At 44.9% G+C, this 288,358-nt stretch overlaps 2 protein-coding genes and 1 long non-coding RNA gene across 7 annotated transcripts in view; 1 reads left to right on the top strand and 2 right to left on the bottom strand.

Moving 5' to 3' along the window:
* Positions 1-12,528: 12,528 nt before the first annotated feature.
* Positions 12,529-202,137, bottom strand: Sec31 (secretory 31). 5 transcript variants are annotated; one of them, XM_065430736.1, is made up of 28 exons: positions 201,998-202,137; positions 201,439-201,557; positions 201,178-201,267; positions 195,963-196,158; positions 186,778-186,873; positions 185,756-185,893; positions 175,769-175,911; positions 172,806-172,917; positions 164,488-164,793; positions 156,370-156,603; positions 146,367-146,441; positions 138,619-138,702; positions 135,253-135,303; positions 125,195-125,294; positions 123,379-123,560; positions 118,165-118,291; positions 107,228-107,373; positions 96,438-96,608; positions 86,871-87,167; positions 83,843-83,990; positions 80,313-80,493; positions 60,207-60,286; positions 47,393-47,538; positions 46,311-46,502; positions 34,572-34,613; positions 32,340-32,477; positions 23,506-23,577; positions 12,529-14,182 (listed from the first exon to the last, which is right to left on the bottom strand). In XM_065430736.1, exons 2-28 carry the CDS (start codon positions 201,549-201,551, stop codon positions 13,994-13,996), a joined length of 3,849 nt encoding a protein of 1,282 aa, XP_065286808.1. In that variant the 5' UTR covers positions 201,552-201,557; positions 201,998-202,137; the 3' UTR covers positions 12,529-13,993. The 5 variants fall into 5 exon arrangements, with proteins under 5 accessions (XP_065286808.1, XP_065286809.1, XP_065286811.1 ...); XM_065430737.1 differs by lacking the exon at positions 201,998-202,137 and adding an exon at positions 201,754-201,975; XM_065430739.1 differs by lacking the exon at positions 135,253-135,303.
* Positions 202,138-245,875: 43,738 nt separating this feature from the next.
* LOC135901071 (UPAR/Ly6 domain-containing protein crok-like) lies at positions 245,876-275,384 on the top strand. The gene is made up of 3 exons (XM_065430746.1): positions 245,876-246,302; positions 267,550-267,708; positions 271,286-275,384. Exons 1-3 carry the CDS (start codon positions 246,242-246,244, stop codon positions 271,522-271,524), a joined length of 459 nt encoding a protein of 152 aa, XP_065286818.1. The 5' UTR covers positions 245,876-246,241; the 3' UTR covers positions 271,525-275,384.
* The window catches only part of LOC135901074 (uncharacterized), a 264,555-nt gene continuing 246,693 nt past the window's right edge, over positions 270,497-288,358 (bottom strand). Inside the window, exons 3-4 of the long non-coding RNA XR_010564014.1 lie at positions 285,112-285,221; positions 270,497-270,674 (exon numbers count right to left, since the gene is read on the bottom strand). This is a non-coding gene — a long non-coding RNA (uncharacterized lncRNA). The remainder of the gene's footprint in view (positions 270,675-285,111; positions 285,222-288,358) is intronic.

Consider the following 288,358-nt stretch of genomic DNA (forward strand, 5'->3'; position numbering starts at 1 on the left):
GCAGCATATGCGCCGCCATTACACAATGCCTCGAACGTTCTACCACTCCTCATGTATTACTAGCCGGGGACTTCGATACAAAACACACCGTTCGCCGCCACACATGGTCTGCTTTTCTTCAATGATTCTACCTCAACCCCAGTTATGAGTCCCCCTACTCGGCCAGTTGTATAGACCTAACATTAGAGTCAGCCTCGTTATTAACTAACGGATACAAATGGCACGTTGCCGAGGACGATACGTTTTGCGAGCATAAGCACATTGATGTAGACGTCGGGAAAGTAACGTAACACTGTCGCGGAACAAACGTATGACTGGTAACACAATGTCAACGCATCCTTGACAGAAAATCAATGGTTTGAAGTTGTACGCGGAGCAGACCTTCAGTCCTCCTTAGCACTCGATTTGTCCTTTCACAGTTTTATAACATCTTTAACCGCGCATACAAACGTAACCTCCAACCTGATAAGCTGTCACATCCTTTTAAATCTTGGTTTAGAATGATGTGACAACTTGCCACGGAACGCAAGAGTATCGCTGCAAAGTGACGACGCTTTCACCGCTTTCAAAGGTCTAAAGATGACTCCCTACGTCAATATCTTCGCCAACAATACAGTTCTGCACTCGCATATTTTCGTGCGCGCATTCGCGAGGCAAAAGACAGTTGTCTCGGAGAACATTCACGAACATGTACAAAACGTACCTTATTTGACCAACCCTTTAGGACAGAATTTAACCGTACCCGTCCCGCGTCGAGACTGCCCCCTCGTCACGTATACCCGGATGGAACAACTATACAGTCGCACCTCGAATCCGCCGCACTGATACTTCACATTCCAGTACCCGTTCACGATTCATCGTCAGATTATCCTTATCACACCATCATTCCGCAATGCTTTACCACGAAATACATCATGAAATCGAAGGACGTCCCATTAACTTTACCCGAAATAACAATGGTTATTTCGGGTAAAGTCTGTGTCCACCCGTTCCGCCCTAGGACTTAAGGTTACACCTCTAACAGTGTTTACTCTTTCCAATGCTCACCCACAATCCCTGCTTTTCTCCTTTAATCCGGCTCTCAAACTTGGCTACTTCCCCGCTTGTTGGCGACGCGGTCGCGTCATTTTCCTTCCCAAACCCCATCGTCCACCTGAAGATCCTACCTCAAAGCCCATTTTCATGGACTCAGTTTTTGGCAAGGCTTTGGACAGACTACTTTATGGTCGTTTACATTTTTTACTGAACTCTCATGGCCCCACACATGACCGCCAGTTCGGTTTTACCCATGCTCGCAGTACGGTACTTGCTCTCCACGCGTTGGAATCCCGACTTCTTCAGTTTAAAGCCCCTCGGACGCCATGCAGTGTTGGCTTCATTAGATTTAAGAGGTGCATTTGATAGTGTCTGTCATCCTCTCGACCTAAAGCTTTTGAGAGACCGACACTGCCCGGACAATATCATTTAATTCGCCCCTTCCTTTCGGACAGGTCGGTAGTCTATCGATCACAGGCGCCACAGGTGGAATCAAGTACCACCTTGGGAAGTCCGCAAGGCTCTCCCCTGTCTCCACTATTGTAGAACCTAATTATTCCCAACCTCCTACATCTGCCCATGCCTACAGACGTTACCATTCAGGCTTAGGCAGATGGCACCATCATCATTATCCCAGCAACAAAGCACAGTCGGTCACGACGGCTGAGCATGTCCTGTCCCGCGTTCAACAATGGACAATGCGTAACAAATTCCAACTTATTGAATCCAAAACGTACTGTGTTCTCTTTACACATGACTATGGAGGCAGGAAAAAACTACACCCTACAATTCGAATACCTGGAATGTCCAAGGAGTTACAATTCAAGGATACTTTACGCATTCTCGGTGCTGAATTTGACCGCCGTCTTTTATTCTTTAAACACGCTGAGGTGTTACAGAATTGCGCACTGCCCATTCGACCACGGACTAACCCAATGACCTGCAGGTAGGTGGGAAAACGGTGAGATATATAGATAGCTAGCCCCCGGAAAGTGCGTGAAGTACCCTAAGAATGCAAGCGCAGTAAAACGCATTTTGCCTTACCGCGTTGCGTGCGATTGCTGCTACTATACAGACAAAATCGAGATGCCGCCGCTAGACGTGAAGCATGGGCGCGAGCCCTGGCAATGCTCTGGAAGCAGCTGGGAGCCTAGAAACACAACCGTTTGTGCAACGCACACTTTCATTGCGGCAAAGGAAGCGTTTAACGCATATGCCTCATGTTGTGCGACAGATTGTGCGTCGTTCAGACAAAAATTGTATCCAGACGTGTATGTCCCACTCCCAGTGTCTTAACCTGCATTGAAGAGGACGCCCTCGAACGCCAAGGCTGAGCGTTGGGCTAGTTGGTGCATGCGTAATCTATCTCTTTCCCCGCGCATTAGACACTTCACTTTCCCGAACACAGCCATAAATGCACTTTGCTCAAGGAAGAACAGAAAACGGCAACACAAGCTTGGCACAAAAGTGCAATCTGCAAAAAACAATCCGACCGCACGTGTCACTTAATTTGCAATAAAGAGGGCGGTTTTGTTATGACGCAAAAGTAAATGTTCGAATCAAAGGTGTCCTACGCCGTTAGCTCACTTTTTCCTAAGCAAATATGACACTTCGCTAGCAAATGGAAAAAGGGAAGCACGTAGATTGTGCACAGCTACAGCTGGACAAACTGTCTCACTCCAATGACAAAGCCGAGAAACTAACCTTGAAGGCTTTTTTTTTTCTTTTCAGCATCAAAACGCACAAGCTGGACCGCCCGTTACGACTAATTAAGTCTCTGAAAATGGCACCTGACAAAAGGCAGTTGCTCAGTTCTTACAAGACATTAAAACCTCATTAAAACTTCTTTCTGGGCGAGTTGGTGCATACTTGACATAAAAACTGTTACAGCGCAAACACATGCAACCACAAAGTATGAAGGACAGGGCACAAGCGCTGACTGTCAACTAAATCTTATTAACGGAAGACGGATACCTTATATAAGGGGAAGGGCAGAAGTGAAGGGGGAAGGGAGTATGTGTTCTGTCCTTCATACTTTGTGGTTGCATGCGTTTGCGCTGTAACAGTTTTTATGTCAAATTACAAGACATACTTGCCGTTTTGAATGTTGTGCCGTTATGTTCCGTATAAAGTCTAAGGGCGATAACACTGTCGCCGCGCGCCGTATGTGCAAGTGCAAGCGTGAACCGACGACCGCGGCTCAGTACGTCTCGCGCTGGCAAGGGAGGAAAGCGGAGGACGCGCGCCGTCTTCCGTCCTGCGCCAGGAACCGGGGGGGGGGGGGAGGAGAGGTCGGGGGTTGTACTTCGGCAGCAACTGCGTATGGCGCGGCTGCGCGGGCTTAACCTTGAAAGCGATCTGCTTAGGGGCAGGGTTTACGTGGGCCGAGGGCTCATAGCGTTGGGCGTGCTGGGTTCTCGCCGCTCAATTTGCGTTGAAGCGATAGACAGCACGAAGGTCACTTCGCTCGCTGCTGCTGCCGCACTTCTTCACGCCAGCATTTTGACAGCGAGCGTCTGCGGTCATTGAGCGTGATGCGTGCATGTTTGCCTATCCGCGCATGTTTCCAAGTTTATAGGGCCGATAAGACTGCTATCCTTACTTATTATGGCTGCCTACTAATTTGCTATCACAATCTATACTTTGCCTTTCGGGCGAAACAGCGAATTTTTTGTCAAGAAATTCAACAGAAGTCATTGACTTCTTAAAAGCTAACCCGAACAAAGGGCACCTTGCCTGCTTTATTGACATCATAGATTTATGTTATTGAATACCCCAGGATTTGTTTATTTGCACTGCTAACTGTATTGGCCGAAATATGTAATTTTCGCAATTGAAACTCCATCCAGGATGACAGCCTGGAGCTCCTAGAACTGCTAAACACGCACGAGAAGTCAAACTTTCTCTCTAAATGACGTTACTAATCTCTCTAAAATATATATACATATATGGAGTGTGTATAAGGTCCTACATAGCACCATTATTAAGTTCTCTGTTTTTGGTGGAACGTAGCAGAATGCTTCAAGCCCGTAGTGAAAGCTCAAAAGCAAACAATGTTTGGCTAGCAAAATATTTCAGCATGTGAACGATTATTTGGTGTCTTTAGACTGTGGCAAGCGCACCCTTGACCATACTATGGCGGAAGTTGCGTCACTGTTTACTGAATACTTGTGTTCTCTTGCTGCAACTAGAAACATGACGGGAAGACCGCTGAAGCGTGTTGGATCTTCAGTCAACAGTGCAGTAACATGTATGTTGGTCCTATGCCCTGCGAGGCAACAACGCGCTGAATGTGGTGCAGCACAAAAGCAAGATACAGTAGTTGGTTATCTTGTACTTGCAACAGATTAGCCACAACGTAAAGCGAATAGGCGAACCAGTTGGTGTGGAAGTCGCGTGTTTGGCCCTGATAAGCGCTCAAAAATGTGCCTTCGGGTAAAGTGACAAGTCGTAGACAGAGGTACATGCACTACTAAGCATAAAGACAAGCTCGCACCATGTGATCAAAGCGCTGTTCACTGTACTCATTTGCCTTGCATTAGTGAGTATGTAGGTCAAACTGGGCGTTGCCGCAACGAATGCCTTCGAGAAAATAGAACATAGAAAGGGTTGTCAGTGGGAACCTTGGGCGATTGTGGCTGCCGGCTTCTTTTCAATCAAGTGCGAGCAATCACAAATGGAAAACATGGAGTGACAAGAGCAATCATCGGAGTGCAAGAAATTTCGAAATGGGGCAAGAAGTGTGTCAGTGTGGCTTCACGCACCTTGTCAAAAAAGGAGTGCGATTTCATATCGCGAAATAAGTACCATATGCGGCGGTGGTCTTTTGCAGACTACATTTCTGTGCCTCACTATGGAGCCTTTTCTTCTTTTTTTTTTCCTGGCACAAAGTGCATTTGTAGTTGCGATCAGGAAAATGAAGTTCAGTTGTATAGTTCAGTGTTGCGTGTGTACATTCTGCCGTATCTTGTCTTACGCGCTGGAGAAAAAACATCGCTTATGCCCTCGAAAGCCACGAGCTCTCGCTCAAACAGTGGATAACACAATCGAAATAGAAGACTCATAGTCAAATGCGGCCCCCAAGAGCAACCTTATTTGATAATTTTCACATAGAGGATGCTGCCAAAAAAAGCTCGAGGAAACGCTTAAAGGGCCCCTCACCAGGTCTGGCCATTTTGAGCTGACAAGCGCGGAGCATACCTTGCGCGATAACAATCGTGTCTGCAAAGTATTACATCCCTACGCGCCGCGGAAAGGTCTGAAATTTCAATCCGAACGCCGTTTCCCTCTTCACTCGCGGCCGCCGCGCTCCAAGCCGGACGGTGACGTAATCCTGCCCCGGCGCCTACGTAATCGTGTCCGCAGTGTGACGTCGCTCGTGGTGGCACGTGACTTTTAGAATTATTCGAGATATCTAGCTGCCATCTGTGCGATCTGTTGCTTGAATTGACGAATTGAAGTTTAGAGAGAAATAATATCACATACAAACGGAACGTCTGCGTGTTTTTTGTATTCGCACTGAAGCAAGAGAGATGTACTTCCGCTTCGTCTGCTTGTTCCCACGGTCGTGCGGTCACGTGCGCAGGTACCGAAACTATGCCATTTTCTACCGAGTTCCAGCGCGTGATCAAGCTCTGCGATCCGCTTGTTTTACCTCAGTATTTGTGTAGCACTGAATTATACTACTAGCCATGTTTCCTTGTGCACAGCGCGCAACATCGTTTGCTGCGCGAACGAGACAACTTTAGAGATAACAGCTCGCGCGCGGGAAATGCGTATCGCCGCACACAAACAAAAAAAAGCAAGGAGCAAAAAAAAAAAAGAAGGCGGGGCCTGTGATGTTTGCGTCAAGCGATCCTCGAGGTCCGGTATGGGAGAACGCAGGGAAGGAATTTCGCTTGCGTAGGCTAAAAGGGGCGAGTGGAGAGAGCGTCTTGCTTGGCAGTGGAGCCCGCCTGCTTAAATCATGGGTTCGAGGCAGTGGAATATTTCTATCTCTGCTACTAATGAGCCGATTTGAAAAATTTTTGCGGCAGAATGCTCCCTAGAGGAAACGTAACAACTCCCAGCGTGTAACCCAAATTTGCTATGGGGTCTGGTGAGGTATACAATATAGCAAAACGTAACTGCGCGAGTTAAAAAAACGAAAAAAAAAGTAAAGTGAGCGTGGTAGTCAATATGATTGCATTTCAGGGACGCGAACATATAAGTGAGTGAAAACTTTATTTAAAATGTCCGGCTATTTTGACGGGGCGGGGCCACAAGCACCACAGCCTAGGCGATGGCCTCGAGCCCTTGGAAACGCGAGGCTCCAGGCCGCCTTCTAATGAGGGTGAAATGTAAAAAAAAAAAAATGCTCATGTACTTCCTGTCAGGTGAATGTTGAAGAACCCCAGGTGGCCAAAATTAATCCGGAGCCCTCACTATTGGCGGCGAGGAGTTACGGAGTCGCCATCTATCGGAAGCGCCTCACTGGCGTAGTATGAGGGATCACGTGGCACGCTCCTCATAGGTTTTGCTGTCAGCGCTCACTGAAAACACCACGCGCGAGCTCGCCCTGACATTTCTGTAAGTACTTTCGAAACGAGAGAAGTTTCTTACTGTCTAAATAATAATCTTGGGCCAACTCAAAGCACACAATCGTTTACAGACGCTATCTCTTTACCGAAAACGTACAGTGAACGCCACTGTGCGCGGTCGCCGCGATGGAGTCTCCCGAACCGGCTTCTTGCATGAAAGGTAGGTAAACGCTGAGAGCAAACTATCTGAAATATGTTCTTATAGTGTTTGTATAACTAAATGGAGCGTAATAGAATGAAGCCTCAATGCAGCGATCGCGCAGATTCGCAGCGACCGACTGCGCGTCTGCATGCTTGTCCGCGCACTGTTTCGCTTTCTCCGCGCTCGCGTTTTCGCACCGTGCCGTGAGCTTTAGGCCGCAGAATATGAGCATTTGACAGTGTACAAGCAACCATTGTTGCGTGGGCGCTATCAGAGTTGTTCAAAAATAATTTCATTGTAGAGACTTCGACGCCTACGGGGGGGGGGGGGGGACTATGATGTGCCGTCGCGACGATTCAATCTTTTTTTTTTTCTTCTAAATTCTTTGACCCTTCAATACTATTTCTCGAGTTGCGTCGTACTGTATGTTTATCGATGTTCTCAGCGTGCAATTCCCCGCTGCTCCTTTTTTGTAATCCAGTGCATTAATTCATAACACAAACATGACCATATATGCCATGCTTTTTTTAAATGTGATTCTTACCGCTGCCTTTCCACTCCACCGAACTTGCCAGTATCTATAGCATCGACAAGTTCATAGACCAAACCGTCATGACATTAGTCGGGCAGCGGTCTCGGGCGAGCGTCCAAGTGCGTGTTTTCAGAAGATCGCAGACCGGGCGCCGCTGCAGAAATCTTCCTCGCGTCTGTGCTTGCTGCATACCCGAGTTGTAGCCGATGTCTGTTTGCCGGTTTTATGTTTCGCGAGCCAAGCTTCACACAGCTTCTTGTCCTGCGGCTATGTGTGAATAAGGCTGACACCGTGCTCCGTTGCGTGCGTCCGGCATTCCGGCACCGAGCAGTAGCCTACCATGTTGTGCGCCTTCAAAGGCAGCCACTACCTATTGTAGTGCTTTCAAGCGTTGTAAAGGAAACACTCTAAGCGGGAAAATCTCGCCACTAAATGAAGACCGCAGCATACGAGGGAATTTAAACTCTCGTTTTCAGCTCGCTTCGGCGCGCCCGAAGCAGCCGACGCGGCCGCTATGTCCACGTGATCCCTCCTAGCACGTCACGCCGACGGTGGCGCCAGCTTTTCCAGTGGTGGAGCTCGAGGCCAATACGGTCGTAGCTAAACAGGAGCACCTCCCATCGTGCGCCGCGGTTCGAAGCTGCCGTGTCTACCCGATTCGTCACCCGCCGTGGTGGCTCAGTGGCTAGGGTGTTAGGCTGCTGAGCACGAGGTCGCGGGATGGAATCCCGGCTGCGGCGGCCGCATTTCGATGGGGGCGAAATGCGAAAACACCCGTGTATTTAAATTTAGGTGCACGTTAAAGAACCCCAGGTGGTCAAAATTTCCGGAGTCCTCCACTACGGCGTGCCTCATAATCAGAAAGTGGTTTTGGCACGTAAAACCCCATAATTTAATTTTTTTTTTTACCCTATTCGTCGGGGGATTCTGCTGCTCGCTACCGGCGCATTCCCATAGAATATGTGCTGCAGCGCCACTCCGGCTCCGCACGCTTTTCATTCTTTGAATGAATAAAGCGAGCAAAAAAAAACAACAAAAAAAAACAGGCAACTGGTACAGTGCTTACACGCCAAAATCCACTGTTTACAAAAGGGAACCACCGTAAATGGCTGTATGCTTCCTGCGCGATGGAAACATATACAGTGAAAGCTCGTTAATTCGAACTTCAATAATTCGAATTTATGGATAATTCGAACTGTACGATTTGGTCCGGCCAAGCTCCACAGAAGTCTATGTATAAAAAAGTCCGTTACTTCGAACGCCAGAAGGTTCCCTCACGGATAATTCGAACTACGCTCGCCTGGCACACGGCCAGAGAAACGCGCCTACTGCCTGCACACAAGGCTGTATTGCCTCCGAAACGGAGAGAACGGCGAGAGAAGGCAAAATCGGAAAAAAATCTAACCGACGCGGGGTCAGCCAGAAGGCAGCGGCGGCTGCCGCCTCCCCGTTCTACGTAACCTCCGAGATTTCTTGGCCGTTGCAAATCTCAGAGGCTTTGCAAATCTTGTACAGCTGCAAATGTTGTGCGGAGATGGCACTGCAAGCTCCAAAACACAGCGAATCAAGTACGTCAGCTGCGCTTGCAATCAAGAACCAACGAATCAGGGCTTTCGCCACCTTCACATGTTCAGCGTCTTTGTCTCGGCAGTCTTCATCGGTTGTGCACCTCTGTTTTCAGCGTAGGAGGTATCGGCCGTCGCGATTCATTGTGATGGTGTTAAGCCTCGGCTAACGTTCGTTTCGGTGGACATCGGTGGTGTGGCACAGTCGGACCCAGAGCTTCGACTTGAAGATGGCGTCTGCCGCGGGCACACGCCATCATTTTCTGACACGCCAAATTTCTGACATGCCCTACTGCTTCCAAATCGCAGTGTACTGTTGCCCTCCTTCACTTTCGTTAGTTCGAACTTTCGTTAATTCGAACTGAAGCGGCTTCCCCTTGCGGTTCGAATTAACGAGCTTTTACTGTACTCAAACACGCACTCGCAGCGTGTTCCAGTGACCACGCCGCTACACTGTCCACGCCTGGGCGCGTAAATTGCATGGTAGACGTCACACACAAGAGCTTGTTGTGCGCACTACATTATTATACAATGCACATTAAAATGCGGATGCAGCCTTCATTGAAACACTATCCACGATAACCCCTGCTTGATGCTGTGCATATACCCGCCGTGGTGGTGGTGGCTTTGGCGTTGCGCTGCTAAGCCTCAGGGTGCAGGATCATATCCCGGCCACGGTGGCCGCATCTCGATGGGTGCGAAATGCAAAAAAGCCTGTGTTCCATGCACTCAGTGAACGTTAAGGAACCCCGGGTGGTCAAAATTAATTCGGAGTAACCCATTAGAGTGTGCCTAATAATCATATTGTGGTTTTGGCAGGTAAAAATCCCCAGAACTTTTTTTTTCTTCTCTTGAGTTTGCATGTCCACCACGGTAACTTAGTGGTTGCTCTGCTGAGCTCGTGGTTATGATCCAGGCCATATTCTGACGAGGGTGAAATGTAAAAAAACGCTCATGTACTTCCAGTCAGGTGAATGTTGAAGAACCCCAGGTGGCCAAAATTAACCCGGAGCCCTCACTATACGGCGTTCAATCCTCATCTTATCGTGGTTCTGGCCATAAAATAATGAGCCATAAACTAATTAAGATCATTGGTGAATCTTCATCAATTAGCTGATAATGTGTTTCGATTTCTCATGCAAGCAATGTCTGCCTCTTTGAATAATCCACTTCAAGGACTAGAATTATGCTGTCTGCCACATGCTTTAAAATTCCACAAAACTTCAACATGACCACCCCATATATTGGCTTATGTTGAATGGCTTTCTAGATCTTTTGTTACGCAAGTGTGTGTCACAGTGACAGACTCCCATATAGGTAAATATGCATGCATATAGTATTACAGGAAGTTGTAACTGGAATAAACCCTCCTCCTATTTTAAATAGTTGACTGTAAATAAAGATGTTTCTGCAATTAGATTTTTTTTCCCCCAATATAGGCTGTTTTGGGGGTATGAGGAAGCTGAAAGTGAGCACTAATGTTTAAAAAAGCTCCGAATTCCATCGTGCCATAAAGTTTCAATAAATTGATTTTTGTTGATAAAATAAACTGAACCCGCTAACTCTGCCCCAAAATAAATTAAAGAAATGCACAACCCTGCACACACATACTGATGATTGACAATTTTTGGCCAGCAGCATCATCAAAGTACACATTTCTCAGATGACGAGATTGCTGCACACCAAGCCTTTGCTTTACAAACAGTAAGCCTTAGAGCAGTAGAAGTGTAAGAGTTGCCAACTTGATTATCTACCACAATACATGGTGCAAAGAGGTTTGAAATATTGACCAATTTTAAAAAGCCTCATAGGCAAGCGTCACATATTCTATATGCACATGATGGTGTCCAAGAGGGTCTGCATTTATTGCTAGTACAAACCATGTGAACTTAGCTACTCCACTCAGCTTCTTGAACACAGATACTGCACCACTTGAAGTCGTAGCTACAGCACAAACATACCTTCAAAGGTGTCCTGAACCATCCCTTGGGCTTGGTGAGAAAACACAGACCGCGGATAACATATACTGCTGTGAACATCTCAGCCAAGTTTTGCAGTCATGCACAATGCGTAGAGCTTGTAAGCAGAGCCTGCTCCTTACTCTCTTCTGGACGCTTTATTTTGTAATAAAGCGGATTCCCATACACGGCTGCTATTGGCCAACGGCTGACATCAATCAAGAAGCGTGTTTTGATTAGTGCGCTTGTTCCTACTGCTACTGTGTATATTTATTGGCGAAGTTCAATAAACAGGCTGAAGTAAGTGAATATCTGCTTTCGAAGTTCGATAAGAATTGTGTACTTCCGGAAGCAGCCGACTATCGTCTGCAGATGCTCAGCCACGGCCGCCCGCACAGGAATTAGACTTTGGCCATCCTGCTTATCATTGTCGGAGCCATCGGGTATCACTAATTTTGACTAGTTTAGGCTCAAACCATGGCTCAAACCATGCAAAACTTAAGTGCAGACGGCGAGACCACATGCACGCTTGCCAGCGTGACTCACTCCTGGCCGCTCCCGGTTAGACGCTTTGGCAGACTTATTGGCAGTGCTTCAAAATGCATAAGTTGTGGCTACTATCTGTCAGTCAAGCTGGTGAAGGACAAGGCCAGTCCGCACCACGTAGCACGGCCAGACGAGCACATTAGCCCTAGCACACACTCAAGCCCTGTCGTACACAAAGCAAATGCTGCGCATATGTACTACAGTTGCATGTATAGCTGCGGTTTCCTATGTAGCATAAATGCCATGACAAGTCCACTGGCTAAGCGCACTCTCGCTTGCTGAGGACAACCGCGTTTGGCTAATGTTTGGCGTGTCGCAGGTGCCAAAATTGGAAGTGGCATCATCGTTAACATCCAAACCAAAACCCAATCTGAACTGCACGCCATGGTGGCATTTAGAAGGCGGAGTGTCATGGACACGCCCTGCTCTATCGTAGCCTTCACAGTGAAAGTCACTGAAGAAGGAGTGGAAGCACCGCGGAGGCCATGCTTGACTACCAATAACTCCACTTCTGCTGAACGTATTGAAGTACTTTTTGCAGCAAAGTATTTCTGAAATAGCCTGTTTTCCCTTCAAATGCCTTTCTACAATTCGATAAAAAGTGGTTCAGGATCCCTTTAAGCAAGCATGACACAGCAGCCACTGCACAGATCCAAGTTCAGACTTAATGGAAATTGTAGAAAAGGGGAAATTCTAATGACTGTTGGCCAAAGAAACTAATGGCACATACTGCCTCAGTTGCGCCTTGCTTTCAATTCTGCCGAGGTGTACTCCAGGGTGTACAAAGAATGGAAACAGCACTGGCGTACTGTGGCTGGTACTGAAGATCTACCTCGGCAATCCTTGATCCATAATGTTTACAAATAGCCAAACTGAGAAACATATGACTTTTAATACAAACTTTACATTGTTTTTGTGGAAAAGTAACTTCCAGAAATGAAACCTACTCCCCCAAATTTCCAGAACTTATGCCTGGAAATTACAATATTACATGGTGCAGTTTCATGAATTGCGCCACAACCAGTAGCAATACCTGCCCAGTGCATAACACTGCCAGTAACTAGACAGCACAAAGTTCACCAGCACCCCACAATCAGCACAGCAATAACATGTGGCACCAGACCTTTTGCACGCCATGCCCAGAACATGTGCCAACAAAACAAAAGAAACGTACAAGCTTCCTCGTTCCTTTTATTCTTCACATTGCAACCTTGAAAACAGTGCGCTTCAGGACAACACATAAAGGGTGAAAATGATTTGTTGCAAAAATTTAGGACCAGGCTGCTAGAATGCATAGTTACGGTGATATGATGAGAAAAAAGATAGTTCAACATGGACTAATATCTTCAAGGATAACTAGCCAGTAACACTGCCTGATGCCCTATCATGCAAATGAAAAGTGTTGAGCACTCAAGTCCATCCCTATACAAATGCATGTCCTGCTCAAAGTGCAACAGGGCTTTCTCGAAGAAGGATCTAGAGATCCACTGTTTTTAAAAAATGCTAACAACACCTCCAGCTGCACCACTAGATATATATTCTCTCTTTTAGTTGGTAACATGACACAGTTACCAACTAAGCTATTCAAAGCAGACTACTGCTTTTCAGGATCACCTTTCTCCATCAATGCAAACTTTTGTGCCAATTATAGTTCTCATTATGAAAACAAACTGCAACAAGTGCGCACCCAAATTACAAGTTTTGAAAATCGCTTCTCCCAAGCCCGACTAAGATAACAAAGAATTCACATAAGAATGAAAAAGAGTGATCACTTGCCTATTTTTCATTGCAACCTTTTTCATTGCCTATTTTTCATTGCACTGCAACCTAAGAGTATCTAAAGTCACCTATAAACACCTGAGAGCTTTTTCTATTACAAGTGCTTCTTTATTATGAGCAAAAAATAATTATTCTTACACAACACACTCATTTCAGTAGAACCAATAAAGCTAACACAATCAGGCATGTGTCAGTCAGCATGGCTCATCAACTGTCCTGAATTAAGGGAGCAAGCCTCAGCAAGTAAATAAGTTTTGTTTCAGTTTGGGCTTACCACAAGAATTCGACAGTTGCTCCACATACAACTAAATATGCTAACTAGGACCCATCCAATAGTGTTTGTGTGTCACACTTTGTGCAAAATATACTCTACACTGCACCTTAAGGGGTTGGCAAAGTGCAGTCACCAAAGGAGAGAACATGTCACACTTGTGACTACCCCAGGCATAGTCACACACTCTCATTATCAATTAATTCCCACAAGCAGACCAAAAAGTAGGTCACAAACAACTTGTACCACTCACAAGCCAGATTCTTGGTAAAAACAGCTCCATAAAAGTAACTACAAAAATAAAAGCAGCATATGAAAAAAAAGCTACAGAAAAATTATTGTAAAAACACACAGACATGATTGTTGTTTTGCAGAATACACTTTGCAGTTCAAGGGCTCACAGAAGAAGTAGCAGTACTGAAATTTCCTCCGACCCAACATTCTTTAATAAAAGTGTGAGAAGGCGCTGTTTTGGTTTCTTTTAAAAAGGGAGAAGAAAATGGGAAAACAATAAAGGTGTGTGTGGTGGGGGGAGGGGCAAGGCATCAGAGACGCAGAAGACCCAAGCAGAAACAACAGTGTGGGGCTATTGTACGTACACCCCCAGCTGCTGGGCGACTTGGAGCAGTGCCTTGAGCCCCGGTAAAAAGCTGCTGGTCTCGGAGAAGTTGGATGAGGACACCAGGTAGCTGTGAATGCTCAGCGCAGTTGCGTAGTCATTCTGCTGGATGGCCTGCACAATCTGGTGGAGGCCGTGTGTTGTCGCCGGAGCAATCTGCATGTACAAGAAAAAGGAACCATCACCACAGCTGCCTCGTACCAGTAGCCTGCCACACGAAAGCACCACCACGATTGCTAAACACTGGGGTTTCATTGCGACAGCAATTATATGGACACTTCAGGCCCCACCACCACCGTTGTCATGCATTCTTGCTCGATGGCGCATGCACAGTACAACTGCACAGACAGTTAGAGTGAGGGTCTCTAGAGACACAGAGTGCATTTGGCTGCAAAAACAATTAATTGAAATGGCTGCACCGTCAAAGGCTACATTCAATCACTTCAGTGGCAGAGCCAGGGCAGTGTTCTGCCTTCCGCTGCTGGCATGAGCATTGTGCGCACGCACACTATAAGCACACTAGCATTCCTGCTGAACTGCTGCATCACTGGTCTGAGTGGAATGGACAGTAAACGTCAAGCTAACATTTTCTAATATTTCACTGGACGCTGACTTTGGTAGTACAATGGGAGAGGTTACCAAACGGTGCTGCTTTGCTAATGCTGCGAGCATTTCATGAATGCTCTCATGTTGCTGGCGCTTTCCACAAGGGGCTCGTTCTGCTGCTCCACCGTAATCTGAAAGTACCAGGTTGTCCACTCCTAGAAGAAGCATGCGCTCGCTTGCGGCCATGGAGCACATGTGGCCGTCGTGAGAACTACTTGCGCAGGTGTGTTGAGAGCCAGAGGCAGTGCCTAAGGTCTGCTACTCTGACAGCGTGCGCAAAGCTTCGTCTGATAGTGGCACCATAGCTTTGCTTGCATCCCGGTGCATGAACGCCCATTTTTCGTTCAAACCTTTGTAAAGCACCGAGTGTTTTATGGCTAAGGCACAACAAACTGCTTGAAGTAGTGCACAAGTAGTCTGAGAATAACAGTCTTTAATGTATAAGCATTAGAGGCTGCTTCCTTTGGAAATCTGTCCGTCCATCTGTCTAACGTGCAACATGATGCACTCCATAGGCATACATGGGTCCTACAGGGGTATATATGAGAATGCCTTATGACAATGAATACCTTATGATTACAACTACATATATTGAGTACCGAAGATGTATTAGGAGTAATTAAGGTTCAGGACTAAGAAGATTAATTACGACTAATTAAGCCTAAATAAGACTCCTTAAGACTAATGAAGGGTACTTAAGCCTACGTGTGAAAGATTTATATTAAAGTGATGAAGACTAATCATGAACAGTTAAGGGTAATTTAAGATTACTTCATATAACATTACTTCACCCTAACTCAGACTAATTACGATTAATTTAAATTTACCTAATAAGATTAATTCCAACTAATTAGATTCACCAATGTGGTAACTGCAACAGGTCATTGCAATACTCGCAGCATGTTGCGTCATTTTGAGTGCAAGATGAGCGACTGGAAATGACAAGTTCCATTAGGAAGTTTTTGTAGTAATTTTTAAAGAGGTTACAGTTAAAACCTCTGGGTAAGGAAGTCAGTAAAATTGGCAGTTTGCTTCATCATATCAAAATTTCGTTCTATTGAAATTTGACCTTTCATGCAAATAATTACTGTCACCGATCAATTCTTCTAACACTGAAAGGGACCGCAGAAATTTCCAAATTATCGGGCAATCCAAAAAAGCAAATCTGAATGAGAAAACAAATCATTTTGATAAATTCGGGAGTCGGCAATTAATGATAGTTTCATGCCACGTACGTCGACGGTATCTTCTCAGCAGTACGAATTGCGCGAAGCCAGCCATGCTTTCACATGCACTCTGCCCCAACGGCTGATATTGTCACCTGCACTGGTACGAGGCTATCAGGAAAAGCGCCAGCAGTGGGGAGCGAATGCTTCGTCTGCCTCTCGCTCCAACGGGACACAGGACCTCGAGATTACGCAACTTCCGATACTAAACGCGTGGTAAGACAGCTTACATGGTACGACGCTGTCTCTGCACACCCACTCTTTGCACACGCAGCGGATTACCTCTAAAGCAGGGTGCACGGCTGCGTATGCACTCAGTCGAGCTTACAGCCATGCGCAGCCATGGCGGAGACGCCTGCCAGATATCGGGACAAGCGCCAACTTATCCCCTTCCTGCCCCCTCGCACACGCATGATCGCGTTACCGCACGCTCGCTCCCTTCCCCTTCTTTCCCTTCACTCGCACGGGAAGGCCACCATCTTTCTTGTCTCATCTTCACACACTCACTCGCACCTAAGCAACAGTGCATGGGGCGCAATAGAATCCTATCGTGCTTGGACTTCATACGGAACATGATGCAGCTCCACTTCCGCGGTTGCTCTTGTCGCGCGGTGCGCGATTTGTGAGGTGCGTTTGCAAGCAGCAGCTTGTAATCCAATCATTTGACCATTTGCTTCCACGGAAGTTTCCATTTATTGTCTCGGCATTCCTTTGCGGCGGCAGTGAAATATCGTTATATTGAAACCGCATACGAACACACTATGTCATATTGAGGTTCTAAATACATGGTGTCCTGTGGACAAAAGACTACGAAAAGATAAAAACTTTGTTATATCGAGAAGTTCGTTATATCGAGGCTTAACTGTATTTCTTTGAATATTTCACAGCATGCCAAATGCATGGCATGTGTGCCTTGTGCTACTCGTCTCAATTTACCTAATGAATGTAACAAATATCAGCACTGCTTAGTCCAACTTTTTACCTATAGCGCTATGTGTTAAATGGGGAAAAGCGATGCAGTCGAAGGTTTTCCTGAGGCTAGTCAGTGACATGTGTAATATGTGTTAACGTCTACTTCTGTGTTAATGTTAGGTTGTTTTGCCATTAAACACAACCTAGCCATCCGTTCATGAAGATGGTGCGGTTGCATTGTTATAGCAGCAAAGTTGTGCATGTTTACAGTTTGAAATTCTACAATGGATTGACTGAGCAGGAAGAGTATACTAAGGCAAAAAAGAGAGCGAGAGAGACATTGTACGAAAGGTTCATGCTGTAATAACGCCTCAGCTCCTCTGACGTTTGATGCATTATAAACACAGTCACAAAATATGCCATGACGTTCCCCTTATAAACGCACAACATGTCAAAAAGTAGGTATTCTGCAAGCACTTCTTTACCCTTTTGAGCAGTTAGTTCTGCGACGGGAGATAACAGTCAGAAATTTACCTACGGTGATACGAAAAACTTTTCGTTAGGCATGCTGCACTGTATTGTAAGCAAATTTATGACGGCAGCATCAGGCCAGGTTTTGTGAGCACCTTCACAGTAGCCAGACGCGCATATAGCTCTCAACACACATGTGCAAGCAGTTCGTCCAGCCATGTACTCGCGTGTTTCCCCTAAGCGTGGATGACCCTGTACATAGTCACGGGCATCGAGAGCAATCGAACTGCATTTTTACATCTCAGATGTTTGAGAAAGAGCCTCACACTATAATGTCACACATTAGAGAGCTGTTAAATGACGTTGAACATACTCCTATTTCAGCAGTTTCGTGAAGCAGAGCCAAGGCTGCGCGACCAACGAGCGCAGATTCTTGCGCAGTGAGATGTAGTGCCACAGTTCTGAAATCGTCAGACAACTAAATGGCCTTCAGAAGTGATCTTGTCTGCAGGTGTTTACTCGGACGCTTCTCTGCAGGTCGCAAGACTGTTTATTGCGTGATTTTGTTTCGTTCTTTAATAAAAATGTTTTATGCTTGGTTACAGCAATAGTAGCTTTGTGTTTGGCTGGTTAAGCTCTGTTCCACCAGGTGGCCGCGCCATGCAGGCCACTCACGTTTATGCTAAAGCACCTTCATAACAGCGATAGTAGTATGGAGGGGTTTTAGTTAACGCCTCCACCCATCTGTTAAAACACCCGGCTTGCCTGCGCTTACCGGAATACCAGACAAGCTTGGAACTGCGACAGAACACTCACAACACACACTGCTTGGATAGCTCTTGCGGGCAACGAACGGCCAGGCAGCTCGCAGGCTCCAAAGACACCCAGAAGTAGACGTCACAATGTCACATCACGACACAGAGCCAGTGAAGGCGGAGCATAGCCCCAATCACTCAGTGAATGAGTTGAGAAAAAACATGGCTAGGGAGGAGAGTAACTTGTAATCGTCCGTAGCTCTCTTAATATGAGATGCTTCAGTTAAACTGTGGCGTTAATGTTTTACTACGGCTGTACCCTATGTGTCTACAAAATTTGTCCAGACCTTTTCAGGAATCCTTTAAAGGGGCCTTGAACCAATTTCTATCCAAGTCAAGAAATGCATTCGAAGTTTATTAAAATAGACTATTTCAAAAATACTTCCTCGGCAAAAACTACTTCAATGCATTCAACAGAAGCGGAGTTATTGGCAATCAAATGCAAACATACAGTACAATTTAGGCATTAACTGTTTTGGTACCGCTAGAAATCTGCCCATTTTCGTTGCGTTTATGTTTTAACATTTCATTTCAAGATGTAGTAGATGCATCATATACTGCAATACATAAAATTATAGCCCGAGTAATAGTGTCTTGAATGGATTTATAGCAGCAATAATAATAATTTTTGAGAATTCTTATGTGAAACTTCAAAGAAGCACTTAAAAGAACATGAATTAAAGTAATAATTTTTTATGTTTATTTAAGTATTGAAAGTAAAAAAAATCTGAAATATATAAAACATGCACCTAGTTCCTAGTTCTCAACTTTTGTAAGTCAGATAACCCCAAAAAATTAATTGTGAAGATTCGCTAGCAATAATATTAGCCATGGTGATGCCCATGCTATACAGGAAAGCAGTAACTTCGAAAATGTGAAAATGGGTAAGTTCCTATTGTACAGGGAGCATTTGTCTTTACTCATTGCAACAGGCACCTGGTTTGCTTTTTACTGCATTCTCTTGGCTCACGAAGCAACGGTTATCAGGTCAGGGAACATGCAGAAGCTTTCTTGAACTTGCTTATTGCATTCGATGAGCTTTTCTGTGCAAGCAAAATGGTCTAGTGTTCAAGTGGCACTGGAGCCTCCACATGCTTTCTTCAGTTCATGTAGTGTGCTGTACAGTAATGAATAAGGGCACTTCCACAAGCGGTGTTCCAAATGTAAGAGATTAGACAGCTGGTCAAGCTCTGGTCAAAGGTCAGTCTGAAATTGACACTATGTTATTGTGCGAGTGAAAATCCCACATGACGGGAAGGATTTTGCCTAATAATTTGTACATACACTGTCGAAATGCTGATGGATAAAAGCAACCGACAGTGGTGAAAATAAAGTTGCACTTTATTAAACTATGATTAGTCGGACACAATTATCAAAACAATACACACATATCAGCATCTACCATTGTTTGAGACATTGTTAAAACAGTAGGCTAGTGTGAATATTCGAGCGCTTCGAATATTCGAACGAATATTACAGTATTCGAATTCAATTCGACCCGAATTTAAAATTTCCGACATTTCAAGTATTCGGGGTGAATGAATATCAAAACTGCGTTCAAGTACTATCAGGAGTTTCGGTTTCGTTAGGCAAGCAGCAGTGCCATTGATATCAGGCCTACATCTTGACTACATGTGGAGCCAAGACAAGCTAAGCCACATTCAGAGCTTTGTCGTAGCCATCACGCGCACGTTCGTCAAGGTAGTCAAGGCTCCTGTTTCATTGTTTCTTTGGTTACTGTGTGCCACGCGTGCAGTGAGCAGGTGTTGATCGCATTGTGCACTTGAACTTCAGTGTGCATCAGTTGCTTCAATCAGTCAAGTGGCATAGCCAATGTGTCCACGAGTGCCAACCCAATACAAAACATTTTTGTGAAGGTCCCGCTAGGCTAGGAAGCTCAGTGTCTCAAATGCCACGCTATTCTGAGGACACCAACACTGATGACTCTGGCGATGACTCTGGTGACGCATTTAAAGAGGCGCCCGGATGTATTCGTGGCATATGAAAAAGAATGTTGTGCGCGGAAAAGCGTGAAATATACTGCTGTCACTAAGCCTGACGCGCAACAGCCTTCAGTAGGTGACCGTTTCAAGCCGAAGCTGAAACATACGGCGCCAGAAGCACAGGAAATGACAAAGGCTATTGCTGGATTCATAGTGCGCAGTATGCATTCTTACAGTGTTGTTGAGGAGCCGGGATTTGTAGCCGTTATGAACGCTGCTATTCGCCGAGTACGTTGTGCCATCGCGAACAACGTTTTTCAGAGCAATCATTCCGGAGCTCTATGCTTCGAAGAAGCAAAACTTGATAAGCAGCCTTCAGGCGGTGATTGACAGTGGAGTAGAGGCAATTTCATTAACAACGGACAGTTGGACATCACATGCTAATGAAAGCTACTTGTCGGTAACATGCCAATGTCATGGACAGCTCATTTAAACTGCATATGCATGCACTGCCATGTACAGAAATGACAGATGCTCACAGAACCGGAAACTTGGTGCTCTTTCTGAAAAGCCTGATGGAGGAGTGGGCACTTTCCGATCCAGGTACTGTGCCAGTGTACGTTGTTACAGACAATGGCAGAAATTTCACTGCTGCAATTACTCAGTCACCTTGGACAGGCATAAAATGTTTCGGGCACATGTTGCAGTTGTGCATGAGTGATGTCAAGCGGGATGTACCTGGATTTTCCCAACTGTGCCTGAAGGCCAGGGCTATCGTTGGCCGCTATAAGAGAAGCTCAAAGACTTGGGTGCACCTTATGGAAGTACAAAGGGAAATGCAGCTGAATTCCCAGGAAGTGGTGCAAGATTCCGACGCGTTGGAATAGAGAGCATCAGATGATGACTAGGCGGCTCAAGTTTCGCAAACCGATCACCGTGGAGCTTTCGGAGTGTGATGGGGTTGATAACCTCACTGTAGCTGAATGGAAGCTGATGACTGCCGCTGTGAAGGTACTCGATCCACTTGCTCAAGCCACAACAGAGCTATCTAGGGACAAATATCCCACGTTGTCCCAAGTTATTCCATTGCTGGAGTGCACGGGCATTATGCTTGCTCGATACGCAGCTCAATCAGATGAGTCGGCGGCAATTGCTTCGAGTCTGACACACAGCATCAAGGCAAGGTTTCCTGGTGTCAAGACATCTGAGAATACAACCCTAGGGATGTTACTGGACCTAACATTTAAGGATGCCTGCTATACGGAAAGGGCAGTGAAGAAGTGAGCCTGCGCTGTTCTCACCATAGCAGCAGAGGGAACACTGCAAGTTGTATGCTGTGAAACATCAAGTGAGGGTGGTACAGGTTTAGATAGCTCCCAAGATGCTTCTGCGTGTGCTTCTGTAAGGGGGTCCTTTGCAAGCTTTGCATCAGATGGTACTATGAAGTCTGGTCCTTCCATCAAAGATGATGAGAGCTACGCGAGAGCTCCCCTCCTTCCTCGCTGTGAGGACCTGCTCGAATAGTGGAAGAGCGAAGGCAGCCACCTTCACCCGTCCCTTGTAAGGGTAGCCCACAGGCACCTTCCAGTGCCAGCAAGCCAAACAACAACTGAAAGGTCATTTTCGACAGTGGGTGCCATCGTAACCAGCAGAAAGGAGCACCTACTTCCCCAGCATATCGAGCAACTAGTTTTTCTGCATGAGAATTGTTGACTTTCCTTTTATTAACTGTAGAAAGGAACACCTTTTACTTGCATGTAGAGCTGTGATTTTTTCAGATCTTTTTTTTTTCTGTGTTGTAGCCTTGTAACTATAGTAGAAGGGAGTGCCTTCTTCACTGCATGTGGAGCTGCTAGTCTTTATGCCATTATTTTTTTACCTGAAATATGTTACCAAATAATTTTCTGCGATGTTTATGCATGTCTTGTAGGTTGTTATCTGTGTGGAAGGGAGCACCTTCTTCTATAACTAGTCTATATAAAGAAATATTTTTTACTGGTTAAGATATGTTATCACAGGATTCTGTGTGATGCCTTTGTATGTTGTAACCTAAAAAATAAAGAATTTTTGCATAGAACAACTTTAAACTGTTCAGTTTTGTTCTTCGGACACCTGACAACTATTCGAATTCACTTCAAAAGTATTCAACCCCAAGGACTATTCGCTTCGAATTCGCTTTGAACTAAAATATTACTATTTGCACAAGCCTATAAGACAGCCTATACACCAGATCAGAAATCAACAACCCAAGAGAAGCTTCTGTGTCTTCACTGCTGCTGTCAATTAAAAATAATGTTTCCAGGTAGACCAAAGTGCAAATTTTACACCTTTTTATTGAAGAAGTGCTAAGAGCACTGGAGGCTAGCTCCGACGATATCCTCAAAGTTTTATTTTTACAGACTACCCAATCTGCCAAATATTGTCAAATCTGGGGAATAGTAAAACCTCAGTCGTCATTCCTTACAGTGCACAATGTTGCTAGTACAAGAATTCCACCGCAAATGTTTAACGACGCATAGAAAAACTGTTCACCAAATAGATCGATTTCAATAGGTGTGGTAACAAGAGTTAAACTGTGGTGCGACCATGTTTGAAACGTTTTCTGGTTTCTCTGAATATGAACATTTGGTACTTTCTTCAGCCCAATTTTAAGGCTCAAGTCACGCAGACTGCAATTTTGAAGTATAGCACAGCCAGCACAATGACAAAATAGATCCTGGAACAAATACGGAGCGAAGAATAAGCTCCTTGCACCATCTGACTCTCTTTCAAATATGATTGACTTAATGTGTACAGCTACAACTATTTCTTGCATAGGAAATAACCTAAACATGGACTATAACTTATTACAATGACTGAAGATACCATAGACAAAAGTGAAACAATGCCTTAACACGTAAGTGTAAGACCTTTTCCACAACAGCTCCCTGAGTGTCACCACAATGTCCTCTAAACTGTCATAAGTTTACATGAGTGCCTTCTCAGAACTATTACAGACAGCAGCAGCAGCAGCAGCAGCAGTAGCAGTATGCGTGCTTTGCATCCTAACACATGTTCTCTCACTTTCGCACACACAAATAAACTTTTATGCGAACAACACAACCGCACCCTGCCATCCCTACTGCCAGAATAAAAAAATAAGCTAACTTTCATGTGAATATAAGTAACTAAATATAAATATTTTGAAGAAAAAGAAAGGAAGCTAGAAAGGTGTGCTAGCTTTTTAAGAAATGAAAAGCAAGAGTGCTACATCGCAGCTATATGCGATTACTAAAGACTGTTTTCTTGCCTCACTTCCAAAAATGTTTACAACCATCCCAAAATGATGCTGCAAACATTTTCTATACCACAACAACATCTCATCTGTTTTCTATATTGAAAATACAATCAGGTGAAAAAAAAGGGGGGGGGGGGGAGAATAAAGAAACAAGTGAGCAGTGCAAGTGACTCTCAGCATAAGCAAACAGAGAATAGGTCTGCAGGTACTACAGTGGTGTCCAACTTACTGTGTCTTCTCGTAACCTGTCATACATGTTTTCAAGCTTCCGTGCAACGTCATCCAGCTTCCGCTTGATTTGCTGACAGAAAAAAAAAGAAACAAATACATTCAGTGTCTCTATGATGCTACTTCACTTTATTAAATTTCTTATCGAAGTCCTATTGTACAGGTTTTTTTTTTTATAGACCATACAGAATTTTTTTGAATTGCCTCTGGCAGATATCACAATTATAGTCCTTGAGCTGGATTACCTAAATCAGTGAATATCACAATTATAGTCCTTGAGCTGGATTACCTAAATCAGTGAATATTACTCGCATGAAATATCAAAGTGCATAATCGACTAATTAATCAAACTGAACACAATCTTTTTCATTATTTACTTTATGGCAGATATTGCAATTTACGAATTGTAACCAATAAGTTTGGAAGCCATATCCACTCCAAACGATTTGTAAGGATCGCATGTGTACATGCACTGTGAAACTTGTGGTAAAAAAATTTCCTATTGTTCCACTTACTTTTTTAACAAATTGCCATTTTATGCACTGAAGCACTAAAGTAACTGGACAACCTTTTATTTCGCCCCACACTTAAAGGACCCCTTACCAGGTCTGGCCATTTTGAGCTGACACGCGCAGAGCATACAATGCGTGATAACGCTCGTGCCTGCAAAGTATTACATTGCTGTGTGCCGTGAAAACACGTGAAATTTCAAACCGAATGCCGTTTACCCTTCTCCTTGCTGCCACCGCACTCCAAGCCGGACAATGACGTACACGTGTTAGTGAACCTACGTACACGTGTTTGAGCTGATGTGGCTCGTGGTGACACGTGACTTCGAGAATTATTCAAGGCAACATCTGTTGTTTGTGTAATGTGTTGCTAGAATAGACGAATTAAAGCTCAGAGAAATAATAAAACACACAAACCGAATGTCTTCACGTTCTTGCTTTACTTCGCACCGCAGCAAGAGAGATGTACTTCCGTTTCGTTTGCTTGTTCCCACATCGTGCAGTCACGCATGCAGACACCAAAACTATGTAATTTTCTACCGTGTTCCAGCGTTAGATCATGCTCTGTGATCTTGTTTATGCCACAGTATTCGTGTAGCACTGACTTACACCACTAGTCAGGTGTCCTCGTGCACAGCGCGCAAAATCGTGTGCTGCGCGAAACGAGACAATCCCAACAGCTCACGCACGACGCCATCAGCAGAAGTGTGCCGTACTACAAAAAATATCATAAGAAGCCAGCAAACAATGACACCAAGAACAATATAGGGGAAATTACTTGTGCTAATAATTTATTAAGCACAAGTAATTTCTCCTATGTTGTCCTTGGTGTCAGTGTTTGTTGGCTTCTTATGATACGACTAATAAAAATCTGGCCCCTTGGTTAACCCCTTTCTTCTCGTTTCGCACCACAAGAAAGCGTTCTCCCGGTATGGGAGAATGCAGGGAAGGAATTTTGCTTGCGAAGGCTAGACGGGGCAAGTGGAGAGAGTGTCTTGCTTGGCAGTGGAGCTTGCCTCCTGAAATCATAGGTTCGCAGCACTGAAATATTTCAATCTCGGCTATTAATGAGCCGAGTTGAAAAATTTTTACCGCAGAACACTCCCTAACCGAACTTTGCTGTGTGGCCTGGTGAGGTCGGCCCTTTAAGAAATCAATATCTCAAAACTGGTATGAACCTCAAAATTTGCTCCAAATGAATTTGCCTTGCGAACTCACCAGCTGCAATTTGTAAATTGCAATGCCATAAAGTAATTAATCAGAAAATTAATTCGAGATTTTAAAAATTAGTTGAATATGTGCTTTGATTTCTCGTGCAAGTAATGTCCGGCTCTTTCAATAATCCAGCTCAAGCACTAGAATTATGCTATCTACCTCAGATGATTTAAAAAAATTTCGTAAAACTTAAAAATGATCCCCCTGTTTAGGATAAGCATGCTCGATAATTATGGCCTCAATCAGCAGTAAGTTTAACCACTGACAGCATACTGATGAAGGCCTGTCAACATTTGAACTTGAATACTACAGTTCTAGTAAAAAAATAGAAAGAGACTTGTGAAAAATACCAAAAAAACTTTTAACTACTCAATATGGTAACTACTCAATATAGGCACTCTGCTCCATATATTAGCAGCTCAAATAATCTGTGCCCCAGATGTTTAATATGTGTTTTCATAAAATATTGACATAATGACATATGACATAAATATTGAATAATGGTTTTAAGTTGATATTTTACAATGATTCTACAGTGTGGTGTAACTTCTGTGCAGGTAGGTCCATATAACTGACACATAGAAAAAAATCAGGCTATGAAACTACAAAAATCGGTGAGTGACTCTAAATGTATTTTTTCAAAATACATTTTGCCATAAACAAGGTCTAACTGCAGAAAGGAATTTTGCAGGAATTAAAAAAAGACTTATTGGTGTTAATACAACAGCTGTAAACCAGCTCCAAAAATAGGTTATAATAAAATCATAAAAGCTGGCACCCATGTACATGCATAATGTGGTTCCAAGAAAATTCTTTACACTTTCGTTTAGCATGAGAACTATGACTGTCAATAGTCAGGACAAGAAGAAAAGGTACTGAGGGGCCTGATTTTTATTAATCATATCATAAGAAGCCAACAAAGACACCAAGGACAACATGGGGGAAATTACTTGTACTTACTAATCGAATTAAGGAAATGATAATGGAAATAAAAATGGATGAAAAAACAAATGGCTGCAGGCGGGATACGAACCCACATCTTCACATACCCTTACCAATCGAGCTACCTCAGTGCCCAAAGGCGGTAAGTTTTCATTTTTCCGGGTGTGTGTGTGTGTGTGACCTGCCTTCCGAACCATATATATATATAAGCGAACCTGTTACGACCACCGCAATAGCAAATTTTTTTTACATGTACTGTCATTCGTCAAGAGTGCAAGCTACTTACAGCAACAATGCGTCTTGGCAGTGGATAAGTGCATAGGGGTCCTCCTATGCCATCTACGTATTTAAGCACAACACTGTACCGTTTCATGTATTCCCTGAGGAAGGCCGGACTCTGGTCAAAACGTAGCAAATAAAGCTTTTTTTTTTCCTTACGTGCGTTCTCAACCTACAAATGACTGTTCATATATCATGAGCGGCCAACAAACAAAAGACACCAAAGACAACATAGGGGAAATTACTTGTACTGACTAACTTAATAAAAGAAATGATAAATTAATGGCAATGAAAGCGGATGAACGTGGGATTGTTCCCCACCTGCGGCGTGTTTTTTAATCCGTTTTCATAGCCATAAATTTATCATTTCTTTAATTCAATTAGTATAAGTAATTTCCTGTATGTCGTCCTTGGTGTCATTGTTTGCTGGCTTCCCATGATACAATTAACAAAAATCGGGCCCCTCGGTTAATCCCCTTTCTTCTCGACCTCGAAGAACTGTTGACTGATGTGATGGCCTTAAATGAGTATTTACAAGACCTCATAGTAGGAGACAGTTCAGTTTCACAGCCTCTGTCCTCTCGCACCACCAAGCATCTGGAGTCTCTCGGTGGTGTAATCTTCCTTCGTGGAATTGTCATATACTTCGCTATCACTAATACTGCTTCACCTCTTCGGAGAAACTGCAGCCTCTCTCTCTTTTTGTTTTAATGTGAGTCTGAGTATAAGTGTCAATGAGGCATTTACACGCATAGCCAAGGGACATCTAACTGTGGTATTTTCAGCAACATACTAAATGCATACTAATTTTTTCCGAGTGGTAAAGAAACCCCACGAAATATAAAAGATACCACGTGACTGCGCTCCCACCAGCATCATAAAGCAGTGCTCTCAAATAAGCTGATGAAAGCAACTGCTTTGCCCGTCTCAAATCCAAAGAAAGAGACAGCGCATGACCTTGATAATGATATGGAAGGAGCACCAACAGCAGGTTTCGCGGCTTCAAAGCTATTCTTTCCTCTCATTTCTACGTCACATTTATCCGTCTCTCAAGGCCGACTGATCACACTGATAACAAAAGGCCCTTGATAACGTGGCTGAAGCACTGCTCTGACCAGGCACGAAATGCGAAAAGCAATGGAATAGTCATAGAATTTTTCAAAATCCCGGCTCTGCTCATACCGCATCGAAAGAGTGCGTGTACAGCTATATTTCGCACCAGAAACTTGCTTCGGCTTCAAAGTCAAATTAAAGCGATGGTTTTATTTTTCATGAGAGTGCATACATGCTGCAAAAACAAGCTCCTGACAAAAATAAAAGCGAAATAAAGAGACAGGGAAGCAACCCACGTGTATAGAAATGCAAAACCAATGCATTCAAGTAATTAAATGTACCACTTCTACATGAGCCGAATTGGGAATCGGGACGTCTGCACAAAAACAACAGAAAAATAAAACTATCAGATTTCAGTGGCCCTTATTATCTGTGAATTCCTAAGCGCCGCTGAACACCAGCTGCTGTCTAGAGGGTGTGTTCAAATAGGTGTCCTTCTGCAGATATGCGTCACTGAGCCCGCTTTATCACATCTTCAGTGGCGTTCTTGATGACCGACGCTGCAATTCTACGGCAGACATCCATTATCCTTGCCTTGATAGAGATGACGACGCGAGATCAGCTCAAGTAAACACAATCTTATAACCCCACAGAAAGAAATCAAGTGGAGAGAGGTCAGGTGACCTAGCCGGCCAGTTTAGAGGCCCGTGCCTTACAATCTAGTGTGCATGAAAAGTCGTATCCAGCCAGTTTCATGCTCGGCTGCTGCTGTGTGCTGGCTGATACTGCAGAAGTGGCAAACATGACAGCGAGACTTCGCTGAGAAACTCATCCACAACTCCTTCAAGGACTTTGTCCACCTAACGCTGTCCAGTCAGTGCGTGATTAAAGATGGGACCGATTATAGCACCGGCATAATTTCTGCACCACACATTGAACGACCACTGGTACTAGTGCCGAGGGGTGCTTTACCCAGTGTGGATTGGAGTCACTCCAATAGTGTGCATTATGTAGATTTACCTGGGCATTTCTGCGAAGACTGGCTTCATCTGTGCACACGATGTGGCACAAGAAGTCTGGTGACTCATCCGCTTTTGTGAGGAATCAGTTCAAGAAAACTACACGATTCTGCAGGTCCATACCTTCCAAGTATTGATGCTGGTTAAGGTGGTACAACTGAAAGGCCGAGTGATTTAGAATCCTCCAAACAGATAACTTGGAAATTGGTACCTGGGTGGACACGTCCCGCACGCTAGTATGAGGGTTCGAGGGACGAATTACGGGACACAACTGTTAAGTTGGCAAATTCCTAATCTGTTAAACCTTTATCCTGCTCTGATTAACATCATGGAAAACTGTTCCTCTTTGCCTGCTTTCCGAAACCAGGCAAAGAGATTTTTCTTAAATCATGTATAAACCAGGTAGAAATTTCTTTTCCTTTGTTTTTTTTGTCAAGTGAACATATTTGTCATGAGAACATATTTTTTTTATTGTCGTATAGGAGATCCAGTTAGGATTCCTTGCTTTGTTCTTTTTTTTGGTCAAGTGAACATGTTTGTAGTTATTATACATTCTCAATTAGATTGATATGAATGTACAGTGTATGTATATTGCTGTATGTGAATTGTTGTAGTCTTCCTGCAAAAAAAAAAAAGTACTTTGCAACTTACCACGTCGAAACAGCCTGCATGAATTCAGGGTGTCTAGGGCCCAGTCAGGTGACCACGTGTGTCACTTTTAGCTCTCTTCCCCCGGACAACTGTATATTGTCTAAATTTCAATCAAATCAAATGAAATCAAATCAAATCAAATGCTAGAACATCCATGTGTAGACTAGGACTCATAGAGAGTCCTCCACCGCTGTCTCTGGAAGGTGTTGATTTGCCTCAGGTTTTCATAATTTCTGATGATAGACAATGCGTTTGGTATACCACCACACTTCCATGACTGATATATATTTGCGGCCTTCCTTTTATTGCCATGTGCAGCTCCCAAGGCAAGGATCATGTTTTCCTTCTGCTCATTAGTGGAAGATATGGCAACTGGGACGAAACAAAACGCACCTTTAAATATTTGCACTGACGTTGGCAATTCGCTTTTGTGGTGATAGGTTTCGTGGCAAAGAAAAAAAAAAGAAAGAAAGAACCATCTGTGCACTTTATCCATGCTAAGACAACAGCTATTACAGTTTGTTTCCAACTAACACCAAACGCGACATGTTACTGGTTAGGACATGGCAGATAAAGCACCAACTCGATCACAATGTTTTGCTTTATTTCCTTTATTTCGTTCTGGTTAACTCAGGGGGAGCCTGTTCAAGGGTGCCGCTTTATGATGCGAGTGAGAGCGCAGTCACGTGGTATTTTTCATATTTTGCAGGATTTATTTATCAGTCGGAAAAAGTTTGTATGCAATTAGTACGTCGCTCAAAATCCCGCAGTTAGATGTCCCTTGGCTGTGCCTACAAAGGCATCGTTGACACTTTTATAATTAGGATAGTACCTCTCGTGTTAGATAATCATTTACAATTACCTAAATAAATCTAAGTAACTAATGAATTACTGGTGGCTACAACACTGTACTGGAAACAATATGCATTACGTCTTCTTCAAGTAACGTAATTGCACTTTTTTAATCTTGGTGCATCATAGTTAATTGGGGCGTCCTGTATATATTTATGAACTCTGCATGCAAGTTTTAAAAATATAATAAAATTTGTCCTGTGTATATATTTAAATATATTGTGTATGTGCATGGTATCTATAGTGAAAATTTAAAACAATGTTGAAGTGCGGAAATATGGATGTGGAAGCCACCGCTGGTGCTTCTAATGCGCTTGTCTTCCTATTGTCAGGATTTGCAAAAATAAAGCGAAACTATTATATATGAATTAAAAGCCGTGCACGTCCGCACCAACAGTGATGCCGTAAGCTATTAGCAACAATAACATTTTAAGTGAAAAGGTAGAGGCAAGTCAAAAGAAACATCAAATGATGTGGGTGACAAACATCTGGTAATGACAGTTTAGGTGTGTTTGGGAGAGGGGGTAGGCTTCGGCATTGCCCGGGGGGGGGGGGCTCAGGCCCTAGAGCCCCATGTAGTCGGCACCTATGGCCGCGCCATTTTCCATTCCACTTTCTGGGGTATTTATGTTTTACTACTACAGTATAACTAACCCTAGGAGTGTTAGCCAGCACCACCACTCACGAACCTTGACGACGGATGTGGAACATCCTTTCTGCTGTAGGCGTCACAAGTATGTGATCTGGGTGACGGCAACTGGTCAATAAAACTCGCACGTGCTACCTGAAGGCATCAAGGTTGCTGAACTTAAGACCCTCCTTATGTAATGAACGAGAAGAAAGGGAACCGAGAGGCGTGATATTTATTAATCATATCGTAAGGAGTCCACAAAGACACCGAAGACAACATGGGGGAAATTACTTGTACTTACTAAATGAATTAAAGAAATAAATTAATGGAAATGAAAGTGGATGAAAAAAAAACTGGGTGCAGGTAGGATACGAACCCACGTGTTCACATTACGCGTGGGATGCTCCTACCAATCGAGCTACCGCGTCGTCGTTTTCCCATGCACTTTCTGGGGCATTTATGTTTTACTACTAGAACTAACCTGGGAGTGTTAGCTAGCATCACCACTCACAAACCTCGGCAGCGGATGTGGAACATCTTCTCTGCCTCAGGTGTCGCTGGTACGTGATCTATTTGGGTGATGGCAAATGGTCAATAAACCCACACGTGCTACCTGAAGGCATCAATGTTGTCAGATTCGAGACCCTCGAAATGTAATGAACAGGAGGAAAGGGAACCGAAGGGTCTGATATTTATTAATCATATCATAAGACGCCTGCAACAGCATATCTCGCTAAAGTGAAAGTTACTGGCCGAAAATATTGTTCAAGATCGCAGTCGAGCACTAAATGAACCCACAGCAACCTTCACAAAATCATGCTCTGTTGCCTCTTTATGAAGGCGATGACACTGCACCTGGTGGTATATTGCTAATGCCACAAATGTAGTTTTTGTTTTGTATCCGATTGTAACATGCAGGTAATTTTAAGACCCATTTTCTCTGAAAAAAGGTGCACATTAAATTCAGTTAACCTTGGTAGTAGCACTACCTTACCAAATTTATCACACTAGTGAAAGGAATTTATTACAAACAGTCTGAAAATTTTCAACTACTTTGCTTAAACATCTATAAAGTTAGAGGCAATTGTAGCTGAACATCTAGGTTCGCTATCCATTGCCTTTTAAAACCTCCAACCCAGCATGCTTTGCTCGACACTGAAGGACTGGCTCATGTACTATATAGCCCTGCTAAGTTTTTGCCGCCGCAATGCAGCCACATTTTGGACTACAGATATAAATCACACAGTGGTGTCAGCAAGATCTACACTTGTACTTTTAGCAGTGCTTAATTTCATGTTTGCTAAGTTGCATGTCACAGCGACACATTCATTACAGGAGCAAGAAGGCGGCATATCTTACAGGAAGCTAGGATTCAGGTTATTGGTCTTTATTTTCTGCACAAGAAGCCTACAGAGATTGCCAGGATAAGCTGCTTTATCTCTGATGTGATTTAATCTTTTTTCCTTTAAAATTAAATAGCCTAGGCGAGAGATCACAAGCTGACAACACAAAAGCTCCCCACAATGAATGGTGGCATTACCAACCGTCTTGCACTTCTATTTCTAGAATACCAAGTCTGCCCTTGGTAAAGTAACTTACATATGCTATTTCATAAGTGTCTGCCAATGTACCAAGCCTAACCTTATATATTTTCATTTAGCACCCCTGTAAGCCCTGTACTTACGGGGTTGACAGCAGCATGGGCACAGTTCAACCGTAGCTCCTCAAAAACCTCTTGTAAGATTTGATTCTCCTTAGGAATAGGACCTTTTTCCTTTGGTGGCGGTGGCGGGACAGCTGGAGATGGAGGTGCTGCTGCCGCCTGGTTCACAGTCATGAAAAGTACTTATTAAGCAACTTGCTCGACTAATGTAAAATAATAATGGCACAAGCCTACACATACACTATATAGACTGGAGTCTGACTGTTAATTAATTAGTCTAGCAATGCTGACAGTTGGGCAAGTTGGTGACCAATCATGGTGTATAAAGCAGTGCACAGAAACACAACACAAAGTAGCGCACATAAGCGTTGTCCTGTACGTTGTTTTGCAGTGGATGTCCTGCATGTTTATTCGACTTCTTTGTGTCGTGTCGCTGTGCACTGCTTTATACATGAAAACGATTGATTAGTCTACTGCACTTAATGGTACCAAGGTAGTCCCACAGTTGAGAGGCTAAGCCCACATTGCTATCTATCCCTAATTGACTGAAACTTCCTTGACTTACAAATTCGACACATGCCACATGCAAACGCAAGATGCTATCTGCTTCCTAGATAACCTGTTTTACTTGAGACACAATAGTGACAGTAGGGTGTACGTAAAAATGCACCCCACATTTTTCATGATGGCATGTTTACAAAAGAGCAGGGATATTGTACCAGTCAATTTGATAAGTCACTGCATTCTGATAAGCCCTGCCTAAATCTGTCTCATCCAAGGTTGCAATCGTACCTTCCCTTTCACTTGAACCATGCAAATGTTGCTCTTGCTTGGCATACACCTTCAAGAAATGTTGAACAATGCCCTTTCTCCTGCTAAAAATGTGTATTCTTCCAGATCCAAGTGCAAGATTTCAGCATTTAGAATAGTATCACTTGGAACAACGTAGTTCGCTTTAAAGAAAAACTTTACATCTGCTGCTTCCAAAGTGCTTCGAAGTGGCACAAAGGTTCAAAGTATTAAAGACTGCTCCTCATGGTTAATTCCTTTTTAACTTTTGCAATGACTTCCACATATGGCAATGTGCACAGATAATAAAATGATTATTTCTAGCATTATGTCATCATAAATATAGAAAAGTACGTCCTTTCAGATTGAGCAGCTAGGAAAGGATGCTGTAAGAACTTTACACTGATGCACCAATTACAACATACAGCTCAGTGAACCATCCAAAATTAATAGAGGAAGAAAAAAAAACAGGCTAAGAGATGTTATGGTAAAAAGAAATTAAACTTCTATGCTCCTTTAAAACTTAGCAAGACCATCTCACATGAGTGCAATCTAATTAGGAGACAAAAGCAGGACCTAATAAAACTACAAAATGCTATGGTCCCATGCTCAGGCAGACTTCAGGCAAGTCATGGCTGCCTGAATGTATTAGCTGCACAAAATGAAGCAATGGAAAATAGCAGTGGCAGCATCTCCCCCACATAAATGCTCAAGTATTTGCATCAATGCAAATCCTTGGTGCATTATCTTATTTGCACCGTGGACCTGGATATCAGGTTTAATACAAAATGTTTTTTTTTGGATTGAATACTGTCTTTGCAGCAAAGATTTCCTTTTTTTTCCCACCACTTCATTTTGGGCTTACAGTACATGGCAATTTAAGTCTAAAGAATACAATTTTGTTCTTCAGATGATGCAGATCCAGACTGCACATGTGTTAGTAGTTGAGAGGCAGGCATTTCAGGCACAGGCTTGTTAGCATGGTGTGTGCAAACTCGAGCGTATTTGCAAGCCACTACAATTGTAGTTATGGCGGCTGCAAAAAGGGGTTTGAAAAATTAGGAATGACTAGCCCAGAGCTTGACGGTCCTGAACAAGGCACCACAAAAAAATAATTATAAAAAGACAAAGGAAATTAACTAACTCTCTTCCCACAGAGAGAGCCTAAATATTTTGTCCTATCAGAAATTGAGTTTAACAGAATTTATTTTGTCAGAGCAAAAAAGGTTTATCAAATGTTCAGCTTATAAAAAAATCCACCTTAAAGAAACTTTGGTTCAAATGTTTAGATTCCTTTGTATATGCAAAGCCAATTAAAATTTGATTCAAGTGCTCAAAAAGTATGACACAAATACTTTCTATATTTAATCTTTGATACCCTGAACTTGCCATCCTCTTTCCCAAACTCCTCACTACAGCCACTAACATTCAAGTCCTCAGTTGCGGACAATGAGGTTTACTTACAGCGGCAAGTGGATTGAGGATTGAAAGGTGAGGAGGAACATCCTTCACCGTCAGAGAAACCAAACAAAGAGAAAAACATAAATAGACCAGCCAAAGGTCAGAAACCACCACCAGATGCACAAAAGCCCAATGACATTGCACCATTGTACTCTTAAATTAAATACAAAAGAACAAACAAAAAAAAGTCAAACGAAATCAATATTGAAGTAAGGTCTTCTCTCAGTTTACAACCTTTGCAGTAGTACATGGCTCGGAAAACTACAATGAGCACTGAGGAGAAACAAGCGAACATAATTCAAGTGGAAAACAAGGCAGTTTCACGCAGCATAAAAGACACAATTCGCAGGGCAAGAAGCTATAAAAATTAGTACAGTTAAACCTCGACATAACGACGCCGTATATGCAGCAAAAATCTTACGTTAAATCACAAATTTCGTTAAGGTAAAAAAACAAACTCTGGGGGTTTTTTAGGTGCCAAAACCATGACGTGACTATGAGCCAGCCGTAGTGGGGGCCTCCAGATTAATTTTCACTACCTGGGGCACGCGCACCCAATGCACAATACATGGGTGTTTTTGTATTTCACCCCCACTGAAATGTGGCTGCCGTGGCCGAGATTTGATCCTGTGCCCTCGGGCTTAGCAGCGTTAAGCTAAGGTTTTCACGTTTCAGCAGGAAAAATTGCTTCACAAATTTCTACAACAGTCCTGGTGGATGATGTCTTGGTAATTAGCATTTATGAATATAATCCCGCAAGAAACTTAGCCAATACTTATCGGATCCAAAGCATGGGCATATACGATAGCGATCCTGCAGAGAACACAGCTTCCGCGCACATCATACCTACTGCTAGCGACCACCATCACATAATGCTGTGCATACACATTTGTCATCATCATCATCATTATGGCCCATCACATTCAGCTGCTATTTTGTTTTGTGGTGATTTACACAGTCAAGATCACAATAATTTCATCTCTGATAATGCTGATGCAGCTTGACTACATAGTAATAATGCATGTTCCTCCCATCCTTTCTGAGGTGCTCGTGAGCTCCCTTCTATAGTTGGCTCTTCTGACGAGACATTTATTTGAAGGATCGCCAGCCGTTTGTGCGCAGGCACAAATAAGAGTGGACGTCAGAGAGAAAATCTGGGGGCTTTTGCTCCTTGAATATATGGCTCTGCCTAGGCACTACGGAGGATGTTTCTTAGTGCATCTTGTATGCGTTTGTCTCCTAGACAAGCCAGCATTGTGGAGCGCAGTCGAGTTTGTTTACGCTCTGCTGCTGGCTGCCTGCGCGGTGAGCCAGTGGGCACGGACGCCCCATTTGGCGATTGCTGTGTCTGAAGGGGTAAGGTTCTGACTGGTGTTGTATAAGCCATGGGTCGCTTTTTGCATCGCGATGATAGAATTTTTTTTTTTTTTAGAGGCACTGCTCCAGGAGGGCACATGTAACCGCCAAACAGAGGCCTCACGAGAGCACCCGAGGTTATAATAAAGCAGGCAGCACAAGATTTAAGGGGCACCCAAGGGGTAGCGGGGGGATCAAAGCTGGAAGCAGGGCGGCCCGTGGGCTGGAGCTGCAGTCGCCGAAGCGTGCCAGGGGGCGCTCGCATAAAAAATTGGCTGTCCGCTATCGCGGACAGCCAATCTTATACACCCTTGGTATGCGCAGGGCTCGGCGAGCTCCAACCGATGAACCGGTCCGGGTTCTAGCATTGGTGTCCCCGTTGCCGCTTTGGTGTCCTGGAGGTACAGCCAATAATGTGAAATAATGACACGTTGTTGTAATGAGTAAAAAAACGCGATTGAATAAATATAATTACGCCCAGCCGCCAACTTGTGATGATAAGTTCAGTACTACTGCGCCCCGTGACATCAGCAACACCAGTGAGAACTTTGCCTCTGAATACGTCGGACAGAATTTGTCGCTCCGGCGGCGCTGATGCCGAGTCGGCCACCGTCACTGGCGGCCTTTCGCCCATTTGCATTCGACCACGGTTGCTAAGGCCTTCTAGATTTTCAATATATGCAGCCTGGGCTCTCTACTACGGTCGCAAGCTATGATCCGCCACGACTGACTTAGCACGAGCGCCACAGGTGCGAGACAGCCTGTCTGACACAGCGGTCGCCACATCGGGCGTCTGTGCCTGTTGCTTCACCTATTTTACTGTGGCAGTAGCCAGTGTCTGAGCGTAAACAAACTCTAAAATCACTAAAAAGATTGCAAAGTTCAACTCTAGTTGACCCCTACATAATGTGAAGTGTTGCAGCACGAGACGTCGACGCGCATCAAGCTGGTGAGGCCCAAGCGTCCTCAGATGTGCGTGGTTGTTTTTCTATTGCATAATGTTTCCCAAGTGAGACTGAACTGGAGGACTTTGCCAGAGTACGATGCCAGCAGAGCGAAACTTTACGCTGCCTTGAGCAGGGAATGGCAGCGCGTTTGGATTACAGACTTTTAAAAGCATGAAGTGCACTTCCAATGGCACTATGCCATGTGCGCTGCAACACAGATAGGTGAAGATGCTCATTGCAATAGGGTTGATGGCAATAGCTGTGAATACAGCGCACGACAACCCGCAAGAAGATTTGCTGGTAGTGGAAAGGAAACCGAGTGAGCGCCGGCATTTTCACGTGGCATAGGCAGGGAAGTACTGCAGGAAGCTGCTGCAGCAAGTGGCTACTGCAGCAAGTGGCTACTGCTCGCGATTGCGCACAACTCACGCCTCTTCTTGTTTACATGGGAACTAGTGGCCCGAAAACATATCATAGAATCGCAGTTTGACAACATACTGAACGTTACTGCCGAAAGACCATGTTTTCTGGGAACGTATCAACCAGCAAAAATGGAGCGCAACTCTATTGGGTCATTTTCTTTGTTCTCGATCGTGAGTGCCGGTGCCAGGAAATCGTGCGAAAACGGGATCATATTGAGGCTCTACTGTAGTAATTAGCGTCAAATAACTTTGAAGCGAATAGTCCGAATATAGTTGTGGACTATTCGCATTCAACCTTGACAGGAGAGCAAAATGTTGACAAATATAAAAAAGAAGTTGGTTCTTTACTCACAGAACAGGAAACAGGTTCATCTCTGGAGTCAACTTATTTTCAAAGTGCCCCTTATTCAGATAATTTCATACAAAAATGGAAGTTCAACCTTTATTACAACTCCAGCAGCACAAAATTTGTTCATAAGTTCTTGCCCACTGTTGTGATTCAGTCTCCTTAAATTTTTGTGGTGGTGGAGGACGTGTAAGCATTCTGCACCCGCCCATTGTGCATCGTTTCCGTGAAGTACAACCTTGACTGTGATGCTGGCAGTTCATGCCGTGTTCCGTAACTTCAGCTTGATGCTTTCAGTCTATAAGCGAGCTTACCCCATTCCATACTGTAGGCACACAGACAACCTTCGTAGGCATGTTCACCGCTTCTGCGGTCCTCAGTCTAGCCTAGCCCGCACATATGAACTAGGGCCCGATCACCGATGAGCAGGAAAATTCACGCAACACTTTGCTGTCTGCCGCCGCGCCCGACTTGGGTGTTAGGACTAACCAGCGCTGTTTCACCGGATGGCGGCCACCAAGGTTACAATCTATGCTGCATTGATGCAAATCTATTCACAGTGGCCGTACAGTTCTCAGGAAGACTTCATGGCAGCCCAAATTTCACCTGGAGGTGTGGTTTCACAGCAGCGCACGTCACGCTGCCGTGAAACTACCTTTATGGCAAACTTCTCCACCGAAGTGAATATTGAGTAGCATAATATTCGATAGAATATTTGAAAATATCACATATTTGCACAAGCCTAGCAATGATGCACCCACCGTGGGGCTATGTTTCTTCTCTTTTGCTTGCCACACGGGTTCCAGGTGCATGCATGCAATGTGCATGAACATTACTAAATTGAAACTGCGAAACAGTTCCCTAAATTGTGGCAAAAAATCTAGGGTGTTCAATGGTACTAAGATCACAAATTGAAGAATGCTCTTCATATAAAGAATTTAGCTAATTCAAGGTTCATTATAGCATAGTTACCATCCTGCAAAGATAAAAATTTGTGAAACATCCTGCAAACACGAGGTGGGGAGCAGGGGGAATAGAGTGCATCTTTAAACATAGCACACAAGCAGCAGAAAAATTACAACACGAGGTACCGAAAAGCAGCAGCATGTTTTCAGTTCACGGTTATCTTTTTCAATTCCTTAGTTACCTCTTCAAGTTACCTTTGCCAATTCAGCCTAAGGAACTGTTCTGAGAAACTACCTAGATGCAAGTATAGCACGGAGCTCAGCGATTCAAATGCGATAATTGGATTGCTTGGTGGCCTGTGTTTTTCTTTTCTTTCCTTTTTTTTTTTGCCACGAGAAAGGTTTGGGTGAACACTACCGCGCCAAATGAAGTCACAATGTGTCACAAAGGCACTCACTTTCATAGTTTACCACAATGTGTCAGCTCTGTGTCTCCAGCACCCACAGTTGGTGCAAAAAGCAGCAGTTTACATGTCAGCCAATTCTTACGTTTGAGTAGCTGAGCATTGCACACTCAGCTCTATGTGGCACCTTGCATTACTACGAGAGGGTGGTGCTGGTACCATCATGATTTCTTTTTTAACAGCACTTTTTTTTAACATTGCACCGCCCCACCTTTCAAGAGGTTTAAACTATTTTCACCAACAGAACTGATTTTTCATAAAACTTAATGCAACATTTGTAAAATTGGAGACCAAATGGGAATTAGCAAAGCTTACTAACGATTCAGGAGCCTTGGCAGGTACGTTATAGTATTGAGGTTCAACTGTACTGTATATGGAAAAAGTAGCGAACTGTAAGTGGAGCTGAAAAATTAATGTTGAGCCAGTTTACGACCAACTGCTTCGTGGCAAGTGTTCACTATGGGAGTTTGTTATAATCACTGTCCCTGCCCTCAATATAGCCAGCCTATCAGGGGGTCAAGATAGGATGGGAGAAAAATTTAATATACAGAAATAATCCCTTCCATTTTATTTACTTATTTACTTTCTTAAGAGATCGATAACCGAGTTCTACTTACCTGCCATATCTTTTTGAATCTAGGCCAATAGTTTTTTTTTTTCAAATAATCATATACCAAACTCTAGGGTCGGCTCAGATTACAGGATTTTAAAAACTGCACCAGTTTGCAATTGAAAATGATAAATATGCGGTGCATAGCTAGTGCCATCTACAAAACACCTACAAAACTCAGTATTGCAGCCGCTACTAGCTGTGCCAGTAGCCAGCTGGAGTACACAGCGACATCACCATTTTGACCTGTGTCGTATTGGCGTGCGGCATGGCGTTATCGTTCAAACGAAAATTGTGCTAGCCGCAGAGGCATTGTCAAACGTTCAAGCCGGGCAGGACTTCAGCATCAATGAGAAAAATGTCCATCATTGGAGGGAGCAAAGGGAGACACTTCTTACATGTGCCGCAATGAGGAGATAACAGTGATAAGGAAGATAAGCGTGCGACAACAGAGAGGAGCTGTTCGCCGCGACTGCGCTGCATTTCGACACGTACGAGCCTTGCTGCAGTTTTCGCATGCGTGGGCATACGGACGTGAGGTTGCGCGCATCCACAAGCGTACAAGGCTAGCAGCAATGATGATGTAGAGTGAGCTGAGCATGTTCATATTAAACAAATGTTTTTGCAAACGCTGTTTTCACTTTTTCGTTCAGCCTACATTTGAGGTAAGTTTTTTTATTTTTTCTGGCTTTGGACATTCAGGGGTCGGCTTAGAACTGGAGCTGGCCTAGATTCGAGTAAATACGGTATATTTGAGAATTGCACTCTTGATATGCACTACCTATTCACATGTCTGCTGCATCTAGCGCTCCAATTATGCAGTGGCATGGTGACTAAATGTCTTTGATGCACGAATTTTATAAAACCATGCTCTATCCCACACTTACTGCTTGATTGAAGTCAAGGCTGACAATGACAGCCACTGGTTATCAACTCCCTCTTCACACACCACTGTCAGAATAAAGGGCAAGCAATTTGACCTTGAAATATGAAACATCCCAGAAGGTGGCAGATGGCAACTTCCTGTACAATAGACATGTTCTGTCCAACCTTCATGTACACTAACTATAATGGCAGACAACCTTTTCTGGCTATGAAGGCAAAGCTACAGGTGGAGAGGTATCACACCTATACCCTGTTTTAGTAGTTCCGTGCAGCACTGTGGAAGCTACAGGCTTCTTTGACCAATCAGGTGGGCGAAGCCATCTTAAAGGTGCCCTGTCTGCTAGCAGCGAGCGCTGCAGTGCAGGCAGCAGGAGCATCTACTAAGACTGCAAGTGCCCCCAATGAGATCAGCTGTTGTGATAGCAGTGATAGAAATTTCATTCCATATTCACTGTAACACAAAAAGGTGCGCGTTTTTAACATATTTCATGATACAGAGGAGAAGGAGGGTTGCAGAAATAGCGGAAGCGGAGGATACAGAAGGAGCACTCGGCTAGCATGTCGCACAGGATGGTGGTGTTATCTACGGATCTCTCTTGTAACATCCACTTGTACATGGTGCGCTTGTTGAAATTCGTAGGTGCAGCTATTTTCTGAATTAGAATTCCTGCATGTTTACCGCACTCCCTCTGCACTGTTTCAAGCATGTTCCACAACTTATTTGTTACTTTTACGTAAAAGAGCAGCTGGGAACAATACCACACAAACAAGTCTGTGAATGCCATTTTTGCCCAGGAAGGAGTTATTGAATATTTACCTTTCTTCGAAGCGCTAGAGAAAAAGAAGCCAACTGCACAGCACACGACAGCGCGGACACGGAGAAGACGAAAAAGTAGAAGAAAAGGCAGCGTCTGTCATGGACTGCATTCGATCTAATTACTGTAAATAATGTAAATACAGTTGTGTTTCATCATAGGCTGTGACCATTTATTCTATAATCTGGTGCCAAAACCCGCTGGTAGTTTTCACCGGGACTCTACACGCCTGGAGTGCTCATAGGAAACTTTGAAAGTGAAGACAGCACGTCATAAGGACAGCGGAAATCTCCTCCGAAAGCCAGACGGTACGACCTGACTGGACCATCCGCCGTTACCCTTCGCCGTGATAAGACACCTACTCAGCGTCCCTCCGAGAAGGTGAGCGAGGTCACACATTGTTGAAACACAAGATGAACTGCCTCAAAGTCCTCAAAGACAAGCGAACGGCGTGACGCCGGATGAATACGCGTCTCATCAATGAACCGAAAGCCGTGATTGAAAACGCTGACAGTGCAAAGATTTCATCTTCGATCAAACGACTACACGCGAATAATGCGGACTTGGACAGGCTTAATGCCGAGATAGAAGAAGCTATCCTTGAGGACGAGTTCGCGACAGAATTTGAAGCTGTGTTGACTTATCAAGATGCTATGCCAGGAATGTTGGGGAGCTGAAGGCTAACCCAACATGGCTACTTTGTCAAAATCAGTGTTCTACTACTGCCCCCTCCCGCAGCTGCGGGTTCATCACATGTACTCGATGATCGCGCCCCACGCAAATCAATCAAGCTTCGAATTCTACAGTTGCAGACATTCGACTGACAGCTTTGTCAATGGCCTGCTTTTTGGGAGCAATTCAAGGCGTCTGTGCATGAAAATGAAAAGCTGACATAAGGAGAATGATTTCAATATCTGAAGAATCTTCCGAGTAGTGCAGCAGCAGTTTCAATTTCTGTCTACAAGCGACAGGCGAGTGCTACGACGACGCCATCGAAATTCTAATGAGTCGTTTTGGCGATAAGCGTCGCATTGTGCAGGAGCATCGTAGCCAGCAGTTGCTTCCTCAGAAGGTGTACACAATCTTCGAAGGCTATTGGATTATGTACAGTGCCATATCAGAGGCCTGAAAGGTCTAAATGTTAGTCCTGCCAGCTACGCAACTATGATGATGGACATTCTGTTGAAGGCACTGCCAGCAGACATTGTCATTGGCTATTACCGAAAAGAACACAGTTCAAGGTCATCACCGTCTGCTATTGACAGTTCAGGCTCTGCACAACATCAAGATTCAACGACAGCGACAGCCGATGAGGAGTTGCAACAACTCTTGACCTATCTTCGCGTGGAAGCTGAAAGCCGAGAAAGAAGTGGAGTTCATGACTTTAAAGGAAAGAAATGCACTAAACCATCTGCGAAGAGAAGGAATTTGCACTCCTCCTTACCAACAGCAGATGTCCTGCAGTCTTCCTCGAAAGTTAGAGACAAGGAGTGTCTTTTGTGTGGGTCTTCAAAGCACTCAACTTCAGTTTGTGACAGCAGCATTAATCATGAAGAAAAGTTGAAGAAATTGGCTACAGAGAACCGATGTTACCGATGCACCGTGAGAGGACATCTTGCGAAAGACTTATCGAAAAGTGAAGCATGGAACATGCAGAGGAAGACACATCTCCTCAATGTGCGATCCCAAGTGGAAACCTAAGAAGATGGAACAAGAAAGTCCCATAACCGCGAACAGTCTTCATACCAGCTCTTGTTCGTATGTGGATGCTGAGGTTTTATTGCAGACATTTCGGGCATGGATCATCTGAAAAAAGCAAAGGGCCTACATTTGTGGAATTGTAGACAGCGGAAGTCAGCGCATGTTCATTCGTATCCAAGACACTTGGCTTGAAAGAACTTGGATCTGTTAATTTACAGCTAAATATTTTTGGACGGACAAGCTCAGTTACCATACAACATCGCTTTGTCGAACTAAAGCTTCGCAGTCAGTATGACAATCGGGAGTACCTGGTACAGGTCAGTGAAGTACCGTTTGACTGCAAGAATGTTGTTCAAGTACCACTCGAGCATGACTTTGTAAGAAACATTGAAAGCGACAGACACCTTCTTGCAGATAAGCTCTTGTTACCGGGCATGGCTACTGTTCCTAGTATTAGCCTTTTAATTGGTGCTGACCAACTATGGCAATTCATGCCCGGAGAAATTAAAAGATACCACGGCCAGGCAGACTTGGCGGCGCTGGGTTCTGCATTTGGCTGGATGTTACAAGGACCAATTTCGTTGAACACCTCTTTGGAAGCAGCACTCAACGCATGCGTATTGCGAGTAAGTGCATTTACAGACTCTATCGATGATCTTCTTCTGAGGTTCTGGGAGTTGGAGAGCATCAGGATTGTGCCAGTCGACAACACTCCAAATAAGGAACCTAATATGGTGCTAGAAAAATTTGAACACCATATCGCCTTCGTCAACGGTCGCTACTAAGCAGCCCTTCCGTGGAAAGAAAGCTGTGGACAACTGAGACAATCGATTGCAACCACGGAAGCGACTGATGTGTCTCGGAAAGAAAATGAAGAACAATCCAGAGTTTGCCGTAGAATATGATACCACTATCAGGAACTATATGGAGATGGGTCACGCCGAGAGAGTACCTAGCCAAAATGATGCGCAACCCTCTAAGCTCTACTACATGCCGCATCACGCTGCTGTGCAAAGCGAGTCAACAACGACTCGAGTACGAGTAGTTTTTGATGCATCCGCTCACGATCCTGATTCATCGTTCCTCAATGACCATCTCGAGAAAGGACCTAAGCTACTAGCCGACTTGGTTGCTCTTCTCATGTGTGTTTGTATGAACCGTATTGCTATGACGACTGACATTAAGCCTTTCTCCAGATTAGCATAAAAATAAGCCAGAGATGTGTTGAGATTTCTATGGTTCAAGGATATACCCTCTAAGAGATAACCCGATCCTAAAATTGAGGAATGGTGCATGACAAGGGTGCCTTTTGGAACAGTAGCAAACCCATTCCTACTCAACGCCGCACTCCAACACCACCTGAAGGGAGTAAAGGATCAAACAGAAGAAACAGCCAAGTTGCTTGCTGCTTCTTTCTACGTTGACGACCTACTTATAGGAGCCTATAGTGAGGATTCAGCTCGAAAGGTATACAGAGAAGCAGATGGAAGATGCTGGAATGCGACTAAGAAAATGGTCATCAAATTCTAACCTGTAATTTGTAATTACTTGCATGTACCTTATTTTGGCCAATAGAAAATAGGGGCAAAGACATTCTGATTCACCATTGTACACCATATTTACTTGATTCTAACGTGCCGTCAATTGTAAAGCGCACCCGTTTTCCGTGACAAAAAAAGATGTCCTTATTCGTAATGAGCACCTGTTTGCTGTAACCTAAAAAAAAGAAAGGGCCTTTACAGTACCGTACACCTCACTCTTTCATACATAAATACAACTTTTTCTTACTTGGAAAAACAGATTTACTCCCAATGCACTAAAGTTGAGATGAATAAAAAAAGCAGCTTCGGCCGAAAGGTGAAGCATCGGTTGCAATAGCAAATTAGTAGACAGCTATACGAAGTAAAGATAGTAGCTTTATCGGCCGTATAAACTTGTAAACATTAGCTTACTAACTAAATTAACAAGCATGGTGTCACGCATGCACCAGCAAACATGAACACATTTCACTCGATGATCGCGAAAACTTGCTATAAAAAAATTGGAGTGAGGAAGTGCGGAAGCACGAGCGAGCGAATTGACCTTTGTGCTGCCTGTCACTTCAACACGAACTAAGCGACGAGAACACAGCGCGGTGTGCCTAGACATGTAAACTCTGACCTCATCGCAAACCGCTTTCAAGATAGGGGCCGTGCAGCCGCACCGTATGCAGCAGCCGCCAGAGTAGAACACCTCTCCTTCTGTTTGCGCCAGTCTCGTTCGCAAGTTTCAAGAAGTCCGAATGTCTGCGATGCGGCCCGATTTCCACCCGTCTTTGCATATGTGATCACTTTCCTTTTAATTGCAGCATCATGATGAACTCGGCGTGTCTTTGCAGTCGGCAATTCTATGCTGACAAAGCAAACGCAGAAAGCGGAAGACAGACGGTGGGCTAACCTAAGCACACGTACTACAGCACATGGAGAAAGCTACGGCAGCTAGGCTCGAAGCGCATACAAGATGATCATTTTGAAATGCCGATGGTGACATGGTAAAGTAGATTTAGGGTCGTACTCGATTTTAACGAGCACGCACTTCTTGGACCCATTTTATCGAGAAAAAAAAAAAGTGCACATTAAATTCAAATAAGTACGGCATATGTTCAAAACACAAAAATTTAGGTCACAAATGTAGGGAGGAACTTGAATTTATTATTCCATTTCAGCCCTCATAGATTTACACTAACCATATTTTTTTTATCCCTAACCAATCTCAGTTTTGATACTCAGTGCAGCTTGCAACTCAAACATTACTTCAGACTGACTCATCCTTGTGAAGAAACAGCAGTTTCAATGAAACTATTAAGACTAATGCTTGCATAAGCACAAGCTTGATGCCAATTTAATACAGTAGCACAGCGACATCAAAGTTTATGGGACACCGAGTTCCACGAGAGATGTGAATTTCTGCTCTGTTAAGGCATGGTACTTCTAATTTCATGGATCACCGTGTAGGTCACAAAAACTACTACTACAATCTGAAACTCTTGAGTTAGAGGATATGTACCTGGTTTTGTGGGAATTCAGCCTTTCCACAAATTTTGTGTCCCGTAAGCTTTTTGCCATCAACTGTACATGCCATACATTATATCATGTACCTGCGTAAGAACCAAAACCTGCCTTATATATTTGCCGTGAACCGAACCAACAACCAGTTTTTGGACCAGCCTCTGGATTGCAAATCAGTTCAGACAAAAGATTGCAACAGTACAGGTAGACGCAAGCAGCATGACCACACAAAGGGCTTACTGACCTGTTGTGGCAGTGCTTGTGCCCCTGAAGGCAGTGGCTGGGAGGCAAATTGTGGCATTGGTGGTGGAACATATCCACCCTGAAAGCTAGGTGGAGTTGCTTCAGGCACAGTTGGTGCTGGGGCACCAACAAGGGGCGTCGTAATGGGGGCTGCCAGGTCAAACGTTGGCACAGATGAACCTTGTGACAGTTGCTGAGGAAAAGGTGACAATGGCAGACTGTCACATTAAAGCCCTCTACAACACTGGCACTAAATTTAGAACTATGCATTAAATTTCCTCATACAATGCCCACCATAGACATAAAGCCAACACACTACTACGAAGTGCACTTATATATGTCAAGGTCATCCTCAGGGTCAAGAAAGACTGCAGATTCTTTGGTAGCCCCAGGAACCAATCATGACGGGTATTTACAGTTGAACCCACCCAAACAAGTGCGATTATCAAATGTGACTATCGCACATAGTCTAAAGAAAAATGCCACACATTCATCATCACCAGAAAGTGCCACTAGGCAGTTGGAAAAGCATTCAATCAGCTGTAATTTTTTATGCTTCAATGTCTTCTGCCTTGTCATCAGAAAATAAACTTGGCCACCTGACCACTACAAGCACTATCATGTCCCCACATCATTCCAATTAAGTTTTTATTATTCAGATAAAAAATTTGTTGTTGGCATTGCGTCTTGTGAAGTGCAAATGAGAGTCGACAAACTTGCATTCTTTGAGTACCATGCCCCATAACTTGATAGATAGCTTGGGAAAGCCTCTATATATGCTCGTTGCTACACCCAAAACATTTCATTTTCTGTTTTGAGCTCACTCACTGCTCTTGCCAAATTCACATTCATGACATGACATGACATGAGTGGTTGCGCCATTTGCTCTAATAGCTGCTTGGCTCAAAGCTGCTGGCTGTTTCATTTGACGACAGTAAATGATGACCAAACTGTCTCTGCTGCACGCATATTCTTCTAGACCTTGGCTATTCATGCCTTTAATTTTCACAAACCAAGTTTACACGGACCATGGAAATTTTCATTAGCCTACAATTTCACAAATAATGCTGTGTTATATCCTACCTTGGCCGACGGCTTCACAGGAGGTGGGTCATTCCAGCCTGGTGGAGGTGGATTACCTAGCAAACTGGAAGATGGCAAAGGAGCTATGCTAGGCGCCACAGGTGATGGCGATAGCTGAGAAGACTGGATACTTGCATTGGACGAGACTGCACCAAAAGGAGGGAAAAGGGAAGCCCACAAAGCCATTAAAGCTATGACGAGCGAAAGGTCTACATCCAGAAATGGAATTCCTCCCATGAAGAAGGAAGTATCTTGCTACTGACCAAACTGCGGGGTGGAAGAAGTCAAGAAGCCTAAGGATGGAAAAAGCTACAGCAAGAATTCCCCAACTAAGACCTTGGATGAACTGCAACAAACTTCATGCGAGTGCAAAGCAACCCTTAAGTACATTTTACGGACTACGGGATCTCAGAAAATGTTCACTTTCTGAGTAGCCTGTAACAGTATTCAGTAAAACCAAACATCACAATGTTGTTCACATATACTGGTAGAGGCTGTAAATGCAAATACTAGGCTGCATCACGAGTCTGCATAGATTTTCAGCTTCCTGTCAGATCTCGTGTTCCATAAAATTGAGTGGTTGACTGTACCTGCACCCTTCACCTGTCTTCCAGCCTACTTATCCTTGGTCACTCAATACATGTTCTCAATGAGTCAATCAAATGGCTACACATAATGTATTACATGGAAATAAGGGCAAAACCAATGCTCATATTACAGAATTAGCTTTCCTTCAATAAAAGGAATCAATCCGTGGCTCAGTGCTACTTGCATTACTCTCAACTTGCCCTACCATACAATAGAACCTCTATTTAATGCAATCCTAGCAGCAGGAAACTCCAATAGCAATACTAATCTAATTAGCACCCCTAACAGTCCAGCTGTTTGGTTTACATGTTTTGCACAAACAAGTATAAATAACAAAATTTTGCCAGAAATAAGGGGCATTAACAAATGCTCTCTGTTGTTTTTGTTGCACCTGTTTGTCCTTGGAGTGACAGCAGTCTGCATGTGCGTGTGCAGCAGGGAAGGGACAGAGAGCGTCTTCCTAGTTTTCATGCACTCAGGAGGAATGCCATAAGCTTTTGTGACTCACATGAAGAGAATACTTTGTTGCTTCTGTAAATTACTTAAAAAGTTATTGCAGCTAATGCGATTGTACATTTTATGCCAGGCATCAGACATGATACATTTGTCTTCATCATGATCATGATTATCAATGCCAGTCTGACAGACTTCATGAGGGAGGAAATTGCTCACAGCGGCATGGGCAGTCATGACAGGCTTCCTCTCTCACAAGGCCTATCAAAGCCACAATGTTGGCACATTTTGAGCAACAGTGCTTATCAACCAAACAATGACTTTTGCACTTTTAAAGCATAGGCACCTGTGGGAGAGTACATGAGTGCCACTTCTACTGTCTTTACTACAACAGTACAATGTCAAAATAAAGCAAAGTGTGCCACTGTTGCAGAAATATCCCACACTTCATAAACTCTTGTTACAACACATTGTCTCTGGCCCATAATGCATACCTGTACAATGCCCCTACAGTATCAGAATGGCAAGTTGGGCCAGTTGGTTGGGATTCATAGTAAGGGTCGTTACAGCGCAACACAAGAGAAGGACAAAAGAAGGTATAAAACGACGACCACGGCGCTGACTCTCAACTGATATTTTATTAGCGATTATTTTATCTGTGAGTGAAAGTATGGTTCGCGGTGTCAAGAGCATAAATGACCAAGGTATTAAAACTAAATTAGAAGAAAAAAGAAAAAATGCAGTAGCACCATATTGTCATGTGGTAGTGATGGTTAAGAAGACAGCAAAACTGTGATTAACGAAACAAGCGTTTTATTGGGCGAACTTGTGCCCTCAAAAACAGGCTACATTCAAAGACAATGGCAGCGGCGAACACACTCGGCAATCGTCGAAAATCTGATCAGCAGGTCAAGCGCGTTGGCTTTTATACAGCAGTCGTTGAATGTTCCAGGCTAATCGTTGGGACCCGCGTGCCTTTCACAAAGTTCTACACCATTTGCGTCAGGCGATGAAATCAGATAACACAAGGTACGGCGACAACAGACAGCGGATAGAAGCATCGATAACTTTCCAGAAACTTCGGATACATGCAGGTGCGTCCCGCGCTGTGCGATGACATTTGCTAGGCGGAAAAACGTGGTCGCCCGATAAAAATAAGTACACGTGTCAATATATACACAAGTTAGTGCATGGGCTTAAGAACTTTAGTTCAAGGTACAGCATTGATGTTCGTTTTTCTGCGAAACATAAGATAGGTCGCATATGCCCATTAGTTCATAATTTGCTGAAGGATAAGCAAGTGAAGGGAAAATGCCCTGTCAAACATGTGAACAGGTACATCACTTGTGCTAAGCAGGTTGTGTATGCCATTCCATTATCTTGTGGTAGAGAGTATGTGGGACAAATGAAGCGATGTGTAAATGTTCGAATTCAGGAGCATGAGCTATCTCTTCAAGGGATTGCACCACTTCATCTGCCGGAGCATTGCAAGTTGTGCGGTTGTCACCTCGAATTAAAAAAATCTAGTGTCATCTTTAAACACGCAAGCCAATTGACAAGGGAAATCACCGAGGCTCACAATATAAAGATTAGGGACAAAGCATGTATCAGCGAACCATCTATCACTTTTCATGACAAATAACTGTTACCTATGTCAATTTTGATTATGCGTCAGCTTGTTACAGTTGCCTCGATGCATCTCTGTCTCGTGCATGTCATGGTTATCAACTGGCACCTATATATATGTTAGACATACTATCTTCAATAAAATATCAGTTGAGAGTCAGTGCCGTGGTCGTCGTTTTATACCTTCTTTCATCCTTGTCTTGTGTTGCGCTGTAACGAACCTTACAATGAGCCCCTTCAGTATTGGCAGTCTTATGTTAAAAAAGAAACAAAAGGGGGTGAAGAGTAGGAAAGCTCTCAGATTACAATTTTGATAAGCAACTCCTCCAACAAGTCAATTAAGCCTTCTGGTAGCACACTGCTTTGTTTTGCTTTCTTTTTAACATTGGATTTATATTGCAAGTAATGAATTACTTTTTCGAGCATATTATACTCAAACACTTTATGTGTTATTGACATGTACATTTTTTCTAGTATAGTGTGGATACTTTCTCTGAACACTGCTGCCAACACTAGAATTGGTTTCCATGCGCTCTGTTGAGGCATGTGCATGAGCTGTCTGCAGTCAAAAAAGTTGCATTTTTGCCTGAAAGGTAAAGCATCAATTGTGATAGCAAATTATTAGATAGCTATATATAGTAAGGATAGTAGTTTTATTATCAATATAAAGTTGTAAACATTCATTTACAAACTAAATTAACAAACATGGTGTCACGCGCACACAGGCAAACAGACACATCTCATGTGATGACCACGGACACTCGCTGTCAAAACACTGCTGCAAGTAAGAGCGGCAGCAGCATAGAGCGAACTGACTTTCATGCTGCCTCTCGCTTCAATGCGAACAAAGCGACAAAAACACAGTGCACATGAAGCTATCACCTGTAGGCACACCTAGGCTCTGTACCCATCGCAAATTGCTGTCAAGAGAGGGCCTGCGTGGCCATGCTGAGCCATGCCATAAGCAGCTGCCGCCGGAGTAGTAATAGCCAAAATAATGTTTCAGTCTCTATAGCAGCTACAAAAATTAAGAAGTTAGATAAGTTTGTCCATTTATGATAGGTGAAAGCAGCAATTCTTTTTGAATTTCTTCCTTATGAGACCACAAATCTCGCTGCCACATTAAACTTTGTTGCTGTGTAAACAGATGCACACCTAATCCCACTGCCGTTGTTCCTACACACGCTGTTCCCCCGATGGCTGTTTGCCTTCATCAGGACTAGTCAATACAAGATCTACAATCCCAGCACCCGTAGTGGGAGCAGCAGGAGGAATGGTTGTGCCAACAAGTGCAAAAGAACCAAAATTATCTGCAGGCTCTTGCCTGCGAATAATTTTGGTAGGGAAGATTGCGGTGGGGAAATGGCTGGGGGAAGACCCATTTCATGTAAACTTCTGCAAAGGTTGCTGCAAACTTGCAGATCACCCTTTAGCTTCTAGCAGCGTGGCTATCGCCTCCAGAGCAGGTGAAGAGAAAGACGGCTCACATGCAGGTAGCGCGAGAATAAAACATGCTGGCATGCTCGACCTGAGCGGCCACAGTAGCTGCCGTTCCTAAGATCGTGCGGCACCATGGCTGGCTGGCCTAAATAAACTGTGGCCACAGTGGCTACCTCTTCTCACCGCCTCCCACAAGCTTTTACCGAAACGTATGCAAAACATATGAAGTGCAGTATGTGAAAGTATTCCTCTTGGCGACAGTCCTAACCATGAACGAGGAGGACAGTAGCACAAAGCACGTTTACACTGGACTCCATGTTAGCCTCACAGGCAAGAAGCAGCCACTGAAGAATGCTGTTGCAGTAGAGCTTACCACCAGTTTCAATTACACCTTGATTCATAAGCTGCGAAATCATAGTGTTGACTAGCGAAAATTCCTAAGCAGCTGCTTTTATATTTTCAATTTTTTCATGCTGGCAGTTGTCAAGAATTAATGGCACATTCAACTGTTCACACTAGACATTTCCGTTGAGAAGGTCATCACAGGCACATTTGTGGGCAGGTTCACATTTTTAGAGTTCTTCAACCACTTGAGAAGGGCAACTTCCACTTCAGGGCACTTTGAACCCCAAACACTTCATTACCGCAAGCATAACTGGCCAGCTTGTGAAATCAGTAGTGTTTGCCTGAAGCTGCGAAGCATTCTGCACATTCAAATTAGCACTATGGGCAATGACAACGCAGAAATTCGAGGATAAAAATCATTAAGCATCCTTCATGCTCTTTAAACTAACACTGTGAACACAAAGTCTGACACGCATATGCCTGAAATTGCTCTACTGAAATGTTTATTATTAATGGATAACGAAAAAAAATTATGAAAAACCAACCCAGCTTACTACAGTAGAACCTCGTTCATATATTTTGTAAAAAACAGGGAGAAAAAACGTACTAATTGGGAAAACGTATGATCCAAAGTAACTAAAGAAATGTTACAGACAACTATAGTTGACATCTACGTAATGCGAAGCGTCACGCAAATCGTTGCGGCGTGAGATGCCGACGCGCATTGAGCTGGTGGTGCTTCGGCGGCCTGAGACGTGTTTTGTTGTTTTTCTGTTGCATGGTGTTTTAAGGGTGACGAGAAACGGGAACGAAATCGAGCTGGTGGGCGACGCCGGAGGCCACTGCAGCGAAACATGATGGCCACATTGCGCTGCCTGCAGCAGGGAACAACGGCACATTATAATTAGTGCGCAGCACGCTACCTATGGCACTACGTGCCACACGCTGTAAAATAGATAGGTGAAGATGCGTATCGCAATAGGCTTGGCAGCAACAGCTGTGAATTAGGTGTGCGACGGCCTGGGCGGAGATTTGCTGGTACTGGAATAAGAAACTGTGCGCGCCGTCATTTTCACACGGCACGGGTGGCTATATACTGTTCTCGGTCACTCGCGCCTTTTGCCTTTTCTTGTTCACTAGGATCTAGTGGCCTGAAAAGCTATACAATCGCAGACTGCAGCAGGGAATGGCGGTATGTTTCGGCTATCGCCTATTAAAAGCATGTGCTAAGCGACGGCTCGGAGCTTTGCGAGCGCTGTGTTCTCACTGCTCAGTTTGCGTTGAAGCTATAGACAGCAAGCGTCCACGGTCACCAAGTATGAAGTGTTCATGTTTGCCTGTGCGCATCGACACCATGCTAGGTAACTTAGATAGTAAGCGAATGTTTACAATGGGGCTTTTCTACTCCGGTGGCTGCTGTGCATGGCATGGCCCCGTGAGCCGTGCCTTGAATACGATCTGTGATGCGGACGGTGTAAGCGTCTAAGTGCACTGAGGGCCTACAGCATTGCGTGCGCTGTAGCACCCATACGCTTGCATGTCACCTGCGTTCACGAAGTGAAACGTTACTGCAATTTTTTTTTCCTTAGAAGGGCTCTTCATGAATTTATCCAGCACAGCCTTTGTACTCTTCAATATAAAGGACGGTGTTGATGCTGGAATGCAAACTATCTCTGCACTTTCAGACTTTGCTTGGAAGCTCTTTTTCACCTTGCGAGTCAAAATGACTTTCTGCTTGCGAGTCGGACAATACTGCAATGATGTCGGTGAAAACATCTAAACCACAAGGAACCATGAATGTCAGAGTGAACCATCAGTGGATTTCTCAAAAAGAGGGGCCACACAACAAAGAAGTGTGCATGTTCTATGTTATCGTGAAATATACACAATAAAGCTCAACTTGTAAATTTTTAAATGCTAAATTTTCAGGGAACATGCACTGGCACAGTAAATACTAATGCACCAAATGCACACACACGCCATAGGATGGGGCACCCAGGAGCTTTCATGGGTTTGTTGCCTGCATCGTTTACACAACTTTCGTTTGGTGGCATTGAAAAGTGATAGTCATCGCCTACGCAATCAGGAAGCTAACATTCAGAGGCACATGCACTGACAAAGTAATTATTAATGAACTAAATGCGCACACACGCCGTACGAAGGGGCACGCAAGAGCGTTCATGGGTTTGTTGCCTGTGTCATTTCCACAACTTTCTTTTGGTGGCATTTAAAAGTGTGTAATGTAACGCCTGTGTAATTAGGATGCTGTTCCTTCGCAATGCATTGGCAAAGAAGGGGGCAGGAAGGGCTGGTTAAAGTGGAGAGTACATGCTGCAATTTGTGCCCCATCAAAAGGAATGGGAAATGCCCATCTAGGCCACCTCCTGGGTACATTTACAGCATTTCTGGTTCTGAATGTCTGCTGGTTCACTCTTTGTACTCAGTAGAAGCAGTAGAACCTTGTTGATACGTTCTCGTTGCACACGTTTTCCTGGCGCCAATGTTCGCAATCGAGAACAGAAAGAATGACCCAATATAGTTACGTTCATTTTTTACCGGTTCATATGTTCCCGAAAAACACTATAGTAATTTGGCACCAACATTCAGTACGTCACCAAACTGCTATTGTACATGTTTTATGGCCACAAGATCCCATGTTAACAAGACAATGCACAAGGCACATGGAATCGAGAACAGTATGTAGCTGCCCGCAGCAGCAGCTTTACCGCAATACTCGTCTGTCTCGCATGAAATTGGCGACGTGCACTCAGTATCTCATTTCGGTCATCTTCTTCAGGTCATCTCTCTCTTTTCCAGGGTCATTGCACGCAGCATTCATAGCTATCACCGTCAATCCTACTGCGATAAGCATCTTCGCCTATCTGTTTCACAACACATGGTGCCGTTGGGAACGTAGCGCATGCTTTTAACAGGTGATAACCAAAACATGCTGCCATTTCCTGCTGCAGACTGCGATCGTGTATGTATACCGGCCGCTAGATCACACGTGAACAAGGAAAGGCGCAAGGCACGCGCATTTGAGACCAGTATATAGCCGCCCGTCTCACGTGAAAACGTCGGCACGCACAGTTTCTTATTCCGGTACCAGCAAATCCCTGCCCGGGTTGTCACACGCCACATTCACAGCTATCGCTGCCAAACCTATTGCCATGAGCATTTTCACCCATCCATTTTACAGCACGTGGTGGGTAGTGCCATCGGTAGCATACGCTTTTGGTATACGATACTCCAAACGCGCCGCCGTTCCCTGCTGCAGGCAGCGCAATGTCAACATCATGTTTTGCTTCGGCGGCATCAGGTGTCACCCATCAGCTCAATTTCGTTTCGGTTTCCCATCACCCTCTTAACACACCACGCAATAGGAAAACAACAGAACATGTCACGGTCCAGTGGAGCACCACCAGCTTGACATGCATTGGCGTCTCGTGCCGCAATGATCCGGCAACACTTCGCATTACGTAGATGTCAACAATGCAGTCAAATCTCATTAATTCAAACATGCTTCATTCAAACTTCCAGTTTATTCGAACTGATGCCGTGGTTCTGTGCATTCCAATGGGCGAAAACGCCCTGTAATTCGAACCCACAAGCATTTGCGATGGTTAATTCGAACACACCACACTCCGACAATGCTCTGAGCAGCGCGCCAAATTACGCGGCGTTGCCTCTGACCAGCATTGATCTGAACCCGGCATAAAGGAAAGGCTTAGGAGAAACCCCTCAACGCCACGCTTGAAACAAGAAAAAAAAAATTGTGGCGGAAATTTTACCCTCTCTCAAATGGCAAGGTCGCTGGTTCTTCATCACACCAAAATACCCCAGCAACACTAGTGGCAAAACGCGCGCGGTGGGAGGGATCGGACCTTGGTCAATTTTTGATGGCTTGCCGCAGCAGCAAGCGAGCCACAAGCGGAGGAGACCAATTAGAGTGGCCCCTACAGTGCCGTACGCACAGGAAACTGGTATCATGTGGACCAGCCCGACCGCTCTATTCGTACTCGCATCTGGTTCAGCCAGACCGCTTGTTTATCACTATCGTCTGCTCACGTTAACTCTCACTCGCGCTTGTTTTGGTTGACTTGGTTGGTCTCGTTTGCGCTTGTTTTTTTTACAATGGCGCTTCTAAACTGAGAAGTTCCAATGGAAAGGTTGTTGGAGACAGTGTGCCATATCCAATTCTGTACAACAAAACAGACCCTGAATACAAGGACGCTAAGGCGACACCCAGTACCTCATTCTCCTTGTCTTGTGAATGCGGCGACGCCATAACTGCAGGGAGCACACATGATTATGATACGTGGCAACGTCTTCATCATCTTGATAAGGCATGACTCACATTAAGAATGCAGGAAAAAAAAAGGTAAACACAGCGCCGATCTGTTAACAGACGAAGGAAAAAATGCGCGCACACAGAAGGAAGCAGCAAATGAAGTGATACAGTAGTACCGCACTAATATGTTCCTTGTTCATACGTTTTCCCAGGTTTAGCATCGCTAAGCCCCGTTCCAGGAAAAGGCTCATAGATGTCTATGTTTTACTTTCATACGACGTTGTTCCCGCAATGTTCCCAGGTAATAAGTAGCAACATTCGCATACAACTACAAGAATAATATCAAGTGCACAGTCTATAATGTAAGAAATCTAAAAGAAAAACGTCAACGGCTCTAACACCCCAGCTGCACACTTCCGGCCACCCCCAACTTGCGCTTTTGACCAGTCACAATCTTGGCGAGTATATAGTCTTGGCAGAAATTTACAAAGTTTTGGCCACCTTACAGCATGCCATTATAGATGGTCGAACTTTGCCTACACAACCGAATGCAAATTTGGCCACAGAAACGAGCAAAAATAGCAATATTTTGGTTTCACGTTGCTGGCATTTTACTGGCTCCTCCTCAATACCGAAACTAGCGAAGCCTAGTCGATCCAGTAGTAGCCAATTGCACCCAAACTGCAAGCCAACCCAGCCCAAGCTGCTAAGCATTGAAAAGCTGCAGCAGCTGCATTTGTTGCATGTTGTGAGAGTGCCATGCGTACAGCATTCGTTCATTTGGGTTAAATAATGACACGGTCCTAAACGACTTCAAGCCTTTTCAACTGCCATCAACTCCACCATCAATGTCTGCACCGACAAGGACAGTGATTCCCATACTTTTCCGTACATAACCCGCACCCTAAATTACAATAGCCTGGAGCAAAAACTACAACGGTCACATCTTTGCAAAAACAGTCTCCATTCATGGATGCACGACTCGTTACCGTTGTACCTTCAGCCAGCAGCTCTGTTCCCCCCTCTCTTCAGCAATGCTGATAATATTCAGCTTCTGCTGCGCTGTAAAGGGTGGCCACTGAGTGCAGCTCATTGTGATCAGAGTTCTAGTTCACCGGCGCTGCACACACTACCACTATCGTGTGCAATGGCTATCAAATGCAAAATGGCGACTCATAAAGAGAAGCAGAATGGGCGACCATGAAGGAGGGGAGCAAGGAGCTTCAACACGCAGGGGTGGGGCTCCCTAGGGGATCACGAAACTTTGAATGGCAGAGAACTTTGCCATGAGGTATGGCTTCATGGCAGTGAGCACCACGCTGCCGCAAAATCACACCTCATGGCAAATTGCCATTTAGCTCGCACCCTGACTAATGTTAAATTTCTTGAATTTTTGATGCGGGTCATACATACAAAAATACAGTAAATGAGGGAAGCCCCAGACAATGACTGTTACGAAGAAACCCCTGAACATTTGGCTAGCACAGCTCAGTTGACTTCGGTCATGTTGCCAGGGGATTAAGTTTCAGAGCATGCACTGACTGCACATTCGTCTATCTGTAGCGCCAGCATAACAATGGTCAATGTAGAGACTGACCAGGTCACAGGTAAGCGTATGTGCACACAGAAACGTGTAGACAAATTGGGACCGTATTGTTGCACGATCACTTTTGAACATATACTACTTTCAGTTTCACAGCACCGGATATGTCGGCAGCAATACTGGAATTGTGATATTTCAGCATGCTTGTGACTTTGCCCAGAATTCTATTGCTTGTAGATACTGATGCGCCTGGTACTAGCCATGTGAAATTGTGTGGAAGTGAAGGTGTCCTTGAAAGTGATCATCCAAGAATATTACACATCTTTTTCGGACGCTTATGAAATAGGTCACTCATTTTCAGTCAAATCTCGTGCTTCGACTCCCAATTATCCGGACTTTCTGGTTGTCCCTACATGTCAATCAGCTGTAGGCGACAGTAAATCCTTTAGCGGCTGAGCCGTGCATGTGTCCTTGTTATAACCCTTCAACACCCAAATAGTTCCAGAAAAACATACCAAATTTCCAAATTTTTTTATGTAGTCATGAATTTTTACATGTCATTTCTGGCTCTAGAGATATATCACTCAAATCTCTATACTTCATTACATGTCGATTTTACAGTATTGCATTACATGCCGATTTTACAAATACAGTAATGACATTACATGTCATTACTGTATTTGTCGATTTTTCAAAAGCCTTTGATTCTATAAATCATGATCTCTTGCTTACTAAGTTAAACCACTACGGTATACGCGGCAATGCACTTGACTTGATTAGGTCGTATCTTGGTCATAGAAAGCAGTTTGTACAAGTAAATAGCTTTAAATCTGAAGTTGGGTCAGTCAATGTTGGTGTACCCCAGGGCAGTATTTTAGGGCCCCTCCTCTTTAATATCTTTATTAATGATTTAGTAAACATTGATGTTGATACGCGTTACGTAATCTATGCTGATGACACTACGTTATTCTTTTCATCTAACCGCCCTGCCGAATTGATTATAAGAGCTAATGCTGTTTTGAGTAAACTATACACATGGTCATCTGACAACGGTTTGACTATCAATTCACAAAAAACTAAGGCGGTGTTATTTCGCGCTAAGAACACGCAAATTACTCTAGAGGAAGATTTGCTAATGAACAATTCTAAAATTGAACTTGTACACTCGGTAAAATCGCTAGGTGTATTTTTTGATCATACTATGACGTGGCAGAGCCATATAGATTTTCTTGCTAGTAAGCTTTCACAAATCACTGGAATATTTTATTCCTTGAACTATCTTCCTCGCTTTATTAAGTGCTTGTTATATAATTCACTTTTTCTCAGCCATTTAAATTATTGTTGTTCGGTCTGGGCTACCACTTCTGACACAAATATCAACAGGCTGTACATACTGCAAAAGAAGGCTCTTCGCGCTATTTGCAATAAACCATACGATTTCCCTTCAGCTTATTTATTTCATAAACTTAACACACCGAAAGTACAGGCCCTTTTAAACTATCGTTTAGTGCTTGCGTATAAAAATGAACAGAAAAAGAACATCAACTACATTACTTCTATGGCTAACTTAAAACTACACGAAACTCCATACAGCACAAGAAAGCCAGAGTACTGGCACGTACCAAAATCGCGCACAAACTATGGATCACAAATGCTGTGCTCCAGACTACCTCGGTTATTAAACGATCTTATTGTTAATAAAATTGATATTGCAACTTGTTCTCCTCCTGATATTCTTGATTTTTTCTCTCATATGTGAGTTGTACAATGCCTGTGTGCTTTTGAAGTGCAGTGAGATTTCGTGTTTTTGCTTGCTTGCTCACATCTTGTTTTTGTTGTATTTTTTTTTCCTCGCCTGATTTGCGATGGGTATGCATGATATGTTGTAATGCTTAATTATGTGTGTACTTGGGAAAACTGTATTTCCGCGCTGCTGCTCCCTTATTTTCTTTTTGTATTTTTAAGGGTATTTGGGGCTAGTCAAGCTGCTACGAGCAGCTTTTTTTCCCCACTTTACCCCCGCAAAGCTGTATTTAGTTTTTGTGGAAATAAAGCATACATACATACATGTTTCTTCAAGACTTCTACCACTCTCTAGCGTTGAAAATTGAATCCGAACCCAATTACAGACTTGACTCGTCTTTGGGATTGGGGCAGCACAACATCAGACTGCATGAATTTTACTCGTCATTAGCGATATTGGTACAGCCTCCCATGACAAGTACAGCTTGAGACTGGTGGTTAAAGGGTTAATCTGTAACAGCATGTATTTGTGAATTTAACAGCATGTTTGCGCAATACGTTTCCTGGGTATTACATTTTCTTCTCACAGCCCTGTGGAAAACAAACAAATTAGAATGGCTCTACTGTAATACAATAACGAAATCTTTTCACAAAAAAATGTAGGTACTACATTCTTCAATTCTCTTTAAATGCTCTCTCTCTCTCTCCACACACACACATATATATATAGGTGCACAACAAAGAATGTTTAAACATTTTTTGTTTTGTTTTTGTGATTAGCTTACCTGCTGATACTCCATAAACACTTGTGTACTGTGGCGTAGTGGAGTGCGCTAATGTATAGGTAGAATTTTGGTCTTCAAATCTGGAAAACAGAAGTGTAAAAGCAAAAGAAATATAAAGCACCAGTCAGTACTGAACCAAAAGATTGTAATGAAAACAGTAGTCCCATAACACAATTGACAATAACTAACCAATTTGTTTGTTGCACACAATAGCCTGCCCTTTTTCTCAGCAGTGCCATTGAGCCAAAATACTGTACTTGCACAATTCTAACAGGGCCCAGAATCTAACATGCACCAAATTTTTGCAGGTTTAAGGTAAGAAAATAAAAATGCACCTGAATGTAACATGCACACGATTTATAAAAGAAAAAATATAGCATGTCCCCACATTGGGGTTCAGAAAAAACAAGCAAGCAGAATTTACTTTTCCCAGAGGGAAAATATATTTAAAAATGTGTTTTCATAATGAAAGCAGCGCAATGTCATCGCTACTTGCACTTTACTGCAATATTGCAAGCACACAAGGCGGTACTCCTGGGCGATCACATTTAGAGATACTGCTACAGTTGAACCTCGCAATAACGAAATTGACAGGGAACATGAGAAAATTTGCTTTCATGTAAATTTCATTGTTGTGAAGAGGCAGCGCAGATGGCTAATGCATCACAGAACAAAACTTTACTGTCGAAATTCCATTAGCCCACTTTGCCAAGCTTTGCTCGAGGATATAGAACCACATTGCCGACAGTACAAAGTGCGCCATATGTGTCGATCAGCAGTGGCAGTACTGCTGTGGAGCAGTATCGGTCACTTGCTTTTGGAGATACGATCACTTTTGCAAGATTCTGCATAACTGCCGCAGAGCAACAGCGCATGCAGCAGCATTTCTCAAGCGCACGCCGTCGCCTGTAGGCACCGACGCATCCGGAGTTAGTGTAAAAGTGATCATATCTCGTGTACCCCAAAGCGAACGATCGAGATTATGGCCCTTTTGCACAACTCTATGTCTGGCGTGGAATGCGCACGCAGTCCCTATTGGGTGGCACCAAAAGCAGCATTCTTGACGCAAGGGGTACATATTCCCGGACGATCGCTCAATCACGGCCCGATGCGTGGCACTCCATGCTGCGACCGCCATCTCAAGTGCCATAAACAATTCCATGTCGGTGGAAGTGGATTTCCTTGTTTTTGCTGCCTTTTTCTCCTCGAAGCCCACGTTACGCAGCACACTGCCATGATCGGCGACTGTTGTTTGAAACGTGCATTCAGTTTGTGTTAAGTTTTCCCTCACGGGATTGGCCTAGGCTGCGCTGGGTCATCAGTCGCGAGGAACGCAAACTGAACATGCGTTTTGAACGATTCACAATGTAGCCTAGTAGATGTGCAAAAACCGTTGTCACATGTTGGTAGCAACATGCGTGCCGCTTCAAACGGGTGATCAACAAACAAGATGGCGGCCATGACGTGTTTCCATCACACGTGATCGATTTTGGCACTTGGCTGTTTTTGTAAACAAAAATGCCGGTGCCTACAAAAGTATAACGTGGTATTTTATGCAATTTTAGTACAAAACAATCGCATTTAAGCAAACTTTGGAGCCTGCTAGCCCTACGCGAGTAGATAATATGCGGGGTTACGTTCCAGCAAATTTCGTTGATGCGGGATTGCAGTACAGCAACATTTCATTGTGAGGAGGTATAAAATACATTGAATCCTAGGGCATTCGCAAGGGATATGAAAATATTTTGTTTACGCGAGAATTTCGTTGACGCGAGAATTTCATTATCACGGGTTTCGACTGTATCACATTCTTGAGATTTCACGTGAATCTGCATCGTACTTGTGAAAATATGTGGCCGATAGGATTCTTGGCAGTTTGTGCAGAGAGCAAGCATGGCACAACGCCAAAAACGCTGGTGGCAGTATACGCCGATGTGTGCCATGCCGAGTGACATGAAATCACGTAGAAATGATAGTGAAAGTGATCGTAGTCTAGCACAAAATAAACCCACAGCAACCTTCAAGAAAATGTGCTCTGCCGTCATCTCGTGATGGTGATGATGCTGCATCTAATGGTTCTGTTGGAAGACTGTTGCGAACTGTGCTAATGAGGTTTTGGTTTGATATCCAATTGTGACATGCCAGTCATTTTCGGACCCATCTTTTCTGCAAAAAAAGGTGTGCGTTAGATTTGTGTAAATACAGTATAATGATGACTAATATTTTGGATGCAAGATGATGTTTTACTTAAGTAAGCAGAACCACGTTGATACTTTCCCGTTATGTTCGTTTCTCTGGCACCAACATTCGCAATCGAGAACACAAAGAAATGACAACAGAGTTACGCTCATTACTTATTGTTTCATGTGTTCCCGGAAAACATTATTTTTCGGCACTAACGTTCAGTACGCTGCCAAACTGCGATCGTATGATTTCCATTTTCCAGCTGCTAGATCCCATGGAAACGAGAAAATGCGCGAGGCGCGTGCGCAATGAAGAACAGTACATAGCTGCCCACCGCAGCAGCTTCACCACAATACTCGCCTACCCGTCTCACGTGAAAATGTCGGCGTGCACTCAGTTCCTCATTTTGGTACCAGCAAATCATCTCCGGGGTTGTCGCACGCGGCATTCACAGCTATCACTGCCAATCCTATTGCCATAAGCACCTTTGCCTATCTGTTTCACAGCGCGTGGTGCCGTTGGAAGCGTAACACCTTATTTTAATAGGCAATAACCGAAACATGCCACCGTTCCCTGCTGCAGACTATGATAGTATACGTTGTCCGGCTGCTAGATCCCATGTGAACAAGACGCGAGGCGTGCGCGATCAAGAACAGTACATAGCTGCCCATCTCACACGAAAGCGATGGTGCACACAGTTTCTTATTCCGGTACCAGCAGTGCGTAGTGCCATGGGCAGCAGACTGCACGCTTTTAGTAGGTGATAATCCAAATGCACCGCCATTCCCTGCTGCAGGCGGTGCAATGTGGGCATCACGTTTCGTTTCAGCAGCACCCAGCGTTACCCACCAACTCGATTTCACTTCGCTTTGCTGTCCAGCTTTTCACCACCAGCTCAATGTATCAACATCTCGCGCCGCAACGATCCATGCAACCCGTCACATTAAGCAGACGTCTACAATAATTGAGTCTCAAATTTGCATTTGTCGCTTCAGATTGTACGTTTTCCCTGTTAGTATATTTTTTCTTGTGGTTTTGCCAATACGTATGAACGAGGATCTACTTATTTATGAAATAATTTGTGTGTGCTGCATTGTAAATATAGTTTATGTGGTCAGAATTGGCCATGGTTCAGCTTTTTTTTCCACCATTCTTGCTGTTATTGTTCCGCTTTGCTTAGAGTGCCATTTGCAGGCTTGTGTGAAAACTATTCAATATTCACTTTGGTTCAATTTTGAGTATTTAGAAATTTAGAAGTATTCGGAATGAAAGCATATATATTTGAAAGCATGCATCATCATCACTTTCGGTCAGCAGGTCTAATTGCCATTGACATGGGCGGCTCTTGCAAGACAAACCAAAGACGAATTCGTTTAAAAGCTGCCAACCAATTTTGTGGACAGCGACCGAAATTTTGAATGCCATATGCATCCTAGCTTGATTTTTCTGACGTTATCAGCGCACACTATGTCAGAAGAATGGCAGCGTTGCCCACCGTGCTCGCACTTTTGTTGGGTTTGGGAGGTGTGACAAGATGGTTTCTTGGTTTGCCGAGAGCCATGCACGCGCTGCAAATAGATTTGCATCAACCAGCACCAAACTAGCTTTGGTAGCCTGACACCACATAAAGCAGAGCTATTTAGGCCTAACAGCCAAAACAGTGTGGTCATGACAAAAATTTGCTGCTGATTGACATGATGGCAAACAGGCGAGAAGTTTACTGCTACGCTAATATGTTTGTACAAGTGGCTCATCAACAATCAGACCTGATATCGCGTGTGCCGGCTAGACAGAAAGCCAAAGTCAGGTCCATGGCCAACTAGATGACAAGTACAATGAGCATGTTGACCAATTTTATCTGTGCACTTTCAGCTATGTTGCAAATTTTTTCATTAGCACAGGTTACGTAAGACACATGGTAATACAGCCAAAACCCGCGATTACAAAACACTGCAACTACAAAATTCTCACGCCAACGAAATATTTTTGTATCCTTGGCGAATGCCATACAATTCAATGCATTTCGTAACTCTCGGCAATGTAATGTTGCTGTACTACGATCCTGCATCAACGAAATTCGCCGGAATGCAACCCCACATATTGCTTACACGCAGGAGGCTAGCAGGCTCCAAAATGTGCTCAAATGCTATTGCTTTGCACTAAAATTCTGTAAAATACCACATTACACTTGCATGGGTACTGCCACTTTTGTTTACAAAAAACAACCAAGTGCCAAAAGTGATCGCGCTGGAAATGCGTCATGACCGCCATCGTTGACTGCCCGTTTGAAGCGGCACACATGTTGCTACCAACACGTGACGACGGTTTTTGCAAACATAGCAGTGCATAGTGAGAAAAATGCAGCAATACAAGGAAATCCACATCCCACTGACATGGAATTGTTTATGCTGCTTGAGATGGCGGTCACAGCATAGAGTGCCATGCATCGGGCCGTGACTGAGCAATTGTCCGGGAATATGCATTCCTTGCTACATGAACTCTGGTTTTGGTGCCACTTGACAGACATCACATGCGGATTTGGCGCCGGACGTAAAAAAAACGGACGTTGTGGCCTGTGTTGTGATGTCGTCCAAGCTAGGACAAAAACCGGGTGCTCAGCATAGAAGAAAAACTGGACATCGTCTGAGCTGTTGAACGTGGCATGAAGTCGGTCCTGGTACGCGAGAGGGATCTACCGTTGACTACGGTGTGTGGTATTTGAAATGCAAATGAGAAGTTGGTCGGCAATGCTGCTGCGACTGCGAAAATATATCAGCTATGAGGTTCGACTTTTCGAGGTTTGACTTTTCACCATCATTGCCTCCGTTATTGCTGAAGTGTCGCCCAATGAAAGTGATGAGGACGACATGGAAAGCAACAGCACAGGCAATTCAGGCTCGATAGTGGCAGATGCTGCGCGTTACGTCAGCCTCACACATGTTTGCCGAGAAGAGGAGGCTGGCGGAAAAACTGGCTTGTAGCTTGAGAGAGCTTAAGGCCACAGTCGTCACGGCTGGCCCGCCGTGACATCAAACAAAATAACATACTTCTGTCGTGTGAAGTGAATAAATACTGCATGTTTTCTGCCGTTTCATCACACCCTCTCGTAGTTTTTGACAGGTAAGTGGGCGATCTCACGCTATTTCGGTTAAGCAGTAGTACCGTTTAGTACATACTTTTTCTGAGCTTCAGTCAACTACGGTTTAACATGGTTTCACTATATAAACTTGTAAACATTCCATTACTAACTAAATTAACAAGCATGGTGTCACGCGTGCGCAAGCAAACAGGAACACGTCTAGCTCGATGGTTGCGGAAACTGGCTATCAAAACACTGGAGTTAGGAAGTGCAGAAGCAGGAGCAGGCAAATGGACTTTCGTGCTGCCTCTTGCCTCAATGTGAACTAAGTGACGAGAACACAGCACGGTGTGCCTGGACAGTAAGACTCTCTCCACATCCCAGATCGCTTTCAAGATAGGGTTGGCATGGCCGCGCCATAAGCAGCCATCTGAGTAGAACGCCTCTCCTTCTGTTTATGCCAGTCTCGCTTGCAAGGTTTTGGTTATATAACTGATTGCACCGTGCAAGCAATGAATGGCGCAACTTTCATGAGAAGAAAATAAATAAAGAGAAAAAAATGGCACACATTAGAATTGGGTAAATACTGTAATCAGGCATTGTAGGTACGGTTATTGCTTGAAAATCTTTCTAGGGCAGGCTAACAATATGTTTTCGACAGATGGCAACGGGCGGCGGGGGGGTAGTGTTCAATGCATTCGCTGCCCCTTAAGATCCGCCGAAACAGACACTGCCATTAAAGGGGTCGCTATTGGGGTCACCACAGCAGTCGGGCGAGTGCTTGCTAAGTGACCAAGTTCAAACACTCCCACGAAGGCCAATTTTACAATCGAAATAATGAAAGTTTGGGCCCATAGAAATGCATGGGTTTCGGCTGGAACCCTCAGCCGGGATTGAAATAATCGGAAAATCAAATGAATCAGAGTTGAGTTAACGGAAGTCTACTGTAAAAAGCTTATTTATATTATATTATTCGAGACACTGAATTATGTTAACAGAATGCCAGGACAATGACAGTGATGAAACAAAGAAACAGCCACCAGATGCTCATAGAAAAGAGTAGTCCTCAATAAAGGAGCTACGTGCAATACTACAGCACGGCACCTTGTTTTGAAAGAATCCAAACATGGCAAGATTTGCCAAATACAGTAAAACCTCGTTAATTCGAACTCGGTTTATTCGAAATCCCACGTAATTCGAAGGTTTTCGGCAGTCCCAACAGTTTGCATGCAAATTTTGCCGGATAATTTGAACAGCCAGCGTGCCCATATCAGGACAATACGTCAGTTTAAACCATGGCCTCCGTGATTTTTCCATGCCTCCATGATCCGCAAAAAAAAATTGTGTGCCAGTCTCTGAGGCCAGTATAGTTGCCGGAGTGGCAGCCAGGCGGCACTTTTAAATCAACTCAATCAATCAGGCAAAATAAAAAGCTGAGCATGGTGGCAATGCCATTACCCCGTATGAAAGGGGACGCTCCTACTTTCTATCCATCCATCCTGTTTCCGGCGAACGTTGTGCACAGTTTTGTGGAGTGTAGCGGCAGTAACAGCGAATTGCTGTGCACTGTAAGCAGACTTGAGGACGCAGCCTACGGTGTGGCTAACTAACGCGCCAAGCAGTCACGCATCGATGACCACCGTATTTACACGATTGTAAGTCGAGCACTTTTTTTTTAATTCGAAAATCTGAAGTGGGGAGTCGACTTACAATCGAAACCAGAACATGGCACCACCAAAAAAGCGAGACCAACGGGAGCTACAACGTAGTTAGAATTTTATGTTTGCTCTATGGCCCTACCCATAGCTTTTCGCTATCCCGCGTGTTTGTTCGCTTTTCGTAAGGGTTTTTCAACATTTTTGAGAGTTTTACAGTGCACACAACACTCATGAGGAGGTGTCGATAGTTGATGGAAGCGCCGCTGTTGCCATTTGCTGCGGCATCCTCAGACGTTGCCTCAGAACGGCGGCGCTTGCGGGGAGTATTGGTAGTTCACGGAAGAGCAGACACCGCTCGCGGGTTTCTCTTTCTCTGTTGAAAGGCATTGGCATTGGTTTGACGCGTTCCAGCGTTCCACTTGACTGCCGACTACGTGCTACTTCTATGCTTCCCCAGTCGTCATGAGTGCTCCACGTTCACTAATCGTTCGGCACTCGTTCACAGCAGCGTTCAAGAGGGCTGCCATCCTTTACGCCGAAGAAACAAATCACTGCGCAGTGGGCCGCAATTACGATGTTTCTGAATGGGAGGTGCGAGAGTAGCGACTGCAACGAAGCGAAATTTTCATCTGTGACGGCAAATGAGAAATTTCCCACATGCCGAAGTCTGGATGCTTTCCGGAGCAGTAGGCTAAGCTTGCGGCGTACATATGTCGCTGAAATGTGTGATCGGTCCCTGCCAGTGAAGTGCGACATGGTCATGAAACAAGCCCGGACCTTCGCCTTAATTTTAAGGCCTTGCTCCGCCGTTAGTACGAGTGGCTGGCGCCAGAAGACCACGAAATTACGCCAACCGGACCTGTCAAAAGAGCCTCCTTGACGGCTGCGTGTGGTTGGGTTCATTCGGCGTGGGCTGCTGTTCCACAAGATGTCATGGTGCGGTCGTTTGGCAAATGTGAAATTTCGCGGGACGACGACGCGCTGTGGGACCGTAGCAACGATGACGATGGCAGCACTAGTAAAGATGAGTAGTCCAGTGAACATGTCAGCTACTTATAAATTTTCGTTATCGAATGCGCCCTCAAGTATGCTGTCCCCCCCTTTTTTTTCCTGTAACGCAATATGGGGGGGGGGGGGTCGACATACATTCGAGTCGTCTTATAATAGTGTAAATACGGTACTTCAAGTGACTGTTTTTCAGGCAAAATAAAGGTGCGGTGTTGATACAGCCGCATTTTGTACGTTTATTTCTCGTTTTTCGCCCATTTTTGATAATTCGAAAACCCCGTTAATTCGATGATTTTTCGTGGTCAGACGGACTTCGAATTAACGAGGTTCTACTGTAATAACTTGCTTCACTTAAAAGGAAATATCAAATATGTAGGCTGCCTAAGGTGAGCCATGGTTATTTGATGACTGGAAACTATTGTGCAGAAGTGATCCCCTCCATGCTCACAAACTAGTTTGTTTGGGCAACAACTGCAGTTCTCCGGGAGCAGAATTCGAAAGAGCCTCCACTTGCATCACTCTTTCTCAATCTATTCTGCTGTTGTCCCTTACAGTATTTGAATGGAATGAATATTCAGCAACTTATAACAGCGAATTCTCAAATCAAATACAAATTGCTAGCAAAGACTACAGTCTACACTCGTTAAAACAGACCCACATACAACATACTTTCAGATATAACGGACCATATTTCAACCATAGTTTGCTCTACACATTTTATTAATGCAACGTAGTTCGTGTTAATGGACCACACCATAACGGACTATTGGCTGCAGCAGACGAAATTAGCATCAATTTTTGTCAAAATCAGGTGTACAAAATGGACTTTTGCCGAGTCGACACGGCAAAATTGACTTGCGAAGGTCAACCAACGATCACGGCTCAATATTGCACACGCGAGGGAGGAAGATGGGGCATAAGCACGCCGTCTTCTTTTGCGGCCGAAGCACAGGGCGGAGGCAAGGGAGAAGTGGGGTTTTACTCCGGTGGCTGCTACTTAGGGCGTGACTGCCGTATCTTGAAAGCAATCTGCGATGTGGGCAAAGTGCGCCCAGTGCTGGTTGCTTCACATGCACTGTTTAGTTCGCATTGAAGCGAGAGACAGCATGAAGGTGAATTTGCTCACTAGTGATGCTGCGCTTCCTCACTCCAACGTCTTGACAGCGACTTTCCGGGGTCATCAAGTGAGGTGTTCATGTTTACCTGTGCACCCGTGACACTGTGTTTGTTAATTTAGTTAGTATGCGAATGTTTACAACTTTATACCGTCGAACCTCAAGATGTCGAACAGTACGGTGATCACAAAAAAGTTTGACATAGCCAGAATTCGATACAGAAAATCTCGTAAAAAATGTGTCAAAAACTTCTGCTAATCAATGAACCAAGGGTGCAATTGGGGATCGTTGTTCGGTCACAACGCCTGTAATTGGCCTACGCCATCTTCGCCAGCCAGGAGCAAGCGGTTGATTGCGCTAGGCCAACCAGCCTAGGCCGCGCAGGCTTCGTCCGCCACACAAAGTCGGCAAGGCCTAGGCCAATCGCCGGTGGCGCAACTGAACGCGCACTCCAAACAACGATCCCCGATCGCGCCCCAATCATAGTGCAGTAAATACTCGCTTGAAGCTTCACACAAAGTATTTATTGTTCGTCTGATATATTACTGCTCACACACCTCGCATCGAATTTTGTACACGACGTAACTAGAATCACAGTCAAGCTTTTCGTTAATTTTATATAGAAAGGACGAGTTCCATGCCTCGGCTGTGTCTGTTGCTATCATGCGACAACCTACCTTGCAACGAGGTTTCCCATATGGTCGACAACCCTTGGGCACATTTAGCTTCTGTGTCGTCCCCCTGACTATCCAATCCCTTAAATTTTTCTCAGTGGCCTCCTTGCCCTACATACATGGGACTGTGCCTTCCTTTTGCGGTGCATCGTGGCCATTAAGGCAGCTACAAATCTGCCAAAGCGTCGAGAAAAAGTGAATCACTGTCACAACAGTCCATTTTGGTTTGATGTACCTGAGAACGACCAGACACCCGATCTGCTGTCCTCACTACCAGGGTACAGTTTTACAAGGTAAGACCTCGTTAAACTGTGCCCGCTTAAACATTTAATTTAAATGTAGTAAAGTCAAATCCCCGACTCAGCAGCCATTGAACATAATGCCTTTTGTATCTGCATAAACCGTACCAGCTTATTGCGTGCATATCGGTTAACAAGTAGTGTTTCCACTTTTCGTTGCAAATCACGGCGGTGTATCGTCCCCATCGGGTGGCCCGGCAGAACAAGCGTCAGAGATCGGAACAACGGCTTCTAAGCGGCCTGTTCGTATGTGTTTGAAGTCACATCAACATCACTTCAGCGCTGTGCCAGAGAGTGTTATCGCATCGTGCAAGCTAGGACTCGCGTGATGCTCCGATAAAAAACACCAGGTGCTCAGCATAAAAAAAAAAATTGGACATCATTCGTGCTATCAAAGTGGCACGAAGAAGTTTGCACTGGCACACGATAGAGATCTACCGTTGACTACTGTCTGCGGCATTTCGGATGCGAAGAAATTGTTCGGCAGCTTTGCTGCGACCGTGAAGAGATATTGGCTATGAGGTTCGACTTTTCACCATTGTTGCCTCTGTTGATGCCAATGTGTCGCCTAACGACAGTGATGATGACAATAGGGAAAACGACAACACAGGTGATTAAGGCCCGACAGTAGCAGAAGCTGCGTGCAACGTCAGCCCCATGAATGCAATCACCGCGAGAAGAACAGCACCCCTAAATGAAAAAGGCACCCCATGACTTCTGCAGCACTACCACACCCATGCATGGAGGATACGCAACGCCACCGAGGAATCTGCCATGCAAGTGTTAGCCGAGAAGAGGGGGCTGGCCGAAAAGCTGGCTCGCAGCTTCAGTAAGTTTCAGGTCACTGTGGTCGCTGCTAGGCCGCAGCGGTATCAAATGAAAGTAACAGACTTTTGTCACACAAAGTGAATAATACTGCATGTTTTTGCCCTTTCATCACATTCTCTCCGAGTTCCATTTTTGACAGGTAAGTGGTTGATCTCATTCTATTTCGGTTAAGCAGTACTACCGTTTAGTACATACTTTTTCCGAGCTCTGGCCAACTACAATTTAATGAGGTTTCACTGTATTTGGCTGAAAGTGCTGCAGCAGTGCCTGCTTCTTATTGGCAGCCATGTGCTTAAACACCCAAGTCCTCAACATATTGTAAAAACTGACATTAATACGAACCCGCATATAGTACGAGGTGAAACTTTTGGGACGCGAAATGGAAAAAAAAAAGTTTTATCCGCATATAATACGAGTTAGGAAAACTCGAGGAAACCATTTATTTAAATTGCACTCCGCACTTCAATCGCTGTTTTTCTCAGCTGCGCTCTTTTCGGATAGTTCCTTGTCGGACACATTTTCCCACAGGTATTCATCCTCTGTGCCATCGAGCGCGTTCGAGATGTCGCACTTCTTGAATGGGCGACGCACAAGGTCGTCTCGTATGTTGGTTCATGCGTCCACAACCCACTTACATAGCGTGGCTCGCGAAGCCCGTTTCAGCCGCCCGGTCGGCGTCACTGCAGGCTCACCTGAGTGCATCCAATCCGCGTAACACCGTGCGTCCTTGAACGGCTTGTTCATGCAAACATCTAAAGGCTGCAGCTGAGATGTCATCCTGACCGGACAACGATGAGTTCAGTGCCGGATTCACGCAACAGCCTCTTCACTGAGTAGGCCAAATGGCAACGAAATGCATCCAGCATGAGGATGGACGGGAACGACAACAGTGCACAAGGCCGCCTACACCAGACGGACTTCATCCAGTCGAGCACAAAATTCTTGTTCATCCAGCCTTTCTTATGGCATCTCATGATCACATTTTTTGGCAGCTCCTGACCTTTAGGCACTGTCTTGCGCTTGAAGACGACATAGGGCAGGTGCTTGCGTCCATCTGCTGTGCGTGACATGACGGTAACTCACATTTTCTCATTGCCAGTGGACCAGACATAAACTTGTTTAGAGCCGTTTTTGTGCACAGCGAGGGGCGATGGCATGTCCAGATAAACCAGCGTTTCATCAGCATTGACGATTTGCCCTAGCTGGAAGTTCTTGGACTTGTGCAGTGAAATAATGTGGTGCTGGAAAGCCACAAGCAGCTCTTCAAACAATTCGGGCAGCTTTCGCGAAATCAAAGTTCGGTGGCGTAAGGAAAATCCAGCACGGCACACGTAGCGATAAATCCAGTGCCTGCTCGCTTTGAAGGCAGAGCTCGGCAGCCCTTTTTCTCTTGCAAGTTCCTTAGCTTTTGCCTGCATAAGCTCCACGCTCACAGCTAGATGCGCGGCTCGCTGTTGGCGTACGAACTTCGTCAGGGCAAGTTCGATTTCCGGGAATGTCCCACTCTTCGGGCCGCGAAAGCATCTTTGCGTTCCGCTGCACACGAAAAGGGCTTCCTTCTGCCGATGCCACCCGCGAATGCTTCCCTCATTGACGCCAAACTGCCTCCCAGCCGCACTGCTGCCGACGTCCTGTGCGGCTAAAATAACAGGGTGTCTACCAAGTTGACATTTCCAAATTTCCTGAGTTTTCCAGGTTTTCCCTGAGCACCTTTGCAAAATTTCCTGAATGAGCCAGAACTTTGTTTTATGTGACAGGCTGACACCATGTTGCCAGATGCTGTCACTCTCTAGTAAGCATGTTTAAAAAAAAAAAGACTTAATCTAGCGTGAATAGTAAGGAGTAATATCTAGATTATTTAAAATGAGAACAGAAGGAAGGTGTTAGTAAAATGCACAGTAAGAAAAATGGTAAAACTCATTTCAAATCGAGTTGAACATTTTCAAGTACGAATGAAAAGGAGATGCATACATAAGTAAATATTTTTGAATGTGAGCTATTTCTATCAACTGATAGCAAGCTCATCGGTATGAGGCCTGAACTTTGTCCCAATTAAGATTCTCTCTCAGCAGCTGGGAAGTCAACCTCAACCGCCCTGACATACTCTCTGCCCGTACACAACATCTCAGTGTTAGGTTTCACTGCTTTAAAGAGTTTATTTTGGTTTGGATGAGGGACACCTGCATACCGGTGTCAGCCAACATTTTGTTTTTCGAGCTCAAGCTCCTTCAAAGAGGTGGCGGTACGCTTCCTTTCCTGTTAATTTCTCAGTGCGTCAGTCTTTTCTGTTCTCATCCTCCTTCTGCCATGTGTTCACCCCATGGATCATTTGAAGCATCCTCTTGGTCAGTTGCACAGCCAACGTCCGATTTTTCAGACTCCTTAGGGGCCGCAAAAACATCCGAAATATTGGGCAGTCCGAAAAAAATGAATGTATGTCTTTAACTGCCCTTAAGGCCTGCCAGTACACTTATTAGGCATATCGGTGCTCGTACTATGACAGGAGATGGGTGTGCACGGGTGTATAATTAAGTAATACATACTGTTTCCCGTGAGAATTGACCCTTCCCAAGCTTGTTATGCTTCACCGCGTAACACTGCAGTACTGAGGCAAAGCTAACTTTCGGAGACTGGCATTATGCAACATGCTGTGCTCTGCGAGCTTTGAAGCCAATCATGAGCATTACAAAGGTGGAGTTGGTGCCATAGCTGACAGCGGCGAATTCTTTCTATGAAAAACACGGCACCTCACGGCAAGAAGCCTAATAGCGAACGTAGAAGCAGCTAGGCCTAACATTGCTGCGGTGGTGGCTACGGCTGCCAGCGGATATGCGTGCGAGAGTGCCGGTTTGAGGCAGCGAGATAATCAAAATGGCGGCGGTGGAGGATCAGGAGAAAAAAACTTTATTTTGCAAAGGAATTTGGGACCTCCCAGGCCCCCTGGGTGGTGGCTTTGATTAATGACATTTCAGACCTGCAGTCAGAGCAATATACATTGACTATATGGAGTACGTGGTGGTGCCGCAAAGCTGTGTGAATTATCAGGCATGTTGGGAAAATCGGGCGTCTGGAGAATCGGTCGTTAACTACTCTGGCAATATCTCGTGCCAATGACACGGTGTCAATGGCGATTCGTTGCAATTCCTGGTACTGGAGCCATCATTAAGACAACATTCGTTCCTTTTCAATAAAGTTACAGCTAATTTTCCCTGATAGAAGCACAAGTTCCCGGAGTTTTCCCTGAGTATTTCCAGACTATACAAATTCCCTGAGAATTCCCGGTTTTCCTGGTTGGTAGACACCCTGAATAACCTTTCTTTTGAAAGCAGCCAAGTATTGTTTTCGTGGTCCAGACATCTTGGTCCTTCAATGTGGAATAAAAAAGATGCACACGCGAAGCATGGTTTGCACATGTGCTGCCAAGGTGCGCACTCAACAATAAAGAAATGATGCTGTAGTCACGCAGCAAGAACGAAACCAAGCCATAGCCACGCAGCAATAAGGAAGCCAAGCTGTAGCCCAGCAGCAATAATGAAACCAAACTTCTAGCTTAAAATTTCTGACTGAAATTTTTGTTTGGATCTACATATAGTACGAGGCCAAAATTTAGGAAGCTAATATCAATAGGAAAAAAAACTCGTGGGTTTTTACGGTAGTCTAAACGACCCACAAGCAATAAGCCAGTGCCTTTTTTTATGCCGCAGTAGCAGCATAGAAGGGCCAAAGCAGCTACAGCCTCAGTTGAAGTCGGGAACGGGGCAACATCAGCACTTACGGGATCAACCTCAACAGCATCTTCGTTTGGCACCTACGGTACTTCTGCTGCGATCTCCCCGTCCATTAATCGAAGCATCTTGAAACACTGTCAATAACGAAGTATTAAGCGGCGTCTGCCAAGGCGTCTATGAGGGAGCCCAGTGAGCACGCGCCGTCGCGCGTCATTGTGGATGCAAACTGCCAGCCCTTGCGGGGCATGGCAGGTGCAGAGTGCAGCACCGAGGTGGAGTCAGTGCTGCAAATGCAACGCGTCGCTGACGTTGTCGAACTAGCCAAGACACGGTGTGCGTACGCCACTACGTTCAAATGGCGCCCTTGGCGCGATCGATGTGTGCAGCTATAGTGTGCAGCAGTTGGGAATGGCCATCTCTTTTTTTCTTACGAGGTTTTACGTGCCAAAACCACTTTCTGATTACGATGCATGCTGTAGTGGAGGACTCCGGAAATTTCAACCACCTGGGATCTTTAACGTGCACCTAAATCTAAGTACACGGGTGTTTCGTATTTCGCCCCCATCGAAATGCGGCCGCCATGGCCGGGATTTGATCCCGCGACCTCCATGCTCAGCAACCCAACACCATAGCCACTGAGCAACCATGGTGGGTGGGAATGCCCATCGCGCCACCGCTATCTTCGAGGGTGTTGCGGCAGAGCTTACCGCCTGTCAACAGAGCACACCTGGTCTGGGATGGCGGAGTTCCATATATCCATTTTACGTCCGACTCCGTTCGAAAAAAAAAAAAATTTAAAGATGCATGCGATTTTCCAGGCGATATGGAAAGTGTTCAATATACACAATAATTCGATATATCCATGTTCAATATATCGAGGTTTGACTGTACTATCCTTACTTTGCATAGCTGTCTACTAATTTGCTATCGCGATCAATGCTTCGCCTTTTGGGCAAAACTGCGACTTTTTAGTTTGTGTTTTTACTTTGCACGTTTGTCATTCACTCTTTGTGATAACTACACATCGCGACCAATGTTTCGGAAGTAAGTCAGTAAGACTTAGTATAATATGGACATCTTCAGCCGGTTTATCAGGGTGCGTTCTAACGAGAGTCGAATGTATTTGATTCGCACTCAGATGTTTCGAATAGAGTCGCCGACTGATTTTTCGGACTCCAAAAATTCAGACATGCTCGATTATTCGGTCTGCCTCGCGGCACCACCATTCTCCCCATAGACCATAATGTATAACAACTGCCGAAAATTCGGAGACCTTGCAACCTCTATGATTTTTCGGACACTCCTTCAGCCAACTCGACCGAGAGCACCATGCACTGACTCTGACCGGTGCATGGTTCGACTTGATGAACGCCATTTTTGTTTTGAACGGAGCCTCCTTGCTGCCCCACGAAGTGGCACTATTGCAAATTCCCGCTCATCATCATCGTTCCTGCCTGGTTTGATAGAGTGGCTGCAGCAGTTCCAGTCTCAGATTAGTAAGCCATGTCAAGACAACCAGCAGCTGATTTGTTTATTTCTTCGTGCACGACACTGCGAGTAGGCCACGTTTTTCGTTTGTGCAACTGATGTCGGCGTGACGGTGTGGTGGTGTCTCCTTAGCATGCCGTGTCAAGGTTGCGGTGATCCAATGCAGCATACGGAAACATCGCGTCAAGTGTCTAATGGCGCTGACAGTGCCCGTGTAGACTGCGCTGGGGAATGCCGGCAAGTGGATGCCAGGAGGCCTAGGATTTGTCGCCTTCTGATGTGCTCCCTACTGACGCCAAAAATGTTCTGCCAAGACCTGCACAGTGGTTGCCTTGCGATTCCGGACACCGTCTCATTTGACAGTTTCACAGGTGCTGACACTGCTGTACTGACATGCGCAGAACTCGACGACGGCGAGATTATTCGTGAGGTTTCTGCTGCACTGCCAGATGATAACTCAGAGTTGGAAGATGATGCACCATGTGCTAAGCTGCCGTCGCATACGGAGCGTGTACAAGCAGTGACTGTGCTTTCAGCCGCCTATAGTGACCGTACAACCCTCCGAGATTCAGGCTTATCTGATTGCACGTAAACGGAACAGCATGCAACGGCGCATTCACAATTTCTTCAAGCCTACTGCCGAGCCCAAATGAGTGCGTGAAAAAAAGATTTCTTTTTTTTTCTTAATCTGTTTTTTCGGACACCTGTTTATTCGTATATTTCCGGAGTCCCCGTGAGGTCCGAATAAACGGTCGGCGACTGTAATCGCACACCCCTAACATGACCCTATGCTTTAAGCTAAGCCATTGTCTATGGTAAGAGGTTACCACAGTCTACGCTTGTTACAACAGACTCACATACAACGGACCACATTTCAAGCTTACTTTGCTCTACCTATTTTATTAATGCAATGAAATTCACTCTTAACGGACTGCACTACAATGGTCTATTTGCTACAGTGGACGAAATTAGCGTCAATTTTTTTTTCAATATCATCATATGAAACATACTTTTGCTTCATCAACACAGGCTGACAACAGGCTTGACCACGCCGGTGTTTGCACGCTTAAGCCAGAGCAAGTTTAAATTGCGGATGGCAACATTGGTGGCCTCTGGCTAAGCCCAGCCTCTAGCCAAGCCAGTCTGAGGGCACGGTGATTACGCATGGTGTGCTATCGCTTGTTGAAGCCATTTTGTCATTGCGTTCCCGTGCTAGTCAGTTGTGCCAGATCACAAGTGCTGAGATAATGACCTCCAAAAAAAGGAAGGAAATTTCACTGCGCGACAAGATTAAGATTGTGAATGCAGTTATGCATGCTGAAAAGCAGGCGGACATTGCAAAAACAATGGGACTATCAAAGCAGACCACGAGTTCAATTGTTAACAACAAAGGCATCGCCGGTAACCAAGTGTTGGAGGAAATTAATCCTAAGCACTTCAGGGTCCGTGAGGCAACATACCCAGATGTTGAGTCTGCCGTTTTCATGTGGCTGCGTGATGCCTGAGCTCGCTACATTCCAGTGAATTAATTACTGTTAAGGAAGTAAGCAGAACATCTAGCCGTGGTCCTCGGACACGACGGTGTCATTTTCAGCGACGGATGGCTCCGTTCACGACTACTCCGTCCAAGTGTTGCAGCTGACTGAAATGCAACGCAAAGTGACTGCAGGCTCCCTCAAGGGGGGATGCCAATCTTTCATCACGAAGTTCTTTTTGAGCTAAATGTGAATAAAAAGTTTTTGTTTTAAACATGTGGAAAGTACACATTCATGTCTTTGTGAATGGTTCCTGTTCTTTTTTTTCTTTAATCTCTTGACGATGTTTTGCGCCGTTTCGGTGGTAGTTGAAACGTGCAGCGACTGTTTGACGGTCTTTTGGCATTTTGGCGGTGGCCTCCAGTTTTGGATACAGTCGAACCCACTTATATGCCAGTTTTAACAATATATATCGGTTATAACAATGAAAAACTGCTGCATCGTCAACTTTTAAATTATGGGGTTTAACGTGCCAAAACCACTTTCTGATTATGAGGCATGCCGTAGTGGAGGACTCTGGAAATTTCGACCACCAGGGGTTCTTCAACGTGCACCTAAAGCTAAGTACACAGGTGTTTTCACATTTCGCCCCCATCGAAATGCGGCCGCGGCGCCCTGGATTCAATCCCGCGACCTCGTGCTCAGCAGCCCAACACCATAGCCACTGAGCAACCACGGCGTCAACTCTTGTATGTTTTCCATGGTGAAATAACCCGCTTACTACAATGCCCTGATGCCACATTATCGGTTATAACGAAGTCTGGCTGCTGCTGGATGTCCGAGCTGAAAGGCAGTGAAATGTCAAATCCTTGAAAAGAAAAAACTAAACGAGAAATTCGAGCCACTGCACGACGGGCTGATGCTCCGATGCACACTCATTTTCCAGTCATATCCGCGCGCCTCTCTCCTGTCGCCCTTACACCGCTCCGAACACGAATGGGCTGCGCTCATAGCTCTATGCCGCCCCACCCTCCGGAACATGAATGGAGCGCACCAACTGTGCTGCTCGCAGATTCCTCACATGTAGCTCGCTGACTCCTCATTCAGCGCAGTTCTGCAAACGCTCGCGTTCACCTTCGTTGGTTGTATCGAAATCGTTCTTGGCCATGCAGTTTCTTAGCCTCGTTTGACCAGTAGTTGGTTTGACTCGCCGCCAAAAGGGAAGATGGCTGATCATCGGCAATGTATGACGTTGCCGGTGAAAAGAAAGAGCATGGCTATAGATTTGAAAACCAAGTGCTTCTAACCAATGAGGAGATCATCGCGAACGTGCATGCATCAGATAGCGACGGCTACAATGGCAGCAATGACGCAATAGGGCAGGCTGCCTCAACATTGTACTCACAAGAGGCCCAGCAGGAGATTCAGTTCCTCCGGGGCTTCGTTTTCGCAAGGAACCAGAGGGACTGAACAGGAGGGACTTCTGTTACACTACGTGGAGCATCTGGATACCTTGAAGAAGGATATCGGCAAGCTTCACGTAAAGCATGCAAGGCTGACAGACGTAGGACTTTCTCGTGAAGCCAGTGAGAAGGACGTGGCGAGATGCTTGTGGCGATCTCACCTCAGCGTTTCTTCTGGATTTCTCAAGCTGACAGGCTGCCACGGCAGCCTTCTCACAATTTCTAAAAGGCCCCTTTCGGGGCCACCAACGCGATGCCTCGGTGGAGCTCGCATATTGCTTGCCACCCGTGACCCTTCTATGCAGTTGTTATAGCAGTGCGATTCTTTAACGCCGACAGCCACGGCTTGTTACACACGATCAGAGCACCCAGGAAGCAGTTAAACGAGTGAACACAAACAGCAGCTGGATGGAAAAAGGTGGTGGGAAGGGACACTGGCCTTCCTGCTATAGTTTTCTCACATCAGCTCTGCCATACCCCTATTTCAATTTTTTTCATGCAACCCGGTTATAACAATTATCAGTTACAACAGTAGAATTTTCGTGGCACTTGAATATTGTTATAAGTGGGTTCGGCTGTATTACAGTTTCGTACATTACAGACTTCGGATAAAACAGACATTTCTTGTTGGATTATCAGGGTCCATTGTAACGAGAGTTGACTGTAGTAGCCTTCAATGAACCCAACGATAGAGAAAATTGTCATCCACCTGGGAGTAACACAAAGCTAAAAAGAAGAAGCACCTGATTTTATAAACTCCCTATAACTTGTAGTTTTATGCAGAACTCATTTGTCATGCAACATGCAAATTTGTACCCTGTAACATCAAGTGATCAACAGTGGTAGGACAAGGGATGCTGCAAGGGAGCAACAATCAGCAGAACTCAAGGGAGCCAACAAGTGGTAGAAGGGAGCCAATATCTCAAAAAGGGGACTTGCCTCCAGCAGGGAAGCAACTGCCAAAGACAGGTCTCCTTGTTGAAACATTGGCTCCAGGTCATGTCGCCCTCTTTCGGCCAGTAACTATTGATCACTTCAAGTTTCCATCTGCCCATGAACCTGCTTTGTTTGGACTGGTAACATCAATGCACACGTCAATTGCCTTACCCCTGGTCCTGAGAATAGTAGGCAGGCATTGACTGCGAGTACGGCTGTGGCATATAGTTCTGCGCCTGTGAAGAGGGGTAAGGCATCTGCGATGGCGGCTGGTAGTAGCTCTGTCCATAGCCCTGCTGCTGCTCGTTGTATACACAAGGGTCGTGAACACTGGGGTACCGAGATCGCGGACCTGCAAAACATTAAGCGCATTATGGTGAACGAAGGTGCACAGAACTAGAGGTCATCCAATCAGCCAGGGTCATTCGACGTAAAATGTCCCAGACCCCAGGAGTGACTACACAGATTCTCTTTGGAAAATTTGGGCTAGTTGGCGATTGTGTGAATGAGGTTTCACCGAAGTATTTTTCTAGAAAAAAATATTTTGGTTACCTAAGCGCCCTTTAAAGTTTAAGTGAAGGAGCAAAAGTTGGCAGGAGACAATTTTTTTAATCAAGTGTGAAGCTGGGTACAATGACAAATCTTATTTTATAATATTCTGTACCGAAGGAACTTCCTCCCTGACGGATCTGATCTTCTTCTTGTCGTGCCAAAACATCTACGACAGACTGTGCTCTTTGAGATGCATGACGCACCTACTGCAGGACATCTTGGCGTAACCCGCACGTACGACCGCGTCCGCCGCCGCTTCTATTGGCCTGGTCTCGCTCGCTCTGTCCGACACTATGTTGCTGCCTGTGATACCTGCCAGCGTCGGAAAACACCTCAGGTGCTACCTGCCGGTCATCTCCAGCCGATCACTGTCCCTGTGGAACCGTTCTTTCGTGTTGGCTTAGACCTCCTCGGTCCCTTTCCCACGTCATCCTCTGGGAACAAATGGGTAGCCGTCGCAACTGACTACGCCACCCGATACGCTATCACGCGGGCTCTCCCTACCAGTTGCGCCACTGACGTCGCGGACTTTCTCTTGCGGGACATTATCTTACTTCATGGCGCCCCGCGACAGCTGCTCACTGACCGTGGTCGTAACTTCCTCTCGAAAGTTATCGCCGACATTGTCCGTTCCTGCTCCACTCAACACAAGCTGACTACCTCATACCATCCTCAAACCAATGGCCTGACAGAGCGGTTAAACCGTACTCTTACCGATATGCTGTCAAAGTACGTTTCCAAGGACCACCGCGACTGGGACATTGCCCTTCCTTACGTCACATTCGCTTATAATTCTTCCCGGCACGACACCGCCGGATTTTCTCCCTTTTATCTGCTCTACGGTCGCGAACCAAGCTTGCCCCTTGACACGGCACTTCCTCCTACTTCGATCTCAACAAGCGAGTATGCGCGCGACGCCATCGCTCTCGCCGAACATGCATGCCAGCTTGCCCGTGCTCGACTGACGGACTCGCAAACCACTCAGCAGCGTCAGTACAACGCCCGCCACCGTGACGTGCAGTTTTCGCCTGGTGCGCTCGTGCTCTTGTGGTCGCCCTCTCGTCACGTCGGACTTTCACAAAAGCTCCTTTCGCGATACACAGGACCCTACCGCGTGCTGCGCCAGGTGACGCCTGTGACTTATGAAATTGCTCCTGTGAGCTCAACCTCGTCATCTACTCTGGCGTCTAGTGATGTCGTGCACGTCAGTAGGCTCAAGAGCTACTACACTGCTTCAGAGTCCAGCCTTTAGTCGCTCCGGGACGGCGCTTTTGCCGCCGGGGGTAGTGCTACGGGGTATGTTCCCACTGACGAAGAGCTGAGCAGGAAGAAGACGAAGACGACGATTTAGAAGCTAGCGCGGGCTGTTGCCTCTTGTCCAAGCGCAGCGTATTTTTCTTGTAAATATATTTGTACATAGCTTGTTGTCTGCGTCTTTCTACGTAACAATATTTTAGTAGCATGCTTCTTTCATGTGAAGTCACAGGTGAACACATTTATGAATTTTCAGCATTTAATTGGCTCAGTTAAAAAGCAAACAATTGTGCATTTTCAGAATTTTTTTCTGAAAATACACATTTCAGGAAACACATTTTTTCAGAAACATTAACTTTCAGCCACACTATTTTTTGTATTATTTTTTTCCATCATTATAGTGTATGTTAAAAATAATGTTATTCTATGAAATCAAGCACATTTCCTGAAAATTACATCTGAATTTGGCAAAAAGTAACTTATTGACAATGTTCAGACCTAAATTCAGCGTTAAAGCCCTCCAGATAAAAATATGCGAGATAACTCAATATATGCATCAACAGTTAAGCTTGTGATCTAGAAATTTCAATTCGAGTAAATTTAGTTTGAGGTGAGATAGAAATTTTTGAAATCAACAACCTCACCAGTAGACACTCCCGAACTGCGTTTTCACGACAAAATATGTGCAGACCAGAATTGTATTCTTGCTGTGCTTATGAACTCTTTTTGCATCAAATATAGGCGCACCCTTTTTTATGATTTTTCATGAATCAAATACAAATACTTAGCATTGAATGTCGAGACAAATATTGATATGCACATGGATTTATTAGCAAGTTGGTGTATTTTAACGTGTTGGAACATTTCAATTACATTGTCATTGGTAAAAAAATTGAACTAGTAAGCTGTTATATTAACAGATAGTGTATTTGGCTCATGTTAGCTATGGAAAATTGAGCAATTTCCGCTAGTTGTATGTTCTCTCCAACCTATGCCTTATTATACTGCATCACGTTCCTGTAATCTCAGAGGCAGTTAACCCTGTACCAGCCGTCAGTCATCGCATTTGCTGTGAAGCAATAAGCTCAGGATTGGGGGTGGAACTTGCAAAAGAGTGCACCACCCCTGTTCAGAAACCCGTGCTCCTTGCTACTGAGAAGCTGGCTTTCCTGCAACGCTTAGACATCCAGTGGATAAGCGTGTTTTACAGGTGAAATTTCGCTGGCAGCATGTAATTATTGCAAATTTCAGCACAAAATCAGATGCACTTTCTTTGATTAGATAGAAATAAATGCTAAGAACCATGCTTGCTCCTGCACAGCCAGCAATATATTCGATTTGTTTCGACTATTCACATCCAATAAAATATTCAGAAATATTCAAATACCTAGTTTTTGAATCAAATGTAAATATTAAAAATATGTTATTTGATGCTATTCGAAATTTTCGAATATTCACAAACCTCTAGTTATAAGTGAACTGCACTATACTGCGCTCTGCTGTTCTACCAATATGAGAATGCCTTTACCTGAAATAAGTTTGTCTCTAATTCCCCCATGTAAATTAAACCCCTGTTCTACTCCCTCAACCTCCCGACCTCGTACTCCTCACCAAGCAAGCAATTCTAATGAAGGCACAGATGACAGCCTGGGCCCGCTTAGGCTTCATGTGACATCATGGCACCATTGGACAGCTACCAGTATTCAAGAAGCACCATTGGTGTTGTAGAGCAATCCTCTTTGTGACACCTGACTCCCAGACCATGACACTCAAATCCTATAAGGGCTCCACTTGGTAGAGTTGAGGAGGAACTTCAAATCAAAACATGTTTGAGAATACAATGGGTCAGTCGTGAATATTACTGAATACCAGCACTTGAGCAGCTGATGGCCCACCTTTGCTGTGCGACATAGATGCCACAGAGTCTACTGGTGGTGGTGGCGTAGGTGCGACTGGAGGTTGGAAGGCCGGCTCTGCATGTTGAGACGCCGATACCCCGTAGCCAGCATATGCTCCTGAATCTCGGCGGCCAAACTGGTTCACCTAACATTTAAAGGATAGATAACAAAATGTGAGCACCAAGATTCCTCAAAGATTCCCAAATTGTTTAAAAAAATGGCTTGTAGAAACTTGTCTTTAGTGGGAACCTATACAATACACTAAAACCAGAATGCTATAAATCATTGTTTGCACTGAAATGTCTTGGAGGAAGCAGGACCTTCAGATCCCCAAGCGATTCGGCAAGCTCGAGATCAAGAATGCCTGGCCCACACCACCGCAGACGCTTTAACCAGGGGTTCTCAAACTGGGTTCCGCAGAACCCACGACATCTTATGATACCTCGAGCGGTGAGAATGAATCTGACCCTATTTCGTTATTTCTCATTCACTTGATTGATTTCACTCAATGATTTATTGATCACTGATTGATTGATTTATTAATCATTGATTGATTCACTCATTGATTTAGAGAAGAAATTTTGCATTGCATTTTAGATTTAACGAAGCCATCACACACCAAATTCACACTTATGTAGTCTGCGAGCAGTGAGAGATACTGTATAGAGACTCGTGTAAGGGCCGCAGCCCCAACTTGGCAGCCTAAAATTTGGAAAAAACGTTTCCAATGGAGAAGCAATCGCGTTCAGTGCCCCGATGCCATACGCACACATCGGCGAAGTTTCTCGCACTGTTTACTTCCACATGCCGCTACCACAGAGTGAGAGCCGGGGCGTGCACAAGTGGCTGGCTGGATCAGCACCATTTTGACCAAAAAGTTCAGTCTAATGTAAGAGCCATACCTCATCAAAATTGCAAAAAAAGTGCGGCCCTTACAGTACCTGTGGCAGCGGCACACAAGACCTATCACTGTGTGAACTGTGTGTCTATGTATTAGAGAACGCAGACATTGTTTGGGATCTCCACACCAAATAAGACACACAATACACTGAAAGTCCTCAGAGGAAAGCATTATGATTTATTGATAATTCGTATGGCAGGAATGTATGTGTTAGTAATCTCAGGGAAATGAGTGGCTTTCCCACTACCGAATTGTGCCGTAAGTTACATAGCCTGCAAATGCTCTTTAACCCTCTATGGGGTGGTACTACTGTTAGGTAAAAAAAAATTTTTAAAAACTTGCTTTATTCTTCTGATGTATCCCACAATAGCCAAAGTCGAAGCAAACAAGCCTCCACCCGTAAAAGAAGACAGAAGAATTACAAGAATTCACATCAAAGCAAGGAACTCCCCAATACTCACGCAATTCATGTTAGCAGCAAGAAACAGACCTGTACATAATCCAATAAATCCCACAGACCAAGCCCGTTCCCTGGACAAGGTGACGCTGGTAGTACAATCCTTTCCCCTTTCCCCTCCCCTTCTTCAGAACCTTTCCCCATCACTTTCCCCAAAAATCTTTATTTGGCAATGCCCAGTTCATTTATCTTTGATTGGCAACGCCTGCTATATTCTTATGGCACGAGCAGAGGTTTTTATTTTTATTCATTTATGCCTAACAATAATGAATGTTTATGGACTACCGAAGCCATGAAAGGCAGTAGCAATGCTGGTAGCAATATCTTGTGACGATTTGTCCAACTACAATGCGTTTGAAGAATTTTTGTGTCAGTGTTATTGTCGAAGAATAACAATAAAAGTACCGTCAATTAACGATTATGTTGTACCAACACTGCACACAAGCAACTAAGTAGAATATGCAAATCAGTGCAGTACTATGAGGTTTGCATGCTCTGGTTAAACTCTGCATCCCCAGAAGTCACCACCAGCACTGCTGCTGCTATACATCTCTCTGCTAAGCTGGTATTCCGCAAACACTAATATGATTATATAGATATGGTAAAACTCTCTAAAAATGCACAACAAGCATTTTAACGCACTCAAGGGGCACTGTTGCATGCTGGACAATGCGGGCATTTATTAATTTAGGTGCATCCGACACTTTGTTTAAATGAAGATGCTGTTATGGCATGCAGTGCCTAAAGTGATAGCCGTATGGTTGGCGCATGCTTCATTACAATGCGCGAAGCAGCATGGAAAAAAATAAAGGATGAGTCTACGTATTAAGTTCCTTGTCAAGAGCGATAGCCTTCGAGGCTAATTATTACATGCCAAATTGTAAATAACGGAGACCACATGAAAATGCAGCAGTGGTGCCACTTTGGTTAGGCGGATCCAGAGGTGCCCCCCCCCGAGACCCTATTCCCCCCCCCCCCTCTTTCTACGATGCATGCTGGCACTTCAGCGCTTACAATATTAAGCATGCAACCATCCCTCCTCCCCTTCCCAACTTCTTTTCCATTCTCTGTGTGCCTTAATGAGCCTTTGTAGTGAGTCTGTGTATAAACATATTGCTAGAAAGAGGACGGTGTAGAAGGAGGGGTTCCGCGGCACTCTGGGAAAGCTGATGGGGTTCCCCTAGGTGAGAAAGTTTGAAAATCTCTGGCTTAAAGAAATGCATTAGACACTCGTAAACGCTGCATGAGTTTTGTCATTTTTTAAGCACTATGCTAATGGATACTGATGTTTTAAAGCAATGACATACAAATCAAACAACAAAATACATTAACTCCTGGTATGCAGCAGTGCACAGGAACACTGGTGGAGTTACCGTCTGCATGTATCTCACCTATATTTCTATGTCTCAAATTATGAGCTCCAGAATATGCATGAATGGTGCACAAGTGATCTACATGGCATGTTCAACAATGCATACAAAATTGAAATTCACCTAAGTGCCCCTTCAATGAGAAAGTCTGAAGACCGCATTCTGCCCCAGCTGGAATGCTGCTCCTACAACCTGTGTCAGCAGTGTACAACCAATCTTACCAGCAGTCAGGTTTAACTAAACATTCATTGTGCTCCCTTTCTGCATTCGAAATATAAGAGGAAGGTTTAAACTCACAGATGCTGCAGCTGGAGGAACCTGCTGGCCCCCTTGGTAGAAGGCCTGAGACTGCGATGACACTGTGGTGGCCATGCGTGTATGTGACACTCCTGTGTTGCCAGTGAAACGAGTTCCAAGTGATGATGAAAGGCCAGCTCTGGAGCCTCCCGCTGTCAAGCGCCCACCATGCTGAACGTTGCCACCTGCCAATGGTGCTGAGAACTGACCCTGGACTTCAACTCTTGGGAATGGGAAGTGTGGTGAAGGCATACCCAGGTGCTGGCAGATACGATCCCGCAGAATTGCTAGTGATGGCTGCATGTTTAGGTGAAGAAATCACAAACAGGTGTCAATTATAACTATTTGTACTACTGCATACAGACCAAGATAACTCTTCAAAATCTCAAGCAACCCAGCAATGCAGCCCGCTGATGCTTAGCGTGCTGTTGTGTTGGTGCAATTTTCTCCTTTGTTTGTTTACCATGTGTTTACCACTACCATTACCAACAATAGAGTATGCGATACTTCAGTGGCAGAATGCACATACTGTGCACGGTGTGCACTCAGCTTCAGAGTGTTGCTGTGCTTTCTTCATTTGACTCGTCCTGGTCAATAAGTGGCTGTCTTTGGTCTGTTAGTGCAAATTTGTCAGAGCAGCCAGCTCTCCGCGATGGAGCCGATCCCCCCCCCCCCCCTTTTTTTAATGATTGCTTCTCTCACGCGAAAACAAATACAACAAATGCCACTTATAAGGCTATGCAAAATTTATGAAACATATTGGTAAGGTGTCAAATAATGAAACTCACGCAATTCGATCACCTCATAACAGGTCTGCTGCCAAATGCAGGGCGTTCGTGGAATAATTGGGAGTCAGCACTCGTTAGCACGCAGTGTAGGGGTTGAGGACGGACTTCGGGATGAAAAACAAACTTGGGAGGGTTTATTTTACATTATATACAGAGAGGTGAGAGTCAAGTAACAGTCGTACAGTCATTACAGGCCGGCAGCAACTCGGACGCTGCGGCCCGCGGCAAGAAGTTCGACAGAGGTCAATCAGGGAATGCTCTTGTCTCTCTGGAATGCTCCTTTTAAATGCTTCGAGGACTGGAAGTCGCGTCATGTTCGGCCAATGGGAGAGTCCGCTCAGATGACGCCATTTTCGGCCAATGGTTGGCGCCCGTGTCGCAGTGTCACACCCGGCGGCTCTCTGCGGTCTTGCCTTGCAGACTTGCAATGCACTCTTCAAAGGCGGAGAAGGGGGACGCTGGGGCTCCATTGTCCGAGGGCCCACCTACTCCCGGCGGTACGGCCCCGCTGTGGTGGCAAATGCCTTCTTCAAAGGCAAAGAAGGGGGACGCTTGGGCCTTCCCGGTACATCACAGCCGTCCGGCTGTCACGGCGCATTACCGCCGTCTTGGTTTGGGACCCACTTTACTTCCAACAGTGCTGGGCTATCCCCTCGCTTTCTGGAAGAGTCAAGCAGTGAATAGCTACCGGCGGCGTACAAACTTGTTTGCACGTGAACTTGTGGCCTTCAACTTGTTTGCTCGAGCGCTCCTCTGGAATGTGCTTTCCGCGTTTCTGCGCTTCTCAATTAGTTGTGCTGCAATTCGATGTGGTCTGGGGAACTCGAAGTAGGCACAGGAAACAGCTCCATATCTAACAGCTCGTCCTCGCCCCGGTTGTTCTGAATGGCCGGTGAACTCAATTCGCTGGCCATGAGGAACGCTGAAAGAACCTGCAGGGTATTGGTGTCGAGCCTCGTTTGACGAACTTCGGGATCCTGGGCCCTGGAGAACATACGTCAAACAAACAAAACAACACAGTGCTGCACCACGTGTAAGCGCAGGCTCTTCACCCCTGACTCGCCAGGCTATTACTGAGTCAAAATGAACCCTGATCTTTTATTTCCCCAATTTCGACAAAACAGTTCCAACCACCCTTCCAAACAGCTATCCATTTCTCCCCGAATGCCGACAAGACCAGAGTACTATTGTTGTAGCAAAACAAAGTGTCGTTGATGATGCAACAAATGAAAACAGCCGAACATAACTTAAGTGGCCTAACTACACGAACAGCATGTTTCCAATCTATCGCAGTGGCGTACTTATCGCACGTAATGGTGCCACTGAAAAATCTGGTCAACCTCACAAGTACGTAATCACAAGCGCACTAGCCTTGTGGTCACTAAACAGAACGCGTACTTGCGTTGTAGGCAAACTTTTCATTTACACTTACTCACGTTTCTTCCCTGAAAGTCCTACAGGACACGTGACTTAAACAAACAATTAAAATTGCGGGATTTACACACTCCGCAGAACACTTCAAATAATGCGTCTTTTAATAACTCGTTCCACGCATACTTATCAGAGAAGCCAGAATACGGCTGCCCTCAACACACAAGCAACCCAGTCATAAATCTGCTTCCTTCCGTTGTGGGGACCCCTTTTGGGACCCCTGTCTCCTGTTCACGCGCGACTTGGGCCATTCGGCCGCACGATCGCTGGGGACACGCAGTTCCAAGACTTATTTTGGATAGCGTACGTTCCCCGCGGCCGCGGAGCCTGCTGCTTGCGCGCGCGGCTCACGTTACGCCGTGCGCCGCGCGTAAGAACAGTGCCTGAGGAGCGGGCCCCTCTCGCCCTCTCTTCGGCTTCTCTCTCCTTCAGCATCGGAGGTGCGCGGGCGCTTTCGCCCGGACAGATTGACTTTCGGTGCTCTTGGCTGTCGGACGTGCGGACCCTCTTGGTCCCGCGCCCCTCTGAGCAAGGAGGCCCCCCTTTGTGTGGCGAACCTGCTCGGAAGAGCCAGCGTGGCGGAGCAGACTTCCCGGGGGCTTTCACCCGTAGTCTGCGGCTGCCACCCCAGTGCCATATTCCTGTATTGTACTCGCATATTGTACATAGCAGGGAATAAACCCCCATTCGTTGGTGCCACGGCTGGAGTCGTCTCTATGCCTTGCCGGTGAGTCAGCGAACCCGCCGCGGCGCCCCTTTGCGTGCGCTGCGGAGTGGGGACGAGCTACGTGTCTCCTTAGACCTTAGCTAGCCGGGTCCGGGCACGTTAGCCCGAAGCCCCACACCGTCCACACAGGACACGCGCTAATGGAACTAAGAACGCTTCTCGGTGCAAAACACGCACTCACTAAAAACCTACGCGCTTAACCTTAGAAAATAAAAAAACGCTTATAAAAAAAAGAAGGTCAACTAAAACACACGCGCGTTACGATAGGCCTCTCAACAATAACCTTGACACTCAGGCTACTCACTCACACACAACAAAGAGCCTATGTACTCATTAACTAACACTTGCGAGACTCCATGTTTACATAAACCTCATCTTTCAAATCTCGGAGCTTCTCAAACGAAAACACAAACAAAGCTCAAACTTTACACATCGAAAGAAATTCCAGTCTCAAATCGCGAAAACTTTCCGATGCTCAAAATAAAAAACAACACTTAATTTCTACGAAAGCGCTCCTGGCCTCCCTTTCCAAACGCATTTCGACTGACTCATACTTTCAGCCGGACTCGAGGTGGGCGCGGTCTCAAAGCTACTCTGGCTGCCGAGAGACAACAAAAGGGCTGATTCACTATCAGCTCCCCCAAGACGTTACGGTCTCCTGCCAATTTGCGTCCTGGCGCCCCGCTTTCCTCACAAACTCGACTGACCGCGTCGCTACTCCCCACCTGGTCTCGTCCTGCCACCTTGCGCTTCTTCGTACTGCACGCTGAGCTTTGAAAAGAACTACGGAACGACGAGGAGTTTAACTGCCCCGTGCCCTTTGTCCGCGTCCGTGCAGAACATGCTTCGCGGTCCCCCTTTGACCGGTGGCTCGAATGTTTTGGATGTGTCAACATCGTCCGTGACGACCGCACCTTTTCCCTCGTGCCCTGCCTTTTTGGGTTTCTCGCCATCTTTGGCAGCGCTACAGTAGTTACCGTCTTTCGGTCTTTACCGCGCTTCTTTTTATGACGCTTTCTCTTTGCACTCGCTTTCATGTCGCCTTCTCGTGCCTCGTGCTGGCCGGTACACATTTAGTCGGCCCGGATCGGTCTCTTACCCGCACAGTCTGAGTGATTTACATTTAAATCTCCTCTCACTTTGCCTCGACTGGCGGACAGCCCAACCGACTCTGGAACAATGCAGCAGGCTTTACTCGAGTTATGCAACTCGCACTCTTGCGAACTGCCCTCAACTGCATTGCCCAGCTCACGCTGTGCATCGGCACACAGCCCGTCGGTATCGCTCGCTGTCTCACGCGCACAGTCCGAATGATTAACAACGGAATCATCCCTATCTAGGCTATCTAGACTGGCGGAGAGCCGCACCGATCCCTGAACAATGCAGTTGTTCTCTCGTGGACTACGGGGCTCACCATCCCGAGAACTACTCTCAACTGCATCGTCCAATTCGCACCTCACTTCTGCACGCAGATCTGACCTGACATGGGTGCTCGCGTCTATCGGGTCAGCAGTACCCTTTTCTTTGCTAGCAACCTCGCTAACATTACCAGCGACGCACACGCGCGGTAACTGTGCCAATTTGTTCGCAGCTGGCCTAGCTGTCTCTACAGTCCTCTGTTGGCACAGCACCTGGTCACTCTCACTACAGCCTTTAACGGCCTCTGTTGCCACTAAGGCATCGTTAGCAGCTAGCTTTTTCCCTTTTCCTATGAATCTGCAGCCAATCTCACAGGCACTAATCTTCTCGTCGGCTTTTGGCGAAAATCTGCTAGATGCTTCCTCATTCTTTCACTCTGTACTATTTACAGAATTCTCAGACAGCCATTGTCTCTGTGCCATTAACTGATCACAATACTGTATCTCTTTGATCAGTGCTGCCTTCTCTCTCTCATACTTTTGCTCACGCTCAAGCTTACGTTCCTGATACTCACGTTCGCGTTCATTCTCACGTTCGTGACGCTCACACCTAAGAGTAAGTTCTTGAAGCTCACGCTTCCGTTCATTCTCGCATTCTTCACGCTTACGCTCACTCTTACGTTCACGACGCTCACGCTCCCGTGGTTCCTGTATCACCTCCCAAGCAAGCTCAATGCTTTTGCCATCACTGCCACTATCTTCAATCGCCTTTATGATAGCTGGCGTTTTCATCCGTTCGTCCGCCTCAACTCCCAAATCGTCGCACACCAACAACAAGTCTAACCTCGTCAACCTTCTAAGATCCATGGCAGCTGCCCCGACAGGTGGTTAGAACCATTTTCCTTAATTAATTTGTGCAAACACACAATGCAACAAATTCCCGATTCCCAGAACTATCAAAATGAACACACAACATTTGAGTCTGGCGAATCAAAAGGAAAAAAACCACGCGCTCACTTACGGTTGCAGCACCCTGCCATCCAGTTCATTTGTCCGCTGTTCCAGGTTCGTCCGGACACCCTGGGTCGAAGGCTCGCTCTTCTTCGCTACTCCCAGTTTCTTCGGACCTCTTTCGACGAAGGCTCCCTCTTCTTCGCTCTTCCCGGTTCCTTAGGATCTCTCTCGACGAAGGTTGATCCGTAGCGCTGCCACCAGCTGATGCATTCGGAGGCGATCTCACCGCTGCCAACCAGATGTAGGGGTTGAAGGACGGACTTCGGGATGAAAAACAAACTTGGGAGGGTTTATTTTACATTATATACAGAGAGGTGAGAGTCAAGTAACAGTTGTACAGTCATTACGGGCCGGCAGCAACTAGGACGCTGCGGCCCGTCGCAAGAAGTTCGAGAGAGGTGAATCAGGGAATGCTCTGGTCTCTCTGGAATGCTCCTTTTAAACCCTTCGAGGACTGGAAGTCGCGTCACGTTCAGCCAATGGGAGAGTCCGCTCAGATGACGCCATTTTCGGCCAATGGTTGGCGCCCGTGTCGCGGTGTCACACCCGGCGGCTCTCTGCGGTCTTGCCTCGCAGACTTGCAATGCGCTCTTCAAAGGCGGAGAAGGGGGACGCTGGGGCTCCATTGTCCGAGGGCCCACCTACTCCGGCAGTACGGCCCCGCTGTGGTGGCAAATGCCTTTTTCAAAGGCGAAGAAGGGGGACGCTTGGGTCTTCCCAGTACATCACAGCCGTCCGGCTGTCACAGCGCATTACCGCCGTCTTGGTTTGGGACCCACTTTACTTCCAACAGTGCCGGGCTATCCCCTCGCTTTCTGGAAGAGTCAAGCAGTGAATAGCTACCGGCGGCGTATGAACTTGTTTGCATGTGAACTTGTGGCCTTCAACTTGTTTGCTCGAGCGCTCCTCTGGAATGTGCTTTCCGCGTTTCTGCGCTTCTCAATTAGTTGTGCTGCGATTCGATGTGGTCTGGAGAACTCGAAGTAGGCACAGGAAACAGCTCCATATCTAACAGCAGGAGATCCATGAGAGAGGTTCAGTGGCAAAGTGAGGAACGGGGGATAGAAACCAACAAAGCTGCTTGGTACCTGACAGCTGTCAAGCTTTGTACTCTCCAGTATACCGACATGCCAGTGCCGTCCGCACAACATATATTAATGAACAACAGTTTTCACATTAATTCTGTGGTTTTACGTGCAAAAGCCACGATTTGATTATGAGGCATGCCAAAGTGGGGGACTCTGGATTATCTTGACGACCAGGGGATCTTTATTATGTCCCAATGTGCACAGGACACAGGCATTTCTACATTTCGCCCCCATCAAAATCTGGCCGTGGCAGCCGTTTTTTGGCCCGGCGACCTCGTGCTTAGCAGCGCAACACCATAGCCACTAAGGCACCACAGCAGGTAACAGTTTTCATAGTTCATATAAAAATGATCTTCACATCCCAGTAGTCACTGTCACCAAGTTTCTGTCATGAAATTACGCATTATGAAGCACTGTTTATTAAGGGCAAAATTAAGCATTAGGAACAAATAAACAGTTTGTTCAAATACACAGGACGCTTCAGAGAGTGCGAATGACTGTGGGCGGCAGAATTCAGCCCCCCAAGAGATGTAGCTTGCTGCACTGTGTAACTTCACACTTTATGTCTACTTTGGCCGTGGGCATAAAATGTACCATACTTTTGGTAAAATTTTGTTCAATTGCACACAGTTGACAATTTGATATGTACCGGTACTTACAAACTATACTACAAACTAAAGGATTGTTTTAAATATTCTTTCTTTTTGCAAACTGCGAGAGAATGGAATAAACTGCCGGAGAGAGTGGTAAGTGCGACTGACTGCAAGCAGTTTCGGATCCACCTTCAACAATACTCTTCTTAGTGGTGCATGATTTCAGTTTTTGTTACCTTATAGTGCTGTACTAAGTATCACAAGCTGATGCACTAAGTGTCATAAATTGTTGTTAATATTGTTTGTGTATACCTGATAATATGCACTGCTATGTACTATGTCTACTACTATCTACTATATGTTTAGTGTTTATTGTTGTATAGCATGTACTAATACGTTATTGTACTCATTCCTATCCTGGCCCCGTAAAGGGCTGATAGTATGTTCAAATAAAAATAAAATAAAAAAGTAAATAATTGTATTTACAAATACTGACTATTTGATTCATTAGAAAATTTTGAATATTTACGCATCCCTAGTAAATAACTAGCTTAAGACCTGTTGCATACCTATATCGTAAGACACTGCTGATTAGACCTATACTAATAAACTGGTTAACATGTGTCAAGGGTGTCAGAAAAAAACAAAGGCTCTTCACTTAAAAGTGCAATTGAAAGAAATTAAGGGCTCCCTTAAACACGATGCTACTTATACGCTCTTGCTCATCAATCACTGTGTCAGGTGCGCACAACAAAGTTGAGCTAGGAAGGTGCAGATACTACACACCTTGGTAAAGCCTGTGTGTTTGCTATGGCATGATATCGGGCTGCCATTAAAAATGAACCCAGCAAATGAAAGCTGCTGCTACTGTGAGTTTGGTGCAAAATATTGCAAATTACTTTCTTTTTCCCTTTTCTTTTTTTTGCATGATTAAACATAAGACACACAAGAGGCTTAATACAAGAGCTTCATAATCCAGTGTAAACATTTAAGTACAGTAAATCCTTGTTCTAACGAAATTGCTTTATTCGAAATATCACATTTTTCAAAGTTTTTCGTGATATCACATTGCTATGACCCTCTGCTGAATTATCCGCTTTTAACGAAATACCGCTTATAACTAAGTCAATTTCTTGTCCTGAGTACATCGTTACAATTAGGTTTTTCTGTATGACTTCTTACTGGAAGTGAAAGAAGTGCTGGTGCTTAGACATCTGGGTGTTATCTGTCAGAGCCAGTGTGCAACCATTTCGCAATTTTCTTCTTTCACTTTTTTGGACAGCAATGACAAAGAAAACTTCTGAATTCCAATATTGCTTGGTGTCTTTAAGTAAACTGCACATGAAGTAAATAATCTTGCTCCTTTAGCTGTGAGAGTCCCACAAATTTGCTGCTTTCGTTGAAAGCAAATGATCATTACTGCCATGTAAAAATACTTCAGTTAACCCATACAAACATTTAAAGGGGTCCTGAATGAACACTCGAGCTTGGTGAAAAAAGTCCGCGAACAGCTACGCTGCTGTCAACATCTCAGCCAAGTTTTACAGTCGTGCACGGCACGTGGAGCTCAGAAGCAAAGCGCGAAGTGACCTTTTTCTCAAACCCTCTCTTTTCAACAGAAGATTGCTCGTCGCTCTTTTCTGGACCCTTTATTTGGTAATATAGAAGGTCCCATACGCAGCTGCTGTTGGCCAATAGGTGACATCAATCCAAAAGAAAAACTAAATTATGGGGTTTTACGTGCCAGAACCATGAGCTGGTTATGAGGCACACAATAGTGGGGGGACTCCAGAATAATTTAGACCACCTGAGGTTCTTTAACGTGCACCTAAATCAAGAAGGGTGTTTGGATCGATCAGTGTGCTTCTTCCTACTGTTACAGTGTATATTTGTTGACGTAGTTCACATGTTCATAAAGTGCATTACAGCTATGCATCTCAGGCCACTCCCCATTAGAATTTTGAACTTCATTAGACACATTAGGCACCCACAGAGCTTGAGTTAACAAAATCACCATCATCATCAGCCAATATGTATGTCCACTTCAAGACAAAGGTCTCTCACAGCGGTCTCCAATTATCCCTGTATTGCACTAGCCAATTCCAACTAGTGCCTGCAAATTTTCTATTTCCATCACCCCACCTAGTTTTTTGCTGTCCTCAACTGCGCTTCCCTTCCCTTGGCATCCATTCTGGAAATATAATGGTCCGCCCTATGCATTACATGGCCTGCCCAGCTCCACTTTTTTTCTCTAAATGTCAAATACAGTATCAGCTATCCCCATGTGCTCTCAGATCCACACTGCTCTCTCCCTGTCTCTTATCGTTATGCCTAACATTTTTCTTTACATCACTCTTTTTGCGGTCCTTAGCTTGTTCTCAAGCTTTTATGTTAACCTCTAAGTTTCTGCCCCATACGTTAGCACCAGTAGAATGCAATGAATAACAAGATACCATTGCAAGTAGTGCATGTTGAATATAGCTATTCTAAATTCACACTTGAAAGCAGGCTAAGCCCTCCATTCAAAGATAAAAATTCTCGGCTTAAGCAGCCACTTTAGTGACTTACCTCCGAGGTGTCAAGAAGGTAGTTGATAGAGCTGTTGAGACTTCCCTGAGCAGCAAGCAGTGCCGCATAGCGACTCAGCAGGCTTGAGAGCACTCCAGACTCAATAGGCTGCGGCTGCGAACTCAGCTGGCTGACAGCTGCCCTAAGAACCATCACCTGCTCCACCAGCTCCTGTCGAATACCAAGATTAAAGTTTCATCAGTGGAAACAGACAGAGAGAAAATGTATTTAAATGATGGCTTGAGGCCTGTTTTGGGGAGTGAGTAAAAGCAAGGAAGATCGAGCTAGGTATGTCTCATTAAGAAAGCTTTACATGCAAAGCTCCTTACAGAGTTTTGAGTCTCTTTGACATTAGCATATGGCCAGAGCCATTCCTCAAAGGACCTTCAGCTGGTGCTTGTTTTCGAGTCCTAGTTGGTGTTAAAAGGGCTAAAAGCATGGACTACTAATATTGAGCCAGCTCATGTCGAGAGCCAGTGGCATACTTTTACAATAGTCTTGCACAACAACGTGCTGCTTCAATGATTAGGAAAACAGCAAGGACAAGAGTGCAGTACGATGGCACAGTTAAAGGCAAGCACAGGTGCTGTCAACCTATTCATATTTTGTTACAGCTACCATGCACATGCTGCATTTTTGAGATTGGCCGTGCTTTTGCTGTCCTTTCTCTCATGGCCCATGTGCATCAGTTGTTTACTTGCTCAATATGACAGAAGTACATCTCACCTACTCTCTGCATTTTCTTTATTGAGCCTCTACTTCTACAAGGCTATTACATAAATTTTTGCACGAATCAAGTGAACACCACACCAACAGAAAGACACAGGACAACCATTAACTTAGCAGTACTTGTAGCTGGGCATGTTGGTGCACAAGTGCTAACTGTTTACTTAACACAACACAGATCCCCAAATCTACAGTAATTGCTATGGAGACGCAACACGCTCCTTTTCCATTTTTATTCTTTTTAAGGCATTTGCTATAGCACATACACATCAAGGCAGTCATGCACCAAGATGTCTAATTTCAGAATCCCACAGCAAAAAAAGTCATCACTAACACATGTCCCTTTCTTGTTTAAGAAAATAAACAAACATTTCAAATGCCACAGCACGCTTACTCTTGCCTAAAATACATAGCTCCTTCCTGGTGTTTGTTTGCTTCGCACTAAACTTAATGTCAAGGATGCACCAACTAGGCCAACTTAAATTAAATTCTGGAGTTCTACGTGCCATGACCATGGATGGATGGATGGAAGGTAGAAGCGTCCCCTTTGAAACGGGGCGATGGCAGTTGCCACCATGCTCAGATTTTTTATTTTGCCTTTTATTTTTATCTGTGTTGTGTTATTGAATTTCTCGATTTTCTTTAAATACGTCTTCCTACCCTTTTAACCTTATGTCACCTCTCTGCTTTTGAGCCACCAATCCTCCAATTGCCTTTTGCTAATTTCCACCGCACATTTATTTACATGACTATCATTATCTCTGAACCCTAGGGCCTCAGGAAGGGTGACTGTGGCTGCATCCACATCGGGATTGATACCATCACATTTTAGTATGAGGTGTTCCATTGTTTCTACATATTTACCACACACAGTACATGTGTCTTCTTCTTCGTTAAATTTCTTTTTATAGCTCCGCGTTCTAAGACATCCTGATCTAGCTTCAAAGAGTAGGGCACTGCCTCTTGAGTTATCATAAAACGCTTCCTTCCTGATCTGCTGTTTCCAGTATCGATATAGTTGTACACTATGCTTCTTTTCCATTGAATTTATCCAATTTTTACCTTCCGCATTTTTAACCTGTCATTTTATGCTCTGTCCTTTTTCATCCTCGTGTCTGGCATACTTACTGGTTAGCTTCCTAGTTCTTTTCCGCCATTGTGAGTCAACACTCTTTCTGTATAGGTATTTAAACACCTTAGCTGCCCACCTGTTATCATCCAATTTCCTCAGACGTTTTTCGTATAGGATTTTACTCTGAGCTTCCCGTGCTTCGAATGATGCCCAGCCCATATCTCCCTGTACTGCTTCGTTTGTGGTTTTCCCGTGGGCACCTAGTGCTAACCTTCCCACAGCTCTCTGATTTACTTCTAGTCTCGACTGAACCTCTGCCCTTAAACACAGGACCACATTCCCGAAAGTAAGCCCCGGCACCATTACTCCCTTCCAAATGCCTCTCAGTACCTCATACCTGTTGTAACCCCACAATGCCTTATGTTTCATTATCCCGGCATCTCTTCGCCCTTTTGCTATTAGAGACTGTTCGTGCTTTTCCGTGTACATCTGCCCTTTGTTTATCCATACCCCGAGATACTTGTATTCGGCCACTCGGGGTATTTCATGGCCTTGTATTGTAAGCTCCTGATCAGTTGTATCGTTGAAAAACATCCCACCGGACTTAGCTGCACTAAAACTGAAACCTAAACTGTCTCCTTCGTCCCCACAGTAATTAACCAGAGTTTGCAAATCTTCCTGGCTATCTGCTAACAGTACAATATCGTCCGCATACATTAAACCCGGTAGTCGTTGTTTAACAACCTTTTTGCCTAATCTGTACGACAGATTATACCCTAGATTGCTTCGTTGTAACCTTCTTTCAATGCTTATCATATAAAGCATGAACAGCAGTGGTGATAGAGGACAACCTTGTCTTAATCCTTTGTGAACCTCGACAGTTGTCGTACTCTTGATTCCTTCCCATGTTATTTCAACATTATTTTCTCGATATAGTTCCTGTAGAAAATCAATTACCTCATTACCGATACCTTCAGCTTTTAATATGTTCCACAGGAGTTCCCTGTTCACATTGTCGTATGCACCACTTATGTCCAGGAAGGCTAAATACAGAGGTCTATTTTCCGCCTTAGCTATTTCTATGCACTGGGTAAGCACGAACAGGCTATCATCTAAGCGCCTACCACTTCTGAACCCGTTCTGAAGTTCTCCAAGTATTCTATTACTTTCTACCCATGACTGCATTTTTAATTCCACCGCCTGCATCGCTAGCCTATATATAACTGATGTTACCGTAATTGGTCGGAGAGATTTTATGTTCTTCTTATCACCTTTCCCTTTATAAATCAAATTCATTTTACTCTGTTTCCAGCTGTGCGGAATTTGCTTATTTGTTATGACTGCCTCCAATGCTTTTATCAGCGTTTCCTCGCTTCTTGGGCCAAGTTCATTAATTAACTTGATTGGAATTTCGTCTATCCCCGCGGACGTGCATTTTGGAACATTTGCTTCCGCCTTTTTCCAGTTAAGATTGGTCAATTCGAAGCTGTTTTCTATTATGCTATTCTGTGTTGCTCCCTCACTTGGGGCGATTACCCTATCGTCTTTCCTAAATGACTCTGCTATAACTGAACCAATGTAGTTCACAGCGTCATCTCCATGATCTGATTATGAGGCGCACCCTAGTGGGGGAGTCCGTATTAATTTTGACAAACTGGGATTCTTTAATGTACACCTAAATAACATCTACATGATCATTTCCACATTTGGCCCATATAAATGTGGCCACCACGGCTGGGATCGAACCTGCAACCTTGAGCTCAGCAGCACAACGCCATAGCCACCGAGATACAATGGCCGGTAACTAGGCCAACTAATTCTACATTAAAAAGGTTATGAAACTGGCTTGAACACTGCATTAATCCTTCAGTCATGCTCACCAATCTTGCTCTTTCTGCATTAGCACACATTATTGAGAGCAGCATTCCGGGCAAGTTGGTAATCCATTACTTAAATGATACTGCGCGACAAAAAAAAAAAATGACACGGACGTGTCGTTTTTTGTCTAGTGACTGCAAGGATCCCAGAAAACTGGAAGAATGCAAACATTATACTAATCCACAAAAAGGAAGACGTTAAAGAATGGAAAAATTATAGGCCCATTAGCTTACTCCCAGTGTTATATAAAATATTTACCAAAATAATATCCAATAGAATAAGGGCAACACTTGACTATAGTCAACCAAAGGAGCAGGCTGGCTTCAGGAAAGGTTACTCTACAATGGATCACATCCATGTCATTAACCAGGTTATCGAGAAATCCGCAGAGTACAATAAGCCTCTCTATATGGCTTTCATAGATTATGAAAATGCATTTGATTCAGTAGAGATACCAGGAGTCAGAGGCATTGCGTAATCAAGGAGTACAGACCACTTACGTAGATATTGTGGAAAATATCTACAGAGATTCCACAGCCACCTTAATTCTACACAAGTGGGAAAATACCTATAAAGAAAGGGGTCAGGCAAGGAGACACAATCTCTCCAATGCTATTCACTACATGCTTAGAAGAAGTATTCAAGCTATTAAACAAGGAGGGCTTAGGAGTAAAGATCGATGGCAAATACATCAACAACCTTCGGTTTGCCGATGACATTGTTTTATTCAGCAACAATGCAGACGAGTTACAACAAATGATTGAGGACCTTAACAGGGAGAGTGTAAGAGTGGGACTGAAGATTAATATGCAGAAGACAATGATAAATAACCTGGCAAAGGAACAAGAGTTCAAGATCACAAGTCAGTCTCTAGAGTCTGTGGAGGAGTACGTTTACCTAGGTCAACTAATCAGAGGGAACCCTGACCATGAGAAGGAAATTCACAGAAGAATAACAATGGGTTGGATCGCATATGGCAGACATTGTGAGCTCCTGACTGGGTGCTTACCGTTATAATTGAAAAGGAAAGTATACAATCAGTGCATTTTACTGGTGCTGACATACGGCGCAGAGACTTGGAGGCTGACAAAGAAGCTTGAGAACAAGTTAAGGAGCGCACAAAGAGCAATGGAACGAAGAATGCTAGGCATAACTTTAAGAGACAGAAAGAGAGCGGTTTGGACCAGAGAGCAAACGGGTATAGACAATATTCTAATAGACATTAGGAGAAAAAAATGGCGCTGGGCAGGTCATGTAATGAACAGACTAGATAACCGTTGGACCATTAGGGTGACAGAATGGGTACCAAGAGAAGGGAAGCACAGTAGAGAATGGCAGAAGACTAGATGGTGCGACGAAATTAGAAAATTTGCGGGTGCAAGTTGGAATCGGTTGGTGCAGGACAAGGGTAATTGGAGATCGCAGGGAGAGGCCTTCGTCCTGCAGTGGACATGAATAGGCTGATGATGATGATGAAGCAAATGTTTACAGAGTTACACGGCCAATAAAACTGCGGTGTTTACTTCGTATAGCTATCTACTAATTTGCTATCGCAATCAGTGCTTTGCATTTCGGGCAAAACTGCAAGCTTTTTTTTATTGTTCTGCCTTGTTTGATGCCTGAACATCTGTGACCTTTTCGGTATGGTGTCACAATTGATAGATATACATGCATCACATGCATTCACCTGTGCAGAGAGTGGAGGAGCTCTAAACTCAACTCAATATAACAAACATAGATATAATGAATTAATGAATAAAAAGAAGTAACTCTAAAATTCTTGTCACAGATATCAACATTAACAAATATATAATGACAAATATCGGATGTAACCCAGGTATTTTAGTGTCAGATGCAACTTTGGTAAAAACGAGATACAAATGTATATTCACAGTGTAGGGCTCAGTGAGAAGATTACGTGCTCATGGGACAGCTGGTTGGTGCAAGGCACAGACAGCAATGACCAAGAGTCCTTCCTTGTCTATGCTGCCAACCACTGAGTCACACATAACAGCTTACATCATTGCCACTACCAATGTGCAAGTTACTCCCTCAACTTTACTGCATCTTCGACAAATGAACAGAAAACTCTTCCAAAGAAAACAAGAAGAACTGAGGAAAGATTTTCTTTTCAGAACAAGCTCTGGCTTATGCCATGTGTAAAACAAGGGAAAGCTGTGATAACGCAATCAAAGTTCATGTTCTTTGAAATACAAGGGGGCAGTCGCAAAGACAATGAAATAGAAATTTATAAAAGGAGACACCTTTCATAGCATAACACTGAGCTAGGAACCACATGCAGCTTTAATGACTAGGTAAGTACAACAAAATAAAAAAAAAATCAATAGAATATTAATAGTGTGCAAATAATGGCCAGTAGCTCTTATATTGAATTATTAAGAAACAAATATCAATAATCTAATGTAAAACAAAAATTCATGATTATAATTTCAGGACAAGCACAGATGCCTCAAATTCTGTGTAAGGAAATCAGCTACTGTACAACTTCAGGAGTTTACTTGTCTCATTCAGTTGCTTTCTACCTAATTCTAGTTGTCAGAAATACAAAAACAATGGCAGCAGCTTTGCATGTCACCTGTGGTTTGCATGATTTTCTATCTAAACACAATTTGCAAGCCCACATATGAGGATTTTGTATGATCCATCTGCAAGTTGTCTTCCTGCGATTGCTTGATCCAAACTTCCTATAGAACCCTCACCTTTTGACTTTGCAGCAAAGAAAGAACTCCTTCACTCATTTTAAAACACTGCTGTTGATGCCGTTTCTTGTCATCCTTGTTGTGTATTGCACTTTTTTCAACTGGTCACGCCGACCCAGGCAGACCTTTCGCCAGTAGGAATTTACTGTGTGCTTTGGAAAGGCTGCATACAGACTGGCATTGACATTGAGTATCTTGCTAAATACAGTTGAGCCTCGATATAACGAAGTTGTATTTGCAGTGAAAGACTTCATTAAATTGCGAATTTCATTAATTCGAGGTTTTAAAGTTTCAGCAGTAAAAATAATTTCTCAAGTTCATAAAACATTCCTGGTGGATAGCAGCTTGTCAATATTCACTTATAAACAAATCTCAAGAAGGTTGAGCCACAAAAGTGTGGTTATGAGTGCCAGCACACGCAGTGCAGATCACACCAAGAGCAATGCATCAGTGTGGCTCACGACACCCGAGATTAGTGTTTTGCGTCGCACGGCGCCTTACACTTTGGACGCCACAGCTAACCACACTTAAATGCCCGTAACTGTCCTCAGATGGTGCCCTCAAATTAAAAACAAAAGTGCGAAAAAATATGGATATTCATTGTAAGAAACAAAAAAAGAAATGTCACAGTTTTGGCAGAAAGGCAGGGCATTGATGGCAATAGCAAAGAGAACTACACGAAGTAAGCTTCATAGTTTTATCGATGTTCAGGCGAAGGTCACTCGATGACCAAGAACACTCAGTGTTGCAACGCGAGTGAGTGCTTCACACTGTGCCTATGAAACATGAACTTATGCGAATGCCAACTAGATTCGTGAGAATAAAATGCACGGCACCAACGCCTCGGCCTGCACTTGCTGAAGATTACAGGGAGATACTACTCGAAAAAGAAGTTTTTGTTATTTGCTCTAGAGATCTTAAGATACTGCCACTCATAGAGTTGTCAAATATGTCATTATTTTTTGTGTAGCTGCCGTATTTCTTTAGTTATGTCCCACACAACTGCAAAATATAGCCATCTTTAGAGGCACTTCCTTGTGTATTAAATTTCCATGAAAATCATCATGCTGTAGCTTATTTAGCTCTTTGTAGACTGCAAAGTGCCGATATCTATCCAAACTGCATGTGTAATTAGTGGAAATATGCAAACAGGATTAGTACACTTCAACATATTTTATTTCACAATTCCATGAGAATAACCTAGTGCACTTATAAATGTCCTATACTAACGTAATTTGGCATACATACTCTTCAAGATATATAGAATGCTTATATCTACTTGAAATTACAATATCTCTTGCCAGCAGTTGCGAAAGTAGAAGGTTATATTTCACGAGATTGTGAAAAACATTAGTTGAAGTGGACTAATCTTCTTTTGCATACAATTAAAGCATGCTATAAAGAAGTCGATAAAATCGCAGTTTGCTTTGTTATACTGAAATTTCGTTGTAATGAAATTTGACCTTTCATGCAAATAAGTACAGTCGCTGATAGATATTTCTTACACGGAAAGGCGCCACAGTATTATCCAAATTATCCGGCAATCGAGAAAAGCAAATCTGAATCAGAAAACAATTCATTTTGATCAACGATATCTTCACATCGGTGGTACGAATTAAGCAAAGCCAGCCACGATTTCACGTGCACTTCACCCCGGCGGTTGATAGCGTCGCTTGGACTGGTACGATGCTACCATAAAAAGTGCTGGCAGTGGGGAGCGAATGCTTCATCTGCCTATAGAGACTCAAGACTACGCAACCTCTTATACTAAACGCGTGGGAAGACAGCTTACATGATGCCACAACGTCTCGGCACACCCCCTCTTTATACATGCAGCAGGTTATCTATAAAGCAGGGTGCGTGGCGCCGTATGCGCTTAGCCGCGCTAACAGCCATGTGCAGCCACGGCGGAGACGCGCACCAGCTTAGCCCCCACTACGCCCTCTTGCGCGTGCTTGATCGCTTTACCGCAAGCTCGCTCCTCTCCCTTTCTTTCTCTTTGCTCGCATGGGAAGGCAGCAGTCATGAAGCCACCATCTTTCTTGTCTCACCCTCACACAATTTCACTCGCACCTAAAGCACACAGTGGGCGGGGTGCAACAGGATCTTATCACACTTGGACTGTGTACTGAGCATGATGCCGCTTCACTTCAACGGTCCCTCTTGTCATGCAGTCCATGATTTGAGAGGTGCGTATGCATGCAGCCGCTTGTAATTCAATCATCTGACCATCTGCGTCTGCAGAAGTTGCCATTTATTGTCCTGGCATTCCTTTGCGGCGGTAGTGAAAATTAATTATATTGAAATCGCATACAAACACACTTTGTTATATTGAGGTTCTAAATACATGGTGTTCTATGGACCAGAGGTTAGGAAAAGTTAAATACTTCGTTATATAGAAAAGTTTGTTCTACTGAAGTTCGTTATATTGAGGTTTAACTGTAGTTCCACTAATTTAAATATCGGCACTTTGCAGTCTCTACAAAGAGCTAAATAGCTACAGCATGTTGCTTTTAGTAAGAATTTAATACAAAATCACTATATTTTGCAGTTGTTAAGGACATCACTAATAATATATAGTCGCAACACAAAAACTAATGAACATTTGAAATGTACATAAAAAAATACTCTATGAATGACAACATTTTTAAATCTCTAGTACAATACTAAAGAAAAAGTTGTTTCGAGTAGCATCTCCCCTTACCTCCAAGATATGGTGCATGGCCCACACATGGGCAGCCATGCGCAGTTATAGCAAGGGTAGAGGAGAAGATGTGCCCTAGGGAGAAAGGGAGGACAGGTGCACGTCTACTGCCCTCCTCCCCCCTCTAGCGTGTGCTCGGTCATGTTACTACGCTCATCCCTTGCCCATCCCCCTTGCGCTGATGGAATCGTGAGCTCACGTTTCTTCGAGCACTCCGAGCTGTCGCGGCCTCTGCAAGTTGTGAAAAATGGCACAACGCTGTTTCCTACGTACTGCGTTCCGGTGCAAGCACTTTCACAATGTTTTTGCCGCTTGAAATTTTCATGTGGAAGGATGCTTGCAAGTAGCTTTTTCTTCGGCCAACATGTTTATAGTTTTTGCTAGATTTACCAGCCATACAGGCTCCAAGTACATGCTTGAAATGGCTGAAAAATTGGTTAAATTGGAACTGTGTCACAAAATTGTGTCGTTAAATTGAAAAAAAAAATGCATGATTTTCACTAGAACAAAGACTGAGAAATAAAAATAGTTTGTTACATTGCAAATTTCGATAAATCTAGATTTGACTATATATTGATTATTTAAGAATCCAAATAGATGATACTATGTATTTGATTTGTGAATCAAGCTACCAAGTTTTTTTATGGTTAAATATGAAAAACGCAACATCTTTGTTTGTGACATGCACCCACATTTTCACAGATCGAGAAATTATTAACAGAATGTCCTTGCTTCTTCCCTTGCCAGTTTTTCATGGTAAGAGAAAGAGTAATGGTCATCTGTTCACCCTTGAAAAAAGAAATATTGTATCTGAGCTATAGTAGACAGAGCAGCATTCATCATTGCTGTTGGAGTCCTCATTATTCCTATCAATTACTCAGATCAACACATCTTTGGTGCCATCTATGGCATTTAAGACATCACATTTCTTAAGCGCCTTGCAGACTATAGCAGCCTAACTTCAGTGTTTAGAATACACTATAGCCTAACAAATTTACGGAGCAGGCACAAATCACTGCAGTACAGTATACAGCTGCGTGGATTACATGTGGATTACATTGATTGATAGAACTTTTTCATTCCAATATGATAACCTGCCGCTACTGTAGTCTTTGTTTCATTTTAGACCATGCATGCCATTTTTCACTAAATTTTTCTTAACCCTTTCAGTGTCACTGATGTGCCAGTACATTTTCACTTTTCTGTCCCGCCATGTCACTGATGTCAGATAGAAATGTGAGGACCATACCATAGGAGCCATTTGCCGTTATCCATGTCATTTTCTCCCTTTTACATAACCAAATATAAACTGTAGTGTCCGTTTTATCATATCCGAGAAAAAACAAACAATGCTGGAGGTTGCATCATTTCCCCCCCCCCCAAAAAAGCTAACAATGAAAGGGTTAAAAAAGAAGTGTGCATTAGAACCAAATAAATAAGATACAGGATGTTAATAATTCATTTCATATTCAATTATTCAAAACACATGCACATAATAATAATAATAATAATAATAATAATAATAATAATAATAATAATAATAATAATAGCGCCTTCCAACATCTTATTCACAAGAACGTACACACATTCGCTAAGCAGAGCCACATATTTAAACATGACAGGACTTGCCAAATCTATTATTATGTGCCCTGCAATCACTGACAAAAGTGACTCGTATACATACACTTACCTGAAGTGACTGTGGACTATCAGCCTTTATTTGAAGTCGCACCCAGCAACTCGCCAGCTTCTCCAAGTTGCCCGCACAGATATAGCAGAGCATTGCATATGGCACCAGTGCTGTGTTCTCGTTCTCCAACCGATTCCCGAGGCTCTCTAAGAACAATGCCCAGAACAGAAAAGTACTATAGCCTGCGTGGTGTGCTCCAGTGTACACCTATTTGCAATGCAACGTTAACAGATTGAACCAGCTTTCAGAAGAAACCTATCCCAAGCAAGAGTAGACAGTAGAAAGTGCTGATACCTCACTCCAAATCACATATCTTCTCAGCTGAAATAATATATTTTGTACAAATTAAGAGACCAAAACATTTAGCAAAAATGTGGCCTATGCAATGTCTAAATAAGAAATGTTGTGTCTGTATGTGTGCCTCTCCCCTTGATGCAAAACAGTTTTGAGGAAGGCTTTTTTTCAAACCCATATCACCGAACTACAAGGCCAGTTTTCTGAAATTTTCAAAAATTCCCCAGCACTTAGAGAGGAAACCAGAACAAAACCATTCACATTAGCTGTCATACTCAGACTTGTAGTATATGCGCCAGAATTCCCATTTACTGCTGCAGTTGACCTCAGTTAATTTGACTCTGGTTACTTCGATATTTAGGTCAATTCAATCCCGACCAAAGGTCCCTGCCAGAACCCATTCATTTCTATTGGGCAAAGTTTTCATTATTTCAATCATAAAACTGTCCCTTGCCAAATAATTTGAACTCTACTGGACAGCATGCATGTTCCTTACACCAATGGTAACCCCAATCTTGACGCCAAGGGCTGCAGCTTGTCTTGCCACTGCTAGGAGACAGTGAATGCATAGAAGTCACATTATCTGCAGCCGAAAATGCTGATTTTTTACCTGCTTTGGCAGATTTAAGAGCAGAAATGGGAACTCGCAGTGAATTATCACTGTATTTACTCGATTCTAATGCCTACCATTTTCCCTGAGAAAATTAGCCCTAAAATTGCCCCTGTGACACAAGTGAACATGAAACCAAGACGGTATTCACAGCATTAGCAACAGCCTACCATGAGAGCCAGCATCATCTCCACTGTCTTCACAAGGTGGTGAATGAACGAACAAGTTTTCACATAAAATGGCAAAAACAATGCACAGCTTTCATGCTTTAGTTACAAAAGCTCGTTCAAAAGATAAATTATTTTACATGCTAAGCTAGTGGCAACAGAGTCGGGTCACATGTTTTCAGCATTCCGGATAGTTTTACATATTGCAGGACGAACTGGCAAAGTGCTTAGTCTAGGTATGATGGGCTACCATCCCATTTGCGACTAGTGGAATGGTTCAACAAAAGGGGAACATCAAACGTAGTACAAGGCAAGGAAGGAAACATGATGTGATCCATAGACAGCACTAGAAGGCTGTTTGAGGTTTATGACAACACACATTAGTTAACTCATTTCCATTTCATGAAAATAAACACTGCCGGTTTCACCGTATTTCTTGATTCAGTCGAAGGCATGCTTCTTCTTTTTCTTTTCTTAATCAGGTGTGTTAGAAGTGGGTGTACATTAGATATGGGGACACATTAGACTAGAGTAAACACTACCAAATGCAGCAGCAATGTGTTTGGCTGTCTTTTCAGCCTGTGTGTCAATTCAACTCACCGGATAATTCACTATTTAATTTAGCTCTGTCAAGGCCGAATGAACGGAAGCCAACTTTATTCACATTTTTTTGCATTGTGAATAAGTTACGTAATCTTTCCCCAGTGCAGGGTAGCAAACCGGATATTACTTTCCGGTTAACCTCCCTACCTTTCTCATCTCTTTTATCTCTCTCTTTTACTTAACCCAGTACTGGTATGTTTTTATTGGTCTATTATTAAGTCAAAGATGCATTCATGCTAACCTTATCTAGGCTTGTCTGGGTGTCCAGTTTGACCTTTATTGTTTAATGTTCCCATATTCCCGAGTTCTCAATGTTACAGAACACATAAGTGTGACCTGCCAGCACAAAAAATTGGCAGTTTCGGCTGAACACCGAAGCATTGAGTGCGATAGAAAGGTTTAGCGTTGCGCCTGAACTACTCGGACAGTGTTCTAACTATACACGGATCCAACTAATGTGGACATGACATACCCGCGTGCACCAAAATTTCTGGCAGCTTTAAAAGCTTTAACAAGCCATGTAAGGCCTGTAATGACATTGCATAGGCGCCACTATGCTGCCCCTAAGGAGCCACACCAGTAAAATTGCATCCCTTTCAGGTTTGAGCACAAATATTGTTTTCTGCATTTAATATTTATGAGCATGAGAAGATTTAAGAGGCATGTGCTGTGAATTTTATATTTTATGACATATGTTTGTGGTCTGTCATTCTCAAAATTATGAGGAATAATTTTGTCAAGAATGCAAGACCTGGTGTGAGCAACTTTATTGATTGAATAGTGTAGCACTATAACCAGCATATACGGCGTGGATAAGCATGCAGCATATACAGTAAAACATCGTTTATTTGGATTTCACAGCTTCGAATTAAATGTCCGAATTAACCAAATTTTGAATTATCGTGGGTATCAAGAAAACAATAAACAAATGCTTACTATGTCAACATGATCTTATTTATTGAATGAATCGGCAAATCCTGTTTCTATTTTGCATAAAAGCAGTGTGGAAGCTGCAATTCTCATTATCTAGTGACTGATTAGAGCTCACAGTGGTGAAGGACTCGTGACTTCCTTCGTAGCGTGGCCGTGGCGCACGTCTTCATCTGAGACATGCTTTTCACTACCGTGCGAACATCCCAATTCTTTTCACGCCAGTGTCGCCAGGTCGGAATCCATTGCGATGTAGATGGTGCTCTTCATCCTCAACAGCTTTGCACGGAGTAAAAGCGAAACTACTGTTTGCTGTAACCACTGCGGACGAAAGCGCAGCCGCTGTCAATGCGATCATGGTCAGAGACCTTGTGGTTTTGAAGGTACATCGCCGATGCAAGCTCAGAGTCAAAATGAAAGTACCGTTTGCTGCAACTGAGGACGAAACTGCAGTCGCTATCGACACGATCATAGATGGCAACTAAACAGTCATGAAGGTATGCGGCCTATGCATGCACCAAGTCAATGCGAAACTACTGATGCAACTGCTGCGAATGAAACCGTAGCCGCTATGGACGTGATCATGGATGGCGACTACGCAGTCATGAAGGCACGCTGCCAACGCTGTGCTATGCACGGCAGTAAACACAAGAATAGTGTCTTTAAAGGCACAAATAAGCACGAAACGTTTTGGCTTTGCTGTGATTTTTTGCTGTCACATGTAGGAGAAATTATTTTAGCTGTAGTACTGGTAATGCCAAAAAATCCACTGTTACAGTGAGTGGAGGCTTGGTTAGTGAGAAAGAGTGCAAAAACTAAACTAAAGTCAGGTAGTGACACCACCTTGAAGTTGCTGCACTTGTTCACCTTGACATGGATTTTGATGACATCTGATCGGGCCTAGGTAAGTCGAACCTCGATATAATGAAGTTGCACTTGCAGCGAAAAACTTCGTTAAATTGCAAATTTAGTTAATCCGAGGTTTTAAAGTTTCAGCATTAAAAACAACTGCATAAATTCAGAGAGCCTTCCAGGTCGATAATATCTTCTCAGCATTGATAAACTACTCGCAAGAAGGTCAGGCCATAATAGTGCGGTTATGAGCGCCGGCATGTGCGGTGCAGATCACACCGAGAGCAATGCGTCAATGTGGCTCCCTACGTCCAAGATTTGCGTCTATTACATCGGTGGTGCCTTAAATTTTTAAATTTTTTTGCGTATTTAGCACCCGCAGCCGGCGCCCGCAAATTGAAAACAAAAGTGTAAAAAGATACGGATATTGGTCCTGAGCCAAAAAAAAAAAGAAAAAGAAGAAGTCACTTATTCCAGGAAGGTGGAGCATTGATGGCGATAGCACAGAGACTACACGAAGTAAGGTTTGTAGTTTTATTGGTGTAACTCGCAGTCAGGCAAACATTAACAGATCTCGCTCAATGACCATGAACTCTAAGTCACCGCACGAGCGAGCGCTTCATATTGTGTCTCACAAACTTGAGATTACGCAACCGCCAACACTAGACGAGCGGGAATAACGAAATGTGCGTGAAAGCACCATCCATTTCAGCTTGCCACAGTGAGATTAACTCCAAGATCGATAAGGCACATGACCTGCCCATGGATGTGCGCGCAGAGGAGAAGGCAGATAGGTGCATGTTCCCGCCCCCCTCCACCCCACACCCAGGGCGCGCTTGATCACATTACCGTGCGTTCACTCCCTCCCCATCCTCCTTGCACAGAAGGAATGGTCAGGTCTCACGTTTCTCCGAGCTGTTTAGCAACGCGACAAGTGGCGCAGTGGTGATTGCTGCCTATCATGTCCCGATGTGCGTGCTTTGACAGCAGTTTTATCGCTGAAACTTTTCATGCAGAAGGACACTTGAAATGGTAACTTTTACCTCGGCTGACATTGTTTTTTGCTAGACTTACTAGCCATACAGGCTACAAACAAATGATTGAAATAGCCAAAAACTTCGTTCAATCGGAACTGTCATGAAGTTACTTCGTTAAATTGCAAAAAATAAATGCAAATTAAAATACAGTCGCCAAGTGATTTTTCGGACTCCAAAAATTCGGACATGCTCGATTATTCGGTCTGCTTTGCGGTACCGCCATTCTCCCCATAGACCATAATGTATAACAACTGCTGAAAGTTCAGACACCTTGCAACCTCTTTCTGATTTTTCGGACACTCCTTGAGCCAACTCGATCGAGAGCACCATGCAAAGGTCAGAGTCGGTGCATGGTTCGACTTGCTGAACGACATTTTTGTTTTGAACGGAGCCTCCTTGCTGCTCCACGAGTTGGCGCTACTGCAAATCCCCGCTCATCATCATCGTTTCTGCCTGGTTCGTAGCTACAGCAGTTCTGGTCTCAGCCTAGTAAGCCATGTCAAGACAATCCAGCAGCCGATTTGTTTGTTACTTCGTGCACGACGCTGCGAGTAGGCCACGTTTTTCGTTTGTGCGACTGGCATAACGGCATGGTGATGTTTGCTTTGTGTGCTGTGTCGAGGTTGCGGTGATGAAACGCGGCATATGGAAACATTGCGTCAAGTATCTAATGGCGCCGACAGTGCCCGCGCAGACTGCGCTGGAGCATGCCAGCAAGCGGGTGCCGGGAGGCCTAGGATTTGTCGCCTTCCGATGTGCTCCCTACTGACGCCGAAAATGTTCTGCGGGGACCTGCGCAGCGGTTGCATTGCGATTCCGGACACCCGTCTGATTTCACAGTTTCACAGGTGCTGACATGCTGTACTGACACGCACAGAACTCGATGACGGCAAGATCATTGGTCAGGTTTCTGCTGCGTCGCCAGACGATGACTCTGAGTCGGAAGATGACGCACCATGTGCTACGCTACCGTCGCATGCGGAGCATGTACAAGCAGCGACTGTGCTTTCAGCCGCCTATAGTGACCGTACGACCCTCTCCGAGATTCAGGTTTATCTGACTGCGCGTAAATGGAACAGCATGCAACGGCGCATTCACGATTTCTTCAAGCCTACTGCCGAGCCCGAATAAGTGTGTGGAAATAAAGTATTTCTTTTTTTTTGTTTTCTTTCTTAATCTGCTTTTTCGGACACCTGTTTATTCGGTCATTTCCGCAGTCCCCGTGAGGTCCGAATAAACGGTCGGCGACTGTAGTTGGTTACATCGCGAACTTCGTTAAATCGAGGTTTGTTATAACGAGATTTGACTAATTCTTTATCGGCAAAGATAAACTATTTGGTATTCTAAAGAAGCCAAAGATTAAACTGAGCAATGTTCAAAGGCATTTATGGATCTACGCCTGCCCAAATATTAAAAAAATACCTTTGAAATTTGATGTCACACTGCCATGCAAGTAGTGTGGCTGTGGCACAAAATTCAAAAATGGAACACTGAACTTTGTGTTCTCTGCTAATAATGAATCTACCATTGCAAAATTCAGGCAAATAGAGTTTTTAAAAAATACTAAACTAAATTGACTCTTCTCTTTAGTATCCCTGTAAAACAACACCGAAACTGGACATGCCTGCTTGCAATGTACGAGTACTCGCTGCATTATGCATAAGTTTGCCAGCTGTCAACATGTGTTCTTGCCGCAAGGAATGTAGTAAAGAGGAACATGCCAATCCACTGCATGGGACATATTTGCAGCTTATGGACTGTTTCTTGCACATAACATGCTCCACACATTGGATGCACACACACACACAGTGGCATAATTCACACAAACGGCATCTGAAGAATGCAAGACCACTGAAGCTGTAGCACTTCGGCATTCAACAAAGAGGGGATCCTGATGGCGACAAAGAATCATCAACACACATACAAAAAAAATATTTTCCATGCTCAGATGTCTTAAATAGTCATTGCTTACACTCCAGTTGAAAGAATCATTCCATTACATGTTGCAACACTAGTACTACTAGATAACATCTGGGCAGCTTGGTTATGCATTTCCAAAGGAAGTCTCGTGGCGTGAACAGCTCCAGCATTACAGGGAAGGTCCTGAGCAAGTAATAAACAAATTATGTGCCCACAGTCGACCATCAACAACAATGCTGAACAATATGCGATCAAACCTAATCCGAGTCTTTTTTTTTCAGCCTACATCCTCCTTGAGTGAGCTCTGTACCATGCTGCTTCAAGGAGTACCAAACTACAGCACAAATGGCAAAGAAGACAGTACACCAAAGAGTCCGTAGCTATGAACCCTCCGTTGACTTCGCTAGCGACAACGGCGGCATGATTCAGGGTTTTGGTTTCAGTTTTACTAGAGAGGCAGCATCAATGGATCAAGGCTTCTGATCTAATACTTCCCTTAGCACAGGTTTGGCACACTTTTCCACTAAAATGCTGTTTTTGAATAAGATGGCACAAAGGCCCGCTCTTGGAGCAATCTGCCCACAATTGGCACGGCTGTTCCATCACTAATTGAATATACAGATTGTCCTAGGCATGGAGAGCTTGACTGAGATGAACAAGTTTTGAAAATTTTCTTGAGATTTACAAGCATATTAATAAGCAGCAATATGATTATCCGAAATAAACACCGCAACTCTTGAGTAGGGACGGAATTTCTTTTTAACATAAATATTGGTTCAAATTTCTTGACTGCAGTAACTACACAAGTAAAAAGTGTATTTAAAATTAGATTGCAGAGTCTAACGTCCCGAAATTCCATAGCAGGTTATGAAGGACACCGTAGTGGAGGCCTATGGATTAATTTTGACCACATGGGGTTCTTTAACCTGTACTATAAGCAGAGTACACAAGCATTTCTGCATTCTGTCCCCATTGGAGGCTATTGTGGCAGGTATTGAATGTGCGCCCTTGTGCTCAGCAACACAAAGCCATAGCCAAAGGGCTACCTTGGTACGTATGAATAAGAAGTAAATAAATTTGTATCAGCTTTGAAAAACAGGCATGCCTGCAGCCATGTGGAAGGATTTTGGGAAGCCTTTATTTTAGCTTCGCATGCCATCTTATTCATCATGTAGCTGGAGCAGCTGAAACATGGTTTACAGCAAGCATGCTTTTACAAAATCAAGCCGTTCTCGGACGCAGGCTAAGATATCATGCTGCACTTAGGGTTGCACGATGGAAGAGCTACAGGCGATTTCATGCAAGACAAAGGAAATGCTTCAATCGATAGCACCATGTACGTTTCAGCTGGGGCAAAAGTTATCAGAAAGCTCACTGCACAAATATGCACAGTACATATAAGGCGGAGAGCCTGTGGGCAATGCCATAAATGGTGCACATAATAATAATATTTGGGGTTTTACGTGCCAAAACCACTTTCTGATTATGAGGCACGCCGTAGTGGAGGACTCCGGAAATTTTGACCACCTGGGGTTCTTTAACGTGCACCTAAATCTAAGCACACGGGTGTTTTCGCATTTCGCCCCCATCGAAATGCGGCCGCCGTGGCCGGGATTCGATCCCGCGACCTCGTGCTCAGCAGCCCAACACCATAGCCACTGAGCAACCACGGCGGGTGAAATGGTGCACATAGGCTGCACGAACACATATGCACAGCCCAACAGTCGCAGAATGCTAAGATATGGATTTTGCTGGTGTTTAGTCAACAGGCTTCTTTCTAACAGTCAAGTGTGGAAAAAATCAAATCAACTGGCACACCTCTATGTGTGCCAATGCTGCACTTTTCAAAGCTGACCTCAAACACAAGGTTGCGTGGAAAAAAAAAAAGCACTAACATTTGCCCACAAGATGTGAACAGAATGTTGTGGTCAATAATACCCACACACTTTTCGGCCAGCACAGCAGCAACGATGCAAGCACAAAGCGCAGGAAACCTCTGGGCACAGTGCAATGAAACAAGCTGTCTACAAAAGAAGGTGCAGGCATAAAGCGTAATTGTATAAGCCGCAGTCATGGAGCACCGAAAAACAAATTTCATGATGATGACAACAGTTCAGGTGAGAAGCTTCCCACCAAAACAATATCAATTGTGGACACAACTAAAGAGGAGACCAATACAGTTCTATGTTCCACGTCGATACCTTGCACAGACTGTGCTGCTAATTGTTTTTGAAAAAGAGGATGTGGTCCATACAGTTGCCGGCCGATTTTCCAAACCTAGTGGGGACCAAAAAATTGTCCAAAAAATTGAACAATTCGAAAAACTTGTTCAGCCAAAAAATAAAGTTTATTAGGTTTAGAACAGCTTAAAAGAATCTCTAATAATGCCCTGCCTCATACTACGCTTAGAGGCAATCAGATTTTCTTGGATTTGTGCAAGAGTGCCGCCGTCTCCGTATACAGTCTGACAAGAGCATCACCCCGGGGTGTTGGCAATATGCCATCTCCGTTGCCGGAGATTGCCATGGGGATTGAAGAACCGAGCCCCATTTCTTCGCACCGCTTGGCTCTCACGAAGGCACACGAGGTGGTGCCGATCACACAAATGCAAAGGTGCACATGCACATAAAGATGCGACATCTTCTACAAAACACTCTGCTCTGTGGACGCACCATGTGCAAATAGCAACCAATACTATAAATAAATTAATAAAAATGGATCCCGAATGACGATAGTGCTGACCAAGATATCGACATTATGACAATGGTACTGACTGAAAAAAAGAAATAAACAACAAAAAGTGCCATCCCTCAGTGTTTTGTCAGCCAAGGAAGTGTGGGCATGGCCTCCGAGACTGGAAGATGTCACTTGCCATAGAGCGTCACATTACTATGTATAACCAGAGGGAAATCTGGCACCGCGATTGTACAACTATCATGGGAATGGTAGGAAGTACAGGCTATGGATTGGTATTCTGTTGTCTGGCGAACTAGTCTACAGGTATTTTTTGGCAGTTTTGGTTTCGCTCCAAGCGCAATAGCTAAAATCCGCAGTGGGACAGTGCGACACAAAGCTCTCTGCCTTTTTCTGTTGCTCGAAGTGGCGATAGTGCGCTGGGCCAGCGGCTGGGACAATGTTTGTGTCATGGTGTGGTGACGAAGCCCTGACTAGAAAGCGACGGCATTGTAAACGTTGAAAGAATGTGTTTTGGCTGTTTTGACCTTGGTTTGTTAAATGTGTTACGTTGGCGCTGCAGCATTACATGCTTTATCAAACTTCAGAAGAGCAAAAAGAAGGCACTACTTACACAAGAGATAGACAGTTGTACTTATAGTGGCTTGACAATCAAATTTAATTGAGGGCTTCATTACGCATTGCTAATTTATGTGCTCATTGAAATGTGTGTTTCAGGACATTTGAGAACACAAACTTACTTGTGATAGGAAAGGTTGTTGCTTCCTGGCTGCAGTCTACTGTCGCGAAATGGGTGTAAGTGCAAAGGCATGCCATAATAGCTGCTGGCGCACGCTTCAGAATCGGTACGTCAATATAAAATGTAATGAAGCATACTCGTAGGAGACCACACGCGTCCTAGCTAGAACTGCAGCAGATGTGCTTAAAAGTATGTGAAGACGTTCAGCGATCGTGACAGCCGACGCAGCCTTTCGAAAGAGCGAGAGAGCTTGCAAGTGCCTGTCGTCTGCAAGAAAAGTCTCGCATTTGCAAAAGGTACAACACTTTCTCACACCACAAAACTTTTATTTCCATAAATACTTGAGTATTTTTATATAAGTACATGCACGGTTGTTATTGCTGTTGTAAAAATAAATAAATAATTATTCACGGGCACTATATCAGGAACAGAATTGTAGAATAATGCATACCCTGGTGTGCCCTGGTGTTAAACCGTGCTTCAATCTCAAAGCCATACAAAGTTCATGGAATGTATTGTGCATTATATAAGATACTGCAGAAATAAAATTATATTTTAGGCGAAAGTATTTGAGTATAGCTTCGTTTACTGCGCCGCAAGCAAATGCCACTAGTCTAAAGATTAAAGTCAATCCAAAGCCTGTACTTTCCATCATTCCCATATAGGTCGAGGCAATGCTGAGGAGAACACCTGTAGACACTAGCGCCACATTTCCCTCTAGGGTATTTATTTAGAAACTATGTCACATGCTCTCTATTGAAAGCATGCACATCCTGATCTTGGAGGCTATAGAGTGGGCCACTGGAAGCTATGCCTGGGAAAGCCAGCAGAAGATCCAACATGGCGGCCCACAAGATATTTTTTTTTTTTGGAGTCCAAAAAATCCGTCGGCGACTGTACACAATTTTTTTTCTTTTTTTTCTTCTTTTTTCTTTTTTTTTTTGAAATACCCAGGCCCAAAGTTGGGGGTGCAGCCCTTATGCAAAAATACATGGTAGAAGTGTGCTAGCCAGTACTCATTTTGTTGTTTTTGTGTGCTGCACATTTGTCACCATTTTTCACAAAATGTAGAAGCCGGGAGTACAGCTCACCACAAAGTACTGCAAAGTCCTCAGGCTTGGCATAGGTAAGTACAGCTGCCAGGGCCTCCTTCCAGCAGTTGATTTCACAGTTTTCCACGACATTCACCCAGTTGGAGTGCACAACCGCTGAAATGAGCTGTCGAACAAACAATGGAACTATTATTCACGCCAACAAATATCCCCTCTAATACCCCTGTCAAGCGGGCAAGTTAAGAGCATTTACGGGGATGGGGAGTGCACTTCGGAACCTTAAGTGACACTTTAGGCTACGCAATGCTAAACGGTAGAACAAAGCGCACTCGGGCTAAAAAAAAATGGTGACAGACTATAATCATGTTTTTTTTAAATGTATATTAAAATTTAAAAACCTTCTAAAAAGTGACTACTTTAGTTCTATTATAAATAAAAAGCCATCTTAATCTATATTTACTCAACAAAAACCGAAAATATTTTTATCATAAGAGCGTTACAAGTCAAGGCCGGCCAGCCAAGACGAATGCCTAGCCAATCCAGAACAAGATGGTGGTGTGCCATAGGCGGCTTTTGATCCTACTAGAACAGAATATCAGCGAGTTCCGATTATTTTGTTAAAAGCTGTTCAACAGCTAGAATGAACTTCTGTGTCCTTTTTCTATGCATTACATTTTGTATTGTTGAAACCGCTGGCGACGAGGCTACACACTCGACCAGCAAAGTGCATTCCGTCAATGCAGTCGGACCGGAGTGCATGCTGCGAGTACACTCCACTTGCAACGTTTAGATTTGGGAAAGTGCACTTAAAACCGAGTGCACTCTCCATAAGTGCACTTAACTTCAAGACCCATTGCTCATACATTTTGCAACAGTATTTGAATCAGCTAACTATAGTGCTTTCAAGTAAAATAACATAGATGGTATCGAAAGGTCACTGCTACCAAAAATATGTCAGTAAAAGCTCTAAATAAGATGTCTGAATGTGTTATAATTTTTTTGAAGTCATGGCACACAGTGGTGCTCTAAGATATCCGCACCTAAGAAGAGGTTCAACTGTATATATGCACTGAGTAGGGCTCAGTGAGAAGATTACGTGATCATGGGGACAGCTGGCTGGTGCCAAGCATAGCCAAGACCAGAGCCCTTGTCTACGCCGCCAACCACTGATTCACACACAACAGCTTACATCATTGCCACTACTGTTTAATTTCATTTTCTGTTTTTCTTTCCTTATCGTGCATTGTGCCAAGTAGCTGATCTCAGCAACAATATCCACTCCTATGACAAAGGGAGCACAAAATGGAAAATGAAATGGATTGTTAGAAAATATGGATTCTGGACAGCTGTGAACTGATTCCTTTGGATGCAGATATTTTTGCACCAGTTTAATTATATAGTATTCAGTTATATTCATACACAATATAGTACCCTTTAGAGTGCATGTACATGCACATCCAATATAAAAGGGAGCACTTCATCTGTCTTGAAAGCGTGATTCTTGAAAGTGCAAGTCGGAACCTTATTCACAGCTATTTGCTATATGTTGTTCACCTGTTGGAGAATTGCACTCATGCAACTTTTTCTCATCACGAGCATACACAATGGAACTTGCTGGCTTCAAATGCAAATTCAGTGTTCCCTTTCATATTGGCACACCGTGTACAACAGGAATGGAAAATCTGAATGCTCTGTGGCCTTTTCTGTTAAACGTTTAGACTTCTTAAACTGACAAAACAGCAACAATATTGAGTTCAGTGCCCTTCGGAGTTTCTACTTGTAACACTGTTTCCATTCTGTCTACTACTGAAGCAGTATTTCTGGGCATTACTAATGCTTCCTACCACTATGCCTGTATCATAACAACCCTTCCAGCAACTGAACAATCCTTGCATTATATTACTATTTAATTTTATCAAACAATATAGCATTATGTTTAGGGGGCAACAAGAAAACCTTAGTCAATCTTCGTTGCCTCTGTCATCATAAGCTCAATTATATGCATCAAATAGATGATAGAAGAAAGCCAGATCACCAAGACTGAAAAAGCAGGTAGTCACAGTTTAAAGTTCCACAACAACTTAACATTCGCTAAGACACTAGGTAGATTTGAAATAGCATCCCACAAGCAACTTTTCATACCCGAAAACACAAACGTTTATGTATGCCTTTTGCATTATTTTGTAGGCCTTTTGCATTATTTTGTATGACATGGCCGTGCATACGCGTCGGGCACCATGGGCATTGCGTCACGAGTTTGGCTGCTTTAGCCCTAACCTTCCCCTTATTCTTCAAGATCGTGCTGAGAGTGCTCCTCGGAATCTTGCATACTACGAGGACATCTGACTTCTCACCGCGTTCGACTCAATTTATGATTTCGCGCTTGACGGCGAAAGACGAATTCTGCCACTTCATCACGGCAACACTGCGGGAGAAGGCCCACAAGGCGCACACATAATGAACCAGAAAAGCAGCGAGACAACTCGCACTTTTTCCATCTTGCACGATGAGGGCACAAGACCCTCTGGTAGGCTGTCTGAGCAAGCGCTGCGGGCGGGCCAGGATCAATTTTTTTTGCAGAGGGGTGTTGACGGCTCGTCCGAGGCAGTGCGGTCACGGTAGGGAGAGCGGTTGGATGGAGCCACGCCGCCGGGTTTCCCCGCCACCGCGAGGGAAAGCCAACTTCTGGGGGCACTTTTCCGCTGCTTGACGTTCGATTTATCAGGAATCGCTGTTTGTTCGATGTAAGTGTAATGGTTGCTACATCAGGGTGTCTACCAAGTTGACATTTCCAAATTCCCTGAGTTTTTCAAGTTTTCCCTGAGTGCCTTTGCAAAATTCCCTGAGTGATGCAGAACTACGTTTTATGTCAAGACAGGCTGAAACCACGTCGCCCAATGCTATCACTCTCCAGTAACCATATGAAATAAATAAAAAAAAAGACTTAATCCTGTTTGAATAATAAGGAGTCGTGTTTATGTTATTAAAAAGAGAATAGAAGGGAGCGGTTAGTAATATGCACAGCAAATAAAATGTCTTCAAAAAAATTGCAAGTCGAGTCGGACATCCTAAATACGAATAAAAAGGAGATGAATACAGAAGCAAATATTTTCTAATATGAGCTACTTTCTATCAACTGATAGCAAGCTCAGTGGTATGAGGCCCGAACTTTGTCACAATTGAGATTCTCTCTCATGAGCTTGTAAGTCAACCTCAGCTGTCCTGGCATACTCTCAGCCCGCGCACGATGCCTCAGAGTTGTGTTCCACTGCTTTAAAGAGTTTATTTTGGTTTGGATGATGGCACCTGCATCCTGACATCAGCCAACACTTTTTTTTTCTTTTTTTGAGCTCAAGCTCCTTCAAAACGGCGGCAGCACGCTTCCTTTCCCGTTCATTCCTCAATGCATAGGTTCTTTCTGTTCTTGTTCTCCTTCCGCCACTCGTTCGCCCCACAAACCATTTGAAGCATCTTCTTGGTCAGTTGCACAGTCCATGTCTGATTTTTCGTACTCCCTAGGGGCCGCGAAAACGTCCGAAAAATCGGCCAGTTGGAAAAAATAAATGCGTCATTTTTACTGCCCTTAAGGGCAGAAACCCCCACAGGCACATTCGAAAAAGCGCTGAAGGCCTGTCGGTACACGCATTAGACATATCGGTGCTCGTACTGTAACAGAAGATCCCGGATGCAGGCGTGTATAATTAAGGAATACATATTGTGACCCATGACAATACCCCTTCCGACGCTAGTAATGCTTCACCGCAATACTTTTGCGTATGCTTCACCATGTAACATTTCTGTACTAACGCGAAGCTGACTTTGAGGAACCAGCGTTATCCAACGCACCGTGCTTTCCGAGCTTCGAAGCCAATTGCGAGGACCACAAAGGTGCAGTCGGTGCCATTGCTGACAGCAGCGAATTCTTTCAATGAAAAACACGGCACCCAACGGCAAGAAGCTTAAGAGCTAACGTCGAAGCAGCTGGGTCTAGCGTTGCCGCAGTGCACGGCTGTTAGCGGAACTGCGTGCGAGAGCACCGGTTAGAGGCAGCGAGGTAATCAAAACGGCAGTGGTTGTGGTTTTGATTATTGCTGTTTCGGACCTGCGGTCCCGGCAAAAAGTCCGAAAAATCGGAGGGCGAAGGGTTCTTGCGTCCGAAATTTCAGACGTTCCGATACATTGACTATATGGGGTACGTGGTGCTGCCGTTCAAATTATCGGGCATCCGGAAAGTCGGTCGTTGACTGTGCACTGGAAACTCCTCCAGCCAACGACAGGGAGTCAGAGACGATTTATTACGATTCCTATCTATTACTCGAGCCAGCATTACCGCGACTTTCGACCCTTTCAACAAAATTACCGCTAATTTGCCCTGATAGAGGCACAAGTTCCCTGAGTTTTCCTCGAGTTTTTCCAAACTACTCAAATCCTAGTGAATTCCCAGTTTTCCCGGTTGGTAGACACCCTGTATATGTACTCTCTGTCACTATACCGTGTCCAGAAATTGTTCGACATATAGAATAATTAAATGTAAACGGGTTCGATATAGTCGGGTTTGACTGTATTCAACCATGCAAATCTCAGAAATACAAAATCAGCAAGCCAGAAAGGGTGCTGCATCAGTTTAGTAATTAAAACAAAAATTAAACACAAAAATTTGCCACAGTCAAGAACCACAGCTAATTGCCTCATGGCAGAGAGCAGACAAAGGGAGCTAAGCACCTCTCCACACTCAGCTGCGTTAAAGACACTGCATCGGTGTTTAAGGTCAACACTGCACGAAACACCTGAAATGATCAGCGCCTCACAGTAACATGAGTTACGTGTCCAGAAGGCAGTGCTTGGCCTCGCATACACACACACAAAAAAAAAAGAAACACAGAGCAAGCTTCAAAGGGTTGTTCACTTTAATCTGTTCATTAGATTACGCAGTTCTGCAGAAAAGCTACATTCTTTCCCATCTGGGCATAAACAAGACTTACATGTAGGCATTTTTGAACACTTACAATGACATTGAAAAATTAAGTAATTCACCAGTGCTTGTATACACATTCCCTTTAAGAGGCGTTTGTCACTGCATTCTTGGCCTATCACCGACTATGTACAGTTTACATTATACATAATGGGTTTTTCTTTTATGCGGTCAAAAGTTCTTATAGGCATCCCATTCATGGTCCCATTGTATTCATGCATATATATGATGCCCTGCCCAGAAGCACTTAAATCATTATTAATGAAAGAAACAAGGCATGCCTTTGCTGAATCTGAAGTAGCCTGCTTGAAGTAGCGACACTGTGTTCTCTGCAGAAGTGCCACGCCACCGGCCTGTGCCAAAATAAGGGCATCAGCCCAGCGGCCATCTTGCAGGCACAAGTTCACAGCCGCCTCCACATTGCCTGTTAGTAGCGCCTTGTTCAGCAGGCTGTCTGCATCCCCTAAAAACACACAAGAACATGCAATAACATTCGTGATGGTTGGCTGGCCAAAGCCCATTTCACATGCTGTACTCTTGCAATGAAAACTGATGTGACAAGCAGATCACGCCACGATTGTGAAAGGTTTGTTCCACATGCCTCGATTTTAAATGGTTGCCACAGCAGTGGCTGCCACTCTACTCCGTAACAAGCACACATTTCTGCTGATAGATCAATGCAGATGTTACACCCAGCTACTTTAACCCCTTTCGTGCCTTGGACAAGCTGAGTCCTTCCCCACGTTTCTCGCAAAGGTGGCCAAGGACGAGCTCAGCTCATCAACAGTATTTTGCATTTTCTAGTAATGACATGGACGTGCCAAGTTTCATCTCAGTGCTCAGTCATGCTTTTGGTAGATGGTAGCACACAATCCATGAAACAGCGCAAGCAGAAGCGAATTTATTCTTTTCGAGGATGTAAAACATGTTGGCAACTGCAATCTTCATTAATTTGACCACTTTTGGCCAGAATTCAGAATAGCATGGCACAGAAGGATTAATTAAACTCCAAGGGGTCAGAGGGAGCATCAAGGTAAAAAACTGCCATCAAGTCTAAATACTGCCACGGCTGCCACAGAGCGCCGACTACTATGGCTGAAATATAGAGAATTAGCAGCATGTGAAACCGGCTTAAAGCAGGACAAGCGATTAAAGATGAAGTGCTCATCAATCAATGAATGCTTGCAAATATTTCAAACATCCCCGCCAGTCAAACAGTATGTCTGGGGAATAACCTGGTGGTCATATACCATTCTGATGGGTAGGGTATTACCTCAGGCTATTCTCAGAGGATAGCCTTCAATCAATCAATCAATAAACAAATAACTAAATAAATAAAAACATAAACGAACAAACAAATCAACAAATAAATAAATAAATAAACCTATACCAATCAGTTTTACATAAGCAGGTAAGGCCTACATGTACAATATATTTTTGTGCACATTGATCCATTACTTCAGCAAAAACAGTGTCACTCTATGACATTAGTATACATCACTCTGTTGAGCATCTTTTTGTCATTACTATTAAACCAGAATTATAATGATAGGGAAAATAGTGTGTAAATTCTCCCCACCAGATTACCTGATTAGTGTTTATCACAAGTAAATAAATAAATAAATAAGTCTCATAAAACCATAAGCAAAGAGTTGCAGACAGCAGTTGTAGTTCAGTGTATTTAGGTACACACTGCCCCAACATGAAAGGAAACACTTCATCTGCACTCAAAAGGCGATTCCTAGAAACGTGCAAGTTAGAACCTAACTCGCTGTTGAGATTACCGTAATCACTAACATCACCTTAACTCGCATGGAAGAAGACAAACAGCATCCAAAGTTGAAGGTATTATGCACTTAATGCTATTAAATGTGTGGTACTGTGTGGGCACAAGACGCCCACTGTCCAAAATCCATGAAGGCTTGGCAGACCAATTTTCATTCGACACCTCAGTAGGAAAAAGAAAAAGCCCCTACACTGCCACTGAACTTATGATCCGTTTTGTCCTTTTCAAAAGAGTGGCTTTCACACAGCAAGAAGGTCACCAAGTACTGACCTGGCAAGACATCCACACCAGATTGAGTAACTAGCCCTCACCTGAGCTTGTAGAAATGGTGAAAGGTGTGAACTCCTTTTCCTTATGCTTTGCAGCAATGCAATCAAAGGCACTCGAGCTGTCCTCCACAAGATCACCATTCTAAAAAAATAGAAGCAGGACAAATTTTATAGGCACTGATTAAAAGAAAACAGCAAAGAAACATCCAGAAAACACACACAAATCACTTGAATATCTATGGCACATATCTAGTCTTTACAGGGCACTCTGGCAATGTTAAGATTGTACCAGACAGACATTTATCATTTTAAAAAATAAGACAGCTTTAAAACAGCATTAGGTGAATAAATGTGTCTTGGCACGATAATTGGAGTTGCTTATACCCAGTGAAGCCTGCTTAGGCTTGCAGCTTAGTTGCTGTCTTACATGACTTTTGAAGCACTACCAGAGCACTCTGAAATTACCAATCAAGAATGTCATTACAATCATAATCATTACAATCATACGTACTGAAAACAATTTCCAACACCTAAAGGCATAATGGCATATTCATGTTAAGCATTGATGAGTGCTATTTAATTTTAGCTACAAACAGGCAGGCTAGCCAGCTTTAGGAGTTCATATCACAGAGAACCTACAATTACAGCATTGCCTAAAAATATGTATTTAAATTATAAGTATTATGCTCACAATGTAGCATTTTAACTGACGAGCACATGTTTATGGTGCAATATCACTGTCTTAGTTTTTCAAGTTGTTTCTGTTAATTCATATGCATACTTTGTGAATTGACATGATGCAACTTTTTCTTTAATTTTTTTCTATTATCGTTCAAGGCACTGACTTAAACATACCGAGTGTTTCAACAAGGACTTTAGATAATGCTTTTTTTTTTTTTTGAAAGTAGAGGTATAGTTTCGTTGGAGCTGTGGTGTACTAAGTTGCGCTGAACATCACTGAACATCAGATGATGGGCAAGCCATAATTAATATGATGACTAAAATTGCTTAATGAATTCTTATCTATTAGGCTTAGGTCGCTAACCACAATGGGGAAATTGAAGTGAGCTGTCTGTGCCAAATCAACGTTTAGATCTTGAAGCTTGAGATTTGTCTTGCAGTTGTAGTGTGATGAATTGAAGCTCTGTGCAACCGAAATTGAAATTCGAACGCTGAAGACAACGCACAACCATGCTTTCGAGCAGACGTCAACTGAGAGAAGTCACGCAGCAGTGGAAAGCCAGCACACACAACCAGCATCTGCATCGCATAGCTAAAATGATTAGTCATCGATAGCATGGAGTGGCTTGGTGCTCTTTTGCCACATATGGCCCTTGAACCAATCCTACTAATCAAATCAGCGTGGAGTGGCATAGCTTGGCTACGGTGCATGGACGCTGCGAGGCAAGTTGACAATTATTACACAAGGTGAACCTGTTTTTGTAGGGCATTTTCTGTTGTGGAATGTCATCCATGCATCCACTGAATGGGATGCCCCAGAGTGGCAGTGACCAAGCGCCATTGGCATCACCTGGTAACATGCCTATTTATACATGTGTCACGACAATTAAACGAGGATTGTACAAGGGGTTCTTCGACTGCTCATTTGTCATTCCTTCCATGTTGTCGGCCGACGGCCTGCAGTGTGATCCCTATTGTTGTACGGCAGTGCCTTCACTGCCGCTCAGGCCGCCGTCGACGACATAACTAAATTTATGCAGAACACTACTGTGAAACCATATTCAAAAATGTTTGGTATCCTTATAGAACAATTGAAATTTCGAATGAAAGGTGCAAGTGCAATTGTAGTGGTCCGAATTACATATTTATATGAAAATTACTGAAAAATAAAAAGCCTCCACAGCAGCATAGTTTGGGCCTTCCTAATATAATATACAGGTTGTCTAACAAGTTGACATTGTCATATTCCTGAGTTCTCCAGGTTTTCCCTGAGTGCCTTTGCAGAATTCCCTGAGTGACAGAGAACTTTGTTTTATGTCAAAACTGGCTGACACCATGTCGCCCGATGCTGTCACTCTCTAATAAGCCTCTTGAAAAATAAAAGAACGACTTAATCCAGCTTGAATAGTGAGGAATAGTGTATTTTATTCAAAATAAAAAAACTGAACAGAGGGGTTAGTAAGATGCACAGCGATTAAAACATATTAAAAAAAAAGGGAAATCGAGTAGAACATTTTCAAATACGAATAAAAAGAGATGCATAAAGAAGCAAATATTTTCGAAAATTACCTATTTCTATCAACTGATAGCAAGCTCATCGGTATGAAGCCGGAACTTTGTCATTAGTGAGGTTCTCTCTCAGCAGCTCGAAAGTCAACCTCAACTGTCCTGACATACCCTCAGCCTGCGCACAATGCCCCAGTGTTGGTTTTCACTGCTTTAAAGAGCATTTTTGTTCGGATGAGAGTCACCTGCATCTCGGCATCAGCCAACACTTTACTTTTTCAGCTCAAGCTCCTTCAAAGAAAAGGCAGCAGTTTCTTTCTCAATCGTTCCTCAATGCAACGGTCCTTTCTGTACTCTTCTTCATTCTGCCACGCATTCAACCCACGGGCCATTCGAAGCATCCTCTTGGTCAGTTGTACAGTCAACGACCAATTTTTCTGAATCCCTAGGGACCGCGAAAACATCCGTAAAAATCAATGCATTTCTTTTACTGCTCTTAAGGGCTCAAGTCGCCACAGGCACATCCGAAAAAGCTCTGAAGGGCTGCCAGTACACTTATTAGGCATATCAGTGCTCATACTGTGACAGGAGATGTAGGGTGCACGCATGTATGATTAGGAAATATGTACTGTGTCCCGTGACAATAGCCCCTTCCCACGCTTGTTAAGCTTCACCGCAATACTTCACTTTTGCTTCACCGCGTAGCATTGCTGTGCCGAAGCGAACCTGCCTTTCGGCAACCGGCATTATGCAAGGCGCCATGCTTTCTAAGCTACGAAGCCAATCGCGAGGATTACAGAGACGCAGTCTGTGCCATTGCTGACAGCAGTGAATTCTTTCAATAAAAAACACGGCACCAAAAGGCAAGAACCTTAACAGCGAATGTCGAAGCAGCTAGGCCTCGCATTGCCGAGGTGGTGGATACAACTGCCAGCAGATTTGCATGCGAGAAAGCTGGTTAGAGGCGGCGAGATAATCAAAACGGCAGTGTTGGCTCTGATTACTGCTGTCTCGGACCTGCGGTCGTGGCAAGATGTCCGGAATATCGGACGGCGAAGGGTTCTTGCATACGAAAGTTCAAACGTTATACATTGATTCGATGGGGTGCAGGTGGTGCCGCATTATCGGGCACGTCCCAAAAATTGGGCGTCCACAAAATCTCCCATTGACTGTACACTGGCAACTCCTCCAACCGACGACACAGCGTCAAAGACAATTCGTTACAATCCCTCTCTTTTATTCGAGCCATCATTAGGGTGACTTTCGTTCCCTTTCAATAAAATGACAGCCAATTTAACCTGATACAAGCCAAAGTTCCCTGAGTTTTCCCTTAGTATTTCCAGACTATTCAATATCCCTGAAAATTCCCAGTTTTCACGTTTGGTAGACACCCTGTATATATTATATATAAGGCCCAAAAACTCTAAACTTTTTTGTCTCTTCAGAATGATGGCTTTTATGACTAACCATAGCCATTTGAACTTTCGTAGAGCCATAACTGTTTCGCAAATTATTTTATAAGTAATAATGACAAAATTTCGCACCAGACTATATAAACCCTTTTTATGGCAATCCCGTGGGCGCCACCATGTTTGATCACATGGCAGCGCGTTTACTGTTTGCTTCAGACGTCTCCGTTACCTCCGTGTTTACAATGGATGTGCCTGCAGTGTGGCTCAGCAAACCTCCATTTCAGCGGATATGGTAGATGGGGATTTGGTGGACAACACAAAGCTTTGGCCACAGCTTCAGAGGACATGTAAGCACTTTCAAAGCTCATTATGACTTGTCCAAACAGTGTGAGGAGCGTTTACAGTGCTTTGTACTAAAAAGCAGGGCTACAAATTTATTATAAACTGTTCAAACTTTCCACTTATGAATTAAATCGGGGTGAGCGTGTTTCACTCGACGTTCTTTATTTGGCAAAGACTTCGAACGCACGGCTTATCGTGTTCCTGACTCAGTATAACATTCCTCCAAACCATCCCTATCTAATTGTTTATTTTCTGCCTAATCGCTTGCGGGTGTGCTCAATTGTGATACATTTGTTCTTGCCACACCCATGGGCTTGGAGCACAAACGTTCTGTACTAATACCTTGTAGCAAAGACTTATTATTGCTAGTTGCTTGCTTACTTTCTGGACTGCCAGGAAACGTTCAGCTTTGAACATTCATGCGTGTTCGGTGTAGTCGCCATCACCCATGTTTCGACGCACTGACTCAAGTGTGTTCCCGTTCGCTTATTCTTAATATCTTGGCGATATAGTCGGCGTATGTTTGCGTGTAAGTTGAGGCAGGTGTGTGTAGATAAAGTGCAAGAAACTTACTATGCCATGAAGCAGCGCTACTCCCTTTGTCACTGTTTAATAAGCGGTACTCATGCCTGAGGACGTTCCGGGTTTGAAGTCCTTTCTTTGGAGATTAGCGATACAACACTGCCGGATAAGTGAATTTTTTTATCCTCAAGGAAAGCCATCAATAGCCAAGTGCCAGCCACACATACAGTCTGCTCATGTAGCAGAGGTCCGTGGGACCTGGTCACACAGATTCATTGCATTCATTAATATATAAGTCACTATTTTTGAAGCCAAAAGTCTTCGCTCTACCGTTCCAATTGTGCAGAATTAATGGAGCATAGCACCTTAGCAAACACTCAGTTGCATTTCGAACAGCTGATCGCACAGTAGAAGAGCAGAAATGGTAATTGTTTCGTATTCGTGCGCTTTTGCTGAGGCAACGTGCAGCGCGCCGCCAAAAGCGAAGTCTCGTTTCTCTAGAGCAAACTGCCCCATGAAAAGGATCTATAGTACAACACTGCTCTAAACAAGCTTTCTAACATTACGAAAATTGAGCCAGCAGTTCAAAAGTTTACTTTCATGGGCCGTGTCTTTTCTTACAGACGACTACAGTCAAATCTCGTTACTACGTACCACACATTAACGAATTTCTCAAATTTACAAATATCTTAAAAATACCCGCCAGATTGCCTATACTTTCAATGTAAAAATATTTCAGAACAACAAATTTCAATACAGCGCATATTTCAGAATAGCGCACATACTTTGTTTTCCCTTTATAACCGAGGAACATCAGTATTACGAATTAGGCTAAAAGTAAGAGTGCCGTAACTCTTGCGTGAAACTGAAACTGCGAGCGCAGTAGATATCCCCACCACGTTCAGTAGCTATCATCATCACCATGTCGAGTGCCAGCTGCTTCCCCACAAACTTCACCAAGAACTTCATGACAAAGGTTTGGCCATTTTCGCGCAAGATCCAATGATGAATGCAGCTAGCGAAAGCGCCAAGAAGCGAAAGCAGTTTTCACTGCAGGACAAATTGGACGTATTGCAGGAAATCGATGCAAGGAAAAAGCAAATCGACGTGTGCAGACAGCGTGGCATCGCCCCATCGACTGTGGCGACCATTTTGAAAGACTGTGACAAGATTGTCAAACTTCAATGGGAATCACAACTCACTCCTACGAGGAAAAGGCTGTGACTGGGAAAATTACAAAATGTGGACCAAGCTGTTCTCGCGTGGTTCAAATATGCCAGACTGCAAAACGTTCTCGCTCTGGCCCAATGCTCCAAGAAAAAGCCCACGAATTTGCCGATGCAATTGAAATAACTGGGTTCGATGCCAGTGCAGGTTGGCTTTTTCGTTTCCGCCAAATGAAAGGAATAACTTGGCAGGTAGTCTCGGGCAAGAAAAAGGCTGCTAAGTGAGAAGGCGCAGATTCCTGGCGTAATGATGATTTTCTAGAGGTGGCTGAATCGTACTCTGAAGATGATATTTTCAATGCGGATGAGACCGCATGTTATCAGCTCCTACCAGACCGGACGATGCACTTCGAAGGGCAGCAGTGCAAAGGAGGGAAGAAGTCGCATCTTCACGTGACAGTCCTGCTCTGCTGCAATGCAACAGGCACGAAGAAAATAAAACCGCCTGTCATCGGCAAGTACGCGAAGCCTTGCTGCATGAAAAACGTCATATGGTTATCGTAGGACTACCATGCCAAGAAACGAGCCTGGATGACTAGAGAACTCTTTTCCGAGTGGCTCATCAAACTCGACGACCCAAGGAGGAAGGATGACCGAAGAATTCTACTGGTTGTCAACAAATGCTCTGCTTACATTCTGAATGTTCACTTGAGATACATTCGCTCGAAGTTTCTGCCACAAAACAACACGTCCTTGCTGCAACTCCTTGACCAGGGCATTTATAAAGAGTGTGAAATCAGAATTTCGTAAGCACCTTGTGCAGCGGTTGATTATCAACCTCTGTCTAAAGCAGCCGACTGCAATCAATATTCGTCAGGCAGCATAAATGCTCACAGGAGCTTGGTTTAATTTGAAGGTGTCCACCATTATCAACTGCTGGCAAAAAGCACGGCTTGTCAAAGCACCTGTGCAGCTTGAACATGACCTGGACGTGACCGACAACAACTCAGGAGACTTGTGGACTGAGGTTGCGGAACTGCTGCCCGCAGTCTCTTCCTTCGATGACTATGTGGAGAGTGACAGCGCAGCACTAACAGCGGCCGACCTGACAACCGAAGAGATTGTTAACTGCGTTCGCGACGTCTCCAGTGACGATGACAACCCGAAGGAAGACGACTGTGGGTCACTGAACACAGAAGATGAAATCGTGTAGAACAATGATTTTTTAGTGCACATAAACAAAGCCCGCACTTTCATCGCTCGGTGCAATGACATACCCGACGAGGTATTGCACTAAGTGGAAGATGTAGACATATTCCTAATCAGTCGTGCGTGCTGCACGTGCCAGAAGAAATGACTGATTTCTTCAAATAAAGCAGCTTTGAAGTGAGTGAAACATTTTTATTTTAGAGTATGCTTGTCTGCACACGCGTCTACTGCCAAGGTACTTCATTTTCATTCCTAAGTTTGTCCACTGGTTTATAACGGCAAGTTTTTCATTACAACGATATTTCAAAATAACGAACGATTTTCAGCAGTCCCACATGATTTGCTATATTGAGATTTGACTGTAATAAGAAACTTAGGCAATTACAAGCCCTTTAAACAATTTAGCCAAAGTAAAAGTTCATTGCAGTTGGCCTTCAATAACCGATGAAAGTCGGTCAATTCCAACAACGGCTTCTTGCCGTTCAGTTGTAGTGAATTATAATTTATTTTACGAGTGCTACATAAAGAAAATACAAGAAACCACACAGTGTCCAGTGTAGTCATTTTCTGGCTGCATGTTCCATGTTTCTTGAGCAGTACAAGCTTTCTGTCGACCTTAGTGAGCGTCATTTCACAGTTGCTGTTGCAGAAACAGCATCAGAGAAATAATATGGCACTCTACCAAGACAGGCTTAAAAAAGGAGCGCACAACAGTGTCCAGGACAACAAAAGGTCACTCCTTGGTGCCTTTGCGCCCCCATTGTGCCCAATCTGGGTACAATAGTATATGTGAATGAGAGGCTCTATGTTGTTTGCATCACTGCTTTAGAGAGCCATTTGGCGTGTGTCATCTGAGCATTCCCTGCAGAAATAACTGCAATTTTCAAATCTGTATTTGTGTAGTGAGGAATATCCTTAGCTATGCATGTCTACCACCGTGAAAATGCTTGCACAGCCTTCTAAACTGGTATATAAAAGTCTAATAATACATAGCCTCAAGGATGTAACCCACTGCCATGGTGAAAGAGTTGACACCGTAGAAAGAAGCTGGCTTGATGGCTCTGATAGTGAAATTGGGGTATCCGAGTAACAATATTCTCAAACTTAGACATGAATATCTGACAAAAGAATTTTGGTTTTAGGTGCATGATATATGCGACATAAAAACACAATAGGAACTTCGAACAGCTTGGATCCGCACACTGTTTTTTAACACAGAATTTTAACAACACTAAACAAGCAACAAGTGAAAGGTAATTAAAGTTTGCATTATTGAAACAATGACAATGGCACAACAAAATACCTTAACAAAACCAGACGCATGCAGAAAGTGTGGCTGGTTATAATGAAAAACTAAATATGGCTGCTAGCATCACTCACAGAAGGAACTAAGCATAACTCCACAGCATTACCTGCTGTCTTTGTAAAAATGCAGTGTTAAGGAGTCATATGGAACATGAATAACATCAAATTAGAATATACTAAAATCTACAGGCAGCTTAAAGATGAGACATCCACTTTATGGCATTGAAAGTTAATGCACAAAAGTTTTAACTGTTCTTATTTGTCCGGTAACCTCTATCTCCACAGATATGGTGTGAGAACAGCAGAGAGTGTAGGAATTTAAGGGCATATGAAGTAGCCAACAGACCACCAATACTTGTTAACATCTTTGCTCCCTACAGCTACGTTAAGTATATTGTAAGACTGTAGTATATACAGTTAAACCTCGATATAATAATCTTATATATAACAAATTGTTTAACATTTTATAACTTCATATCCATAGGACACCATGTATTTTAAACCTCAATTTAACCAAGTGTGTCTATACACAATTTCAACAAAGAAATTTCACTGCTGCCATGAAGAAATACCGAAGTAATAAGTGGAAACTGCCATGCATGCACATGATCAAATGGTTGAACTCAAATCATGCGCCGCACAACAAAGAGTGACTGCCAAAGTGGAAAAATGTAGCAACAAGACCCTTCGCCCTCACGCTAAGTATACAGTTCAAATGCGACAAGATTTTATCACGCCCCACATGCCGTATGCAGTGGACGTAAGGGTGAGCCGAGAAGAATGATGGCTTGATGGGGCCCGTCTTCCCACACGACCAAGGTGGATGGTGCAGTGACGGCCAATGGTGCAGTGACGGCGCAGTAACGTGATCAAACGCACACAAGAGGGGGGGGAGGGATGGGGGTGAACCTGCATCTCCTCCTCTATTACGGCTGTCAGCACGATTGAGCGCATACGCAGGCTGCATGCCCTATCTAAATATAATCTGCGGCAGGTGCATAGATGATGCGAGCCCAGATGGCCATGGCTTCATGTGTGCAGCCTTCAGGTATGTTTAGTGTTGCAGGTCGCATGATTTCGAGTTTCGGAGCCACATTGAAGTCAGAGGCAGACGAAGCATTCCCTTTCCTCTGCTCATGTCCTTCATAACAACGTCATCCCTCTGCGGGAGACACTATCAGCCGCGCCGGTGGAGTGGACGCGAAAACTTTGCAGGCTTTACTTTGTGCCGTAGATGTGAAGATATCATCGACACAGCATGAAACTTATCTTTGGTCACCAATTCTCAATTCAACAATTTTCTTTTTCAAGCCCGATAATTTGAGAAATCTTACGGCCCTTTCCGTGTATGAAAAATCCGTTGGTCGATGTAGGTATTTGCATAAAAGGTTTTTATGCAATATAATGAAGTAAAGTAAGGATTTTACCAACTTCATTGTATCGAGGTTTAGCTGTAATTTGATTACAGGAAAGTATTCATAAATAGTGAACATCTAACTCAAACATGACTCTATATGCCCAACATTCAGAAACCTTAATATTAGTTTTTACTTGGCAGTTTTTAAATTACAACAATTTACATAGCTTTGCTCAGGCTCCAAACTTATACAGTACTTGTATTAGTAACTCAAGCTGAATATAGAATTGGTAAAAATTATCGATAACTAAGCTTCGCTTAGTGCAGAGTTATGGTGGACTGGTCATCTGTTTTGAAGTGTAGTAGTAAGGGCTGATCACTGGTACACATGTGCAAAGCTTTTTTCAAGCCCTCAAGTACCAAGCCCACATTAGACATCAGGACCGGAAATCCATTAACATCAGCACCATACTACATGTACAACACATTATTAAACAACAAATGTTTTTTTCCAAGTTAATGTTTCATCCCCCCCCCCATACACAAGTACAGCATACAAAAGAGTAAATAGAAGCAAAGCCAGGGGGCATAGCAACTTACGCTGAAGTCTGAGGACGGAGAACTACACCGCTCTGAGTCATCCTCATCACTCTAGTCACAACATAAGACCATGCAAAGGGAAGAGGAAAGACAGACATAGGAGAGAAAACAAAAGAAAAAGAAAAATAGGACAAAGCAAAGCAGCACCAGCAACATTTCCAAACCTGCAAGCTGAATAAGCAAAATGAAAAAGAAGAAAACGTGAGCATAAAAACAGGTGTGCAGCAAGCATGCAGAAAGGCCATTTTTATTGCACAGTCTCAAAATTGCATCGTTCAAGTGACCTTGCAAGCTATGCTGGGCAGCAGGCATGGCACTTCAGCCACTTTTCAAGCAGGCAAGAAAGCTGCGCTCCAACATTATTGTTGAAAAAAAGCGGGGACTAATCAAAGTAATTTCTTTTTACAAGATCTAAAATACATGGCCAACATACGGCCAAAGCCACTAGCAACATGCATACAATAAAGAGATATACCATAGCTAACCAATTTTTCGGACTGATTATTCAGACAAAGGCACAGCACAGCCACATGCTTCCCATATAGAGCTAATGTATAATGATGATTAGTTGGGTGCGAATATCAGTTTTCAAATAAGAATTAAATAAGAATATCGAATTCAATACTGAATAATAATGAGCAGATGCATTTATTAGCAAGTTTCTTTAACATATTGGGACTTCGGAATCATGTTGCCAAAAGTAAAATACTCTAGACTATTAATACAATGCAGTTTTGAACCTTGTTAATTTGGAACACTGAGCAGTTCACACGATGTGTCTGGTCTCATCAATCGGCATATTATTATACAGCATCAAATGCTCATTAACTCAGAGGCTTTTGGCCTTGCTCCTCAGAGGCTTTTGGCCTTGCTCCAGTTGTCACTCAGCGTATTTGTCATCAATAAGTTCAGGAGTGCATGTAATGATGTAAAGATAATGACAAATGAGGAAGGCAAAATCTGCACTAGTACCCAACCAAAAATAAGTGGTAGTGCACTGTTCAATATGACCACTACGTAGAAAAAAATAGCATCTTTGCTTTTCCCTGCTGTTTACACCACATACATGCAGGACATCTACAGCACAGTACAAGCTGCAAGCCTCTATTATTTTCCTTTAGTGTGAAACACCTGATTGACTCAATGTCATTGAAATACATACTGAATTTACAAGACTATGTACAATGCAGCCACTAACATAATGCGGAGTATGAAAGTGGGAAGGGTGGCAATATGGGCATGCGACGATAGGATTATTCGAACTATAACTAATATTCAATCTGCGTGCCAAGCTCAGGTTAAATATTACAGTCGTTCCCTATGGGACTAGTCATGTGATGGTGAGTATTGAGTGAAAGAACATTTTTGTTTTTCTACAGCAGAGTGCGTGTAATAGCTCACACACGTAATCCTGAATAATCGGAGAATCTGAAACAGCAAAATGCTGAAAAGATGTATACCCCCTTATCCTTCTATCCTTCTGTTCTAAGCCATTTGACATTAAATACAAACGAAAACATCTGCGTAACCTATTCGAGGTTCCATTGGCATCAGTGTAAGCCTCTATTAGAGGGTCCCTAAAATGGTTTAGACAAATTTTGCAGACACATAGGGTAGAGTTACAGTAAAACATTAGCGCCACAATTTAAATGAAGCACTTCATATTAAGAGAGCTACGAACGATTACAAGTTACCCTCCTGTCTAGCCATGCTTTTTCTCAACTCGTTCGCTGAGTAAACGGAGCTAACCTCTGCCTTCACTGGCTCTGCGTCAAGATGTGACATCGTGACGTCTACTTCTGGTTGTCTTGGATCCAGCGCGCGAAGCCTCTCCAACCTCTCCGCTAACCGCTTGGCCGTCAGTCACTCGCGAGAGCAATCCAAGCAGGGTGCGTTGTGAAGGTTCTGTCAAAGCACTGAGCATGTCCGGTATTCTGCGGCTACTGGGAGATCGTTGTTCAAAACTTCCGTTTGGTCTCCGTTCAATTTCGCCTCACGCGATTGGCATAGGCAGCAGCCTAGGTCAATCATGCGAGGCAAAACTGAACACAAACCAAACAGACATTTCGAACAATTCTCTCCGATCGCGCCCCTGGTAACCACAGGCGAGCTGGGCATTTTGGCGGATGTGCGAAGGCATAAACTAAAGCCTTTCCATACTACTACCGCTGTGATGAAGGGGTTTTAGCATAAACGTGAGGGGCCTGTGCGATACAGCCAACTGGTGGCATAGAGCTTAACCAGTCAAACACAGCTAATATTGCTGTCACCAAGTGTAAAACATTTTAAACATTCAAAACGACATGTTCATGATTACGCTCCTGCCAAAAATTTACATAAGCAGCAAAGTAGAATACACTTGGTTACTGCTATATTAGCCCTGTGTTTGTCTGGTTCAGCTCTGTGCCAGCAGGTGTCTGCACCATGAAGGCTGTTCACGTTTGCGCCTTCCGTTCATGCGGTAAAACCCCCCAGTCCACTTGCACTTATGTTTACTCGAATACCGGACCAGCTAAAACTCTATACTGAGGTAGTAATCTTCTGGCGTAAAGTGACGGCCACAAACACATAGATACTGGCACTGATCGGATACAGACAGCCCGATGCACTACAGCCACTCCGCCTGCATGTACCCTTGAAGAGGGACACGATGTCGCAGCTTGACATGTCGCCAATCGCTTAACTCACAGTCTACAATGGAGCAAGGGCGATCCACGGTGCTCGCGAAAAAGAAGCTCAAGACCAACACTGATCGTGCAGCTCGTGTCAACACAGAGAATGTTGTAACAGAAGCAGATTACACTTGCTGTGTGCTGGATGCGCTTGAGTGCAGTGACAAATTGTCACTGTGTATTCTCTTTCTGTTACTTCTTTTTTTATAGAAACAAATTAACCAACATTCCAACTACATGTATTTGAGCAACATTTGCTCCCCACAAAGTTGGAAAAATGATTGATCGATATCCAATCGGGTAGCTCGCCCAAGTGATGTCAATTGGACTAACTACGTCAATTGTGAGGGGGCAGCTGAAAACTCCAGGGTGCAGCGCGGCTGTGATCGGTACTGATGCACATTTCTAAAACCTCATGCAGAGCGCTTAAATGCGTCACTTAAAGATTAGAAGGACCTACCCTAATGACTCTATGTTTGTACAAAATAGTTTCAGGGTCCCTTGGATGTGACTTAGTATGTTTGGTTGCCTGGTCCAAAAATTCACTTGCAAGTAGGAATTATGCAATGCAACAGTGGCACAGATTCATAACAGCGGCAGGATGCAGCACCGCAACGATTAATACAAGAGGCATAGCCATGCAAAAAGCTAAGGCTAACTATGATCAAGGCATGGGTAGGAGAGTACATATTACCGTTGCATTGAGTGACAAGCTGCCAATGTCATTGGAGAGGTCCTGGTCATCAGTGTCCTCCGATTCATGGCCAGCTAGTGACAACTGGCCAAGGTTAAAAAAAGAAAATGTTAACTACACTAGTGACACCACACCCCTCTCCCTTATTTAAATGTTCACATTCTAAATATAATGTACTGTATTGAAGCGCCCTTAAAAGCAAACAGTTTGTAAAGATATAGGGATGGATTAACGCTGTAAGGTGTCCAAAGGATCACTTTGCTGTGAACGGAGCTTGTGCGAAGAAGAAAATGATGTAGACGTAGGACAGGACTGACTCCAGCATTGTGAAGCCATGAACCATATCCTCATGACTTAACCCTTTGATGGTAGAGTTTTTTCACCAAATGCAACCCCTCAGGGTTGAAGTTTTTTCACTGCAAATTTAAAACCTTCAGACTGACCTATTTTGGAAAAAATTTACCCAAATTTTTTTAGAGCAACCATAAAGTGACAAAAAAATGTTTTACGTAGGTAAACACATATTGTTTATTCATGTATACAGATGGGCTCCCATAAATACTTATAAGAATAACGAAGTAAATACACTGAAACAGATATATTCTGATTCAACCCTTGGGTTGTCTGCACCAGATGTCTACATCGGAGGAATTGCCGCTCGACTCACTTGCAGCAGAGCAACCAGTGTGCACGCCCATAGCGTAATTGAACCACGTACGTGAGCGCATGAAAAAAAAAACTCTATGGTTGTGTGCCCGTGAGAAAAACCAAACAAGTCAGACACTTGCAGTAATCCTTTGTTCTGTCGTCAATGATGGGCAGTAAGTTTTAACGAGTCAAGTCTCGAGAAAAGAAACGCAGGCATGGCAGCTAGCATTGTTTGTATACGGCGGCATTGTTTGTAAATACCAGCACCCGCATGTAAACAGATGTAATCACACCCCTATGAGCAACAGACGAGCGAGTATCTAGAGGTGACCCTTCGAGAGATTAGAAACCAGATAGACATCAGTTTTTAGGAGTGCAACGAATGGTAACAGTATGCGAGAAAACCAAAACTAACCGCTGCTCACTCTAACTGAAACCTTAGTGTAAAAAAAGCCATGGAATGAAAACCAAGTTACTACATAGCAAAAAAAAAAAAAAAGACTTCATTTTGTCACACAGGGTGGCAGCACTTGCTGGGCAACAAACAGCTGAAAATTTTTCACATTTTCAAACATACAGATGGCACCACAAACATACGGCATTGGCTATTTGGGACTTGTCTGCAGCACTGTACATTTACGGCATTGATCATCAAAGCTTGACCACTTTGTGGACTTTTGCTGTACATGCACAGTGCCGCTGATCCATCCCTCATAGTTTTTCATGTACATATACAGCGCTGGTCTTATGTTTGACATTTTACACGTATTCGACACCAATGATTGTTGAAAGGTGCTGCCATCTACACAGAGTCACCCAAAGTCATTTGAAATTGTTATTTCGCTCACCAGGGCACACAACTCGATTTATTTACCTCAAAGCCCTTGCTCATGTGACGATGCACACATTGTCTGCTACCTCAAAGGCAGTGTGGAGGAGATGCTATAATTTTTTACAGCCACTGCTTTCGTGTTTCCGGTAGCTTAAATATAGCCGTGCACAGCCGAAGTTCAGAAATTAATTTTTTTTTGTCTTCTGTTGTGGTTTTTCTTTTGGTTGCAGTTCACACATTCCTGTAGGCTGGGGTGCGCGAAGTCGTGATTTCGGTATGACTTCGCACGGTGCCTTTTCTTGCGGTGACTGCTCAAGCAGTTCTTCCGACTCATTTCTGACACATTTATTCTTCTTATGAAACATGTTTTTAGGACAACAAATTGATACCCATAAATTTTGCTGGACATTTTTTTTTATCTCTTACTGTATAGCGTATTTGTATGCATACTGTTGGTGCAAGTAAAACACTTTTGAGAAAACATTGTTTGCAATAAATTTTTGCTGTATTCATGAGTTTTCAATGATTTCCTATTATTGGAAACTGCAATAAAAAAAATTGATCACATGGGCATGGTTTCTGCAAAAAAATTCAAACAACAGGGAGTCCCATTCATAATTTGTAAATTAAATTCAAAAGAAGAATTCATAAGTAGTAGTCAACATCCAATAAAAAAAAACTTTTTATGTTGCATTTAAACATGAAAGAAAAGACAGTTTGGGCATTTTTACTGGATTTTCCTGACAGACCAACTCCATAATGCTATGCCTTAACGCCACTTTATTAGTGCTATTAGCTGGAATGTGGAGGCATGTGGTAGCACCCGGCAAAATATGATTGCCAAGATCACCAACGCAGTGTAGGCTTGCTACATAAGCAACACCATTCTTCGCAGGCAACTTCGATTCTGGAATAATTATGTAGCCCTTTCAGTTTACATCCAACTAGGTCATCTCTTAACATTGCAAATTTCTGGAAGTGTTGACTCAATGTTTGCTTTAAACGTGCCTTTAAAGTTAACACACAAGCTATCCCCTTTACAGGATCAGTGTGGTCTACATTCTTATAAAAGCTTGCTTTTCAAGTAAGCTGGATAATGTCAAGCGTGACAGACCCAGCACATGAGGGTCAGCTACGAAGAGACTGGTCTGACCTCGGTTGGTGATGCTCATGTATGAGATTGTCCACAAGAGAGGAGCCTTCATATGCAGGTTGCACAGTTCTCCAACATGCAAATTATTTCTCTCTGGACAAATACAGAAACTTTCCAGCTAATCCTCAACCTTTACTTTTTTAGCCTTTACTTTTTCTGTGCATAATTTTTCATTAGAGTGAGCCGGTGTACACAGAGCACAACACAGTAAACACAACCATTTCATATTTCAACTACATGTTTCAACTAATCAAAATGTACAACACTTAGACAACATTTCATGTCAACTTTAATCCCACAAAGTCCAACATACTATTTTTGATATGCTGAATTTTATAGCTCAAAATTCTGATTCAAGTGCTGTAAATTTAACACAAGGCCCATACAGTCGAACCCACTTACAATGATACCGGTTTTAACAATATGTCGGTTATAACAATGAGAAGCTGCTGCCCCATCATCTTTTGTATGTTTTCCATGGTGAAATAACCCACATACTACAATGCCCCGATTCCGCATTATCAGTTATAACGATGAAGCCTGACAGCACCGAAAGGTAGTGAAATGCGAAATCCTTGAAAAGAAAAAAGAAAACGAGAAATTTGAGTAGCTGCAAGATTGCCCGCTGCCCCAACAGCCGCCACACGCTAATTTTCCAGTCTCCTCCGCGCACCTCTCTCCCATCGCCCTTTCACCCCTCCTAACAGGAATGGGCTGCGCCCATAGCTCTACGCCGCACCACCCTTCGAGACACAAATGGACCGCGCCAACTACGCTGCTTCCAGATTTTGCTCGCTGGACCCTCATTCAGCGCAGTTCTGCAAACAGCTTTACTCATTTGCGTTTGGTTGCGTCAAAATCGTTCCTGGCTGCAGCTTGTTACATGTGATCAGAGCGCCCAGGAAGCAGTTAAATGAGTGAACATAACCGGCAGCCAGATGGAGGAAGGTGGTGGGAAGGGGCACTGGCCTCCCCACAATTATAGTTTTCTCACATCAGCGCTGCCATCCCCTTATTTTGATTTTTTCATGCAACCCAGTTACAACAATTATCGGTTATAACAATGGAATTTTCATGGCACTTGAATATTGTTATAAGTGGTTTTAACTGTAGTAGCGGGTCTGATACAACAAAAAAATTTTCAGTTGTGTCAATTTCAGCCAGCCAATGATTAATTATTCACCATGCTCAATATTTTTACTCTTTTCATTTCACTTTTCTACAGGTATGTACTCTCGATGGTTAAAAATAAATGTGAACAAGTTGTTTTCATTTTCTTTGATGTGGAATGCTGTTGGGGCATTATGAGGTCCCCCCAATGCAGTAAAACTTTGTTGATACAATCTCGTATCGTACGATTTCCTGGCGCGATCTTAAGTGCTAGCAATAGTAAAATGACAACGCAGGCTACTCGAGCCCTACCAGCTTCATGCGCATCAGTGTCTCGTGCTAAAATGTTTTGCGCAGCGCTTCATACTATGTAGATGACTTCAGTTAAGTCAGCCAAATTTTTTAGTGACTTAAGATGTAACATCTTACAGTTTAGTGCACCTTTTTCTTCAGATATTTTTTTTCTTCAAAAAATGCATAAACGAGGTTCAACTGTATGTAGATCTATCAAGGTTAAAACAGCCACGTTAACTCAAATAGTTAACCTTAACGATTTACAAAAAACCTGCACTATCACCAACTGTGACCCTCTCTGTGGTTCATATACTTTTGGTATCATTTGCAGAGTTAATAAATTATGGTACTCGTCATCATATTTTCTTTGCTTTGAGGGCACTAGTAGCAGTCTTGTGAAAAAAATATCCTATGCCCATTTTGCTGCACATAGGCTAAATGTAGGCTGAAGTCCAACTGCAATAATGTGAAGCTTCTAGAGGGAAATAAGATCAGCAGTGTTTAAATCATATGTCTCATGCAACTCGCACAAATATAAAGAACTTAACTCTTTCGGGACCGGGGAAAAAACAGGCAATTCTGATGGGTGTCAAAAATTATTTTTTATTACGAATAGTCATTACGCTATATTGCTGCAATGTTTATCAAAATGTAGCTAATTAGATGGTCTTTCATGCATAAAGAAAGGTTAGACTTAAAAGTGATATATAATATTTTTTAAAAAATCTCAAATTCAAGATTTGCTGAAAGAACAACATAAAAAAGTTGGAAAAGTCATGGATATACAAGTGGAAAAACATAATAAAAAAATTCAAGATATACAAAATGTGCTACAATGCCTCCTTTCTTGCTTGTGAAAATTTGGCACGCGTATCTACAACTGTCTTTTTTTTGTGTGAAATCTAGCTTGCACCAGTGGTCAGCCACTCAGGTCCCACGGTTCTTGTGCCACTCGACGAAGCAGTTCCGGGCAGTCGTAAAACACAAGTGAACTTGGCATGTGCTGCAAAAGACATTAGTTTTGAGCTCGATTTTCTTCTGCTCATAGCACAGCATGCAGTTTCTGCGTTTTGCCACTTTTTCCGGCTTGTGGAGTGCATGTTTTGCGACGGGTGGTGGAGGCGTGTGTGCTTGCTTGGCACCGTCAAGATTCAGAAGCTGCCGAATGAGCTCTTCTCTAAAAGCTAGGTGGTCAAACCCGGCAGTGCGTGCCAGCTCAGGAATCTCTGGGTGCAATGTGCGGTGAGCTTGGAAGAGTACGAAACTGTTCACACATGCAATATCGATGCAGTGGAAGAACAGAGTCTTCCACCACCGTACGCTTCTCATGAGAACATTATAATATCCAATCATTTGATCCGATTTATCTACGCCTAGCATGCCAGCATTATAATCATGGATCAGCAGAGGCTTTGTTATAGATATCTGAGTCCAGGAGTTTTGCCTTCTTTCCCTTCTTTTTGCGGTGACCGTGTCATTTGCAGTATGAACCGTGCTCATCATGTTGACAACACGCCGGTCTTTCCACTGAAGGTACAGGATGTTCTGATCGCGCAACCATCGAATGTCGCCACGTCGAGCTTTTTTTTCCCACCGTGCATCCTTCAGTTCGGCAGGAAATCCTCGGCGATCCTTGCGTGTGGTTCCGCAAGCCAATGTTTTTCGGCTGAGAAGATGACTGAACAGGCTAGTAGAAGTGTAAAAATTGTCCATAAAGATCCTGTAGCCCTGATCAAGATATCTGTGACACAGCTGGCAAACTACGTCGAAAGCTAAGCCATGGGGCCCTGGCTGCTCACGCTTACCGGTATACACACTAAACTGCACAGTATATCCGGTGCCAGGGTCAGCTAGGACCCACAGCTTGTAGCCCCATTTTGTTACTTTATCTTTGATATACTGTCGGATGCCTGACCGCCCTTTCGATTTCACCATGCGCTCATCCACGGAAAGATCGCGATGTGGCTGGAAAAGATTCGCTGACACTTCGTTCATGTGTTGCAGGAGCCACCACATGTATCGGAGCTTTCCTCTTGAACTTTGAGTGACATCGTCCAAGTCTGCAACTTGCAACATTGCGAGTAGAGCTATGAACCGGCGTCGCCGCATGATCCGTGGTGGGAGCAGACCGCTGTACAGATCTCCTACGTTCCAATACAGCTTCAGCCGAGGAACCTTCACAACGCCCATGTAAATTACGAGTCCGATAAACTTTAGCATTTCACTTGGGGTGACTTCTTCCCAAGATCCATCGGAACAAGCATGCGTTGGTTTTTCCAAAATGTGAGTCCAAGCATACTTGTTCGTGTTGTCACAAATTGTTTCGATCACATTCATCGAGAAAAACAGAAGAAGTCCAGAGCAGTCAAGAATTTCTTTGATCCGCTTCTGAGCGCCACGCCCACTTCTGCGTCCAAGTACACGCCAGGTTCCCGTCGCGGCGAAAACTCAATCCGCTTCTGCGCTGGCGGCAGCAGATCATTGCCGTAGCTTGTTGAGACCCTATCAAGTAAAGATAAAATAATGAGAACATATAGCGAGCCCGTTCACCTACTCCAGAAAGAAATGAATGTGGAACTATGTTCACCTTCGGCTACTAGATGAAGTCCGTGGCTCATCATCATCCGAATCGGAGTCCGAAATAAAATCGGAGCTGCCGAAGTCGTCTTCAGACTCTTCGCTGCTCGGTTCATCAAAAAAATCCGTTGCCGAAGCAGCGGAATCGCGCGATTGACGGCGTTCTTTTCGAGCGACCGGACGCGAGCACGACGCCATTTTCCACTGCGTCCGCCGCCGCCGCAATCGAGAAAATTCTCTCTCGCGTATCGCCACCTGCTGGAAATGAAAGAAACTATGCCGAAACCGAGAGTCTAGTTCCTGACGACCTCCTAGATGGAGCTACATGTCCAAGCGCGCGGAAATTTGAACGGGGCAGTGCGCGCAAAACCGTCGATCATATATGATCGATGGCCTATGGGCCGGTCCCGAAAGTGTTAATGAGCGAAAGCAGTGTCTAGGTTATGACACATACTGAAGAGGTGAGCTTTGGTTTAATTTATATATCACAGGATTTATTAGGTGGTGGTGAAACCCTTATACCATATCATTTTGCAGACTTGTTCCCATTTCACTCCCATGCATTGAAATGAAAAGACACTAGCACTTGACAAACACACTGGCTTTCTAATTTGCATGAGAGATTAAAGCACACAATGGAAGCAATGCGTGTTTCTCCTTTTAAGCATGGTGGCAACCTTAGCTTGCTTCCTACTTCAGTTCGGTCAAATTATCTTGCCCTTTTACTCAGCCAGTTCCCATCCAATAAATGGCACCACAAGGCTTTTGCTTGTGCCAGCATGCTTCAATGCCTAGCATGAGTGATAACATTAATCTATTTTTAGGATGTTTTAATAAGACATGTACTTGACTGTGGGTGCTACAATCAGCTTAACAAAGACATAGATCATGTAGTCATGGAAATAGCCTCACAAGATTCCCTTTACACAAAAACCATCCTAACTATCCAAATTAAGTCTTGATATACATTCCCTGTGCCTGCCTATTTTGATATAGCATTTATATCCTGCAATCGTTTTTGATTTCTTTTGTGATTGCTGTTTATATTGTACTAGTGAACGATTATATTTATGTATGTGCAAGAATAAGGTTAGTGTAAGAGTAGTATAAGCATGGTTTGGAAAAGAAATTTACCTGGCTTGTCACATCATCAGGGTCATAACCAAGTAGTGAGAGCATTTTCGCCCTTGGAGATGCCTCAAAATTAGCCTGCAAACAAAAGACAAGAAAGGGGTCACAGGTAAAGTGAAATATGCATAAAACTTTCAGGCATGTTGCCAGAATGGTTAATACAATGGATATACACAGCTTTAGTACTTATTTCATAAAATTTGCACACCAAAGTCTGTAACTCTCCAAATTCTGCAGCAGCGCGGGGATATGTGTGGCCTAAATACAATAAAATAATTGTACTCCTAAACCATCCATAACTAGCACTTAAAATAGCATTAGAACTCCACACAACTACCTGTTTCAGCTAATTTACCACCTCTTTGCCACAAGTCAAAAGAGCACATCTTTCCAAAAAAATTTTATCATTTCTTTGTTGCTGTCGTTGAAATACTTTAGTTGGGGGTGTAATTTTGCAAGTAAAACAAAAGTCAAGGAAGGCAAGAACAACTGGGACACAGTGAAGAATGCATGCAATGCAGTCCTGAAGGCTCAAGAAACTTCAAAGTTCCATTGTCTTTCATTGACAATATTGCCATTGACATTGACATTGTCTTTCAATAAAATTACTGCGCGCACCACTTTCCTAACTAATATGAGCCAAATTGTTCCCTCAGAGCTCGGATGCTCCTCCATAAGAGCATGTTGCATCGCCATTACCAACGCGGCATGGCGGCTTTCTGTTTTGTTTACGTTGCGTCATGGCCTGAGCAGCTCCAGTTTGCGTGTTTTTTTATGCTATCAAGGTTAATGGTTTGTCAAGGCATGTAAAAACGGTTTAAATAATTTTGCTCACGTCTGCTCTGTAAAAACTTAGTGAAAATGTGTCCACGAAGTAGTTTGTTTTGGAGGGAATTTCTATGTATTATGTTCTATGGGACATTGACGGGGAATGAAAAAATTTTAATTGTGACAAAAATTGCATTTAAGTGGACTTCTTAAGACTCACTTAAGACTTCTTGGACTCACTTATTTCAGTATCCTAGGATTGTGGGGGCACGAGAATGAACAATGTGCATCTGTTTCTCTCAAGTGACCCAAACTGGTAGAGCTAACAATGGGTGGTCAGCAACATAGATGTGTCAGAGATAAGCATGAGATGCATTTGTACTCATAAGGAAACAAGCAAACGAATTGACAGTGACAGACTTGGCACAATTTCAAATAACCAACGAAGACAAGTTTAAGAAATTAGGTATGAATCCAGTTGTAACAGTTCAGTTGACTGCTAACTATGAATGCCTGAGAGAACTTGTGCGATACAGCTCACAATGTGCCCATTTAGGCATCACTGGAAAACAGGCAAATTACATGCCAGTGTAGTGGTCAAACAAGCAGCCAGCATTGCAAGAGAAAAACTAGTTGTGTCAGTGCAAAGCCAGCCAGGTGGTGACCCAAATCATAGCAAAAAAAAAAAGACATTTCTTCATGGCATTTCAGCATCCCCATAGAACATTCAAGTGCAACTTCTTGTTAAGCAAAATGTGTTAGGGTTGAGTTTCAAGGTTTCTGCAATCTGCATAGGCACAGCTAATATAATCAAATAATTTTTTTAAGTTAGCTCTTTTCAAAGCATACAAAATGCTACTACTATAAATTTTCACATTTCTCACCAAGGCAGCCTGAAGGCCTGCCACCATTCTGCTACCATGGCCACACAGTAATAGGTGTGGAATGCAAAAACAATTTTATATTTAAATTTAGGGGCACATTGAAGAACACGAGGCAGCCAAAGTTTACCTAGAGCCTTCCACTATGGCTTCCCCCACAAGCCACAAGCATAGCTTTTGGACACAAAACAGCCTCAAATTAATTGAGGGACTGAAGTGCAAGCATTCAGATGATCAACTTCTCCAAAATCCTCAAGTTAAGGAAACATTGCAGCTAGCTTACACAGTATTACTTAGGAAGAAAAATAGGCCACTGCACAATAATACCTGGAAACGATCAGAATGTTAAAAGGTGATTTCTGAAGTGAAGGCGCTAAAATGACGGAGGACAAAGAAACACACACACACACACAGGGCGCCAACACAAGAAATATACGACGTTAGGATGGATAGCTGGGTGTGTTGGTTAAGCATGATTTCTGAAGTGAAGGCGCTAAAATGACGGAGGACAAAGAAGAAACACACACACACACAGGGCGCCTGCACAAGAAATATACGACTTCTTTGTACTCCGTCATTTTAGCGCCTTCACTTCAGAAATCATGCTTAACCAACACGCCCAACTATCCATCCTAACGTTAAAAGGTGTGTACAAAAACATGGCACCATAGCAAAAAGGTGTATCAAAAAGTTTCAGAGCACCTCTGCTGAGAAAAAAGTACATTAAGTACTTAAGCTTGACCAGCATTGCCTTCAAAATAGACATATTACACAGCAATGCACTGGTCTCTGCGCTCCTGTCCCTGCTAGAATGCAGCTTGGCAGTCATTTTGCACAATTTAAGCACGCCCATGACCTCATCAATTCTCACTATTTTAGCAACGGTATGAAAATGACAAAATCTTAACTTCATCTTCGAGAAAAAGAGAAGTCGGCAGCAGCTAAATCAGGTGAGGAGGGCAAGTGTCGAAGCAATAATGCAGTGGTTGAAGAAAAGCTTATGAATTAGCAGTGCTTGGTGAGATGGTGCAGTGTTATTGTGGAGCATCCATGTGTCCTCTCAAATGCCACAAACATCAGAGTAAAACTGCATGGTCTAGCCCTAGGGTACAGGCAAAAATACAGGCAAGCCTTAGAGGGCCCTAAATAATTTAACGTAATACCTTTTCTACCATCAGTTTTGGCTTAGTTTCGCAGGAGGCGACTGTGTTGTGACGATGACACAGAAGGCGTGACGGTCACATAAGAGTAGGACGGACATCACAATGTTTTTGCACTCGCTCCAGCTCGCTGCATCGCCTCCTATGCTGCTTCTAACACAGTCACCTTCTAGGAAACGAAAGTGAAATTGGTTAAAGAAAAGCTATATGTTAAATTATTTAGGGCACTCTCAGGTATGCCCATATTTTCTCTAGGGTTTCAAGGTCTAGGACTTTCATTTAACAAAAAAATATATATGAGTAAAATACAGTGTCAGTGCTCCTTTAATAGGAAGTTTAAATTGTAAACGAAACTGTAGTTGCTAAATAAAATTGTTATGTGTTGATGTCTAAAAAATGCAATACAGTAAACTCCCGTTAAGACGAACTTGATTAAGCCAAATTCTCATACATAACCGAACAATGTGGGAACATTTGGTTGGTTTTCCATAGACTCACAGTAAAAACAAAAAACCACTTAAGGGGGAAGAGGGGTTTAGAAACTTTTTTTTTTTTACTAAATTTAAAATTGTCACCCAGACAGTTTTTCATGCTGACTTCCAAGAATATAATTACTTTTTAAATTGACAGAATGGTTCCAGATATAACTAAAATTAATCACCTATTGTTTATCTGAACAATTGCAAGAAGAGTGTCAGCCAGAATGTTCATATATAAAGACATATGGGTGGATACTACGAAGTGTAAGCAACACAACTGTATGACTACTTTTATTATATTGCAGGTATTACCAATTTTACAGCAATCTGAAGTACGATCTCAAGACATGGCAATCATGTGGTCCAATTAGTAGCCAGATTTTAAAATTTACAAATGTTAAATTAAGAAATCTACTCCTAGCATTGTGTAGTACACACATGTAGCTACATGCCGCTGTTAAAATTATGGTCCTATGTGCCCTGAAGACCAAGATACCGCTTCTGCAAGTTTTTAAAAAATGCCAAAAATGAGATTCTGAGAAAACTTGAAAAAACAAAATGAGCTTATTTTTATAACAGAACACCACAAAATATTTGAATGTATAGAAGTGCTATTGCATTAGTAGCCTCCAGGAATGTAGTCTGTCTGGCTAGTGTCACTACGGTGATGCCTTCTGAGCAGCCGCTGCAAGTTTTCAGCAGATGCATGCTCAGCAGGCGTAGCCACCATCTCGTTTGTACCGGCAGCAGCGTCGTCAACACGATGTAGTAGTTCCTATTTTTGGTCAGTAGCAGGAGTTGGCACTAATGTTTAAAATTTTCCTTGAGCTTCACTGTCAATACGCCGCAAAAATTCCAGCTACAGAATAGTAGCGTTGTGCCGAAACGTCTATGAAACACAGCCATTGTCAGGAGCGTTCGGGGGACTAGGCCTAACACGCCATCGGAATCTCCGGTGTCGCTCGACTGCGGGAGCGGGCAGGCTAAATATAGTCCAACGTAGCGTGAGCGCACACACACGTTATGTCACGTTGGCGAGAACAACAGCATCTATCGTTAGACCATTGGTTCGACACACTGCTGCAGCCAGCGTAACCAGATGTAGCCAACGAACTCCGACGCTCCCCCGTGCGCCGATAACGTCGGACTATAAACGCGCCTTATCGATATCATCGGGAAGCGGCGCGGCGCAGTGTCATTTCTCGACATTGTACACCGACTTTCTGTTCCTTTTTTTTTTCTATATTTGAACTTTATAGCGAACTTCGCAGTCAAGGTCGGCATTGCTGTCAGCATGGGAAACCTCGTTGGCACACACGGCGTGTGTGGAGCGGCCGCGGAGTGATGCAGACGATGCCAGTCTAGCCAATGGTGTGGCTAGCCGAGGGTCATGTGCCTTTGTCGACCAATTACAGCACGCATTGGGTCTTCTTTTTGAGGCGGAATTTCTTCACTGCCAATGTGTGGACGGAGCCGGTGGTGGCGGAAAAATGAGGACGAGAGACTGCTCTTTGAAACGATGTATGGGTCGGTGCGACCGAACGAGTGTGGGGGCCGTCACGCGCGGTAGAAAAGGCGCTTTTTTACGGAAAATTTAGCTCATATTTAGCCCACACTGGTGCCAAAAATTTATATTACGGCTAGAATATCGATTTAGAATGCACAAAATTTGGCAAAGTAGTAGAATAATAGTTGGAAATTCCAAAAATAACATTTTCAAAATATTGATTTTTTCGAGATTTTTTGGTCTCTAAAACCCGTGTCTCCCCTTAATAAGAACTGCTTCACATATAATCTACAGTTAAGACGAAGGTTCACAGTGACCGCCAACGCTGGTAATTCCATGCAGCGAGGATTGCAGTGTTGGCAGAGTAGCCATAGGACAAAAAAGAAAGAAAGAAAAGAAGGAAAGAAAAAAAGCTCCCTGGCACAGCGCAGAGGGAGGGAGTGAGAGAAGTGAGAAACAAATGTCTCGCGCATCGCAATGAGTCCCTCAATTCAGCAGAAATAGCAATATTTCCGTTTTTATAAGTCCCTGGCATAGTCGTTGGCCTTGTTGCCGGTGCCTCCTCGAAACAGAAACTAGCAATGCCTAGTCAATCTGGTTGTATTGCTGGCTGCTCTCAAACCACAAGAAAAGCCAAGCCAAACCAAACCACTAAGCCATAAAGGTTGCATTTGCGATTTCCACTATTTATCGTGTGAGTTCCATTTGATCTTATTCACCGTTCATGGCCTGCTGATCCCATTGGCAACACAGGAGCAGCGTCGTTCTCAACACTGACAAAGCTCGAAGAGCGTCAAAAGGAATAGTATACGCCAAAAAAATCGCGGCCACAGACTGTCTAGGCCAAAAGTATGCACGCGTATATGTGCATAGCAAGACGTTTGCAAACTTGGAGCATATTTTCAGACGATCACTTTTGAAGATACTGTACATTCACTTACGCTATATTTCGCGTGACTATCCCCAGACGCGTCAATGGGTGGCAGTGCTTCCACACTGTGCCAAAATTCCGTCACTCATAGATGCTGATGAGTCTTGTGCTGAGTGATGATCCAATAATACAGCACACCCTTTTTTGGCCACTTGTGGAACAAAGTCACTTAATTTCTGGCGAATCCAGTATTTCAGATGATTATTACGGCTTTCTAGCAGTCTCTGTGGAGTCCGTGACAAGTTCTTTATCTGTGTGTGTGTGTGTGTGTGTGTGTGTGTGTGTGTGTGTGTGTGTGTGTGTGTGTGTGTGTGTGTGTGTGTGTGTGTGTGTGTGTGTGTGTGTGTGTGTGTGTGTGTGTGTGCGTGTGTGTGTGTAGGGGGAGGGGGGGATTCACTTCTGATAACATGAACAAGTTTTCACGGTTCCTTCGAGTTTGTCTTAAAGGGAGTCTACTGTATTTTTAGATATGCCGTTCAAAACTATGGAATGGTTGTAATGAAAAAAGAAAAAAGGACCATTTGCGTGCTTGTGTACCCTAATGGAAGATGTCCATCCTTCCAAAATTTGCGGAGAATCTTGAATTAATTTATGATGGATAACCTTTTATTTATGTCACAATTAGCTGTTCATCAACTTCTCCAGCTAAAAGCCACTGTCCGCACAACGTGAACTAATGTTTCCTTATCTCGGTCCTGCAGGGTTGGCGGAGGCTCCATAGTGTCGACAGACAGAACTTTTTCCAGTGTACAATGCCATACTTGCTCTCATATATTATCAATAGTTAGCACAAGCCCATTGCCTTCTTGTGGTGATTCAAGAATTCAGCTGCACTAGGAAGGCAAGGAGGGTATGGCGTCGGATTCAGTAGTGCACTCTCTTTAGGATCTGCAAGCACACTGCTGTAAAGGGTTTTTCACACAAACTTATGCTGCTATCTCTAGGCGCCATTGGAACTAAGGCATAAAATTTTTCATATAGCGACATACACCATGTGCAAAAGTGAGCAGAAGCAGAGACTGCAGGTTCCATAAAGAAACAGCTTAGTCCAAAAGTGACAAGCACACTATGGTCTATTAAGGGCCAAGTTCTCATTTCTAGGCTGTATGCGTGTCCTGTGAGACGATGCAGTTCTCTCGCAGAACCTTTGGTCCATGTACTTTCGCTCATGGGAGTAGACTATCATGGGCATACATGCATGTATGAAAAATACATAAGAAAAAATTGACACCACATTTGAAAAAGAAAACAAAACTCCATTGTTACTTCAGGTTTATAATCCTATGATCATTAAAGGACAAATGCAAAAAAATTATCGACTATGTAAAAAGTGTAGTTTCAGATAGTGCAGATATAGAGCAGCCTCCATGTGAAATTTTATGTTTTACAGTTGAACACGGATATATCGAACTCGAAGGGGATCGCGAATTAATTCGATATATCAAAAATTCGATATAAAAAATACAGGCCCAGAGACTTTACCTGTGGCGGACGATGACCTACCGATCGGCGCATTCAAGAGTGACAACTATTTCCGCACACACGACGCAACGTAATGCTTTATTTGCGTGAAAAAAAATCGCTTATGTTGGTCTGCTTCTTCGCCTTGCAAATGAAATTAAAGACGCCAACCTCGATCTTATCGAGGCTGTTCAGGTGCGAAAGCCCGGTTCCTTCCATGTCACCGCAACAACGGCGAATCAAGCTGAACGCTGCCGCCACTTCAGCGGCGGAGTACGAGCGTGTAGCCGCGCCCTCGTCCGGACGATCTTCGTCGCCACTCGAGCTGTCAGCCTGGGTCCCTCCGACTGCAGCTACAATATCCTCGTCGGCGAGGCTCGCAACAGCCTGAACATTGCTGTCAACGTTCACATAGTCGTCAGCAGACACTTTGGCTGGAACGGCAGCCGGGAAAAGGGACGACAACTCGCGAAATGCATCGTCCATGCACTCATTGTCGCCGTCGCCGTCTTCGCAGGTTTCAGGAAGTTTGGCTGTCACGAGGCCTGCCTTCCGGAAGCAGTTGGCCACAGTATCCTGCTTCACGTCTCTCCAGGCGCCCGTCATCATTTGAATGGCCCCCAGCAGGTCAACCTTAAGCTCGGTGCCCATGCGGAGGTTCACCAAAAGCCTATCAATGAGTCGCCTCCTGTAGCCGACTTTGAACGACTTAATGATGCCCTGGTCGAGCGGCTGCAACTTTGCTGTCGTGTTCGCCAGCAGAAACTTGAGCGCGATGTTTTCGAGCTTGCAGGTGGTGTGATGGGCCGAGCAGTTATCGACGAGGAGGCAAGCATGACGGCCCGATTTGCCCAGTTCGGCGTCCCACGCTTGCAGCCATTCTGTGAACAGCTAACGCATCATCCACGCCTTCTTATTGAAGGCGTAGCGAACGGGGAACTGCTTACAGTTTTTGAAGCAGCGCGGTGCCCTTGCTTTGCCAATCACAAAGGGCTGGAGCTTTTGAGAGCCATCCATGTTAGCAGCGAGCAGAACGCTCACGCGGACTTTGCTCATCTTGCCCCCGTGACACGTGCTGCCCCGGACGTCGAGCGTCTTGCTGGGCAGCATCTGCCAAAACAACCCAATCTCATCGGCGTTGAAGATTTCCGCGGATGAAAACTTCGCGCAAATTTCCGGCCATTCCTTCGAAATCCATTGCTGGATATCCTGGCTGATGACGGCTCCGCTTTCCCCAGAAATGGTTTTGCCAACTATCTTATGGCGGTTCTTAAACCTCTGCAGCCACCCTGTGTTGTCGGCGAAGTTGTCATCACCGAGTGCAGCGGCAAACCATTTGGCTTTAGCCATTAGCATTGGGCCATCCACCGGAATGTTCTTAGCCCGCACCTCTAAAAACCACGCATAGAGGGCCTTTTCAACTTTCTCGTGGGCAGGAGCGCGCACATGACAAGCTCCCGATGTTTGTAACTCCGCCGCTTTCGACTTTATGTCCGCCTTGTTTTTTAACAAGGTGCTTAGAGTGCTCCGAGGAATCCCGAAGTCGTCTGCCACCGTCGCACTTTTCTCGCCCGCCTCAACACGCTGAATGGCTTTCAGCTTTGTCGCAAAGTCCAGGTTCTTGCGCTTCTTGACGCTGCTTGTGCTTGCTGCGGCCATTGCTTCCGCGTCAGCTCACCACGATCCAGTCACACGTGTCGTGAGACGCACGCAAAACAATAATGAACACGAAACACAAGAACGCGCACAAAACACAAGAATTCACATGCGCAGCCACCGCCAACAAAGCGCTCGCGATGGCCACCTCCGAGGGTGACAGCGACGTACGAAAGACACGAGCTGTGGTTGGCTGAGCAAAACTCGTGAAAAAGCAACAAGAAAAAAAAGGCAAAAGGAGGAGGCCACCGCCGCCTTCGCTACCTTTTCCGAGCCGATCACTATGGTTACGCGGGGGAAGGATGAGAGACATTGGGAGAGAGAAAAATAAAAGCAGTTCCGCAAGCAGGGTGTTGCCGCAAGTCGGAGAGCGTGCGCAGCGGGAGTACCGTCTGAGCCTCCCTCCCTCTCGCTCTCATTTTCCGAGCCTTTCGGGGGAGGCGCGGAGCACACGGGTACAGCGAGTGCCGAGATCGCGCGGCGTTCTATATATCCAATGGCGGGTAAAAATATCGTTCGATATAAACGTACGAATTTCTATACTTTTACACAGAATTTTCAAGGGGATAATTTACGAGTTCGATACAGACAATAATTCGATATATGTGGGTTCAATATATCCGTGTTCGACTGTATATAAAAAGCTTGCAAAAATGTAAGCTCCTTTACCAAAATAGAAGAAAAAAATTTTTTTAACGCCGTTCTAACCGCTTGCCAGAAGTGATGCATGACTGAGACTAAACGGTGCCCACAGTTGCTCGCGGCACGCTTGAAAAATCTCGAAGACAATGTGCCGAGGCTTGCGACATGTCCGTTTTAAAATTTTAATTTAAAGGCTGCTAAGAAGAAAACTACACACTAACCAGAGCTGTGGCTTTGACAAGATTGCTTCAATAGCATAGGACACACATATTATAACCAATTTAGGCAAAGTTAAATTTCGTTGCAGTTAGAAAAATTGGTTCCCGCAGGACATCTCCCCTAAAGATATGCCACAAGGACAGTTTACAGCTAGTTTCGGTAGTTGGTACACACAGTGTTGACACAGTATATTTTAAATACCAAGTAGGAAAGCTAAATCTACAACTGAAGTCACACAGTCAACCTAGTGACAAACAGCAGCACTTGTGCCACTGGCCAAAAGTACCTCATGTGGCACACACCTGAAGAAAAGACCAGGCAAGCCTCAGGTTTGGGTCTCCCTGACAGTCTTGAACCTTGCGCTGGCAGAAGTCAGCAAAAGTGCCTGTACTTAATGCAGCCTCCAGTTCAGATGACCTAGTCATTAGGGCTTGTTCTGTTACTACTTGACTGATGTGGATCAGTTGGGCCACAGGCACACCACCTGACTGCTGTTGTGGCTGCTGCTTGGTAAAGGAAATCAGTTTTCCTCCAAACTGCAAAAGCAAGAAGAATATGGCACACAAGCTGTCAAAAGCAAAGAAACAGATAGCGAGTTGAAAGATATCTAGCAAGATTAAAGCAAAACAATGTGCTAAGAATAGCATTTTTTGTGTGGAGAAAAAGAGAGAAAGCAGCAAATAAGCATTTTTAGTCACAAACATCTGAAATAAGCAATATTGGCACCAATGCCCAAAATAGGCATTCATGAGCACTAACAAAGCAGCCTAAATGAACTTAATATTTCCCTATTCATGCTCAAAATGAAGATAGTATAGCCAGGATGCATAGATAAAATTTTGATATTTAGTAATCGAATTTTCAAAATTCAAATTAAGAATATATATAAATTTTCAAATTCAATATTATTTTAACTTATTCAAAGAATGTTCAATTTTCCAAACTGAGGATTGGATTAAAATTTAGTAACAAGCTCTTACTGCACAATTATGTTGTGTTGCAACAAGTGCCAAAACAGCTGCCAGCCTTTACTATCCCTCACAATAATTGCTAATCATCTCTAAGAATGCTTAGCAATCTTCCCTGCAAGCTAGCCTCATCATTTACAATTGGCCAGAAAGCCATCACATGGACAGGTGAATAAATTCTATTAAAAAACTGAAAAGTTTCTAAATGAACTGCACAACAGAAATTTAGGTTTTAGAAGAAAACATTCAATCACCAGCATGACCTCTGTTCATCCATGCAAGACAAGAAAAGCAACAATAAGCATTTTGTTCACAAATAAAGCTCACCCTGTTTCAAAAAGAAAAAAAAAACAATACATACTGTCAAGCTGTAGTGATGGTGAAGAATTAAACACTACCAAAAGTGTGATAAGAATTTTACTTTTCATTGGGCGAACCTGTGCCCAGAAAGACAGGCAATGCTCAAATCACAGCAATAGCAATGTGCACAGTCAGTCGTCAAATCTGAGCTCACCGGTTAAATTCGTATTACATGTATCAATATGCGCACATTCTGATTAGACAAGTTTTTTTCACTGTAAAATAGGTGACAACGTTTAAGAAATTTTCGCAGAATAAGCATGTCTTGCGCTGAGCAATAACTTGATAACAGTGATAACCTGGTGAAAGATGGTCACTGGCAAAAAGCAAAACAATGTATACATGACAATACAGTCGAACCCACTTATAACGAACTCAACAGTTTCCCGAAAAGTGGTCATTGTATCAGTAGTTAATATGTGAGCCCACCCTCCAAAATGAATCTGCAAAAGTTGCCAGTACTGAAGCTCGTGTTGGCAGTTATGATTCGACACCACTTTGGTCCGAAACTCAAATTTTCAGCATATTAATTTTTGTTCCCATCACTTTCCAGCATTTAGCTGCAAGTTCCCATTAAAGGGGGCATGACACCCAATTTTTGATCATAATCTGTATTATGTGAGTTAATCATTGTGCATTCAACATGTTGGCAAAATTTTAGCGCATCTGAGCCAGCACATAATTTGTAATTTAATTCTTTATATGACACTCAAACGTCATAACAGTCGAGCAATACTGATGTGCTCGCAAGCCGTGACATTGCCGAACGAGCATGTATATTCCAGCAAACAATCCAAGTTTCAGCTGCGTGTGCATACGAAAAACTTATGCTTTGTTTAGCTTGCCATTGGAATTTAACTGCAGCAGTTGAAACAGTGCCACCGCAGCGCCCTTCTACCACTGTGGGGTGCCATAGCGAATGAAGCAAGGAGTGCTCTGTGTGGTTCTTCAGGTTTCCCAAGGAGCCCGTCAAGTGTAAGGCGTGGGAGATGAATGTGGGCAGGAAGGACTGGTGCTCATTTGACACTTGTTTTGCGCTTGGAAGACTTCCTGCCAGACAGCTACGACGATTTCCGCCTGCTCGCCGAGTTCGGGATACCCATGAAAAAGCTGAGGCTGTGGCCAGACACGTTGCTGACTGTATTCGCGCACTGACCCATCCAGCAGGCAGTGCCCCGGCCAAACGGCAACCTTGGTATATTTTGTTTACCAATGTAGGCTGCAATAAAGCAAGTTCAAGTAAAGGTTCAGCCAATGTGTACATCGCGCAAAATCCTTGCATCACGGACACATGTGTGCAGGTATTTGTTTACATTTGCTGCACGCAACTACAGAAGGGGTAAAAAAAATAACTGGTAGGAACGCGTGGCAGCTTAACAAAGTCGTAGTTTTGTTGAGTACGGATCTGAGACATGCACGCATGGAATGCATGCCAGCAAAAAATCTACGTGCATAACAATTTGCATTGTCCAAAGTAGCGGCAGACTTCGCCTCCCATGAACAGCTGCCTAAGCAGCTGCACACATTAAATATGAAATACATAACACTATAGTACTCAACAGTGCGGAAGGGCATCACTAGCGTCTCACGGTTCACGTTTTCGACGCTCTCTTCGTCACTAAATCTGATGGCGATGGGGTCGAAGTCAAAATGCGACACTACCGCTGCTTCTGCTACTCAGATTCGTCACTTGCTTCTTCATGCGAAGTTGGCGGTATTGAAGACAGGGCACACAAAATATGGAGCAAGTACGGCAACAAATAGCAGCTATGCTCCAACCTCACGTGGTGCAGTGGCCGATTTTGTAGCAGATGATGGCTCGGCTCCATGCAGCACATGACATCCCACATGACATGGCAATATCACGATCGGCACCAGAGGACGGGGCTTAAGCTGACAAGTTCCAGCTCATCTTTTGGACAAATGCGCTTTTACAGCCCAGTTTTTACACATGTACAGCCATGATAGATCCTCTACTACAATTTCTTGTGGAAAACCGCAAATTGTCAGGTGATGGTGTCATGCCCCGCTTAAAAATGTCATCTAAAGAATGACATGCAGCATTGTAGCTATTTCAACATGGTGCCCAGCCAGTTCCATACAGCTGCAATTTTGAATGTATGAGTGCAGCCAACGTCATTTTCTCTTCAATCGCTTGTGATATATTTTACTATAAGCAGGACACGAGTGGATTCTCCATACAATTACGAAGCATTTTAGTTGGTTGGAAGCAGAAAGTACTGCGGCATGTCGGCATTTTGCAAAGGTCTTACCATTATGGCTGCAGCATCCGCCACCTGTGTGCCAAAAGCTGCAAAGCTACATTTTCTATGTCGCTTCGGCCGAAAAAAGCACAAAAGGTAGAACGGCCTGACAAACCATAATGAGCAACAACATAAACGACACGTCGATGAACTATGAGCTCCCGATGAGGCACAGTAACTGCCAACACTTTACAACTTTGTGTGGCAGTGTCGCATTTACACCAACTCAGGCCACATGAATAGCAACAGCAACAACAAGATAGCAACACTTGAACAGCCGCAGGTTCAAATTGGAGTACTAGTCTGGACATTGTCACATTCCACCATATTGTCAAATTTGGTAAGAGTGGCATTTTCAGCCAATCAGAGAGGCCCACAGGGCTTCTATGGCCTCTGAGTGGCTTAAAATGCCACCGTTACCAAATTCATCATTATAGTGAAATTTGACAATGTCTAGAACAGCACCCTTGGTCCAAATCGTCCAAATAGGCACAGTGCACATGGTGCAGCACGGAGAAATGTGTAAAGAGTGCTGCTACCGTGGCCTCCAAGATAGCACCAGCATGCACGCACGCACGCCCATGCTATCTCGAAGGCCGCAGTCGCTGTGCAGGCTTGGTCTCGCCTTGAAGAATGCTGGAGACATGCCTTGAAAGCACAGTTACCCTAGCATCGTTGAAAACGACCGACTCTGACCGTGGTGCTCGCTCATCCCGGCGGTTGTATCTCTGTCATGGTTGAACTGGAAGGGGGGGTACTCCCGTTCCAGTTCAACCATGACAGTTTCAGTAATGACCATGCTCCCAGCATGGTCACATTACTGTGCTTTGAAACTTCCATGCTTCTGGTTTGAGGTGTTTGTTATACAGTCTAACCCGTCCATATTGAACTTGCAAAAATATGCCTATCAGTTCGTTATAGGGCATAATTCGATATAAGCCTGCTAAAGAATTGAACATATAAAAGCACCTACCATTTATAAAATCGCTTTATTGATGAAACTAGCTTAGTTCTGTATGAAATAGTCCTGTATATTATTCTGCTTGGGCAATTTGGGCATTGTCTAAAGAGTCGGAGCAGCTGAGGTCGCAACCTTCCACATTCGCACAGAAGCACCAGACTACGTAGTGCAAGTGCACCAATCACGTCACGGACGTGGGCAAATGACCATCGTTGGTTTCTTCATTGTGCTCACTTTCACTTGTGCTCGGTACGATGTTAGTAATGTGGTCTTCGTTTTCGGGCTTGCCCATGGTCGCGACACCATCATCTGCACTCACAAACTCATTGACCGTTGATTCGTCAATGGCTTCCGGAAATTCTGACAGCTTGCTCCAAACTTCAACAACACTGGCAATAGCTTTGTCGCACTCATCAGAATTTACAGACATTACCGGGCATGCGGAAGCTGGCACGTCTGATGCAATTTCGGATGAACCACTTATACACGGCTGTGCGTACACGTTGGTCGCCATGGGCATGGGTCACGAGTTTGTCCACTTTAGCCTTTATCTCCCCCTTATTTTCAAGATCATGCTGAGAGTGCTCTTCAGAACCTTGCATGCTGCGGGGACATTTGACATCTCACCGCGTTCGACCCACTTCATGATTTCAAGCTTCACAGCGACAGGCGAATTGTGCGGATTCATCACGGCAAGCCTGCGGGAGAAGGCCCACAAGGCACAAACACAATGAACCAGAAAAGCAGCGAGACAACTCGCCCTTGCACCATCTTGCACGACGAGGGCACATGAGCCTCTGATAGGCAGTCTGAGTAAGCGTTGCGGGCAGGCCAGGATAATTTTTTGCAGGGGGGTGTCGACAGCTCGCCCGACACAGCACAGTCATGGTAGGGAGAGCAGGTGAATAGAGCCGCACCACCTGGTTTCCCTGACGCCACGAGGAAAAGCCAAATTCTGGGGGCACTTTTGCGCCGCATGTCATTCTATATATCGGGAGTCACTGCTATTTTTGTTCAGTGTAACATAACTTTTGCAATATATACTCATTGTAACTATACCAAGTTCAGAAACTGCACGATATACAGAATAATTCGATGTAAACAGGTTCGATGTAGTCGAGTTCGACTATAGCAGCCCGGTGCTTTTGAATACAGTCGCCGACTGATTTTCGGGACTCCAAAAATTCGGACATGCTCGATTATTCGGTCTGCCTCGCGGCACCACCATTCTCCCCATAGATCATAATGTATAACAACTGCTGAAAGTTCGGACACCTTGCAACCTCTCGTCTGATTTTTCGGACACTCCTTGAGCCAACTCGATCGAGAGCACCATGCATCGACTCTGCCCGGTGCATGGTTCGACTTGCTGAATGTCATTTTTGTTTAGAACGGAGCCTCCTTGCTGCCCCACGAAGTGGCGCTACTGCAAATCCCCGCTCATCATCATCGTTTCTGCCTGGTTCGATAGAGTAGCTCTACAGCAGTTCCGGTTTCAGCTTAGTAAGCCATGTCAACACAATCCAGCAGCTGATTTGTTTTATCGCGCACGACGCTGCGAGTAGGCCACATTTTTCGTTTGTGCGACTGGTGTCGGCATGGTGGTGTTTGCTTTGTGTGCTGTGTCAAGGTTCCGGTGATCCAATGCGGAATACGGAAACATCGCGTCAAGTGTCTAATGACGCCGACAGTGGCTGTGCAAACTGCGCTGGGGAATGCCGGCAAGCGGGTGCCGGGAGGCCTAAGATTTGTCGCCTTCAGATGTGCTCCCTACTGACACGGAAAATGTTCTGCCAAGACCTGCGCAGTGGTTGCATTGCGATTCCGGACACCGTCTCACTTGACAGTTTCACAGGTGCTGACACTGCTGTACTGACATGCGCAGAACTCGATGACGGTGAGATCATTCGTCAGGTTTCTGCTGCACCACCGGACGATGACTCTGAGTCGGAAGATGACGCACCATGTGCTGCGCTGCCGTTGCATGCGGAGCATGTACAAGCAGTGACTGTGCTTTCAGCCGCCTATAGTGACCGTATGACCCTCTCCAAGATTCAGGTTTATCTGATTGCGCGTAAACGGAACAGCATGCAAAGGCGCATTCACGATTTCTTCAAGCCTACTGCCGAGCCCGAATAAGTGCATGGAAATAAAGGATTTCATTTTTTTTTTCTTAATCTGCTTTTTCGGACACCTGTTTATTCGGACGTTTCAGCAGTCCCCGTGAGGTCCGAATAAACGGTCGGCGACTGTACGTTTGTTATACAGTGAAAGCTCGTTAATTCGAACTTCAATAATTCGAACTTATGGATAATTCGAACTGTACGATTTGGTCCTGCCAAGCTCCACAGAAGTTTATGTATAAAAAAGTCCGTTAATTCGAACGCGAGAAGGTTCCCTCACGGATAATTCGAACTACGCTCGCCTGGCACACGGCCAGAGAAACGCGCCTACTGCCTACACACAAGGCTGTATTGCCTCCGAAACGGAGAGAACGGCGAGAGAAGGCAAAATCGGAAAAAAAAATATAACCGACGCGGGGTAAGCCAGACGGCAGCGGCGGCTGCCGCCTCTCCGTTCTCTCAAGCCGTTCTCAAGCCTCCGAGACTTCTTGCCCCTTGCGAATCTCGGAGGCTTTGCAAATCTTGTACAGCTGCTAATGTTGTGCGGAGATGGCACGGCAAGCGCCAAAACACAGCAAATCAAGTACGTCGCAGCTGCGCTCGCAATCAAGAACCAACGAATCAGGACCTTTGCCACCTTCACATGTCCAGCGTCTTTGTCTCAGCAGTCTTCATCGGTTGTGCACCTCTGTTTTCAGCTTAGGAGGTATCGGCCGTCGCGATTCATTGTGATAGTGTTAAGCCTCGGCTAACGTTCGTTTCGGTGGACATCGGTGGCGTGGCACAGTCGGACCCAGAGCTTCGACTTGAAGATGGCGTGTGCCCGCGGCACACGCCATCACTTTCTGACTCGCCAAATTTCTGACATTCCCTACTGCTTCCAAATCGCAGTGTACTGTTGCTCTCCTTCACTTTCGTTAGTTCGAACTTTCGTTAATTCGAACTGAAGCGGCTTCCCCTTGTGGTTCGAATTAACAAGCTTTTACTGTATTTGCACACAATTGTATGAAGCTGTTCATAAAATTTCTGGCTAAGCTGTAGAAGGCGACTTTCGAGACATTCGTGATGGCTGATGCTGCTGCTCCCGTGGTCGCCCCCCAGCGACGCATGCGGAGACAATTGACACTGTTGATGGCCCCAACGAGGACGAAGAGCCAGTGAACGAAGAGCCACGTGAAGTGCGGACTATGTTGCAGATGCCGGAGTACCTACTCTTGCTGCAGAATAAGGTTGAATACAAGGATGGCTACCACGGCCTCGTACAATGATGCTTGGTCAAATTGGAGCAGGGGTTGCTCGCGCCCGGTAAGAACTTGAAACAGCCAAAGCTCACTGCCTCTCTCGCACCTGAACAAAAATTTGCTTCACTGAATACGTTGTATTTTTACTTCCTCGCAGTTGTGGTGCAATTAAAGCTCGACTTCTTTAGCTTTTCTCGAATGGTTGCTTATATCGAGTTACCGCTTATAACACATTTTTTCACCGTCCTGCTGACTTTGTTATAACGAGGGATTACTGTATTGTTATATATGGTATCATTATAAATGGACTGCACTGTTACTGGGATCTGTAAGCAGGTGCCGACTGTACACAACACTAATGAAGATCAACTGAGAAAAATTCTGTAACCTAACAAATACTCACGTTACCTTGCACCACTACTACACAAAGTGTAAATAATGAAACCAGTTGAAGAATCACAGCCTACTCAGATTGAACCCTTGTTGATAAATGACACACGTACCCCAAAGGAAGCACCAACAGGCTTGCGCAGCCACTTCGGTGGCTTGAGGAGTGAGATAGTGACACCCCGTTGTTGTTGCTGCTGCTGCTGCTGTTGCTGGAATGCTGGTGGCAGCTGAGCCAGCGTGTCGGCACCAGGAAAGGACTCCGCAAGCTTTGGGCTTGCCTGGGCCTGCTGCTGGCCTCCAAGCAGTGAGTAGATGCCCACGTGGCCGTCAAAAGATGCGCTTGAGATGACTGCTGGGTTGCGTGGGCACCAAGCGACATCAAAATGCCACTGGTTGCCCGTCGGGATTTCACACACGACCTGCAGCGCCGTAAGAAGTACACTTAACAGGATTAAGTGGTAGCCACAAGGCTACTAAATAAAAAGGTGGAGACCTGCAAATAAAATATTGCAATATTTTATTGGTAACCATTTCACTTGAAGATTCAATGCTTTACAGGTGCATCAGTCTAGCCATAACCTCTACTGCCCAAATGGCGGGTGAGCTATTCTTTCTAAGCATGTAGCAAAATGGGACATGTAATAATGCGGTATATATGCTGCTGTGATTTTTAAACCCAATTAAATATTCAGGGTTTCTGTTAGAGATGAAACATTTGAAAAATTCAGCATTTATGCACCATCTTATGTGCATAAGAGTTAACTTAGGCTTGCGCATTCTCGTGTCAGGAACCTTGTTTTTCAGGGGAAGCAGTTTTCATAAATTGCCTTCAACATATCAAAAATTAGTTCATAGCATTAACTGACTGTCAAGAACAGAAAATGCAGGCCCAATCAGTGGTACATACAGATTTGTCAAGCCAGTTGGTATCACATCAGTTACATTGTGTAAATATGTGGGAGGGCTCAGCAAGTGACGATGATTGAGTGTAGAGATACAATCTGCAACGAACGCCCTTAATTCATTAATTGGTACGTTGCTTTTACAAAATGAGTTTTTTTTCACACATCGCATGTACGAGACGCACCTTGAAAAGTGACCCTCAAATATGGCAAAGAAAGTGCGGCCCTTACCCGCGTGTATATGATACATGGGTAACAATAGGCTGTCTTATTCCTATTAAGTTGGATTCACACGACAGACCTTATTTATTATTTTGCCCATGAATGAGTGCAACGTGTCTCAATCACAGTGAACCAGACCATGCAGAAGAGCGATGCAGACTAGCTCTTTGCAGTGCAATTCGGTGCAGCTCAGTGACATCTGCAGACTGAAACAGCTATACAGTCAACTCTCATTACAACGGAGCCTGATAATTCAACAAAAAATGTCCATTCTATTCAAAGTCCATAATATCCGAAATGCCTCACTTCCAAAACTTTCGTCGCAATATCTAGTAACTTTATTGCAAAGAATGAATGACGAACGTCCAAAGTAAAAAACAAAAAGAAAGTCACAGTTTCACCCGAAAGGCGAAGCATCGATTGCGATAGCAAATTAAACAAGATAAGCACAGCAGCAGCAGCGAGTGAATTGCCCTTCATGCTATCTCTTGCTTCGACACGAACTAAACATCCAAAGCACAGCGCATACAAAGCTACTGGCAGTGGGTGCACTTTGTTCACATCACAGATAACTTTCAATATGCAGCGTCCGCGTAGACGCGCACTTTGTTTACATCGCAGATCACTTTCAAGATACAGCGGCTGCGCCACAAGCAGCAACCCCTCTCCCTCTCACCTCCCCCCCCCCCCCCCCCCTCTGGCCTTGCGTGTTGAAGACGCCGCATTTCCGCACTGCCTTCCTCCCTCACACGCACAATATTGAGCCGCGATCGTCAGCTGACCCTCACAAGTCAGTTGTCAGCACGTGTCGACACGGCAAAAGTATGTTTTATACACCCGATTTTTTTTTTAATTGCCACTAATTTCGTCCGTTGTAGTACGTACAGTCCATTGTAACGTGGTCCGTTCAAAGCAGACTTCGTTGCATTAATAAAGTCAGCAGAATAAACAAAAGCTGAAATATGGTCTGTTAAATCCGAAAGTCTGTTGTACACGGGTCCATTGTAATGAGCGTAGACGTATTATCCGCAGTGCGAATCAAGCTTAAGCAGCAAGAGCAACATAGAATAGACAGCAAATTTGCATGGTGGTTACTCACGTAGCTGGCTCAGACCAATCAAGCAAGCCAACATGATCAAACAGGGGTCAGAGTTTAGACAACCAGACATGGTCTCAAAAACACCACGGACACAAAAAAACTAACTGCTACTAATGAATTGTTTCCCCCTAATGGAAAGTACAGCCGAGCGTGGAAGAGTTCCAATAAAATTACCATAATAGGCAATATTAAAAAGAAATAGGGGTCAACAGTTAAAAAAAAAATTCTAGGGATTTACATGCGAAAACCACTATGCAATTATGAGGCACATGTCTGTGAATGGAGACTGTTTTTACAGGCAATTATTTACACAAGCTATTATGCGCAATTGTTTTTTTTTTTTCTGGAGTGTTGCAATTGGGGGGTGTGGCTTATATGCAAAAACATATGTATGTGTATTCGTTCATTTCGAATACAGTAAGCTCTCATTATAATGAAGTGAACGGGATGGCAAAAAAATTCAATATGAGCAGTAGTAATTAAATAAAAGCAACTGCTCCATAAAAGCTAAAAAGGTAAAGCTAAAATAGCACAACTCAGCAGAAGCCCAATGCAGGTGTCACGGGGTGCACTTTTGATCGTGATTGAGCCAGTCTGGGATCAAGTTTCTTGGTTGCGTTGTGCAAGCTGCAGGAGGGAGCCAATAGGGCAGTCTTAGCTTGGGTGGCTTTGGGCATACTGGGCACGTGGAAGGCAGCGCAGAGTAACATTTGTCTGTTCTGTTTCGCCCTACTTCCAGGACTCCAGGGCTCCACGGCACCATGGTGGCACCACCGCTCGCCGCAGATAACGTGTGGTTACAGCATTGAGGGAAAGGGTGTTCCAACGGAGAGGTGGCTCGCTTCGAGTGTATAAGCTCCCTGAATAAAACTAAAGGCTACCTTCTTTTATATTGGTGCCAGAGCTAGCGAGCAAGGACAGGTGAGGAGGTCTGGGGCTTATTCGTGTCTCCCTGCTGGTGGATCGGAGTCATGTGGTTACGCTCCTGCCATTTAAACAAGCATGTGAGCATGCAAGTGCTGCCGGCCACTCTGTCTTCCTGGTTTTCTTGTTCCGACTTGCACTGGCACCATGACAGTTCCTTTTGATCGCGGTGCGCAGCTCCGCAATTGCAACGATCAACAAACTGAGAGGGTGAGCACTAGACCCTTGACAGTTCACTCTAAGCAGAGCAGCTTATTGGCATGCTCAGAGTAATCTGGTTTAAAATGCATGCGTTTGGGAGAAATTTCGAATAAAGCGTGGCACTATTTGTTTTGTACTATATTCATGTAAAGTGGCTACGTTATAACGATGGTTTACTGTACTTTGAAAGCTTTAAATACTGAAATTTGAGCTGAAGCAAATATCGAATAGCACAACATTCAATCTAATATTAGAAAATATTGAATATTCCCACAAGCCTACTTGATACAATATTGGCACCACCTGCCACAGCCATTTGAACTAGAGAAAGCTTTTTTTTTTTTCTCACTGTGCCATTGCGCCAAATGGCAAGCATTTTGATTTCATCGTGAAGGTATACGCAGATATTAATTAGCACACAAAACTGCATTTTCTAACTTTACAGAATAATGCACAACATATGCTCCAAAAAGCCCCGAGTTCACGGACAAACCGTTTAGTTGTTCCTAATGCTCTCTTTGTGCTTTTAATGAAACATGCTTCATAATATGCAGTCTAATGACAGAAATTTTAGCACTGTGAATACCAGCATCTGAAAACTGTTTGATATTATTAGTGAGATGGCTGTACATTATTCACAAATTATTGAAAAGATATTCTATACTTTATTTGCTTCTGGCCCTATTTGTTTTGTACTAGATTCAGTTCCCTTCTAAAACTATTCAATTCATATTTGATTCATATTCGATTGATATTTGATATTCGAAACCTATTTGCACACCCCTATATAAAAGTCAAACAATACTTCAGCATTCAGAAAAATGACCCCCGACTTCCATTGTGGCCTCTGGAGTTATTTTGGTTAAGGGGAAACGTGGCAATGAAAACTTTTCTTTTTTAATTATGGGAACAAATTGATGAAATTTGGCACGCAAGTGTGACTTGTTATGCTGATATCATAACTGAAATCAGTTTTGTGCTATCTATTATAGTTTTCGAGTCACAACACTTGACAGCCTCTAATGGTCATCCCCAAATTAATTCATTACACATAAACTCACCAAGATTTTCACATCATCATGTTCACAAAGGCCCATTCTGTGCAATAAAGTTATTGGTTTATTTATTTTTGTGCAGAAATCAGCATAACTTTTTTTAAACTTTCCTATGCATATTGCCTTATTAACGACTTTCGCAAAAAAAAAAAAACATTATAAATTTTTTTATGAAGTGCAGATAAAAATGGACAGCTTTATTGCACTCATCAATGTTTCAGGATCTAAGTGCAAAAGACAATGATTTTGTGTTCATTCATTGTGAAATGGCACTAGGATGACTGAAAGCAACTACACAAAAAATGAAAGCTGAGGAAACGGAGCTCAAAGTTTCATTTGTTATAAACATTTAAATCTTTCCTTTGCGCACTTAAAACCTGCCTGGGGTGTAGTCGTTTGCCTGTAAGGACATATTTTCTTTATACATTTTGATGTTGTTTTTCGCTTCTCTACAGCAGTTTCGTGCACCTTAGTAACCTTTTTGATGTGCCGTGCATCCATGTGTCGTGCAGAGGTGGATGACAGCACATTCAAAATGTCCGTCCACTCTTGTCTCGTCTCGTTGCGTAACCTCTTCATTAGTGAGAGTTGGAGCTGAAATTCGCAGCTGAATATCTGATATGAAAACTTCTCCTCTCGCCGATGTCATGTTGCCGTCACGACCATACGCAGACGCACCGTCACCATAGCCCACGGTCGCATCACCCACATGCGCCGGTTGTGCCTCGTCGACACGTTCGGCTTCTACGAGTAGTTCTACGATCCACTTCTACGAGTAGTTTTCTCCCCCCGTTCCACGGCTTTCGTGGTCTTCTGTACGCATGATCGTTCGGAACTTCCTTCCTTTGAGGCTCATCACAGAACATGTGCATTAAGCTTCCACGATCATCAATTACATTTATCACAACACACCACTCACTGCTGCGCAAATGCGCATGAGAGAGGTTCGTCAGCAATTCAAATCTACAACAGCTAATAGGAGCACGCTGTGTGGCCCACGTGACTACTGCGCCGAATTGCAATGCCGCTTTTGTCTTCTTTTGTTCGCGGTTGCTGGTTTATTTTTCAGTGAATAAACATGTCGTTGCGGCTATCTTGAGCTACGATCTCTCCTCTTTATGATGATACCAAGCTAGCCACCTTGCGCTGACGGATAGCCGAGCGATCAACGGTGCGACCGTGCCTTCCGAAGCCAGATTTTTTTGCAGTTTGTGATGACAGAACTCTAGGAAAGTGCCGTTTTTTTTTTTTTCTATTACTACCGCATATTTCATTTTTTCACCACGAGGTAAATAATGGTCCGTGGATCGCAAGAAAAATGAATCAGAAAATCGAAAATTTGGCAATTGGACCACTTCAATTGCCACATCCCCCCTTTTAAGTTCTCATTCGCTGCTTTTCCCTTGACTGTTATTAGTTGGCCTGCTTTTTCCCTGCTAAATTTCTCCTTGCGTCTTTTCAAATCAGAACTAATCATAGGCTTCACTGTCCTGTGATCACTGAACTTCTCAGCATCCCAACATTCTGTACAATGCTTGGATTGGTATGCAGTCTAGCGCATATTTAATTATTTGTTTTCCCATTTGGACATTTCCACACTACTTGCAATGATACACAACTAATTCTTTCCATAGAATCTAACAATGGTGCCGACCCCCCAACGAAATCATAACTACAAAACAAGTGCTTCCTCTTTGCCAACCCTACAGGTATGTGTCCTCTGCTCCAAATGGCTATAATGCAGGCAGCTAAACAAAGTTGAACACAGTGTGCAGTACCATAGCCCTTGCCTTACAGTTCACCTGTCTCCAAGAGCATGTACAGTACGGTTCACTCTTAGAGAGAACACGTGAGCACATGGCTCGTGGCCCGCGCAGCCATGACTGGCGGTGAGATTTGTAAACGTGGCACATGCGCATAGAGTTGTAAGGGCGGCGCGTGCCTTGCTTCGTCTGCTACTTCTCTGCCCCTGCGCTTACGTTTTTTCCCATGCAATTTATCTAGCCACCACTCAGTCTGCTGCTGGTAGAGTAAATCAGCAGGGAGAATTTCTTTTTCTCCCCGATAAGCTAGTCATGTTTTTCAAATACTGCTCGCAACAAGAGGCGGCTTTTGATAACAGACAAGGCAATTGAAGCTAGATGCAGTGAGCATACCAAGCTTGACCTTCCAACCATAAAACGTCCGTCTATTCAACAAACGAGAGGCAGAGTTGGTATTACTTGCTTCACACTGAGGGAAAAAAAATTGACAGTCAGTTTAGCATATGCTAAAGAGGGTTAGGTGAAAGCCTGCGTGCTCAAGAGACATTCATTAAATTATTTGACATTTTCATTCGAATGCACTGTTACTTCTTATTACTTGCTTTCTCCCACTTAAGGTTGTGGGTTCGAGTGCCTTAATTAAAGCTACCTTAATTAACCATACCTTAGTCAACTTCACCCTAATTAACACCAAAGTAGAGGGTTCGACTCCCACCAAAGGTTGTGGGGTCTAGTGCTTTAATTACCTCTATATTAATTAACTGTGCCCTTTTTTTGGCATGATTAACAGCATCGATGTGGCAGTGATGTGGAAGAAGCGATTTGGAAGAAGACCTCGAATGCGTGAGCAGTGGCATGAGCGTGCCGATTTTCTGTACCTCACAACGCGACCTTGAAACTGAGATCTAAGGCTTTCGCCTTAAAGCCAGAAGGGCCAGCTCTCGCTAGTGTGCGCCAAGCGCTGGGGTGGAGAAGTAGCAGATGACACAGGGCACGCACCGCCCTTATGAATCTATGCGCCTGCTACACCTTTCCAAATCTCGCCAGCAGTTAGCGCTCTGCGGATTGCCAGCCATGCACTCGCATGTTCCCTCTAAGAGTGGACCCTACTGTACACTCGTAAGCAAAATTAAACGGACCACGGATTGCGCGATAAAACTGACTGTCTGTGAATGCAACCTGAAATTAAAGACTGCAGTCAAAACCTGGAATTACGAATTTTCTAGTGCACTCGTCAGTTTCTGCTTATGTGCATTAATTACGAAGAAATTCTATTTTTGCGACGACCCTGTGGTCCATACACTTTTGCACACGGGTTTACGAAATGCAGGTAAAGAATATCCCTAGTATGTACTATTATAAACAGAGTGAGCCACTGTGAGCAAGCTGCTACTATGGACTGCTTATGCCACAATGGGGACAAACACATTCAGCTCAACATGAGATGGTAGTGGCACTTTGCTTCACCAGATAAACAATCAGAAAAACAATCACAAGGGTCATGAATCAAAGCAAGTAAACATATCTCCTTTCGTTGATTACACATCTTTATAATGATACTCTACTTTCTGAAAATGGTATTCAAGTAGCTGCAAGCAGACTGATTATATCCCTGGTGGTGATTATATCACTACTAACAGTCTAGCAATGTAAATATTTCAGTATTTATTGTTGTATGGAATTAAAAGTGAGCTTTGCTTTTTTTTTGCATATTCTCAAAACATCAATTTTGGGCTCCTCGCAATCTTTTAAAAGCAATGTCTCAGCCATCAGGGCACCTAGAAGCATAATTTTTCGTAGAGCTTGTAGCCAAATGCATAATGCACACAATAGTAGGAGATTTTCAAATTTCAGTTTTAAATAACTATACAATGAATAAGCCATATTTTCAACACAACACTTTGATGTGCTGTATAACTGTGAGCACTTGTCCCACCAAAAAGTATCTCTACCACTGTGAATCTTGTGCATCCTGGTATCTAGCTATGTGCCTAAACCAATATTTTGGGGAGTAGTTCTTGCTCCACTGTTCCCAGAAAAAGTAGTCATAAATTTTGATTTGCTTTAGAACTATTACACAATTAGAGAATGATTGCACATATAAAATTAGCACAAAAATCTGAAAAAGATAGTGCAGTTTCAATAAATTTCGTAAAAGATGCTTTAAAAAAGGCATCAATACACATGCTCTCTTAAGCAAACACTTTTCAGGGCCTCTCTATGAGCATCATTTTAAATAAACCACTTTTCATTAAAACAGCTCACCTCACCACCCTGTACATTAGAATTTGGGTTCCAGCAAAGTATCCTGTTGTCCTTGCCGCATGACAACAGGAGGTCCGGGTCTTGTGGGCACCAAGCAATAGCCAGAACACCCCTGCAAGTAAGAGCAGTCAAGTTACAACACAAAACTAAAAAGTTTGTCAAACTAATGCCAACTTTCAATCACTTGCTCACATTCTAAGCTCAAGAATGTATAAAATTCCCTCATTGTGCCTTGTCATTCGGTAATGGCCCTGTTTTCACGGAACTTTAAGATGATGCCCTTGTATGTCACACATCTGTTTCAAAGAACCTTTGATTGCAATTATTTAATTTATAAAAGCGTGTAAGAATAAACTCCATTAACCCCTTATCTAGCACAACAAATTTTGAAAAATAATTTAAAAGTGCATTTATTTTAAGCTGCATATTTTGCACCATCTTTATTTAAAAGCTATGGCACCAGGAATGCCTATAAGGCTGGAGAGCTGGTATGGTGGCACTGCTGCGCTAGAGCGACCAGTGCCGCCAATAGCAGTCGCAAGCGTAATCACGTCATGAATTGTAGCAAGCACTCTCCCCACTTCTGTTGCGCACAACGCTGGTCTACGGGAGCAATGGCCGTGCGAAACGAGCAGTGCATTTTATTTTGTGGAATTCACAGAACTGAAATAGTGGAACAGTATTTCAAAAGAAGCAGCTTGCTCTGTGGCAATGATCTATATGCCAGCAATCATGTTTATAGCATTAGAGAAGAAATTATGAGTGCAGCAGGCCCCTCCGATGTTGGTGGCAGATGTGTCGCGCAAATGAAAAGCGTCGACTACAATGTGCAGCTTCAGTTTAGCATAATGATCATTACGTCGTTCCTTCTCTCATTTTTTCTTTATTACCCAGTTGTCTTCACACCCAAGGCACATGGTGAGAGCGAGCTGCACATGTAAGGCTGGATGCCGAGGATGGTGTAAACACGCCGCGGCCCTGGCTGTGTTGGTCAAGAAGTCGGAGCATACGTCCTGCACAGACTTCTCGTGAGCCTGGACACGACGATTTCCAATGATAGCAAAAAAACACACACTCTTCGTTTACTTCGCCTGTCACAGAGCCCGGATCTAGCAATCCCATCGCTCCTTCTCGGAAGACTTCCCAGGAAATCCATAAAATTTTATCTTTGGGAGCTTACCGGCGGTGTTCTAGCAGCTGTTGTGGCAGCTGTACACGCAACAGTACATAGTTTCACTCTTTCTTGGCTGCGATTCTGTGTCATTCTTTCGAGGTGCCATGCTTTTACCTGGGCACGCTAGCGCTTGGCTCAGCAACAACTGATTAGTAGCACTTTGTGTCGCAGTAGCGGTGCCACTTGTTCAGCTCAAAGCTACAGCGCAGGAGCTCTATTGCATCTTTACTGGTCTTGTTGAAAAATAAAAACAGCAGAAGTCCCTGTGTATTATTTATATCTCACAATTACAGGAAACTGCACATATCAAGATGTGCGAAAATTGCTGGAAAGCTCACGACTTAACTTGTCATCAACACCAGCAGACGCTCGTTGTGATGACGAGTTACCTCACTATCAACAGTTCAGGGATTAAGGAAATTTTAAATATGAAATATGTATATGATTTACTTAAACAATTACCACAGTACCAATGTTTCAGGTGTAAGGTGTCTCAAAACATCACACACTGAAGCTTCTGAGCTTGACCCTCCATGAAATGGTTCTATACACACACACATGCACCTCCAGAAAGACCTTGGCAATCAGAAGACACATTACCTTCATGACTATATTAATGGTACACAACACTAACGTAATTTGATTAATAGAGTACTCTTTTAAAGCTCTACATTTATTTATTTGGTTGAAAAAGGATGATTATCATAAGAGAAAATGAAGGCCAAACTTTCTTTTTTTGAGCCCCCCCCAATACAATAAAGCCCCCCCCCCCAGTACAATAAAAATGGCAGTGGCTGTGATTAATGTTTTGACCTGCAGTCATGGCAAAAAAGTCAGGAAACTCAGATGGCAAAAAGACGAGAAACATTCTTAAACACTGACTCTATGGGGTACATGGCAGCTCCTTGAAGGCATCCGATTATTAGGGCATGTCCAAAAAATCGGTCATTGACTGTAATTACACATCAAAGGCATTCATTACAGCACGCGTTTCTATTCATGCCAACAGTACTACAGCAAAACCAGAGACCACACTGGCAACAGGATAATGAAGCACTGGACCTGAGGGAAAAACGGTTAAAAAAGGTTCTAGTTCGCTCGCAGTGCCCTCAGTCTACTTTTCATTGTTTTGCACCTCAGCTACGTAGTGCCGCGCCGCTCCACCCACTCAACCGCATTCTCCCTGGCCGTACCAACAACAGCAATGACAGCTGGGAGTGGCCACGTGTGCGCCGGCCACTCGCCAGAGGCGCCAAAGGGTCCAGTGTTATAAGCACAAAAATTCGAGAAACTGTGTGGGAGGCGTCGTCGCGTGGTGTGCGGAATGTCAGCGGTTGCACTGTTTTTGAGAGAACGAATCTGCTCGTTGTTCGCAGCCACTGCCGGAGCACACATGCTGAAGCTGTTCTGGCGCAGCATGGCGCTATTTCGGTCAATTTTCTGTGTTTGGCACAGTTTGGCGCAGGAATCGGCGTTTGTATCAAACTGATGCAATTTGTGCAGGAGTCCCACGCCTTCTATTACAGCATCATTTCAAAAAATTCTTGCAGCTGTATGCTTATTGTAAAGTGGTACACAGTCACCACTACATAACAAATTTTCAAGATTGGTTTGGCGCCCTTTAAAATATCCAACCTCCATACTTTCTAAATGTGATCCTATTACGGGTGAGAAGCGCGTGTTAAAGTTACAAATGTAAAAATGTGTGCAAGTGTACTTCCTTAAAGTTGCTCCATTCAAGTAATGTATCAAACCAAAGCTGTCACAGAGGCAATGCTTATGCACTCACTTCTGATGGTGCTCAAGAGTCTTCAGTGGAGAGGTCGCAAATCGCAAATCCCAAAGCTGCACCACAGGTGAATGGTCATCCTCAGAGGCCAGGCACAGCTGAGTGGCCACTTCAGGATGCCATGCCACAGCCTTGCAATGCACCTGCATGCAAGCATTGCATTGTATAGGCAGCCTCGCAGCACACTCTTAAGTCGGTTCCGCTAGTCACTCAGGTAACTGCAACAAAGTTTTACTTCTGCTAAAACTGGCCATAAATGAGCAGTACTGTACATACGTATATACTAGGGAAGAAACTTTGACAAAATTGTAGAGCTAGTAACTGCCCAATTTCATTCTTAGAATAGCCTTTATATAGCACATGAGGACATGCTGAGAAACCACGCTTGTTCTCATCAGTATTTTTTGCGTCATTTTCAGTGAGCAGTAATGACAGAATTTTTTTCTTCCAGTTTTGGCATCAAAAACACTATTCTCGCTAACTTTTTGCAATGCATCCCTTTACATTTCAAGAGTAAAAGTTTCCATGGAAGCTGTTCTATATTCACACTATCCGAGACTAGGCTCTTTATGCAGTCAAAATTTCATTACAGTTGATACAAACTGCACAGTGAATTCACTAGCGATGGCAGTATACAGAGTTTTTCTGCTCAAGTCACATGTGCATCATGGTGTGTGCCATGCCATCGCAAGATGCAAGCCCTCTCACAGATGTTCGTAGCATAAAAGTAAGTAAAATAAAGGAATGCCCAAACAACACATGCAGCATTATGTCTGTCAGCTGCTTGCCTCTAGCCTTCTCTTCCTGCATTTGTGCCCAACAGCCAATCTTTGCACTCGAAGCTGCAATGCCTGCATCCTCTCTATACAATAAAAGAAATCCTACCTCCTGTCTTTAAATAAGAAAAAGGGGCTTAACCGAAGGAACCGATTTTTGTTAGTCATATCATAAGAAGCCAACACTGACACCAAGGACAACATAGGGGAAATTGCCGTATTTACTCGAATCTAACGCGCACCTTTTTTCCAGTAAAACGGGTCCGAAAATTGCATGCGTGTTAAAATCGAGTATGACCCTAAATCAGCATTTCCATATCGCCATCGGCATTCGAAAAATGGACGCCTCGTACACGCTTCTAGACTAGCTGCCGTTGCTTCCTCCATGCGCATACCTCTATGTTGTACATGTAACCAGGCACTGGTGTAACCTAGTCTATCACCTTTCTTCCCATTTTCTGCGTTTATTCAATCAGCATGGAAGCGTCAACTGCAAAGACATGCCGAGTCCACCATGATGCTGCATTTAAAAGGAAAATTATCAAGTGCGTGGAGACGAACAGAAATCTGGATGGATCACGGGTATTCAGAGTTCCTGAAACTTGCATACGGCACTGGCACACACAGAAGGAGAATATTTTCACCAGCAAAGCAACAAGGAAGGGTTTCAGTGGACCGAAGCAGGGCCACTTCACCGAAACAGAAGAGCTGCTCACGGAATACATGCAAGAGCAGCGCGCCACAGCGGCCTGTGAAAACCAATCTGCTCAAAGTAAGGGCGATGCAGTTAGCCCTACAGAAAAGGCTAATGCGGAGTGACTTCAAAGCGAGCAGGTGCTGGCTATCAAATTTTATGAAAAGAAAAGGCTTTTCTCTTCGAAGGCGGTCAGGGATATGCCAAAAATTGCCCGAAGAATATGAAGAGAAATTGCAGTTCTTAGCGGCACGTTTTGAAGTTATGCCATAGAAACGGCTACCACTTCAGACAGATTGGAAATGCCGATCAGACGCCACTCTACTTTTACATGCCTGCCACCACAACCGTTGAAAAGAAGGGGACGAAGCAAGTGTGCATTTTGTCTTCCGGCCACGAGAAAACTAAAGTCACCACAATGCTTTGTTACACTGCAGATGGCACAAGCTGCCCCCGTATCTTATTTTCAGACAGAAAACGCTCCCAAAAGGAATCGTGCTTCCAAGTGGCGTGACTGCATGCGCAAATGAAAGTGACCACGAACTTGGTTGCTGACTGGATTGATAAAGTTTGGCAGAAGAGACCCCACGGCAGTTTGGATCTGCGTGGGATGCTTGTGCTTGACACGATTCAGGTGCCACCTTGACCAGCACATCAAGGACAGGCTGGCTGCATACAACACTGACCTTGTCGTGATACCCGGCAGCATGACATCACAGCTCCAGCCGCTTGATGTTTGTTTGAACAAGCCAGTGAAAGATAAAATTCGGGCGCTGTACACCGAATGGCTTGTCAGTGGCTGCCACGAATTCACGCCCGCCAACAAAATGAAGCGTGCCTTGCTGCAGGACTTTGCTGGATGGGTGAAACATGCGTGGTGCACGATCCCGTTTGCCATGGTCAACAAGGCCTTTAAGAAGTGCGGGATTTCGAATGCCATGGACGGCACCGACGATGAAATGCTTTAGACTGTTGATAGCAATAAGGAGTTGTCTGATAGCGACGAGTGATATCTATTGCCCCACGTGACTCGTACTGGCGCAGTGAAAGTCTTGGCGACAAGGTACGCAGCTTCTATTTGTGTTTTTATTCATCGCAACTTTAGTGTATTGGGAATAAATCTGTTTTTTCCAAATGAGAGAAAACAGTATTTTTATATGAAAGCACAAGATGTGCGATATTGCACTCTTTTTTTTTTTCTTCTTTTGGTCAGGGAAAACAGGTGCACATTATAATCGAGGGTGCATTGGAATCGAGTAAATACGGTACTTGTGCTTAATAAATGAAATAAAGAAACGATAAATTAATGGAAATGAATGTGGATGAAAAAACAACTTGCCGCAAGTGGGGAACGATCCCACAACCTTCGCATTTTCTAGCGATGCTCTACCAATTGAGCTACTGTGGTGCCGTTTCCCCATGCACTTTCTTGGGTATTTATGTTTCCTAGTAGAGCCCTGGGAGTGTTAGCCACCGCCACCACTCACAGACCTTGGTGGCAGATGTGGAACATCCTTTCTGCCGCAGGCATCACGAGAATGTGATCGTTTTGGGTGAAGGCAGCCGGTCAATAAACCCACTCATGCTACCTGAAGGCATCAATGTTATCGGATTCGAGATCCTCGTTATGTAATAAACGAGAAGGAAGGGGGTTAAAACCGAAGGGCCTGATCTTTATTAGTCATATCATAAGAAGCCAACAAACATTGACACCAAGAACAACGTAGGGGAAATTCTTGTGCTTCATAAATGAAATAAAGAAACGATAAATGAATGGAAATGAAAGTGGATGAAAAAACAACTTGCCACAGGTGGGGAACAGTCCCACAACCTTCGCATTTCGGGTGGAAAGCTCTACCAATTGAGCTACCACGGCGCCGTTTACCCATCCACTTTCTTCGGTATTTATGTTTCCTAGTAGAACCCTAGGAGTGTTAGCCAGCGGCACCACTTTCATTTCCATTTATTTATTTTTTCTTTCATTTCATTTATTAAGCACGAGTGATTTCACCTATGTTGTCCTTGGTGTCAGTGTTTGTAGGCTTCTTATGATATGACCTCCTATCTTTGTCACGCATGGTAGTCAGCGTGCATAACCACCATATATTTTTATTTTTTTTCTCTCTTTGCTGTAAGCTCATCTTCATTACTTTTCAGAAGTCCTCACCATTATCAAACTTTGTTGCTCCAGTTACTGGGCATCAGTACCTTAGTGGCTCTGCCCTGATACCTGTGGTACTCGCATAGTTTACTAACTTCACGAAAGTGGCAGTATCTCTTTAGTATTTTAGTATGAAGGTGATGTGGAAGGCACTTACTGGGTATTGCAACATGTGTACATGTGTTCACCACCAAATCTTCATAGTTCCTGACAAAAATTGTTATTATTTCTATTCAACAAGATTTTCATTGTCTGTCTTACCAGTTTTTCAATAACTTTGGGCTTTATTATAGCAACAAGCTTCTGCACTTAAGAGTTTAATGATCTCCCTACTTCGTTAGAAAAGACGAGGCTTTCATGCTTCCTCATTTGCAATATGATTTAATGGCACACACATTGCCACATTCACACGTTTATGGCGCTTTTTCTACATGGCGTTTTACATACAAGAAACTTTTCCGGAGTCTCATAAGCAAAATCCTAGTTCAAGTATCTTCCATCTTTAAAAATGCTTCCACGGTAACTAAATTAAATTATTGCGTTTTAGGTGCCAAAACAACTTTCCGATTATGAGGAACTCTGGAAATTTGGACCACCTGGGGTCCTTTAATGTGCACATAAATCTAAGTACATGGGTGTTATAGCATTTCGTCCCCATCGAAATGTAGTCGCCGCGGTCGGGATTCGATCCCGCAATCTCGTGCTTAACAGCCCAACACCATAGCCACTAAGGAACCCCGGCGGATACTTCCACGGTAACGCCACCTAAGTAATGAATGGTGAAGCAAGTTTTAATTCACAAGAATAACTATGCACTAGTCTATGGCAAATGAAACATGTTCTTTCACAAGTCTGTTATTAACTGCAGAAGCATCCACGTACAATCCACTGATGGTCAAAGAAAAATGAAAAATTAACCTTGGCAATAAAAGATTACCTATGTGCATGAATATTGCCGCATGCATAATTATTACATGTCTGCAAAGCCCATAACACTTTGAGAGTTTTTGTTTTCCTGATGGCCAAAGGCTAATTAATAGCAATTAAACCACCATTAAAATATATAAAAGAACTTAAAAAGGTACATTTGAACGCATACTTAAGCACGCTTGCTTTTCTCGAACTTCATATAAAAAGAATTTATATACCATATTTTCCGGACTACAGTACATGGACTATATAAGTGAGTACATGTGCGAAACCTCGTTGCAAATTGTGCAACACATTCTCATGCAATTTCCTAGACGTGCAAAACACAAGAAAAGTTGCAATGGCACCAAAAAGATGTAGAGCCTTCACAGCATCATTCAAGCTAAGTATAGCCGAGTGTGTGCAAGAACTGAAGTCCTGATTCTGAAGATCCTGAAGGCAATGAAGTGACTGACAAGGCGTTCGTCGAATCTGACATGCTTGACTTATTTTTGTTTTGAGAGCCCCAGCAAGAGTGATTTTGAGGGCAGTTTTAGGATTGACTATTACAATGTGCAGTCTATACACAGTCTAGTGGCTAACAATAAAAATATTTGCTTCTCTACTGTATACTAGTTCGTCCCTGTAGACTATACAGCCGATGCGGGCTATAGTCTGGAAAATATGGTACCTAGTACCAAAATGCCAGTGTGCGCCTTCAATATATTAACTGTGACAGCATTTAAAAGCTCAAAAATTGGCTTGTTGTGTCCCATGTGTCCATTCTATGTCAACAGCCTCTGTCATCTTCAAATTGTCGTTCTACGCCATCAGGCCACCATCACAACTGGGATTCGAATTCGTGCTCCGGCGGCAATGTGCAACTATGAGCTGGATGTGCTTGCCATTGTGCTATTATGCAGCTCTGACACTTACTAATTTGTGCAATGTTTTGCACCCCACACAGACTCATAGCAGTGGGGTCTGTGCTTGTATTTTAGAGTCGAAAACAGGCCATACTGTAGTGTGCACATCACAAAGTACATGGTAGTAGTTATAACTCTACACTGACTATGAGAGCAGTGGCATCAGTGCATGTGTTTCGGAGGCCACAATAGGCAATACAGCGGTGGATGAGGACAATATGTGTGCATAAAATAAAAGCTGTTCTCAAGAAAATGGAAATTTACTGGAACAGCCTGCTGCTGTCACAGTAAATGAGTTCAGTGCTAGAAGTATCACTGAAGTGTGCATATGCGGTCCATGCCTGTTACAACGAATACAGATACAACATACTTTTGGATATAACAGACCATTCTTCTCACTTAGTTTGGTATGCCTATATGCTTTCACTAGTGTTTCTCCCCTCCTCTTCTTTTCCAGGCAGGCTGACAGCACAAATGCAGCATGCCACATGCCATCAAAATTTGGTATTAAACAACCAGCTTAAGAAGCGACTCTTACACGGCTGAATGCTGTTGCATACCTGGCGACAAGCAGACGACAAAAGAAGAACGTAGCAGTCTCATTGCAAAAACATGTTGCGCATTTCTCGTATGCGTGATAAGTGTTGCAAACTTAAACAGCCCCTCACCAGGCCACAAAGAAAATTTCAGTTATATGCTGGAAATTATTACATGCCCCCTAGGGAGCGTTCCACCACAAGTATTTTTCAAATTGGTTCATTAATAGCTGAGATGTAAATATTTCAGTGCAGCACGCCCACAATTCCAGGAGACGAGCACCACCACCAACATAATATACTCTCTCCACTTGTCCCGTCTAGCCTCTGCAAGCGAAATTCCTTCCCTGCGTTCTCCCATACCAGAACTTAAGGATCGCTTAATACATACATCACAGGACCCGCCTTTTTTTTTTTTTCTTTTCTCTCCCTCCCTTTCTTGCTGCGCGGCGCACTTCCACTGATGGTTTCATGTGCGAGCTGTTGCGTTTGTCTCGTTTCGTGAAGCGCACAACATTGCACGCTGTGCACGAGAACACCTGACTAGTGGTACAAGTCAGTGCTACACAAACACTGAGGCAGACACAAGCAGATCACAGAGAATGATCCTGCGCTGGAACACAGTAGCAATTGACAGTTTCATTGTCTGCGCGCATGACTTAACGATGTGGGAACAAGGAGACGAAACGGAAGTACATCTCTCTTGCTATGGTACAAAGTAAAACAAAAACACAGACATTAGGTTTGTGTGTTTCATTATTTCTCTAAACTTTATATTCGTCTTCTGAGGCAACAGATTACATAGTTAACAGATGTTGCATTGATTAATTCTCAAAGTCACATGTCACTATGAGCAACAACACAGCATATTTATGTACGTAGGCGCACTTGCGCATACATGTCACCTCTCCGGCTGGGAGTGCGGCGCCCATGAGGAAAAGGGCGAACAGCGCTTGGCTTGAAAGTTCAGCTCTTTCTGCGGCCTGTTGCAATGTAATACTTAGCAGACACAATCGTTAGCTCACATTATATGCACTGCGTTTGTCAGCTCAAAATGGCCAGACATGGTGAGGGGCCCTTTAAGCTTCAAGTGGTCATCACACTATGCAGTTGTCGCAGTACACTGTACAGTTTCAATCGTGGTTTGGGCCGTCATCTGAGGCACGTTGGTTTTCCTTTGTTTTGCTGAAGTCAAAGGCGATTTCTCATCGCCCATTTAATGGTTTTAGGCTGTTAAGATCATTTGATGGTGGATTAGCGAAGTTATTAGGTGTTTCAATCTAGGATGACGGTGCCTGTATGGCAAAGAAAACAAAAAGTTCTTGTTCATGCTACTATGATTCAAGAGTGTACAATGAGTGCAGCATGAATGTTCCTAAGTTCCTAAGAACATGGCTATGAAATAAAATGTAGATGAAGTTTTACTCTCTGAATAGCACTTTTGGAATCTGGCTTCTTTTCTCTCTTAAGTGCAGTTCCCTGCAACTTTAACCATTCATACTTTTTTTTTTCAAGTAATCATTGTGCCATGATATGCATAGGCAAAATTTAGCAAAAGCCTAGATAAACTCAGTGGCTGATCTGCTAATATAACTGCATTAACAGGCTGTAGACTACAGATATTGAGAGCTTCATGTGAATAGCTTGTGCAAATTGAAATCTAAATAGCTTGTGCAGTAAACGCATTCAAATTCATTTAGCAATTGTTGAACATCAACTTTTATTTAACAACGTCCAGCAAGCGAATGTCCAGTCGCAAGTATCTGCAGGGTGAGCTGAAGCAAGCAACAATTATTTATGCGCACCTATATGTGGCAAGTGACATACAGCGCAACCGTCTGTAGTGGGAGCTGAAGCACACGACAGACGAGATGTACGCAGCGACTGCGGCCAGCAACACCGCAGTGAAAGAAATGCGCCATCTCTAACGGTTGGCACAGAGCAAATAAGAGTGTCACCACCTGTACAACAAGTGGCAAAACTGTAGCCTCGCCACCGCAAGAAAGGAACACTTATCAGACCAGTCAGCTGTTGTGATTTTTTATTTTATCTTACTCCGTGGTCTGCATGGTGCATATACAATGTAGCTTGCTATGGCATTGCGTGCACGCTGCTGTGCAGTGCATGCAACTACTTCCAGCCACTTGGAAAATCTGTGAAAATATGCTTTTCCGTAAGGGAGGATGAGGCACTTCATAATATTTTTTTTTTCTTGACTGAAATGTGCACAGTTAATGTATTTTTACCAGCTGATTTCAAAAATGCAATTTTATTGTTTCTATAGTGAATATACCTACCTTATTATATCCAAAACAGGATGTTCTTTGTTTGGAGCCTAATTAGCTAATTAACAGCAACCTGCACGGTAACGTACAGCACACAGTATCTATTGTGAATTTCAGTGTGTCATAAGCTATAAATCATTGTTTTATGCCATTTTGAAGCAACGTTATTGGTTGTCAAGCTTATTCATAAAATATGCCCACCTTGATAATCGAAAAATATCAATATGGGCAATTTCGATTCTCTATATAATGCAGTATTTATTTTTTTTATACCTTCTTGTCCATAGAATCTCAATATAACAAAAAGTGTTTGTACAAGATTTCAATGTTAAGAAATAACGCTGCCACCGCAAGGAACTACCAAGGTAGTAAATGGAAACTTTATTGTCTTTTAATTCGGATTGTCAAATGGTTGATTTATATGCAGCTGCTTGCACACACACCTCTGAAATAGCACGGCCCACGAGTGAGATTGACCACTAAAGTGGAGCAGCATCAAATTCCAGGTGCGATAAGATCCTATCGCAACCGGCATGCTGTATGCTTGATGTGCAAGTGAAAGCATGCAACAGTAAGCCGATAAGGATTGTGGCTTGATGAATGCAGTCTTCCTGCACGAGCAAGGGGAAAGGGAGAAGGGGAGCAAGCTTGTGGTAACGCGATCAAGCGAGAGAGGACAGAGGAAGAGCTGAGCGCATACATGACCCTTGCACTTTATCTTGGAGGTAATCTGTCGCAGGTGCAAAAAAGACTGGGCAAGCCAAATTGGCTGATAGCATCCTCCCACTGTGGGCGACGCCATCACCCGTGGCGACAGAGTGGACACGAAAGCTATGCAGACTTCGTTTCCCACCATCGATGTAAAGATATCACTGACACGGCATGAAACCTTATCCTTGGTCACCGACACTCAATTTCAACAAAATTAATTTTTTTCTCATTCAAGTTTGCTTTTTATGATTACTCAATAATATGAAATATATTGAGGCCCCTGATGCGAAAAGAAATTTGTCGGCAAGTGTACGTATTTAAAAAAATGATTGAATTTCAGTATAATGAAATTTCTATATCAAAAACAAACTGCCAATCTTACTGACTCTGTTATATTGAGGTTTAACTGCACTTACAAATCCAATTTGTCATAATCTTGCTTTCTGTACATGGCTCTGATTAGAGTGCAAATGTTTTACCAGGAAAAGTTTGCAACATCTGGTGTGTATTGAATGAAAGCAAGGTACCACCAATATTACAATTGATCCTGGACATTATGCATTATGTACAGTTACGATCAATATGAAAGGGAGCATCTAAATTTTTTCAAATGCTACTGGAGCTAAACACACACACCCTCCATAAAGGTGTTCAATAATACTAAAAGTTCAACAGGAAAACTTTTTTGTATCAGGCTCCTAGATTTGAATGCATGCGTCATGAGTTAACATGCTTTTTTTTTTATTTGCTGCTCCCTTTAATACTGATGACAACTGTACGTTCTGCTGAATGTTTACAAGTTAATCACTTTTTAAACATCACACAGTTTTTTTAACTATCTTGAGAGCTAGTTCTACATATTCAGAGAATGTTTCCAGATTATATATCAGTACAGAAAAATGTAGGTGGCTGTGTTCACTATCAAGATACACTTTTTCAATCACAACTAGCAGGAATGTACAAGAAACAGTCGGACTGTAATCACTAACCCTGGCAGTTGTGTCCGACACCTTGATAATGGGCTCATTCTTGCGCAAGTCCCAAACAATGCATCGCGCTGGAAAGGTAGAGGCCAAGATGTGCTGCACTTGCCGATTCCATGACAGGCAGCTGATATCTTCATTTGGCTGTCAAATAAAACAGTATTAGAGACCAGGCATGCTTCAGCCATTGTTGAAAGCTGGGCATTTTGGTTACTGGAATGGCGAAACCCATTAACAGCTTTCATTGGATAGGGCAACAAGCATGAGTGGACAGGACAGGTGCTGGACATAAACTGACTGACTGACTCTGCTGAGCCTTTTTTGGCAAACTGCAGCCCCCATAATAACTAAAGGTAAATTAGTTTTGTAGTTTATAAAACTTGAATAAAGAAACAGTAATATTATGCTTACGCGTTCCAGAAAATTGGCAGAAAGTTCACTCTAGCCCACTGACACTGTATTGCACAAAGTGTTGAACCAGTCCCACCCAGAACATGCATATCTTCTTAACACGTGCCGATGTTGGAGTGTTGCCTTCCAATCAACACTGTTTGTCTTCGTGCGGTGTCACGTCACTAGCTTATTAAACCGAGAGCAAGGTGCTGACATTACAGGCTTTCGAGTTAAGATACCACATACTACCATGGAGGACGGAAATACCTAAGAGGCAGCATTGCGCAATATGACTGAAGCCAAACAAGTCAACCCAACTTGTGATTGTCTTGTCAGAGTGCACGGTAGGTTATAGCACTCCTGCTCTACAGACAGAGCTACAGTAGGGCATCTCAATGAGTGCACATAGATTGAAAACTTCCGGTAACCAAACAGGCTCGGCACGATGAGCCTCAGCTATCACAAGTTTCGTCCAAAGCAAAGGGAATAGCTTCATGGAGAGCTTGCTAGCCAAAGCTGGCTACATGATGTGATGCTCACTTCTACTTCATTACCTTCCACCATGCAAAATACACTGCATACAGTATCCAAAAGTAACAAGTAATATGGCAGACTAAGAATAGCCATTTCCCCACCTGAGATTTGGCCCCAGGAGTCATAGGTGCATTAGGACTATTAAGGTCCCAGATGAAGATTTCTGAATCCGTTGACCCTGAAGCCAGAAGGTTTGCCTAGAAAAGATAGTACATGTTTTCAATGCACCAGTTCCACACAGTTATCATGCACACTGAACAAGATTTCCTTCTCTTGCTATTGAACTACATACACCTAAAAGGATTATGCAACCAGTTCAAAGCATATGCCCTCGGTGCACATTTTCCCATATATTTGCTCATGTATGGCCCGCCATCGTGTAAGGCCCGTACCCCCAGTTTGGAGTGCGACTATTTGGAGAAAAAAGAAGTTTCACTAGGTATCACACACCATACTCGCATGCTGGTTAATTCCCACAAGCCACTACAAGATGGCACTAGTCCCATGTCTAAAAAATTGGTCGGCAACTATAAATGTGCTCATAGTAGGCCACCAGTGGTTGCATTTATTTGCATAGCAGTCCAAGTTCAAGACTTTAATGAGTAGCCATAAGCGTGCCTCATCTAAAGGCCGTACCCAGTAAAAATTCAGAAAAAAAGGTGTGGGCCTTGCATGAATAAATATGGTAATCATTCGCGTGCTCTTGAGAAACTAAGGCTTAGTACCACAATTATACTGTCAACAGCTACCTAAAAAAGCTTAACAAAAGGAGAGTGAATATTCCTGTGTCAGTGCACTTTTAAGAAAAGTTTGCACCCATTGGGGCTTATCTTGTCCGTCAACAATGATCATCAGCTATCTCATGTGCATTGCCTTTGAAACTGCACTCTCAGTACTTTTTTGGGGTCACAAATAGCAAGTGCACATTAGTGTGACATAGCGTTCCCGACAAGAAAGTAGCAAGTGCCAAGTGTTAAAGAAATGAAACGTGCACAAGATCAGATAACTATTGTTGAAATGCAAGGTAAGTAACAAAGGGTATAAGAATTTAACTTTAGACTGTACTTCTTTATGCAGCACTATATACCACCTTCTAGCAGCAGGACTGGCAGAAGCCACAGCTGCTGCGATGACACTCTCTGCACATATCTCTAGCAGCATCACAGAGCATCAGTTTTGTTTTTGTTTTTTTAATATATATTTTGCTAGAACATTCAAAATTTGCTAGAGTCGAGAGGATTCCAAACTTGGCTCTGCATACCAAGTTTCACAGACAGCATCTAAGGATTCTGTCGATGACCGTATCTGAGTAAACGTGCCTCTTTCTCCTTCTTCCCTTAATTTTCACAATTTTCTTGATTTAGAGAAGTAATCTTGCACTGCAGTTTGTATTAAGCAGCATTCACACATCAAATGCACACTTAGGCACTCTTAAAGAAGACTCAAATGCGACGACTCGCAAGATGTATCACCATGCGATATGTGAGATCATGTCAGTGCCTGTGTTCAGGGCATTCAGTTATTGCATGTGGGAATGCCCCGGCACATGTAAACCAGAACAGATGCGAGCTTCTCCAAGTCAACAGAGACAGCCAGATCTAGTTCTGTCTGGTCAATTCTTGTGGAGAAATAATAACAGAATACCTTAAAATTTTAAAAATTCTGCAGTTGAAGGCAAGTACTACTAAAATTTGGTTTAAAAAATACTGAAAATCGTTTTACTACTGAAGGTGTTGACTGCTTAATGAAAATTTAGACTTCATTGAGTAAGGATGCTGTGAACAAACCCTGTGCTCTATAGTCGCAACCTGTGCCACAAACAAAATGAAATGTAGTATATATTGACACGTGCATTCTATGCAGACGACAACGACGATGAGGGCATTAACAGACTCCGGCTAGTGCGTTACTGAGATTGAGCGAGGACAAAGAAGACGTGCCTCTGTTCTGTTTGTTTCTGAACAGCTTGTCCTGTTGTTCTTGAAGAACGTCTCCCTGTCTTCTGTCAGCGTTGTACCGCGACACTGGTGGAGGTGCGGGGCACTGAGTTCACCTGATGCTCCGGAGTCCTTCTGGGAGTTGTTCATCTAGCCCGGATGTATTGTCACCAGTTACGACACCTGTGCATCGCTTTAGTCGTGGAGTGCTAGGCCTTGCCCCGGAGTTCTCTCTTCTTCAACCAACTCTCTCCAGGAGCTGCACACATCTTGCAATGGCTGAAACCAGCCCCCCGCAAGAACCCCAAAGCAACCGGTTTCCCAGTCCACAACAGGTAACCGTTCTGCATCTGCTGGTTCCTGATTGCTATCGCGGTGCAGTCTTCGAAGACATTGAAGACTGGCTGGACAAGTATGAACGCGTTGCACAGATTAACCAGTGGACTGAGCAGAAAAAGCTCTCGCACGTCTATTTCGCCCTCGACGACAGTGGCCATACTTAGTACGAGCACCATTGAGCTAGCCTAACGACATAGAATGACTTTTAGCAGAAGATCCTGGATACTTTTGCAATTGCCGACCGACGCAACCGTGCCCAGCAGATGATGGAGCTACAGGTGCAACAACCTAATGAGTCGGTCGCAATGTTCGCTGAGGACATGGCCCACCTCTTTCGTAAAGCCCACCCGAATACGACTGAAGATAGGAAGTAGTGCTACCTCAAGCGAGGTGTAAAAGAGCAGTTGTTCGCGAGGCTTATGCGGAATCCACCAGTCACCGTCGCTGATTCTTTATCAAAGAGGCTACAGCTATTGAGCGCGCCCTTCATCAACGGTGCAGGCAGTACGATCGACTGTCCACCAGCACCACAATCAATGCCGCTGCAGGGACTGCCGAGTATCAGAACCCCCTGCGTGAATTGATCAGAGAGTTCATCAGAGAGGAAGTGCAAAAGATTCTGACACTGACATTGGATAGACCCGTAGCATGAATCGCTGAAGTGGTGCGCAATGAAATCGGGCAGGCATTCCCGGCAGCCGATCTTCAAGACCACCAGTGTCCCATGAGTTGCGCCACTGCTGTCAGATGTCCACCACCCATTACAACCACATCGCCGTACCACTCCTTGGTCACCGCCGCAAGAGGAGGCTTCGAGACGCGCACCCATTATGCCACTGCAGTAATACCACTAGCCGTCGTTCACTGCACCTTGGTCAACACCGCAAAACGACGCTACAGGATGGCTGCAATTTCGGAGAACCGGCGTATGGCGCACCGTCAATAGGCGGCCACTCTGTTTTCATTGCGGAGGCGCCGGCCACATTTCACGTCATTGCTAGCATCACGACACATCATTTCGACCTCATCGTCCGTGGTCCTATGGTCGACGTGCAAATGTCGATTCCATGCTACACCACAATCACGCTGCTTTTCAGGGACCTCCAATAGCACACCCAAATGACGAATCCGTGCCCAATGATAGGTCCGATTTCGGTCATCGGTCGCACTATCCAACCCCTCCACGTCAGATGGCTTCACCTACCGGATGTATTTTTGCTGACCTTCGAGGACAAAGGTCGCCCAGCCCACGCCGGGGAAACTGAAGGCGACGACCTCGGGGGGTAAGGTTGCAGGCCCGGCACAAGACAATGAAAAGCCCCCAACACTCCCGCTGCAAAACGCTGTGAAGCCATTAAACACCGAAGAAATTGTGAGCGCCAATGTTGATGTTTTCATGGATGGGCAGCCGGTGACAGCGTTAGTCGACACTGGTGCAGACTTCTTTATAATGAGTCAGGAACTCCTCCGCCGTCTGAAGAAAGTAAGACGCCATGGACGGGACCTCGTGTAAGGACGGCAGGTGGCCAATTACTGATGCCTACTGGAAGATGTACTTCTGGAATTAACATCGGGGATTCTTTCGTGGCCACTTTCATCGTTCTTCCTGTGTGCTTTGAAGATTTGATTATTGGAATTGATTTCCTGAAAGAATATGGCGCCATAATTAACATCCCGGATCGCATGGTGACGTATTACAAGAGCCCCGGTTTAATACACTGCTTATCGCCACAACACCACTCCTTTCGTCTAACAGAAGATGACGTTGTCATCTCACCTCAATCATGTACCCTTGTTTCGTTAGCATGTGACATACCGTTTCATTGTGAAGGAGTTGCCAACCAAAGAACCACATTGTTGTTCACTCATGGTATCTCGGTCGCATGAGGAAACACAAATGTCACCGACAAGCGTACAAACAAACAGAACAGAGGCACGTCTTCTTCGTCCAATCTCAGTAACCCACTAAACGGAGTCCATTAACGCCCCCATCGTTGTTGTCGTCTGCATAGAATTCACCCGTCATTTGCTACAAATGACGCGTGCACAATTCCTTAAAAGAGTATCGCCCCGATGCCAAACCAGAAATGTCACTCACGGAAGTAAGAGTCTCTGGCATAGTTATTCGCTCACATACGGCTTAATGCAGACAACGTGCACAAGTTCAGGACAGTGTGTGCGGTGCCGCGCACAATTGGGACTATCGGAAATGACCTCGTGCGTGACATCACTGACTCGCTGCAATACCCGATAAAGTCCGAAGTATCGCCTTAACAGTTTCTCAGAGAGCTCGGTTCTGAATGGGTGTCCAAACCCAAACTCTGTCGCCGACTTCATAGCTTACTATTCTACAGTGAAGATCATAGTGGCCTGCGTCATAGTCTTGCTGCTGGCAGATCCGCAAGCGCGCGAGCTGCCAAGCCTCTTCTGCGCGTTGCGTAAACACATCAGCGTCCGTGTCAGTGTCATCATAGTAATGTGGAAGCATCGCATCCAACATCGTTCGTACATCCCGTCCGTGAACAAGATTGAACGGAGTCATGCGCGTCATCTCTTGTTTCGTTGTGTTATACACAAAGGTGATATGAGGTAGGATGTCATCCCAATTTTTATGTTCAACATCCACGTACATTGAGAGCATGTCTTCAATTGTTTTGTTTAGGCGCTCCATTAATCCATTGGTTTGTGGATGGTAGGCGGTTGACTTCCGATGAGCCGTTCCACTTAGCAGCAAGACATGATCTAAAAGTGCAGCCATGAATGCCGTTCCTCGGTCTGTTATTACGACAGTTGGTGCGCCGTGTTGTAGCACAACACGCTCAATGAAAAAGCGCACCCCCTCGGCTGCTGTGCTTCTCTGGATTGCCTTTGTTTCAGTGTAACGCGACGATAACAAAGCGATTCCTTGCAGCAGAAGTAGGAAGTGGGCCCAAAATATCCATTCCAATTTGATCAAATGGTCTTCGAGGAATTTGGACGGGTTGTAGAAGGCCGGCTGGTTTCGTCGGAGGCGACTTGCACCTCTGGCAGTCGAGACAAATGCAAATGTGATGTTTCACAGCGGTGGTAAGTCTCAGCCAGTAGTAAGTTTGCTGCAGTCTGGCCAATGTTCGTGTGTAGCCTAAGTGACCAGAAGTCACCTTGTTGTGACAGGCTTGAAATACTTCCATCGTACGAAGTGCTGCAGGAATGACTAGCAGATAGGGGGATCCAGTCGGAGAAAAGTTTCTTTTGTAAAGGACTTCAGCCCGTAAACAAAATGATAACAGTACTCACGCGAAAACTCTAGGTGGTTTCGCAGATCTTCCCTCTAAGTAATTGATTAGTTCAAACAACTCGGGGTCGTCCTGTTGTTACATGATGGCGGATGTGTCCAGAATACAAAGAAATGCTAAATCTTCTTCAGGTGGAGCAGGTGACTATCGGCGATCGAGACAGGCAGTCAGCATCCGTATGCAGTTTCCCAGACTTGTACATGACAGTCATGTCGAACACTTGCAGCCTTAGGCTCCAACGCGCCAGTCGTCCAGAAGGATCTTTAAGGTTCGTCAACTAACAGAGTGAATGGTGGTCGCTGATAACTGTGAAGTGGCGGCCATACAAATATGGACAAAACTTCATAACCGCCAATACCACAGCGAGGCCGTCTTTCTCAGTTGTGGAGTAATTAGCCTCTGCGCATGACAGTGTTCTACTTGCATAGGGTGGCACTCTCTGTGTCCTCCTGCTGCTGCACAAGAACAGCTCCCAAGTCAACACTGCTGGCATCAGTGTAGAGCAATGTAGGAGCGGTCTCATCAAAGTGAGCAAGCAACTGGAAGTGCCTGGAGATGTTGCCACAAGTCGTTGAATGCACCTTGCTCTTCACCGCCCCATACAAAAGCAATGTCATCTCTCGTGAGGCAAGTTAACGGCGATGTAATGTGAGCAAAGTCTGCAATAAACCGCCGGTAATAGGCACAGAGGCCGAAGGAGCGCCTGACAACTTTTTTATCGGATGGAATGGGAAACTGTGCAACGGCGGCAATTTTTGGGGGATCCAAGCAGACACCTGCGTGGCTGACGACGTGACCAAAAACTGGAGTTCCGCAAAGCCAAAGTGGCACTCTCCGGTTTCAGGGTAAGGCCGGCCGAAAGGATAGACTGCAGAACCGCTTCAAATCGTTCGAGGTGTTCTTCAAATGTTGCAGAGAACACGATGACATCAACGAGGTACACTAAGCAGGTTTTGCATTTCAGGCCTGAAAGCACAGTGTCCTTGAGGCATTGGAACGTGGTAGGAGCAGAGCATATGTCGAAAGGCAAGACCTTAAATTCGTATAGACCGTCTGGTGTCACAAAAGCAGTTTTTTCACGGTCTCTCGGGTCTACCTCGATTTGCCAATATCAACTTTTTAAGTCCACTGAAGAGAAATAATGTGCATGTCGAAGCCTGTCGAATGAATCGTGTATATGGGGAAGGGGGTACACGTCTTTCTTTGTCACCTGATTTAGTTTTCGGTAGTCAACATAGAAACACAAGCTGCCGTCTTTTTTCTTCACTGGAACTACAAGAGATGCCCAGGGACTCATTGATGCTTGGATTACGTCGTCTTCAAGCATTTTTGTCACTTGTTGTTGTATGGCTTTACATTCTCTGGAAGCAACACGATAAGGATTTTGGTGAATTGGGTCTTGCCGTATTCTCTGTAATTATTCGGTGCTTTGCTAGGGGCGTCCGACCGACGCTAGATGTCGACACAAAGCAGTTGTTGAATTTGGCCAGTAGCGTAAGAAGCCGTTCTCATTCGTGCGGCGACAAAGCAGTGCTGACGTCAAGTACAGGAGCTGGGTCTATCGTAGGTGCTTCTTCGAGTAGTGAACAGCAGCCGCAGAGATCCATTACACCGCCAAAATAAGCCACAGCCGGGCCCTTTGGAAGGCGCCGTTGCTCTGTGTTAAAATTTCTTAGCAACAATATAAAAGTTTGTAAATTAAATATTCACATAATGGCGGCCTAAATTCCTGTTGCCATTATACATTCGTTCTTCGAGTTGGTGGCACTGCTGCGGGTAGGTCCAAATAATAGAGTGGTTATGAAAAATAAAGCAGGTGAAAATCGCGGCAAGTGTATTTGTATTCTTCAGAAAACGGTTTTGCCCTATATTTATTGCACACAAATAAAGATTGCAGTGTTACTGGTGCCAATACGACAATTGTAAAGAAGTTCTGAAAATCTGGCATCTTACAAAAAAATAAAAGGCTGGAAGGTATGAAGAGGGCAGATGTGTGAATGTTCGCATGCAACTTTCGATCCACACACACCAGCATTGGTAAAGTGCGCTTTCTGTAAAGGCTGTCTTGTTATCAAGCTTTTTCACTTTCAACCTTATAAAAGACGTAACAAGTGCACTATTCACCACAGCTGTATGATACAGGCTGGTGAAGTTCCTTAAGGTTAGGAAGGTTTAGAGTATGCTGGATAAATATTTTGCGACTCTACTAAATTAGGGAAAAAAAATGCCAGCAAGCAAAAAGCTCAAGTTCATTGAGTAAGCTTATATATGTAGGCCAAGCACCAATCTGTGTGCTAGCAATTTCACAAATATCAGAATGGAAAAAAGAACCACCACACCAGTGAGTCTAGCGACTAATAAAGCAACTATAGTATGTTCACCTCATCCCATGCCCCAGGACTTCCTCCACCTACCAAGTCTCTGGCCCATTTCAGCAGTGCCCCTAACACCACAAAAGGCAACAAAACTCGAAAAAATTTTATTAAAAAAATGTGCTCAAAGCCCATGAGTTTGTTTCTTTAGAGTTACCAACCAGAGAGTGTTGACATCTAGAGCAGCTATACTGCTGTCAATGCATACTTTGAAATTAAAATTCTGCTAGCCTGACACAATGAGTGCGAGCTTCAAAGAGTTTTGATATTTATTTAGCATCTATATCAGCTGCTTCAACTCAGTCCAAGTGTCCTCTGACGAAAGCCTAGAATTCAGAGTTGCATCAAGGTATACGCCATTCTTATTCTTAGTCCTCAACATTTTTTAGGACCATTTATATTCTGCGCAAAGTTCTATCAAACACTAATAATCATTTAAACTCTGCTAACAATCCACTATGATGACCTACTTCACTGTAACCACCAAGAGAGAGCTTTAGCAAGTCCCCAAACGTAATACCCTTTGCGGAATACCAGGTTACCAGAGGCATAGACTACAACACCAAAGCTGGCAGTGACATCTTCCAACTTTTTTGTCCAACCACAACGCATTAGACATGTTTTAACATTACATGTGTGTTCATGTTGAAGAAAAATAAAAAAGGCTATGTGCTAATGATTACGCCCCTGCTGAAACTTTTCACCAGCACTGAAGCAGAATATGGTTGGTTACTGCAATATCTGTGTGCCATAGTTGTTGATCTTTGCACCACCAGGTGGTGCCACTGACCTGGTCGCTAGCGCTTAGATTTTCGAGAAGCCAGTATTGCACAAGGGGCAATACATTCAATTACATTTTAAAACCATCTATCATTTGCAAAAAATGAATTTTAGCAGCTAAATAGGTCTAATATCTGCCAGGATATAGTAGTAGCAGAAAATTAACAAAGATGGCAATGCTGCTCAGCACCGAAATAGAAGAGGGTGCCCTTGCCGAGGCACCATAATACATTTTTTCAGAGTCCACAGCTGCAAATGCAAATGCTCTGCTGAAGGATATTTTGCCACACTCAACACCATGAGCTAAGCATGATTTTGAACACAAGTATGACATGCTTATAACCACTGAACACAGCCACAATTATATACTTGCAGCCTATGACATTCTGCTCATTGTTAAAACAGAAAAGATGACCTTGCGATGCATACTATGGTTCACAACATGAGAAAGCAGAAGTCACGAGACTTACTTTTCCAAAGTTAAAAACAGAAATACGAGCGAATGCAATAAGTTCAGAGAGTTCTGTCACAGCTGCATTCAAATCAAAGTGGTCAAATCATTCAACAACACAAAGCAACACACCTGAAATGTGTTGAAATCAAGTGCGTAGACAGGGCCTGTATGCTTGTTCTTTTGGCAGACGAGTGCATTCTCTCCCTTTGTGAGTTTTGCTGGGTCATACACGAGCAGGTTACCAGCATCAGCACCTCCAACAAGTACACCACTGGGCATCTCGCCATCTGATATCCCGTGGCAGCCCCAGGCGATCTTATGAAACCTGAGCACATTGCAGACAGCACTCAGAGGCAGAAGCAAAATTGAAGCTGCACTTTTTAAAAATATTTGTGAAGCAACCAACGAATGCCAATAACAGGAAGCAATAGCTTGGCTGTTCCATAAATACAAAGATTAAACAAGCGACTAAGGTCAGGGCAAGCATACTGCTGTGTTGTCCTCCACTTAGCCTTGTTTTATCCTTGTGTGGCAATTATCCTTCAGTACACCTATGGGCAAGAACACACTAACCACAAGCTCACCAAAAAAACAATTTATTTGTAGTTTAGAGGCATAAAACGAAATTGACAAGTGCACTAGAAAGTTCCCAATGCCAAGTTTGGACTGCAGTCATCAATTTCAAGATACATTCATAAGAGAAGAAAATCAGCTTTACCAAGGAATGCCTGATCCGTATGTATGTGCCTTACATATTTCTGTACATCTTCTCCTACTTCCATAGAAATGTAAGACATCTCTGCCTAGCCTTAAATTCATGGCACCTTATAGCAAAATGAAAGGCAAGAAAAGTGAACACAGAATGTGAGAAATTATCTGGGTCTCCATGCTACACACCAATCATCCCCACATCATTCTGCATGTTACACATTTACAAAAAAATTCACAGTAAAAAAGCCGTATTTTTAACAGGTTTACATTTACAAACATCAAGACAAACAAATATGACAATTTCTGGGACTAACAAATATGCATTATATACACTAAGTTAATGAAATACCTATGTGAATTTTATACAGCATACAGTTTTTTGAGACACAGAGCACTGGAAAAAAAAAAAGTATTATACATCATATGACAACCGATATCAATACAAAAGTGTGAGTGAACTCCTGCGTTACTTGCAGAAAGGCAAAAATCCAAATGGGACAGTAAAACATGCAACAGTATACTGAAGCCAACAAATAATATTTGAGGTTAATTATTTCCACATAATACTTGCGAACATGAAAGTTTTTTTTTTAATTTAATATGGCTGGAAATTTTATATGGAGCTCTGTAAAAGAGCACAAGTTTGTGAACAATGAGAGTTTCACAGATAAAGATTATGCATCTGTAAACCATTTACGCAAGAAATAGGGACTGTTGTTTTCAGGTAAAACCTGACTGCTGACAATTTCTCTATAAGAACTTGGTTAAACACAGTATATCTACAAAAATCTGCAGCCATGAAATCCCGGAGGCACTACAGAAAGGTATCTATTGACTGTTTGATGACTATAAACATCTTTTAACCATTGACAACAGGCACAGGCTCACTCCAGAATGAGTCTGAACCTTTTCCATTCATAGAAAGTCCCTAGGGTCCAAAGTGACCATATGTCATATTGGCATGACTGTAACCTACACTATCCCATGCTAGCAAATGCTGCTCCCACCACAGTTGCACATTTGAAGTGGCACGACTCATGCTCAAGTAAAATATACAAAATTCTCCACTTTACAGTTAAGTGCTTGTAAAAGATGACTACCGCTGGCATGGACAGAAAAATTATGCTCATGGTAATGACAAACATATATTAGCAAATGCTAGTGATCATATCATAAGAAGCCAACAAACAAAGACTCCAAGGACAACACAGGGGAAATTACTTGTACTTACTAATTGAAATAAAGAAATTATAAATTAATGGAACTAAAAGTGGATGAAGAAAGAACTTGCCGCATGTGGGGAACGATCCCACGTCTTCACATTAGGTGTGCGACGCTCTACCAATTGAGCTACCGCAGCACCGTCTTCCCATCTCCTTTCTGGGGTACTTATGTGTTACTACTAGAACTAACCCTAGGAGTGTTAGCCAGCGCCACCACTCACAAACCTTGGCAGCGGATGTGGAACATCCTTTCTGCCACAGGCTGTCACGAGTACGTGATCTTTTTGGGTGAAGGTAACTGGTCAAAAAACCCACACATGCTACCTGAAGGCATCAGCATTGCCAGATTCGAGACATGAGTGGCGCAGAGTAGAGTGAAAACGAAACCTTTTGACCACCCACATCGTCGTCGAGGATAATTTCAATGAGTTCTTTTTACTAAAATTGAAATAGAACTGGACAAGTAGCTTTTTATTTCGTCTTATCATGCAGTACAAGGATGTTTTTTGCAATGAGTGGTTGAGTGCTAGACAGAATTTAACTCAGGAGTGCTTTCGTCGTCTGTCCAGTACTTGAATGTCTTCGGGGAGTTTATCATATCCTGCATTTACCCGATTTTCTCGATTATTCAGGCTGTGTACACAATAATATTGATGCTTTATAGATTTTCAAGCACTAATCTATCACTTTAGCTTGACTTAATATTTGCCTTTAGTGTCCCTTTAATGTGACACTAAAGGCAAATATTGAGTCAAGCTAAAGTGATATATTAATGCTCAAGAATGTTTAAGACTTCAATATTATCGCTAACACAGCTTTAGTAATCAAGAAATTGAGGTAAATGCAGCACACGATTTGAGACTCCCCCAGGACATTCAAGTACTAGCCCGATGACATAGGCACTTATTATAATTTTGTCGTTACTAATGAACCACCCATAATAAGAATATCATTGCATAGCATTATAAGACAGAACAAAATGCTACTTGGCCAGCTCTTTTCTATTTTTAGAAAAAGAGCTAATTGACATTACTTCTGAGAATGACATGACGGTCGAAAGGTTTCATTTTCGCTCGACTCTGCGCCACACACGCTTTCGCGTTTCAGTAGTTTCGTTATTGCATAGTGCTGTGCTGGTATCGCTGCCTCATGAAACTCACGCAAACTGCAAGTAGCAGAGAATGCCACGTTAATGTGATTCCGGGGGATGCCCAAACAGTCAGCATCACTTGACCAAGAGCAGCTGCAGCAGTGAATCCAACACTCTGTTTGGCTCAGTTTCTCCTTGGCTGTGTGTTTTTGTGCAAAAGATAATAGCGCCATCTTTTGGGTGCTGTTTTACTCACTGAAGGTAATGGGCTGTTATGGCATATGCAACACCCCTCCCCGCTAGGGGGCAGGAGATCTGAAACGCACTAAAGGTATGCAGACCCTTCAGATGCTATTTTCTCCTCAACTAAGTCTTTTCTAGGTACGAAGCAAGCACTGAGAGGTTTCTGGAATTGTATTTTAACAGTCCTTAACAGTTGTTGCTTTCCACCCCTATCAAAATAGTATGGCTGTGGCAAGTAGTGTAGAAAACACACATACACATGTATACACGCACACCATGCACACACACAGGAATAAAATATTCAAGCCATACAGTGTAGATACTGAAGCACAATAAAACTATAGTAACAACATCAAGCCTTAACAAGCAGCACAAACATTCACAAAAAAAGAAAAAAAAGGCCTAAAGCAGCAATATTTTAAATGTGCTGCTAGAAGAATCAAATATTAAAAAAACATATCTTATCAAAAAGTTGTGCTTACAGAAATGGAGTGGGAGAGAGAAAAATTTAATTAAGATGGCTCAACCTTTGGTTGGGTGTATGAAATGAGTCTGGGTTCGTTCTAGCTACAAGTTAACCAATACCGACGCCCACAACAAGCAACTTTGCAAATAAAACAAGCTGCACACAAAGAGGAGAGGAACACGCTTAGCCTTAGCTTATAATCCCAGAAGAATTTCATGCCTAGAAAATTGTTAATAACCTTGAATACACTTGACAATTCTTGAAACCAGTTTGTGGGAGACAATACAATGTTCTTGTACGATTGGGGACAAAAGTGCCCAGGGCATGCAAGCAGTGTCCGAACTGAAGACTTGCACTGTCTGCCAAGATCATCCATGCTGTCAGCTGGGGTTCAAGACCACTGAAAAGCACATGCACGCCCCACTCTGTTTACAGACATGTGGTTTTTCTAGCTTACCTACGACATCATGTCTGCCATGAAATGCGGCACGAGGTGGCGCATTGTCAAGGTGTTTTGAATTAAATTTGGTCCAATGCACTGCCTTCATTCTTGAGACTGCCTCGTCACCATTTTTCAATGAGCCTGGTCAGGGCTTTATGTTGCTACTGTAAACTGTCCTCGCAGCTTGCTGGTGCAAGTAGAGGATAATGTCAGCTTGATCGTAACGGTTTCAATCAATCTCTCTCCAGCAACATGATCTGCATATGCCAGCTGAAATGCAGGCCTTAGCTGAGTGCAAAACACTGTAAAAGCGGTAATCGTAAACTTCATAGCTAATTAGTCACACCAACTCGGCATATAATTTGGAGAGTCTGCAAACCATAAATGCCCAACCATTACAGTAGCCTTGAAGCAATATAAGAGTTGTCTGTTGCCTTGAAGTTGGGTGCGCTTGATTAGTGACATGTACTGCAGAGCTGCAAATGTTATCTCTATTCGTAGCATATGCAACAGGTGATAGCCATCATGGCAGCCTGTGAAGCACCGCAATTCCATGGCAACCATGATGTTGCAGATAAGCAGGAAAAAGCAGATGCCTATGAAGAGTGTGGGCCATGCATGTGCTTTTCAGTAGACTCAAATGGCAGTGTGGCTGAATCCAGCAGATAGCACAGCAATGAAATTCAGTCGCCGCACGCGTATCATGTGCACTTTTGTCCTCGATAGTACTAGAACTGTGGCCAGGTCACAAGGAATAGACAAGACATTGCATGTAAGCAATACACACATCCTAACAATGCGACACTGAAGTTCTGACTGTGCTATCCTACACAGGAAAGCACAAAAGGTTCTAAAAATGATGGTTATGTTCATTCGAAACAATGTACTGAATACTGATACATGGGTTGATCAAAAATGGCAGATCAAGCAGCAACAGACAGTATTTTGCTATTTGATCGACCTTTAAAACTTTCTTTTACGAGACAAGGTAATGTGTGTGAATAAGATATCACCTTAGAATAAAGCAAAATGACCCGAAGTCAACAACGAGCCGCACACATTTAGTATATGCTAATATTTAACTGCGTTTCGCTGAAACAAACGTTTGTAACAAGTTCATGGCACAACCGTTACAAGCTAAACTGCAGAATGGCAAACATTATTCTTACCTGTGATCCGAATCTAGCGTTCCCACAAGTCCCATATCCAATCCTGGCTCCGTAAGGTTCAGTGCATATATCTCTAGTGCAGCCGTCGTGCTGAAATGTACGGAGCAAATCAACGCGCTGGCAGCAATTACAACACAACAAACGAGAGCAATTACAACACAACAAACGAGGAAGTTCGCAAAGGAATGTGATGAAGCAGACCACACAAATCTAACAAACGTGCATTGGGGTCCATAGCAAGAATCCCGGCCGCAATAGTACCTGAACGTGGAATCCAGCTGCTGGGCGGCTGTGCCGGCTGCTATGTAAATCGGGTGGTGCACCGCCGGCGACCAGGCAACGTTCGCCGTTCTATCTATTTCTTTCACCTTCATGTTTGCCTGCAAACCAGACACAAACGGAAAACTAAGCGGCGAGTTAAGAAAGCTTACAACTGCTAGGACGATCAGCAGAACAGCGCAGAAAGTTCAATTGACACTCATTGAACGACGCTCGGCCAGGGAGACGTTTCAACGCGATGGCAAAAGGTTGACGACTGATATGATTTAAGAATAGGCAAGTATGACAGAAACTCACTGTTTGTTTTAATTAGTTATGATGCAGTGCTCGGGAAACTGCACAAAACATAAACGAAGACGAAGCGGTGGATGGCGATTTCTCTTTCCCCGACTACCATCAAAAACAGCTGAGCTTTGAGGAACTATCCGCTCTTTACAAACTACCGCTGATAAGCTACACTATGGATCATCCAGTAGATTCAACAGGTTATATGATTAAGCTCAAAATCCAGAATAACGTCGAAAAAATATAGGAAGAGTACCGGCAATCAAATCCAACGTGGCAATAAGATGCGTGTCGCTGTTCCTGCGCCCCCTGGTGGAAGTTTTTCTTTTGACAGCCACAGTAGCCACAGCCAGAGCTCTCGTCACAGCCACCCATTGCCACATGGAAGAAAATGGTTTCAGTTTCGTAGGCCGTCCAGCGAGCCGAGGAAGCCGCTTCGAGACAAGGTCTCGGAACCGCGTCCGCGGCGGGTGCCCAGACCCACTAAAAAGACGCCAGACTCAAATCATAGAGAAAGGAATATGCTCAAATCTTGTTGATTTGAAATAAACGATTACGCTCTCGTAGTGAGCAAAGCGGCACTAGAGTGTAGCAGCACCTTGCAGAGTGGGGAACTTTCAAAGTGAAGAACTTCACTCTAAGAAAAGTTTACACCATTTGGCGTGCACTCTAAGAACAGTTTACACCCTTTGGCTTGCCCCTTCTGCCACACAAAAATAATCGTCATCTGCCTTGATGCGTTTCCTTTCTTTATCGCTGCAAGCCCGCGGAACTTTCCAGTGACGAACGGCACGCGCGTTATCAGAAGAGACACTCCAAAGGGTGTAAACTGTTCTATGCTGATAACGCGCGTGCCGTTCGTTACTGGAAAGTTCCTGGCTCGCAGCGATAAAGAAAGGAAACGCATCAAGGCAGATGACGATTATTTTTGTGTGGCAGAAGGGGCAAGCCAAAGGGTGTAAACTGTTCTTAGAGTGTGCCGCTTCTGCCACACAACGATAATCATCATCTGCCTTGATGCGTTTCCTTTCTTTAACGCTGCGAGCCCGGAACTTTCCAGTAACGAACGGCACGCGCGTTATCAAAAGGGGCACTCCAAAGGGTGTAAACTGTTCTATGCTGATAATTAACGCGCGTGCCGTTCGTTACTGGAACGTTCCGGGCTCACAGCGTTAAAGAATGGAAACGCATCAAGGCAGATGACGATTATCGTTGTGTGGCAGAAGGGGCACGCCAATGGGTGTAAACTGTTCTTAGAGTGCATATGTAGTCTGCATTTCCTCTGAACTTTCGCCCGTTAATTCTCGCCGATCTTTAGAGATACACGCCACACAACGACAATCATCATCGGTCTTGTCTGCATTTCCTTTCTTTAACGCGGCGAGCCCGGTACTTCCCAGTAACGAACGGCATCCGCGTTATCAGTATGACATAACATTCCCGACAGGAATATTGCGGGCGCGGCGTTTTCAAGGAAGCGCAAGCAAGGCACATGACGATTATACACTCTTAAAACTGTTGCACCCTTTGGGGTGCAACAGTTAGGGGTGCAACCTCCTATATGAACACGACAATCAAACCCCGGCCCTCAGTCCCCAGCAGCTGCGAAGCAACTGACCATGGCGGCGGTCAGAACTGCGACGCAGCAGAGGGTGCTAAGAATCACTGGCTCCGGACAGGCCGCCATTGGAATATGAACCTGGCAACGTTTAACGCTAGAACGTTATCTAGTGAGGCGAGTCTAGCAGTGCTATTGGAGGAATTAGAGGGCAGTAAATGGGACATAATAGGGCTCAGTGAAGTTAGGAGGCCAATAGGAGCATATACAGTGTTAAAAAGCGGGCACGTCCTGTGCTACCGGGGCTTAGCGGAGAGAAGAGAACTAGGAGTCAGATTCCTGATTAATAAGAATATAGCTGGTAACCTACAGGAATTCTATAGCATTATATTAACGAGAGGACAGGTCTACTCCCCTACATCCAGTCATGATGACCAGGAAGTCGAAAGCTTCTATGAAGACGTGGAATCGGCGATGGGTAGAGTGAAAACTAAATACACTATACTAATGGGCGACTTTATTGCCAAGGTAGGCAAGAAGCAGGCTGGAGACAAGGCAGTGGGGGAATATGGCATAGGCACTAGGAATAGCGGGGAAAGAGTTATTAGTAGAGTTTGCGGGACAGAATAATAGGAGGATAATGAATACCTTCTTCCGCAAGCGGGATAGCCGAAAATGGACGTGGAGGAGCCGGAATGGCGAGACTAGAAATGAAATAGACCTCATACTCTGCGCTAACCCTGGCATCATACAAGATGTGGACGTGCTCGGCAAGGTGCGCTGCAGTGACCACAGGATGGTAAGAACTCGAATTAGCCTAGACCTGAGGAGGGAACGGAAGAAACTGGTACATAAGAAGCCGATTAATGAGTTAGCGGTAAGAGGGAAAATAGAGGAATTCCAGATCAAGCTACAGAACAGGTATTCGGCTTTAACTGAAGAAGAGGACCGTAGTGTTGAAGCAACGAACGACAATCTTGTGGGCATCATTAAGGAGTGTGCAATGGAAGCCGGTGGTAACTCCGTTAGGCAGGATACCAGCAAACTATCGCAGGAGACGAAAGATCTGATCAAGAAACGCCAATGTATGAAAGCCTCTAACCCTACAGCTAGAATAGAACTGGCCGAACTTTCGAAGTTAATCAACAAGCGTAAGACAGCTGACATAAGGAAGTATAATATGGATAGAAATTAACATGCTCTCAGGAACGGAGGAAGCCTAAAAACAGTGAAGAAGAAACTAGGAATAGGCAAGAATCAGATGTATGCGTTAAGAGACAAAGCCGGCAATATCATTACTAATATGGATGAGATAGTTCAAGTGGCTGAGGAGTTCTATAGAGATTTATACAGTACCAGTGGCACCCACGACGATAATAGAAGAGAACATAGTCTAGAGGAATTCGAAATCCCAAAGGTAACGCCGGAAGAAGTAAAGAAAGCCTTGGGAGATATGGAAAGGGGGAAGGCAGCTGGGGAGGATCAGGTAACAGCAGATTTGTTGAAGGATGGTGGACAGATTGTCCTAGAGAAACTGGCCACCCTGTATGAGCAATGCCTCATGACCTCGAGCGTACCGGAATCTTGGAAGAACGCTAACATAATCCTAATCCATAAGAAAGGGGACGCCAAAGACTTGAAAAATTATAGACCGATCAGCTCCGTTGCCTACAAACTATTTACTAAGGTAATCGCAAATAGAATCAGGAACACCTTAGACTTCTGTCAAGACCAGGCAAGATTCCGTAAATGCTACTCAACAATAGATCATATCCACACTATCAATCAGGTGATAGAGAAATGTGCGGAATATAACCAACCCTTATATATAGCTTTCATTGATTACGAGAAAGCGTTTGATTCTGTCGAAACCTCAGCAGTCATGGAGGCAATACGGAATCAAGGTGTAGACGAGCCGTATGTAATATACTGAAAGATAACTATAGCGCCTCCACAGCCACCGTAGTCCTCCATAAAGCAAGCAACCAAATCCCAATAAAGAAAGGCGTCAGGCAGGGAGATACGATTTCTCCAATGCTATTCACAGCGTGTTTACAGGAGGTATTCAGAGACCTGGATTGGGAAGAATTGGGGATAAAAGTTAATGGAGAATACCTTAGTAACTTGTGATTCGCTGATGATATTGCGTTGCTTAGTAACTCAGGGGACCAATTGCAATGCATGCTCACTGACCTGGAGAGGCAAAGCAGAAGAGTGGGTCTAAAAATTAATCTGCAGAAAACTAAAGTAATGTTTAACAGTCTCGGAAGAGAACAGCAGTTTACAATAGGCAGTGAGGCGCTGGAAGTCGTAAGGGAATACGTCTACTTAGGGCAGGTAGTGACGGCGGATCCGGATCATGAGACGGAAATAATCAGAAGAATAAGAATGGGCTGGGGTGCGTTTGGCAGGCTTTCTCAGATCATGAACAGCAGGTTGCTATTATCCCTCAAGAGAAAAGTATATAATAGATGTATCTTACCAGTACTCACCTACGGGGCAGAAACCTGGAGGCTTACGAAAAGGGTTCTACTCAAATTGAGGACGACGCAACGAGCTATGGAAAGAAGAATGATAGGACGCAAGGGCGAAATACGTCGAAAAGTACCTGGCCAGTGGCCACAAAAAACACGACAGTATACACAGATGCTGCAGTATACGCCAAGCAAAGAGGCACAAACCTAGTAAAGACAGCTGCGATAGTAATAAGCCAGGACTACAAAGAGATCAGCAGCGCGTCAATGAAGGACTGCTCGGTAACGGAAGCTGAGGAAATAGCCGTAGCTCTATAGCGGCAGTGGAGGGCTACCGATCCGAAAGGTCTTTAACAATACTCACCGACTCGCAAACTACGTGTCGGAATTACATGAACGGCAGAATAAGACGCAGAGCGCTTCACATCCTCCGCTCCTGCAGGGCTAACAACAAAGTCAGGCATACAATTTTCTGGGTACCGGGACACGCTGGAATAGAAGGGAACCTAAGGGCGGACAAGGCAGCTCGAGAGCACACAAACCGAGCGGCCACAAGCACCGACCCTGAGGAACCCATACCAGTCAACCCAAGCTACTCGGACATTTTGAATTACTATAAGGGGGTCCGAATCAAATACCCTCCACGCCACAACAGCCTAAATCAGCATGAAGCAACCTCTTGGAGGAGGCTGCAAACAGGAACATATCCAAACCTAAACACACTAAGCAAGATGTTTCCCACCCAGTATAGAGACATTTGCCCCTGGTGCGGCGCCAAGCCCACCTTATTTCACATTACATGGGAATGCGTTCAGAATCAACAATTCCTTCAAATAAAAGACCCGAGTGCGGAGCAGTGGGAGAGGGTGCTCTCCAGCAGCGACTCGAAAGTCCAGCATGGACTAGTAAGGCACGCTCGCCGAGTAGCCACCCTCAGTGGTGCCCTGGAATAGGGGCGTCGACCCTGCGCAGATGGGGAAGAAGACCGTGAAGATGGCCGACCACATATGCCACCGCTAATTTCTACCCAATTAGAGCAAATAAAGTTTTTCCTCTTCCTCCTAGGTGTAACGTTAAGGGATAAGAAAAGAGCAGATTGGGTGAGGGAACAAACTCGAGTTAATGACATCTTAGTTGAAATCAAGAAAAAGAAATGGCATGGGCAGGACATGTAATGAGGAGGGAAGATAACCGATGGTCATTAAGGGTTACGGACTGGATCCCAAGGGAAGGGAAGCGTAGCAGGGGGCGGCAGAAAGTTAGGTGGGCGGATGAGATTAAGAAGTTTGCAGGGGCGGCATGGCCACAATTATACATGACCGGGGTTGTTGGAGAAGCATAGGAGAGGCCTTTTCCCTGCAGTGGGCGTAACCAGGCTGATGATTATGATGACCCTTTGGGGTGTAAATTTGTCCCACAACGATAATCGTCATCTGCCTTGCTTGCGTTTCCTTTCATGAAAACTCGGCGCTCGCTACTTTCCTGTCGAGAATGATGCGTCACACTGATAACGCGCATGCCGTTCGTGACTGGAAAGTACCGGGCTCGCCGCGTTAGAGAAAGGAAACGCTGCAAGCCCGGTACTTCCCAGTCACGAACGGCATGCGCGTTATCAGTGTGACGCAGCATTCTCGAGAGGAAAGTAGCGAGCGCCGAGTTTTCAGGAAAGGAAACGCAAGCAAGGCAGATGACGATTATCGTTGTGGGACAAATATACACCCCAAAGGGTGCAACCGTTTTAAGAGTGTGTATACAGGTTCCAGAATATTTGTCTGCGCGTGTTAAAAAAAAAATTTGCAGACACCGCTGCACTGTTCTTGCTCAAATTTCGCAGAACGATCGCATTTTGTCTCCTTCGTTTAGTATAACACTTGACACGATTAGTTGCCTGTTTTTTAAGACAAAAATGAGAAACTATTTTCGCTTATGGGAAAAACGGCGCCTGAAAAGCTGGCCCTGGCAGACACTTGTGTTGCCACCTGCCGGCAGCAGCAGGAACTTTGTCAGCTCCAGCTCCTTTTCCACCTGGGTCTCTTTCATGCTCTTTTTTTCTTCAAATACAACCTCGTCATTGCCTTGGAAAGATTGGGCTGTTATTTTTCGGATGTAATTTAATGCCGCTTCCCCTTCCAATTTGTTTCCATCTTCTTCTAGGATATGTTGTTGTATCGTTGTTGACTTCCTGCCTAATAATTTTATGTGGTTCCAAGATATTCTAGGCGCGGCCTTCTTTTTCTCACGTATTTCTGACAACCAACGTTCATTTTCACCTTTTATATTTGCTTGCACCAGTATTTGAACCATAGACTTTTTCTCCCGGTATATTTCCCATTTACTGGCTACTTCCTCAAGCGGCAACTGCACCTTCTTTGCCTGTCTGTGCTCTCGGGATGCTTTCTGTCGTTCGGCGATCACTTCTCGTATCTCCCTCTTCCACCAGAGTTTCGGTTTCTTTTTTCCCTTTCCAATGAACATGTTGTTTCTCTTTCCCTATTTCTGTCGTTATTACACTTAGAAGCTCACTATATTCCCACTCTTGGCCATTTGCCAAGTTCTTCCTCGACTCTAGTGACTACATTTTGTTATTTGTTCAGCGTTCAAATTTGTGCTGGCCATTTTGCACTCCTTGCTCTATTTCACAACTACATATGCCATTTTCAATATGATGCGTTTATGGTCACATAAACTTATGTTCACGTTTATTTATTTCAGATACTGTCGATCCCAGCGGGATTTTTACAGGTTGGGCATATATTATACACTCACAAATAGCGATAAAAACAGGTTTACATGATTTCAACAATATTTGCAATCGACACGAAGCAGATATACATATATGGTAGGAAATAAAACAAGGGTACATTTCATTTGGCAAAAGGGGGTGACATTACATAGGCAAATACAATGCTCATGGTTTATGGTATACCCTTCCTCATCTATGACCATTTCTCTCAACTTTTCCTGAATTCCTTCTGTCATCAGACAGTAATCAATGGTCGATTGTCGGTTTCCCACTTCCTACAAGATCTGCCCTTCACACTTAGGCCCTGTATTCCCGATAACTAGGTTATGTTGCTCACAAAGGTCTAGTATTGACTTTCCATTGTCGGTATAGCCATCTAAATCCTGTATGTGGGCATTCATGTCGCCTAATAGGATAATTTCTGCCCTATTCCCGAAACCCTTAATGTCAGCGCTTATGCATTCCACTAACTCTTTATTCTTCTCTGTGCAGTTATTTCGGGTCCACAAATACGTAACGCCCAGCCAAGTTTTTTTCCCACTCATTGTACCTGATAACCAAGATGCTCTTGACATTTTGAATTTACTCTTTTCCGTTTGGCTCCCTGATGGATAAGCATTCTGACACCCCCTCCCTTTCTTTCCGACTTAGTTCTGTTGCACCCTTCCCAAACATATTTATCAATCACTGGCGGCTCTTCCGAGTCTCTAAGGTGCGTTTCCGTAACCGCATACACCCGTATTTGTTCTGTTTAACTGCTTCTCAATATCTGCCCACTTTTCCTATTTTCGACCACCCTGCATGTTTATGTAGCCTATTGCATGGCGAGCTCTCTTTCTTGCTTTCCTCCTTTTTCTGTTAGTGACCGTGATGCTCTTCTGAGGTTCCCCTAAGGGACCATCTTCATTACTACCTACTCTGACCTCCTGAGCGCCCGTGGGCCCCCTAAAAAAGCAACAGCGGTACCAGCTAGTCACTAGCCCACTACCCGTGAAAGCCTGCAATTGCAGTGGATCCCATCTCGTTCAAAACTACCACACCTTCTCACTCCCCTGTTTACTCCATAAAAATCGAAGCCTTTCTCTCGGCTCGTTTTATATATCGCCTCATTAGCAGCCACTACGGCTCTTTGTATGTAACTGTCACGTACAGGCACCTCCGGCACGATGTGTACCTGAGGGGACAGCTCGCACAAGCCGCCCACCCCCTTCGCCAAGCGCTGGGCTAGTCCTGTGCCTTTCCTGTTTAGGACGTCATTTAGCCCACCTACTAGTATGACAAGGTTGCGCACGTAGCATTTTCCACGAGTTTTGCTTTTGCTGGCTCCATAACAGAACCCAGCATCCGCCCCGGAAATGTCCCTACCACCACTCTTTTATCGCCTTTCACCCTCTCCACAATTGCTTCTGAGCACCTACCCAGGTTTGAATCGCCGGCGACAATCACCATTTCACTCTCTCCTACCTCTCCCTGCTTCCCTTTGAACTTTTCCGCGTGATTCAGACTTGAGAAGGAGCATTGATCCATGCGCTCCTGCTTTTTCCGCGTGGCGGCCTCAAGGTAAGTGCCACTCTTTCCAGATAACCCGTAACCACGTTGCCCGTGTTCCACGTACTTTGCTGGCACTCCCTCTCCTGTCACGTCGGGAGATTGCATTTCATTATCACGACCATTCTCAATGGCGGCCCTGTTCAGCTTTTCCTCGGCTGCTTCAAGTCTTTTTTCCAGTACCTTCCGTGCATCACGCTCCCTATTTAGCTCATTTTTGAGCTCTTCAACCTGTTTGACAAGCTCTTCCTGGAAAGCCTCAATTTTCTTCAGCCTCGTCTCGGCATCACAGTGTGTGCCGATCATGGTGTACGAATATCTGGATACTTCTTACACCGTGGTGCCGATTGACTCGATTCCCTCTCCATTCTCATCCGTCCCCTCATCTGCCTTGAGGGACACCGCGCACACTTCACGCTTTCCCGGCGTTCTTCCCATGTATTGCGCGGCTTTTCCTACTGCAAATACTAAAATACTATATTACCATAATAACGCACAGCACGTGCCTGCTTGCAAAAACATATACGCACAGCATCTAAATCCTCGAAATGTCGCAAAGTAATTCTGACCAACTACGTAATTAAAAGCAATCAATGTCGCACAGACTTAAGGTATGACACGTTTTCGCACGTGTTCAACCACGCGGTCACGCTCTCACTTTCCTACCAAAACACACACAGTAAAATCACTAATAGCTATTAGTCTCGCCATTTCCAAGCTACTATTTAAAGGCTTTAAGGATTGAACGTCCAACCACGTTTACGACACGTTTTCGCACGTGTTCAAACACGCGGCCATGCTCTCACTTTCCTACCGACACACACACACACACACAGTAAAACCACTAATTGCTATTAGTCTTGCCATTTCCAAGCTACTATTTAAAGGCTATAAAGACTTAACGCCCGACCCGGTTGCCCGTGTTGAAGCACGCGGCGTGAAAGGACGCTGACTATCCTGCGAAACCCAAACACACCCTCGCACACGAAAAAATGTGACAAAAAAAGTGCCCAATTATTATTTAAAGGCTAAAAAAATCAGCAAATCAAGAACAAAAGCCAGTTCAAAGCATGCACAAAAACTTATGATTTCGTCGCCGCACGGAGCCCTAAAAAGCACGTCCGTCCGCCACAAAAGCTCAAGACACTCCGCCACTCCTATCACATCGCTACAATACCTGCGATGCGGCGGGGCGAGCGCCACCTGGAAGTATTGCCAGGAACGGGGCGCGCCGCTCCATGGCCCCCAAGACACCCACTTGTTCGCCGGCGCGCGCAAATGGCGGACGCCGCCGCGGGTCTGTGAATTGTAGGAACGCTGGAAAAGGGGTTTCTTTGAGTTTTCGCGGAAAGGTACGTCCTGTTCTACCATACTACGAGCACCACGTGACAACCACGAGGCGACAGGAGCTGCCACACTACGAGCACCCCGTGGATACCACGAGGCGACGAGAGCACCCACTTCTCCGCGATGAATCAAGACTTCGACACGGGAGGCAACATCAAGAAGCGCCAAGCCATCTCCGCGGCGCCAAGCCATCTGCGCGAAGAATCAAGAATTCGACGCGGGCGAGGTCATCACCCTGCCCCGCCTGGTTCCTGCCGACGAGAACTCGCCCAAACCGGTTCCTACCGACGAGGAGTCGCCGAAGGGATTTAAGGGAGAACCGACCCATTGTGAGAACAGAGAGTCGTTTGCAGCCGCCCAGTCGGTCTGATGCGCTCCTATTGCTACATGTACGCTAGCATCCACTATCTGTAAATATTGTATAAAGTTTTTCGATTCTTCTTCGTCTACGGATCGAGTCCGTCTTTCGTCCTCCACCCCGAAGTCACAACAGTGGATGGCAAGCTGTGGGATTCGAAGCCCGATAACGCCCGCTACACCACTCAACGACAGCCACGAGGACCACCGGCGTCAGCTACTTTGGAGGGGGTGAGTGCCCGACGTTTGCCTTTCGCATCGCCAGACCTTTGTCGCACACGTAAATGCTAAGGACCATTGCTCAAGTATTCTGAAAGGGTTGTAGTGGTTTTGTCTTAGTTTGCTTCAGGCCTTGCATAGATTTCCGGTTTCGGAAGCAAAGCTAATTCAGAGGCAAAACCGGAGACGAGCCGTCAGATCGCAATGAAGCTCAGAATTCTGGACGTTATGAGGGCACAAGAGGTAACTGAAGAGGAAGTCGCAGAGGTTTGGGGAGAAATTCTTGAGAGGAGAAGCCGGGAAAAATGCACGACGAGGCAGAAGAAAAAAAAAAGGCGCGAAGAGGCGGAGGAGAGAAAAAGACGCGACGAGGCAGAGGAGCAGAAAAGGCTCGAGGAGGCAGAGGAGAGAAAAAGGCGCGAGGAGCAAGATTATGCTGGTAAAATGAGAGAACTGCAAATAGAGCGAATTCGAATCAGCTCGGCGCGTTCAAGTCCTCTTTCCGGTGGAGACGATAAGCCTAAACTGAGAATACAGGACCTGATGTTACCGTACACTGCAGGATAGGCGGCGATATCGCACTTTTTCTCGTGAATTTCGAATGCACGTGTGAAAAGATAGGGCTGGACGAAAGCCTTTGGTCTCAAAAACTTCTTTCGGTTGTCCCAGGAGAGGCAGCGGAAGTTCTCGCACGCTTGTCTAAAGAAGACTACGAGAACTATGGGAAGGTAAAAGCCGCGCTCCTTCGCAAAAACCGCCTTTCTGCCGAGGCATTCAGACAGCGGTTAAGACAGGCAAAAAGAGGCAGCGAGTCGCACACTGAGTTCGCGTACGAGTTAAAGTCTAAATTAGAAGAGTGGCTCAGAAGTGCAGAAGTGTATGGCAACCACGACAAGGTGCTTGAATGCATAGCGCTAGAGCAGTTTTACCGAGTTCTTCCAGAAGAAGTTAGACTGTGGCTGCAGGACAGGCTCCCAGAGGTAGACTTAGAGAAGGCAGCGCAGCTCGCGGAGGAATATCACACGCGTCGAAACTTCCAAGGACAACCGATTCAGGAAGATAAGCTAGAAACAAAGCACTGTTATGTAAAGCGGTTTTCCCCTTGCAACCCAGTTTGGCGAATAAGAAATCATCCACGAGCGACGAGTTCATCAAGGGAGAATCGACTAAGGCTGAGGTGGCGAGGGAAGGGCTAGCAGAGACAGCCCAGTCGGCTGGGGCCGCTAAAGCTAAGGCAGACGTAGAGCGCGCGTTCGAGGCCCGGAGGCCAATTATCTACTTACGTTGTAGAAAGGAAGGTCATATTTCCTCAAATTGAAAGGAGCAAATCGCGTTCGCCAGCATTAGCCAGTCGGACGAAAATCTGAAGCTGCTCGAGCCATATATGCAAAATGTTGAGGCAAACGGAGAAAGGTGCAGGGCACTTCACGATTCAGCCGCCACCATGGATGTTACTCCTCCGTCCTGTGTTTCTCCCGGGGACTATACCGGAAAATGCGCCTGGATCAGACAAGTCGCACAAGAGCAGAGCGCGTGCTTACCAGTTTCCAGGGTAACCCTGGAGGGTGCTTTTGGAAGGTTGAAAACGGAGGCAGCCGTGAGTCCAAGTCTGCCCAAACACTTTTCATATCCTTTTTTCGAACAAATCGGAGCAGCTTTTAGAAAAGGAGGGCGTTCGTTCTCTGCCAGTGTCGCGTGCATGGCATTAACGCGATCGCGGTCACGCGCTCTATCCAAGAAACGTAAAGGCTCATCTTCAAACGAGGAATTACAGACAATGTAACGTCCTCACAGCGGCAGTCTAGGCCGGGAGATACGGCTGATGAAAATCAGATGACTCAGACCTGTGATGGATCATTTACCGGATCAGAGAGAGTGGGTGAGGAGCCTTTCGAGACTCGGGAAAATGGGGCGCCTAGGGCTGAAGTGGAAGGTCCCGCATCCGCTTAGTCCCGCATCCTTTTGCTGGGAGCAGCTTAGTAGGGTTGAACGAAAGGCGCTTATCGCGGCACAGAAAAGTGACCCTTCGCTAAATGTGCTGCAGGCTAATGTAAATGAAGGAGTGGCCTGAAAGAACATCTCGTACTACACTAGGTCAGGTCTCAAGTACCGGAAATATCATGATTTCAAGGGTCGGACATACAACCAACTACTCGTGCCAGAAAAGTACCAACCACAGCTTTTAGAGTTAGCGCATCGGAATGTTTGGGCGGGTCACTTCGGTATCCAGAAGACAAAGGCTAGGCTAGCGCAGGATTTCTATTGGCCAGGATGCTGGAAAGAGGTTGAAACACTTGTTCGGTCATGCAACGCATGTCAGCAAGTTGGTAAACCAAAGATAAGTGACAGAATTTCACTCGGAGCGAGACAGGGCAAAATATAAATTTTCTTCGATCGCCTCAGCTGTGTCTTGCCTGCCCGAATGACTGCCAAGAATTGCTTTGCAATCCATTCCTTAGCTGTTAATTCTCTTTGAATGTGTCTTCTTCGAGAGCACTATTTATAGAGGTCTGTATCCCGGGCTGTTTATCGGGTGCGTGTTTCGTGTTTGGTACAACAACCGTAATGGTGCTGTTGAGAGCACAGAAGGGGCTTAGAGCGTTTGTTTTCATGGAGTTTGGTCTGGCGTTGTGGAGAGCATTGGGAGGGTGCTCACTTTCACCGAAGTGATTGGCGTTGATTTTCGGTCGCTCCGTGAGCTTTCTCAGATCCAAGCAAAGGAAAGACCAGAGGATAAAAGGGCGGCAAAGCCATTTCCTTGGCCCCATCAAGGACGTCACCCAATCAGCATATCGCACACGTAAATCCGCGTCGAACAGCTCGTCTTCTGGATGTATCATCTGCCGGCGGGGGTGCTGTTGTGCCATACTACGAGCACCACGTGACTACAACAAGGCGACGAGAGCTCCCACTTCTCCGCGACGAATAAAGAATTCGACACAAGAGGCGACTTCAAGAAGCGCCAAGCCATCTCCGAGAAGAATCAAGAATTCGACGCGGGCGAGGTCATCACCCTGCCCCGCCTGGTTCCTGCCGACGAGAATTTGCCCAAACCGGTTGCTACCGACGAGGAGTCGCCGAAGGGATTTAAGGGAGAACCGGCCCATTGTGAGAACAGAGAGTCGTTTGCAGCCGCCCAGTCGGTCTGGTGCGCTCCTGTTGCTACATGTTCGCTATCATCCACTATCTGTAAATATTGTACAAAGTTTTTCGTTTCTTCTTCGTCTACGGAACGAGTCTGTCTTTCGTCCTCCACCCCGAAGCCACATCAGTCCTCACTTGCGGAATTAAGCGCGCGCAAGGCGGCACGCTTATTTCGGCCGCGCTTTTGATGTCGTCTTCTCGTTTCGTGTCCCGTCTACGTTTTGCGCTGTTAACACCAGGATGGAAAACCAACAAGCACAAGCTGTTATTCTAGAGCATTCTTACCGCGAAAATGTCTTTCGTGGCGTGCGCTTATTTCCGCAAGTGAGGACGTACCTTAACAAAATTATGTTTTCTCATATAGTCAAATTACAATTCAAGAGCTATCATGTCTGAAAGTTGTGTGTAAGTCGTAGTTTAGGATATTTCCGTGTATTTTAGCTTGATAAATTCAATTAGTTCAGTAAATTTCTTGCGTCACATGGAGTGCCTGGGTATATGTGGTTCGAAAATCATCTTTGCCGAATCGGCGTTCTCCGACGCCAAATTTTCTGTAACACGGGCTCCTTAACGCTACGATTTGACTATATTCGTCCCGGACGAGTCATCAGTTTGCACAGTCTTGGATGTCATGGACATCCAAGGCGGTGCAAGGCAGGGCGCTTGTACTTATAAGTATTCATACTTGTACTGCAGGGCGAGTGGTGAAAGTATGAATAGGTCGACAAGTGCCGCCCTGTTCTTGAACTCCACTCCGTCCAGTCCGCAGCCCGTTGCGCATTTTAGGTTTCCTATTCGATCCAGATAGTCTGCCTCCTGAAAACTGGCGGCAAGCTAAGCAGAGGCTTGAAGCAATAATTCAGGAATCCAGCGCGTTGTCATGTCCACTGACAGCTCGAGCGACAATTCTTCACTCACTTTCGTTTTCCTTTCTCACGTACGTGGCGTGTGTGTCTCCTGTTCCAACCCAAACCAAGCTTATCTTGGAAAGGGTTCTCTTTCGTTTCCTCTGGAAAGGGAAAACTGGTTGTGTAGCTCGGCAGGTGCTTAAGTTGCCCAAGGATTAGGGAGGACTCGGAATTCTCGACCTGGGCATCGTGGCTACTGCACTACACGTGAGGTGTACCCAGGTCGCTCTTAACTCGGATATGCTCCTGACTCGAAGGTTTACTTCCTTTTTTCTTAGTACCCGACTCCGCTTGTTTTCGCAAAGCACATTTTCCCACTGTGTGCCTCACTCAGGTTCTCCGTCCACCATTTATGCGGCGGCTGCCAACTCTCTGGTATGTCTCCGCAAGATTTACCCCGGCATCGATGTAGTTTCAACTCCAATGCAAGAACTAGTCGATATCCTCACCTCAGGTCTCCCGCCGCGTTGCCAAAGGTACGATCTGTCCATTCACAGATCAAGCTGGAAGCTCATTACGGCCAGTTTCCTCGACACCAGGCGAGCTACATTCATGTACCGCCTAGCGCGAGGGTGCCTGCCGATGAGTTGCAGGCCCTTCACAGCCAACCAGGCTCGTGGAGTGTGTTCTTTTTGTGGCCGTCCTGAGGACTCGGTTGATATCTTTACGCAGTCTTTTCTTGCCGCGGCTCTGCTCCAGCGGATTGCTATATAGTCTTTTTAGTCTTCCAGGTGTTCCATATTAGACTGTTCGCTTTTTGCACCCTTTGCCTAAGCAGGCGATCAACCAGTTCATGCTTCTTCTTCTCGAGTGCTCATACCATGTTTGGTTGGCACACTGTGATGAAGTTTTATGGGGGCGAACACCGGGCCTTCACGGAGTGCTTGCGAAAGCACGGAAGGAGGTCTGGTTCCATTTCACTAGGGAGCCACACCATCTGGGCGACAAGAAGTTTCTGGAAGTGTGGGCTCGCCCTGCCGTGATTTTTAATGAGTCAGGTGGAAAGCTCTCCATTAAGTTATGCATGCTCCTAAGCTCGCTTGACTTGGCTGTGTGTGCCAGTCGATCCACGGGGTTTTGTTTGGTTCAGTAGAACTCGGAGCCGGAACCGGTCATGGCGCACCCTAGTGTGGTTGCGCTGCACCGCGGATGGCTTCGATGGTCTCCATGGTTGTATGCCTTGACCTCTTTCGTGTTAAGGCAATCCGAGGGTCTGCCAGGCTCGTGTCCTGTAAGACCTACATGGCTGTTTGTGTGTTGAGTGCAGTAGCTCAGTTGTGCTGCACCACAGCAGCCCCCTTGTCTGGAAAGGACCGTTGGCACGAAACAAAGCCTCCCGCCCAGTCAACCCGGGCTGAGGGGGAGCGTCGGGGTCAATATACTGTTGGATCTGGAGGACAATCCCAATTGCTGTCTACAGATATTGGACCTTGTCGTTTAGTGCGGGAGTCGGCCAAGGTGGAGGAGGACTTTGAGATGAAAACTGGAGGTTTATTTACATTATTTACAGTTAAGTAAATTAACAAAGAAATTAACAGTAATAAGGTCAACGATGACTGGCAGCATCTCGGACGCTGCGGCCCGTGGCAAGAAGCCCGAAAGACACGAATGAAGGAATGCTCGCTTGCTGCTCCCGGTCTCTGGCTTTTAACCCCTTCGGTGTCTTGAGGTCGCGTCCTGTTCGGCCAATCGTCGAGCCCGCTCAGGTGTCGTCATTTTCGGCCAATGGTAGGCGCCCGTGCGAGTGTAAGTCACATTCGGCTCAGAGGGTCGCTCCATGGGCTCCACTTGTCCGAGGGAGTACTTGTCTCCGGTATTGCATTCCTGGTCTGCAACTGCCGTCACAAAGGCGGATGGGGGGTTACTCCCAGGGCTTCACGGTGCATTACAGCCGTCGTTGCCTCGCGGCTTGCAAGCGCCGTCACAATAGGCGGATGGGGGTTCCGAGGGCTTCACGGCGACTTACAGCCGTCGTTGGCTCCGGGTTTCCAAGCGCTCAGCGTGGGGAGGCGGTTTGTTGTCGAGCGACCTTTCAGAGCCGCAAAGCATCTTTGCTCGGGACCCAGGTTACCTGAAACCGTGCCAGGCTCCCGTTTCATTTTCAGGAAGAGTCAAGCAGTGGGACAATAGCTCCACATAAAGCACACGTTGTGGGGGACGCCAACTTGTTTGGACGTGCTGCGCCTCGGGAACATGGTAGAAGTGCTTCTGCGCTCCTTAATTAGGTGTGACAGCGATTAGATATGGTCTGGTGAACTCGAAGGAGGCTCAGGAAAAGGTCCCATATCTAACAGTAGCGAATGATGCTTGGTTGATGAGTACATGTAAGCTCCGAAATGCGGCACCTCCGGGTGCCAAGTCCTCTTCCCATCTGACAACGGCTCGTTAAAATGTCTTCCCAAGTGAGTTAGGCGTGAAAATGTGGTGCATGAACCGTACAATTTATTGAGATTCGCGCTGGAGCGACAACGTTTGATAGAGGTCAATGAGCTTGAATTGTCTTCCAACTTTTCTGAGTGCATGCATATATCGACTTCTGGCACCCTCGGCCTCGTCGAAAGCTTCTGGGTGCATTTCATGGCCATCGAAATTATGTGGACACTCCAGGCTCATTTCTACCGTCGCCGTGAGGTTCTGTATAAAGTCCAAGAGCGATAAGAGCGTCGCCGCGCGCCGTATGCTGTATGCGCTAGCGAAAGCACGTGAGAGGAGCTGACGATCGCGGCTCAATCTGGCGCTCGCGAGACTGGAAGGCGGAGAGCAAACACGCCGTCTTCCGTTGCGCGAAACTGGTAGAGAAGCTTCCATAGAAGCCCACATGTCAAGAAAATGGCGGCTCGTTGCAACCTTCGCCATCTACGTATCGCGAGGACAACTAACAGCAAGCAAAAAATTTTAAAAAAAGTGACGTCACAACTGAAAATGGAAGTGACGTCACGATCTTATGCTGCTTGACGCAAATATTTGAATTTCTTTAGCGTCCGGCATTTCGACCGCTACGCTATAAGTTATTTTTCTTTTGAGGCTGGGGAGAGCTTGCGACTCACCTCAGCTGAAACGTCAGCGTGTCCTTTAACTATAGGAGTGACGTATGTCTTAATGTGAACATAATCAGGCTGTTAATGATGGCAATTGCTCCAGTAGCTTTCGTAGGAAAGTGAGCGAATAGGATGGAAATAAATGACACTGCCAAGGAGGTTTCAAAAGCAACTTCACTTTTATTCGTCTAGAATAACGCAACCAATATAATTGACCAAACAAAACATGTTTGAATGCATGAAAAGTACTGGCCAGCAGACAGTCGTAATGTATAGCAACATATGCGGATACTTTTCACAGAATCATTCATAATTCCTTGCGACACCATCTATTCATTGCAACAGTTATCAGACAACATTACCCCACATTATCATTTAGGAAACATTCGACTGCTGCCCGCCAGACACTCAGAGCCTGTGTTAAGGAGAGTAAACGAACAAAGCGCGACCTTTCTTCGCGGAGCGTTCCGCATATATTGTCACGACGAGACAAGCGCGCAGGATACCGCAGCGTGAACTTGCACGATAACAAAAAAAACCTGCACTCACACATCTCACCAATGAATGCCCCCCCCCCCCCCTTCCACACCCACACATTTTTGAAAGCGGGCACTCCCGGATGCACGCTGGGAATTTCAACAAAACAACAGCTGAGGCCAAAGTTTTTTTTTTTCCTGAATATATATTGCCAGCGTATGCGTAATTGTCACCACGGCTGGTCACCTGGTTCGCCGTCGGCGCTAATTCGTTGACGGGGTATACAAGCCGGTTGTTCGTTCCTTACTCCAGCGAACACGGTGAGGGAGTCAGAGTCGGGGAAAAAAAAAGAAAAGTATTTATCGATTGACAACGATACACAAATTTAAAAAAGAAACACAAGAACACTAACACAAATTCACCTAATATAGATCAATGATGACAAGAAAAGAAATAAAACGAGCAATTAACAGTGGATATAAAAATTAACGCTATACAAGAATACACTTAACGGTGGTGCACTAAACAGAGTTCAAAAGAACTCAAATGATGGTATACGCATGGCCGCGCAGTAGCAGCACGTCCACAAAGCGTGGAGTCGACGGCAGAGCTTTCCCGAAGAACGCTGACAAGACGACCTCGTTGCGGTGGATGCGATTGCCGTGCTGGGTTTCCCGGCTGACGAGTTCCCTCGAGCAGGTTGAGCTAACTTGAGGGGAACTACCGTGGGCTTCGTTGCAGAGGTTGATTTGCCGTCTCTTACGTCAACTAGTCACTCAGAGTTCAGACACGGCTAGGCGGATCAGGCGATACTGGACGGCACCAGTCCCTCGATGCTTCTCAGCAGATTATAGGATCAGCTTCTAGACTGCTTAGATGGAACCGAAACCTGAGTTTTAAACAACTTCTCCCTTGCCTAGTTCCTTGGGTAACGGCAGGTATTGGTGGCGATCCAATCAAGTTCACCCAATTGTATCACGGCTCCTCCCAAAGCTTGGCCGCGTCCGTTTTAATTGGGGGTGAGGGAACGGGTGATTCTCCCCCTGTTGTCAGAGGTCGTGCACTTGCATTGCACGATACAGACACACACGCACACCCTTGAGTCCGTGGCGGACCTCCATGGCCCGTTGACAAACACAGAAGAAACGACGGCAGCCGGCCATATGGCGCCAAGCGCCCTGACACACACATATACACTGTGAGCAATTCGTGGCCACGGGATTGCAGACACTCCACAAATTTCGGGATATTCGCAACCACTGCCGTCTTAGCAAGCTTCTCGATGCACGCGCGGGGCAGAGGATGCACAGGGTTTCCTACAAAAAGCTCCCGTGGCGTCAAGGTCACGCAAAAAAAAAAAACCTCTAAACCTGTCTTCGACTTTTTCGGCCGCTCGCCCAAGTGGCCGGCAATACCAGTCTTGTTCGCCGGTTCCTATTCCCATGATCTTTTGGCGCCTCTTCAGCGGTGCTTCGCCGACTCTAACAATGCCGCACCGCGACCGCAATTAACTACTTTCTTTATTACGAATCCCCTGCTTGCGCAACGAGGATTATCTTTCGTGCATTCGACGCTCTGTAGCGGACGATGCTACAGACGACGCTGTAGCATCGTCTGGTCCAGAGATTGTACACAGCGTTGCAGTCTCATGCAGTCTCTTTTCACCATCAAAAAACAAATAAAGCATATTACAGGTCTAACTGTAGAATTTTATTGTGTAATCACGAGTTATCCTAGATATGTTAGTAAAAACGATCTGGTAGAATGTGCATAGCCATTGTAATACCATTACAGCACTGATTATATAGGCATTCGTTACTTCTGACGCTGTCTGTCCAGTTTCAGTTTCAGGCTGTTTCTGCATAAGAGTTACGCTAGCGCATGTCCCATCGCAGGAGCAAGAACAGCATAATTTTCATATTTTTGAGAAAGGAAAGGGACAGGACTAGCACAGCGCTTGGCGAAAGGGGTGTGCGAATTGCGCGAGCTGTCCCCTCAGGTGCAGATCGTGGTGTGCACGGTGCCGGAGTTGCCTGTACGTGACAGTCACGTACACAGAGCCGTAGCTGCTGCTAATGAGGCGATATGAAAAATGAGCCGAGAGAAAGGTTTCGAGGTTGTCGAACTAAACAAAGAAGTGAGAAGGTGTGGTGGTTTTGAACGAGACGGAATCCACTTCAATTAGTGACTTGGACGAGAAGTGAGCTGGCGACTTGCTGGTGGCGCTGTCGGTTTTTATGGGGGCCCACGGGCGCTCAGGAGGCCAGAGTAGGTAGTAATGGAAAAAGTCCCCTAGGAGAACCTCAGAATAGCATGGCCGTCAATAACAGAAATAGGAGGAAAGCAAGAAAGAGAGCTCGCCATGCTATAAGCTACATAAACATGCAGGGCTGCAGAAGAAAGGAAAAATGGGCAGAGAATGAGGAGCAGTTAAATAGAGAACAAATAGGGGTGTTTGCGGTTACACAACCGCACCCTAGAGACTCTGAAGAGCCGCCAGTGATTGAGAATTATGTTTGGGAAGGGCGCAACAGAACTAATTTGAAAGAAAGGGAGGGGGAGTCGGAATGCTCATCCATCGGGGAGCCAAATGGAAAAGAGTAAATTCATAATGTCAAGAGCATCTTTAGTTATCAGGTACAATGAGTGGTAAGAAAACTTGGCTGGGTGTAACGTATTTGTACACCGGAAATAATTGCACAGAAAAGAATCAAGAGTTAGTGCAATGCATAAGTGCTGATATTAAGGGTTTGGGGAATGATTCCGAGATTATCCTATTAGGTGACTTGAATGCCCACATACAGGATATTGATGACTATACCGACAACAACGAGAAGTCAATGCTAGATCTCTGTGAGCAACATAACCTAGTTATCGTGAATACAGGTACCTAAATGTGAAGGGCAGATCTCGTGGGAAGTGGGAAACCGACAATCGATCATTTATTACTGCCTGATGACAGAAGGAATTCATGATAAGTTGAGAGAAATGATCATTGACGAGGAAGGGTATAGCAGCATATATGGAGTTACCATAAACGCATTATTTTGAAAATGGGATATGTAGTTGGGAAAGAGAGCAAGGAGTGCAAGATGGCCAGTCCAAATTTGAACGTTGAACAAGTAAATATAGTCACAAGAGTCGAGGAAGAACTTGGCAAATGGCCAAGAGTGGGAATATAGTGAGCTTCTAAGTGTAATGACGACAGAAATACGGAAAGAGAAACAACATGTTTGTTGGAAAGGAAAAAAAAAACCCGAAAAGCTGGTGGAACAGGGAGATACGAGAAGCGATCGCCGAACGACAGAAAGCATCCCTAGAGCACAGAGAGGCAAAGAAGGTGCAGTTGCCGCTTGAGGAAGTAGCCAGTAAATGGGAAATATACCGGGAGAAAAAGTCTATGGTTCAAATACTGGTGCAAGCAAAGATAAAAGGTGAAAGTGAATGTTGGTTGTCAGAAACACGTGAGAAAAAGAAGGTCTCACCTAGAATATTTTGGAACCACATAAAATGATTAGGCAGGAAGTCAACAACAATACAACAACATATCCTAGACGAAGATGGAAACAAATTGGAAGGGGAAGCGGCATTAAATTACATCCGAAAAATAACAACCCAATCTTTCCAAGGCAATGACGAGGTTGTATTTGAAGAAAAAAAAGAGCATGAAAGAGAGCCAGATGGAAAAGGAGCTGGTGCTGACAAATTTCAACTGGAAGAAAACCGAAGAGAAAATTTCTAAGCGCAGAGACATAGGGCTAGACGAGGTTCCCATTAGGCTGAATAATTAACTAGGACCAAGAAGTAAGGAAGCTCTGGTGAAATCAGTGGAAAAAACTTTAAAAGATAGACGAATACCAGACAGTTGGCGACAAAGTAGAATTAATTTATTTTTAAAGGTAAGGGGGAGAAATATAGAATTCACTCGTATAGACTGTTGACTATTACATCTGTAATATACAGGTTAGCAATGTAGGCAATCAAATTAAAGATGCAAGCATGAGCAGAGAATCATGGTATTTTGGGAGAATTTCATAATGGCTTCAGAATAGGTACGCGTTTTCATGATAACTTATTTGTTCTTACTTAGTGGGTTGAAATATGAAGAGCAGGAAGCAGTCCATTATATGTGGCCTTTTTAAACATTACGGGAACGTATGACAACGTAAACCGCAACATTTTGTGGGATATTCTGGATTAGGAAGGCTTAGGCGACGATTGTCTACAGCTTTTGAGAGAGATTTACCTAGAAAATACCGTTTGCGTTGCATGGGAAGGAATGAGGAGCGAGGAGAAAGTTTCTATCAACAAGGCACTGATGCAGGGGTGCTCTTTATCCCCACTGCTGTTTATCATGTACATGATGAGGATGGAGAGGGCGCTAGAAGGAAGTAATATCGGGTTTATACCCTCATACAAACAGGCGGGTACAGTAGAAGAGCAGCAGCTTCCAGGTTTATTTTATGCGGACAACATTGTGTTGCTAGCTAAGAAGCAAAGTGATTTGAAACGTCCGGCTAATATCTGTGGACAGGAAGGCGATAATTTAGTTTTGACATTTAGCGTTAGAAAATCAGGAGTTATGGTATTCAATAAAAACAGTGAACTGAGGCAGTGGCAATGCAGGGAAAGAAAATACCTCGGGTAAAAGAATATAAATTCCTTGGTATATGGATAAACGAAGGCAATAGATATACGGAAACACAGGAAAAAACAATAACAGTAAGCGGGAAGACAAATGCAGCCATAATGAAGCACAGAGCGCTGTGGCGATACAATAGGTACGAGGTGCTCCGGGGTATGTGGAAAGGTGTAATGGTTTCAGGACTTACTTTTGGAAATGCGGTTGTTTTCTTGAAATTAGGGGTGCAATCAGAACTCGATGGCAACCAAAGGTCAAAGGGACGCCTCGCATTGGGCGCTCACGGGAAGACTACAAATGAAGTTCCGCAGGGTGATATGGGCTGGACAAGTTTTGAAGTGAGGGAAGCTCACAGTAAACTCGATTATGAAGAACGACTGGGGAATATGCAAGAAAGTAAATGGGCTAGGAGAGTGTTCAGGTATATGTACAGGAAAAACAATGATTCACAGTGGAGGAAAAGAACTAGGAAGCATACCAGCAAGTTTGCGGCTTGTAGGGTGAGCAACACGACAACAAAGAACGCCAAGCGGAAAGTCAGAGAGGCCGAAATAATCTCATGGGTGGCGGCAATGGAAAAGAAACCTGCCATGAGTAACTACTTAAGAGGAAAAAACAAAATCAGGAAAGAAAGAATTTATTATAACGCAAAGGGAAGCTCATTACTTTTCGAAGCGAAATCGGGATGCCTCAGAACACGCACCTATAAAGCGAGATATAAGAAGGAAGAAGAAGCATGTGCTTGCTGCGGTAAAGCTAGGGAAACGATGGAGCATGTTTTATTAGAATGTGAAGACGTCTACCCAGCGGTCGATTTAGGCACCACTGGCTTCCTTGAAGCCCTTGGGTTAAGTGAGAGCAGGGGGAAAGTAAACATTTCCGCAATAGAAATTAGTAAAAGGCGATTGGAACATTGGTGGAATAAAAGTAGGCAAACGACAAACAACGGAGACGTGCAAAAACAAAGTTCACAATAGTGGGTCAGAAAATTTGGTTATGGGAATTCATCGTGGTTTTTTCTTCTTTTTTTTTCTTTTTTAACCTAGACGTAGGACATTAGGTAGCAAAGGGGACGCTCGTAAGATCCATCCATTCATCCTATTTATTGCAAAAATGAATTTCCTGCAACGGTCATTGCACGCACACTGTTTTGTTATCTTTATGTCGACGATGTGCATATAGGCTTCAAATCATGCAATATTGCCATCTGAGAACGACAACCGCAGCTTGGAATAAACAGGTTGTGCAAATGGGCAGATGAAAATGAACTTAAAATAAACACTCGGAAAAGTATTTGCGTACTGTTATAAAAAAAAAGAGGGGTGTAACACTACTGCCAAGTATTGCGATCAAGGGAATTCAGCTATCTGTAAGCAGTGAAGATAAATTCCTAGGAGTCATTTTAGACTCAAAGCTTACGTTTATTCCCCACATTAAATATCTGAAGACAAAATGTCTGAAAACAATCAACTTCCTAACGCTTCTGTAGCACACAACATGAGATAGTGATGCGAAATGCCCCCTGACTTGCATAGGGGCCTTGCCCGCTCTCGCCTTGACTGTGATGCAATTATTTATCATTCTGCAACACCAAGCGCACTAAAAACCATAGACCCTGTCCATCACTTAGGTATCCGCCTCGCGAGTTGTGCCTTCAGGACAAATCCAGTAGAAAGTATCGACGTAGAATCAAACGAGCAGTGACTCCCTCTACAGAGGTCATATTCCAGTTTCACACATTCAGGATTCGAATTTACTTTCAGATATATCTGAAAGTACATTTGAATTCTGAACATTCTTGTTACAAAACTGTAAGCGATGTGTCCTGCGCCTCACGTTTTAATAATCGGCCCACAGCGAGGGAGCCCTTCTCACTGCGTGTGAGGAAGCTCAATGAAGAAATGGCTGTCCCACTTCTAGAACATCGTCTAATGCCTCCAGCAAAGCTGCTACCGCCGTGGCAGTGGCAGCTGGTAGAATGTGAAACATCGTTTATCAAGGTCTCAAAGCACGCCCCAGAGGCGCACATTCGCGCTTCCTTGCACTTCCTTGAACTTCAGGCGAAGTACTCATGTGCGGAGTACTACACTGACGCACCAAGGCCACAGGCCGGCGTGTCCTTTGCAGCCCTAGGGCCATCCTTTTCTGAATTCGATGTACTGCACCCAAAAACGAGTATCTGAACGGCCGAAGCATATACTGCCGGCTGTGAACCTTATCAGGAAAACAAATATACAAGAAGCCATTATATTCATCGACTACCTAAGTGTTGTAAGATCTTTAGAATTATTCTCTTAAAAGTCATGCTAGTTAGATGGCATGCTAGCTAGAAGACATGCTAGCTAGACAGCATACGTGTCTAGCTAGCATGTCACAATATGCTGGGTTCCTGAGCATAGAGGCATCGAGGGCAATATGCCGGCAGACGAAACCGCCACACCGGTAGCAAGAAAAGCCAGCAACTTTGTAGCTGTATCTCATATACTTGAAGCCTTTCTTACAAAAAAAAAAAAAAAAAAACTTCGAAGCTATTGGCAGCGCTCATGGGACTCTGAAACATATAATAAGCTCCATATTATTAAGCCACAGTTAGGAAATTGGCCACACCATAATAAAAACACGACGAACCGAGGTCATCATGTGTCGTCTAAGATTCGGGCACACATATAGCACATAATCATACCTGTTGACCGGCGGTGACCTACCTGTCTGTGGTAAATGTGGCGAGACGTTGACTGTCCTGCACGTATTACTGGAATGTCGTGAAATAGAAGCTCAAAGAAAAAAACTACTTTCGTTTACCATACGATCAGCGAATTCCATTTCATCCAGCCATGTTCCTTATGCAATGACTCACTTTTTAATAGAAAGTCAATTTTAGCTTTTTTAGATTATGTTTGTTTACTGCATGTTATAGACAAAAGTGATCCGTAGCACAGCCTATTATCGGAAGCTACTGCTGTACTTGGAGCAGGTGCTTATCTGCCCTTGCGTACAAGGGCCTGTGTGAAGCACTAGTGATACCTGAATATTCTTACATTTTAATCTTACAACCACTTCGCAATATATATTTTATGCTCATAGCTCACCTCACGTGTTATAGCTTTAATACTATATTTATATATATTATATTATTTTTATTATATATTATATATTATTATTATTATTATTATTATTATTATATATAATATAGTATTATATATATTATATACTATATACTATACTATATAATACTATATTTTACGCAATTTGCAGCGAATAGTTTAGGCTACTATAAGCCAAGTTGCATTGGTACCATTTGTCAATGAACGCACTATCGAACGCCTCATAGCATTTCCTGGCACTCTTCGGAGTTTGGTGGGTCTTACGCCATTAAACCCCACACATCATCACATCATCATCAAATCATGACCCACGATAAATGACACTACATGAAGTGTTTGCACGCGCGTGTACGCGTTTATGGTGTATAGTGGCTAGAGTTCTGCCAAGCGCTGGTCGTGGGTTCCAATAATGCTACGTGTTGTGACTGTGTTATGATAACTACGGCACTGTGCAGGTGTGCGAAGCATTGTGTGCTCGTCATGGCGTAAATGTGTTGTGTGAACGAAAAATTAAGGAAATGCTGTCGCATAACTTAAAAAAATAAGAGCTGCAAATATTTGAGCCGCATAGTAAGAATCGTTATTTTAAACTTTTGTACCATATAAAAATGTCCCATTTACACAGCGGGCCGCTTCGTAGGCGGCGTTCTTTATTTTTTTTTTTTTTCGTACCATACGTAAAAATTTCGGCTAACAAAACGTGCCGCATAATTGCCGACCACGCGACTGGGTTCCGTTCCGTTATACTGTGAGCAGCATACACTCGCGCTACAAAGTATGCGTCGATATTTTGAGCTTTTGGGAATATACAGCGCTGTTATAAGCGGAATTCCATTGAGAGTATATTCCTTCCCATTATGCTGGAATTCAATGGAAAGATGATCAGCGATACCTATATAAGGAGGGCCTCTTTCGTAGTTTCGGAACAGTAATCCTCACTGAACGGCAGAAGTTCGTGAAGTATAACGGAAAGAAAGCTTTTGGAAAGGACGGAGTCCTTTTATTTGAGCTGAAACCTGCAATACGTCTCGAGTAGCCCGTCTTATGTGCATACTACATGTGTTACACTGCATGCGGTGTGGATAAGAGAGCAAACAGGGACAGCCGATATTCTAATTGACATTAACAGAAAGAAATGGAGCTGGCCAGGTCATGTAACGCGCAGGTTAGATAACCGTTGGACCATTAGGGTTACAGAATGGGTGCCAAAAGAAGTGAAGCGCAGCGGAGGACGGCAGAAGACTAGGTGGGGTGATGAAATTGAATTCGCAGGCGCTAGCTGGAATCGGTTGGCGCAGGACAGGAGTAATTGGAGATCGCAGGGAGAGGCCTTCGTCCTGCAGTGGACATAAAGTAGGCTGATGATGATGATGAATTATGCAATTAAGCAGAATACAAAAAAATGGTGTGACTTACTCCATACAGTATTCAGCAACATGCATTTGATCACGTCGTCTTTTTGTTCCCAGAGTGATTAAAGATTCAGCAATGGAGGCCTATGGAAGCCGCGAAAATTTGTACTCGATTTTATAGACAAAAACGGTAGCTGTGATAAAACTACGGCTGATATCGCAATACCCGCTACAGCGTATGTCGTCCGGAGACAGCTTTCGATTTATACCTATCTCGACTCTCTGCACATGACGTAACACTTTACAAAAGCGATTTTTTGAAACACAGTCGTGCAAGTTCGCGTTGTATCTGATAAACCTAAGCGTATCATTGCAGAAGTGTCGTAAGTCGTGCCTGAGTTGTTTAATCGCACGCACCAGTCGTCCCACGTCATGCTGACCGCGGTTCCATACCGTGTTCTGTGATATTTTTTAGGACTTATAGTACCACATTCTCCCACTAGACAGCAGTAACACAAAACTCAAGATATAGTTCCGATTTTTCAGCGGTGCTCTTCAAATATTATATTTTCTATTTTGCCTTCCTAAAAGGTAGCAATATGTTGATCATTTGTAAAGTCATCACTTTTATAACCAGATCTCATTGCTTGTAGAACATAACAACAAGCATGCGCATGTCTTTGTGTTAGGCTAAAAAAGAAGAAAAAGAGCTACCGCTCCTTGTAGCATGTAGCATGGAATTCTGGACATTGCACCTTCACTATACTGTGGAACTTCACGGCAATGCACATATGCACAACTGAATAGGCAAAATTTTAGAAACTTTTATTTCAGTATATGCCGAGTGTCCACAAGTTTCAAGTACCTGCTGCCAAGAGGGTAGTCCCTTCGAACAACATATGCAAGGAAGCAGGCAAGGAGAGGGAGTGTATATGCGTGTGCACGCGTTGAGTGCGCGCGCGTGTTTGTGTCTCCCTATTAAATTAAAAAAAAAATATGGGGTTTTACGTACCAAAACCACTTTCTGATTATGAGGCACACCGTATTGGAGGACTCCGGAAATTTGGACCACCAGGGGTTCTTTAAGTGCACCTAAATCTAAGTACCACGGGTGTTTCCGCATTTCGCCCCCATCAAAATGCGGCCGCCGTGGCCGGGATTCGATCCCGTCCCTACTTAATTTGCGTGCGTACATTTTTGTGCGTGTGTGCATGCGTGGGCGCGCATAAATGTGCATGCGGGCCAACATGTGTCGTGTGTGTGTGAGCGAACAATTCCCCGCTTACACCTACTCTCGGGGATGAATGGGATGTAGAGTTTATTGAAACTCGTATTGAAATCTACGAGACAAGAACGAATGACTGTATTTATAGCATTATCTTTTTCTGAAAGCGAAATCAACGCAAAACAAAAAAAATGCGCCTGAGCCGTCAATACCGCCACCCCAGATTTCGTCACGATCGGCACGGCTCCGTGAGCAGGTACCGAGCTGTTCACTTTCGCTATATTCCTTCCCTCGGCGGCAGCGCATTGTATTTATGCGAGCGACGCGCTAAGTATGCGCCATCACTGCCTCACGCGTCGCTTCTGTGACCAAGCAAGCTTTCGGCGGTACACGTTCGCTGCTATATTGATATTATAACTTTAAACTGCTTGCCTGGAAAAAATAGCACGGATAAAAAAATTATCGCCCCTTCCAGTCCGCGAAGATGGTCGAACAGCGAAGCTGTGTTAGTTACACCGAGTGTTACAAACGAGACGAGGTTGGTTTCCGCTTCTCGGGCGCGCACTTCGGGATCGGCCTCCCAAAGCTGCCCTTTAAACTGGGCATCTCTGGCACGCAGCTCGGGGTCGGCCCTACAACGACGATCCCGTTCACAAGCCAACTCTTGCTCACGCTCGCGGTAGGCAGCTTTCTTCCTCAGGAGTACGCATTCCTTGTGGTCTTCCCATAGTTGTAATTAACTGCGATGGAATGTGCGGAACCGCTAATCGGAAGCTCCGTATATTCGGCGCAAGGCCCACCACTGGAGATGCGGGCGCTGCAATCCTTTTGACGATTGGTTGGATTGGTTCGACGATTAACGTGGCTGCCGGCACTCCTTGCTGGCGCAAGAAGTGCCGGCAGCCACGCGCTTCTAGTATCGCGTTTCAATCGCTGGGCGCTGTTCGTTGGCCGCAAACCACCAGCATGGCATTTGTTTCTTTTGCGGCAGGGTGGAATCAATCATCGATAAATTCGATGCCGATCTGGCTCGATCGCCGAAAATGCACCGTGGGACAACCGCATACGATTCGCGTATAATATAGCGTTCTCACAGGAAGAAAGAGATCACTCCAGCCCCTTTCCTCCTGTTGAGCTCTTCTTTTCCTCTCACGCTAGGTTACGTGGCCCCCTTTTAGCGAAGTCCGACAACAACGGCACAGAGTCCGCTAAACAGCTTCGCTGCAAAATCGGAAGCGGACTGACCACGAGGAACATGCTCACGGGGCCATACTTATTGATGACAGCATCACAAAAGGCTAGGTGCGGTCAGGTTGACTTTGCAGACGTTCTTTTTCTGCGTCAGTTACGCTTTCCAAGAGCATTTAATTAGAACATATTTGTTCCCATAGCTCATGCAGAAGCATGTTTAATCACAATGTCTTCGCACGGCTAGATAATCTCGAGGACGGGCTCCAATCTACTTATTGTCTATATTCACCCAAGGTAAATTATTGAAAATTTTATTAACGTGACTTCGTTAATTATGTACACAACTTCTCAACTTACTCCCTATCTAGAGGCTACCAATCTGAGCACTCAAATGATGAAATGATGTCGCCAATATTTGTATCGGTTTAACAGTTTTATTTGGTGCTGTTAAAAGCAGCCGGAATACTGATGATGCAGTAGACTTCTTATAAAGCGACTGTGAAAGCTAGGACAGGTTATCTTGGCGCAAATCAAGTTCGTGAGCTTAAACACATGTGCCCAACAGTGCACTTCTGCCTTTTAAACCGATTCTCCTACATTATACAAGAAGCACCTCAGCGCTACGGTACATCACACAAGGTGTGAAAGAACATTGAACGCGCTTCCGATTAGATTTCTGAGCGTTGGTGGCATCAGTCTCGGTGTCCTGGCATCATCAGGAATAAAAACAGCTGCCTGGGGGAAAGCACTGCATACATTTTCAGTACTTTGTAACATATGGAACAGCGCAGACATGTATACGTTAGAACGAAAAGTACTGAAGTATTAGGATGAGAGTTTTGCTGCATATATTTAGGCTGTGTAATGTTAAGACATAAAGAAGAAAATACTGCGATTTTGCGACAATGCTGACATACGTACAGTCACGTGAAGTATGAGCTCCGACACAGTGCCCGTGATGGAACTGGCCCCTGTACTAGAGGACTACATTGAACTACGAAATGGCGGTCATGATAAATACCAGAAATCGGAAAGTGTTTAGCTCTTGAACTTTTGGTATGTGGGCGCCGCTGCGCAGTCTTGGGGGCCCTTTTCACCACGAGCACCATGCTTCAGCTAACATTTAAATTAACTCTACATTATATTTTTCCTTTTTGGGGTGAGCTTTCTTTAGCCTCTAACCATGCACTGTTCCAAAGTTATCGGTTAGCTCAATACGTGTCTGCATGTGTTTCTAGTATCCCGTAAGTTATCAAGGATTCAATCGCGAAAGAGATTTATTTAAGCAGATTGCGAGCGTGAAGCGATCGCAATCGCTTCACGCTCGCAATCTGCTTAAATAAATCTCTAAGCGTGTTAGATAGCCACAGACTATCTAACACGCTACGCCGAGACGAAAGCTGTACAACGTGCCACGGCCTACGAAGTTGCCCACTTCTTTATCGATCAGATAGTCCTAAGACATGGTGCCCCATCGCATGTCATCACTGACAGAGGAACTGCCTTTACGGCCCAACTGATAGCGGACATATTCGAGTTGAGCTGCACGCAGCATCGCAAGGCCACTGCCTATCATCCGCAGACCAACGGACTGACGGAACGGCTGAACAAAACCATTGCTGACATGCTGTCTATGTATGTAGACGTCCAGCATAAAACATGGGATGAAGTCCTGCCGTACGTTACGTTCGCGTACAACACCGCCATTCAGGAAACAACACGATTCACACCGTTCCGTCTTGTCTACGGGCGCGAGGTCCAGACCACGCTAGACGCTATGCTCCCGCACGACACCGACGCATCACTTACTGCCGACGCCGAGCAACTTACTCAACACGCCGAGGAAGCTCGTCATCTCGCGCGCATACACATCACAAAGCAGCAGAGTACAGACGCACGACGCTACAACCTTCGACATCGACAAGTCGAGTACCAGCCAGGTGACCACGTCTGGGTGTGGACTCCAATCCGTCGCCAGGGCTTGTCTGAGAAGCTGCTGAGTAGATACTTTGGACCCTACAGAGTGACACGCCGCGTTAGTGAAGTGAACTATGAGGTCATTCCCGACGGTGCCGCGTCGCCGCGGCGTCGACAGCACCACTCAGAGATAGTGCATGTTATTCGCCTCAAACCGTATTTCGCGCGTTAAGGCGGCGACAACCCGATCTCATATGACTTCCACACTTTCACTCTCTTTTAGCAAGCATCGGGTCGATGCTTTTCTTTTGGCGGGGGAATAATGCCACTAGGTACGAGCCAGCGCTGAAAAAGAAGTGACTGGAACGCGCGCTCGGCTAGAGGTGGGGGCTGAGGATGAAGACGCTGAGGACGCCGGCTTGAGTTTTTGTACGCCATCTTGTCTGTCTCGTCGACGCCGGGTACATCTTTAATTGTCTTTTCGTGACAATATTAAACCGCTTTAATAAGTATATCAGTCTGCGGATGTGTGTCATTGATGTCGAAAAAAAAAATACTCCTGCGTCGATTGATTGCCGCAGGCTTTGAGAACGGTATCGGCGGGGCGCTTCGCCAATCGCACTTCCTCGCTTGGTTAATTTCTGAATGGTCTCTCCATACAAAATAAGTTTGTGTGATGAGAATGCTTAATGAACATTCATCGCTATTTACCCACGAACTGAAGTGAAAGATCATCAGACACCTTGCACAAAGACTGAATACACTTCCCGACCGTCAACGTTTGACTAAATGGTGCCACTACTATTTTATCTTTCGTGAGCGCTGTCACATGGTTGTGGGCATGTGGAAAAACTGTTCCGAATATTACGTATCTGTTGCAGATAGTTCCAACAAGGCATTCAAGCAACTGGAGGCATTGCTTAAATCGCAACATTAACGTATTTACGCAAATAAAAGGGGAGATTTATTTCGAGGTTTCCGGCCTCGGAACGCACCGCGCAGTTTATTCGTGTTCGTAACACAAATATAACCCCGCTTTCATTCCTTTTCTTTTTATTGTCGCCCGGTCTCCATGTTACGCCGTGCCCTTCGCGCCCGCAGCCACTTCGCCTCGAGCGAGAGTGGCGAGCTGCGCGTGGCCACTGTGCATTTTGCGCTGTTTTTCTTCATCGGACTTTTAACTCACTTACTGGTTACGACGTATCAATTGCAACCTTGCGTAAGACGATAGGCGCTGTTGTGCAGGCGCGTCAAGCGAGCGGTCTTCGGAGTCGCGTGTTGCATCCGCACGCAATCCGTGTAAAGGCCCAACCACTGGTACGCGTCGGTACGCTTCGGCACGCGCCGGCAAGCGAATGCGTCGCTTCGCGTCGGTTATACAGGAAAATTCGGAGGACGCTTAAGCTTCGCCTGTAAGAGTGGAACGCGATAGCAGTCAAAGATCCCCGAGCGCTTCTCACGCTTCCCGGCAACTGCAGGTTATGTAACTGCAATGTTCACCGGGAAACGCTGGCGGCGAACGCTGTGCACGAAGGCGAGATTTGTGGTCTTTCTTTTGTTGTTTTGTTTTTTGATGGTGTGCAAGAAACCGAGGGGGCCGCGCCGCTCCTACTAAGACAGACCTCAAACGGCAGCTGGAAAACGCTATCGCGTTAAGAGGGGTTCGTGTTTGAGTTTCTGCGTAACAAAATGATATTTTCTCGCATATTCAAATTACAAATCGACGTTATCATGTCTGTAAGTTACCTGTAAGTCGTACTTTACGATTTCTCTGCGCATTTTACATTGCAAAATTCAATTAGTTCAGTAATTTCCTTGCGCCACGTGGACGACATTATATATATATATATATATATGGACAGGACGCGCGCAGACTCGCAACTGAATTTTATTGGGTGAAAGATTACGCATATATGTGCTGTCCTTGTTCTACTTCTACTTCTGTTGTTCGTGTGTAACCACAGTATTACGAGATTGTATTTCGTTGAGTTTCGACAACTCTGGGCTCTGACTCGGTCTTTGGACCACAACGGGTTTTCGCTGGCGCACCAGAAGGCCTCGTGCTTTCGCGGGGTTATTTTCCGAACCTGATGTGACGCCTTTGGAAGTTGGCCCGGCGCTGGCGCTTCGTTCACGGGGTGTGTGACATGTGGGTTAGAATCCCGGTGACCACGGCTGTGTAGAAAGCTATCTGTGCTCTCTGGTGATGGTGAAGCTCAGAATGAGCCGGTTCCCTGACGACAGCGATCATCGGCAGTGTAACAGAATAAGCGGGCGTGCAAGGCCAACCAAGTTTTTAGTACTTATGTGCTGCCACAGGAAAACACTACAGCGATCAGTGTGCCTGATCTGGCGTGGTCAACCGATGTGCTTCTCACTGCTAGCCCAGACTGTGATAAGCAAAAAAAAAATGGCTGTGGCTTAGGTAAGGTTAAGCCCAGGATGCGAAGCATACTAGCCTTTATTTTAGTTGTTGAACCACTGTTTAGCCTGGTGAACTGCTGTTGCTTGGCTATATTTGGTTCGGCTAGACGAAGAAACAACTCATGCATTACTTCTTCGCCTTCAAGAGTGGAACGCGACAGCGTTCCCGTCGACCCGCCAAGGGGTGTAAGACAATGGGCTACAGGGCAGCGACTACGCGCCCCGCATTGGACGCGGTGAGCGTCGAGCAAAGCAGCGTTCGGCGCGGCAACGAAATGTGCGCCTGAGCAAGAGACGCACGCCTTAGAAACAGCGCGTTTCTAAGGCAACACCGCATTCACTAGAGGCGCTTTTGTACCGCTTTGAAGCGTTGTACTCGTGGCTCAGTGGTAGCGTCTCCGTCCCACACTCCGGAGACCCTGGTTCGATTCCCACCCAGCCCGTCTTGCAAGAGTTGAGCCAAAGCCACTTCTCCTCTGTCGTGACGTCACGGTGTCACGTGATTTCATGGTCACCGCCGCGCCTGAGGAGCTGGGTTGAGCCCTCGTAATATGCTTCGCATAAAAAAGCTCGCGCTTGTGGATACCTGGGGCGCTATAACGTAAAACTATACAAACTTTTCTATTTCAATTCTGCTATCAACCCCCCGCGATTGGTCAAAAACTTTTTTGGACCACCCCCACTTCACCTGTCTGTCACGCGACGTCACGAAAACTGCGATACCTCCCCATCTGATATGATGTCTACACGCTGATTATGCATGATTTGACCGAAAAAGGAAAAAGAGTTATTTCTGATTCGATGCCTTTTTGCCATTAGGCCCCAGGTATTGGTCAAAAGTTTTCGGGCTGCACCCACTTCATCTGCCTGTCACGCGACCTCACAAAACCGTAAAAACTTACCGCGTCAAAGTGACGCGTACGCGTTAAACATGAATTAATATGCCGAACAAAACTGATTTTTCTTCTGAATAGCCGCAGGCTGCCCCGTTCCGAAAGGAATAAAAGATGGCTGCCGCCGATCGTTCAGGCGCTGGCTACTCGCACCTGCCAGAGAGCATGGGCTTATCTGCGTATAATAAAATTTCTTGCGAGGCCGTGTAACGTTTTCCAGCACTTTCGGCACGTTTACGACCTCATTCTGCCAACTCTTCTTTGCTGAAGATCCGTTTCAGCGTCATTCTTCAGCTTCCGTTGCATGCCGCCGCGATTTTCGACCAGCCACCTCAAGCTAAGTAAGGGAAAGCGGACCAATCGCAGACGCCGGCACCACCCTCTTCATCTGCAATCACGACGCGCAAGCGGGCATGTCGCGTTAAATTTTTTTGTATTTCGCGAGTATCTGCAATAAACGGGAAAACACTAATACCTAATAGATAGAAAGTTAGAAACTGTTTAATCGGACGTTGTGCTAAGCGCTCTACAACTATTTAATTGGAATTTTTTGCCTAACTTCGTTGCTTCAGAACTTGGTTAACTAATCTTCACTAATTATGCAATTAAGCAGAATACAAAAAATAGTGTGACTTACTCCATACAATAGTCAGCAATATGTATTTGGCTGCGTTGTCATAGAGTGCATCGGCATATTTTCAAACTCTGGCTAAAGTTATCGGGTATGCGCTAAGAAATGCGATACGCTTTCATGTAAACGCGGATAGATATCGCTTGCTCTCTCGTGCAGCGGCTTTCAAGGCTTCCGCGTTTTTTGTGATGACGTTACAGCAGACGCGACGACTATATATAGATTGACTGCGTAAGCTCTCAGCCATATACAGTAACTCTAGGCGCAACTGCCCATAGACGCCACCCATTGGAGGATCGTTAAGGGAGCCCTCAGGCTCCCTACGATTGTTTAACTCGCAACGCGTGCACACCCTTCCATCTCACAGCGCATCAATGCGATTAGCGCCGCTTACACATAGATGCAATTCGCTTAGGCGCGCTTGTTAACACGCTCCACCCGACCTGTCAATGCTTCTTTGTCGCTCTCGGGCGGAAAGAAGAAGAAAAAGCGGTAGAGGAGGGGCGCATTGAGGCGCCCTAGGAAGGCAGACCTGGCTTCTTCAATATGTCAAAAACACTACCGTCCAAGACAAAAACAGTAGCATTTGGTGAAAAGAATCAAAATTGTTTTCTACACAAGATGTAAACTTTTTATTAAAAAAAAAGAAAACCTTAGCTGACAATGCTTTGCGCAAACGATGTGAAAAGACAAGCTGATCTATGGTCGCCGCGAGAATGGTATGCGTCACATAAAAACAGAAATGTTCGAGACGTTTATTCGTGGTATATTCACATAACGGAGGCCAAAATTTCGCAGAACCTTCGCATTACGGTGGGAATTAATTCGTTCCCCACTGGCGAAAAGTTTTTTCGTTCATTGTCATTTCTTTTTCCTCTTTATAATTCTTTACATTTCAATTTAAACCACAGCTAATTACCCGTATGCTTTCTTTGGCTTCATTGCTTGTTGACTCTATATGGTCGTGATACACAAAAATTAATTAATTAAGTCTTCGGTACTGATCCATACTGTCATGAAGCTGCTAATCATGCATATTCGGAGATTATCCCGCACGATGTATTTACAACCTGTATATATCCCTGAAATAACACCTTTCTACCAGAAGCTTAAACATATAGCCATGATATAGATGATTCAGAAATAAAACCAATCAAATACATTATAGATTTAATTACGCCAGTGCTTATACACATATACAGGGTGTCTCAGTTAACGTTAGCCAGAGTTTAAAGAGAGGCAAATGCCACGTAGCTGCACAGAACAAAGGTAATGTTTGCGTCGCTTGGAGATACTCAAACTATTTTTTAGTTTTAATTATTTATCAACTTCTCAAACGCTAGATGAAATTACTTAGATGAAAAATCCCAATAAGAAAATTGTAGAGCGACATGAAAAACTCCCGATACAGCTTTCTGTTCCTCAGTACGTGCTACATAAAAGTTTTTTTTTCCGCGTTTGAAAGAAGCCCGCGAATACACGCGAAGTGCCCCGAGCGGCCTGTCTCGCGGCATTTTGCATGCATTGCGCCCTGGCAACCACAGTAAATGAATTAGACCCGAAAGGTGTACGTTGACGTTCATAGCCATTATTAATTTAAAAAAAAAACTTATTTGACCTGTTTCTGTAGTTGTTTTTGAAACTGCTCGTGTGTGTAATAGTGTGCAATTGTTTTTGTAACTATATCCATATGGATAATGGTATTGCATGATTGTTTCTATATTTGATGACACGTTTTTATAACTGAGCCACACAGTAAATAAACAAAAAATTTCTCTGGCCCCCTATTTTCGCAGTAACAATGTAGTGTCTACGGCGAAAATAAAATTTGATTTATTTATTTATTTATTGATTGATTGATTGATTGATTGATTGATTGATTGATTGATTGATTGATTGATTGATTGATTGATATGGTCGAGATTAACAAAAATCAAGGCCCTCTGTTTCGCTTGTCTTCGTTCCTTCATACAGCATATGTGAGACGCAGACGGACCGAGCTATATAGTATGCATATACCGGGCGTTTGAGCGAACACTCCCAAATTTTTTTAAAGGATGCCCGTAGCAAATAGCACAATTCTAGTTTATGAGTTGGTCCACTTGAAGATGCGGACATTACTTGCACAAATAATTGAAATGCATAACAGACTAATTAACAAAAATCACTAATTAGGTGAATAACTAATTACCACATGGCCCATATTGCAATTTACAAATTCTAGCCGTAGATTTCGGCAGGCGAAATCGGCGTTTTGTTAACAAAACGTCGTTTTATGCATTGAAGTGCAAAAGTATCTGGAACGCCAATGCATTTCTCCGCAAACTTCGGGAATTAATATATCGAAAATGGTATCATCCTGAGAATTCGTCCAAGTGTAGCCGCCTTGCGAACTCCACGGCTAGAATTTGTAAATTGTAATATGGGCCATAAGGTAATTAGTCATAAATTTAATCAGTGAATCTTTGTTAATTAGCTGATTATGTGTTTCCATTTTTTTTTTTTTACATGTACGCCTCTTCGAGTAGACCAGCTCATGAACTAGAATTGTGCTATCTGGGACAAGCAACCTTTAAAAAATTTTGAATGTGTTCGCTTAAGCACCCGGTATGTACAGAGCGCTTTTTGCAGGAGACACTTATTTCGCATAGCATTAGTACGACCTGTCGTGCTAATAACTGCATTCGTCACCTTTCCAACAGGGTACATAAGTTTCCAACAGCCGAAGCAGCCATATTTCTGACACGCCGTCCAAATGATTGTACATTGACGCACGTGCGTTTACGACTATATTCGAAGCAACGCACCCCGGCGAAGAAACAACATAAGGAGAGAGAGAGAGAGAAACTTTATTGATTCTATCAAGGGGTTTAGCGGTGAGCCGTCTTGCGCTTGCTGCCTGGCTTCTCAACACAGGTGTGCCCCTATTCCAGGGCTCCACTGAGCCTGGCCACTTCGCACGCTTGCTGCACGATTGCCCTTTGGGCGGTGAGCTCGCTGCTGGTGAGCAGGCCCTCCCATTGCTCCGCACTCGGGTTTTTATGTTTATGGAATGTGTAGTTATGCTTACATTCCCATGTTACGTGGTAAAGAGTTGGTATTTGGTGGTGGTGGTGGTGGTGGTGAATTGTAGCAACAGGCGGGTTTAGCCTGGCGAACAAGGCCGGCAATTGCTCCGCCCGAGCGTCTCGCACAATACCGCTGATGGGTTTCACCATATGTCCATCAACCCAGTGTCTCTTAAGAATTCGATCAGGAGACGTGAAGTTTCTTTGCGGGCCATCACTGATCACTCGGGAAATATAAGGTGTTGCAGGCGCGCATGCGCAAGGTCCTTGTTTTGCAAATTCTTCAGGAGAGTGTCTCTTTCATCTTGGAATTGCTGGCAGGAGTATTGGTATTTCTCCGCACCATGGGCAGGAGTTTCTGTATTGTGTCGGGTACATTTTACTTAGTATGTGTAGATTATAGAAAGTTCCGGTTTGTAGCCTTCTCCAGTCGGCTGCTTCCTGTTGTGTAAGTAGTGAGTGTGGCGGAGGATATTTGATTCTCTGCCCTCTATAGTAGTTTAATATTTCCGCACACGTCGGCTCCACCGTTGTAGGGTTCTCGAGAGGCTCTATCAGTCCAGCTCGGTATGTGATCTCGCGAACTAGACTGTCTGCTCTCACGTTCCCTTCTATCCCGGTATGGGCCGGTATCCAGAAAAGTTTGTGCTTCACTTTATTTCCGACGGTTCCTGCTCCGAGGAGGATTCGCAGGGCCTCTTTACAGACTCTCCCCTGCATGTAATGCCTGCATGCAGCTTTGGAGTCTGTTAATATGGTTAGTGATCTGTTACTTCGGTAGCCTTCGGTCGCTGCAAGCGCTATGGCGACCTCTTCCCCCTCCGCTACCGTGCAATTCCTTATGGTTGCGCAGCTGATTGTCTCTCCCATGTAGTCTACTACAGCCGTAGCTACTCTGTGTGTTCTAGTGTGCTTGTCCCACGGGTATAGCCCTGCATCCGTGTACACCGTGTTTTCCTGTGTTGCCAGGTGGCCTTCCACGTAATCTGCCCTTGCCTGCCTTCTGGCTGCGTGTAGGTTCGCATCCATGTTGCGTGGAATTGGACTTATTCTGAGGGTTTGTCTGACGTTGCCTGGGATGTCTGCCTCTCGATCTATTGCCCCTTTCGTATCGTATCCTAGTCTCTTTAGGAGCATTCTTCCTGTAGCCGACTGCCAAAGTCTCGCTATTTGTGTGTTTAGTTGCGCTTCTGCCAGATCGCTGAACGTGTTGTGTATTCCTAGCTGCAGTAGCTTGTCGTTTGAAGTATTCCTCGGTAGGTGCAGTGCCGTTTTGTACGCCTTCCTTACTATGGTTTCTGCTTGTTCTCTTTCTAGCTTGTTCATCAAGTGGTAAGGTAGCGAGTATGTGACTCTGCTGACCATTATACTTTTAACCAACTTGATCGTGTCTGCCTCTTTCATGCCATGTCTTCTATTTGAAACTCTCGTAATCATCCTGCTTACTTGATCTGTCGATTTTTGGAGTAAGCTGATTGTGTGACTGCATTTTCCGCTGCTTTGCAGCCACATTCCTAGAATTCTTATCATGTTCTTTTCCGCTATAAGCTGGCCCTCTAAGTTTATTTCGATTTCGGCCTTGGTGGGGTTCTTTCCAATTCTGAGTATTTCCGATTTCTCTGTGGAGCAAGCCAGGCCTCTTGCCTTAACATAGTTTTCTACGCGGTTTGCTGCCTCTTGCAGTTTCTCTTGCTTTTGTCCTAGCGTTCCTTGGTTGGCCCATATTGTGATATCGTCCGCACACATTGCATGTCTTATGCCCTCGATTTCGCCTAGTTCCCTGGCCAGGCCAAGCATCGCAATGTTAAACAGTATGGGTGAAATGACTGAGCCCTGTGGCGTACCTTTGCTTGGGGTGTCAAAGGTTTCGCTTCTTATATCCCCTAGTCCTATTGTGGCCGTTCTTTTTGCTAGGAAGGCTCTCACGTAGTCATGAGTCCTCTTCCCAGAATTTATGTTTTGAAGCCCTTCCATTATTGCCGCGTGGCTGACATTATCGAAGGCTCCCTTGATGTCTAGTGCCATTATGATGTTTTCTCCTGTCTTGGGTGCTTTGCTTAGGACCTCTTCCTTAATCTGTAGGAGGACATCCTGTGTTGATAGCTTTGCTCGGAAGCCAAACATACTGTGCGGATACAGTTCCTTGCCTTCCATGAGTTGCTGTATTCTCTTTGTGATTATTCTTTCGTATAACTTTCCCAAGCACGAGGTGAGGGAGATTGGTCTTAGGTTTTCTATCTGTAGTTTCTTTCCTGGCTTCGGGATCATTACGACCTCGGCGTGTTTCCATTCCTCCGGGATCGTTCCCTCGTTCCACAATTTGTTTAAGTAGATTGTTAATTGATCTATCGCCTCCTCGCTTAGGTTGCGAATAAGGGAGTTGTTAATTTTGTCTGCTCCCGGACCGCAAAAGTTTTCAGATCACGAAATCCGAGAGAAAGAGGAAAATTTAGTCGTAGCCGCGACCGGATTGAGAACTGCGGTGAATGCCTTCCCCGTACGACCAGCACACTGCTCCCCTAAATTCGAGGCTGGCTGATGAAGAATATCTAGGAAATGTTGCTTATTCGAGAAATATCGTGCAGTGAAATCTTTTGCGGTCTTTTTTTTTCTCTCTCTCTTTTTGAGAAAGATGAAGTACAGTGAATTGTGCTCACACTAACTTCCCCCCATCATGAAAAAGCGGTCAACCTAACTGGCCGAAACTTATGAGCACACCTGAACGGGAAGTGAAAGGCTTTCAGGCGAGATATACACAGCGACCGGGCGGTCTGCGACAGAGTGAGCCAGTATACAGTGACATATCCGGTGTAGTTAACTGCGGATGTCTTGTTGTATAAACGTCAAAGGGGAATTGCTCGCAGATGTCTGGTGCCCGAACAGCAGTCCAGAGCAGGGCTCAGGCTGACAGGGTGGAAGATGATGAGCTCGTGCGTTTTGTCGTAGCTTCGTTTCCTGTTTGCTTGGGTATAACTTCCGTGTTTCGCCGGGCGACTCGGTGGCAATGGGCCACTCGGGAAGCAAGCTCTTCTGTAGAAAGGAGGAGTTAGGCGACGTAGGAACCGAAAACACTGCAACGTTGAAAACAGCGAAAGCTAATTAGCCATTGTACACGAAAAAAAAAAGAAGAAGAAATCGTACTCGGTGATCCGTCGAATAGGAGTGTTGTATGCAAACGTCAAAAAAGGAACGGTGTTATCTGGTTAGTGTGATCAAGAATGATAAACAAGAAAGTGATGTCAGACAACGTTCTGTGGATGCGCTCAGTATATAACTGTGCTGCGTATTAGTAGTTTTGTGGCACTATTAATCCTTAGAGTCCCGAAATATACCACTTCGGGAAAATGGGAAATGAACGCCTTGCCTCAGTCGCTGAGAAGAAGAGAGAGGCACAATTGATGAGGAGCGCCACAATCGATGAGCACGTTCAGTTCGTAAACACGACTAACCGGTCCAGCCTGCGGTGTATTATTGCTTTGTTGTTATTACATGACATTTCTTTGGTGATGCTGAGCTATCAGTCATATGCTACTTTTCTGCAAGAAGTCGTAGTTGTAAACAGTTGGTTCTACAAATACTGCTCCCAGCATTCTATATTTGTGGAGAAAATGGGCTCACTGTTTCAATTGGCCTCCTTGCGATGACGCGATAAGCGGCACTCACGCACTCCCGCGTTTGTAGCTATACCTTAACTGCTGTGCTATAAAGTGGCTGTGATGATCACGTGTTTCGATGACGTATGTAGTTATTTCTGTGCTCGGATATGATTCAGAAATTATGCTACAAAGGGAACTGAGCAGCGTACAAGCGCAGACATGGTCGCGAGCTTATTTAAGCGAAGTCAATCCTTGTTTATGGGACGAGCTTGCCACTCTGGTTTTTGTTAACTAACCTTACACCGTCATTACCTGTACGTTACTAAAGAACTTAGCCACATCGGTCACACTGAATTACTAACCTTATGCTAGCGACTTGCTTCGGGGATCTCTTAGCGATGTACCTTGCTTTTCACAAGGTAATCCATCAGTTAGGCTAAAATTCCGTAAAATGTCAAGAAAGCAGTTGTCGTCAGCGCGTTGGTTAAATTCTTGATAGAAATTGTGAACCGTTTATACATACTTGAATCACAAGGCCCCTTTACAATAATAATAATAATAATAATAATAATAATAATAATAATAATAATAATAATAATAATAATAATAATAATAATAATAATAATAATCGACAGATGGCAAGGCATATTAGCCACATAAAGTACTTAACTGTTTGCTTTCTTCTCTTTTTTTCATTTTATTTCTCCGCTTCATTTTTTTTAGGGATGGGTGTGGGGCACAGAACTGGGACCGTATTCACAAAGCTTCTTGGGACGAATTAACAAAGCCTTTCCTCCGTAAGTGCTTTTAGATTTGGCCGTTCGCATTTGCCAAGAATATGCCCACCATCAGGATTGACTCGAATTTGCTCTTACGCTAGAATTTTTCGTAAGAGAAAATTCCAGCCAATCCTAACGCGGGACATATAATTAGCGAAGGCGACGTACCAGTGGCTAAGAGTATTTTCTAAAGAAAAGCTTTGTGAATTAAGCTCCTTGGGCCGTATTCACAAAACGTTCTTACGCTAAAAGCGTTCGGGCCAGCCGAAAGTGATGTAGGACACATTATTAGCGAAGGCGATCAGCCAATGAAAAGCGGCACTTACGAACGAAAAGCTTTGTGAATTCGTCCTCCTGAATTTCGCACGCTTTGCTTGGGCTTCAGCAGACGGCATAGAGTACTACTATTCATGAAAGTTTCGCATAATGCGAATGTTCTGTTGCGGACGAGGAGAGACCGCCTATCAGTAGAAACCAATCAACGCATAAGGACACTTCGTTACCAAGAAATACCAATATGTATATATAATTTGAAATCTTGAAACCTGCACCTACTTCGAGGTATTCATGATCGCATTGTAAAGGTAAATCGAAGCAATATCGGAATCGAGTGCCGCGGGAGCGCAGGAAAGGCGGCCCCGCTGTCGTACCAGACCGAAACGGCCCGTGTGGCGACACGCGCGAGGAAGTTTGAACGTCTCGGCCAGTCGCGGCAGCTACTGACACGGCATCGCTTTTCCTGGCAGGCATGTGTGGTTGTGTGCCATGTTCAGATTTGCCGCGACATACCATCATTCAAACTTCATCACACACCTCTTAACGGGGCGTTGCTGTCTGACGCACCGCGAGATGCGCTCAGTTTCCATATTTCCTCGATTAAGCTTTGAAATTCGTTCATGAATATCGCGAATTAGGCACGAATTTCTACATAAAAAAAAGATGGGTACGCATTAAAACCTGACTGTCTCCAAATTTACCATTTAAACACATGCCACCAAGTCACAGATAAATAAGTTAAGGATTTTTTGCTATTCACTCTTCGGAAGCTGAAGTTATTAGCGGCAAAGTATGTCCACCTCACCTAGAAGCTCTTCTGTCAAAACAACATGTTCGTTGAGCTCGTACTCTTTCTTTAATAAAAAAAAATCTGTGTTGTTTAAAAAAAACACCACGTAGATTATTTCGACACAGTGTTTCGCCGAAACAGGCGCGGCGAAATAGGACAGGCACTTCCGACTTTTTGGTGCACCCTATAAGTGGACTTGCTCCTTCAAGTCCGCATGGGACAGCTATGATGGCTCGGTTGCGTGCGACTTGCTCGTTCTTTTGTTTTTCCTTAGAAGTTGAGTGGCGCCAGCTGCCGCTGATGCCAGTGCTGCTGAGGCGTCGAATAGGTGAACAACGTGCTTCGGCGCAAGGATGATGCACCGGCGTTCTTGCGGCAGGTGGGGAGGCGGGCTTCCCCTCGTCTCTGCGGACAACTTTCAAAGCGCCTCCCATCGACTGTGACGACAAACAGCGCGCGCGCCACCGCCGCTCCGTTTTCCGCGCATGCGAGAGGCCTGCCGCCGCCGACGTAGTACGGTTACCTGACCGACCGTACCTGTTTTTGCGGAAAGGAGGCCGGGTGGCAAGGGGCGCAACGGCCGCTCCTCGAAGTCAGCCCCGGCTGCTCACTTGGCTGGCGGTTTGCCGTGGCGTCCCCACCCACCGCCGCTGACGAGGCAGTGTCACAAAGGCCCCCGGCGCTGGAGGCGCTGACCGCGGAGGCAAATCGCAGATGACGACGCCCGTCGAAACGTCGTGCCGGTGATTACCGCTACGAGCGGGTGGTGGTGCCGAGCGGCGACGCTTCACGCGCAACCATGGAGACCGGCGTGTTCGTGACGGCGCTCGCGCTGTGCCTCGCGCTGCTGTGGGAGTCGGGTGAGTCCTGGAGAGCGGCTAGTGTCATCCGGACGCGGCAAAAAGGCGCGACGCGATCGCGAGCGAGCTGCTTGCGCGCAAGTGTGTCGATTGCCGCGCGAGGCGTGGCGCGGCGGTATACGAAATTACGCACGAGGAGCAAATTGCGCGCGCGGACGACGACGCTGTGGTTGTCGTTCGCTCGCCTACTGGGCGGTCCTCCTGCGTACCCGTATAGCCAAGTCGCGGGCGTGTCGGCATCGGCAGCGGTGTGTGCCACACGCCACACGAATCGCGTGAAATGTCGCGTGTCACGATCGACCGACTGGATGTTAGGCCTATAGTATTCCGCGTTCTTTTCTTTTTTAAATTTCGCTCCCAAACAGCGGTTCCTCGGGAAGTGGTGTCATCTTCGGGCGCGGGAGTTTTAAGAAAGCGGCGCCTACAGCCGCAGCTCTGCGCCGTCCTGCCGGTGCTGTCACGCGCTATTTGCCGGCGGCCGGCGACGGACGGACGCGCAACGGTTTCGCTAAACACAAGCGCCGCGGCGGCGCGTGCTTCCGAAGCGGCCGCGTAGCGTGCTTCCTGCGGGGCCCGCGCGTGCGGAAGAAAAATAAAATGGACGCGGCGCTTGCAAATGCGCACCTGACGACCCGCTAGACGAAGGTCAAGCTCCGTGCATGAATGGCGATTTCCTATCCAGCCGCCAACCGACCGCTTGCGGAGCGTGTTCCGACAAAGCGGTCTGTTCGGTTCGCGTCCCGACGCGTTGGTTGAACCTGCGTGGCGCGGTTGTTTCGAAAGCGGCGGGTGCCCGCGTGCGCGCTCCCATCCGGTGACACGGCATCTTGGACTCGTGCCCACATTCCGCTACCTCGAACGCTTCGAGGGAGCGCGGGCATTTCGTGGTTTCCGCCCTATGGTGACGTCACCCGAGCGCAGCAAACGCGTGGATCACGAAGCGTCTATTATGGCTGCAGCAACCGGTGCTTTACGTGCGCAAGGACACGCGCAATGAGCAAGCCATGGTCGCAGGTTCGCGGAGGGCCGAAGAAACCGCGGGATGTGCCGCGCTGACAGCTTCCCATGGCAGAACCGCCACCACGTCTTAGGAGAAATCTTTATAAATGCAGGGGCGTCGCCGAGTTGCGTGTATGGCTGTTTGCGCCTGGTAGGTAGAGGCTGCGCTCCCGCGGAGGATCGCCTGGACTCTAAAACGCACACGCTTGCTAGTATATATGCGAAGGTTCTTTTTCGAAAATGTGGCATATATATGTACGTATATGTAGTGTTGAAATTTCGACGAGCTATAGTCTCATCTGCGAGAAATGCTACACCGTGTTTCCAAGTGCCATTACCCCACCGCGGTGCCGGCCCTGCCGTGGTAAAAACATGTTCCCGTTGCCACCCGTCCTTCATACATTTCGCACTGTGTACTCGAAGGTGTGATTTGCAATGAAAAGCAGCACTTGCAGCATCAATTGCGCGCTACGCATAAAGGGCTGGTAACATGTAACGTTATGTGCGTGACGGACGCGCATGTTGCGCAGGTATCTTGGGAACCCGCTTCGTCTTCTTCTTTTCCCGGTGTACTTAGATTTAGGTGCACGTTAATGAACCCCAGGTGGTCGAAATTTCCGGAGTCCTCCACTACAGCGTGCCTCATAATCAGAAAGTGGTTTTGGCACGTAAAACCCCATAATTTTTTCGTCTTCTTCTTAACCACGCAGTCGTCTCTGTGCTGGAGATAGAAGTGTTTATTGCAGAAAAGCGCTCATTGATTTTATTGAAGTGGTATATAAGCACCTGGTCTCCAGTGTGGTGTTTCTTTATTTATTTGTTTTTCTATTTCTTCTTCTTCTCTCTCTCTCTCTTTTTTTTTCGAGCGAGCTCTCATTCGGCGGCCGCAAAAAGCAACTTCGAAAGCCAGGCCTCAGTAACTTCTTAAAGGTTTTTTTTTCCTACGCTGGGAAAAGTTGGTCTATCAGTGAGTTTCATTCTGGCACGGAAAACGTCTGAACATCACGTGTGTTTCGCAGGAGAAGCGATTCCAGCGTGCATTCTGTTCTGTATCGCCGATGAAACTCTTGTCATCGGAAGCACGAAGAAGCGCGCATGTATGAAAAATATAATTCCGACTTTGGGCAAATATTTATTTTCTCTCTTTCTTTTTTATTCAAGAGCAGGGCCTTCTCGTTCGCTATTTTGGTGCAGCACCACAAAGAGACAAGGGCACAGCCAAGAGACTGACAAGAAGGTTTCCTGTGTCCTTGTCCTTCTGCGATGTTTTAGTCCCATCCATCAGTGCACCCCGATGCTTCCCTATTTGTCGTTCCTGTTTGCCTATTAGCGTGACTGAGGAGCTCTCGTATTGTGTGTTCCACGCAGTGACACCGGAAGGTGGGAATAGAAGACACGGGGGGTAGAGTGTTTCGATGTGCGCGCCAGAGAGGGGGGCTGGAGGGGGCGCCCCCTCCAGACACTATGCATGGCCGAAACCTGCTTCAGAACAGAGTTTGCCTGGCCTGGTCGGTTGCACATAGCGCAAATGGTTTTCAGCAGAACGCACTGACAAGGACAGACAAGGACAAGGACGACACAACGTGTATCGTGCCGTCGTCGTCCCTTTCTGTAAACGTGTCAGTGCATGCGTTCTGCTGGAAACCATTTGTGTGAAACCTGCTGTTGGGGATATCGGACCGCTGATATGCTCCTTTCACCCCCACCCCCCACTCCCCTCCGCCTCTCCCCTCACTTCCAACGCCCTATATTTCGCTCCAGTGCTATATTATAGTTTCACGTCTTGCGAAGCAATGATAAGATTTCCCCTGTGTCGCGTGCATGGTGCTGGCCAGTTTTATCCAGGCAGTATTAAGCGTACGTTAACTATTGAGATGCCTCACTGAAACCATGTTGTGCGCTTTCTTTCGCCGTTCCCTCGAATTACAATATATATATATATATATACGCACACACACAGCTTGTTAAGGCATTCTATAGAACGAGAAAAAGAAAGCGATGCATGATAACCGAATTGATTTCGCGCCAACTTGCAGCATATCCAAAGCGAGCGCAATACATCTGGCCATGGCGGTTGTAAGCGGGTTGGTTCTGTATTCAGTTTTTTTGTTTTGTTTTGTTTTTTACCTCATGGAATGGAAGCAAGTTCTCCGCGCTATGCAGACACTATAGATACGAGCGTAAACGGCGGCCTGTCCGTTGAATAGTTTTCTGTTTATCCTCCCCCACCCCATCCCCCTTGACCTCGTGTGCGGGTATGTGTGTGTGCGTGCATTGGTAGAAAGGTCCCTCGGATGTTAGTGGAAGTATAAGAAATTCCGAACAACCGCTTTCTTATGCCAAGAAATTGTTCGATAAGTCGAACAACTTTGGTAGCGCGAAGACTTGGTTGGAGCGCCTCATGCATTGGCAATTGTCTGCGACTGCGTGGCTGCGCCAGATTACAAAGGGTGTCCGAACTATCATGCATCAAGATTTAAAAATGTACAAATGCCACGTAGCTGGACAGAACCAAGGTAATGTTTTCTTTTTTTTTTGCCGTCGCTTGGCGATACTCATATTATTTTTCATTTCGCCTAATTACATAACTAGTCTTAATTAATTAATCACCTTCTTAAATATTACAATTCGAGGAAACCCGCCGTGGTTACTTAGTGGTTATGGTGTTGGGCTGCTAAGCACGAGGTTGCGGGATCAAATCCCGGCCACGCGGCCGCATTTCGATGGGGGCGAAATGCGAAAACACCCGTGTACTTAGATTTTGGTCACATTAAAGAAACCCAGGTGGTCGAATTTTGCTGGAGTCCACCACTACGGCGTGCCTCATAATCAGGAAGTGGTTTTGGCACGCAAAACTCCATAATTTAAACAATTAGATAAAAAGTGTCGATGAGAAAATTGTAGAGCAACATGGAGAAAAAAGTAAAGCCAGTTCTACGCAGTGAAAGCTGTCAAAACAGCGAAGCTAGTGGTCGTTTTCTCAAGTTTGAACTCGTGTTTAGCGCGATTTTCATGAAAGTCCTTTGTCTCGTTGTCGCCGTTTTACTAGATTCGAGCTTCGGTTCCGGATTGCGCACACTCTTCAGTTGCGTGAGGTTCTGATCAAACCACAGTCTATTACACACCTTGCAGCTGTGGCCGCACTCACGTTCGAGAAATTCTCTCTTGAACCGTTCATCGGCACCCTCCGTGAAAGGAATCTCTCTGCGTCGACGTCTCTGCTCGGCCTCCCGCTCTCGAAGTTGGGGGTTAGCTTGCCTCCAGCTCCGGCGAAACACCTGCTCCTATACCCCTATCCTCCCTCCTCCTCCGGCGCGCGCTCTGCCCCCCTGAGTGACACCGGACGGCGAAGGCTCGACTTACAACAGCCCTGCTGTTAAAGGGACACTAAAGCGAAACAATAAATCAGTTTAGACTAATGCAGCATTGTTTGAGAACACTGCAGGCAGTCATTAAAAAAATTGTTTGATTATTAGATGATAAAATGAAAGTCCAAGTATCAGTATTTGAATTTCGCTCCGAAACCCCAGCGCCGGTACGTCAGCACGACGTCAGGGATTCTAAAGTATGTTTTCGCATTTGGGACGCGTTGGCTGAATAAAGGTTCCCGAAACTTGCCATGTTTAATATTGGGTTCCTTTAGAACACAATGTAGTCAATCTGTACCGCTATACGTAATTAGTAGGCCCTAGAAGATGCCATCAAAATCCACGACGTCACAGCCCCCAGGTGCCGGAACTTAAGTAGGTGTCGCCACCCGCATTTCGTTCTTGCGCTTTTTCTGGCTTACGAAACGTCTTATCGTTGTAAGAGTGGTGCTTTTGGTGTTCTATAACGGTAATTTACTGATGCAAAAGAAACCATTTTTCAATTTAGTGTCCCTTTAAAGCTCCCGATACATCTCTCTGTTGCTCAATACGTGCTACATAAAGGTGTTCTTCCGTGCGTGTAAGTAGCCCGCGAGTACGCCCAAAGGGCCTCAAGCGGCCAGTCGCGCGGCAATTTCGCGTGCATTTGCGGGCTTCTTTCACGCTCGTGAAAAAAAAGCACTTTTACGTAGCCCGTATTGAGCAACAGAAAGTTGTATCGGGAGTTTTTTATGTTGCTCTACAATTTTATCATTGACAGTTTTCATCGAATTACAATGTTTGAGAAGTTGAATAATCAATTAAGACTAATTTTGTAATTAGGCAGAATGAGAAAAAAATATTCTGCGTGTCTCCAAGCGACGGCAAACAACGTTACCTTAATTCTGTCCAGCTACGTGGCATCTGCATATTTTTTAATTTTGTTGCGTGATAGTCGGCACACTCTGTATTGCAGCGCACTCGCAAAGCCGCGATCTCGTGCTTCCCCGGTGTTTCGTGTGCTTCGTTTACGTATGCTTAAAAAGGAAACGGACAACGACAGTATACTTTTAAAATGTTGCCCGGCTTCTTTCTTCTCTAATCCGTAACATTCGGAGTGATTGAAAAAGCAGTAATAATGTTTACTAAAACACGGAACCAAGTAACAAAGACCTTCGTGTCAATCCGTTTCCTGCATCCACACCATCTCGCTCTTGCATTATTTTTCTCGCGCACGCAGTTGCCGTCCAGCAGGCGCAAAAAGAAAAAGAAAAAAAAAAGAAGAAAACATTCTTCTCTTGGAACACACTTTGAAGGGCCTGTTTGCTGCGTATATCGTGTTCCCCTTGCCGGCAAGCGTGCAAATTCGAAAACAACCGGCGCACTTCGGATCGCCTCCCGTGATTAGGAGGAAGTTTGTGATTACGATCTCCCTTCGACTAGCCGAAGCTGGCATACCTCGCCGCTCTCATCGCATAAAATTAAGCCTCGCACATATAGCGTTATCTTCTTTTCAACTCGCGGGGAAAGCAGGTAGGGAGGCGGTTAGCAATGGGATGGCGTGTGATCGAACGCAATTAAGAGGGGGCGCTACTGTAGGTGGCGTCTAAACTTTCTGCGTGCGAAGGTTCGTTGATAATTCCCCTTGCGCGCATCGTCTCTGTGCCTGGAAATTCAGCTCCTACGTAAGTGTAGCAACTGCGGTATAAAAAATCAGTCCGTATAGCCTCAGCTCTCAAAGTGCGCGGTGAATATAATTAATTGCTCTTTTTTCTTCGTACGTTTGCTCGGTGAAGGAACTGAAGAACTTTGTGATGCACGCAGAGAGGGCGCGCTGCGCTGCAGCGCGCCCTCTCTGCGTGCGTGCCTGATTTTTTTTAAACAAATGTCGATTCTTAACTGTCGTGTTGATGAACTGCGAAGAGCTATCTGTTTCTTTGACAGTGCTGAAAAAAAAAGAAAGGACATTTGCATATATATATATATATATATATATATATATATATATATATATATATATATATGTATATGTATATTAAGAAGTTAACAAACACTGACACCAAGGACAACACAGGGGAAATTACTTGTGCTTAATAAATGAAATAAAGAAACGATAAATTAATGGAAATCAAAGTGGATAAAAAACAACCACTTTGACTGCCATTGATCTATCGTTTCTTTATTTCATTTATTAAGCACAGTTTCCCCTATGTTGTCCTTGGTGTCAGTGTTTGTTGACTTCTTTATATATATATATATATATATATATATATATATATATATATATATATATATATATATATATATATATATATATATATATATATAATATGCGAAGGTTGTGGGTTTGGTTCCCACCTGCGGCAAGTTTTTTTTTCGTCCACTTCAATTTGCAATAATTTATCGTTTCATTATTTCATTTTTTAAGCACAAGTAATTTCCCCTATGTTGTCCTTGGCGTCAGTGTTTGTTGGCTTCGATATATATATATATATATATATACATATATATATATTTATTTATTTATTATTTATTTGAACCTCAAGGGTCCCTGGCGGGACATTACATGAGGGGTGGGCGCAAGAACGGCGGTTAACAGTGAATGTTACATGAGAATCATGACGATGACATGGCTTCCTCGATGGCAGTCTTGAAATGGACTGGATCAGGGATTTGTGCTAAGTGACAGGGAAGGTCATTCCAATCGCGAGCTGTGTGGACAAAAAAATGATTTCTGAAATGTAGTTGTTCGGGAACGATGCGGGATGACGCTGTTTGGATGGCCTGTGCGGGGTGTTCGACGTACTGGTACGATGAGGTTGCTGTCACGGGGCGAGCAATGGAAAAACCTGTGATAAAGGCAGAGACGTGAAATTCGGCGACGGGAAGCGAGAGAAGGAAGTTTTAGTTGCAATTTCAAGGCGGATATGCTAGAGTATCGAGAGTAGTTTGAAAGAATAAAGCGAGTGGCACGATTCTGAACAGATTCAAGGGCTGAGATAAGGTTAGACTGATGGGGGTCAAATATTGCGCAAGCGTATTCAAGTTTAGGTCGTACAAATGTTTTATAAGCTAGTAATTTTAAGGAAGAAGGTGTCATGCGCAGGTTACGTCGGAGATACCCAACTGCTCGATTAGATGAATTTATTATGTGGTTAATGTGGCAAGACCATGTTAAGTCACTAGCAAGGTTAATGCCAAGATACTTAAAAGAGTTAGTGGAAATAACAGTAGTATCGTTAATTTTATAAGTAGGCGGAGTATAATTTCGGCGGCGGTGAAAAGAAATTTGTGCGGTCTTTGTAGTATTTAGGGACATTAGCCATTTAGTGCACCACCGCTGTATGTTATCCAGGTCATTTTGGAGGATGTAAGCATCCTCGGCGTTAGTTATAGGGCGGTAGAGTACGCAATCATCCGCGAAAAGGCGGATACTAGATGTTACTGTGGAAGGCAAGTCGTTAATGTATATTAGAAAGAGCAAGGGGCCAAGAACCGTGCCTTGAGGTACTCCTGAAAGAACGTGTGAGTAGGATGATGAGAAGCCATTAGCGGAGACAAATTGCATGCGGTCAGTCAAAAAGCTTCGAATCCAGTTCAAGACACTAGGATGAATGTTTAACAAGGACATTTTAAGCAAAAGGCGGGAATGGGGTACTTTATCGAAAGCTTTCTCGAAATCTAGAAATAGCGCATCAATTGGGATATTGCGGTCAAGATAGGAATGAATGTCATGCAGGAACAAAGCTAATTGGGTTTCGCATGAGTGGTCTTTCCGGAATCCGTGTTGGTTTGGATGAAAAAAGTCGGCCGATGTTAGGAATGTGGCAACATTAGAGTAAATGACGTGTTCCATGATCTTAGAGCATACACTGGTTAACGAAATGGGTCGGTAATTACGTGGGGATGATCTGTCACCTTTCTTGAAAACCGGAATGACCTTCCCGATTCGCCAGTCATGTGGAACTGTGCCTGTATCAAGCGACTGTTGAAAAATGAGGGAAAGAATGAGACTACAAACATGTTTAGTATTCTTTAAGATTTTCGAATTAATTCCATCGATACCGCAGGAAGATGAAAATTTTAGTGAGTCGATAATATTAACAATACCATGTGCGTTGAAGGTGATGCCGTCCATTGGTGGATGCGGCAAAGGCGCAGGATCAGTGAAATCACGAGTTGTTTCCTTAGTAAAGACTGATGAGAATGCATGGTTCAAGACATGGGGTACGTCGGATACGCCTACTGGTGAGCCAGTGCTGTCAATGAGAGAAATAGTAGTATCAACATCAGGGATGATTGTTTTCCAGAAGCGCTTAGGGTTGCTTTGTAGCATTTCAGGGAGGGTAGTAGAAAAAAAACGGAGCTTAGTTTGGGTAGTGAGATCGGAATATTGCTTGGCAGTGGTGTGGTATTTGCTCCAGGCACATTTGGTGTTAGATAACTTGGCAGAACGGAAGAGGCGCTTTTTCTTGTTATTTAAACGCTTTAGTTTAACATTAAACCACGGAGAACGTTTTCGCTCTGTTATGCTGATGGTAGGGATGTAAAGTCGAATCAAACGCAGCATTTCTGACTTGAAGAGAGACCAGTTCGACTCGGCAGAACGTAAGTGGTAGGTAGAAGCAAAATGGTTATGGAAAACAAGAAGGTCGCGATTCATGCTAGTGTAGTCTCCTTTGTCGTACAGCGTTAGTACTTTTTTGGATTTAGGACTTTTGGTAACGCTGGTAGAAAAGGTAGTGTGAAGTACAACGTGGTCACTAAGGCCCGTAATGTACGAAGGAGCACAGAACTCGTCAGGGTGAGTGGTTAAAATGAGGTCAAGAATGTTTGATGTATGGTCAGTTGTGCGGGTGGGCTCAGAAACAATTTGAGACAGGCCGATAGTTAAGCATGTGTTTAGGAATTCACTAGATGCCTGACATTTTGTTAGGGTGCGGGACATATCATTCCAATCTATGGACGGAAAGTTGAAATCACCGAAAAGCAAAATTGGGGTGCGTGGGTAAGATGAGATTAGGGAATCGAGCATGTCGTGAAAGAGCGTTATGAAGGAACTGTCCGTATCAGGCGGTCGATAGCATACACCGATGAGTACGCGAGGGGATGAAGCATGACAGCACACCCAAATCATTTCCAACGAGGTTACTACGTTAACAGCTGAACAATTTAGAAGGCGCTTGGTAGCGATAAGAACACCACCGCCACGGCAGCCGTCAGGTCTGTCTTTTCGGAATATATCGAAGTCAGGAAGTTCGGGCAGGATTTCGGAATCTAAGATTGATGAATTTAACCATGTTTCAGTCAGCAGAACGACGTTACTGGATGATGAGCTGATAAGACTGCATAAGGAATCACGCTTTGGTATTATACTACGCCATATATATATATATATATATATATATATATATATATATATATATATATATATATATATATATATATATATATATATATATATATATATATATATATATGAAGCGCAGCCAACTACACTCGCTGCAAAGTGCAATAGCCGTGAGCCCATGCAGAATGAGCGTATTGCGCGCTTTACGCTCAAACATTCCACGCGACTGTTCGCGTTTTACAAACCGCATTGGAACATTGCTTCTCGTGCGACGTGGTTTTCAAAAGGTATTATCGCAGTGATATCGTCGCCAACACGATTAGTAGTCTGATGCAGTGTGTCTGCGACTCGGAATACTCTTTTCGATCGGCGCTGCATGCCTCTGGCTGTTCCATATGCAGGCACATATGAGCAGACTTTTACTATCGCCGCAATCACCACTTAAGTCACCGACGTCTATCAGTTGCGCTCGGTTTTTAGTTTAACTATATATACCGCTAATAGGATTGACTCTCCGAATATGGCGCCCACCTCTGATTGCTAAATTATGCTTATACTGCCACGATCCGACTGGATTGTAAACGCGCGTGTGCTCAAGCGCTAGAGTGCTCGAGTCCGACCGTGACTTATGCATAGCTCACGTGTTTGCGCACTGTTTGGTACGCTCAGCAGCAGTGTCCAATCGCTTTGTCCTCTTCTCTCTCTCCCTCTCAAATTAATCTTGCTCTTCACTGAGTCCAGCACTATATATTACAACAACCGTCCAGGGCAGGCAGCGCTAACGAAAGTTCGTCTGGCAAAGGTGCATCGTGCCTTTCTCTCGTCCGCACAAACCGGCTGGACGCAGGCTTGCATGCTGTGTTATACCGGTCTCACAGGAACACGTTTGATCGCAATAAAGCCCGATCCGGATCGAAATTCTCAACTGCGATTGGTTCCCTCGCGCAGCTTGCGCAATGGAGCCAATCACGACTGAGAAATTCGATCCAGATCGGGCTTGATCGCGATCGAAGTGCGTCGTGTGTGACCCGTGTTATAGACGAGTGAAAGAGATGCAGTCAGACTGCGTGGCCTAAAACGTTTCGACGCGCTAGCTGACGGACGGCTGGTTGTATAAGCGGTAATCATTTTTAAGTTTTCAGAAATTTTTAAAGATCGTCCGCTGCAGATAACATAATTCTATACAGTCCTTGAGCTGGATTATTCAGAGAGGCGGACATTACTTGCACGAGCAATTGAAACACATATTCAACTACGAGGGACGTTCCGAAAGTAAGTTTCGTCATTTTTTTTTAAAGAGAAGCTGGTACACCAGGTGAAACAATCACCATAAGAATCCACGCCCGTTGCGGGTTCAACGACGGAAGGAGCGTCAGCGGAGGAGTAATGACGCATGCGCAGAGCGCCGAAGAAGAGAGAGTAGCAGCAGATCGGCGTGCCCGAGGTTATTCGAGTACAAATCACGATGGCAGACAGACGTGTGCTGACAACGTGGTCTCCAGTGGAAGTTCGTTCTGTGGTCCGGTATATGAATGGGCACGTGGGACTATATAGTGTGTCCGTCATCCATGAACGCCTGCAGATCGTGTATGGTGACGAGGTCGTGTCTCAAGCCTTGCATCGCAGGACACCGAGTTTTACCAGAGTCGTTTCTTCAAACTGATTGCACTCTACGACAGATGTCTCAGTGTCGGTGGCGACTATGTGGAAAAATATTGCAAGGCGTTAGGTCATGATGCCATGTATATATATACATTTTTTGCAATAATGTTTCCTTCGGAAAATGAATGACGAAACTTACTTTCCGAACGTTCCTCGTAATTAAAGAAATAATAATTAACTACTTAATTGCTTACTTTACGTCACATATTGCAATTTACGAATTCTAGCCGGTGAGTTTGCAAGGCGTATCCCCTTGGAATGAATTTCCAGAATGACTCCGTTTTGGAGATATGCGCCATCAAATTCACTGTAAAAATGCACTTGGGTTCCATTTACGTTTTTAACAAAACGCTCTTTCGATGCATTGAAGCACAAAAGTAGCTGGAACGCCCATGTATATCGTCCTACACTTTGGGAAATATCTCGAGACTGGTGGCATCCTGGAGATTCATTTCAAATGGATACGTCTTGCAAACTCGCCGGCTACGATTAGTCAAGTGTAATATGTGCCGTAAAGCAATTAATTTAAAAGTTAGTTACTGAATTTTTTGTTAATTAATTGGATATGTGTTTCGATTTCTCGTACCAGTAATGTCCGCCTCTCCAGCTCAGAGGGGCAAGAATTATGCTATCTGCCGCAGGTGGTTTTTACAAGTTTCGGAAAACCTAAGAATGATCACCCCGTATGCGTCGGTAATGGGGCTGACGCCCGTATAGAAGCTCGCCTGAAAAAGCCCCGCACGCACGCTCTTGTCTACCTGCCCTGCTTGAGCGCTAGTGGGTTTCAGGTGAATTAAGGAGAAACATCGTCATGCGCTTACGTTTCCTCGGCGCTCTGCGAGTTAGATCAGCTCGCATTGCACCCATTTCGAAACCGATAGTATAGCTGGTAAAAGAAATGCTCTGTGTGTATACGCCTGCTAGCCGTGATGGCATATTGGCGTTGCGCCGCTAGGCCCGAGGTCGCGCGATCAAAGCCACGGCGGCCGCATTTCGATGCATGCGGGTGAACTGCGAGAACGCCCGTGTACGCTAAAGAACGCCAGGTGGTCAAAATTAATCCGAAGTACCCCACTACGGCGAGACTCGTAGTAATAACTTGGTTATGGCACGTAAAACCCCACAATTTGATTTTCACGCAGAGGCGCCGTAGGGGCTCTCCCGTATAATTCACATTTGTTAGCCAAATATGTTTTGGACTGTAAGTGTAAAAATGTGCACGTGGTAGCGGTACTTCGTTCCTTTGGCCGTCCAAGCGAAAGCGTGCAAACAGGCGGTGTGCGCACACCGCCTGTTTAGCGTAACGTTTCCGCTTCACTGAAGCCGCCCCCGTCGCAACCGCGTCCCAGCAGCGCGCTAACAAGCTCTACCTCTGCGCGACGGCGCCGACGGCGTCTGTCAGCCAACTGACGGTGTCGGGCTCAAGGCGGTAACACTATGCTCACATATTCTAGTTGATAGTTGTAGAAATGGTGGAAGCAGGCGGCTTGCATATATACAGTATACTCTCAAGGACTCCCTTACACAACACACACCCCTGCGAAAAGGGAGTAAGGAATACTTACTACACAAGTACATGCGCCGCTCTCTCCGTTAACATGAAGCCGTATTTGAAAAAAGAAAAAAAAAACACTCTTACGCTATAATTGTTAGTGAGAGAAAATTCCAGCCAATCCTGATGCTGGACAAACTATTAGTGAAGGCTGCAACGGCAAAGAGCACTCGCGAACCTTTGTGAATTACGCGCCTGATGCCTCGCAGCGAGCCATATAAGCCATTGCTGCGTGAGGCATATACGTGCGTATGCGTACCCAGGGCGAACTATTAGGGAGCGAATCCACAAAAGCTTTTCGTTCGCAAGTGCTCGCTGCCGTTGGCTGGTCACCTTCGCTAATAACATGCCTAGCATTTGGATTCTGTGGCGCAGCCAGGGGAGGGGCTCGCACTTGACCGGGGTGGGGGGTCGAGTGCGACCGCACGCAGATGTTCTCGCACGTCCTTTTATACCAGGTATTATACACCAGATATAAAACCAGGCACTCCGAATATACGAAGGAGGGGGGGGGGGGGGAGCACGTACCCGGTGCGCCCTCCTGAAATTTGCTCTTCTCCGGACAATTCTAGCGCAATTTTTTTTTTCTTTTTAGTCAACGGGGCTCAGGGGCCAAATTCACAAAGTTCTTCGTCCGTAAGTGCTGTTAGCCATTGGCCAGCCGCCTGCGCTAATAATACGTCTGACATCACGATCGGCTGGCCCAGTGCTGGAAGTTTGTCGGTATCTTTGACGTCTTTCTTTGACCGATACAGAAATAAACCGAGTAGAGTAAAATGAGTGGGCCCTTTAAAGTGTGGAGTAATTGAATGGATGACATATAGTGACAATCTTGCATTTCTCCACAAACGGGATGTCCGTCGCCGCAATTGCAGCACCACTAAATCCAAAGCAAAGGAGAAGCTTTTTCTTTCCTTCTTTCTCTGACTCTGTCATTCCCATTCTCACGTGCAGGGTGGGGATGGGGATGGCGCTTTGCTGGCCGATGAAGTGGCGCTTTCATTCATTTATTCATAATCGCCAGCATGCTAATAAGAATTAATTAATGTTATGTAAAGAGAGTAACACTAATATAACGATGATAGAGCGTCATTTCGTGTTCGGAATGTGAAGGAGAGAGAGAGAGAGGATACAGAGTATTTCACGCGCTTATACTGGGTGGATATACTGGGTGGATACCCTGTGCGACTTCCCCTTTAGCTCGTCTTCTGCTAGACGCGCCTGAGCAACAGAGCTGTCTACGACTGGTATACTAAGCGCACGACAGCACTGGTGTCTTGTAACTAGAGCGAGAGACAAAGGATTGTGTAACGAGGTACGTCCTGACATTGTTGGCTATACATCTATAAGAAACAATGGGTGACGTACATCCGTTTCTACGCGGACGAGAAACCACAGCTTCAGCTCAGAGTTGTCTGTTTCATTGTTTCGCAAGTGCGGCATTCTCTCTCTCTTCACCCGAAAGACGGTTTATGCTTTTCCTTTTCTGGCGGAGCGAACCCCTTCGCCCTATCATTCACGACGGCCACTCTTATCAGTGTTTTCTGTTTTACGCGATTTATTTGCTCTTTTTTTTTCTTTCTGTATGAGGTCTGCCGCTTAAGTTCCTGCAGTGAGTCAGCAAAGCAACTTGGAGAAAGTGTAGTGGCGCCGCTCTCTCCACTCGAATAGTCCCTCGTACGAGCCGGACCGTTATTGTATGGCAAGGCATAATTTTGTGCGTGCACTTTTTATGCAAGCCATTCTTAGCCGTCGTCGAAATGGAGATCGATGAACAGACGGAACAAAGGATCAATATCGAATTTCTCGTTATTTTCTTCTAATATTTTGAGATTCTGTATTTTTGTACTCCACATCTATTGCTAGATAACTTCTTGACAGGAGGTCCCCATGCAGCCTTCTGCTCGTGACCTCCTTCTGTTAAGTTATCTATTTATTTTTTTCTATTCGTGAAATAAAAACTATTTATTTATTTATTTATTTATTTATTTATTTATTTATTTATTTATTTATTGTGAAATTTGGCAAGAATGGTTCAGGAATTCATCAAACGTTGCAAGAGGCCTATGGAAAGGATGCCCTAAAGGAAAGCAGTTGATGACTCCAACGACGACGCGAGGTCAGGACGCCCCTCTACCTTGTGCGAAGATCAAAGCATAGATCGTATGCGTTCTCTTGTACTCAGTCACCGCTGAATGAGCGTTACGATGATATTAGAAACACTTGGTTTGGAAAAGTCGTCCACTGCCCGAACTGCTGATTCCTGAGCAAAGGTTGCGACGAAAAGAATGTCGCATTGATCACAATACTTCACACGACGGGGATGAATTCTTGCAAAGCGTCGTCACCAGCGACGAATCTTGGATTTACAGATCTAACATCGAGCTGAAGTGGCAGAGCAAGAAGTGCAAAAATAAACATGTGCCATAACAAAAAAAAACAAAAAATGGGCAGAAACCATCGAAGACGATTGTCAATGTAAGCGAATAGCCAGAGCGAGCGAACGAAGGAGCGACCAACGTTACTAGACTAGTAACGTTGGGAGTCTAGTAACGTTGGGCTAGTCTAGTAACGTTGGGAGCGACAGGCTACTCCCTACATCCCCCGCTTCCTGTCCCTCCCCGCAACTCGATTGCCGGAGAGCAGACGCCCTTTGCCTCGGCACCTCCTCGCGGCTTCCCTCGCCGCAATCCCGACAACCGCCAACTACGAAAACAGGCGAAAGGGGCAAAGAAAGCTATTTGCCTTAAAAAGCGCAGAAGAGCAAAGCGATGCTCAAAGATATGATCGTGTTTTTTTACTGCCATGAAATTATGCGCTACGAATTTGTACCTGAAGGTCAAACTGCCATTGCAGCTTGTGTCCTACGTGAAAGTCCTGAAGCGACTCAAAGATCGTGTGCGCCGCGTGCGAACAAATTTGTCAAACGAAGGGCGCTGGATTCTGCACTACGATGATGTCTCTGCGCACTTTGCATTGATAGTGCACGAGTTTTTGACACACAGTTCCATAGCGGTGCTGGAAAAACCTCCCGACTCGTTGGATTTAGCCCCCCTGCGACTTTTTTTGTCTCCCCCCCCCCCCCCCCAATTGCAAACTGGTGCTCTGTAAACATTTTGAGGATGTGAATCAGTATATTGGGTCCAATGGCTATTATTTTGAAGATGACAACATTGACGCATGGGAAAGTTTGTGAAATGAATTTCATTTTAACTTACTGCGCGATCTTTTGGGACTGACCTAATATATGTGCGATATATGAAGTCATCGTAACACTCTGTATAGTTTATGTGGTTCTATTTCTTACACGGGTTGCTATAATTTAATGAAAAAAATCTTGAGCCATTCCGCTCTGTGAAGGTGGATGACCAGCGAAGCTGTGTAGCACACGACAAAGAGCTGCAACACAGAATCTTGGAACACATTTACGAACACATTTATCGTCTTGATCGGTGGTCATTGTGACGAAAGGTACGCGCACACATTTATTTATATACATCCGCGTTCATTCGTGTTATGCACCCGTTATATGCATTCGTGTTTCCATTTCGCCATATGTTGAGGCAAAGAATTTGAGACCGAAATCACCGCACCGACTGGCAGTGGGCCAGTGCCGTCAGCGCCTTGGCAGAGGGAGGGTCAGTATGGGAACGCTGGCATGATGAGCGGCAACAAAGTCAGCTGTGGAAGAAGACAACGAACGCGCGAGCAGTGGCACGCGCCATTGCTGATGATTCTTGCTCACACAGATATGTTGACGGACACGAAAAATGCACGGAACCCTATAGTCACGAACAGGTTCGCTATGAAAAGCAAATAAATGGCAGTGTCCAGGCAACGCTGCACAGGATATACGAGTAGAAAACGGCTTAATTCGCGAGAACTTGTATAAGCCTTCGTTAAGCCGTGATGCATGTAGCGTTATAGTAGGGGGCACATTTCGTTCCACGAGAGAAGAGGCCGGTCTTTTAGTCAGCAGCGTGTTAATCGTCGCAAGGGGGGGGGGGGGGGGGATCCTGCGCCCATCCGTGTACATCGGATTTGCGCCCCTTCCCAGTCCTCTCCGCACGCACATATTATATCAATTTGTATTGCAATTTTTCTCTATACTTTAACAGGATGAAAACGGGCCCGACTAGCGTTCCTCCTTTAATGCTACAGCATTATATGTCCCATCACGCGAAAATCTGCCGTCGCCGGTGTCGTGACCGAGCGATGGCACCAAAAATGGGCGACGGCGCAACGAGTAAAAGCACATCAGAAATGATCGGATTGACGTCAAATTCCGCAGTTCCTATAATTTGGCACGTGCCGGTCTGGGTGGCAATAGAACTCGGGCCTCCACGGTGAGACGAGCACTCTTGTGTGCCTATAGCACTATATGTGCCAATGTGTGCCTATAGTGCGTGTGTCATTGCACACGTCACGTCGCAGTCATGTGACTGACTAAAGGTGCAGCCTATTTCACCAAAGGGACAAAAATGCTTTCGCATTCCCACACGTAAGCAGTCTTGTCTCTGCCGTTTTTGTTTTTGTTTTCTTCTTTATTCCGAGGGGGGGGGGGGGGGGAGGCAAGTCGCACTGCGACCGATACGAGGACGATACGAGGGGAAGGGAAACAGTTATCATCTCTGCCAATGCCTCCGCCCCGTTGTCGGACTAAACGCCGCACGCAACAGCCACGTCACATTAAGGGAGGAGCTTTGCGCCAATCCTCACTCTCTTGCATGCGTAATCATGCGAACGACAATTAAAATTTGGAGTCGGATATCTCGGTGCACAGACATGCTAGAATTCTTCCAAGTGAAACTGTGTAGAAACACGACTGCCTCTAACTTTTGAATATAAACATACACACTTACTGCAGTGAATAAAAAGTCATAATTATTCAATTTTAGTTAATTGGGCTGCTGTCAGCGATAATTATCATCTCACTCTGTGTCCCTCTAGCCACATAACTTATTTGCTCAGGTGGTCTTCGCGTGCCTCCCATTACCTAATTTTAAGAAAACCATAAAGCTTAATTTTGAACGCCCGGTAGGTACGCACACACATTCACGTATCACCTCTGTTATTAAATGTGTCCGTCACGTAAGACAATGAATGGCTCATAGCCCCTTAAGCAATGAATCATGCTCCCGTCAACGCGGCCTGCCCATTAGGACGACAGAAGTGAAATTCTACGTTGGAATGATGAGCGGCAACGGAGCACACATTCGCGGGGGAAGCACCGCGTTAACGTTGCCGCTTCTCGATGTCCCTCGCGGTAGCGATCGTAGTGAGGCTGTTATCGAAGCACAATGTGTCACAGACGTTGCAGGTATAGAGCCGAAATGACAATCAAGGAGGTATCTTTGGAACCTAGCGTTCGCACCTTTCAACTGGTCCACGTTGACCCTTTTCCCTTCATTGCCGCAGAAAGTTGTCCGCAAGATAACAGCAGCACTCACGCGCAGGAAAGTCTGCGAGGGCTTACAAAGAAAGCTTCGTTTAAAAAATGAAAAAGGAACGTGAATGTGCTTGAGCGACGCCGAGGCGACGTGACAAAGGGGGTGTGACTTGACTGCCGGTTGTGGCACAGAAGAGCAGCCGGTCGTTAGCTTTCCATATCGCAGCGTCGCGCTGCCTGCCGTGACACTTGCGCGCGCGCGCCGCCCGTCACCCTCGCGCGCGAGGTCCTTGATCCCGCGCCAGCCGTATGCGCGCGACAAACCCCACCACGGAGCCGGGCGCGTATTTACGCGCGCCTGGATCAACGTCCGCGCCACGCACCTTTCTCGGTATTCGCCGCCGTGCACGTCGACCCCGTTGCGCCGACCGCAGCTTTCACACACGGACACGCCCGTTTATATTGGAATGTATACGTATCTGTCTTCCGTTACCCGACTCGGCTTTCTTTCCTGTATATTGTTCTTATATATATATATATATATATTAAATAACCGCATCCAGATGTTGTAGTGGCATGTAATCTGCATTCGAGGCACTTCGCGATCAGCGCCGACCCGTCGCGTGCGACGCCTGTATGTACACGTCGTGTTCGTCAGCCAGAGTGCATGCGCGCCGGGGCGCTTCCTTCTCGCCTTCTCTTTTTCTTTTTATCTCCCCCCCCCCTCAGTACGAGATATCCCGAGCTGTCGACAGAACCCCGATAGGCTGAAGGTCTGCCTTCTTTAGTTCAAGTTCGTTCTACCACAGTTTGAACGATCCGCCGCAGTATAGCTCAGCGGCTACAATTAAGTTCTTCTGCTGAACACTATACGGTATAGTATAGTCCACGGATTCCATCCCACCAAGGGCAGGCGAATTCTAATTGCGGATAAAAGAAGAAAGGAAAGGAAATAAACATCCGGTGTACTCGAGATTTATGCGCAACGTAAAAAGACTTCGGTGGTGAAAATTAATGTACAGCCCTTGTGAACCCTGGTGTAGCCTTAAGCCCATTCGCTCAGTCAATGCAATTTCGGGATTGATTGCCTGGAGGTTTGCGTTACGCGATGCGTTTGCGCCTGGTGCCGTATATTTTACGATGCCTTCCCTCCTATATAATAGGCGTGCGCACAAGGGATGGACAAGGGCCTGTCAAGGGCCTCAGAACCCCCCAGGCCTTCTTGGGAAGAGGTGGGGCGGAGTCAAAGCCAGTGCACATTCGTTATTTCCATGTCCCGTATGATCGCCTTCGATGTTGCCTTTATTGAGCAGGCCATGGTCAAAGCATACTTAGTAGACAGCGCAACATATATCTTGCGCTGTCTACCAGGTATGCTTCGATCATTCAGCTTTGGTAAAAAGAAGACAGGCTTTTGCATTAAAGGGCCCCTCACCAGGTTTGGCCATTTTAAACAGACAAGTCCACATGGCGCAGCAAGATAATTTGGCACCCTTTATATATATCTCTGCGCACGCCGCACTGTGCCTCCGATCCCGCGTATTCCTCATATCGGTCCCACCGAGTAGCTGATCTCGGTGAAAGCGCGGGCTCAGCTTCGAGCGAGCCAGTTACGAAGGGTAAATAAGATGAAAAACCAAAGAAAAATATCGTTACGAAATGCCTAGATTTTGCATGCGCAGCGTTCTATGTAGGCAGTGCCCTTTACCCGCGTTTGCTCGTCTCCTTTTATCTACTTTCATTTTTTTATTCGTCTTTTGCGCGCAGTAAATGTTAATACGAACGAATGAATTCCGGGGTCTTACGTGCCAAAACCACTATTTGACTATGAGGCACGACGTAGTGCGGGACTCCGGATTAATCTCGTCCAGCTGGGCATCTTTAACGTGCCTCCAACGTACGGGACACGGGCGGTCTTTTTTTTTTTGCATTTTGCCCTCATCGAAATGCGGGCGCCGCGGCCGGGATTCGATCCCGCGACCTCGTGCTTAGCAGCGCAACACCATAGCCGCTAAGCCACCACGGTGGGTGCACTCGATCTGGAATCCACTGGTAGCAGGCTACCACGTGAACTGCATTTTGCGACGGGTGTTGGGCAACGAGCCTTCAAGGCCGGCGCAACAGCGCGCATTACATAGCTGAGCATTCTCGCCTCTGCTTCCCAGCGCTTATATATGAAGAGATCACCAGGATATTCTCTAGGTATGCGTGGAGCGCGTACACGTTATCAAGGAGGTTTTATGAAGATGCGTTGATAGGTAGTTTACAGTACACATTAGGCCATTTCCTGCTGCATAACTTTTTTTAGCCTGATTGTGCGTAAAAATATATGTGGCTGCAACTTACAGTTCACTCACCCTTCCCCTGAAAATAAAGAAAATAAGAAATTAAGAAGGCGACGAAATCTTAGTGTAAACAGATCGCGCTTAAAGACAGTGATATGTATTTGCATATTGAAAAGCATGTTGGTCATTTCTTGTTGATTTTCTAAATGAGCAACTGTGTTTCATCGCGCAGTTTTAAGTCCACCTGTCCGTCTAATGCATGCAAAAGCGTGGAATTGCGTTGTCTACGAGAGACGACTTTTAAGACGTCTGGTATAAAATGATGACACAAGAAGAGCAAGTAAGAAAGAAAAACATATGTTTGCCTTGGTTCAGTATATAGATGAATATATATTAGTCGGAAGTAGGTGGTCATTCCGCCTACATACGTTCTTTCATGTTTTGCCAAAAGGTAAAACAGACACAGAGTATGGTTATTGCTTTCAAATACCAGCTATAGGTCGCTCAATTGAAAGTACCTTGGGAAGAATATGCTGAAAAAAAAAATAACATTGTAGCCCGCATACTTCTGGCGTACAACTGAGTCGTAAGTGTGCCGTTGTTTTCTCTGTTTCCGAATTGACAAGCACAAACTTACTTTTCTTTATTTTTGTACGTTCGCAGGCGGGACGATCAAGTGCTGGGAGTGCAACTCTCACTTCGATCCACGGTGCGCCGACCCGTTCGATAACAGGTCGCTTCCAATCGGCGAGTGCGCTGCCCGGTCTTTGCAGAGCTACCCGAAACTCAAGGCCTCCATGTGCCGCAAGATTCGACAGAAAGGTATTACAAGTGCCCTTTTTATAAGCTGCTTAACTGCGAAGTATGGTGTGCATAGTGGATTAGCGCCAGGGCACAAGAGACGAGAGAGAGAGGCGAGAAAGGAAAGGCGGAGAGGTCAACCAGACGCGAGTCGGTTTTCCTGCCCTGCAGTGGGGAAATGGGGGTTAAGAGGAAGCTCCTAGCTCGGGGCCAACTCCCTATTTCCCCATTCATATAGTTGTAAAACGCGGCAATGCGTTTGTGAGACAACCCCTGGACCGATTTGAATGAAATTTGTCGCATTCGAAAAAATAACATTAAACTCTAGTGACTGTAGGAAGCATGATTTCGATTTAGGGCCTGGATCTTTCTTTTTTCAAAAAATTTACGAAATATCGATGTGTTTGAAGAAAAATTTTAAATTATGGGGTTTTACGTGCCCAAACCATTTTCTGATTATGAGGCACGCCGTAGTGGAGGACTCCGAAAATTTCGACCGCCTGGGGTTCTTTAACGTGCACCTAAATCTAAGTACACGGGTGTTTTCGCATTTCGCCCCCGTCGAAATGCGGCCGCCGATTTGACGAAAATAGGAAGTGCGAAGTTTATGAATCCGTGCTTTGCACCAAAAACAGACATCGCAGTTCTGTAAGCCGCATCCGTTAAAGCATGCAAAGCGGACAAATTTTGTATATGAATATACAACTTACGTGTATTTGTTACAATGCTTAGCAGGCTTTACGCAAAAATCTTATTCACGTATCAGCGGTATATTTCGGAGAAGTGTATACATCAATTGTGTCTGCTTTAGACGTATTATTAGGTGCAGTTTAGAGAATTGTGATATCGTTTTTCATTGCTGAGCTAGAGATTTGTAAACTTCGTAGTTCCGTTTCATTCTTTTTTTTTCCTTCTAAATGTTGCGGTTTCGAACAATTTTTATAAAGATTTGCCGTCCCAAATAAAAAATCTGTTTTCTACAGTCGCTTGATTTAAACTTGTTTTCTTTTTTAACTGTAACAAACTTGATGAAATTCGGTGCAGTGGTCGCCGAGAGAAACGATTTCACCGTTCCCATGCGTTTAGATAGGAGCCCTTGAGCTTTCTCTTAAAGGGATGAAACGAGATGAGTGAGGGAGGACAGCGAGGCTGTCGCTTCATCCGGAGGTGCGCATCGTCGCCCACAGTTGGCCACTGACGTCTCTAGACTTCGGGAATTCCAGCAGTTCTCGTGTCGCTTTCTAGGCTTGAGAGTCGTGGTATTCGTCATGGAGCTGCACCGCATGCGGAACGTATGCGAGTTCCGTGCCGATATAAATGACCACTTCGCTGTGCACGTTGAAGATCTGATGTATTCGTAGCCAGATAGCGTAATGGAGCATGATGGATTAGGTCGGAAGCGCTGGACATCCAACTGAAAGCTTATATACTCCACGCAATTTCAAGCTTTGCACATATTTGCATGTCTGCGCAAGTTGCGACGCGTAATAAGATGAGAGCGTCAAGTGGCTCGTTGCAACGGCTCATACCCCATTAAGGCGGCGTCTAGTCGAATGGTACAGAAATTATCATCAGCAGCAATGGCTCATATACCCCCTTAAGCAAGCAGAAATGCAATGTCTCGTACATTCATTGAAACCACCTATACAACACCCAAAACAGCATACGTTTCAATGAAAAACAAGCTCAAAACAAGCATCCGAATCATCAATAAAGCATTGCATACTCCCCTCGGAAGTATACGCTACGTCCGAGAAAGCTCGCTCAGGGAGGAACGAGGTGCTACGTGCGAAGCGGCGGGAGTGGAGTCAGGCGTTCAACCGCGAGTGCTGCTTTCCTCCGCTGAGAGCATGCAACGTAAAATCGTAGAGAAACGTGCTTGGCGCCAGTCTGTCCCCGCTACGCGAGCTCGCGATGCCGCAGGCGAAAACGAGCCGAAGAAGCCGAACTGCGAAAGCAGCAACGCGACGATGCGAGCGGGCAACGTAGAGATGAGGCCGGAGCTCGCAGACAACAGCTTGCCACACGTCTACTTCACACTGCGGCTCATTATGTCTTGCAAGATGTCTCAGTCCTCCGATCGTATAACTTTGTGCATTACCCAGTGGGCAGCAGGCTTCACGTGTGACAGGAGTGTAACATGCTACCGAACTTTTAAAAAATTGCATTTGGATAGCTGATCAGTATTCCGGGTATACAGTTTACCCTTAGAACTCTTGTAACGTATACGCTGTAATAGGCTGCATGTAGGTGACTCCGCACGCAGCCACCGCCTCAGCTCCGAATTAAATGTATTCGCGATTCAGCCTTGTACAATGGCGCGCATATTTTCTTAAATTAACAAATTGAAAAGGTGTCACCCACCCGACATTGGTGCACGAAGCCCAAACGAAACCCATATAGGTTTCGGAGAAATAAAGCTTCGCAGTTGCAAAATTTGTCCCGGTCCGGTGATTAAAAAGAAAAAAGAAAGAAAGAAAAAAGAAATAAAGAGAGAAAAAGAAAAAAAGACGCGTGCTTACTGCCTGACGTCGACAGTATCCACGACTCAGATGGATAGCGCGAAGCAGAGTCTTTGGTCTCGAGCCTGCATGCACAGTTTGAAGAACGCATGCTTGTCTGAACAAAATATAAATAAGTACAAGGTACGAACAATTAAAAAAACTAATAATTAAAGGCACAGTAAATCAGCCCGGTGTACTCGTATTTGGACAGATAATGACGGAGAAAATTGAAGTTTCGGCACCAAATGCGCTTTCAAAGAGCCACCGGCCACCGAAATCCTTCGCTGAAGAGTACTAACAAACTTATTGTTTGCCTCCAGCAGGCAATGAAAAAATGTTGAATGCTTACGAGTACCGTGATGATGGTGGTGATGGTGACGATGATGATAGTGAGCAGCATGTGCCGGATTCCAAATTAGCAGACGACCTCGGGAACGCTGTAATTGAGCACGCCGCGGCGAGGCAGAAGCGTCGTCGCATAACCTGTACGAAACAGCCAAGTCGTAGCGCTTGCGCGTTATTAAACTAGAAATATTTTAATTTTGTCATACTTCGTCACTCATTAAACAATCCTGACGTTTATCTTAGGAAACTTGAGCTCCATTATTAAAACGAAACGTACGCCGAATAATATGTACTGCATGAGAGTGCCTGTGAACAATGGCAAAAGCAAAGTCGCTGTACACTCTAAAGACAATGCATTGCTTGTCAGTCTCCGCTGTTCCAGGTTTGCTGATGCTTGTGTGCTGCGTCTGAACGTAAATCATCGTTAATATTGGACCTCAAAGTGCACATATATGTATCCCACAAAAGTCGTGTGCTCAGGGCAAGCTTTAAAGCAAAATGAGTGATATCCCCATTCCTTCCCGGTGTCGTGTCCGCGGGATTATTACGAATACTAAGTTCACAGGTTGGCATGATAGTAGTCACCGCAGTCTGTCGCAGCTAAAGCGCAGTATACTCACGTTTAATTCAGTGTTGCTGTGCCAGCCTCAGGAACCCGCCTGAGCGCCACGGCAAGTCATTCATGGTATACTTATTGCCCGGCAGGTGCGATGCTTGTTTCTTGACGGTCATGTCTGCTTGGTGCGCAGTGAACGGCAATTGGCGGTTCATCCGGAGCTGCGCCTTCCTGGGCGAGCCCGGCGAAGGCACCTACGACGAGAACTATTGCCTCATGCGGACTGGCACCTACGACGTATTCGTGGAGACCTGCACCTGCAAAAGCAAGGACGGCTGCAACACAGCCTCGCAACAGAGCGGACCGCTTTTACTCTTGGCGCTCGGAGCAGCTGCGGCCACTGGGGTGGTGTTGGGCGCCCTCCGCAATTGACCACTGCGCTCGGCGTACGCTATGCCACTATGCGCGTGGGCTACTCGGACTTGTGGTCTGCCTAAGGCTCACACGTGCGTGCACCTTCTGGGACATTTTGCCATGCTGACGCTGGTGGTACTAGTGGAGCTAAAGCTGACAGCAACGCCGCCTGGTGGTCACTTTTTGTCGCCGTTCCACCTGCTCCGGATGCGAGGTCCTGACATCGAGTTGTCGGCTGGTCAGCAAAAAGAAGACATCGCTGTTTGCTGTTCGCTTCTTGCGCACGGAGCTTACTCTGTACTGTGGCGATAGTGTTTGCTGCGATTGGGACACAAGAGTGGTAAAGCCTGGGCCCGGAAGGTGACTCGAGTCACCTTTCGGACGCACGCCTCACCACTCAGCAGGATCCTGCTGAAGGCGAGTCTAGTTCAGGCTGGTTGTGAAATGCCCGTCCAACTTGCTTGTGGGAGAATCCCTGGCAAGAGTGCGCAGGCAACAGCAGCGTACCCCGCCGATCGTGTACTTAGCTCGTGCGAACGTTAGCGCGCATACCACGGGGCACTTGGTTACGACGCTAAAGAGTCGGACGCCAAAAACGACAGACTCCTGTGGGAGCCAAGGTGGTCGATATGTAACAACGCCGTCCACTGATCATTAGCAGATTAAAGGAGGAGGAGGAGGAGGAAATAAAAAGAGAAGGCAGGGATGTTAACCAGAAATGCATTATCAGGTTAAAGAAGTATGGAGCAGGAAGGGGTTCCACCCTGCAGCAACGTTTTCCATTGCAGCTAGCTCTTTCGGGAGGTCACAGTACCGGAAACGTCGGTACTTTTGAGAAGGATAGCACGGCGGTCGGCCAGTATAGCCGTGTTCTGGAATGACCACAACATATAGGCAGAGGTAGTGGCTTGCCCTTTAGGTCAATAGGTAAAACCTGTCGACCAAAGTACGTTAAGGATGACGGATTAAAAAGAAAAAAGCCTATAGAGGTTGCAGTTTGGTCTTACCGGGCGTACAAATGTATTTACCCCATGCGATGAGTTCCCGGACAAGCTGTGGGCTGCAGTTGCTCTGCATACAACATGTGCTCCACGACGGAGCAGCTAAAACGAGGAGGCTTAGAGGGGATCTAGCTGAAATAAAACAATCTGGTCTATATAAAAAACAGTTTGCGAGGGTACTGTGAACAAAAAAAAATATTAGTAAAAGAATCAGAGGAACCGAGGGGCTCCATATTTTAGTAGTAACCACATGAAGCCAGCATTTGGTTTCATGTGGGACAGGAGTCCCACACGAATTAAATTCGTCGTAGACTTAGTATTGCAAGCTGCTTTACTTGCAGAAGGAGTGGGGAGGGAGAAGTTATTGTCGTGTCACCGTTTGTTCTGTGTTCTTCAGCAGAGCGCAGAACGCTGAATTAAATATAGTACCGCAGGTTTCTGCCGCTACACGTCGCACGCCGTTGGGCGCGACTATACAAGCACTTGCATTCATATTTCCGGTGCGTTACCGTACGGCGTCGTTATCCTTGATAGACGCACAGAGGTGATCCTTTGCGTCAATCTCGCAACTCACTTGATCTGCCTGCACTATACACAGGAAACCTTGCAGTGCCTTAAGTAATTGTGATCGCCTTTAAGCCAACTGCAGTGACATTGTTCGCAGCGGATAACCATCATCGTTTCTCTTCGACACCACTGAGCCTCAGGCATATAACGTTCGCTCTTTTTCAGTGCGCGAGGTTGTCGCGTCTACAGGTGTCTCACAAGAATCTCGTGCGTGGCGGCATACCGGTATAAACTGCCTTCCATGATCGAATCTATGGCTTGCCGTCGCTGTAAGTCGTGTGGTACCAGCACCATTGAACTGCAATGAGGTTTTGTTTCGTATTTACTAAACGTGAACGAGCAACCTTCGCCAAAGTCATTCGATTCAAGAAAACCCGAAGGTGAACGGGTGAACTTGCTAATGAGCTGAGTCGTAAAATGCGCTAAAAAGTCAGTATTTTTTTTATCCCTCCGTCTTTCTCTCTTTGTACGCGACTTATCGACCTGGTGAGGACACGCACGGCATGGCGAATTCGGCGCCAGTAACGTTTATGAAGAAACGACACGGACGACAATGGGACAATTTTTTACTCCAAGTTACAATGTCTAGAACCCCAATCTTATGCATTCCGACTACTCGATGTACTGCATAACACATTCTTTAAAGGTACGGTTTTCTTGTATCTTCTCGGAAAAGAGCTAAACGTGCAATAAGGTCAGGTTGTGGCTTGCCGGAAAGATGGAGAAAATGCGTGTCTTTGAGAAACTCTGAATGTCACACCCTATTTTATTATTTATTACTTTTTCTCTTCTTTTTGGCGCACTATATACCTGTACCCGCGAAAATATTTTATGTAAGCCGCTGGCGTCTGAGCGCTGTCTTGGATATATTATACGTATCCTTTTTTTTTTTCACAAGACAGCCGCAATCATTAAATAGAAGATGACGTTCGTGATATCGAATGAACAACGTTCAGCTCACGTTACCGTCTCTCGAGACTGCGCATATGTTTCCGCTCAGCGTTCACAATCCTGATGAACTCCGTGCGGAAGTTGTGAGCTGCCTGCAGTGGCATACTTCGTACAAAGCGGTGCGCTGCACAAACGGAGCCCGAAAAGTAACGCGCAGAGCAGCGTGGAACTCGGGCAGGGACCAGAGTCGCGCGACTTTCATGTTGAAGCGCGATCATTTTGTTAACTCGTTGTCTACTACCTTACACAACCGGCTTGTGCGGGTGAACATTCCGTCCATACTGTAACACCCCTGAATAATCCAAGTGCCACAAATCACCGAGGTAACCAGATCACTTCTTCTCATGCTGTACTTCTTTAGTTACCGTGTTTTACTGAGAATGGAGTGTGCGTATACGTGGATCGCGAAAGGGTCGTGTGAATGCTCGTGCGATTAACCAGTGCATTTTTAGACGGATCTTTTTTTTGTGTGTGTGTGTACAAACGAAATATATGAATATTCATGGCCTCCATATGCAAACATGTTTCCTATTCACCATGTGAATGCGTAGAGTGAATGAAGGGTCGTACGCTGCGGGAATTTTATCCCATTTTTGCCCTCTTATATCCTCCATATTTTTGTACCTCGTATGCGGGTGCAGCGACGCGAGTTCGTTGCATGATCACGTGGGGTGCAACCACTTTGGCTCGGTGCTGATGTTGAGAAAGAAAACCAAGGAAGAGACACTTCATCGGCTGTCTCTCTCTCCTTCTATATTTACTTTCCTATATTGAAGTACAATACAAGAAAGTGCCAGAGCCTCGCATAGCTGACAGGAAGGTGGCCGATTTGCAAAACTCTGGTTATATTTATCGCATGTTGGAGTAATGCCTTTCAGTTACGCTCAGATTTATAGGATTATACATATACAGAAAAAAAATTAAGTTAGGCTGTATTATAGGCGCTTTCGCTGCATTTCTGAAATGGCGAATAGACCACGTTTATTGAGAAAAAAAGGCATTCGGGTTGGAAGGGGTGTGCGCTATAGAAGATGACGTAAAAGTGAGGGGGGCTTTGTGTCGACGCCACCTTCGCGTTCTCGCGATGGCTTGCTGTGGCGTCACAGATTACGATCAACAACCAGCCGAGGCTGGTCAGTGACCTGTTGTTTAAAAAAGAATTACGTTGCAACGCAAACGGAAGCTTTAACACGACTGTTCCGCCTTTCCTGCAGTAAGTGGACTCGCACCCGACGAAATGCCACGAAATATGTGGCGTTGTACGACGTCGTCAGTAATGCCGCTCTTTGACTATGAGCCAAACTTTATGAATTCGGCCTTGCGAATTGCTCCGCTAGTAATTCTTCATTCCCTCCCCCCTCCCCCCCCCAAAACAAGCGGCTAGAGACTACCAAGTAGGTATTGTACCAGACCGATCTGGTGTAATATTCGCCTTTAGCTTTCTTTTGTAATTTGTGCTTACCGGCCGCGCTTGCCCTGCACACAACTATCGCTTTGTTTTTTTAATCACTACTGTTGAAACCGGCTGAACAAGTGTATTCTGTGTCGTCTTAGAAAGATCCTCTGTGTGTTTCAGGGGCTGTGCGGTGGCCCCGTCACAAGTACGGTAGAATACGTTGTTTCTTTAACAATGTGCTTTACGTTCTTGTATAGCTGCGCGATCACATAGTTTCCCCGACCTGTAACCATTACTTTGTTGCCTCGCCCACGCGAAGTTCAGTCCGCAAGTCGATAATGTGCAGCTCCCATTGTCTTTGTCTTGTACTGCAAGCTATTCCAATGGCTTCATTATCTTGTTCTTCTTCTTTTTTAACACTTTAAGCAATCTTCTTCCTCCCTCCTCCATCATCACACTTCTTTGAATTTGTGCGCAAGAGGAAGCGTTGTAATGATAGAAAGTTATAGCTGACCGTCGGCTTACGGTACGTTCCGCTCCCGTTTGAACCGCAGAGGCAGGCACTGCGGAGATATTTGGCGTTTTTAATAAGCGCATCTCGCAGAGGCGCGGGCGACGTGCGGTCAATCTGGCTACAAAAACGATGAAGAACACGAGTAAACGCACAGTCGCGCTACAACAACAACAACACTCGCAAACGGCTCGGCTGAGTGGCGAAGGTAGACTTTTGCCTTCCGCTGCCGGCGATAATGAGCGTACGTGCACTGGCGTATTGTCTGGTCGGCTGTGCGCAAATTGCTAGGATACACGGATCTGAGCGGAGCGAACTGTAAACAAAAACGCTAAGCTAAAACTCTCAAATGCGCGTGTTTCGAGTATATATGCTGTCAATTTCAGTTCCCGGCAACGCACGCAAGATTATAATTTGGTGGTCCTCGTGGGTCTGTACTTTGCACCGGAGCTTCCTACGTATCATCCGGAGACGTCTCTCTGTGTTCCATAAGAAAGAAAGAAAAAAAGTCATTCATTGCCACTCGTGTGGCCCCGCACGATGCTCAAGCCGTGGCGACAAATAAACACTTTCAAGACCACTGTGGATTTCCGTGTCTATTATTTCGCCTACAGTTCTAAACGTAGCTCCGTTACAAACGCACGGAGCAGTCATCCGGCACGTGTTCGTTCTTTACTGACGGCAAACATACTGCAATATAAGCTATACCTCAGAGCTGGCTATCCCTATAATCATTTAACAAACCAACGCCATCCCCGCAAAAGAAAAAAAAACGATAGGAGGGGGGGGGGATATTACCAATGCAAGCTTACCACACGCATCAGTCACGATCATACTAACACTAAGGAAATGAAACAAACAAACAAGCTAAAAGAGGAATCGCGTGGTGACGCATGTAAGAGACAGTAAGTTTCTTGCTGCCTAAAGCTACTTTTGAATATTGCTTGAACTGAGATTAACTTTCGCATCTGCAGGAAATGCTTCATCGATTTTATAAAGAGGCTTGTATATATAGTATGTATAGTACGTACTACCATTTAAAAGGCACCTGCACACAAGTTATTTGTAGAGGCTTTTCCGCATAAAGAAACGTATTGTGGGGAAGATAAAGGAAAGGAAATGCAGGGAGGTCAAACAAACGAGCGTCCGGTTCGTTGCCCTGCACTGGGGGTAAGGAAAAGGGGAATAGAGAGAGGACGCACTGAGTGCAACCTGCAGAACTGTGGCATAATTCAGGCGGCTCAGCTTGCGCTAGAAAGAGAGAGGTAATACACGTTTAATTAGTGGCTCCAATGCCTGGGCCATGACTATTTAGCCTTCTTCATCAAGAATGCCCTCGCGTTCGAAGCGCCCTCGATCGAAGCTGAGGTCACCGCGCCTGACGCGAAGAAGAGTGGAACGCGCCCAAACGCACTCATGACGTTTCTGCTTGAAGCGCGAAGTTCGCCGCCGCGTTCTTGCCGGTCCAGAAACACCATCACTTTCTTTTTGTTTTTCTTTTCTGTCTTGTTGTTGTTGTTAGCTGTGTTTAAAGCGACGCTTGTTCTCCTCTCTGACATATTTTGCCACAAAACGACGCGCTTTAAAACAAGCTTTAAGGTTAAAAGTATATATATATATATATATATATATATATATATATATGCTCCGTTGCTTAGTTCACGTACGAAAGAAACCGAAATAGAAATTTTCCACGGCAGGTTGTTTGCCTGACGAGTGCCACATTCCAAACACCAATAGAGCCACACCAACACGAAAACGCAAGGAAACGCGGATGTGTGATTCCAGAAGAAAACAATTAAATACACAAACACAACGTCTTAAAACACCAAAGGCGCCGTAATCTTATTAAATTTAATAGTTTTTTTTTATTCTTCCAGAAACTCAACTAGCGCGCGTGGTACAGCACTGCGTTGAAATGTTTCCTATAATGATATGCTGCAGCCTCCTCTCTATAGAGAGCATGTACATCTTGGCAGGAAACCCTCTTGCGGTGAGTGAATAATGTTTTCTTAGAGTGTTAGAAGAAGAAGAAGAAGACGCCGTTCATGAGACTTGTTTTCTTTCCGCTGTGTGTGTGTAATCTTCTAATCTGCATAGTAGCTACACTGGCGAGTGGACGACTGCAGTTCTGACATTGGCAGTATACGGGCGTCGCTAGATTTCGGATGCCATGGCTTCGTCCCCTGTGCCCTGCGAACGAGGATTCTGCTGCAAGAGGCATCTATTCTGCGCGGAGAGAGCGCTTACTGAGCGATCGTGTATAAATGCTTATCTTACTTATTTATTGGCGCTAATTACCTTCCAGTCAACCCGAGACATATATATGTGTCCCACTATAGCTCCTCAGTGAACGGTATCTGTCAGGCGCATGACTATACACTGAAACTGGAGTACGTTAACATTACATAAGCGTTCTTTCTGGCCATAGTTATGGCACGAACTGACGAAAAATATCGGGACGATATTCTCTCCGGCTCGCATTGTGCGCATTTAACCGGTTGCCAAATATGGGCGGCGGGGTCTTCGGCGGCACTCTGATAAGGTAGGTGGGGCTCTTCCAAGGCCAGAAAGTTTGGGAACCCCTGCATTAGACCATGGACTGCCGAGAGACCCAAGTTGGCGGGAAAACGGTTAGAGACGCAGAACTCTAGAAGTGCGTGAAGTTTCCAAATAATGATAATCGCATCAAAACTATGCGGATCCCACGCGCTGTGAGAATCAGTGTTGTGCGAAACATTTTGCTGGTAGCTGGCTGTCCAGCATCGTTTGGGGTTCCGGAAAGGTTCCGCAAAGCGTCACCGGGTGTAATTCATGTCATGCCATGCATATCCTGATATACATCCAGTTATAGAAACGACCACGACGGCATTACGACCACGAGCCCAAGCCTGGTGGCCCGAATGTCAAGTCATGCGGATCGTCATATATATATCCATTCAAAATAACGACCAAGACGACATCACGAGCGCGTCATGCATGTCGTTCATGCCGTGACATTTTTGACGTGCATCACGACTACAAACACAACCCTAGTGGCCCAAGCTATAGTAGACAACTTGGGTCACCGGCTGGATCGGGCTAGGTAGACTCAAAGTACCTAAAGTAGCCAATTAATAATAATAATAATAATAATAATAATAATAATAATAATAATAATAATAATAATAATAATGTGCAGAAACCTTCGACGATGATATCAATGTAAGTGAATAGCAGAATGCTTCTAGAAAGCTATTCACTTTATAGACCTTTTCAGACGCTAGGTACACACTTGCGTGCATCGTGAACTCGCGCCTTTTTATCCGAACGTGCTAGAGGAATGATGCGCTCGAAAGCGTGTACATGTTGCAGTGAGAATACTTAGGTAGCGCTTGTTGCTTCATTGCGCAATTCCGCCGAGCACAGAGCCGTTAATCAGCGCGCCTGTAGCGGTAGTATAGGGTGCTGTACATATAAGTCGATTTGTCATATGTGTGTGCGGTCTCCAGCGGCGCGAGCGCCAGCGTAGAAGGCGGCAGCCATCCTTCTCGACTGCAGCCGCAACAGGGGGGAGAGAACGGCGAGAGAAAGAGGAGGGCTGTCCTTCCCGAGCGCTCTCGCCACAGCATGTAAACCCTTATCTAAACCGGAACCTTCAAACGCTCTCGCAGGGACGGCAAGTGCGTCTCCATGAGCTGGCGTTCGGCAACGAACGCGCCCCGCAGCATCGTTTTGCGAGAGCACGTGCCCTTTTTGTGTGGGCGCCAAGTCCGACCACTGTCGATAACCCCCAAAAAAGGCGATAAAGCCAAAGAACGCTATTCGTTTAAAAACGAAAGATGGTCGGCCGCAAGGAACCGGCTCGCGTGGCCGTTCCATTGGCGGCGAAGGTAACATGACGAAAGTCGGGGGCGGTAAGGTCATATATATATATATATATATATATATATATATATATATATATATATATATATATATATATATATATATATATATGTGTGTGTGTGTGTGTGTGTGTGTGTGGTGTGGTCTGGTGTTTGGTGCCTGGTGCCTGGTGTGGTCTTGTGCGGACGCTGTCCTCTCGGTGAGCGCATATTCCCTCCATCTTTTAAAAAAGTTCAATAATTCCAAGCATTTGTCTCGCAAACCATACTTAGTTCAAGGGGATTTTCCACGTCTCAGTAATTTCTCTCGTCGTATTCGAGCGCTGATTGCCCTGTTATCGGTTGTTCACGAAACTTTCTCTCAAGTCTCGAAATATTTTAAGGCAGTTTGTCGTGTGCGTATCGTGACCACGCACGCTTATATCTCCTTCCGTTTCTCTACCGCGGGTGCGCTTTAAAACCACGGCGCTGCGGAGGCGAAGTCTTTAGTTTGCGCAGAGCAGAAGCTATCCACAACTGTCGACGAGGCAATACAGTCCAGACGGCCAGACCACGTATATCTTAGAGAGGGATTATAGAATGCAGCTGCGCAGCGGTCTTCGTCTGTCTTGACAGAGCCATCTGTGTATACTTGTAGGTGATTCGGGTAAGTCGTGTTCAGGTGTTCCAGGACTAATGACTTGGCTTCTGCAGATCGGCATATATAGATATCTTCACTGGTGTTCGATGGTTTAGTACTCTTGGGAGGCTACTCATGGCAATGTTAAATAATAAGGGAGATTAAACACTCCCCTGTGGCACGCCGCGAAATATACGTATTTCATCGCTCAAAGTGTCGTCAAGACGAACTCTGATGCGACGATCATTGAGGAACGTATGTATGAAGTGCAAGAGATGACCCATGACGCCTATAACGTGTAACTGGCTGATGATGGCTCTTTCAGACACGTAGTCGTAAGCCTTAGAAACATCCATGAAAACAGCAAGTGTCGACAGGCCATCCGCACTGTAATGTTCTATGTGGCTTAGCAGGTCCAACACATTGTCTTGAGCGCTTGGACGCTGCCGAAACCCAGTCATGCACGATGGTAGTTTTCGACCCTGCTCGACATAACAAGTGAGTCTTGTGCACGCCATCTACTCCTTTAGCTTCGCTGCACAGGAGGTCAGCGATACCGGTTTGTATGAGTCCAGAGCTGCAGGATTCTTTCCAGGCTTCAGAACCGATACCACCCATGCTACCTTCCATAAATGTGGGATATCCCCACTGGCCCACACTTGGTTAAAAAATTCCAGCAAATCACGTCGTCTTTCAATCGGTAGGTTAGTCAGCATCTGATTGCTGATAAGGTCAGGCCCCACCGCACAGCGACGTCGGAGGCTGCTCATAGCTAGTTCCAACTCTCTTAGTGTGAAAGGAGCATCCATTAGAGACGACGATAGCGGCGGAGGCGGGTTGGTTGTGCCGGCGGACCTGCCATAAGAGTATATTTCAGCAAAGGCATTCGTAAGACAAGCGAGCGTCTTGCCTAACTTCAATGATAGGGCTTCAAATGGCTTGTTTGGTCGAAAGTTTCCAGCAAGGTTATAAACGACCCACCATGTCCTTGGAACTGGTGTGAAGGCCGATAGGCTTGCACAAAATGATGCCCAATGATCTCTTCTTAGTTTCCTTGTATAACGTCGAATCACTGCGTTAATCCTGTTATATATAGTCTACATTGGTGGGTCGCCCTTCGTCCTCATCAGCCTCCGTTCCGCTCTTCTACGGGCAGCGCATCGATTTTTGAGCTTTAGATCCGGAGCGGGGAAGTGGTCGAGTAGCTTCAGCTCAGCGGTAGCCAATCTCTTGCTACGTAGCATATCCGCGAACAGGTCCAGGTGATTCGCTTAGGCCGTCCCTGTACGTATCCCAATGCGTCACAGGACAGGATCTTCGGCCGTTGGTTCTATATCCAGCAATGTTAACGAAGACAGGAAAATGATCACTGCCCATTCTATCTTTGCTAGTCGTTGACGATGCGAGGATGTCCGTTGAATGTAACGTCAAGTCAATGACACTGTAAGAGGCCGGTGGTCGAAAAAACGTTGGCTGTTTGTCATTTGCCACGCACAGCTCCCTCGGTGTTTAAAGAACTAACAATTTGCTTTCCACGTGCATCAATCGCCTTGTCGTCCCAGAGAGTGTGGTGCGCGTTAAAGTCCCCAAATATAATCCTCAGAGCTGGGCAGCGGCTGCAGAGGTCTCTTATAATTTCTCCCATCGAGACCTTCAGGCGAGAGCTCACATATACAGAGGCCAGGCTGAGGCTTCGGTTTCCCAGCCGCACTTGTACAGCAGTGACTTCCAAATCACTGCTGCAAAGGTCTTGAACTGGTAGAACGTAATGTGGTATTTCACGTCTGACATATAGCATGGCGCTTCCGTTCGGAGACGTCGGAATACTTTGGTTTCCATGTGCGACATAACCAGCAATTGATCTGGAACTTGGAAGACCAGCCTCGGACAGAGCCAATATTGGCACAGGCATGTTGCGTAAGAAAAGCGACAGTTCAGGTAAATGGCACGCAAGACCCGCGCAGCTCCATTGCATAATAAGTGGCACCTGTGAACGAGATAGTGAACATTGTGTCCTGACCGCATCCATATTGCTAGGTGCTTTAAGAAGAGGCAGAGCTTAGAATCACTGACTCGAGAGCCAGGACTATTTCGAGCATGTCCTTCATCGAGCTCGCCGGAATCTCCTCTATGTGTGATCGCAAGGCCTTGAAGAGAGCACGTAGCACCTGCTGACAGTCCTCCTGTTGATTTTTCCCATCGCAACGCGATTCGGGTCGCTGCAGTGCAGACACATAACTTTGCTGTTCCGGTTGTTCAGCAGTCTTCTCGTCTACGGGGCCTCTGTTCATTGATTTGACTGCTTTAGCCGATCCGCTGTGCGATGGCACCACTGTGTCCTGGATTCCTGGACAAGGCTTCAGGCTTGGAAAATCAGTTTCACTCTTTAGCCTCCATTTGATTTCGTCTGACCCTCTGCGACTCTCCGTCTTTTTCTTCGTTGTATTTTTCTCATCCTTTCCTGTTGGCCCCAAGATAAACGTTTTCTTTCGCTTTATTGCCACTGCCAGCGTAGGGCACTTGCTATAACTATCTGGATGACCACCACTACAGTTTGCACATAGAAAGTTCTCGCAGCACGCGCGTGTTTTGAAATAATGCGGTCCTCCACATCCCTTACACCGCTGCTCACCACGGCAGTACTTGGCCACATGTCCATAGCGCTGACACTTGAAGCACCGAGGTGGTGTCTCAACGTAGTCAATGGTCTCGTGTCTTGTGAAGCCCAAGTTGATCTTCTCTGGACGGTCTGTATTTGGAGCGAACGTAAGAACCACGGAGCTGGTTCACCTGGACTCCCAATAGGATTCGGAAATTTGAACGCGTCGCGTGACTCTCCTTGCATGGTAAACACCTTGTGGCTTTAAGTATACCAACAGTTCCTCGTCAGTGTACCACTTCGGTACTCCTCTAATAATGCATGTGTTTTGCAGGTATCAACTGGGCACTCGTGCTGAGATTGCAGTCCCTGAGATTGACTTGCAGCTGAGAAGGGAATTCACATGCTCATCTGTCTGTACATATAGAAGCAGGGTTCCCTGAGCAGTAAATCGGCTCCTAACTGGCGATGCGCCAAGAAGCTTTTCAATTTCCGTAGACTGAACAATGGGATTTCCTTTTTTCAGGTCGGCTCCTTCTGTGGCAGAGGTAATAATCACTGGGATTCCGACGGTCCTCTTCTTGCGGTGACGCACAAGCCTGAAGCCTTCATCGTCCAGATATGTGATGTCAGCTATGTCACAATCATCAATAAGCGTAGACTCGTCCGTTTCTGTAGCCTTATATCGCTTACAGTCACGGTTGCTCTCAGGGTCAGTCGGTGACCTCTGGCCCGGTGTCAGGTCAGGCGTAGTCATGACGGAGCTCTCGCCGCTACCAGATCGGACTCTTCTGCAGGCTCCTATCGAAGTGACGGGAGGCGAAGGCCCCCCCGGCCTCCGGTAGGGAAGGTATCTTGGCGAGTCGTCCGACGTCTTCGACAAATCTATTTGACAAAACGTCGAAAAAATGCAAAAACACTAGGGAGCAAGACAGCAGTGCGACTGTGTCGAACCAAACTTCTTCCTCCACCTGTTACTCTTGTTTCGCTCGCTTCCTTCCGAAAGCTACACATTTCCAAGAAACCTGTTACTCTTGTTTCTTGGGAATGTGTAGCTTTCGGAAGGAAGCGAGCGAAGGCCGGATGAAACTAATGGTATCTTCGACTGGTCGCCTGTATGCCCCGAAGCAGAGTCGGGTAGACCGGCCGTTTCCCGAGCTCAAAGGTAACGGACAAGCGCGCAAGCCGAACGTGCGACTCGCTCTCGGAGGAGAAAATTGCTGATGCGAAACCACGTGACTACTGCCAACGTCCGATGTTTCGCCTATCTAAAGCTCCCGGCGCTGCCGGAAAAACCGGCGGACGTGCCGGCGGGACGAACGTTCGTCGAAACGCCAGCATGCAGTGGCCTAGTTTGCCAAGGTTACGGTGGGCCGTCGCCAACAGCAGCGACGCGGCGCTGCGATGACGTTTCAATCTCGATGACTGCTCCGACGACAGGGCTCGGAGCGCCTCAGAGCGCTCCAAGATAGAGGAGAAAAAAAAATTATGGGGTTTTACGTGCCAAAACCACTTTCTGATTATGAGGCACGCCGTAGTGGAGGACTCCGGAAGTTTCGACCACCTGGGGATCTTTAACGTGCACCTAAATCCAAGTACACGGGTGTTTTCGCATTTCGCCCCCATCGAAATGCGGCCGCCATGGCCGGGATTCGATCCCGCGACCTCGTGCTCAGCAGCCCAACACCATAGCCACTGAGCAACCACGGCGGGTAAGATAGAGGAGAGCAATCGAGAAGAACCAGCCGAACGCAGGGCGCGCACCCTCTTTCAACCAGCCGAAGACAACGAGACAACGCCGCTCGTCAGAGCGCTCAGGAACGACCAGCCGAAGATAGCATTAGTTGTCCACTCGGTTTGCTCCACGGTGAACTCCCGCCACCAAGCAAGTGCGTGCTGCCTATCTCACTGAAGTTTACTCATCTTACAGTTTGCTCAACTGGCCCGACGTCGCAGGCGTTTAGATAAGAAAATATTACTTTGGCTGTGTGGTCATATCGGAAGATTTGCAATGACTCTATGCGTATACTGAGAGTCTACCCTCTTTTTAAACTTGTGGGGCACGCATTTAGCTTCAGCATTCGAAACAATTTACCTGGGGAACGGTCTGTAGACGATGGTGATGACTGGGAAGACTTGATGCAATCAGGCCGTAGTCGTTGTCCATCGGCGATATCTATGGCGGTCCAAGTTCCGGCATGACTCCTGCGAATATCACAAGATTTAAGTTGTTTCTATTGGCTGCTATTTAAAAAGCAGTTTTATTCGGCAAACCATACCACCAGAGCACGTCTCTTGTGTAATACGGCTGCGTTACTTAGACGGAGACTCAAGATAGGTACCTACCGCTAACACGAATCATTATTATTATTATTATTATTATTATTATTATTATTATTATTATTATTATTATTATTATTATTATTATTATTTGTTTTGAACACATATATGCAATTAACAGGAAAGGGAAAGCGAGGAGCAGGCTGGCAACTGCCACCGGAAGGCGCACAACGCCTGCCTACTCTTCAGAAGGGAGGTGACAGCAACACAGAAATTGAAGATAGGAAGGAGGGGAAGAAAGAGGAAAGGAAAAGCATTAGGACAAATCTAAAAAATAAAGTAGAGCACAGTACAGATCACACACAGTAGGGCCGATCCCTGAAGGTCACGCTACTACGGAATGTTCAATAAAATAGTTTCGACGCTACAAACGTGAACTTAAGTTAGTTAACTCTATAAAAGTAAGTAGAGCGCGATAAGGCTGATCACGTTTAGACGCACAACCACTGGGGTACAAACATTCGTCGAGTGTCGTACACCGCAGGATAAGGAGATGGTAGTCTCTTACTAGCGACATGCTCTGCGCACTAAAAGCGGGACACTCAATATAAGATGCAGAAGTATCTGGACGGACTGAAAAAACTTTAATGGGAAAAGGACCTGCGAGGTTGCCAGCCCGGGCTCAGGCCACCCGGGCATTATGTGCGGTGAGGCATAGCCTTTCCACCGCTGCCCGGGCCCGCTGGATAGCCCATAATTGGTCGTGTAGTTCCGAGCTAGTCAGGGCGCTTAGCCATCGCTCCCCGAGAAAGTCCGGTTCTATCTTGTCCTCCACATATACTGATCTGATCTGTGTGCACTTCCATAAGATGTGTGCCATGTCTGCGTGTTCGTGTTTGCAGAGCTTGCAGCTCGCGTCTATTGTCTTGAATTTATTCTGTTTAAGTGTACTTGGTTTCGGAACGTTCTGGTTTGCAACCTTCTCCAATCTGTTTCTTGAGATCTGTCTAGTTGTTTGTGGGGTTGTGGGTATGCTTCTCTTTGTTTCATGTAGTGTGTCAGTATGTCGTGGTACGTGACCAGTCTGTCCCTGTCGTCTTTTATAGCTTCTTCGTCATCGTCGCCTCCTCCGTCTTCTCCATCGCCTCCGCCGCAGTCCTTCCCCCTTCCCCGGGGGTTGCGGGGTGTTGGGCCAAGTTCTCTAGAGCGTGTTGGTTAGGCCGTCACTGTCCGTGCCGCGGTGGGTTAGTTTTCGCGCGGCTCGGTGGGCCTTCTCGTTGAGGTTGGGAGGGGTATTCATGGTAACTTCTCCTATATGTGCCGGGATCAATTTGAGGTATTTGGGTGTAATTTTGCCGTTCTTAATGTCTTCTGCTCTTCGGTTTAGGATTTCCGTCACCTCGGTGGTGACCCAGCCCTTTGTGAAGTTCCTAATAGCCGTCTTGGAGTCACTGATTATTGTTCTGTATTGTTGCCGACCGTTGATTACAGCCAATGCGATTGCCGTTTCTTCCGCTGCCTCCGACGATCTGGTCCTTACGGAGCCCACAGTCACATTCTTTCCCTTCGTGCATACGACCGCCATTGCGAAGAGAGAGCTACCTTTGTCAGCGCCGACACCACCATTGTCGTCCCGGTTTCGGGGGTACCGCGCGGCGTCTACGAAGAGCACCCCCTCCCGCTCGCCGTGGTTTTTGATAATCGTTTTCGTGCGGCATTTTCTTCTCTCGACATTGTGCACGAATGAGCAAGTAAATAAAACACTAAAATTTACACGTGCGCTCAAGAAGTGTAAGAAACACGTACAGGTGTGAGATGTAATACCTTGTGGACTTTTGGTTCTTGCACAAAAGCCTTTTGGTGTGTGGAGCACGCAACTGACGCAGAGCAGCGCGGATTGATACAAGCTAGACGCTAGAAAGCCTGGCAGGACTTTACACGGCTTGTTGCTACCAGCAAATGATGTTAAGATGATTGGTTAACAAAAGATCGTAGTCTTCATGAGCGTTTACGCAACATGTATGCCATACTATTCTATCCTTTTGCGCGAAGACTCTTTTCGCCGGCTTATCTTAACCGCTTGACCTTTAGGCACTTTAGGCGTGCGACGAATACGCCCGTCAAACTGCTGATATATTCGTGCAGAGGGTACAGAGGGTGCGCATCTATGTATAGTGTGCGCTCGCAATCACGAAAGCGTGCGAATAAAATAAAAGAAAGAAGATAATTGCCGCGACATCACATTTCATAACAGTAATTGAGGTTGCTCATTGCGGTGAAGGTTTGATCAGGTAGATGGTGGTATCGACGCTGCACCGTGGTGTTACATACTGCGCCGAGCAAATAGATACTTTCGTTTTACACGCCTGCTCTTCTTACTTGCACGCGTTGTCGGCGGTACTTGCCAGATGCGGGCCTAGTATTATACTCAAGTGTTCTTCGTTGAGTTGGGTGCGGTGCGCTGATTGCACAATACTCGGCGCGTTACTTGTTTGCGTCTCAGTTTAACGCTATAGCCCTGCAACCCTGTCGCACGTGTTCTCGACAGCGGGACACAGCGAGAAGATAGTTGTATGAAGAAACGTTTAAACAACCGACACGTGCTACTCACTGAAAAATTGGGCTTCACGTTGGACAGCTCCGCATGTGGGGTCCTTGCCAAATTATGTCCCCGACATGTCTGAGGGTAGACCAAACACCGCTTTTTGCCCATTTGGCCCACCGGCATCATCAGAGCAAAGGTATAGATAATACGAGATACATGGGGAGCGATGAATTGATGACCAACTTTTTGTTTATTCGACATGCCGGCAACAAGGAGTAGGTGGGGCCATGACAGGCAAGGTGGAGCGGGGATGAAAGACAGGAAATGGCGGATGGCGGGGGGGGGGGGGGGGTGGAGAGCTGAGCTCAGTAAAGGAAAACTCCAGGGGGAGGGGGATGACTTGAGCATGCCTTACCCCTGCTCCCCCGGTTCAGGAGTCCGTGGTTTGATGTCATGTCTGGTGGCGGCGTCGTTACAGTATGTACAGGGGTAGAGAGATTGGCATGAGTATCATGTA

This window comes from Dermacentor albipictus, chromosome 1 (genome assembly GCF_038994185.2).
Source record: "Dermacentor albipictus isolate Rhodes 1998 colony chromosome 1, USDA_Dalb.pri_finalv2, whole genome shotgun sequence".
NCBI lineage: Eukaryota > Metazoa > Arthropoda > Arachnida > Ixodida > Ixodidae > Dermacentor > Dermacentor albipictus.

Excerpts from the sequence above, each read along its gene's own strand:
- Sec31 (XM_065430736.1), bottom strand. The coding sequence starts at position 201,551 with ATGAAGGTGAAAGAAATAGATAGAACGGCGAACGTTGCCTGGTCGCCG. Across the intron at positions 123,561-125,194 it reads CACCATTTCTACAAGCTCAG|GGGATGCAGACAGCCTGCTG; the intron begins GTGAGGGCTAGT and ends GTGTGTTTTTAG. Across the intron at positions 23,578-32,339 it reads CCCATGCTGCTGTCAACCCC|CAAATCAAGCGGAAGCTGGA; the intron begins GTAAGTACAGGG and ends TTTTTCTGTCAG.
- LOC135901071 (XM_065430746.1), top strand. The coding sequence starts at position 246,242 with ATGGAGACCGGCGTGTTCGTGACGGCGCTCGCGCTGTGCCTCGCGCTG. Across the intron at positions 246,303-267,549 it reads CGCGCTGCTGTGGGAGTCGG|GCGGGACGATCAAGTGCTGG; the intron begins GTGAGTCCTGGA and ends GTACGTTCGCAG. Across the intron at positions 267,709-271,285 it reads CCGCAAGATTCGACAGAAAG|TGAACGGCAATTGGCGGTTC; the intron begins GTATTACAAGTG and ends CTTGGTGCGCAG.